The sequence below is a fragment of the Drosophila virilis genome, chromosome 5 (genome assembly GCF_030788295.1).
Source record: "Drosophila virilis strain 15010-1051.87 chromosome 5, Dvir_AGI_RSII-ME, whole genome shotgun sequence".
NCBI classification, from domain to species: Eukaryota; Metazoa; Arthropoda; class Insecta; order Diptera; family Drosophilidae; genus Drosophila; species Drosophila virilis.
In genome coordinates, this window is record NC_091547.1 from 16,078,330 (window position 1) to 16,359,693 (window position 281,364).

The 281,364-nt window shown below is 40.9% G+C and overlaps 31 protein-coding genes and 1 long non-coding RNA gene across 52 annotated transcripts in view; 15 read left to right on the plus strand and 17 right to left on the minus strand.

Annotated features, from left to right (window-relative positions):
* Positions 1-1,593: 1,593 nt before the first annotated feature.
* On the minus strand, positions 1,594-9,624 carry LBR (lamin B receptor). Its single transcript, XM_002049682.4, has 3 exons — positions 9,450-9,624; positions 8,756-9,101; positions 1,594-7,498 (listed from the first exon to the last, which is right to left on the minus strand). Exons 2-3 carry the CDS (start codon positions 9,059-9,061, stop codon positions 5,693-5,695), a joined length of 2,112 nt encoding a protein of 703 aa, XP_002049718.1. The 5' UTR covers positions 9,062-9,101; positions 9,450-9,624; the 3' UTR covers positions 1,594-5,692.
* Positions 9,625-9,890: 266 nt separating this feature from the next.
* Tango11 (transport and golgi organization 11) lies at positions 9,891-13,819 on the plus strand. Of its 2 annotated transcripts, XM_015173909.3 has the most exons (3): positions 9,891-10,047; positions 10,195-10,856; positions 12,735-13,819. In XM_015173909.3, exons 2-3 carry the CDS (start codon positions 10,290-10,292, stop codon positions 13,020-13,022), a joined length of 855 nt encoding a protein of 284 aa, XP_015029395.1. In that variant the 5' UTR covers positions 9,891-10,047; positions 10,195-10,289; the 3' UTR covers positions 13,023-13,819. The 2 variants fall into 2 exon arrangements, with proteins under 2 accessions (XP_015029395.1, XP_032292852.1); XM_032436961.2 differs by lacking the exons at positions 9,891-10,047; positions 10,195-10,856 and adding an exon at positions 12,567-12,662.
* LOC6626880 (MIT domain-containing protein 1) lies at positions 11,310-12,366 on the minus strand. The gene has a single exon (XM_002049681.4). It carries the CDS (start codon positions 12,261-12,263, stop codon positions 11,433-11,435), a length of 831 nt encoding a protein of 276 aa, XP_002049717.1. The 5' UTR covers positions 12,264-12,366; the 3' UTR covers positions 11,310-11,432.
* A 564-nt stretch (positions 13,820-14,383) lies between the features above and the next one.
* Positions 14,384-94,443, minus strand: HmgD (High mobility group protein D). 6 transcript variants are annotated; one of them, XM_070210148.1, is made up of 3 exons: positions 94,433-94,443; positions 15,194-15,406; positions 14,384-15,126 (listed from the first exon to the last, which is right to left on the minus strand). In XM_070210148.1, exons 2-3 carry the CDS (start codon positions 15,341-15,343, stop codon positions 14,908-14,910), a joined length of 369 nt encoding a protein of 122 aa, XP_070066249.1. In that variant the 5' UTR covers positions 15,344-15,406; positions 94,433-94,443; the 3' UTR covers positions 14,384-14,907. The 6 variants fall into 6 exon arrangements, with proteins under 6 accessions (XP_070066249.1, XP_032292854.1, XP_015029825.1 ...); XM_032436963.2 differs by lacking the exon at positions 94,433-94,443 and adding an exon at positions 17,025-17,160; XM_015174339.3 differs by lacking the exon at positions 94,433-94,443 and adding an exon at positions 16,948-17,034 and having other exon boundaries at positions 14,384-15,096.
* Positions 19,504-20,759, plus strand: LOC6625902 (uncharacterized). Its single transcript, XM_002049678.4, has 2 exons — positions 19,504-19,947; positions 20,012-20,759. The coding sequence occupies exons 1-2, from the start codon at positions 19,612-19,614 to the stop codon at positions 20,501-20,503; spliced, it is 828 nt and encodes a 275-aa protein (XP_002049714.1). The 5' UTR covers positions 19,504-19,611; the 3' UTR covers positions 20,504-20,759.
* On the plus strand, positions 28,272-37,391 carry HmgZ (HMG protein Z). 2 transcript variants are annotated; one of them, XM_015173910.3, is made up of 3 exons: positions 28,272-28,507; positions 36,589-36,815; positions 36,876-37,391. In XM_015173910.3, the coding sequence occupies exons 2-3, from the start codon at positions 36,663-36,665 to the stop codon at positions 37,056-37,058; spliced, it is 336 nt and encodes a 111-aa protein (XP_015029396.1). In that variant the 5' UTR covers positions 28,272-28,507; positions 36,589-36,662; the 3' UTR covers positions 37,059-37,391. The 2 variants fall into 2 exon arrangements, with proteins under 2 accessions (XP_015029396.1, XP_002049712.1); XM_002049676.4 differs by lacking the exon at positions 28,272-28,507 and adding an exon at positions 30,474-30,629.
* Positions 38,623-43,820, plus strand: CngB (Cyclic nucleotide-gated ion channel subunit B). 2 transcript variants are annotated; one of them, XM_015173911.3, is made up of 6 exons: positions 38,623-38,683; positions 39,023-39,152; positions 40,313-41,950; positions 42,078-42,227; positions 42,290-42,719; positions 42,782-43,820. In XM_015173911.3, exons 2-6 carry the CDS (start codon positions 39,126-39,128, stop codon positions 43,696-43,698), a joined length of 3,162 nt encoding a protein of 1,053 aa, XP_015029397.1. In that variant the 5' UTR covers positions 38,623-38,683; positions 39,023-39,125; the 3' UTR covers positions 43,699-43,820. The 2 variants fall into 2 exon arrangements, with proteins under 2 accessions (XP_015029397.1, XP_070065974.1); XM_070209873.1 differs by lacking the exon at positions 38,623-38,683 and having other exon boundaries at positions 38,716-39,152.
* On the minus strand, positions 44,290-47,308 carry Cpr51A (Cuticular protein 51A). The gene is made up of 2 exons (XM_002049673.3): positions 47,149-47,308; positions 44,290-44,814 (listed from the first exon to the last, which is right to left on the minus strand). The coding sequence occupies exons 1-2, from the start codon at positions 47,203-47,205 to the stop codon at positions 44,437-44,439; spliced, it is 435 nt and encodes a 144-aa protein (XP_002049709.1). The 5' UTR covers positions 47,206-47,308; the 3' UTR covers positions 44,290-44,436.
* LOC6625898 (waprin-like protein) lies at positions 46,343-47,114 on the plus strand. The gene is made up of 4 exons (XM_002049674.4): positions 46,343-46,487; positions 46,568-46,639; positions 46,706-46,879; positions 46,937-47,114. Exons 1-4 carry the CDS (start codon positions 46,484-46,486, stop codon positions 47,035-47,037), a joined length of 351 nt encoding a protein of 116 aa, XP_002049710.2. The 5' UTR covers positions 46,343-46,483; the 3' UTR covers positions 47,038-47,114.
* On the plus strand, positions 60,525-131,896 carry ttv (exostosin glycosyltransferase 1 ttv). 2 transcript variants are annotated; one of them, XM_002049670.4, is made up of 10 exons: positions 60,796-62,310; positions 90,113-90,265; positions 105,967-106,041; positions 106,158-106,284; positions 107,910-108,029; positions 128,870-128,973; positions 129,100-129,250; positions 129,530-129,859; positions 129,931-130,247; positions 130,856-131,896. In XM_002049670.4, the coding sequence occupies exons 1-10, from the start codon at positions 61,523-61,525 to the stop codon at positions 130,962-130,964; spliced, it is 2,274 nt and encodes a 757-aa protein (XP_002049706.1). In that variant the 5' UTR covers positions 60,796-61,522; the 3' UTR covers positions 130,965-131,896. The 2 variants fall into 2 exon arrangements, with proteins under 2 accessions (XP_015029400.1, XP_002049706.1); XM_015173914.3 differs by lacking the exons at positions 129,100-129,250; positions 129,530-129,859; positions 129,931-130,247; positions 130,856-131,896 and having other exon boundaries at positions 60,525-62,310; positions 105,950-106,041.
* LOC6624748 (uncharacterized) lies at positions 80,844-83,188 on the minus strand. 2 transcript variants are annotated; one of them, XM_070210304.1, is made up of 3 exons: positions 83,067-83,188; positions 82,915-83,006; positions 80,847-82,603 (listed from the first exon to the last, which is right to left on the minus strand). In XM_070210304.1, exons 1-3 carry the CDS (start codon positions 83,079-83,081, stop codon positions 81,229-81,231), a joined length of 1,482 nt encoding a protein of 493 aa, XP_070066405.1. In that variant the 5' UTR covers positions 83,082-83,188; the 3' UTR covers positions 80,847-81,228. The 2 variants fall into 2 exon arrangements, with proteins under 2 accessions (XP_070066404.1, XP_070066405.1); XM_070210303.1 differs by having other exon boundaries at positions 80,844-82,603; positions 82,915-83,185.
* LamC (Lamin C) lies at positions 115,632-120,619 on the minus strand. 2 transcript variants are annotated; one of them, XM_015174337.3, is made up of 4 exons: positions 120,033-120,619; positions 117,119-117,713; positions 116,250-117,055; positions 115,632-116,180 (listed from the first exon to the last, which is right to left on the minus strand). In XM_015174337.3, exons 1-4 carry the CDS (start codon positions 120,434-120,436, stop codon positions 116,060-116,062), a joined length of 1,926 nt encoding a protein of 641 aa, XP_015029823.1. In that variant the 5' UTR covers positions 120,437-120,619; the 3' UTR covers positions 115,632-116,059. The 2 variants fall into 2 exon arrangements, with proteins under 2 accessions (XP_015029823.1, XP_002049707.1); XM_002049671.4 differs by having other exon boundaries at positions 116,333-117,055; positions 120,033-120,617.
* A 10,620-nt stretch (positions 131,897-142,516) lies between the features above and the next one.
* On the minus strand, positions 142,517-145,544 carry LOC6624744 (uncharacterized). Its single transcript, XM_002049668.4, has 2 exons — positions 144,560-145,544; positions 142,517-143,662 (listed from the first exon to the last, which is right to left on the minus strand). Exons 1-2 carry the CDS (start codon positions 145,541-145,543, stop codon positions 142,643-142,645), a joined length of 2,004 nt encoding a protein of 667 aa, XP_002049704.3. The 5' UTR covers position 145,544; the 3' UTR covers positions 142,517-142,642.
* Positions 145,545-160,031: 14,487 nt separating this feature from the next.
* Positions 160,032-163,387, plus strand: LOC6624743 (carboxylesterase 1C). The gene is made up of 3 exons (XM_002049667.4): positions 160,032-160,653; positions 160,717-160,809; positions 161,383-163,387. The coding sequence occupies exons 1-3, from the start codon at positions 160,543-160,545 to the stop codon at positions 163,255-163,257; spliced, it is 2,079 nt and encodes a 692-aa protein (XP_002049703.1). The 5' UTR covers positions 160,032-160,542; the 3' UTR covers positions 163,258-163,387.
* A 446-nt stretch (positions 163,388-163,833) lies between these two features.
* Polr1A (RNA polymerase I subunit RpI1) lies at positions 163,834-169,445 on the plus strand. Its single transcript, XM_002049665.4, has 10 exons — positions 163,834-164,261; positions 164,316-164,682; positions 164,745-166,110; positions 166,170-166,663; positions 166,721-167,006; positions 167,072-167,999; positions 168,059-168,263; positions 168,320-168,449; positions 168,511-168,610; positions 168,671-169,445. The coding sequence occupies exons 1-10, from the start codon at positions 163,919-163,921 to the stop codon at positions 169,396-169,398; spliced, it is 4,947 nt and encodes a 1,648-aa protein (XP_002049701.1). The 5' UTR covers positions 163,834-163,918; the 3' UTR covers positions 169,399-169,445.
* Positions 169,446-169,535: 90 nt separating this feature from the next.
* Blos1 (biogenesis of lysosome-related organelles complex 1 subunit 1) lies at positions 169,536-170,288 on the plus strand. Its single transcript, XM_002049664.4, has 2 exons — positions 169,536-169,724; positions 169,784-170,288. Exons 1-2 carry the CDS (start codon positions 169,591-169,593, stop codon positions 170,091-170,093), a joined length of 444 nt encoding a protein of 147 aa, XP_002049700.1. The 5' UTR covers positions 169,536-169,590; the 3' UTR covers positions 170,094-170,288.
* A 37-nt stretch (positions 170,289-170,325) lies between these two features.
* Positions 170,326-172,669, minus strand: tra2 (transformer 2). Of its 3 annotated transcripts, none has more exons than XM_002049663.4 (8): positions 172,516-172,669; positions 172,362-172,438; positions 172,235-172,297; positions 171,693-171,843; positions 171,499-171,627; positions 171,026-171,201; positions 170,776-170,969; positions 170,326-170,714 (listed from the first exon to the last, which is right to left on the minus strand). In XM_002049663.4, exons 1-8 carry the CDS (start codon positions 172,516-172,518, stop codon positions 170,689-170,691), a joined length of 819 nt encoding a protein of 272 aa, XP_002049699.2. In that variant the 5' UTR covers positions 172,519-172,669; the 3' UTR covers positions 170,326-170,688. The 3 variants fall into 3 exon arrangements, with proteins under 3 accessions (XP_002049699.2, XP_015029821.1, XP_015029822.1); XM_015174335.3 differs by having other exon boundaries at positions 171,499-171,615; positions 172,516-172,668; XM_015174336.3 differs by lacking the exons at positions 172,235-172,297; positions 172,362-172,438; positions 172,516-172,669 and adding an exon at positions 172,066-172,199.
* A 205-nt stretch (positions 172,670-172,874) lies between these two features.
* Positions 172,875-173,725, minus strand: LOC6626622 (uncharacterized). The gene is made up of 2 exons (XM_002049662.4): positions 173,524-173,725; positions 172,875-173,464 (listed from the first exon to the last, which is right to left on the minus strand). Exons 1-2 carry the CDS (start codon positions 173,534-173,536, stop codon positions 172,995-172,997), a joined length of 483 nt encoding a protein of 160 aa, XP_002049698.2. The 5' UTR covers positions 173,537-173,725; the 3' UTR covers positions 172,875-172,994.
* A 192-nt stretch (positions 173,726-173,917) lies between these two features.
* mRpL41 (mitochondrial ribosomal protein L41) lies at positions 173,918-174,734 on the plus strand. Its single transcript, XM_002049661.4, has one exon. It carries the CDS (start codon positions 174,015-174,017, stop codon positions 174,513-174,515), a length of 501 nt encoding a protein of 166 aa, XP_002049697.1. The 5' UTR covers positions 173,918-174,014; the 3' UTR covers positions 174,516-174,734.
* Positions 174,531-175,383, minus strand: LOC6626583 (serine/threonine-protein kinase fray2). The gene is made up of 2 exons (XM_002049660.4): positions 174,721-175,383; positions 174,531-174,656 (listed from the first exon to the last, which is right to left on the minus strand). The coding sequence occupies exons 1-2, from the start codon at positions 175,336-175,338 to the stop codon at positions 174,576-174,578; spliced, it is 699 nt and encodes a 232-aa protein (XP_002049696.1). The 5' UTR covers positions 175,339-175,383; the 3' UTR covers positions 174,531-174,575.
* A 580-nt stretch (positions 175,384-175,963) lies between these two features.
* LOC6626582 (lipase 3) lies at positions 175,964-177,324 on the plus strand. Its single transcript, XM_002049659.4, has 2 exons — positions 175,964-176,117; positions 176,191-177,324. Exons 1-2 carry the CDS (start codon positions 176,010-176,012, stop codon positions 177,292-177,294), a joined length of 1,212 nt encoding a protein of 403 aa, XP_002049695.2. The 5' UTR covers positions 175,964-176,009; the 3' UTR covers positions 177,295-177,324.
* A 731-nt stretch (positions 177,325-178,055) lies between these two features.
* Positions 178,056-183,435, plus strand: row (relative of woc). The gene is made up of 8 exons (XM_002049658.4): positions 178,056-179,097; positions 179,212-179,516; positions 179,581-179,739; positions 179,806-180,171; positions 180,236-180,326; positions 180,973-181,805; positions 181,865-182,232; positions 182,300-183,435. Exons 1-8 carry the CDS (start codon positions 178,185-178,187, stop codon positions 183,165-183,167), a joined length of 3,903 nt encoding a protein of 1,300 aa, XP_002049694.3. The 5' UTR covers positions 178,056-178,184; the 3' UTR covers positions 183,168-183,435.
* Positions 183,255-186,436, minus strand: LOC6626580 (nischarin). The gene is made up of 5 exons (XM_002049657.4): positions 186,267-186,436; positions 186,086-186,202; positions 185,787-186,020; positions 183,953-184,802; positions 183,255-183,893 (listed from the first exon to the last, which is right to left on the minus strand). The coding sequence occupies exons 1-5, from the start codon at positions 186,360-186,362 to the stop codon at positions 183,748-183,750; spliced, it is 1,443 nt and encodes a 480-aa protein (XP_002049693.1). The 5' UTR covers positions 186,363-186,436; the 3' UTR covers positions 183,255-183,747.
* LOC26531801 (ankyrin repeat and LEM domain-containing protein 1) lies at positions 184,848-185,755 on the minus strand. Its single transcript, XM_015174882.3, has one exon. The coding sequence runs from the start codon at positions 185,731-185,733 to the stop codon at positions 184,897-184,899; it is 837 nt and encodes a 278-aa protein (XP_015030368.2). The 5' UTR covers positions 185,734-185,755; the 3' UTR covers positions 184,848-184,896.
* A 13-nt stretch (positions 186,437-186,449) lies between the features above and the next one.
* On the plus strand, positions 186,450-188,937 carry GPHR (golgi pH regulator). The gene is made up of 8 exons (XM_002049656.4): positions 186,450-186,590; positions 186,727-187,007; positions 187,070-187,340; positions 187,401-187,626; positions 187,692-187,876; positions 187,935-188,116; positions 188,176-188,361; positions 188,420-188,937. The coding sequence occupies exons 2-8, from the start codon at positions 186,966-186,968 to the stop codon at positions 188,693-188,695; spliced, it is 1,368 nt and encodes a 455-aa protein (XP_002049692.2). The 5' UTR covers positions 186,450-186,590; positions 186,727-186,965; the 3' UTR covers positions 188,696-188,937.
* A 6,052-nt stretch (positions 188,938-194,989) lies between these two features.
* Positions 194,990-195,763, minus strand: LOC6626578 (uncharacterized). The gene has a single exon (XM_002049655.4). It carries the CDS (start codon positions 195,671-195,673, stop codon positions 195,047-195,049), a length of 627 nt encoding a protein of 208 aa, XP_002049691.1. The 5' UTR covers positions 195,674-195,763; the 3' UTR covers positions 194,990-195,046.
* A 2,235-nt stretch (positions 195,764-197,998) lies between these two features.
* Positions 197,999-198,669, plus strand: LOC116651126 (uncharacterized). Its single transcript, XR_011417011.1, has 2 exons — positions 197,999-198,148; positions 198,217-198,669. It is a non-coding gene; the product is annotated as an uncharacterized lncRNA (long non-coding RNA).
* Positions 198,670-202,752: 4,083 nt separating this feature from the next.
* Positions 202,753-253,731, minus strand: igl (igloo). 4 transcript variants are annotated; one of them, XM_015174333.3, is made up of 4 exons: positions 253,644-253,731; positions 251,911-252,257; positions 241,056-241,220; positions 214,405-214,470 (listed from the first exon to the last, which is right to left on the minus strand). In XM_015174333.3, exons 2-3 carry the CDS (start codon positions 252,203-252,205, stop codon positions 241,096-241,098), a joined length of 420 nt encoding a protein of 139 aa, XP_015029819.1. In that variant the 5' UTR covers positions 252,206-252,257; positions 253,644-253,731; the 3' UTR covers positions 214,405-214,470; positions 241,056-241,095. The 4 variants fall into 4 exon arrangements, with proteins under 4 accessions (XP_002049690.1, XP_015029820.1, XP_015029819.1 ...); XM_070209774.1 differs by lacking the exon at positions 214,405-214,470 and adding an exon at positions 239,803-240,381; XM_002049654.4 differs by lacking the exons at positions 241,056-241,220; positions 253,644-253,731 and adding an exon at positions 202,753-203,842 and having other exon boundaries at positions 214,273-214,470; positions 251,911-252,473.
* An 81-nt stretch (positions 253,732-253,812) lies between these two features.
* Positions 253,813-259,274, minus strand: LOC138911335 (uncharacterized). Its single transcript, XM_070209773.1, has 2 exons — positions 257,675-259,274; positions 253,813-257,619 (listed from the first exon to the last, which is right to left on the minus strand). Exons 1-2 carry the CDS (start codon positions 258,947-258,949, stop codon positions 257,608-257,610), a joined length of 1,287 nt encoding a protein of 428 aa, XP_070065874.1. The 5' UTR covers positions 258,950-259,274; the 3' UTR covers positions 253,813-257,607.
* A 9,133-nt stretch (positions 259,275-268,407) lies between these two features.
* Positions 268,408-269,670, minus strand: LOC6626490 (U6 small nuclear RNA (adenine-(43)-N(6))-methyltransferase). Of its 2 annotated transcripts, none has more exons than XM_032436960.2 (4): positions 269,482-269,670; positions 269,204-269,414; positions 268,732-269,149; positions 268,408-268,677 (listed from the first exon to the last, which is right to left on the minus strand). In XM_032436960.2, exons 1-4 carry the CDS (start codon positions 269,584-269,586, stop codon positions 268,479-268,481), a joined length of 933 nt encoding a protein of 310 aa, XP_032292851.1. In that variant the 5' UTR covers positions 269,587-269,670; the 3' UTR covers positions 268,408-268,478. The 2 variants fall into 2 exon arrangements, with proteins under 2 accessions (XP_032292851.1, XP_002049689.1); XM_002049653.4 differs by having other exon boundaries at positions 269,470-269,667.
* Positions 269,671-269,740: 70 nt separating this feature from the next.
* On the plus strand, positions 269,741-270,935 carry Polr2K (DNA-directed RNA polymerases I, II, and III subunit Rpb12). 2 transcript variants are annotated; one of them, XR_004304134.2, is made up of 4 exons: positions 269,741-269,896; positions 270,032-270,124; positions 270,196-270,363; positions 270,419-270,935. XR_004304134.2 is itself a non-coding variant. In XM_002049652.4 (3 exons), exons 1-3 carry the CDS (start codon positions 269,839-269,841, stop codon positions 270,216-270,218), a joined length of 174 nt encoding a protein of 57 aa, XP_002049688.1. In that variant the 5' UTR covers positions 269,741-269,838; the 3' UTR covers positions 270,219-270,935. The 2 variants fall into 2 exon arrangements, 1 of the variants encoding a protein (XP_002049688.1); XM_002049652.4 differs by having other exon boundaries at positions 270,196-270,935.
* Positions 270,936-272,161: 1,226 nt separating this feature from the next.
* Positions 272,162-281,364, minus strand: part of chn (zinc finger transcriptional factor charlatan) — a 21,888-nt gene continuing 12,685 nt past the window's right edge. For 2 of the 3 annotated variants that reach the window (XM_070209601.1, XM_070209600.1), the window contains exons 2-7: positions 278,473-278,786; positions 277,405-277,925; positions 276,328-277,335; positions 275,532-275,732; positions 275,015-275,350; positions 272,162-274,336 (exon numbers count right to left, since the gene is read on the minus strand). In XM_070209601.1, the coding sequence (XP_070065702.1) occupies positions 272,443-274,336; positions 275,015-275,350; positions 275,532-275,732; positions 276,328-277,335; positions 277,405-277,925; positions 278,473-278,691 (4,179 nt within the window). In that variant the 5' untranslated portion in view covers positions 278,692-278,786 and the 3' untranslated portion in view covers positions 272,162-272,442. The remainder of the gene's footprint in view (positions 274,337-275,014; positions 275,351-275,531; positions 275,733-276,327; positions 277,336-277,404; positions 277,926-278,472; positions 278,787-281,364) is intronic. The other variant, XM_070209602.1, reaches the window with a different exon arrangement.

A 281,364-nucleotide genomic window follows, 5' to 3' on the forward strand; every position in this document is an offset into this window, starting at 1 on the left:
TATTCTTAAAAGTATTCTTAAATATGAAACCGCAAATTAATACAAACAAATTGTCCATAAATTGAGAATTTATAGACCGGCTGTCCAAAACGAGACTCAGAATAGTTAATATCAATAACGGTCTAAAACAACTTTCAATTTTCCGGGGGCCAGCACACTCTCTGGCCATCAATCAATCAAAACTTGCACAATGCGGCGGGAAGGGGCTTAATAAAATGCGTCGCACTGCACGGGGCCTTTCGGGTACATAAATAACTCACTTGCACAGCTAATTACACTTAATGCAATTTTATTGGCCCAACGAACAGACAAAATAAACTGCGGCCCGATATTGATATCGATCTCTGTTCGCTGTTCGCTGTTCGCAGTTGACATGCAGCCGTTTACAACAGCAACAAAATGCAGCTACAACTGCCACCGACGGCAGCAAAATTTATAGAAAACTCAACAATTAGCGGCGCTGCCGCTGCAAGGCAACAGAGCAAAGCCTCACAAGATTGAACAGACTTTGCGGCACCCACGCAAACGACGACTCGCCAGCTCTGGCGAGCTCCATGGAGTAGCTTAGAGCCAGTCACAGACCTGTCGCCAGTTCCAACAACTGTCCACAGGGAGCAGCGCGTGTTGAGTGTTGGAAAATATTGGAACGGATTGCAAGGAGAATGGGAACGGCTTGCAGCCAACAGCAGTTCATGCATCGTTGACATTGAATGGGCGACCAGGGCTGCGAGAAAATAATATGGTATTGGAAAAATTGTAGTTCAAGTTAACACCAGTTAACAAGAAGTTGAAGGAAATCGGGAACTTGCCTCTTTGGCATGGAATCAACAGCCAGGGCTGAGAACAATAAGAGACATATAATATTAGCTGTTTTAGCTTACTCTTGCTTCACTCAGGTTAGTTGATCTTACGCTGTCAAAGCTAACAAGGTGACAAGTTGAATTTGGCAAGCAGTTAACACGTTTGCTGAGTGTTGCAAAAGAGCTGAGTGTTGGAAAACATGAAAAACGTAAATGTTGCTGTTAACATTGACATGAACATACGATAGCTTAACTTATTTATTTAAGACCATTTTAACCTTGTTCTAAACGAAACTCTGAACCGAAAATAGTAATAGAATTCGTAATGTAATTCATATCACATTTGAGTCACTCGAAAAATTAAATTTTGTTGTTATTTTTAATTTTTGTTAAAGTATGAAGTTAGTCAATTCAAAACTTGCAACTTGCATTCCAGCGAGATAATTTCCAGCCCTAAACAGAATGTCAACATGTTTGTTGAGTAACTCATGATGTCGCCTGGTTGATTTGTTGCTACTTGTGCTTATGACGCTCCGCCAGCTTGAGTGGCACCCAATCTGGCGCCCGAGCTTGGACGAGCAGTCAACACACACACACACACACACACACACACTCGGTATCCCTTCACATATGCATTTACTTGGCAAAGTTATTAAAGTCGCGTAAATCAGTTTGAATGAAAAACTTGATGCGACTGTCGCGCTGTCAGTTGGTCAGTTTGCCAGTTAGTCAAGTGAGCATTGCCCACACTTAGAGCTGTAATTAATTATTTGATAAAAGTACAAGCATTAAGTCAATTAAAACGAAATTTATGCCAGGCGTTATCTGATGCTGACAAAAGGCGTGATTTACAATGCATTTAATGCGTGCGTAGATTTCTCTAAATTCTCATTAAACGAACCACACGAAGTCTCAGCCAAGAAGTTGGCCATAAATTCGCCCAGATCTGCTGCCGAGTGGGCAGGCCATTTAACACGAACCGCAACTCGAACAGCTCAGGCACACAGGAATTCTCGAACTAGTTGCATTCACATTCCAAATGCAAGAGGCACTCGAATTTTCAACTCGAATTCTAATTAGCAAATCAAAAATTCAGAAAAATTTATGTTTCAAGAGTGAAAAGATATTGAAGTCTTTATGTTTGACAAATATTTACTGAGATAAAATCTTGCTATATTATTTTTTTATTAGCCAAAATTCGTCGAGCGCCTCCCAGTTTCACCCTCTGCAGGAGAGAGGGGAGTAGTATATCTTAACCAGACTCGACATTAGCTATTTCTCGTGTTATCAAAAGTTTCGGTAAGTAAGTGTATTAAATCGTCGATGCCCTGCTTTCTCATCTTCCTTATAATCGTAAGAGTTAATCTAATTATTTATTTTATTTTATGTAAACTATTTTTTATTTTTTATTTTTACACTTAATCTTAAGTATTAAAGCATCTGCTCAGCAGTCTAATCTAAACAAACTTAAAGCTTCTGCACTCCCATTTGGAAATTTAAGAACCTTTTGCAATTAAGAGTTCAGCACAGCTCTTCAAGTGCAGACCAGCCGAGTGGTGGGTGGTGGGTGGTGGTTGGTGGGGCAAGGATTGAAGCCGAGTTGGCACTTTTCGGTCGGAGTGGAAGTTTTCTAAATGTTGCTGCAAATTTGTTAACTGTAATTTTGTGGTCAAGAAACAAACACACACAAAAGGACCGGCAACATTTTGTGCACTTCCAATTGGACGCCAAAGCAAACGGAGCCCGGTCACATACACTGAGAGAAATGGCTTGAAACTACAATTATTACAATTATGTGTTATCGATAAAACTGAATCGAAATTACTTGTAGAGTTTTTTCCATATTGAATTAGTTAGTTAAATTTTAGAATTTGGCTTTCAAACTAAACTAGATAAACTAACAACAATATTAGGGGCAGAAATTAAAAAAGTTGACGTTTTTTTAAATTTCCAAATAACAGTTTGCATTTATCGATTAATTTGAGAAATTAACCAGGCTGCAAACTGATTTTCAAGCGAACCAGTTCAAGTTCGGGACTCGAATTAAATCAAATAAAGATATAGAAAAATGTGGAAACATCGATGAGAAACGGTTTTTCCTCTAGGTTGGTTTGAAAAGAAGAAAGGAGCTGGTCATAGGAAAAGTTTGGCATGGAACAGTTTGTTAAATTGATTGATTTTTTTAAATATAATTTTAAAAAATAATTCAATAAACATCATCCTACATCAACGCCAGTTCCACGTCGATTTAGCAGGCGCCTAGCTAGTCCTTTGTGATGTTTTCCAACACTAGCCATTATTATTCGCAGCCTTTACTATACTGCACAAAATCTGACTATGACCAATACAATTTCAATCCAATTTAGCTCAAGGATTGTGCTAATGTCTGTGCTTTCTCTGTTCCTTCTGGAGCTGCAGGGAACTCCGCCTTAAAAGAATCGAATCGCAAGTCCTGCTTCAGGAATCAAATCGCCCAACTTTTGCTCGAATCGATCACCTATTTTTGTCAAGTGTAGAAACTTGTCTATTTCTTTTGGCCGCTTGTTGTGCGTAATTAAAACAATGTTTGTGCTTGCAGCTTTAAGAGACGCCACTTGCTGGAGCTGTACTCAGGATTTGTGTGACCAAAAATTGAATCAAAAAATAAAATATTATGTAGCATATTTCATGGCGTTTACACGGCAACCGGGCGCAGTAAACACACAAAATGTTGATGATGATGAATGTCAGCGCCCCACAAAAGAAGTAATTTTGTGGAAAAAGTAACACCACCCACCTCCCCCTCCCCCAGCTAACCTTGTCGACAGCCAGCCAGGGAGTAGGCGTGCCCCAAAGCCGTTACAACTGTTAATGACATTTACGAATGTTTGCGAGAGTCGCCCCAACATTCTCGAACTCTGCCGCCGCACATAATGCCAAAATAATGACGATGCCTGGACCCAGTCAACCAAGCCGTCGCCCTCCTCCTCCTGCCCCTCTCCCACAGCGCCGCTCGCATGCAATAGAAAAATGACGCGGAAACTGTCAAAAATATGAAAAAAAAAAAATAGTAAAAGGAAAACCGCAGCCAGCGCCGCCGTTTTGCGGTTTGCTTTACAAATGACCGTCGGCGTTGATAATGAAACTGTACTTCCCTCGGCCCCCAATTCCAACAGACCCCACTCCTCCGCCCAGTGCCACGCCCACTCAACGAAAATTATACAATAACGGCGTCAACATTAGCAAATTGTTCCCAGCGAGCAGCACGGAGCTGCCCAGCGAACTTTCCGTTCTGGCGAGCTCCAATTGCAGATCCAATTATTTGGGAAAGAATCCGCCTCAGTCTTAAGTTCGCTTTCTTAACAATGACAATACCGTAAATAGTTAAAACTGATACAAAAACTCAAAAATCAGGTACTTTATGAGTACGTCGCCTTACAGGAACATTCACAATAATTTTGGTAACTTAATCTTCGGTCAGCTCAGAGATAGACCCCAGACAAACCAATTTTCAGATCGATGTCTATTGAAAGGAAAAATTGTTCAGAAAAACAGAAGAGAAAAGCTCTGGTGCCTACCGTTAACGAGATCACAAATATATATAATAATATATATTAAAAATGCAACGTAATATTATATTAAGTTTTCGATAATCCGCGAAGTCCTTCTTGGGACTTTTTCATAGATCTTACGCTTTCTACCTTATAGAAGCTCTGTGGCAAAAGGATATTAGGTGTAACCTATTTACTAAATTAACTAACGGCATATTTATGATATTATAAACTCAAAAAATGTCGTGGGAGCCAGCGTAAGCCCAGAATTTCAAGTTTTCTTAAATTAAGTTAGAAATTGTGTTATTTGACAATAAGTTTTCTATTATTTCCTTAGTAATAGGTTATTGTAGATAACATTCAAAAACGAACAAATAAAGATAGCATTGCTTAAAATAAATTTAAAATTCAAACAAAGGGAAAAATGAATTATTTAATAACTTAAGCCAGAGAAGCGAAGTTAATTCAAATGCAACGGATGCTCTTGGAACGCCATCTGCCAACAAGAAGAAGCAACTTTTGAGAACGTTTTCTAAATACGTTCTGCAAGCAGTGCACAAGCAGTGTATTTTTATGTGCAACAGTTTGACCGTTAATATTTCAAATTTATCTTAAGACTGGTTTTGCTTTTAGATAAACTCTGTAATACCGGCTAATATTTTCCGATTACAGCCGATTTGCATAAGGTTTAGCTTTTTGTGCTTAGTTTGACATCTAAATCAATTTGCCATCTTAATCTGGCAACATTATTCTTGGTCAAAATTCAAGTGAAAATCGTCTGACCAAATATTCTATATAGATATAGATATCTCGGGGTATACCCGTTGGTAATATACGAAAACATAAAAATAGCAAAACTAGATCATATTTTTTTCGTTTCGTTTTCTTAAGAAACGAAATTATTTTGTTTATTATAATAAAGTAATTGCGATATTTACATGGTAAATGATTTAAAATTTGCATAAGCTACAAGTATCATAAAAAGGAGTTAAATAATATAGTCTAAGTCTTAGAAAATGTCTAATTATATAAGTTGCATATAATTATTATGGCTATAGCGATTTATTATAAGGCCTTAGCAATATATGTATATATAATTTTCACGATTTCTTTTTGTCACGAAGTTAAATAAAAGTTTGTACTAAAATCATTGAAAGGGCAAATGGAACTGCGACGCGCAGCAAGCAAATGTGAATGGAATACACGATATATATATATATATATATATATATATGTATATATATACAAAGAGAAGCAAATTCGAATGTAACTAAAAGCTAATAAAATAAAAAGTTTGCAAATTTTACTCGTCAACGGTGGGCAGAGCCAAATAAAAATGAAAATCGATTGAGCGACACGAGATTAGTAAATCTTGGGGAGTATATAGTAGCGCACCTGGGTGCAATAACGGTGCCAGGACGAGTGATAGCGACCCTGATTGCGTGCATTGGCGCGGGTGGCGCGATGCAGCAGAACGAGCACCAACAACAGCAGCGACAGCACTGGCGGCCAGGCGGGCCGCAGGGACATGGGCGCGCCCAGCGCACAGAGGGCGAGTATATCGCCCAAATAGTTGGGCTGGCGCAAATGTCCCCACAGGCCGCTCAACAGCAGCCGGCTGCCCTGGTAGGTGTGTATGGTGTCGATGTTCGCGAAAATGGGATTCTGTGAGTTCAGGCGATACTTGTACTTGTAGGCGCAGCTGTATCGCTTGATGCACAGACCCACAAACAGCAGCAACAGCGCTCCAGCTGGCATCAGGCAGCTGCCAATGGGCACACGCTGCTCGTAGAAGTATTTGCTGACCGAGCTAAGCAAATAGGGCGTGGCCGCATAACGCAACAGCAGCAGGCAGCCGTAGCCCTCGTGCTGCAGCTCAAAGGAGCAGCTCAGATGATGCTCGAAGAGCAGCGCATCCAGCACATAAATAAGCAGCGAGCTGGCCGCCAGCAAAGCGCCGGCATCGTAGTTAAGATTGTTCCAGTAATAACGCAACAAGTAAACGTAGCCCTCCTGGGCTTGTGGCCAATGGGGCCACTGCAGCGTCTGGTAGATGTAGCAGACGGCATATAGCAAGGTGCTGACTAGCGAGAGGCGATAATAGTATTGCTTCCAGTCGACGCGTCCCAGCCATTTGGGATTGAGCTGACGTCCCAGAGCAAAGTCCACCAGAAAGTTGCCGCTGCGTCCATAGTCATTGGCCAGCGTCTGGCGCAGCACATTGTATTTGGTGGTGTCCACGCGCCAGTAGCTCCAGCTGGCGGCCACAAATGCGCTGACCAGTCCATAGATGCAGAAGCGCAAATAATGACGCAGCACAAAGCTCACAATCGGATACTTTAGATACTCGACAATGCCGCCGGCGATCAGCAGGGTGAAGCACACGCCCAAGCCATTGAATTTGTAGGTTTCCCGCGTCAGGTGGACCCGTCGACCTGGCAGCAGAGCCACCAGCAGAAACACCACAAACTGATAGGCCGTAAAGACGCCAACGACATGCGTTTGGAACACCTGACGTGTCAGATAGTGCCAGTCGAGGAGTACCGTGAAATTGGCGCGCTTCAATTGACACGCATTCCGGGCCGTGCAGCTCCAGGTGAGATAGTAAACCAGACCGGGCATCAGTACTAGCAGCAGCAGTGCGCCCGGCCAGCCGCCAAATTCGCGTGGCACCTGCAGTTTCCGGCAGACGTTGCTCTCCAGCAGTGGCGTGGTCGAGTGTCGCGTGACATTGAAACTGCGGAATGGCTCCTCATCCTCCAGCTGTTCGTCCTCCTCATCTATATCCTCCTCGCCGGTGGAGTAGCTGCGCTTCGAGCTCTTCTCGTCGTCATAAACAGAACGTGAAACGGACCGACTGTAGCGACTGCCCGCATCCTCCCTATTAACCGTGGGCGTACCCGCCACATTCGAGATGGTCTTCGATAGAGAACGTCGCAGGCGATCTGTAATACGTTTGCGTATAGAATCCGTGTCCACATCCGCTCCGCTGCCGCTCTCAGTGCGGATCTCAATGCGTTGTGTAGTCGTCGTGCTGCTGCTGTACGTTCGTTGGCTGTCCGGGCTGTTCACCGAGGAGGTGAGCATCGCCTGGTTGGGCGCACGCGACGATGTGTTTGTAGTCAATGTAATCGGAAAGCTGCTCGAATTGCGCACTGGCGATGGTACCTGAATAGTTTTCAATTATTTTAATAACTTAAATTAGGCTCAAATTTAAATATAACCAGTTTCAAGCGCATCAGGCTTTCAGCTCATCCCGAGACCCGCCCGCCAACCAACTTGAGCCAAATCGTAAGGATCTGGAAATGTCTCCTTCTATGCGTCACATATTCCATGACAAAAGTGTAATACCCCCTGCAAAGGTGTAAAGGGAACAACAAACTCGAGCTGCATATGATATGCACACGGAATACACATCTATTTTTGAGTTCGAGTCATTTATACAGAAGAGACTTGGTTGAGTTGAGTCTATACTCAGCTTATCAGCCTCATGAAGAATATTTATGGGCAGAAGGTGCATACATAACGAATATCAAATGCTCTTTTATAGAGAGTATTGCAGATATGTGAGAGATAGCAAGGCTCGTAATTGATGAGTTTGCTAAAGAGAGTTCTTAAAGACAATTGATTTTTGCAGATCATTTCTCGATCTGTTCCAGCTAGAGTTATATGATATTGTTAAATGTTTAAACATATATGGAGCACAGTAAATTGTTCCCAATAAATCGTGGCGATCTTAATAAGTTCTAAGGAGCATAATGTAGCTAGAGAGTTGCCAGTTCTGGGCAAGCAGATAAACCAAAGAACTTGATTCTAAAGTGATTCTATAGATGCCGAACTTGACCAGATTTGTCTTAAATATAAGGAATATAGCAAAAAGTTTTAAGCAAGAATAGCTTTCAAGCTTAGACTAAGACTAAGACGAGGGCGACGGCAGACGTAAATGACTTTATCAACTTGGCTGTTGATATTGATTAAGAATAAATATACTTTTTTGGGCACGCAGATGTTTTCTTCTGGCCGTAACATATTCAATGACAAAATTAGAATACCCTCCACCTCTCTTTGTCCATGTCCATATGTAGATATGCGAATGCATATGTAGACCGTTTTCTTAGGGCAATCGAAAAAAAATAATAGTGTATCTATGCGCGTGACAGTTGGTGTATTTCTGCACTGAACTCGATTCACCTTCTATTGTTTATGCTTTTCACTGTTATACAAAAAAGTAAAGGAACACACATTAAGGTAGCACACGACTGATAAGCTCTCAATACACTGATTAACCAAAGGAGATAACAAAGCTGATAGACTCGGCCCGAAAACCAGTTAGTTAGCACACACACACACACACACACACACACACACGCGCGCGCGCTAAGAAAACAGTCGATGTTGTATAGAGAGAAAAGAACCTGCACCAACCTCATTGACTTCCTTGATGGGCGTCGGGGACTTTATTGTAGCTTTGATGGAGCCTGCTGCTGCAGTGGGCTGCCCGGCAGCGGAACGCGGTCTGCTGGAGCGTCGTGTGCGCGGCGCTAGATCCACTGTGATTGGCTCCGGCACCAGCACCTTGTTGCGCGAGGGTGAGGCACGTGTGCGCGCTGCAATGCCCTGTGTTTGGGCGGGGGGGCCGGCTCGTCTAGTCTGTGTGCCGGGCACGGCTGCAGCGGCGGCAACTGGTGCGAAATCCTCTGTGCGGCGCGGACGTCTTAAGCGTCGATCCATTGCAGTAGTTGCTCTATGTGAATGGCCTCTACTGTGTGTGCTGTAAGTACATACACAAAATGTATTTATATAATATACAATATACAATATTATTAAAAGTGCGATCTATATTTTATTTATAGTCTTCGCCGCACACACACACACACTCGCACACACACACACACACACACTCGCACACACACACACATGGCCGTGCTGCAAGCTATTTGTGTTTACACTTTCCCGCCCTGCCCCGCCAGAAACTAGCTACCTCTTCCGCAACAACAACAACAACAAGAACACTTTTCAGCTGGCACACAAAAAACGGCGCGTACTGTACCCGGCGACGTCGACAGCGCAGTCGACGGCGACTGCAGCAAATTCTGCTGTCTGGCTGTAATGCACTTACAATAAAACCGCAGCCAATGTGCGTTGAATGTGTTTTTTGTTTAAGTTTGAATTGAATAAATATTTGTGTACGTCTTCTTTTCTATTTAGTCACATTAATATTGCTTATATCAGCCTTTTCAGAAAGGACGCTCGCCGATTCGTCCGAATGCTTCAGAAATTTTGTTATAAATGAGCGCGGCAACGCGTTCGCGAATGTACATGTGTGCGTGTGTTAATGTCAGCGTTTCGTGGTGAATGACTGCGCGTTGCAGAGTTGCCAACCTAGAAGGCATAAAAGTGCAGCCAATAAATAGAGAAACTTATAAAGGTTATTGAAATTATAAATAGTTATCATTATATTACGTTTTATTACTCTATAAATGTTCTAATAGCAATGAATTAAATAGTTGCATTATTAATTGCACTGCTGCACAGCCCTGTACTACATGCAGCTGAAGCGCGTTTATGGTCATTTTTAGTACATTCTTTTGCTGCCTTTTCGCACACACATAATTCTACAACAAAAGGCAGGCAGCGAGCATAAAGGGAAAAAAAAAAAAAAAAAACTTTAAAATTAACACGGAATATACGGAAGTTTTTCTGTCAGTTCTAAAAATGTAAGTAGCACAAAATTAACAAAAAGTTCCTCGACGCAACAAACAGCAAATATGTTGTGCAATCTCTACTTAAATTACCAGTGATTTATAACTGTTATGAAAACGTCTCTCTCCCAACGCCACCCATAACATCTGGCCGTGTCCCAGCCTAGCGCCGCAGCCACACCCCCTGCAGCCGCCTGTAGCCCGACGTGTCGAAGTGGACACCGGATCAACAACGTTGCAGTTAAAGCCAGAGCGCTATGGTCACACCGCAATCACCCGCACCCATGTTCAACGGACTGGATGATGATTTGTACAACGATGCGAAGTTCGCGCACGAGATTAACGACAAGATGCGCGTGCCGAAGCGCATTAAGGCGACGGGCGAGTTCTCCGATGAGGATCTGTTGCTGTCGAATCAGAATGGGATGATCAGTTCGTGGAATTATCATGACAAGATCGATATGAATGTGCCAGATCGGATTGTGGTGCTGGGGCATAATCAGCATTTGGAGACGCGCTCGGCGCCGCGTGAAATCCAATTGGAGAACTCCATATTACCCAAGAATCCGTCAATGGGCTTTCTGCGCGTCCAAACGCCGCCGCGCGTCATCACACTCACCGATCATCATTTTCCGTCAGCATCCGAGGAAAGCTCACCACTCAAACCCAATGGCAATCTCTATGGTCACAATCTGGATGGCGACATGTACGACGACGACGACGACGAAGATGCCCGTGCCACCCAATATGTGCGCTCCAATGGCAACATACGCATGGGCTTTCACAACAGCAACGATGCCAACTCCGTCGAATCGGACTCGCAGGTAAGCACACGCAATGTAGCCATCGATTTTTCATGCCCACTAAACGCCACGACGCGAGCCGATTCCAATTCTGGTATTTCTGATCCCCAGTTACGTCACATTTCAGTTCGTGACGCCGCACTCGATACAATTTCGAGCAGCGTAATCTTTCAGAGTCCACTTTCATTATCAGCGCATGTGCTAATGCAGCCCCCATGACGAAATCCGAGCGCCTTCAATGGCAACAGCTCTCCTACACACACACACACGCACAACCATTTTTTTTTTTTAATTGTTTAAAGATTAATGAACTGCTGGCGACAAGTGAATCGTCTGGCATTTACGTCTTGAGGTGCAGCTCAGAGCAAATATTACGCCTCAGCCCGAACCAAGATCAGATCAGATTTAGGCTTCTTATTATGCTCGTACTAAATATATATATATATCATCTGCCATATAAGCCCAGCAATAATCTTGGACGGATTTCCTCGACTATATTTGTATGTATATTTCATGCCACAATTCGTTTTATAAATATCTGAACCAAATGTTTTTTATCCCTATTTTGCGTGCCACCAAATTTCCAAATGGCGCACATTAATCGCTTGAGTAGACGTTGGCCAGGCCTTGAGCATGATTCTCAGGATCTTTGGGCGGCTGTTTGTAGGCGGGCCGCTCAGTTGGTTCCTTGTGTGGCTTGGAAAAGGCGCGACACTTCCAGACGTCGACCTCGGTGGCCAGGCACTTGCGAAAGTCGTAGTCGCACAGGCCCAGCGTGTACATGTGCTCGGTGGGCTCAAAGTAGTGCAAACCGCGTCCAATCTTGATGACAACACCCGAACTGAGCACGATCTTGCGATCGTGCAGCGTTTCGTCCAGCTGGAAGTTCATGTGAATGTTGCCCGTTGCCAGATCGGCGCGAATCTGCTGGAGTACGTGCAGCTGATTCTTGGGCAGCGCCGGATCCGGCCGCGTCGTCAGTCGTATGTACTTCAGGTAGCGACAATTCTTGACCAGCACCTCGAAAAAGTTGAGCAGGTTCTTGAACTGATGCTGCTCGCTGAGATGCGGCTCGTTCAGGTGCGCCTCCTTGACACTGTCATTCAGATAAGCACCGAGCAGACGCTGATAGCTTCGTCCACGTGCGTCCCGCTCAATGACAATATGCTCCAGCATTTTGCTGGCATGCAGATGACCCCTGACCTGATCCCGCAACTGCTTGGCGCGCGCCTCGTACAGCTTCAGATACTTGCCGCACAAATGCTGCTTCTTGGGGTCCGAGTTGGACAGCTGATTCAGCTTAAAGATGCTTTCCTCGTACAGCAGTATCGCCTCCATAATGTGACCCGTTTGCTCGCACTTGAGAGCATTGCTTATGGACTCCAGCTTGGGCAGGTCCTCCTCGTCGGAATAATGCGCCTGTGACATGTCTGACCAACAGTTCTCTGTACTTTAAAAATTTTGTTTACCAACTTGTTTTGAGAAAAAAATGTGCACAATAATTTGACCAACTGCTCAAAATGCCAGGAATACTACGATGCCTTCCGAAATTTTGAGAATAGTTCATCCATTTTCAACACGACCACGCAAAACTGCAAAGTTTTGTAAGCAAACTCTGTCGATTTGCCAAATGCATTTACAATTGCAAACTCTTAAAAGTGAAGCCTTGATTCATCCTGGCAACAGGATTACACAGCCAAAATAGGCTGATTTTACCTGTTGTGATTATCTTTCATAGATTTGTCAAACTTTAGAGAATAGCAAACAATTATCGTCAACTTTATATTTATATATTTTATTTAAACGATGGTTTGTCAAAACTTTACCGTAAGTTAAGATCAGCCATTATCCATGCTTAAGCCCAATCCTAACGAGCATTTCTCCGTCTCTTGTCCACAGCTCACAACGGGCAGCGCCAGCAAACGCTCCCAGCTGATGCAGCTGCAGCAGCAGCAGCAGCAGAACAATTTGGATGCCTCGATGCTGGCCCACCGCGAGGGCACGCCCATGGGCGAATTGACGCCGCACGAGGAGATACTGTATCTGCGTCGTCAGCTGGCCAAACTGAATCGGCGCGTGCTCAACATTGAGATCAATAACGAGCAGCGAATGCAGCGCGAGAAGATTGTCTATTGCCTGGGACTGGCCTACTTTGTGCTGAAGACCATCTTTTGGCTGAATCGCTAGAGATGGAGCCCGGGCTGCAGCCTGATGGTGCTTTCCTTCGTTTGTTTTCCCTTTGCTGCATACACACACGCAACGCTAGCCGGGAAAACTGAGCAGTTTTCAATGTTTGCTTACAACTTTTAGTAATTTTTTTTTTTTTTTTTGTTTGTAAATGGCCACAAGAGAGAGACTTCGTTAGTTTTTTTTGCCATATTCGTTTTAAGTTATGTAATTAAATAAGCACAACCTCGATATGTTTATCCGTCGTGGAACCCAAAAAACAAAGCATCAATTTAAATAATTTTGTCAATACATCAAATCGAATTAAGTCAAAATGCTTCTTCTTATACGCAGAACCTGTACTTGTTGTTTTTGTGAACTGTCGCGACCTTGAACTCTTGTTGGTGTGTGTGTGTGTGTGTACCTTCCGAACCCATCCAAAGCACGGAACTGAAATATTGTTTTATATACATATATATATATATCTATCGATTTGTGAATTAATCTAATGGCGCCTAATTTTTAAAATCACATTTCAAAGTTGATCTGAATTCTCGTGTGCTTTTTGTTAAATGTAGTTTTTAGCCCAAACATTGTTAAACATAATCGCATGGAGTAATATTTGAGCCCAACAACATGAAACTAACGGTATTTCTATGCAATAGATAAAGATACATAACATAAAACTTAAAACTAATGAATTTTTGATGGTGAAGTTGAAATCTAGCGAAACCAGCAAAACATATGAAATCATTTAGCTTTAGTGTTCGATTATTGGAGGATGATATTTAAAACAATAAATAAGTAAAATGTTTCAACACTTGTCTTATTTTTTGTTTACTCTGAGCTGTCTCAGGGGATTCCCCCTCATGTACCCAAAGAAATCGCTTGGTACCTTTTTTTTTTTTTTTTTGTTAACGCATTCAAAAAAATGTATTTTATTTGTTTTTATTTGTTTCTCATATTGGAATTAAATTATATAGGTATTAATTAAGACTACAAATTAAATGCAATACATCTCGTGTTTTATGCAGCAACATCTTCAGGATTTAACAAAGATGTTTCTCTAGAGTTCAATAATTACGAAAAACCTGAGCGAAATATTTCGTTCCTTTTCGAACGTTGTGAAAAAGCTCTCTCAAGGCCCATTCAATTGTTTTCATTTGTTTGTTTGTTTGTTTGTACACTCTTTTTCATTTGTTTCTCGATAACTTTTAACATTATGCATTAGAGCTATTGGTATATTATATCGATCTATATAATAGACGGTGACAAGCCGTTTCTTCTGGCAGACCCTAGCAATGTCATCATGTTGTGTTCTTGGGGCCGGGGCTGGGGCGGGGGGGCTGGTGCCGTACAGGATATTCTCAGAACAATTGTAGTTTTCGATTTTTAGTTGTTTTTATTTATAATGGAATTACGTTATCGTTTAATTTACAAATTTTTATGCAAGATATACAAATTGATCAATGTTTTATTTTTTTGCCGTCTTCTTAAATTGTTTTCTTTGAAGGCGAGAGGAAGTATTCCGCGCCTCGAGCTCGACTTAAAAACTGTTTTGTCCTCTCTCGTAAATATGTGTATACTAAAAGAAACGCCTACTATAAACTTAAATTCTTATGTATAAATACAATTTTGCATATGTTCTTCGTGTTGTTACATTATTCAACAGTCGCGTTTTTTCGACGGCAACTTTCCTGTTCAACGGTCTTTGTATTTCTATGCTATGGTTTGTTTGTTTGTTTGTTTATTTTATGTTTTGTGTATGGTTGGTGCAAGTGGAGTGTAGGGGGGTGGGTGGTGGTGTTGGGTGTGGGTGGAGTTTAAACGAAATGCGATTGACTGACTGACAGGTCCACTGATGATGTTCTTGTGGTTTCCTTGATGACGCCTGTGAAGCGATCTCTTACTCGCTTTCATCATCATCGTCGTCATCAGAATCATCCTTTTTGCTTTTTTTCGCTGGTTTTTTCGCAGGTTTTGAACGTTTCTTGGCACCGCCATTAGCAGCAGCACTGCTGCCGCCATTGGCCTCAAAATCTTTGACGGCGCGATCGTAATCATCCTTAGCCTTGGCTGCCTTTGCCTCCCACTCCTGCAAGCAAGAAACGGTCGAGCAGTTTTTCTATTAGTTTTCCATAAAATACAATTTACATATGCACATTCAAGCTGGACGGTGCCAGTTTACTTACCGACTTATCCTTCATTGCCCGCCATAATTCACCACCGCGCTTGGCCACCTCGGTAACTTTGATGCCGGGATTTTCGCGTTTGATCGACTCGCGAGCGCTGTTCAGCCACAGCATGTAAGCGGAGAGCGGACGTTTTGGTTTGTCGGCCATTTTCTTTTGTGTTGTTGTGTGTAAGTAGTAAAGTTACTAAATTAATTTGCTATAAGCTTCGAGCTGCAATGATTAAATAATTGAAAAGACAAGCACACATTAGTATCATTATTGCAGGAAGTAAAGAAGAATAAAATGCACGCCATGTACTCAGACGACCAGGGAAGCCACCACCACCAAAAACCGAATAAGCAACCAACACACATGCAGCAATGGCCGCGCGCAAAGCGTCGCGTCAAGAGAGATGGCAATACTGCTCACACGCACACACACTGCTGGCGCAGCGTCGACGCTGACGTTTGAGAAAAGCGCGCGCGCGCGCGTCTTTCTGGTCGTACTGATATACAAGCGACAGCAGAGTGCGCGCAGCTAACAATATTCACCTATACATATCACAAATTAATTGCATTAATAATGAACAAAATAATAAGCGTTTGAATGCCAAATTACAGCATTTTCGACATTAGCAGCCATTTTCGTTCTGCACTCCCTCAGCGTTGAGTGCAAACGACCGAAATGGCAACACTTTTTTCTGTATGTACTGCCGCCCGCCTCGGACTGGCTGCTTGGGCCTGCCAGTGTAGTACAGCAGCGTCGTGTGTGCGACGCGCTCTTTGGCACAGGCCAAGCGACGTTTTGTATGAGAAATGTACTACAAAGAGCAAATTTTGATGGGAAAAAGCAAGGCATCAGGCAGAAATGCACAGAAAACTGTGCTAAATATGCTTATTAAATGGCCGTTAAAGCAGCATTTTTACTTTTTTTTTTTTTTTTAATGACACTCGTCCGACATTTAATAAATTGCACATTCTTTGTTTCGCTAATTTGGCTGTCAGCTTTAAATGAATTAAATGCGTTAATTCTCTTTTGGTCAATTGAATAAAATGAATCAAAAACAAGTTTGTCACACTTTAAATTTAGATTTAGTTTTTGATTGCACAAAATTCTTTTAAAATAATTTTTGACTGCTTGCGTTTACCAACCTTCCACGTTTCTTCGCCGACTTCAACTGTACTGAGTGAAGCAAGCAAAACGGTAAGGAAACTGAAAGCAGCAAGCGTTGGGCGCGCAGCGCAGCAGCGACGTCGGCAGCAGATAAATTGCCGGCTGGGCTGTTTGTCTGACCGAGTGATTGAGAGAGAAAGAGAGAGTGAGCGACCGAAAAGAGAGAGCACAAAGAGCGAGGCAAAGCAGAAACTCGGTTAAATGACGAGTAAAAACAAATACAAATACGGAAACAAAGTAAAATATGTGAATAGTCCAAAAATTGCGCGCATTTTGGTTAGCTGCGCGCGGGATTATAAGAACAATATATTGCCCAAGAAGAATTTAACGCATGGCTCAAAAACAATTATGCAAAATTAATTAAATGAATGGCCTAGGCAGCCATTTTGACTTGGCGCCGCTCACGGCGAGCAAAAACCCGAAATGGCAACGCTTTGGTCTCTTGGTACAGCAGCGTCGTACTTTTCACAGCGACGAACTGAAGTGTGCTCTCTAGACGGCAAAATGTGTGAACGATGACTGAAAATGGTCGTTAATTCATTTGATTGTCCCAATTAACGATGTTTCACTGCACTATTTTAAAAAAATTATGTATATACTTGTCTTGTGCGTTCACTATAATCCACTAAGTATATTTTTGATTTTATATTTCACAAGTTCTTAGGACTCAACCAACCTTTCTCGTGTGCTGCTCAATTTCAACTGTACGGACTCGGCGTCTGCTGTCATTACGAAAGCAAGCAGCTGCCAGCTGGTAAAAACGGTGAGAGCGTCGCAGTCGACGCAGGCAGCAATGCTCTTTAAGATGAGTGCGTGACGCAACATGCGCTTCAACAATTCACGACTTGGCACGCCTTTTGATAAACGTTGTAACGATGCATACATTTTTTGTTTAACATTAATAATACTGCACTTTAATATATATTGTTTATTTTAACTGATCTATTTTCGCTTAATATTACTTATATACATATTAGGTTTATGAGCTGCTTTGCAGATTATTCGTTCTGTCTCACGACACGTTACCATATCTAGGAGAGTCAACATGAGAGAGCGAGAGAAAATACAGCCGGCAAATTATCTGAGACGCTCGTTGAGATAAATCAGAAGTAAAAAGTTAAAGCAGAAACACCGCTAAAAGCCATGTAAAAACAAAAACAACGTCAATAAAATGCTGTTTGAAATGTAAATAGAAGAAATGACGAACACAAAGCGCATTTGCAATAAAAACAAATTCAAATTAGCTAACTTACAAATATGAACCATCTAAAATATACCTAATGTGCCCCATATATTCCCTATGAGAGGTACGCATACACACCAAAGCCGAGGCCAGTCAATGGCTCTCTCATTGGTACATACAAAAAGAGCTCTAGCTGAGACTGGACTTAAAAATGGCGCCAAAACACAAAATTGTAGTCTATAGATGGCTGTAAAAACATATTTTGCATGAAAAACATGCATCGAATGTTTTTGTAGATATGTACATAAATAAATGCATATTAATATATAGTTTTTGCTGCTGAAACTCAATGTTGCTCAATATCAATAGCCTCTCTTTTTAATATATGACTTGCTTAAGCGCTTGAGCACAGACAAGCCGTACATAAATGCATATAAGACTCGTATTCAATCGCAAATATAAGAGACAATTGTCAATAAAGTTATTTAATCACTATTAACGCATACGAGATTTACCAATTTATGATTTTGCTTCTTGCATTTGGTTTCTTCTCGTAAAGTGAGCATTAGTTTCATTCATAGCAACCAGCTTGCTGTCGTGAGTACCAACGACGCCAAACACAAGGTTGAAACTATTCGCTGACGTCACAAATGAACGCGATACTCGAAGTGATACAATATAGTTTTCACAGAAAACGTATTTCTATAATTGTACTAACAGTAAATGTTTTAACAAATTAATGCACGATTTGCAGCATTCAGGTTTATCCAATTTGAGGGTTTGAGAAGAGTTGTACATACATACATACATACATACATACATACATATATACATTACTGAGCAACATTTTAGTTTTAGTCGTATTCTAAATATAAAAGTAGTAAAGAGAGATTATTATCCTATTCAGAGTTTTGCATTGAGCAACGATCGCGGTCCTTTCAGAGCGCGATCCTTCTGTACTTCGTTTGTGAGAAATCGCATGCAATCTCATGCAATGAAATACATACACACACACATACATACATACATAAGTTCACAGTTAGAATCGACCACAAGGGCAGCTCTCAACATTGTAACGGCTGCTTGTAACTTCTGCTGTCCCGTTTAGGGTTAAACATTGCAGAGATTTGGCGGCCAGTTACCACCCAAATACACGGCAGAGGCTGCGGATCAGTTTCCCGCCAAAAAAAAGAAAAGAAAAATATGGAAAAAAATGAGCCGAACTAAAGCCTAGAGGAAAAATGGCGTTGCAGTTGATGCTGTTTGCTCGTAAATTTCTAGCAGGGAGGCAGAGGCAGAGGCAGAGGCAACGGCTGCCGACCGTACAAAGGATAACGATGTCACGCGCTGTTTGCAGTTCACAAAACAACAAGGACAGCATGAATAGACGAGCCGGGAAACTAACGCAGGCAGGATAGCTGGCAGGCAGACGCAGGACTCGCCTCGAATTGTGTGTGTGCGATGTCTTGCTAAGCTGCATTTGTGCCCATACGAATTCTTCGAGTTCACATGAAAATGCTTAGGGTAGCTGTTGGAAGTAGGTATGCGATAACAAGGACTACGACAATTGCATTTGATCCCTTACATACGGAAATACATATATGTATACATATGTACCATTAAATGCCTGCAGTCTAACTGAATTTTGAATTTGCCAATAAGAAAATATCAGTTTTCGCCTTGCAAACGGAAGTTGGGCAGGTTGATGGGGAGAAGGGAGAAGTGGGGGGGAAGCTTCCGTTAGCATCGCATTCGCCAATCGGTTGCCAGCAGCTATCGATAATTGCTTTGCGACTGCTCTTCCTCTTCGCTAGACGTGCTTCTTCTCTTGATGGCACTGCAGACGCAGCAAAAGCAGATATGCGAGAAATAAACAAAAGCTGGCAGCAAAACAAAAGCAAAGCCAAAGCTTCAGCAATGAGCACGACAAGAGCCGAACGCCAAGAGAAAAAGCTGCTCAGAGCAAAAGCAACAATCGGCAGGCCGCAGTTCTCAGCAAGCATTTCGTGCGCGCGGTCGCCTAACGGTTTTTCGCATTCTCCCCTCCACCTCGTTTCCCTGCTCGTGACCCTGCTTAGGCATGTCCAGCAATGGCGGTGGCCTACCATTTCGCTTTACCGACGAACGGCACATGAAGTTCGTGGAGCTCTACAGCCGCGAGCCGTGCCTGTGGAACCGTCGACCATATCTATGGGGTGCTCGGAATGCCGCCTACAAGCGCATACAGCTCGGCATTAACGCGGAGACGGAGCCCAATGAAAACTCGATAACATTGCAGGGTGTCAAAATGAAAATCAAGAATATGCGCACTGGCTATCATCAGGAGCTAAAGAAGATCAGGGCCAATCCAAAGTACACGCCGAAAATACCTTGGTTTGCTCCGTTGCACAAGTTTCTGGCACAGTTTCTGGACAAGGTAAATGCTCCCATAACCGTTTCTAATGCATTCAGCATTTATGGTGAATATTCCGAATAAGCAGAAATCGGAGGAGGAGGTGGTGTTGGTTCCTTCACCGCCCCTAAAGCGTTTGCAGATCAAATTGCCGCGCCTGAAGACGATCAAGCTCCTGCCGCTGGAGGAGTCCGAAGCGAAGCCCGATATCAAAATGGAACTTGAGCCAACCCAACAGGTGCTCATACCAACCACAGCGCTACCCCTAATGCCCGCGCTGACCCCACCCCCGCCGCTGCGCCTTATCACACCGCCCGCTCAACCGCCCTCGCCAGTTCCACCTCAAATACTCGAGGTCACCTCGCTGCCCACAGTGAACTCCACGTCAGTGGACCGACCGCGGGCGCTGCAATCAACCGGCGACGATGAGTTTACATATTTCGGTCTAAGCGTTGCGGCCCAACTGCGCAGCATGCCCCTCTCGAATGCGATGATCATGCAGTCCAAGATTCAGTATATGCTATCGATGGAGCGTCGTAGGATTGGCGGTGACACGACCGAGGCGAACTTCTTTGCGTAATTGGGAGCTCAATGAATCTTATAAAAGATACAGCTTAATGGTTCCGGTTAACCGGAAGATAACTGAAGCTATAAAAGTACTTGATGCTTTACAGGAAACAACAGAAAAACTATACGAATATCTTTGCTGCTGCTTATGTGTGATTTAAGAAATATTATTTATGAATTTCCTAATAATTGTTGGTTAAGTGTAATTTTAAATTATTTGAGACAATGTGCAAATATCTTTTAAAAAATAAATATCATGCAGGTTCATATTTCAATTCAATAGAGAATGGATCGTGAGTTTGTAAGCACGAAGATGATTTATATCGGGCATCGTATCGTATTCTTCTGTTATTTTAGTATTTACATAAGTATATTGACTAGCAATACATCGGGTTGCTGTTACTCGAATTGGATCAAGTTCCTCTTTCGTTCCCTTTTCACCACACATTACCGAATTAACGGATTTTGCTTTACATAACATGCTTTACAGAATAAATTACTAGATTTATGTGTGTTGGTTCGTGTCACGAAAGATAATATCACACGTGCCCATCTCTAAGTGCTGATATCGAAACGACGTGTAGCATTAATGTTTTACTTTGTTTAGTTCTAAAGAGAAATATGGAAATATCCTCGTACCCGAGCATTGAGCATTGCATCGTCGCATAAACAGAGCAAGCAAATGTTAAAGCACAAGGCAAGTACATGAAAAAGCAAAAGCAAAAGCAAACCGAAGCAGAAACAGCAATGAAAGCAAACCGTACTGTACCACAAATTTTGCCTGCTAGCGCTTGGCAGCTAAGAGCAGCGAACAAACAACCAAAGCGAGCGAGCAACTGAGCTGAAGAGAGACACAGAGAGAGCGAGGGAGAGAGAATGTGTGTGCGTGTACGATGCATGAGTGTGAATGCGTGTCATTGTGTGGGTAAGTGTAGGCTGTGCCGTATTGTCGAATTTTCGCGCTATAACGAAATGCTGTCTTCAATAATAGCGCAAACTAGCCGTCTTTTTGGCATATTGGCGAATGCGGCCAGCATGAATCACAAATACCCTACACACGGCGACGGCGACGTCGTAAGCACACACATACATACATTTTAGATACACATGCATACATATATGTAGATATGTTTATGCATATTTGTATGTAATCGCCTGTGCATGTGTAGAAATCGCCGTTCGATTCTCCGACTCAGTCAGAGAAACTGAGAAAACCGGACGAATACAACGGCGACAACGAATTGCTGACTGCGATTGTTGTTGCGGTTGTTTGTTGTTTTCATTTGTGTTGTTTTTTATGAGCATGCTTATCGTACGGCTCTGTACGGCATTGGATTTTGCAACAACAAAATACCCTACAATGTGTCAGTTAAGTTCAACAATTCGATTGGTAAAGACTTCCAAACTCTTACATACATATGCATGTATGCATGTATGCATGTATGCATGTATATATGTATGCATGTATGCATGTATATATGTATGCCATTCTCTCTGATTGTTCCAGTTAGAACAATTGATTTCCCGTGAAAAGATAATGTGGCCTATCAACACTTGAGACATGCCCAAAACTATAAATGTCCACGACATGCGTTATCCTTGTTAGGAGAGGCATCAATATCTAAGCGGCCTTTTGAGCGCTCGAATGATCATTTTTTAAGGCTCAACAGTCAGGCCTAAAAGTCTGCCCACGGTCCGACATGCATCGAGAAGTTCATAGCTTCACTTTCGCACTTCGCCAACGAAATTGGGTCATATGCCAGCGATGGAGGCGGCGGCGGCGGCGGCGGCGGCATGGCCCAGAATCAGAGCAGACTCCCCAGTTCGAGTCGAAGTTGGCGGTGGAGTTGAAGGTGAAGCTGGAGTTGGAGTGCGAGTCCTGTTGTTGTTGTTGTTGTTTCAAATCGCGCAACGGCATCGTCAGCCACACTCGGCCACAACAATAGGCAGCACATGAAATGTGTTTAAGATACTGAACTTGGCCTTTGAAAGACTCTGTGGGGCCTCTCGTGTGGGCCCAATCGGCCTGACCGTCCGCCCGTCCGCCTGTCTGACGTCTGCCCAGCTGTCTGCTGTTTGGGGCCAGCCAGCCGGCCCCGAGCCACAGCCACAGCCACAGCCGAGCGGCGTCACAGCAAACGTGCACATGCCATCGCCCTCCAAACAACGACCCATCCGCATATTTTGTGAGCACTCACTGCTCCCACTCGGTATTTATATGCATCATCAGCTGTTCGTGCGAACCGAGCGCCAGCACAGCGCGACCGTAGACAGACGCAGAGACCAGAATCTGAATCTGAATCAGAATCCGAATCTGAATCAGTACCAGAGGCCAGCATACTACGAGATAGAAATACTTTATTTGCTACAGCTTCAGGTGGTCGGCTTCTACCTGTGCTCATGCTTAGGCATATGCATAGTGCGATTTGGGTTTTGTTTCGGCTATGTGAGGGGTGACATACAGGTATTTCAATTATTATCCTAGTTTCAAGATGGGAAAAGGAAAACTGCTTTTAAGTATGTGTTCCACAGGAAGAAACGTTTCCTTATACTTGATTTCCATCCTTTAGTGCTTTCAATGCTGGCTACTACAGGTTGAATATTGTTTATTAAGTTTGTATTATTTGCATAATAGCCCAGAGACAGAAAGCTATAAATAATAAAAAGTAAGCAAAGCTATTTTAAGTATCTGCCAGATCCAACAACAGCAAAGCAGACTTTGTCCTTGTCACCCAGTCAAGGCTTTAGCTTGTTGGGAATTTTAACGCTTGGAACAAGCAAAGCAAAGTCCACTCTAATACAAATTTGATTCAGATATTTCTTTAGCTATTCAATCCGATGATTCTTTCTCTAGAACAATAATCAATCAATCAATCAATCAATATTCATATTCAGATACTTTTGCCACTGCACTGCTAAACGGAGCCAATTAGGGTCTACAAACTATTGCTTGGAAAACTATTCGAAACTTTGCATAATATCGCCATTTTCTTGTCCTGGCTGGTGAATATGTGCATTAAATATGCATTGCGCAAGCATAACGTAACGGTAAACGTAAAAGATACATTGCATCCATATGGCAAGCATATTGGCTCAACTAGGCGACGACAAGAAGACGCCAGTGCACCAAAAAGCAACAACAACAACAACAACAACAACAACAAGAGGAATGACAACGACAACAAGTGCCTGGCACTCTACTCTGGCCATTTCGAGGCCTGGCCAAGCCGTCCTGCTGTGTGCGCCCAAGTAAAGTATATTTATGAGTGTGCATGGAAACTGCAAGATTCACTCGCCCAGCCCAAGTCATCCAGTTCTATAAAGGGACCAACGGCAACAATCGCACACACACACACTCGCACACACACTCGCACACACATGCACATACACTGCGAAACCCGAGTATCACGCACAAATGCAACTAAGCTAGCAAACTATGCCGTCCTCAGCATTGCTTCTTCATGCCAAACAACATGGTAAAGCGACCGAGCAACCCGGACTTAAGTTCTCTAGGCTAACGACATGCTCTATGCGCAATCGGACTATGAAAGAAATTGGAATGAAGCGGACACAGGAAATAAGTTCCATTTAAGAATCAAAGAATATATAAAACATACAAGAAACTTGAATCAAAAAGAAAAAGTGAAGTAAGATGACTGAACATCAAATCGAGATTCGTAAGAGTCAGAGAATATAAAATATAGAAATTATAGAATAATGTATATCAGATTAAGATTCGTAAGAGTCAGAGAATATTAAATAAGAAACTTGAATCAAAAGGACATAGAAAATCAGTAAAATGAATATCAGATCGAGTCAGAGAGTATAAGGTATAAAGGAGACTTGAATCAAAGGGAATGAAATGAGTTAAATGAATATCAGATCGAGACTCGTACGAGTCAGAGAGTATAAGTTATAAAGGAAACTTGAATCAAAGGGAATGAAATGAGTTAAATGAATATCAGATCGAGACTCGTACGAGTCAGAGAGTATAAGTTATAAAGGAGACTTGAATCAAAGGGAATGAAATGAGTTAAATGAACATCAGATCGAGACCCGTACGAATGAAATGAGGCGAATGAATATCAGATCGAGACCCGTTAGAGTCAGAGAATATAAAGTTTTTGATATACCCTGTTATTTATATATATTTTTTCTCTTTTATCAAACAAAAATAAACAAAATTTATTGATTATATGTATTTCTTTCTTATATCAATTAATCAAAACTTTACTGAATCTTTTACTAACATATAGATATTTTTCTATTCAGTCTAATTATGAGTCAAACCTAGTTTGAAGCTTCGCAAGCAATTGAGATAATTTACATAATATACAAAAGTAAAACTAAATACATTTTGTTTTATTAACTGTCAGTTAGACTAATTTCTAGTATTCAGGAGAAAAAACAGCAATTTTCATAATTTACTTTCTGTAATTGGTAAAAATGTGATAAATGCCATTTTACTGCGCACATCCATAGCAATACTTAATTGTTGGTAGGACATATTTGATGGATGCATGCTACCAATTATATTCGATAATTAATATTTATTTTCATCAGCTCGGCAATTATGTTGTTGATAGCTACTCATTATGTGAAACCCTTTTTGGGAAGAGGGTATATGCAGTTCGAGTTACTCAGCGTATCTACGGGCTTTATACAATGTGCCTACCAGTTTGCACTTTGTTTCTATGCTCTCACACACGCAGCATAGCAAAGGACACACACATAGAAAGTGACGCACACGCACACACACACACAAAGGCACACTCACACACAGGCTCGTTATATCCACATCCTGTCGAGTATGCGTTCGGTTCGTTAGCTCGTTCGCTCCTTCGTCTGCTGCTGCTGCTGCTGCTGCTGTTGGCTCGGGCAATGCTTGGGCTGGTTTGCATATATCCCGAGCATATATTCCCGTTCATACAGCCGACAATTGCCACCACCGAAGCGACTGCAGCCGCGTCTCTCACCTCAGAGCAGCAGCAGCAGCAGGCAGCAGCAGCGCAGCCAGAACCGTAGCGGATCGGGTCTACACCCCCAACCCCCAACTCGATGTCAATGGCCCGTTAGTTTGGGTACGGGGCACGCTTACAGAGGCACGAACCCACGCGCACGTTGGGCGGGGGCTGGTTATACGGCAAACAACCAGAATAACCGACATCGACCCACTGCACTGTGGGCCGAGCTCCATGCGAACAACTTCCACCTAATCGACGGTTTTGTAAATTTGCAGTACATATATTCAACAGATTATTGCGTTGCCTGGCACCAGGCTACACTGACATGAATGTTATTTTATTGCAAGCAACTTTTAGGTTTCTCTTAGTTAAGATATCTATAAAGTAGCCTAGATGTCATCGCATAAATATAGCTGCTATATAGATTTCTACTATTTATACTCATTAGTTGCAAACTTAAGATATTCACATTTTTTATGATCTATTTTTATTTTCCAGATTTTTTACCATAAATCATTTAATCCTATGCTAATTGTAACTATAGTAAATAGCATAAATTGCATTCAATTTTATATTTCTTAATTTGTTCGAGAACTATTATTATTTATTATAAGTATATTTCTTTATTTTCTTCTTTCTTAATTGCAATCTATCATATAATATTTCTCCCCTTTAGTACTTTTTGGTACTATCAGATGAGTTCTTTTTTGACCCAGTACGGAATTTGACGAACCAGAATCGGGCTTCTATTCGGGCATATAGCTGCCACTAGATAGTTTGATAGTCTATATATAATATCATTTTTCCGATATAGGAATATATTTTGAAAAATTCGAATAATTAGATGTATTTCCCGAGTACTTCTGCCATTTACTAGCTAGAAAGTTGTACGTTTTCTAGATCTGTCTGCCTTTCAATTAATGCTCCAGCTCTGATCTCCGAGTTATAAGGGTATTGTTCGTGCTTTCTGATGTTCGCACGTAGCAAACATTCTAAAGTCTTGCAATGTGTTTGCCATAGCGCCTGGCCCACTGCCTGGACACCGTATACCCTACATCGAATGTGGCCCATTATTTTTCGCAGTCTGGCTGCGACGTTGCTGGGGGCCCGTTTTGGGGCTGTGTGCTGTTTGCTCGCATAGATACAGATACACACGACAACGACACGTACAGATACATCGCAGTCGCCGTCATCGCCGTTGCCGTTGCCGTTGCCTGCCCTCCCCTCTGACGCTGCCGCTGCCACTGCGACTGCCTCTGTCTCTGCCTCTGCCTCTGCATATGCCGCTGCCTATTTCACTCGTTTGCTCGTTGGCTCGCTTGCTTCATACGTACTTTCGTTGCGGGCCTCTGCTACTGGCTGTACTCTGACTGCGGCTGTGGGCTCAGCAGAGCGAGATACTCGTACTGTAGCCAGAGCCATACAAGCGAAATGCTTCAAACTGGTCGAAAATCATTGTGCGCTACACTCGATGAGCCTCTATGGTTTTTATATGAAGTTGCAGATATTTTAGTAAACTATCTAATACTTTAAACCAATCCAGCTTTAAATATGGCTTAACACTAAATAATTTCGACTTGTTTTTATTTTTATTTGTAAAGATAAAAAATCAGCCGAGCATTATATAAATGTTGCTTAGTTGACTTTTAGATCGGGTAATATCTTCAAAATATACTCTTCTTCATTTAAAATTTTAACTTAAACATGATCAGAACTGGGTTTATTTCCACTGTACTTGATAAATATTCGAATCAAAACATGTTAAGTTTCGATAAAAAGTTTGTATTGTAACGAAAGTTATTTTTTTTTTTATTAATAAAAAAGAAATTAATTTTGAAATTTAGCTCCAAGTCGGAACAAAAATATTACCATATATGTATACTATAGGAATCTAAGGAAAAACGAGATTTTCTTTTTTCAATTTGTTGAAGTATTAAAACAATAATCTAGAAACTGAATGATCTCGCAATACTTAATTCTAGTATTTAAAATTTCTAAATAAAATGTCATTTGTTTCAACCATTTCAATTGCTTCCATAGCTATTGTGCTATTATTTAGAACATTTTCTAAAATTTCATTTGGTTTTTTCAAGATTTTCTAAACCCATTTCCCATGGGCTACTACCATAAAATATTTGAATTTAACTACTTGGGATTGTGAATTAAACCGTTTGGCGCAGGGCAAGCCAGAGCAAACCAGCCACAATATCAGGCAGGCAGGCGGCCATATTCAGTGCTGTGGCTGGTGCTGGTGCTTCGTTGCCATTGCCGGTTGCCGTTGGCCCGCCTCACCGCGCAACTCCCCATATTCCCCTCTCTCATCCAAGAGCTGCTGCTGCTGCCGCCGCCTCTGCTGCTGCTGTTGCTGCTGCTGCCGTGTGTTCATATAACGAACGAACATTTTTGTTCAGCCATACAGACACACACACACACACACATTGAAAGCGGGGCCAGGCCAGATACACACGTACATGTGACGCTGGCGTGTATCTGTGTGTGTGTGTGTGTGTGTGTGTGCTGTACTGTGTGTAGCTGTTGCCTCTGCTTTGCGCACATAGTAGAGCGAACAAACCAACGAAACGTACCGAGCGAGCGAATGAACGGCACACAGACACACATGCAGGCCCGCACAAACACACACACACACATACACACACGAGCGCACGCACATGGACAGTGTAACGCACACAAAATATACATATACAGATACATTTTCACTGCCTGCGTTTGCGTCGTACTCGCATACTGGTGCTTGGTGCTTGGTCTCTGCCTCTGGCTTGCTGGCTGGCTGACTGGCTGGCTGCCTGGCATTCATTCTGTGTATTTGATATTCCACTGAAGGCAAAAGCTGTACGTACTACGCTGAACAAACCGAGACCGATACAGCGACCGAGAGCACAGCGAAACACAACTGACTTGAGTTTTTAGTAGAAGAAAATTTATAAAGTGAACAAACAACAGGCAATACGCCAGTGCACAAAATATAACCACGAGTCGATATATCGACGAAAGCCTACAATTAAAATTGTAAATTACGCGACATTTTTCTACGGGTGAGTGAAAAGTGTCTCACTATGTTTGATTTCTCATTGTTTTAACTAAATTAATTGACCAAAATGCGCCGCCATTGCGGCCATTTATTATATAAATTTTGCAAAATAAACTAACGACCCAATTTCTGGCGTATGGGGCTATCAAAAGCGCAAAAGGTGGCCCCGGCCTGGCCTGGCCTGGCCTGGCCTGGCATAGCCTGGCCTGGCCAAACCAAAGACCCAGCTATATTCATATTGTAGAGCTCTCTTCTGTACGATTCCGTTTCGTTGTTGTCGTCGTCGTCGTCGTCGTCTTCTGGTTATTGTTGTTGGTATTGAATTTAAATTTTGAATGCGCGCGCTCATAATATTGACGGTTATTTTTTGAAAATGCGCTGCCAAATCGCCTGCTGATTACTCAATAGAAATTTTGCACGTAAATAAAGTACGACAACAAATCAAAACTTAAATAATAATAATACTGATCTTAACGAATTAATATCTAATGGTTTTTTTTTTTTTTTTTTTGGATGCATTTTGTTAAAAATGCAACAAATTTGTCTAGTGTTGTAAAATATATAGAAAACACAATTTGTTGTTGTCTTTTGAGGTTGAACATAGGCTTTAGGGGGTGAGGGGTATCTCTGATGCCAGGCATTTATTGTAGATTTGAGCGCGTGAGTGATGGCGTAGGGGGTTGGGGGTGTTAGTGGGCTAGCAAAGAGTGGTAGGGAGAGGGGGGCGGGGGGCGGCGGTAAGTGGGCGGCATATTTGGTTATATGTGACGACGACTACGTTCATGACATGATGGCGGATAGTATGGAAAACTGAGGGGTAATGATGGTAGGGGGGGGGAGGGGAAGGTGCAGGCAAGTGGCAGCGGCGCCGCTGCTGCCGCGGCAAAATGCTACTGGCATTTCGTTCGCACAAAGCTTGTTCGCTCCATGCTTTTTATATGGCTGAAGCAATAAGCAGCCAGAGCGCGTACAGTCGCGTCAAAAATAGTTGAACATGCGCGAGCCTACATGTGAAACAAGGGCAAAAGAGTGGGCGCTTACATTGGTGTAGGGTATGAGCATAATTGCAGCATACATACCTCATACATACATTATCAATAGTTTCAAATACTTTTTGATGAATAAACTAAATACGTTTTTTTAAGCGCTTCCAAGCATAATTTTGTCTTATCAATAACCGAATTTTACTGATAGTGGAACAAAAAATTAAATATTAATTTCCCATATTTATAGAAATTTTGCTTGCTGATTCCCAATAAGTTTTCTGTATTGCGTGCAATTTACAATTTTTCTGATAAAAAAAAAAAAATCAATTTAATTTATATACACCCTGCGATTATTCCCTTATTTCCAGTAGTCTTCCAATATTCAGCGACAGCACTGTGCATGCGCTGTACAAATTCCATAGAGTTGTCAGTTCATTTTGTTGGTACGCTACTGTTGCGGCCACCGCAAAAACGCAAATTATTTTTCTCACACACACGCACTCAGCAGGCGGCAGCTGTGCGCACGTAATTTGCCACCACTGTCGGCCACTACATACACTGGCCCGTCTGCCTGCGTTCTCTCTGCTCGTTGCCCGCCCGCTGCCGTCAACGTCGTCGTTGCTGTTGCTGCCGTCGTCGTCGTCGTCGTCGTCGTCAGTGCTCTATGTTGGTTGGCTGCCTGGCTGGCTGTTTGACTCTCAGATACAGATACTTTTGCTGCCGCCTGCCTGTACTGCGCTCACTGGGTCTCTGGCTCTGTGTATTATTTGATGGTCTCGCTGTTCACTCGTTCGTTCGGTTCGCCTCTGCGTGTGTGTATGTTTTGCTTCTGCTTCTGTTCTGCTGCCTGCTGCCTGCTGCCCGCTGCCCGCTGCCCGCTGCCTGCCTTGCTTCGCTTCGTCTCGCCTCGCCTCGCTTTGCTTTGCCTTTGCTTTGCCTTTGCGCTGGTACAGCTGCTTCAGTTGAATTTCAGTTCAGTTCAGTTTTCTATAGACACTCGCCGTACATTTTGTTCAGCGTTCAGCGTTCAGAGTGTTGTTCAGTGCCAGTGCCAGCGCCAGTGCGAAGCAAATTTCTAGACCGAGCCGGGCCAAGAGTGAAGTGTAAACACACAGCAACAACAGCGGCAGCCAAAGCAAAGTACGTAGATATCAGAAATACGAGTATTTTTCATTAGGCGTCTGTGGGTAATAATTTTTACACTGGCGTTTAGTGTTTGGCCCATGGGGCGTCCATTTACAGTGTGCGTCAAATTAGTTAGTACAGGCTTGATATTCGTTTGGTGTCCAAAATGCTTGCGGAGCTGCAACTTCTTGTTTAGTTTAGTGTGGAATGGTTGTCCGATGTTATCATCAATTTAATTGATTAACAGTTGAAATGTTCGTTGGCCCGTTGCAAATTGGTTATGCGATTATTGGTTTGATTTTTTGTTTGTTTAATACATCTATGTAAATCAGCTAAAATATTTCATAATTAACATTTCATCAGACAAAATCAGTGTTTAATTAAGTTATTTTCTCATCTTATATATAAATGGGGGCTTTAATAATTTGAAATATTTTTATATAAACTATTTTCAATTATAAACATATCTTATGTTTTTTATTTTTTATTGGATTGGACATAAATAGTCTTAAATTTGATATTAAAATGAACAATTATCAGTTGTGAAATAATGCCAAGTGTTTGCTCAATATTATTAACCGCGACTGTAATCACATCCGACGGCCCCACACGTCCACACGATATTTTGGAGCTGTTCAGAGCTTCTGCTTTGCATTTCGTTTTCGATTTCAGCTATTGTTCCAGGCCCGATCCGGACTTGGTTGGCGCCCGCCGCTGCCACCCACCTGTCGATGGCTTTAGTGGGTCTTGCACTAAGTGTTGCTCCCTTGGCGCATTCTTGAGGCACATGTACGTGAGTATGTGTGCACTTGCTGCCTAATCCTCTGGTGCATTGTGTGTTCAGGCATCAGTTGATTTCACATTTCACTGCGATGCGTCTTCTGCCTTATCACATGGTTGCAATTGTCGCCAAGTCGCGCCGGCTATCGGTGGTCACGTTTCCCATTCCCGTTCCCAATCCCCTTACCCTTTCCCCCTTCCGTTCCGTGCCCATTGCCATTTTCCCATGTTTATTTTGCTTGAGTCGCATTTTGCAGCTGCGTGCACAAAATTGCCCGGCGGAATGAATTCTCCCCGTGTAGACGAAGTTTGAAGTCTTTGACCGTGAAATGTGGTTAGTAATTGAGTTTGGCTTTAGTGGACTCAACCTGACTATTTTAGAGGCTGGAAAATAAAATACATTTAACATCTCATTGTAATAAACTGGACACAACAAGGGCCAGGCAATGCTGATCCTCAAGTGCTCTCTCTTTCTCTCAGAAGTAGTTGGTTTTGTGACGTTATAAAAACATGTTTCATTCTCCTTTTGAGCTTTTCTCAAATTATTAACAACGATAAATGCTTGCATGCAAAGTTAGTTATTTATTCAGAGCTTTCAATAATTATTGGTTAATTATGTAGACATTTTCAATTTTCAAATGTGCATACAAGCTATTTTTTAGTTTTTTTTTTTAGTTTCAGCTTTTTTTGTACAAATTGATTTATCATATCTGTAGTTGTCCGTTTTCTAGCTCTACTTCCGCGTGTTATTTGTGTATCTCTATTGTTTATTTGTTTTCTTTTTTTTTTTTTTTTTGTTGGTTTCGCGCGCGATTTGCTTATGCACTCGTATCGCGAACACTCGAACGCAAACTAAAAATGGCGCCAAAAGTTTGACACACAACCTGCACTAAGAGAGCAACAGAGCAGAAGTGCGGGCAATTTCGGTGGCCGTGTTCCGTAATTTTCGGTTATAGAGCTTTTTTTTTTTTCCACCATTTACACTTCTTCAAAACGAACTTTGCCGCCTATTGGGCGGCCTGTGTGTTAATTAATTGATTGAGATTCGCAGATCTGTTTTTAAAGTCAGCTGAAAGCGCTGCCGCAAACGTCAAAAGCTCGCGACGACGTCGACTGCGTTCGTGCAGCCTTCGTTATTGTTGTTGCCGCTTGTTGTCGCTTGCTGATCATCGCCTTTCAAGTGATTAATGTGTTAATGTGTGCATGTGTTGGTGCATGCACTTGTTGTTGTTGGCAAAGCTTTCGCTCTGAAATTATACCCTCGCCTTTTGTTAGCTAATCGCGGAGATCTTGATCAAATGAGCATTTACATATATTTTTTGTGTGTTTTGTTTTGATACAAAAAAGTGATTTGGGTATACAAGACTTTGTTTAAAGTGTTGTTTTTGTAAAGGTGTTGTAAATGTAATAGCCCAATCGCATAGCTTTCCAGTAAATAGATAGATAGCATTTCTTTAGGTATAAATTGGTCTAGCAAAAAAATTTGTGGCTTCCAATCAAGGACTCTGCAATGAAATCAAAGCAATATAGTAGCATGCTCATAATTAATGCCACAACTGTACAGTCACTGCGAACTACACTTTTCGAAAAAGTTTAGTCAGAAACCCAAACAAATGATATCAGTCAGGCAAACGTTGTAGCAAGTTATAAAAAGTCACCACTGTACGCTCTCACATAGAAACACACAGACAGAGGGACACATACACATATATATATATATATATATATATATATATATATGTATGTATATCAATACATACATACATATATAGCCACATATAACGGTTGTTTGCCCCGTCGACATCCACTGCGCAAATCCCTGTAAAAGTATCTACCCTAAAATGCTGTCACTGCGCACAAGCTCGAGCTGAAAGTCGTATTCAGGCAACAATTTTACAGTTTGGGTTCGTTGTTTTTGGGTGGTTCGGGTGGCTCGGCTGGTTACACTGCCGTGCTGTAGTGTGCTGTGCAGACAACAACCACTGAGTGTTCCAGCAAGCGCGCAGCAGCAGCGCTGTCGACGCCAGCAGTTGCGTTGTCGGCATTAAAAATGCCACACACACACACACACACACACACACACACACACACATACAGACACTAGCAGAGAGCAGAGATAAGCAGAGGCAGCGGTAATTTTATGCCTGTGCGTATTTGTATTTGTATGTGTGAACTGTATTCCTTTCAGTAATTTCACATTTCATCCATTTGACTTTGCCCGCTGACGGCAGCAGCGACGTCAGCAGCTGCGTCGACAGCGTCGGCGTTGGCGTCGGCTGCTTTTCAATTTTAGATCAACGCTATAATGCCGTGCCTGCCTCATTTTGTATGCTATTTAATATCATTTGTTGTCCTTTACTTTCTTTTCATTCGTTGTTTCGTTGTCCCCAGCTAGTTATCTATTATGCATGGCTGTGTGTGTGTGTGTGTGGCTAGTCGTACCACGCTGCGTATGCGTAACGTCCACCGAGTATGCTCCGTTCTAGCTCCAAATAATCAGCTCAAACACCTACGCACATTTTCAATGTGCGTGAATGTTAACGATATGACCAACAAAATGATGACAACGATTTCTATGATGTGGTTGAGTTTGTATATTAATTAGAAATTAGAAATCTACCTTGCCATGGCTACTAATCGCATTGCGAGTGGCTCGCCATATATGGGCAGATTTTGAATTTCTGAATCAAGCTGCAGTTGTATGTTTACTTCGAGTAAATGATTGAACTATCTTATTAGAAGGAGAGCACATATTCCATAAATGCTTCCCTTTGTGCCTTCAAACATTTTCTATTGGCTGCCCTAAAAAGTATGCTATAAAAAATGTGGTAGAAAACTTTGAATGCATTTGACACTAAAACGAATTTAGTATTAGGACCAAGATTTGATTTTCAAATCAATTTGCATTTTGCATTTGAAATTACTCTTAAATTTTAATTAATTCCAAAAATATGAGCTATATTTCAATAATTATTTCTCAACGTTCCTACATTCGAGCGCTTAGCGTATTTTCACATTTTTGCAAAATCGTGAAAAATATCTTTAAGTTTATTCGTTTATAACATCAAAGCACTAAATAGAATTTGAACAGATACAGTTTCGGGAAGTCAACCTTCTAACGACCCCATAAAAAAAAAAACTATATATTGCATATCTTTTGGCGCAGCGCAAAATGTCATCCTAATTACGTGCTTATTAATTCTTACTAAGAGCTTAACCTTCCGAGCTTAATTAGTGCCCGTTTCCCGGAACCTACTAATGTTAAAGCTACACACATAAATAGCGGTCGTAGCTGCCTAGTTACCTACTTCTGCACCTTTCAGTTGCTGACAGCTCCTACAAGCAATCCATGCACACCCACACACACACACACCCACACACACACACACACACATGCAGACGCCCACGCACATGCACTCGCAGCTTCCCGTCAGACAAATGTGTTTCGCTTTCGATTTTGCAGGTAGCTACCCATCATGGTGTATTTATATATACATATACATATATGAGTACGGGCGCCTGTACGCATGCATTACGTGTACATCCGACATGTGTCGTGCGCATCGGAGGAATCTTTTGGCGTCACCCATGCCCCGTTGCTGACATGGCAACGCATAACCCATGATGCTGCTCCCTGCTGCTTTTGCTTTGTGCATCACGTGTTGCTGCCTCGTGTTTGGGGGGGACATTGACAATGTCATTGCGTGGGTGTTCCTGTGCGGGTCTATATTGCGTGGGTGTGGGCTGCGGGCTGTGGGCTGGGGGTGGCGCAACTCTGCGGGCGTATCAGTTGCGCGCGTGGGTCTAGCAACAACTTTGCCGCCATTTTCCTGTTGCTGCACACACACACACACACACCGACTCACACACACGCACACACAGCGTAGGTGGTCGTTGTTGTTCTTGTTGCATTGAGCTAATATGCGCCCTTGTTGCTGACTGACCAGTGCCTGGAATACGTCTTCGTGATTGATATGACTTCAGCCTTTCCACCTGCTACCTGCCCGTTCCTACCCCAACCGCAACTAGCAACCGGGCTACTGTTGATTTATCGTGCTGAGCTCCCTCTGTGCTAGTGCTCAGTTCAGTGGTTTGTTAACCCAATTGCTGGAGCTGTTCGTCAGCATCAGCACCAGCACCAGCACCAGCATCGTCGTCGTCGTTGTTCTCGTTGTCGCTTTCTCGTGCGCGTTGCGTTATTTGTCAGTATTTCTCAGTATTTGGGTCAAGTGCATGGAGGCGATTGTCTGATGCTGACGACGACAATGACTACGTTGATGATGATGATGATGATGTAGATGATGATGATGATGCTGCTGCTGACACATACAACATTTGCATAACGTATACGCAGTTTTCGGCTTATTCATTAAGCAATTTACGCATGGCCAGCTGCATGCTGATATATTTTATCTTATGGGCTAATTCACTATTTTCTCTTACGTCTGACATTCCTGCTAGAGAATTTTACAACTTGACGAAAAAGCAGAAGTCAATGACAATATTGGGCTTTATGTGCTGGCATATGCAAAGGACATATGCAAGCACTTTATTTACTGGGCAGCTATTTAAAAGTGCATTGCCCTTGTTTTACATATGTACAGGTGTGGTATATAAACTACTTCAGTGGATTGGTCCGAAAACTGAACTCCTATTTGCTGCTGTACACAATTTCATAATTGAGTAAATTATGTACAAAATACATAAATACATGCGCACATAATAATCGAGCTTATGTGCATATAAAAATGGTCGAAGCGTGCAGGTGTGTGTATCTGTGTGTGTGTGTGTGTGTGGGCGGGGGCGGGTGGACGTATGAGCTGTGTACAGTTGCCTTCACAAAATGCACGAATATTTGATGAGCGTTTGTGTATTCCGATATGCAATTATTGAATATTTAAGGGATTTTCGGTAAGCTGCCTGTCTGTTTATTGCTAGCTGAAAAGTATTTTAATTAAGTGGCACACATATTGACAGAGAAAAAAAAGCTGGCTAGCTTTTCGATTGTAAATCTTATGAACGTAGTTAATTAATATAAATTATATTTATTTTGAATAGGTTTTGATATAACTGTCACCATTCACGTTTGTGCATGTTTCTACAACATTTTCAAAGCCTACTCGAAGAGAAAGCCTTCGACTTTTGGGATTAGTTGTGTCTACTGAACTAAGCATTTCCTTTCATTCGTTTACAGAACACAAAACTCTGAGGGAGCAAATACCCAATTCCAATTAAACCACCGTAAATCCACAAAAACCAACTGCAAACATGAGCGGCGATCGCCCGAAGCGTCCTCTGTCAGCGTACATGCTGTGGCTCAATGAGAACCGCGAACAGATCAAAAAGGAAAATCCCGGCAGCAAGGTCACAGATATTGCCAAGCGAGGCGGTGAGCTGTGGCGCGGCTTGAAAGACAAAACCGTAAGTGATGCATCCACTGTTGAACTATTCAACAATTAATATGGATGCTTGTGATTTTAGGAATGGGAACAGAAAGCCATCAAAATGAAGGAGGATTACAATAAGGCGGTAAAGGAGTATGAGGCAAATGGCGGCACCGATTCTGGTGCGCCCAAGAAGCGAAAGAAGGTCGCCGCCAAGCCCGCCAAGAAGGCCAAGAAGAAAGAGTCCTCCGAGGAGGACGAAGAGGATGAGAGCGAGTAATGTGCTAAGGCGAATGCAATGGCAACGTTCGCATCAGTTTTAAAATACATTTTACTAATGTAATTTTTTAAGTGACATAAAACAAATGAAAAACAATTAAGAAAAAAAAAACACAAAAAACACAAAAAAAAGAAAACCTTAAACCTTTAAATATGCACTTAAAACAAACAACCACACACACACACACACACACCAAGAACCATAATATAAGTTACAAGATAATTTTCAGTCAAAAAAAGAAAAAACAAAACAAACAAAAAAAAAAAAAAACCAAAACAAAACATAAAAAACAAAACAAAAACTAGCAACTGTTTCTTTATAGGTTTGTACGTATGTATGTATCTACTCTAACGCGTTTCTCAGATTCCTCAAGTTGGCCAAGTTGAGCACCATTTGGCTCTCCATTTGGTTGCACATGAGGTTTTTTTTTTATTAGTTTTTTGTTTTGTCGCGGCATCTAATGTAAATGTTTGTGCATAGCGTTCCACAGTTTGTAGGGGAAACGTTGGATAGGATCAGTTGATGATGCGCAGTGTCCAAAGAATTGAGTTCTGAGATGTTTGCGTCCAACGATTCCTTTATTCGTCCTTTTAGCAGACGTTCTCACTTAACTTGCATACAAATTATAAAGTTTAAACCAACAATCCAACAAGTTATATATACATTTTAATATATACATAAGTATATATATATATGTAATTAAAAAAAAACAAATGATAAAAACAACAAAAAAAAAAACAAAAAAACAAAAACAAATATTACAAATATGTAATTGTAAATGTAGAGCTGAACGGAATATTATTTAAAAATATATAAATAAAAAACATTTAAAAACTTGAAAATTGTGTTTGAATGTTTAAATGATGAGCAGAAGGTGGAGAATGAGTAAAGGTGTACATTTATTTCAATGTCAAAATATTGAAGTGAGAAATTAGATTTAATTACATAATATAAATAGAAATTTCTTAACTACTTTTATATTGTTTCTTATTAAATATAACAATTGAATATTTTTCTGAATTGCCATTTTTCTTATATTTTTTAAATTATTATTCTCATGTTTAATTAGTTTTTACCTAGATACAAACTTACAACAAAATAACAATAAAATCAAATTAGCATAAGTTGAAGTAGGTTTGTTCTGCCGGGCTGACAACTACTTTTAAATTATGTTTAAATAAAGTTGCACGAGGAATTGTAATTTATATAATATAATAATACTAATTCAAACAAAGCTCGACAAAGCTCTGCATGCTCGGAAGCTCGGCAGCTTTTAATTAACAGCGGGCTTTTATGTTATTATCTCTGTTAACAGTCGGTTAGCATTTAAATGTTCTTCAATTCATCTGACTAAAATTGGCATCTAAAAGTGCTTGAGAACATTTATGAATACAATTGTTAAATTTTTCATAGGAGGTAATACATATTTGAGTATTGCCAAATAAAAATCATGTCATTGGTTAAGTTAGCTAGAAAAGGCTGCAAAGCTTTTCATTCAATTTCAAACCACGGTGCCCACGCGTGCGCCATCCCTTTGGTCAAAACAAGACCAAGTCAGCTGCTGCCATTGCTGCTGGCCAGCTTATTATCAACGCTTAGTTTGTTGGCTGCCAGCTGGCAAGAAGGTGAGTCCAAAATTCTGTTACATTTGCGGCCATTTGTGGCTGCGTAGTAGGTGCATGCAACAAAATGCAATTGTAGCAAGCAGAAGGATTCGGGAAATATTTAAAACAGTTCTATCGGACGTCATTTAAATGGTCTGTATGCATAAGAAAATTCCTGCAAGGCGCACACCTGTTGAAAAGATTAAAGATTGTATCCCAACTGCAGCATTGGGAAAAATCAATAATGTAAAGCATATGCCAGCGCGGGGCAGCTGATAAGACTGATTAGACACGGCGCAGTGGCATTTTGCATTAATCATACGCCGCGTGTACCACGCAACAATTTTACTTTAATTACAGACGGCAAATGGCAAACTAAGCGACGCGACTCTGAACTTTGAACTGGCAGTGAACTCGCAAGAAAATTAACAGCAACAGCAACAACAACAACAACAACAACAATATGGCCAGCATGGGCCGCTTTCGCAAGGTAAGAGAAACAACAAAGAAACAATCTGGCATGTGTTCGGTGCATGCGTACCAGGCTGGTGAGGTATTCGAATATAAAATTCCATTTGGAAAATTATATGTCAAAAATCGCAAAACAAATAAATCGAGAAATCGAAAATAAGGTAGAAATTTGCAGACATGTGGAAAATACTAAGGCCCGCACAAATGAATATGTGTATCTTATTAAGTATGTACTAGTTGAATCAAATAACAAAAACTTATCAACATCGGATCACAATATCATATAGATGCCAAAGCAACATTTAATATTATTGTATTGAAAAATAAACTGTTTTTATACCTTTGCAGCGAGGGTATTATAATTTTGTCTCGAAATGTGTAACGTGTGGTGGGAGACACCTTCGACCCCATTTAGTATATATATTCTTGATCTGTATCAACAGCCGAGCCCATGTCCCTTTGCCAGTCTATCTGTTTCCAACTAATTTCTTAGTTTTAAGGCTATCGTCATGTTGGAAGCGTCCCTCTTTCTGTTGCATGCGGTACATATGTCGGAGCCGGCAGGATCGAACCACCATATCATGTAGCTGCCATAGGCACAATCGATTATCTAGATATCCTAACCTTACTCGACATTAGCTAGTTTCCCTGTGCTTCAACGAGCAATAATGCTTTGCATTATGAAAAGGTTCGGTCTGCAAGGGTATTAAAATTTCGGTGTGCCGACGACAGCCTTTCATTCTCGTTTGATCTTCTAATTATCATTGCATTTTGCAAGCGTTGCATTGGAACTGCACGTTTAGATATTTTCAGTAATTATAAAACAAAAGTAGAGTCTAAGGATTATTGAGCTGAGTTCTCAGGCTGTAGACCAGGTTGTAAATGGAGCTGGTTGAATGTCCTTCGCTGGACAAAAGAAAAAAAAAAACAAGCACACGCCTTGCCTGATGTCTGTTGTCTGATAGATGGTGCGTTGGGGAGCTGCTCGATTTAATCGATTCGAAATGATTGTGCGGGCGTCCCGAGGCAATTAGCATGCAAGGCACGGCAGTTTCTTTTTTATTTTATTTTTTTATTTTTTTTATTGCATTTGCGTGCTGCCCGCTGGTGGTTCGCCTTGTCAGAGGGGGCCAGTTGACAGTGCGAACAAACGCGAGTCAAGTTTTGTTTTATTCACAGTTGAACCAGCGCAGCGCGGAGCTCGACACGGAGGCGACTGGAGCGCTGTTGAAGTCATCGCCAAACATATTGGAAAACTTTAAGTACGACGAGTTGCAGGCACAGGCACGGCCACAGCCACAGCCACACGGCCAGCTTAAACGCATGGCTACCTTACCTGGCCAGGCTAAGAGGCCGCCCTCGCCGCGTTTCTGTGAGACGCTGGAGCAGCATGCTTTTATGAGGAATGTGATAAATACGCGGCCGGAGCCACAGCGTCGCTACTCGACGCCGGGCGAGAAGGAGGCACATGTGCGACGCAGCCTGGAAGAGATCTCCAAGGATATCAAGGAGATTGAACAGTTTGTTAGCGCCACGGAGCAATTGATGCAGCGCGAAAAGGAGCAGGAGCGCCAGGCAGAGCAGCAGGTGACAACTAGTCAGCGCAAACGCGACAAGGAGAATAAGACACCCAGCCCGACCAAGCGGATCAGCTTCAAGATAAATGCCTACAAGGCACCGCAGCGTCGCCAGCGGCCACATAGTCCTCGCTTCTATCAATCGCGTCTGTACTTTCGCAATGGACGCATTGGATGCGTAGATGCGGAACGTTCGGGTCAGATTAGCAACATTGAGAGCACCCATGCGCTGGTCAAGCACATACTCAAGCACGAGAAGCCGCTGGTCAGTCCGGACAGTGTACGGCGAGTGTTGCATCCACAATATGTGGAGCGAACACCTCTGCCGGGCGCCGTGGACGAACCCGACCCTGTGGCCGAGCAGCGTGCGGCGGAGTTGCGCAGTGCTACCGGACAGGTGCTGTTGGACCCAGCACCACAGCAGCTGGAGCCAGATCAATGTGACCGCAGCTCACAGCCCATGGAGGATGAAGACGAACAGGACGTGCAGATCTGCTACAATGAATCACCGGAGCAACAGAACAACGATCGCAATGTGCGCACCACGCGTTCCTCCTCGCTGAACGAGAGTGAAATTGTCGCCGTTGTGGAGGCGGACACAAATGCACGCCTGGAGCAACAACGTCCCAGCAGTACGGGCAGCCTGGATTCGCAGGGCCAGCAGTTCCTGCGCGACCAAGTGCGTCATTTGGTGCGCCGCTTCACGGCACGCGCCAACAAGGTGAAGTCGCGCATTGAGCTGCCGCCGACGCCCTCCTCAAGCAGCGCCAGCTCGCCCACACCCCCGCCAGCACAGGCGGCGCTGCATGCGAGCACCAAGAGCCTACATCCATCGCCGGGACATAAGGTGCGCCTGGTGCCCGCTGGACAGTCGCCGCATCGCGGACGCCTCTTCGAGGCGGACACGCCGCGCTCTAATGTCTGGCTGTGCTCGAGTCTGTGCGGTGCCAACAATGATGAGCGCACTCTGGATCCACAGGGCAAGATCTACATTTCCTGGCTGTGTGTGGTCTCTTTGTCGTTCCTCTACAATGCTTGGGTCATTCCTCTGCGTGCTTCGTTTCCATTTCAAACCAAGGAGAATACAAACATTTGGCTCGCCTGCGATTTCTGTGCGGATATCATTTATCTGCTGGATGTGGTATTCTTCAAGCATCGGGTCATGTATCTCTTTGAGGGCTTTTGGGTCAAGAACAAGAATCTAACGCGCAAAAACTACATGAGAAAGCTGCAATTTAAGGTAAGTTGGCCCAAATTACGTAATGTAATTCTTCTAGAAAGGTTTTGAAAAGATATTTCTCAGCTTCTATAGGAGAAGCTTCTTTTAAGTACTGCTATTAATGTTTTGCAATCGGCTTATTCGACAGCTGGATCTCCTCGCCTTGCTGCCCCTGGAACTTTTCTATCTGAAGTATGGCACGGGAGCTGTTTGGTTGCGTTTCCCGCGTTTCTTCAAGATACAAAGCTTCTGGGAAGTCTTTCGACTTTTGGATCGTGTCATCTCCTCGCCACATTTCGTAAGTTGACCCAACGTTCCCAGCTCATAGAAGCGACTCAATACCAAATCGTTTTCAAACAGGTGCGCGTGGCCAAGACGTTGACGTATATGCTCTATATGATTCACATAACGGCCGCCCTCTATTATGCGTACAGCGACTATCAGGGATTGGGCCAGAATCGTTGGGTATTTAGCGGCAAGGGTCATCCATATGTGAGATGCTTTGCGTTTGCCACCAAGACGGCGACCTCGATTGGCAAGAACCCGAAGCCGGAACGGCAGGGCGAATATGTGTTCATGACGGTCGCCTGGTTGATGGGCGTATTTGTGTTCGCTCTGCTCATTGGCCAGATAAGGGACATCATTTCAACGGCCACGCGCAACAGGCACGAGTATCGTCAGCTGGAGGACGAGACGCTTGAGTATATGAGGCGTCTAAATCTCTCGCAGGAAGTGCAGTCACGAGTTAAAATGTGGTTTCAATTCACGTGGGAGCAGCAACGCACGTTGGGTAACCTTTGCTAACGTTTACTCGAATTAAAGTCTTATTAAGTGTCCCGAGCTTTCTCTCAGATGAATCGAACATACTGGATGCGCTGCCCATCAATCTGAAGACGGACATTGCCATTTCGGTGCACATACAAACCCTGTCCAAGGTGCAACTCTTCGCCGACTGTGAGGAGGCTCTGCTTAGGGATCTGGTGCTAAAGCTACGCGCTGTGACCTTTTTGCCAGGCGACTTTGTCTGCCGCAAGGGCGAAGTGGGCCGCGAGATGTACATCGTTAAGCTAGGGCAGGTGCAAGTCATGGGCGGACCCGGCAGCGATGTTGTCCTGGCCACACTAACCGAGGGCTCCGTTTTCGGAGAAATCAGTCTGCTAGGAATTAACGGTGCGGATCGCCGCACTGCCGATGTACGCTCCAAGGGCTACTCCAATCTGTTTGTGCTCTCCAAGTCGGACCTCAACGAGGTGATTGCCTACTACCCAAATGCCCAGGCGATCCTCAAGAAACGCGCTCGACAGCTAATGCGTAAGAATGCAGCCCGCGAGCGCGAGGAGGAGGAGCGTGAGCGCGCTCGTAGCGCTCTGCAGGCTGATGTTGTTATTGGCAATCCCAAAACGCCCGAGACTCCGCCCAAGCTGCTGCAAACTGTTATCCAGGCGCTGCCGTATGAATCACCCGCTGTGGTGCTCATTACACGTGGCTCGAAGCGGGTGCGCCGCAAGCGACAGTCGCTGCAAATGGAGACGATTGTGGAGCCAACCCAGGACGTGGTTGGCTGCGCTGAAGGCCTCCAGCAGGCAGGCCATATGAACCGGGATAGTCTGATATTGAAGCCCGGTCGCGGCTCACCGGACCTACTCTCGTCCATTCAGCAGGAGCTCAAGTCCAAGCACAAGTTCATCAATCTGACCGACTCGGAAAAGGCGTTGATCATCACCCAATCGGCCAACAATTCGATGGAGTGCGTGCAGGAAGATGTTTAGTCCTCGAATATATTTTACGTGTTATACTAATTCTGCGATATAGTTATGTGTATGTCCATATGCTTTTTAGATACAAATTGTCTAACAATATGCTTTATATTAAAAATGTAGCTTTAACTGAACTGAACTGGTTTTAAGAAAGTCTCAGCATTTTAGGGCATAATAGTCTAATAACACACATATAATATTATCGGACAGATCGTTTTTAGGGAAGCTGCATGTTTCAAAAGTCCGATCTTTATGTGCACTTATATATGTAAGCCAATTTTGTATCAAGATAGTTTCAAAACTGAGGCATAAGTTTGAAAATATCGACCATATTGACTCGGAATAGGAACATAGTATGTACTTTTTGGGGTCGGAGGAGCTATGAAAATCGAAGTCCTCCTTGAAGCGTAATAGTTCTTCTGGTACCAATCTGATGATCTTATCTGATCCAAACGACTTCGACAAAAGAAAAAATATTGATATACTTTGTCGGGTCGAAGCAAATATAAGATACATGCTGACCCAAGGATATTTTAGGATATTTAATTTAACACTTAGTAGTGAAAGGATCGAAAGATTATAAGATCGCAAAGTAGACAATCATTTTTCTTGAGAGATTTTCGTTTTTACTTGACTTTTAATACAATAACAACATAGTTTAGTTAAGACCTGTTCTGACTTTTATTTTACACTGTATTCAGTTCTTTTCTAAATGTTAGAAACCCTCCTTTAGACATGCTGAATGATTGCCTAGAGGTGTTCGTTGGTGCCTTTGTAATGCTGCTTGTCGCTGCTGTTGTCCAGCTTGATCGAGTACATTCCAATTAGCGAGCCTTGCACATCGGCCTGACCGTTTTCATTGAATACGGGACCATCACCGATCTCCTGCATTTCATCCTTGACCACACGGTAACCATTCTCATCGGCCACATAGTGAACAGTTCGCCTCACAAAGCCGTCGGTGTAGCTGTAGGAACCGGTCACCTTACTACCGTCGCGTACCTCTTCGCGGTGTATTGCTCCATCGTTTATGTGATCATTGATATTAGAATTAAACTCGTATTGGGCACTTGCATTCTGCTCTGCCTCTAAAGCTTTCTGATCTTCGGCATTTAATTGATCATCGACCTGCGAGTAAGAGAAAACATAATAGGTTGCAGTTAGAGAGTTAGATGAACATAAAGTCATTTTGCTTCTAGGGAAGTCATTATCTAGCATCTAGTCGCACAGACAGACAGCTGTCTTTTCAACAAAATTGATTACATTGTAAATATTCGTAGTTATCGATAACGTTAGATTTTGGAATATGAGTGTGACAACGACTCTGTGAGTCACTCTCGGTTTCAAAAGACCTCCCACTGAGGGTCTCTCACAGTGGAGGTTGCATAAACGAGTTCGTTGCGATTTGGTTGTTTTGCATTTATTTTACGTTTCGCCTCAAGCTTTTTGTACCTTGTACCTATTGCTATTGGATAGAAAGGTATATAGCTTCCTGTCCTACAGGTGTAACAGGCAGAGCGAGAAGTGAGACATAGATAGCTTCGAATTACCCAGAACAAGGTAATTTATTCCATGATTTTCTTATCAATGTTACCATATCAAATGATTGATATATATCGTTTTTTGATAATGCATCTTTCAAGCATTACAATATCAAGATTTGGCATGAAGTTTCTCGTTGGGATAACTCTTTTTCCTTCTCAAGAGTTTAAGTAACAAAGCTTGTGAATTAACGCGATGCTGCATACAGGGTATTGGTTCGGCACTGACGAATAAAACATGCTTTTTTTTTTTAATTTGTCTTATGTCGCTGAGGGCACAACGCTTAAATGCATGAGCGGAAATGTTAATTGAAAGATATGTCGAAGCTGTTCACTTCAGGTCGGTTTATCAAGTAAACAATATGAGCTACACTACGCGGCATTTCAAGTGCTTGACTGATAAATTAGTTAATTCAATATTATTGTTCCTAAAACAAAATTTATTTTAATGGCCCCCGCTATAAGGGAAATATGGTGCTCGCATCATTTTGAAGAGAGAACTTCAAATGTTTAGTCGTTTTCTGAGGAGATAATGTAAAGTTATATGTTATGATATGTTTTGTATCCCACATTTTAAAAAATACATAAAATATATAAGCCGAAGTGTTAATATGCAAAGCTTGACGGATTCAAGCACCTGGGGAAATGTGCTCAATTTGAATAATAAATGATTGCTTTTGTCAAGTAAGATAACTCTCATGGATTTTTATTGAAAATTCTTGATATTGCGGCTAAAGGCCAGCAACTTCTCAGGGAGTTTTCATTGGACATTCTTGATCTTGATTATGATGTGATGTGATTCTTAAATTTGTAGCGCTCTTTGCGAATGTACCTAGTCGCAGCTTTGAGACTATGCTGTATATATTCAAATTCAAATTGATAAATGCCGTAGCTTGAATACCCTAGCAGAAAGTATTACAATATGCGCGTGGAATTTGTAACACAACGAGGCAAACATTGCCTGGCGATCAGTTTTGGTCTTTAGGTTTCGGTTAAAAAAAGCTAGTATAGAAAGTGTATGCAAACTTCGGCGTGCCGAAGAAAGCCTCTTCTTTCTAGCTTGTCATTGTTTTTGCTTGGTGTTTTTGTGCATTTAATCACGAGACAAAGCGACAAAATTGACAGCAGCCTGAAACTGGTTCGGGTAGTAGGCGGTACGGTACGGCCCGGCCTGGGCAAAAGTATAAAGCCGAACCGGCGCCAGTCGCTGCTGACTAAAGCCACAAAGCGGACGTTCAACTAAAGATACGAGGAAAATGGGCACGTAGATCGACGGTTCGAGACTTTCAGACACTATCAATAACGCTCTCTCGTCTCTCTCTCTCTCTGTGTAATTGCAGCCAAGCCTGGTTTATTGCTATTGTTGCTGGCGGTGATTGGCACCTGTGTGGCTGTTACACTGGCGGCCGGCGGTAAGTCATGGCCATAATGGCTGGAGCAGTTGGAGTTCAACTTTATTGCCTGTTTTCGTTTTGCAGACTGCCCCTCATCGACCAAGGTGACAAACTGCACGCCCAAGTGCCTGCATGACAGCGAGTGCAGCGCCATTGGCGGCAAATGTTGTCCAAATCTGTGCAACGGACGCAGCTGTGCATCGCCCAATTTGCTGGGCAACTCGGGCGCCGATAGCTCGCCCTTTGGCAGCAAAAACTGTGAGTAGTAGCCGGGCGCCTTAACTGGAAATAGCAATTGTTCTATTCTATTTGCAGCTGGCTCCACGGGCACATACTGTGGCAATGTCAAGTGCGGCAGCTTCGAGAAATGCGAAACAGATCGCAGCACCAAGCGGCCCAAATGCGTGCGCTCCTAACTCTTAGCCAACAATTGGCAACAAGTTTTTTTGTTTTTGTTTTTTTTAAATGCAACTATTAAATCCCAAATGTAATATTTGCCATTATTTTTTTTATTATTTTTCACTCACGGGTGCGGCTAGGGCAACGCTGACCAGCAGGCTGGCAAACAACACGAATTTGAACATTTTCTGTTTGTCTTGTTTTCTTTTTCGATGTGTAAGTTGTGGATGGGTTATTCGCGAGCTCTGCACGCTGCAAGTAGACTTTGTACTATGGCTTGTTGGCAGCCAGGTGGAGTTGCTTTTATAACACACTTGAGCACACACACACACACACACGCGCATACGGACAGCAAAGGTGGCAGCGACGCCGGCGCAGAAAGCGCGTCGTTTTGGGCTTTTGAATCTGGCTTTTCGGTTATGGGACAAGTTATTGTTGTTGTCGCTGTCGCTGTCGCTTGTGCATTTGAGATGCGATCTTGGGCTTTCTGTATTTCAAATTTGTACATTTTGCAATACTCACACGGCAACTGCAATTTGTCGTGCGGTCCAGCAAGAGCTCCTCCAGCAGCTGTCAGAAGATTGAAGATGGCATTGCATAAGCGCGCCTGGCTCAAGGTCACTTGGTCAGTTGCGTTGCGGTGCCCGAAATGTAACAATAAAAAAAAAAAAAAAAAAAATTTAAATTTAAAAAAAAAGGGGAAAAAACTTAACCAGTTTCGGCTGCTCCCTTTAGAGCTGGAAATACGCCCGATTTTTTTTTTGGTATCTTCTGTAAGTTGGTCTTCACTCTTATTGTTTATTTTTTTTGGGCATCTTATGTAATTTATGTGAAGTTTTTGTGCAAATTGAAAGCTTCGATGTGTGTGTATTATGTGTTTCTTGTTGCTGCCTTTGCTTGAATTTAATGTTTTTTTTTATTTTTTTTTATTTGCTCTTACGAGGAAGTAAGCGGAGCATTACGTTGACTGTGGGGCTCCCTTTTGAAAATGCGACGCCATAACAACTCAACAACGGCCAAAAGACTGGGACGGACTCTGAAACGGGGGCACAGAGACGCTGCCTGGCAGACTCGGGCAATGCAATTTTTTAAGTGCCCGCCGCGCACAGTGCGCCAAACGAGTTTTGGTAAAAACAAAAAAAAAAAAAAAAGAAACAAAGACAGCTGAAGAAGATTATACCAATATGTATTTACATCTTAAGTGGTTTTAAGAGGGTCGAGTTCTGGTTAGGTGACATAATGAAAACAAGATTATTTAAAGTTCGCATATGTGCATAGTTTATATTGGTAAATAGCTATTGAAAGGCATGCTTTGGTATATACCTAACTCTATGTGATACTAACGAAAAGCCCGAGATCGGTTTTATAATTCGCAACTGGTTTTCTCTTTGGTTTGGCATTGGATGTTTCCAGAATATCGGACTGTGTATCAGGCCATATTCATGATGAGTATTTTTGTGGATGTTTGCGATGCATAGTTTAAATGCTTCAACTATCATTTGAATTTAATAGAAAGTAACAGTAATCGGGCATTCGAATTCATAATTGTGAAATCAAGAAATGTCTGAAAACGTGACTCCGATCTTTAATAGAATATTCTTAATTATTTTCTGTACTTTAGCTGGCCAGCTGCATTTAGTATGCTGATCATGCTTATTGCATTTGGTGCTCCTTTTGGGCATAGCTCGTACCACTGTTTGTGGCACATCCGTTCGTTCCACTTTCGTTTCGCGGCTCTTTCCCCATTCACTTGGCTTGCCATGTGCTGAAGTTTTGTGGCCTGAAATGTTTTATTTTTCAAATGTTTACCGAACTGGCAATGGAGCATGAGTTTTCATATGTAACTAATATTGGAGTTTAGTAATTTTCTGTTTATGTTATTTTGTTTTTCTTGTTAATTCCGAAGCCACTGCACTGGCATGAATTCGTTTGATATCGCGGCGATTCGAAATAAAAGAAGACCGAAGATGAAAAACCCATAAAGACAAGTTTTGCTTAAGTTGTTGTTGTTGTCGTGGTTGTTATTGTTGTTGTTGTTGTTGTTGTTATTGGCGTTGTTGAAATCAATATAAAGCGCTCAAGGTGAGAGACCGCACCAAGTTGTCGTACACGCAACGCCCCACAACATCATCGCCATCGCCATCCTCATAATCATCATTAAAATTTCTGTTCGCATTTTACTGATAATTTTATAATTATATTTTATATTTTTTTGTTTTTGGCCCAATGATGGCCAATATACCGGCCAGGCAACCAGCTCAGAGCTTTGATTGATTACATTTGCCGCGTCTAGCCCCCATTCATAAGTCACACACACACACACACACACACACACACACACACACACACACACACACACACACAACACACGCACACTCGTTTTTATACGCCAACGCACACTGTGATAAATTAATGTCTCTATTTTGAGGCTGCCTTCACAAATTAGCACGCTAATTTGCATATGTTGGGCGCATCTGCAGCCTGGGCCCGGAGGGGCAAGATGCTTGACTGGGAGTCAACCTGGGACTCGCTTTCAAGACTTGGGTGTTACATTGACAAATTGGTCGGCTCACTTTTTTATCGCCGCTTTTATGCAAATGTTTTTTTTTATATATATTTATTCCGCGGCTCTTTGCCTGTGTTTGCAATGTGCAGTGGTTTATTTAGCTCAGGGCTGAAGCGATTTGACATTTTCAACAAAATATATTAATTATTTATAGTTTAAAAGCCATAGATAGTTATGCATTCAGCTCGCGGGATTAGACCTTTTTCGATGAGCACCCCGCCTTAGATTGACCTTTTCATATGCATTTCTATGTCTTTTTGATTGACACCGTCAAATGGTGTTTATAATGATTGGCAATAACTATGAAAGTTTTGCATAAATTATGCGCTGTAAGAAACTTGATTCCTTTGACAGCAATTAAAGAGTCTGCTCAGATCTGGCGAAATTCCTTAGTTGTTTCAATTAGTTAAATATATGTTAGTCGAATAAAATATATTAGTTCGAGGCATTGGTTCAATCAATCAACCGAATAGGCTTGAAGCCAACATTTTCAAGCAAATAATATTTGGCTATACGAAATGCAATGATGTCATTTAAAGATGACATGAGTAATGTGCATTGGTTTGATTGCATTGTTTTGAATCAATTTCAGGATTCGAAATTAGAATTTCATAAATTTGTATGGAGAGGTTTTTCAATCTTAGCTCTTAAAGTTCAAGAAGGCTGTGTGCTAAAAGTCAAACAAATTAAAAGCCTACTCAGGTGAGGTGCTCATCTTCTTACTTCTAAAACAACTATAAGTCTGGAATCATATTCGGATACTCCAATTAAAGACAATTTAAATATAATACATATATTATATATATATATAACAATTTTTTATTAGATACTTCTGCAGGCTGTGTTTCGATAGTTCAGGGACAATCCTGATCTTTGTGCAGAACTCAGTATTTCATTTGCTCAATTGCCTGAGCAAATATTTGGGCACTCCATTTGGCTGGCAGCCATACTTACGCACTAACCACCCAATCCTTGGAGCCCATTTTCAAGTTTTTACAGCTTATGTGACAGTCGCAAGAAAATAGCAAGATGTTGTGGGGAAAAGTGTGAAAAACGCAGCCTTTTTATATGCAAATGTGTGTCTGTGCATAATATGGTGCTTATTTTATTGCATTCCTTTGGCACGCACGCGGTCCCAAGTTTCTGGTATTAAATGTCCTATATAGTCGCCGGTTTTGGCAGTTGCTTGGGTTACGCATACGCCGCGTTGTCCTTGAAATGGGTTCGTGCTGTCATCGGCACCGTCAGCCGCTTCTGTTGCCAAGTGTGTGGACAGCTATTTTAGTGGCAACTGAACTGGAAATTTATGCGTTTGCATATAAATCTATAGCAGCGGCCTGTATACGCATATTTATTGACCTAGTTAAGTGTGCGTTCGAGCAAGTTAATAAAACGAAATAAATAATAAATCTCTGCGATTGCGGACAAGGTGTGAACATATTTACGCACATGTCATGTGCAAGAAAATTAATGCTAAACATGATGTGGCAAATATTAAAATAAATGTATATTTTCCGATTTTTCTGCAATCGCTTTAAGTGTGATTTTATCTATTATAATAGTTGGTAATAATATGTTTATATTCCCTAAACTGTCTCAGACAATTTTGCCATATTTTGTATTGGAAATTCGGACCTAAATGAAGCACCTTGCTCAGGTAGACCTGGACCCAGACCCAGCTCAAATAATAGTAAAATTGTTATAAGCAAGGAATAATAGTTAAAAATTTCTCACATTTCTTCTTATGCAGTGCCGTGTGTTTTCTAGCATTCCTTTTTTTTTTGTTTGTTGCCTGGCCAAACCAAGCTTCACATTTCCAGATACCAGATTCTAGTTTTTCGAGTGCACTTTCGGGCGCGTTGGCCATTTGTTGTCAGACTTAATTAACGCTTGACTCACTCATGTTGCATGACCACGCCCCGAAAGCCTTTGCACTCTCGACGCACAACCGCACTCACACCGGCACAGAAGCTTCGCAGTGGCATTGTTTCGAAACTAACGTTGTCTTTGTGTCTATTGTTGTTGTTTTGGTTGTATTGTTGTTGTTGCTGTTGTTCTCGCTGTTTGTTTGATAATTACTTTTGATAACTTATGTTGGTTGCCGCGCTTTCAGTTCTGCGTTTGTTGGTTCATTGTAGTTTGTTGTTGTGTTTGCCGCTTGCATATGGAGCCATTATAAGGCTTATCAGCAGGCAAGCACATAAGCCACAGCCTGAGCCACAGCCACAGCCACAGCCACAGCTGGGCTTTACTCCTCTTTTTTTGTTTTTATCAACTTTCTAGGTTAAGTGCTGCTCTAAGCTTTGGGGTAGGTCAGCACTAAAGCTGGTCACACTGCCAGCTGTAAAAGAGAAATGAAATAAAAAAAAAAACTTGTACCTTTACAAATTTTTAGACTAAACCAATTATCTGAAAGCCAAGATATGTGAAAAACCTTAGAATGGCATGTGCATACCTTTTTTATGGCATTGTAAATGTTACTTCAGTTATGTGCACAGTTTTTAAAGTTTTAAGAAATATTCGTATTGAAAAATCATATATTGTTCTCTTTGAAAATCTCGAAAAAGCCTTAGCACACTATTTTAAAGTGCTTTTAAACTTGAGTCAATTCTGATTTATTTAAATTTTCAAGTATTCTTATATTTATTACTTTAAAATGGTATACACTTTTTTAAAGGTAAATATTTGCTTGGGTGAAGAACAATAATCCTTCTCCACTCCAAAAATCTCAATTTAATATGCTCGTTTTTCTCACTGTGTACTTTAATTGTATATGCTACTTATTTATATTTTATGTTTCTTATTCCTTGCACATATTTGTTTTCTTTGTGGCATACCGCGCCGGTTACTAAATTACGCGAAACATAAAAAATGGCTTATACATATTCATGTTTAAGAATTTCGACGTCTTTAAATCAAAATTCAAGCTGAGCTTGCTGACAGCATTGACCCTGCTGCAGCTGCTGCAGACAGCGACATGTGTAATTGTGGCAGCAATTTAAGCTGCTGCTGCTGCTCCTGCTGCTGCATGCAACATCATCGCCAACCGGAAGCAAGTGTGCACAAGTGGCGTGCTTGGGATTGGATTGCAAAGCCAGGGGCTGGCCAGGGCGGTCGGGTCGGTGCAGGGGCAGGTGAGCCCGGGCAGCATTGAAAGTTCGTGCGTTTGGTTGTGGCTGTTGCAGTCGCTCTGGTTTATGCCTTTATTAAGCATCAAACAAAATCCAAAACGTCAAGGATATATGCTTCATACATAGTCAGCAGTCGCATCAGCATCAACAGCAGACGCAGTCGCATCCTTCACGTGTTTTGTATACAGATGCAGTCGAGGCAGCTCGCAATTTATGCACACAACTTGTCACACAGGTCGGGGCAAGACAAGGCAAGACAAGACAAGACAAGGCAGCGAGCAGAAGGGACGCTGGTTGTAGTAGTGCTCACACTGCATTGGTTAGCCTCAGAGGGGCAGAGTGGTGCTGAGTACATTGCAGTTGGGTGGTGCAATGACTAGGACAAGCAATTTACACCGCACAATGCGTTGACACACGTCGCCCGCAAATGTGCGGCTACGGGAAGCCCAAAGACAATGGGCAAGGACTCGAGATTACAGTGCTCAGTCTCCTTAGTCAGCTGGGTTGCATCATTAAACCTGAAAAGTGTCAAATGCCCAGCCACAACCACACACACTCGCGCACACTCACACGCACGCACACACAATGGACTATGAACTCAAGTGCCCAGCAGCTTAAATTGAATTGAATGCAGACTGCAGACTGCGACAGAGCTGCTGAGTCTGTTGTTAATCTAAGCCAGAAATTTACGACTGAGTGTTGAGCATGTGTCCTGGCGTCCTGGCGACGGCATCTCAAGCTCAAGCTCATAATTCAAACAGTGTTGACAATGAAAATGAAATTCCCATTAAAATGCAAATGTTGCAGCAACTCTCGGGCTGCATGCCCTTTCTCCAAACTTCCAGCACAGTCAGAAGAGGCTAGCTATTAATTTTGCTGCTCCGGCTGCGGCTGCTGGACGCAATGCGCATAAGGCAAATGTTTATATGGCCACAGTATAAACATTGACAATTTGAAAGCCCTGCCTGGTCCATGAACCCGGACTGCTCGACGGGCTGCCCGCTGAGCCAGGCAAATGACATTGAAACTGCCATCGGGATGGGGTTCAATTCTGACTGTTGACTTTGCTGATGATCTGGACTTTAAATTTATTACAGCTATCACGAGAGATTGCTAATGCAGCATATTTCATTCAATTTGAAATTTTAATTAAATTCACTAATATTCAATTTAACTCGCATTAGGAACGAAGCATTCGTTTGATTTGATATTACTTAACAATAGTTTGATTTATGGATTTTTATACTAACGCATTTTTAAATACTCTTTAAGATGCAAAATGCTTTTGTGCACATGTATGTTACAGGAAGAAGGGGGAGATTTGATATAAAACACGCAAAAATTTTAAAATCTTTTCATTTATAAATAGAAAGCGTTCTGATATCCCGACTTGAGCCACATATTATTAAACTTTATTATTTATAAATTATACATTCTCTTTCAAGTTTTTTTTTTTTTTTCTTTTTGGTTGGTTTTTACCAAACGTTTAAAGTTCTTCGACAACTTTGCGTTCATTGTCACATTTAATTTTTGTGTGTCAGCGACTTGTTTGCGCTTAACAGAAATTTTGAGTATATTAAAGCAGTTGTGTATTTTTGCGTTATCATAAATTTTAGTGATATTGGGCCACACCTGAAATGGTCATGACTCACTGAGCCATTCACAGCGTATTTTGGTCTTAAAATCTTACAACTCGGAATCTTGTTAATCCCGGGCGAAGGCTTTGAAATTGCGTGCGCCTCTTTTGATCGTTTTAATGTTTAACATAAATCGTTTATTTATAGCATTTTTTATTTATTTATTTATTTATTTATTAATGGTCGACAAAACGAGTGTCTTCCTCATTATTCAAAATTGTATAATATAATTATATGCTAAAAGCCTAGTTAAAGGATACAATTTTCTAAATAGCATCACCGACCGATGGAGGTGTTTTATTTGCCAGTCCGGCCAGCTGTGCCCCTTTTCACAGCTAATTTTGTCAGTGACGCTATTAGAGCCTACATCTAAGCAGAAGGTTGTAAGTAGGAAAAAAGTGATCTCAAGTGAAATTAAAAATAATCTTAATTTGCTATATTAATAAAGAAAATACAATAAATAGGAAAAAAGAAAGTAAGAAAATTGTTAATAAAGTAAAGCAATGTAAGTTAGATAAAGAGTGTTAAGTGGATAGGACAAAGAGAAAAGTAATGGGAAATCGCCGACACGGTGGGGGAAAATTTTTCAGCCTGTCCGGCTAGCTATGCCCCTGCTCATAGCTGGGAATGGTCAGCGACTTCCCGAAGGTATCCTGAAAGCAACGATTTTATTAGGGGTAGAGACAGTTCGGTAGAGAAAACGTGATGTAAACTATTATAATTTTTACATAGCACGCGAAAAGAATTGTGCATAGCGTAATCAGTTGTGCACGTAGATAGTAATAAGGGGGGCGTTCGTATCTGGCGTTCGTATCTGGCAATATGCCACAGTTAGCTACACACCGCACACATCCAGCCCTTCATCCATTTCCACTCATAACAAACATTTGCTGTAGCAACAGAGGAAAAATTTCGCCTGGAGGCTAAAAACTTCTTCCTGTCGCGAATGTTGCCTTTGCCATATTCTATGTGTGTGTGTGTGTGTGTGTGCGTGTGTATGGAAAGAATATTAAATTTTATTTGCATAGCATTCGAGAGCTGCGTCTTTGTTGCTGCTGCATAAGCAAAAAAGGCGAACTTAAAGCGAATATCCAAAATCATAAAACCAATGGCAAATTGCAAATTGAATATCCTGTTGATTTTCCACAGCACTTACAGTTGCGGTTGATATTGTTCTAGTTGCATGCTGAAGGCCACGCACAGATTACTTTGTGTCGTAGTGGAAAATTATGCTAAAATCATTCAGCTTAAAGATAACAACTGCTCAAACAGGAAAAGTCGAATTGCAATCAGTGGGCGTGGTTGCTGCAAAAAATAAAATAAAATAAGAACGCTGTAGTCGAGTGTACTCGACCTAAGAATCCCCTGTACCTAATACTGTCATACTAAAGCTAGCTACTACACCTTTGGAAATTTCATGTCGAATATATATAATTATATACATATATATAAATTATATTAATATGGCATTTATTTTATTATTAATGCTCTCTAGCATTTGTAGTTTTCGACTCCGTTCGACGTCCTGATAAAGCAAATATATACCTTATGGGGTTGGTTCTGCCTCTTATTAACATTTCCACAAAACCATTACACCTCTTTAGACATTTTCAATAGCTACAGGGTATGAACTCCTTGACGAAATTTGTCTTGAAACCATATTGCACACAGGATAACATATTTTCCGGCTGAGCAAACAGTAGCAACAGTCGGGCTTCAAGGATTATGCGTAAAATTTAAGCGCAAAACTGAATTTTGTGTTATTTTATATTTTTTCTTGTTTTATTCTTGCAAGCAAATCAGAAAACGAAACATTGGAGTTGTTTTATGTTTCTTATTATGCGTTTGGTTTGGCGCACAAATTGAATTCCGCGCACTCACACACACACACACACACACACATCTGACACATGCTTGGAATCTGAGTATTTGTTGGCCGTGCCACGTGCCTTGTGCGAACTTTTGGGACTCAGTTTAATATGGATATCCTGTATACAAAAAACAGACTCATAACATGTGTATCAGATAAAATCCATTCGAACTGCAAAATCTTCAACATATTTCGAGTACATATTGTAGTAGTACGAGTACGTTGTAGTTTCGTGTTTCAAATGAAATACAGGGTATTCTTTACTCTTATATATTCTCTTATTTTGTTTGTTTGCTGTTGCGTGCTTCAAGTGTCTGTTTTCTTGTCGCTTTGATGTTTGCAAATCGAATTTGGCGCAGTGTAAGAATCAGGAGCAAAGCTTCCGCGCAGCCTCCTGCAGCCGCACGCAAAGTTTTCGCCCCATCAAGTATACGCAGCGTTGATTGGATTTCACGCTGTCCACTGACCGCCTGCATATAATAATCATTTGTATTTAAAGCAGCAGCAGCAGCAGCAGAAGCTGTCACGCGCCAGCCCTGGACCCAGTCCGCCTTCCATTCCCCTCTCCGCCAGCGCCTCTCGAGGCAAAGTTTTGTGTGACACTCTATGCTTGGCGTTATCCTTGGCACGTCTGCGCGGCGCCTGTCATGCAAGGCAAACCTGACAAGCTGTGGCAGCTGACAGTAGATGTGTGCACGGTTATGGGTAAATGCATATAAGAAGAGATTGTGCATGACGTTCTTTTAACACCTTGGCTGCAACAGCCCGCTCCTATTGCCACCCTCAGCCAGCAGTTCCCCCATTTGTAGCCATAATCGTTCACATCCAGGTCATAAAAGACAAAATCAGAGCATAGCACAACAGTTCCATGTTCCCCAAAGAGAGTGTTGTGTACGGCGTGACCATGTGGCCCGCATCAAACCACAGAAGTGGCCGAACCAGTTGTGGGTTGGCGACGGCATGTGGGTAAAATTCAAAAGGCTATCAAGTAACCGCGAAATGGACAAGCAAATCGTCAATACCTCATTTAGTGGATGCTTATATGGCATAAGTAAGAAATAGGTTTCGATTTGCCTTCAAGAAAATATATAGAAACTGTGACCATAAGAGATCTCTCTCTCTATGATTAGATAAGTATCTGGTTCACAGAGCTGGAAGATCATTTGACGAAACATCTAAATATAATCTAGCAAACTATAATATATAATATTTAACTAATGATTTCTGCTCTATAATATAAATATGGCTAGATCAGGACTTTTCTTTCGCTGCTCGTGTCAATGTGAATTTATATTTATTTTTTTTTTTTCCGCGGGGAATTTAATTGCAGCCAGAAAGCAGAGTATATATCATATTTAACCTTTGCGTAATGGATGCCAGAGAGGTCGCAGGGGACCTGTCGGCGTGTACCATATACCTCCGCCCCTCACTCTCTCGCTCAGCGGAAGCAGCGCATTTTTCTAAGTGCAAAACAAGGAATAAGTTGAATACTCCAATCTGCCACAGCATTCCGGCGTTCTTCTGCTTCTTCTTGTTCTACGGGCATCCATGAATGTGCCATGAAATAAAGTCGTCCAACCAACTAAAAGTGACGTCATAAATTTTGTAGCTATTTAACGAAGGGAAAAGTGGAAAGTGGGCGGAGTAGTAAGTGCACAAGAAGCTGATTCAGAGTTGTGGGCTGCTCCTTTGCCGCAATCCGTTGTCTAGCAACTAATGAATTTATGTTGTTGTTGCCACCGATGCTGCCACTGATGCTGCAAACTTTAAGCAACAGCCATGATTGTTATGTGGTCTGTTTGAGCGCCCTGCGCCGTTGAGTAATGGGGCGGGTTAGTCAGCTTGGAGCACGCTGCTCTGTGCAGCATTATGCTGACTCCTTATGCCAAAGAGCAGCCACAAACTTGCCGAAAACAGATTTACGTGGGCGTGGCCCGGAATAAATCGAATTCCTTCATTAGCATGCAGCGCTACAGCGCACAATTCATCAAAGTTTTGCCCATAGTACGCGAATTCGCAGCAGCAGCCGCACCAGCTGCAAAACACCTAAAAGTATGCTCTGATTATATAAAAAAGTCCAGCGTGTGCATGATTGATTAACTTTCGTGGGCGTTTTCCTGTAATTTAGCATGAAACGGACAAATGCACAAGAACTAAACTCAGCAACTAACTGGAACTAAGAATCCAATCGACGTGATGTTACCTCGTGCATCAGAAAGTCCATAAAATGAAGACTTTCATGCTCAACAATTTAAGATCGGCTTACCTCAAATTTATAAACAATCAAAGAACACTTTATTAAAAACTAACTATAAACAATAATCCTAAGCCCTTCTACAATTCATGTGCCGCATTTAAGTTAACAGGATTTGCGCAGAAGAGATTATATTTTGGAGCCGAGGCTTAAGCCAAGGCTCTACCCTAAGCTAGGTGCACCTCTTTGTTATACCCTGTCTGTTAAGTCTTTTTTGTTATGCACACAGGGTATTAAAAAATGCAAAAGGGAAACGCAAGCAGCAGCAGGCGACGTGGACGATGACGACCAGGAAGTCTGACACTTAATTAGAACTGCCGGAAACGGAAACGAAATGCATGACCATGGCAAAGGGGCTGCTTGTCGCATGCAACTTCTGCTGGAGATGGAAAAAATGCCTGAACTAAATGAGAAATGAAAATAAAATTTAATTTGGCTTAAATTGTTTTTAGAAATGGCAGAGAATTCTTTTTATTGACAACGGATTTGGTTTTTGTTCAATTTATAACGATAAATGATTGTGAAAGAAATTAAAATTTTGCTTTGAGAAAAACTAAAATTAATTTTCATGCAATTTTAAACTAGAAATATATATGAAAGAATAATAAAAAATAAATAAGCTAACAATCAATTTAGTGATGTGACATACACAAAAATGGAGCCTCGACGTAAAGTCACATATTATATATAAATATATAGATGATATATTTCATATATCATATTAAGATGTTAAGTCAAGCCAAGCTTAGAGTATTATGAATGATATTTATAACCGACTGACAAGGCACATCTCTAGAAGCAGCTGTTGCTGTTCCACTCTCACACACACACACACACACACACACACGCCACGCACACGCACACACACAATGACACGTAGCTGCTCTCTAACAACAACAACAAAAATGCAAGTGCAGCATGCAGGCTGTGACGACAAAATTAAATTCTACACACAAAAGTTGAGTGCGGCTGCTGGGAACTGCAATTTGTTTTGAGTTGGCAGCCGTCTAGTCTGAGTTCTTTATATGATGAGAGAGGATGCTTCAAGTGCTCGTGCTGCAGAATCTATTTTTTATTAGCCCTTCGCTGATTTCATTTGCATGCAAGTCAACCCGAACAGGGCAACTTATAAAGCCATAAAGACAGAGGGAGACGGAGAGTGAGAGCGGCAGTGGCAGCAGTAGGAGCAGCAGCAGAAGCCGTGACGGAACAGCTGCCTGGCATATTTTGTTGGGGTTGTTGCTTATGTGGGGCCACATCATAATTGCGGGCGGTGGGGTAGGATGCGGGGGCGCATGGACATGGACGGCATTCCTGTGCATAATTGAAATTCCAGCCTAAACGCGTTTGTAACGGGAAATTGCGCGGTCCAAAAGGGCGACCGGAGCTCGAGCCGGAGACGGATGCGGATGCGCCAGGCAATGTCCAAAAAATTTTGTTTTTTGGTGGTCTCTGCAGCGGACAGCGTGTTTGTATTTGCTTATGTACATAATTACTTTCGTGCGTTCAACACACATAAAATAATGTTGAGCAAATAAACAAAAATGCTCTCCAGAGTGTAATTAAACATACATATGTATGTACATATGTATGTATGCATGCATGCATGTTTGTGTATGCATGCGCATGGGTATGTATTCAGTTTAAATCATGTATTTGTTAATGCAATCAATTTGACCAAACAATTAATATTGTGCAGATGCATTTGTGTAGTTGTATAATTACATTTGACAAATACCCGCCGCTCGAGGGAAAACATTTTGAGCCTTCCATTGCCTACATGCCCATATGCACATGCACACACACAGTCAGCGAAATGCACATGCATGCTACAAACACAAAACACCGTGAATTGTTGAATCAGACAAACAGCTGATCGTATGTCTGCATGGCGTTGCCACCTAATTGCGCGCACAATGTTGCGTGCGTTGTGCGCATGTCTTCGCCTTCCAGGAGCTAAAATAATGGCTTTCCAAGCAAGGCTCGTTGGCCAAAGACACTAACATGTCAATGGCAGTACACGCCGAGCCTTCAAAACGCATCCAAGTGGAGCGCGCATAAGACGGTGCGGCAAAAATTGATATATTCTTTGGCCGCGCACTACGCGCAGCGCTAAGCGTAATAAAGCGTGTTGAAAACTTAGCTAAAATGCGAGAATAGTGAATCAAAAATATTGGCATTAGTAGCTCATAAAATATCATTTGCATATTTCAATAATAATAATATTAAAGGCTAAATATAATTTGTTTAAAAGTTAACGTCTGGCCTGGCTCTGGCAACGCTTGGCAACTCTGTCAATGTTTTGACAGTTGGTTAACGCTCTCACACACGCTCTCTCAGTCAGTGGCTCTCCGCTGCTGAAAATGATTCGTGTTGCGTTGTGTCGCGTTCGCATTGTTTATAAAACAAATTAATTATATTTATTATTAGTTTAAGTGGTAAAGTGGTTGAAATTGTGCAATGCAGCTGCACGCGCCGCGCAAATGCGTAAGAGCATGAGATATGCTAGCTGCCAAGTCGTCGTCGTGGTCGTCGCTGCCGCTGTCGACGCCGAACTCGTCGCGCCAGCTAATGAAAAATATACGTAGAGAAAAATGCTTAAATATATTATAAAAAATTGAATCAAAATAACCAAAAAGTGGCGTCAAACGTTTAATATATGTATATGTGTGTTCAGTTCATGCAAGTGAAATGTGTATGGAAAAGTTGCGCGCAAAGACGTCGCGACCAACAGCAGCAACAACAACAACAACAACAACAACAACAGTACCAGAGAAAGAGAGAGAGATAGAGAGCGCGAGAGAGGGGCTGCTGCGGCGACCGTAACAAACCCAACAATAACAAATAAAAAGAAACAGAACAAAATGCGCTTAGACTAAGGAAGAAATAATAAAGAAGCATCACTTGCTTAAACGCCCGCACCCCTCCCACCCGTAAGCAAACGACTTACCAAATTAACTTCTAGTGGATCCAGCACCAAAACATCACAAAACCCAGCAGCAAACGCAGCACCCAGTCAGCACCCCAGCTGGACTCTTGTCAGCATGCAGGCTAAAAAGCGTTACATACTGGTCTTTGTCTCGTGCGCATTTCTGGCCTATTGCTATTTTGGCGGCTACAGGCTGAAAGGGGCGCCGCATCGACCACGGCGCGCCCAGCACGAATCGGCCAAGGATGGTGGTGTTCAACCGTACGCACAACTGCCCAGCTTTATGGGCTATGAACAACGCCAGCCGCTGTCCAATGAGTCGACGGCTGTTGCTGTCGCTGCCAAAAAGAAGCCGCCAGCGGCTGCTTGCCGCATGGAGACGTGCTTCGATTTTACCAAATGCTATGATCAGTTTCTGGTCTACGTTTACCCGCCGGAGCCGTTGAACTCGCTGGGCGCCGCACCGCCCAGCTCGGCCAACTATCAGAAGATACTCACTGCCATACAGGAGTCGCGGTATCATACCAGCGATCCCGCCGCCGCCTGCCTCTTTGTGCTGGGCATCGATACGCTGGACCGCGACTCGCTCTCTGAGGATTATGTGCGCAATGTGCCATCGCGTCTGGCGCGCCTGCCGCATTGGAATAATGGACGCAATCACATCATCTTCAATCTGTATTCGGGCACCTGGCCGGACTATGCCGAGCACTCGCTTGGCTTTGATGCCGGCGAAGCCATTCTGGCCAAGGCCAGCATGAGTGTACTTCAAATGCGTCACGGCTTCGACGTTAGCATTCCGCTCTTCCACAAACAGTTTCCCTTGCGCGCCGGCGCCACCGGCTCTGTGCAGTCCAACAATTTTCCCGCCAACAAAAAGTATTTGCTGGCATTTAAGGGCAAGCGGTAAGCCAAACGAGAATAATTAAATCTACATTTACTCACTCCAATTGCTCAATAATCATATGATACCAACATTAGTAATGTTTTAGTACCCAGCAAAAATGTATCCTGTACTCTGTACTAAAGTAACTAGTGTTTCTATTGGCACGTCTTTTCTATACGATATTAAGAATCGGCAATTTAACATGAATCTTATAGCCTTATTCCACTTTTCACATTTCTAACATATTTGCGTATGTAACATTTTTTGCTAATGTGAAATATGTTGCCCGTACGTTCTCAAATTAGAAACAACATTTTGCATATTTGCAAAAAATCTTACATTTTCTATCATTTTTGGTATTACGCTTGCAAATGGAAACGCCAAATGTTGAGTTTGTAACATATTTTGAGCATAGTGGAATCAGTCTAATATTCTCAAGTTAAAATATTTTTCAACTACAGAAAATCTTATTTGGTTCTGTCATCATCAGACATTGCTATTGACTCAGGTCTGACACACTGTCAGTCCTATTCAGCTTAAACTTGTTGCGAACTTTAACGCCCCAAGCGACGAAAAATAGCAAAGGCGACCAAAACCGTCTTTTTGTTGCATGCAATACATATTTCAGAGTCGACTTGACTGCACTACTACATAAATTATAGACTTGTGTGTATCAAAAACCTTGTATACCCTTAGCCATTTAACATGACAATAAAGGGTATGATGAGTTTGTGCAACGGTATGTTTAAAATATAGGTTACCATATCCGACCCCATGACCTGTATAAATTTGTAATCAGCACCAAAAGTCGAGTCGATCTGACTTTAAAATGCATTTATATTTATGCTAGTTAGTATAAATCATTAATGGGTTGAAAGGTTTAAGGCTTGGCTTAAGCGACAGATGCATTTTGTGGAGTTTATGGCTTAGGGTATTTCCTAGTCGGGTATTCTTGTTTTAATCTGTTTCCTAATGAATAAGTTAAATAACATTCATATCATTCAGTAATGTTACGCTTGTCTGCGAATATATTCTCGACAATGGGAAGATACTTTCCCTTTTTGTTTTAATTATTTAATACATTTTTAATATATACACATGAATACTTTCTTTAGTTAAACTAGTTACAATGCCATGCGATTGTCACATTGAAGACAACTAACGAGACTCTGCTTAGACTCGGACTACTTAAAATGTTGTTTTTCATCCAAAATAACAAATCAGCGTTTTGTTAGTCACCTCGCACTAGTTACTCACTTCGTAGGAGTCACTTCTCTGAAGTAATGTAACTTTACTTGCAGTTTGCTCGTTTATCGAGGGGTGTTTGTTTTTTTTTTTTGTTTTTTTTTGGATACAATTTTGGACCAAGCACTGACCCTAAAAACTTCATTTCATTCCATTTTGTTTGTTGGTTTTTTATTTTTTTTTTGTCCTTGTTAGGTCCAGTCAGGCGGCAAATTGCAGGTTGCAGCGATCGATTGCAATGCCAGAGAACTGGTCATTCCCAACTTTTGGTGCCATCCAAATTGAAAAATTGTCTAGCAACGCGTCCCATTCATCATGTCCCGTGGCTCGTCCTCGTGTTCGCATTTCTCCATGTTGCCCGTCCAGCTTTTGTTGCGCTTTTGTTTGTCTTCGCTTTATTGTTGTTTACTCGCTTGTAGCGCCCACTTTTGCCACAGGCGCTTCTTTTGACATGTAACTCGATTCAATAGCAGTGCCTCAGGCAACAAGACCAATCGACAGGGCGCCGGGCGGCCGGACAAGAGGAGTCAAGTACACTGCGAGAAAAAAAACCTACGAAATCATTATTTAATTCGTGACTGAAAATCGTTTCGTTTTGTCACATAATTCAGATTTATAGTGTTTAAATTAAGACAAAAATATTTGTCTTTAAATGTCATACTGTCTCTCAAGATGAATCCCATTTTTTTTGCCCGTGTATGACCTCTGGCTTATTGTTTGTCGCTGCTTTTGCCTTCATGTGGGAGTCAGCACCTGCGCCTGACGACGTTGAAACTGGTCAGCCGTGGTCCCCGTGTCCTAGGTCCTGCCGCATACATGAGCTCATTGCGTTGTAATTTAAAAATTGATTTTTGCTGTGCAGGACAACTTTCTGGCAAAGTTTATAATATGTTTTGCTGGCAACTGGGGACTACCCATACTTAAAGGACGTTATTAATTGAAGTGGCGCAACGCACACAATTAACACAGCGAGTGGTAGCAATTAATAAATTTATGTACAAAAGGACAATGGAAATACGTCGTCAACGTCCCGCTTGCTTTTTCTGATAATTCAGAACGTTTAAAATGAAGCCATCAGCATGCAAAAATGTGTGTGCGCGTACGCTGTGTGTGTGTGTGCACTTAAGTTAACTGCGGCTTGTGGGTGGCAGCCACTGGGACGACACGGGCGACATTCGCCATAAGATTAACACAAGCAGCCAACAACAACAAGCACAACAACAACCATGGCAAACAGCAGCTGGAACACGTTGGAGGGCACACCAAAGTGATGTTAAAGTTGTTAATAACACTCGCACACATCGTACAGACACACACACATACACTCACGGATTCGTGAATGACTCCTGCGCGGGCGTTGGAGCTGGACACATGGACAATTAAAAGCGAAAGCAACATTACATGCGGAGCCACTTTACAATTTTGTTAACCTAATGACAAACCCAACACAAAGCTGTACGGCCAAGAGTTACACTACAGTTTTGATCAAAATAGTAGAAATATATAAAAAATAAATATATATATATATATATAAATATATAAAAAGCATATAAAAAAAATATATAAATAGTAATAATATCAAATATTATGGGTAGATTACAAGCACACGACAGGTTTTTAGTCTGGCACACTTTTTCGCCTATTTTCCACCTGTGTGCGTGGATTTTCACATAGCTGCAATGCAGAGCTTTTATAACTATTATAATTATGGCCCACAATATGTGGCATGTGTTCAGCTCTCAGACGTAGTCTACATAAGAGATCCTATCCACATTATATTATGCTTAAAGTTCGTTTAACAGTCTTCCATTTGTTTTTGAACTCTCTCAGGTGAACTTTTCAAAGATCTCGTCTGAGCACTTATACATTAATAATATTAGTGGAACTTTTATAAAAAATTCTCACACGACTATCCATGCTGCTGCGTATGCACAACTACGGAAGCTGTGTATACAGCTCTAAACACACTCCGCATAAGAGACATAAAGTCTCCAACACACACAAATAGCCACACACACACAAACACACAGATATATATACATAAACGACGGGTGGGGATGCCCTTTGCGACTTTGCTTTTCTACGCAACGATGAAAAGTTTTTCTTTTCGCATTTAATTGCTGCTACTCTCTCTCTCTCTCTCTCTCTCTCTCTCTCTCTCTCTCTGTCTCTCTCTCTCTCTTTTCTATCTTCAAGTGAAATTTGTGTGGCAGCTTGCTGTGAGCTAATCTGCGGTTGGGAAGCTGCATTTGCCACTTGGCAGCTTTGCATGGGCGTACCATCAATATGATGATCCCACAAGCTTACTTCACTGATAATCAAGCTGGAAATGACTCGCTATCAGCTAACTGAGCGTGTTTAGACATTTCATTAGCGAAAGTTGCTGCTTATTCAGCTGACTCACATACAACAATTTATTGATAACATGTTGCTGGTGTAACAAAAGTTTTAATAGCTCAAACAAGTCGTGCTTTTTTTATACTCTAACAATGGGTATGGGTTGTCGCATTGTGAATAGTTTTGTATGGTTATTAAGGCATTTCTCATTCTCTTTCTTTTTTTTTTATAGCATACATTTTTGCCTTTTCAGTTTCCATAAAAATATCGTACAGCTATCGAAAATACTTACCGAACTCAAGATTTTGCACAGGCTCGATTATGTTTTGTGTAGTTTGATAAGAAACCAGACTAGTATTTCTTGTGTGCAGGGTTAGTCATAGGAGAAAACTTTTTGCATTTCACAGTTTTTATAAATAAACTCAAACGATGTGATATGTTATCTAAGTAGGACTACCTTTCAATTTGACTGTTATCAAAATACGATTGCCAGACAATTCATGAGTTTGTTATTAAATTTAGGCACTTTAAGTTGAACAGAATTCTCAACTAGTTGATTAAGATTGAAGATCGAAACATTATAGCATAAATTGCATTATTTTTGATTATTCTGTGAAAGAAAATTTGATATGTTAATAAGTGATTGCTATAGGAACTACATTTTGTGATATGTGAAAATGTTTTCCAGATGCTTACAAATTCTCTCTCTCATTTTATAAGCTACCTGTCTCACACACTTATTTACTTACTTACGTTATTTACCCATGACACAATTGCCTTAATTCCTCAACTCTTCATGATTAGCTTTTGCTACACATTGATGGATTGACATATGTTCTCTGTTATTTTATGACATGGCGAGTGACTTACAGTAAATGGAAATCAATTTGGCAACAATTTGTATTTTACTCCCCAGACATTTGAATTCACTTTTATACCCGACATACGGTGAGAGAGCAAACTAAACTTTCACACCTTAACCCAAACTGTGTGGCACGACTTGAAAGTGAATGCTTGCCACAGTTGCCCCAATGCTTCCTGTCACGTTCCCGGCTTCTTATTAACTTTTTATATCTGAGTTCATGATGTGTGAATTTCATATGCTCGATATATACAAACAGCTATTTCCACCCTTCGCTACAACCTCAGGCCAACCTTTTGTCGCATTCCCAACACTAAATAAAGGAAAATAAAAAATAAAAGCAGCGACAACTTGGAAACAAGTTTTTGAATTGGTTCAGTTATTTTGCAGTTGTTTTTTTGCAATTAGTTATTTGATTGGCGCATATTTTTTTTCCTTCTTGCAATCTGGGATGACTTTTTAGTTAGTTGCGCTTGTTTCCAATATTTCTGAAAAAAACTATTGCTAAAGTTGTCACATTCAATAGATTCAACAAAAAGATTAGAAACATTTTATAATGGCAAGATAATAATAATCATTTTAAAAGAATTGGATATAGAAGTATTTTCGTAAAGTTCAATAGTTTATTTCGATATCCCAAACTGAAAATATAATAAAAAAAAAATAATATATTTTAACATTTATTTATGCACTCCAATTTGTTCTCCAAATTACTCTAGACTTGAAACGTTATTGCGGGGTATTTTTTTTCGTAAAAGCATACCCCTTTACAATTTTCCTCTGCATTATTACGGCTGCTTTCAGTAAAATTCTTTCTGCTCATTAAAAGCAACTTCGCTGGAATAGAAATTCATTACCTTTTATTCACAACAAAGCAAGTCGCTGAAGAACGGGCATGGGGCGGGAATTTCGAATTCGTTGAGCGATTTGATTGACTGGAGGCAGCCAAAAAATGTTTTCCAGCGGTCGCAGAATTTCTACAATATACTTGAACATTTGCTGGCTGCGAGCTGAATATTGCTTTTGGGCTTTCTGGCATTTCGCATGCAGCTCATGTCGATGGCTCCTATCAGAGAGGGTGCTGGTTAAATGGACCGTTGGGTGATTGGGTGGTTGGGTGGTTTTCTGTTGGGCTCCCCCGCGTTGTACGGGAGCCTTCAATGCCAATTGCATTTTGTAGAGCACATTTTTGCGCTCTTTCAAATTGCTCAAATCAATTCGATGCGGTTGCATTTCGTTGTAGTTTCTAAAATCAGCTTTGGATGCCAACACCACCCCTCATTGGCCATTTCACATTCCGGCAATTGACTTAATTTATTTTTAGCAAATCCGTTGTAAGGGGGCGTGCCGGTTACCAAATATTTGCCCGTATCTTTTACTTTTCAAGCGTGAAATAGAAGCAATAAAAATGTGCAGCAGAAAATATAATTTCGCCCTGAAAACCTATTAAAATGGTTTATGAGAAATGCACATAAATCTGAAATAGATCAAAATAAAAAAAAAACTTTTACAATTTACAACAGTTGGAAATGAAAAAAATTTTGAAGCAGTTTCAAAAATCAAACAAGTTCTCTAAATAAAATAATATTCCTAATAGGCCAAATGAAGCCATAAATATGTCACCCTGCTCTTGGCAATTATTGGCCGTAATTTCATTTGCTGCCTTGAACTGTCATCAATCGCTTTCGGTCTAATAAACTTTTAGATATTCCTTATCCATTTATTGGCGAAATGCTTTTAAAGTTAATTTGCCGCCACGCCGCTGTCTGTGAAACACATAGAACATAAAAGATTATTTATTTATGCTCTTCAAGTTGATTTTCATTTGGGTAAAGCAAACGGGGCGCATTCCGCTCACGACACCCACGCTCCGGCTATGCCGAAAGTTGTCACTTATGGCGGCAAATCTGCATAAGAATACACATAGCTTGAAGAAAAATGCGAGTTAATGTCATTCAGAAAATGGCCCCGACGACAGCAGCTGAAATTTGAGACAATTTAGCAAGAGTTTTAAATTGCTGGCGGCTGTCCAGTTCGCTGGCTGCTTCAAAGTCCATCAAATGGGACATTGTATCGTTAGATAAACCCACATTCTAGACAGAATAAAATGCTGGGCGCGTAATGAGTTTTTTTTTTGTTTGCTCCGCGTGATAGATCGCAATATTTCACACGCTTCGAAGCGAAAGGGAGACAGGGAGAGAGAGAAAGGCCCTGCACTGAAACGCTTTAAACTGTGGCTCAGTTTCTAGTGGCTTCTGGTGGTTGCAGGCAGCGGCACGTGCCGCCAATAAGGAAATAAATCGCATAAACTGTTTGAGCCGCTTACACGTCATAAGTAAAAGTGCCAACTCGGCAGTTGTTGTGCATGTGCCTCCTATTGGGGCGGGTTGGCAGTTTGCCCCGAGTTGCTCGGGGCAGATAAGGTTACGACCAGCTACTTCTCTGGTTATTGGCATCCAAACACTCAATGTGTAGCCCACAATCAATTTCAGGCAATTTCTTAAAGCGTAAAACGCCTTGTCTTTGCCAATAAAAGTATCGGGTTGTGTGTGTTGTTGTGCCCCATGAGATGGCCACAGGACTCACATAGAATCAATGGAAATTGCTTTAAGCGGGCAGCATTTTCTATTTGTATTACGAAAATGTTCGGTATATATTTGAATTATGTGAAATTTGAAACTTTTTTTATTGCCTCAAAAATTGTTTAATGCTCCATTAAGTGCTTAAAAATGATATGCCTATATTCAAACGTTATGATATGTGTGCTTTTTTTACAGGCAGATAGAAGGAATCACTATTTTGTTAAGCTGCTATTAGTGTTTATTATGGCTAGCCCAGGTTTCCCAAGTGTATCAAATTCCGACTATTATATTATACACGCTCCTTAGGATAGATCAGAGAAAATAATCTATATTACAGGCTAATCTATATTAAGTAGAGTGTTGCCTTAATCACAAATGTCCTTTACAATATCCTTTAAAGTAGCTGCCATACAAGTAGCATATATTTCTACGAACTCCTCATGCAGCCATTTATTTTATTAGCAAGTTATCGAAGCTTATTAACATTCCACAGTTTCGCAAGCCAAAAAGTTGATCCGCCTAGTTTTGGGCCCTCAACTAGTTTTGGTTCTTAGAATGCAAACAACAAATGAATTATAATTCAATTGCGCTTAATTGAGTGGTGCGACTAGTCAAGAGAAACCACCACAACCACCAGGCCACAACCACCTAGAAATAATTCGCATTTCATTATGTGATTATGTTTCCACATAATGCTTTGCCCCAGTTTGGACCAAGTCCAGCTGGGTAAGGCGAAAGGAAGCGATGTAATAAAATAAAATAAATTTAATTGTAATTTAATTTGATATTGCGGGCGGGCAGCTGGGCAGGGATCTGTGCGTTTTGCCGCACATATTTGGCCTAAATACGAGGCGGTTCCTCAAGTGCCATACCAAGCCACCCAAAATCCCACAGAGATTCCAGCTGCTGCTTGTATTTGTTTTTGTAATGCCAGAGTAAAAATATTTTTTTAATTATGCCTATATATATATATGCGTGTGTGTGTGTGTGTGTGTGTGTGGGAGTTGTGTGTTGGTTTTTTCACTTGGCTGCCAACTGCTGCTCCTGTACTGTGTCCCCTTTCCGCCCACTTTCATTTTTCAGCTGCTTTCCTCTGCTGTTGCGGTCTGTGTCCGTGCTAAATGCGCATATGGCGCGAAATGAATTTTGCACGGAAAAAGAACAACAATTTACACACAAATACACACACCCACACACACACATACACAGCTGAAATAATAATATGTCATGTGTGCACTTTTGAACCTGCCCGCCCAACCCACTCGCAGTTGTACCTCCAGCTGCTGTTATGCATTAATTTTTGTTATTATACTCTCAATTCGACAAGGTATACATGCGAATCATGACAGTTTATGCAACAGTTCATGATATATAAATATTTAACATTTGTTGGATGTCTTTAAGGTACATTTGATCTACTTTCACAAGAATTCAAACTAATCTACAGTTACAGAAAATGTCTATGTCTAGGCTAGGCAATATAAACAGTATTTTCCAAGTGTTATACTCTTTCCCCTTTTAATACACAACGTAAAGCCAGTAACACAAAAATGTTGCCTACTTTTTGGGGCGCTTGTTTTAAATTTATGCGCCTGAAAGCCCATGAACATAAACTATAGATGCTCTTGGCGTGTTAATATAATTATGATAAAATGCGTCACCGCAACGAGTTGAGTGGCCAAAAGCCAAAATGAAAGCTAACATTTCCTCTCGTTGTGTTGCCTGTCCCCTGCGCGCTGCCCGCTCGGGCGTTTCTTGCGCCTCTTGTTGGCCAATTTGTTGCCAGAAACACGCAGCAACACTTGAGTACACGCGTAGAAAACAATAAATTTATAAACGCTTTGCCTCCGAGTTGCCAACAATAATGGCGCAAAATATTGCCACTGGACAGCGAAGGGGGCCCGGCGGGGGAGCCTGACAAATGCGCGTGTCAGAAAGGTGGAGCGGAGGCGACTGTGTGTGCGTGAGTGAGGGTTAGGTGTGTACGTGCGCAGCAGCGCAGTTTGTAAAGTATTTCGTTGCGACTTTTGTGTATGGGTTAAAATGCCTCATAATACCCTTTCAATGGGGTGTCTTAGCTACGGCACGCACTCATAATGCCTAAGAACCATATGTTATATTATTATCCTCCGCTCCGGTAAAAATTGTTATGCTAAATCTGAGTCTAAATCATACTTATGCAACTAATGCTTAGGTAAAACTATCATAGAGTATGCGAATGACAACATATCAACAAAGCTGCCCGGACTTCATTTTCAAAAATAATACAGTGCAAAGTGAGTTACAAAATGGTTTCGCAGGATGTGTGCAAAGGAACCGCGTCATGTGTGTGTGTGTGTGTGTGTTGTGTGTGTGAGGGTGCGATTGCCGTTGCCAAACAATGAAACTTTACTCGCTGATCTCGTTTTTTATTTAAGCGTGTGTGTACACGTGCTGTTATTGTTGTTATTGTATTTTCATTGTTTGTTATTTACTTTGACACTTTGGCATTGTCACATTTTTAGTTTAGCCGGCGTTATTTATGGGCTAAAACGTCTCGTGCCGGCGCACGTTTCAAATAAATTGATTAAATTTCATGACAATTCATCATGCCACAAAAGGCAGCAGCAGGAACAGCAACAACAACGGCAACAACCACAATAACCACAATTTGTGAGCTGCTTCAAGTGGTTTTTAAGCAACAACTTTGCTCATAAAACATGGCACAACTTTGGCAATGTCCTTGTCTCACTCAACGCTCCTCTACGCTGGGCCATTTGCCTCTCTTTTGCTCTATCCGCATCTCTAACTGAGCTCTTGTGGCACTTGCGACAACTGCTGTGGCATTTGGCAAGTTTTATTCCTGTTTGGGCTCCTTGATATGATTATTATTATGCATACAAAACTCATAAAAGCCGCACACCAAATATCACTCACAAGACAAAAAACCGCAGCTGATTTTTGTGCGCTAATTAACAGCACCCACTTCAAGAAAAACAGGAACAACATTAGATCTGACATAATGAATATTTGAGAAGCGCTTTTTAATTGAATTTTCTCTTTGTGTGCTTCAATCTCATTAACATTTCTTTTTGGGTGCTAAGGATGAAATGGAAGCAACAACAACAACTACAATTGCAAAAAAAAAATAAAAAAATAAATCAAAATAAAAAACGTATGCCAAAGGATTCCGTAATCAAATTAAAAACCAACTCAAGGCACACTTTTTTTTTTTTTTTTGTAAGCACATAAATAATTACATAAATAAGTACTTTTATGTTATGCAAATACGGAGCAGACATGCAAAAGTCGATTTAATTAAATTTTCCCTCTATTTGCTTTTGTTGGTTTGCGCGCTTAGCAAATGAACTGTAAGAGGCGAATAAAAAAGCAACAAGCAAAGGGCATAAAAAATTTGAAATTATATATCTCTGTCAATATGGCAGAGAAGCAACCTAAAAAACCATAAAAAAGGCTTTGGCTTTTTCTCTTATTTACATTGTTGTTGTTGTTCGAATTTCAAACTTTTGCGGCGTTGCAAGCAGCGTATTTACTGATCAGAAGGGCATGAAAGGTTAAAGAGGGTGAGCGTTAAAATGGCATTACTGCTTCTTTTTTTTGCAGCGTATTTATATAAAGACCACAAAAGGCCCCAACTCAAATAAGAATATAGTCAAATTTGACTTTGTTAAATATTTATGCAAAAATCCAGAGAGATTTCATTTGGAAATATTAAAAAGCAAAGAAAGGGCAGGAAAAACGTTTAATATTGGCAGGCCGAAGATTAAATATCCGTGTTAAAGTATGGCTTATTGTTTTGCGAATATATGAAGAAAATTGTAACCACTTTTGCCATTGCTGAATTTGATAAATATATCTTTAAAACCGAAACTTTTCACATACTCAGATACTCATCTTTCGACAGACACGTCTATAGAACTTGTCAATGCCAATTTGGTTTAAGATATCTAAAAAAAGCTAAATGTTTTTTATACAACAGATTAATTCTTAAACGTACCCATGCCAGCTTTATGATATTTTTGTCAGACAGGCAGCAAGAAATATCAGAGAAGTCTGGCAAAAGTATAAATAATTATAAATAACATAGAATTTCTGAACAATAAATTATTAAAATAGTATTCAAAAGTTATTTCTTAGATTAACATGTAGGGTAAAACTTATTGCAAGTCCCATTCATATAAACTTTGAAGCAACTGGGTTGTGCAAATAATTGTTTTTAATGTTTAAGCAATGGCAAATAGTTTCGCATTAAATAAATGCGTCGGTTTGTTTTAAAAAAATCAAAAATGAAATAAAATTCTGTTTTCTGGCTGCAATTTGAGACTCTTTAGCGGAAAATGCACAGCAGGTTTTCTATAGCACATTTTAAAAACAAGAGTTTGCAGTCTTTGCTTTTACTTTATTTTACATTTTGCGCTTCGTTTACTTTTTGCATTAACTACGGAAAGTTGTTGTTTTTTTTTTATTCACTTTGTGGGACCTGGTAAACATTTATAACGCATTTTTGCTTTTATTATGTTAAGTCCTTTATCTCATGCGCGTCCCTGTCATTTTTTAATAAACAAAGTAATAATGAAAAACAAACAACGGCATGAATTTTTCTATTTTATAGAAGTAGCAATAATCCGTCGTTGCCTGAGTCAAACAAAAAATATAGTCGAAAGTCAATTGGTTGCGATATTTTCATTTGAAATTTTTACCAACTTATATTATAATATAATATATAAAAACACCGCTGAAATGGTACGGCATCTGTTAATTGCCAAATATTAACAAATAAACTTGTAAACATCAAAAATGTCATGTCTACTGAGATTCATAAAGGTAACATTTTCGGTGTTTCGGCCAACAGCACAAGCTAAGGAATTACTCGACACGAAACTTCTTACTGCTCTCAATACTCATGTTAATTTTTAGAGAAATACTTGCTTACGTTTATATATTTACTAATTTATATTATAAAATAATTTAAGTACGAACCTTCGACCTTGCGCGTGTAAGTTCAATGCTGAGACACCAAAGCCTGACAGGCTTAAGCACGTTTGCTTTTAGTTTTTTTCATACAAACTTTGACGGCAATTGCAAGTCTAATTTTCCAAACACCCCGTTTTAATGCGCACTTTCGACCCAAAATAAAGTTTCAATAAAAATTTCTGCTTCATAGCTTTTAATGTTTGGGCTTCGCTTTCATTCAGTCAGGACAAACTCAACGTAAATAAATAGATTTGATTTCATTTGTTGTCATTTCTGCTGTATAGGGGGTCGAATCTTTTGGCGTCTGATGCCAGGAATTTGTGCTTTTTTTGTAAAGGACTTTTCATGCGGATAATTAAACAAAATACCAACGCCAAAAGGGGCGAACTTCTGCTGTAAAGAGAAATAAGCTCAATCACAATTCTTTTCATAATATTCTTTCCATTTTGTTTAATATACCCAAAGCAGTCAATATTCGGTTGAGCGTGAATGAAAAGAACAAGTTGAGCCCCCGCTAGTTAAAATAAAAACGAGCAGAAATGTTGATGTTTGGCATTTGAGGTTGTTTTTTTTTTTTTTTAAAGCAAAAACGACTTTAACAACATTTTGGCAGCGGCACATCCGCTTGGCCAGGATATGGACTGGCTGCAATCGACAGAATGTGCTTCAATGGTTTTCTAATGGACTCCATCCGCTGTTTAATGCATCCCACACACATGCACATACACTCTAACTCACGCACACACACGTACACACACACATACACATGTGAAATAAACTGAAGTACGCAGCATCCTGCCAGGGCAATGTTCGTGCAGCGGCAATTTAAGTCCGAAAAAGGCGCACACATTGGCAGCTTGTAAAGATTAATGATCAGCACAGCCGTTGGCCCAGACCAGTGCAACATGATGCGATAATATGCGATTTGCTGGCCCGGCGTATCTATAAAAATCGCTTGGCTGCTGCTGCTATTGACAGAGCAGTTGCTGCAGGACGAGGCGAACAGGTCGTCCTTGTCGAGCAGCTCAAGTGCTCGTGTGCGTTTGCTGCTGCTGCTTCTGCTGCTGCCATTGCTGTTGCAGCAGCGACCTAAACATTTGGCATGCATGAAGTTATTCAATAAAATAAAAATTGAATAGCTTCTTGCGAAAAATTCTTTCTATTTGAGTTTGCGACCATGGTTGGCCAAAACGAAGATGCAGCAGGCGAAACGCTTTTATGAACCACTTACTGTACGTACATATACGAAATCGCAGTCATCTTCACACATGGCGCAAACTTAATCAAACAACGAAATACAGCTAACAAAATGGTATTTAATGGGTTAAGCATAACATGCGCAAAAGAAATTAAGAACCATATCTTTTGGTGAAACGAAACCTTGTTAATAAATCCATAATATCTGTCGATTTGTATGCACTGCACTACTGCATATTGATTATTTTCCAGGTTGGCCACACTTAGTTATATCCATAATGTTGACATATGGCCGTTATATAGCACACCTTTTATCTGAATCCATCCAATCCTTCGACTGTGGTATCTGGTCTGCCCACTAGTTTAACTGTTTTGTGAAGTTCTCTAACCGCCTCTCTCGCTGTTCCTCTGCCTGCATTTAAGCGCTACTCGCCAAAATCAAATTCAATTTAGCAGCGTTAAGCATTATATTCATTAAAATGATGTTGCCCGACTCTCCTGTACAAGTGCATCAAAGTCAACAGCAGCCGCAGCTGCAACCGCCGCGGCTGCCACAGCGGCCCAGTGCCGCAATCCACTGATGATGCAGTGCAGCTGAGCTGTTGGTGTAGCTAGTGCTGATTCTGATGCAGCTGCTGCGTTTAGCATTTTCAAAATCCGCTCAGTGCTGCAAATTGCGCTGCGTTTTGCCAACTTTTATGCTTACACACTCACTGACACACACACACTCACTGATACACACCCATACACTCACACGATGCGCAGACATGGCGCAGCCCAAGTGCAAACTACAAACTGTGAGTACTCCATGCATATGCTGCAGTAATTGCCGCCGTGCCGCTGATTACACTTCAACAGCGGCCACACAGAGACGCAGATGAACGACCAACAACTTGTGCCGCCTTCAAAGCAACTAACACCCATACAGTCGCAGACACACACACACAAACACACTCACATACACATTTACATCCTTAGCTTTGGTTTCAGACTTGGATTCCGTTTTGGCATCAGATCTGGCTATGGCTTTGGCACTGGCTTATGCGGCCGCTCTCGGCACTCGGGCAATAGGACCGCTGGGCTTTTAACTGTTCTAGATTCAGCAACACCCGCAAATTCGTGCACACACATAAATATACACACATACTTATACCTATGCTTGTGATACACAGCCAGCCGACAAATGTTCCGATACACAATATAAATGAAGTATATATATTAAAGAATATGAATAGTAGTCGTAGTCATTCATCAGATTGAAATATTTTTACTTTTATTAAAAAAGCAACCATGTGCATGCCCTTAATCAAGTTATTGGCTACGTTAAGTATATACAGAATGCAATTCCTTGCATAAACAAAAAATCTTTCAATACAAATTCCATTGGGCTTGACTAAACATATATTTTGGGCAACAAACTCAAATAAAGTAAACAAAGTACTTAAAAATCACGCAAATTGCAACTGACATAAATTAATTAAAGAGGAACAAATTTATGAATTAACTGCGAATATTTAAAATCACAATAACGTAGCGTATTTTTGGATTTTGTAAATTGTTTAGAGCTGTTAGAACTATTTCTTTTTGCAACCTTTATATATTTTCATTGCATTGTTTAGCACAAGCATTGATGGTTAAATATTACATTTTATTATATAAATATTTAATTTTTGTCGCCTGTACCGCTTTGCATATGCATTCCATAAATTTCTATGAGTTTCTCTTCAGTTCGAGTGCTTCGGCTGGCTCTTTCCCTATAAAGCATTGCCCCCGTCTATCCTTAGCTCTCTTCCTTGCCTCCTGTGGCTGATGCTGTATTTGAATATTTAATTTTTTAGCATGCAGCGCACATTTCGCACTTCTAAACTGACGCTAAACGCTGCCGTTGCCTGCCTGCATTTCCGCCTGCTCTACCCATTGCTCCAAGCTGTAGCACAGGATTGCCGTAACTCTGTGTGTGTGTGTGTGTATGTGTGTCTTTTATAAAACAAACAAAATGTTTTCTAAGCTAAATGGGCAGCTGCATCCCCTTTCAGCTTACTCGCTGATTGCGAGTTCAATGCGCGCCACAAGCTCTTAAAAGCATAGAAAACTCCAAATTGGCTTTTCCGATGTGTCATCTTTGCAATTTGGTTTTTTATTTCGCTTGTCGCGTCGCGAGTCCTAATTAATAACATTTTTGGCACAACATGGGTTGACATGTCACGCCTCTGGCCCTGCTCCCGACCCAACTGCAAGCAGACGCAATTTTTTAACTATCCTTTGACAGGCTGACGTTTGTAATTAAATGTATTTCACTTTGGTAAAATTCATATTGACAGCGGCAAGCAAAAGGCGTCCGGCATTTATCACGCAACAATTACCTGCCTTTAAATATTTAATTGAGTCGCCATTGAGCAGCGTACCTTGGACCCAAATATTCCCGCCATACACAACATGGCCATTCGCTTAGCGACGCCAACATTCCGTGTTGTGCATTGAAATTGCATTTGTATACTCTAACCGGGCGGCTACTTAAATTTAGTCATTGAACAAGCACTTAACTTTGATTTAAAGGGAAAAGCCTTTCCATTAGCTTTTCATAAAATAGATACCGAGTAACAATTTTACTATTAAAAAAATTTTATTGTTCATAACTACCCATAGTTTGCTTTCAGCTGTCCTTAAAATATCTTTATTGAAAAGACTGCACGAAGAATCTTTTATGTTTTAATTCAATTTAATAATTTTATAGCTTATTTTAATATGCAATATGTTTTAAGCTATGTCTAGGGCACTTTCGTAGATTCGCTCTTAACTTTCTTGTATTTATTTTTCATGTTCTCAAACGCACTTTAAAGAAATTTTTTATGCGAAATTCCATTATCCCTTTGACATTTTGCAGTCGAGTTAGCGACCCAGTTTGTTATACAGTGTAAATATCTCCAAACTTTTTTTTTTTGTGCAAAATAAACCGAAAGAGCGCAAAAGAAGAAGAAACTAGTTGAAAAAATTGCTGGAAAAGTACGCGCCAAACTGCATGACATTATTGCCAGTCAGTTGTTGTTGTTGTTGTTGTTTTTGATGTTGTTGCTGTCTAACGCGAGGTACTTGCAATGTCACCCACTTACACACACACAACCACACACAACACACATACAATGCCTCTCCCACACACACACACACACACACACTTCCGCTTTGGCTGCATTGTTCATTTAAATTCTAATTTGTATTTGCCGCACTCGACAATGAGAGTCGAGGACAGGAGAACCTGGGGATATGGTGAGCACGCTTCCTGCCAGCGGGCATTTGGACAGGTACTACGTAGGGTTGCGTTAGCTCTAGCCCCAGCCACAGCCCCAGATCAAGCCACGTGCCCAATAATGTCCTTGAAAGTTTTAGGGCGTGTCCCTGCGATTTGTTATTGCTGCCATAGTTAGGTGCTGCAATCCTAATCGCGTTTTTGGTGACGCTTCGCATAGCCAAGTGCTTGCTACAGTCAATTCGTGCTTTTAATGACTCCAGTTAAAGAGGAGAAGTTCTCGACGTGCAAATGGGGCCATTGAACAAAGTTAGGGCAAGGCCGCAGGACCTAAGTAGATTCCCATTACTACTCATTACTAGAGAAACAATTAGAAATCATTTGAAAGAATCAATCAATTTTGCAGATTCGTCGGTGAATACCCTGTAACAGATGGGTTATGTATAACAAAAAACAAAAAATTGACAAGGAACGACTTTTGTTTATTAATTTAGAAGAGACACTCTTCTAAGCTAAAATTTTAAGCTTTGCTTATTCGTCGTCCTGATTTAGAACAGTTGAAGATGCTTCCCTCCAAATGTTATATACATTGGCAAAAAATCAGTAACTGTAATCAAAGAGCCATGAACGAAACATTGTAATACAACCAGCGTTCCCGAAGCTGTATGAAAATGCGCTTCCGTGGCTGCGGAGGCAGCCGGGATCGTTATTGTACTAGGGCTGATTGCATGGGAAAATGCATGCGCCGCAATTGATATGGGAAATAAAGTGAAATATTATGAATGAAATAAAGTTAAACACAGTTTTTAAATAAGTTATTTTAATAAGCTGGATAAGCGATATGCGAAGGTAGCACATGTTTTTGATGTAACTAGAATATTATTTAATGCTCGTTGAAAGAAACTTTGTGCTAATTAGAATATCATTTGAAGCTCGCCAAGCTTCGATAACCAGAATTCGTGGTGTGTATATAAATTGTTTTCTAATTTAATAACTTTTCTGCCTTCCTGAAAAAGAATATAGGTTTCGCTGGACTTGCTTTTAAGTGCATCGAAAATATGCCATTCTATGGCAACTTAATTTGTTCTTGCTGAATTTTTTCATTTATTCCCTGACTATAGTTGCATTTTCTATTGCCGCTCTGTTGTCCAGTTTGGCTTTTAATTCAGTTGTTGTCGCCGTTGCTTTGGGTACTTAATTAAAAACCGCATTTGTTGCATTTCTTTCTTACCATTTTTTTTTTGTTTACGAACGGAGGAAGCGCCCTTGTGGCTGTCTCTGCGAATGTTAAAGCTTACAATGTCTTATGGCTGTCTTTTGTTCTGGTTTGTCACTGGAATTTATAGCAGGTTTAACCCACTTTTGTTGCTGTTGATACCCTGCAACAATTGAAAACGCTCAAAACAGGGTATATTGACTTGGTGCAAGTGTATGTACCGTGCAGAAATAAGCGTTGCGAAACCCATCGATCGAGAGTACGATTTCGCTCAACAAGGTAAAAGAGATGCGTTTTTACAAAATAATAAAGAAAAATTAAAATCTTTATAGTTGGAGCAACAATTTAATTTTATTCATTTCTGTCTTACAACTTATATTTTTTTTTGAGAAATTTCGCGAAGTATCCCGGGCTGGGCTGAGTAAAGGCGTATTATAATAATAATATGTAGGAAGACTCACAAAAGAGACAGAACGCAACTGTATGTGTGCAAGACTTGCTCGATTTTCCGAATGAAATGAAGCAGTCTGAAGATTCTTTGATCTGAGCTAGAGAGGCCAGATGCTTCCTTCTATGTCAAGAAAAAGCTGGTTGTTCACAAATAATTTTCATAGTTGCTTTGGTTGTCTCCAGGCAGAGCCTACATTTGGCGTCAGGCGCATTTTGTAGAGATATTTCTGACTGCTCTTTTTTATCTAGTTCTTTAGGCTATCAAGGAATCGATAAGCTTTACCCGAGGATACCTAGAAGAATATCAAGAATATCTAATTTTTGGATACACTCATGTGATTTTGTTAATACAGTTGTTAGGGAAGGCAATTAGAATGCATTTAGTCGCAGCTCTGCGTTTGGATAGGGTGTCTCTTGGCTGGGCACACCCGACGAGTGCACTTTAACATTTTTTTTGCGTAGTTTTTTTTTTTGGGTCAGCTTGAAGGCAGTTCAAAGTTTTAAATTGGTTGTCAAATGCAATGAGCAAATGTGATAAGTGCCAACGACTTGAGAAACACATTTTGCAATAATTAAAATGCATTCGCCATAACGAAGACAATGATGAAGTAGCATTGCGTGCAGGCAGTGCAATGACTTAGAGCTTCCCCCTCAGTAAATGGAATTGCGAATGGAATTATTTGTTCGAAAACGAATAAAGCATGTATGGAGAGTGTTTAACTCTTGCTTTTACTTAGGCTTTTAAAACTATGTTAACAACTAGGCAATTAAAACGCTTAACTGACGCTTTGGCTATGCTTTGGTTACTGCTCAGATTCGTGCCGGCCTGGGCTACACCTCCTCGCTGGGATTATCGCTAAACTTGATGGATCCGCGCTGCCGCACATTTGCCCGCTGCCGTTTGTACTCCGTGCGGGGCAGCTTCATCGGCTGATCGAAGGCAACAGCGCTGGGTCCAATGGGACTGGTCAGATAGCTGCCGCTGTGCTGCACCTCCGCTGGCCATTTGTCGCCTTGCATAGCTTCCACCAGGGCCGCCTCCATTTCTGCATCGCGCTCCTCCTGCTTGGTTTGACGCTGCTGCTCCTGGAGGCGTGCGCGTAGGCTGCTCATTGCAAAGCTGACATTGGAGTGTTGGCTGTTATCTGTGAGGATCTGTTCCTTGTGCTGCTTGGGTCTGGATTTGCTGTGGGCTTTTGCACTGGCCGCGGCTTCCCGTTCGCGATACTTTTTGAGATAGGCGGGCGGATAGTTGGGCGCTTCAGTTGTCGTTGTGGTACTGGTTGGGCTTGTGCTGCTGCTCGTGCCATGACTGCGAGGACGCTGTGGTTGACTGCTGCTGCTGCCGCTGCTGCTGCTGCTGCTACTGCTGCTGCTGATGTAATGGCTGCTGGGATGGCTGTGGTAGAGCTTGGAGGGCACAAAGCCGCCTTCCATGGGCGCCAGGGATTGCACCTCGCCGCTTGCCTCGCCCGTGTGCTCAGTAACTTCATATTGATGTCCCATCTGTTTAGACAGTTCATTTTCATCTTCGACTTGTTCGAAATCATCCTCCTCCTCCTCCAGCTCTGGACGATGACCCACCAGCTTCTCTGGCTTGGGCAGCAGCTCAGGAATGCCGTGAATATTGCGATTGTCGTGACTGGAGGTAATATGCGTGTGCAGCTGCGTCAGTGCCTGGGGACGCAGCGTGACATACGAGGTTGGCTGCTCATTGGACTTGTAGACGGGCTTCCAGCTTTGGTATTCCATAATCTTGCCAGAGACAATCTCATTGCTGCTGGGTCGGGCTCTGGGATTGAAATATTTATCCATGAGCGCCTCATCGCTGCTTGTGGGCGCTTTGCCCTCCACAATTAGCTCCTGCTCTTTCTCCAGTTGACGCATTCGATTCTCGTACTGCAGCTTACTGGGCTCTGTCGCAACAGGCTTTGGCAGTGGCCTTATCAGCTTCACTACCTTCTTCTGTGAGCCGCGCATCTTGATTATCTTGACGGGCTTGTTTGTGTGCGGATCTCTGATGATGTACTTAACGCGCGTCGTTTCCGTGGGCATAAAATCAATCATGCTCTTGCCATAGTTGGCTGTGCTGTGCACAAAATCACCGAACATGGACCTCATCGCCCGACCCCCACCGAACATTCGACCCATAAGTCCACCCATTAGCGAGTTGTCCATTTGCTGCCACATAAAACGCCGTTGAATTCTATAAATATAAGAGTTTGTATTGTTTCAACTCATCAATCAAACGTAATCATCCAAATTAACTCTTAGTTAATCACTGAGCATTTAATTTGAAACAATTGGGAACTAGAACTAAAAATTTGTGTTTTCAAATATTTATGTTGTTTTCTTAATATACAAAACATATTAATATATTAGGAGTTCACACAAATAGAAGTAAATCGAGCACTAAACAAAAGCTATTCAGCTGGAACAGACACTTCCTAGTCGCTATATTGTATGCCATTAGCTGGCATCGATTCAAATTGTTAATTGAATTCGTTTTACACTTACCTGTGATCCTCCGCCTGTTGCTCGCCACTCGCTAGCTGCAGCAGGAGCAACAAACTTGCCACAATAAGCGGCCAAAAGCAGCTGCCAGAGATCTGTGTAGCAGAGCCGTGTTTAAATGGCATTTGCATTGAATTGATTTCTGGCTTTCTTACGTAATGCTTCCTCATGTTGGCTAGTGTGATATGTTGTTATATGCTGTGCTCAGGTATTCCCAGATAGAGCTGTCCGCAGCCTTTGGCTTGTAACTAGCCGTCGGTTGCTTGTCGATGGCCACTTTTGACTGCCGGCGCCTGCGCGCCAAGCACATGATTTTATACACTTCGCACGTTCAGAGCTGGGAATGTGGCTGAGCAGCTAAGCAGCTCAGCAGCTGGCTGCAGTTGCTCCAATTACTGAGCGCAGTTGCGGCATTTCGCTTGCGCTTGCGCTTGGCATTGGCATTTCACTTTCGGCTGAACAATGGTTACTCTTCTCCTCCCCCCCCTCCACCCCTGTGAAAATTGCCGCCCCTTATACATATTTATGTGGCCGCCTTTCGTCGAACAATTAGTTCCATTAGTTTCTGGCTGGTTTTGTGGCTGTGGATAGTTTTTTTCTTGTACATAGTTTTTTTTTTTTTTGTGTTATTGCCTTTTCCTTCCTCTAGTTGGTTGTTTCCGTATACATTTTAGTTTCTTGCTGGCTGATTTTTGCACCCGCCCTGGCGTGCAGGTCTTAAATATTGTTAAAATTTTTATTAAATTTTGTTAAATCACAGCGCCGTGCATTCAGGACAGAAGCCAGCCGCCGCAGCGTTTTCAATACCGATTCGTGCTCAATTATGAGTTAATATTTATTAATGAGAGGCTTTTTATTTTATATACATTTCTTTTTTTGGTTGCATTTTATTAATTAACGGCTCATCGGCAATTGTTTCATTAAATTGATGGGCAGCGCCATCTGGTGAGCCAAACGTGCACTGGCCATTCAGGGAATGAGCTGTCTGGTCCAGGGCCTTTGTGCAAATGACTTTATGGCGTGCGTTTGTGGATAGCAATCAGTTGATGATAATGACGATGATGATGATGACGTTCGTAATGATCATGATGCCTATGACGATTGCAATGATTATGTGCTCAAGCTTTTTGTTTGCACATTGTGCATCCACTTGACGACTGTTTGAATTGCAAATGCGATAGGTGGCGCCACTTGGCAATTGCGTTAGAAAGGCTCGTTAAGAACGTGTGTCATTGACATCTGGACACCATAATGGGGGCTTACTGTGTCATGAGTATTAATATGACATGGACTCCAAACAGAGCCTTTTTTTGTTCCATCGACATGATTAAAACTGAATTTGCTTACAATTGAGCAGGATTTACACATCGAAATCAATTTGATTTATTTAAACATCATTCATTGTTTTAATCTGTAAGTATTTACTCTTTGCTGAGACTTGCTTTATTGTTTGCATTATTTATGCCTAACAATACACTTTTATTTTTATGATTTAAATGGGGAAATGTTTGTGACTTTTGCTATGCAGCGTAGCTCATTTTGAGCCATGTAGAATTTCAGCAATAGATACAATCACATGCTTTCAAGGATCATGGTTCAAGGTAGTACGGAAAATATGAATTTTCTATAGACAAATTATAACTTGATTCAGAGTAAATGACTTGGCCACCGTTTTGTCCAGGTAATATTTAAAAATACATGCATATGCAGATATGCATGCATGCAGATATTTAGCAAGGATTTCGCAGGGAACTTTCCTTGAAGCACCGTTTAAATAGCGTTTAAGTAGAGCACAATGAAAACTCATTTGCACGCAAATGCACTTAAATCCACGAGAACTTGTGTTTGTGTATGCGTATTTGCCAAGAGCATCGAACAACAAGTATCGCAATTGTGTGAGGATACAAATATTGCGCATACGCCGTGTGGTTGCAGTCAATTCCGCTGTGTTGTCAATATAATGTATTTAAAATGCCATTTGTGTAAATGGATTATGTAATCGATGCATTTGCCATTGGATTTGCTCTTATGTGCGGCGTGCCTGTGTGTGCATGTGTGTGTGTGCGCGTGTGTGTATATACTAAATGCATATTTGTATTATTGCTGCCAAGCATGGCTTGCTGATAACGATACGCAACTGTTGTTGCTTCACCATTGGCATTCAGCTCGGCACTGAGAGCCGTCGCGCTCGATATGTATATAAGTAAAAGCAAATTGATGCCTTAAGCCAAATATAAACACAATAAAACCAAACAAGCCGCAACAACAATGAGTTACAGCACACAGTCAGAGGGCGCCAAGTTACAAGTTGCTTGCAGAAAAGCACTCCCCCAGTGATGGACCCTGCAGGGAGCCAGAAACAGACTCTCAGAGTGAGTCCGATGCCGATGCGAGGGCACAGGCACAGTACTCAGGCACAGGCCCAGGCCCAGGCCCAGGCATTCAAGTCTGGCAGTTAGTCAAGCGTAAGGCGGCTGTTGGCTGTCGGCTGCTGGCTGGAAGCAGGCGGCCAACTGCAAATTGTATGAACTGAAATTTGCCTGTAAGCCGGGAGCCAAGTAGACGTCGACCCAAAGCAGCAACAATAGGGACAACAACTCTTGCAGAGCAGCAGCAGCCGCAACGGAGCGCTGCAAATTGTATCTAAAACGTTGATAACATCGCATTTCTGGCTTATATTCTGCCCCACTAGCTCACTTGCCAATCACAGCACACAAAGGCACACAGGCTAAGCATTAGATACAATAACATTGACAACATTGGCAGCCAACATGCACCCAGATTGATGCGACCGGATCCATTAGGGATTGCGAATGGGCATATGATATGGGCTCTGAGAGGCAGTGCATCAACTGTTGACCATTCGACTAATGCAATAGACATGATAACTGCATTTCAGGTTTCTGTTTAACTCTGTACCCTCTCACAGCACGAGGGCTGTTTAAATAGTTTTGTCAAGCGCCGCTTAGTTGAAATTCTTTATCAATAAACCAATATAAATCAATATGTCTTCCATTTCAGGGATAAATTTTCTATGTTGAATTTTTTATTGTTAAACGAGATTTCGATGAGATGTGTATTTCTCTGTTGAACAAGCGCGAAATTCTTTTGCAGATGGTATTGTAATTTGATTTTTATTAATGATCAGATACTGCTTGCATAAAAAACTTTAATGAATGCAATTCAAGATCTGAATATAACTTCTCGTTTGTGTCATATATTTGCAAGTGTATTCAATCAATGGCATCCCGAAAGTGACTGCTTTTTCTTGCCTTTGTTTGCATTAAATATTTTGTATACCCTGTATTCATGTCTAATTGTGTCAAATGTGCATATTGCAGTCGTGAAGTTGTGTGCCTTACAAGCACACATCCTTGACATCCCATAAAGTATAAAAAATATCCAAATTTCAATACATAAATTATATATACTTGTTCAACGTCAACAGTTGAAATGCCTATTACGGCTGTTCTGAGCTTGGATGCAGAGTATCTTTTAGTCCAGCCACCGTAAACCAGAGCAGTTTTACCTGGTTTTATTTGCACAGCTTACGGACCATTTTGTTGCTGCTGTTGCTTTTGTTATGCTGCACTTAAAATATATTTACTTATGTATATATTGTAAGGTAAAAGGACTACCTGTTTTACAGCGTATCTGCGAAACTGATGCTGGTGTTTCTGTTGTTGTTGTTGTTATTGTTGTTGTTGTTGTTGTCCTTACTGATTTAAAGCCTGAAGCGCTGCTGTAGCTGTTGCATTGTGCGACCGTTGACGACACAATTTTTGCTTTATACTCTACACACACATACACACACACACACACACACACACACACACACATAAACGCTCTTACGTACACAGAGATATAAAGGCAAAGATATTGCGCATACGCCGCGTTGCAGCTTTATATCCATGTCTGTCATGTTGGCGCCATCACAAAAGCTTTGAAGTTGCATAGATAAGCTGCCCAGAGTTGTTGTATCGTTGTTGCCACGCTGTTGCCGCTGCAGTTGCCGCATAACTTGGGGCTAATGGCCGCCCACTGGACAATGCGCGCCGCGTAAAGGCATTGCAAGTAGCGGCCCATAAACTTGTGTCATAAGAATCCAAGACGCCAAGATGCTGTGAAGCAGCAGCAACATCTATGTGGCATTTGCTGGCTCCCTGACTGGGTTGCATTACATGCTTGAAAGCAAAATAATAATAATAAATAAAATCTATTTGCCAGTGTAAATGTAATAAAAATTCGAATTTTCTTCATTTAGTTGCAGACGAATGATAAGTTCATTCCGTACTTTAACTTTTAATACTATTTTATTATGAAAGTTTCTGCCATGTTAACTATCAAAAAATGTTTGCTTTCTACTTTTTAAAATGCTGCTCAAAAAAGAATCTTGGACTTCTTGCTAATATACTCTCACTATCAAAATAACATTTATCGGAGCAGTCAGAAAGTTCCCCCAAACTTTGTTTAACAGTTGCGTCCCTTTTATTAGTCTTTGGTCAATAGAACCTGTGGAAATGAGTCGTTACCTTTAATTATTTGTATCGTTAGTTAAACATAAATATAAGATTATGTGCGACATCAAGATATTGCTTAATATTCGTGTATCTATTTCGTATTCAAATTTAATTTCGAGGCCCGAGCTCGCCGGAACTGTTTTGTGGCCCGTTCACCTGTCTCTAATTTCAGCTCGTATTATCCCTGCATGTAATGCGTAAATATATGTGTGTATACTACTTACTAATACTACGCTCTTATTATAGTTTAAACGGTTTTCATATTTAAAGGAAAAACAGCGAATTGAATGCTAAATTAAACGCTTCCTCTGGGTAGAATTAAAATGTCTGACAGCTCTAGTACGAAGGATGCTCAATTCGCAAACGGATACCCTAAAACTATGTTTTACTGGCAGCACACACACACATATACATATATCTGTATAGATACAAGCACATACACGCACACATTTAAGCGCATTTAATGCGCGCATAAATTATTCAGAGTGGCGCTGAAAAAGCGCCGCACAGTCATCCCGGCAAGGCTCCTCGCTGGGCAATACTCAATTATTTTAGATTATGTTTGGATTAGTGGTCAGCGAGTGTAGCTGAGTACGCTTGTGGATAGGAGCCAAATGTTGGTTCAATGTACGCCTGGTTATTGCACTTTATACGCTCGCTGAACAATGGCGAGGACAGTTCTGGCTTTTAGTTTTTTATTTCAATTGTTGGGGCGAACGACGGTGGTTCAATCAATGTTTAATTGACCCATTTAGTGGGGAGTTGGGGCATAAATAACATTCAAGCAGGCCATGCTCGTTTCTTGTCGCTGCTAAAAGCATTTGTTATTTATCCACATTGTGTCCGGATGAGGTCCTTGTAATGTCAGCCTATGCGTTTAATTTATATTAATGTTGTCATCGTCAGGGCCCCGCCCCTATTCCCATGCCCTGTTGCGACTGCAACTGTGCCCCCTTCTCATCTGCACTGTTTGCTTGCTGGTGTGGCCCAAATTAATTTACATTGCGCGAAATCCCAGATGCCCTATAAATTGTTATGCCATTAAATTGGGGCTTACAGAGCCAACCAGCAGCCCATTGAGAATGATTATGATGAGCTGTTGAGCCTCTGTTTTACGAGCATTCAATCAGTTTGTTTATGCAAATGAACTGACAGTATAAATTGACAGCGTGATTGTGTTATTGCAACCGCTTTTATTTATTTTTATCTACCGTAAAGTATTGACAATTATGCGTAGTCTGTTTCAATTCAATTCCTAATCTCACTTATTAATTTTTAATAAATACAAATCTCTGTGACACATTTACAAGCTATAAAACGCAGGTTTAGTGGCCACAGTAACCAAGCATTGGAGGCTTTTGGCTAGCTTTTTATCTGCTCGCCCGTTGAAAATTCGTGCTACTCTAATTTATTCATAACGCATTACAATTCATTGCAACTAACTACACATCTCTGTCACAAAATGCATAATTTATTCCAGCAAAAGTATAATAAAGTTTGTTGAAAGTTTTATTACGCATTCAAATTTAATTCTCCAATCGATTATTACTACTATATTATTCCAGATTACTACAAATCTCGTATGATACATTTTGCAAGAAATCAAAAGTTTCTCTGGCAGCCGCACTAACCGAAAATTCTTGGCTTTTGTTTAGCATTCGCCTGACTTTAAGCAAACATGTTCATTCGAAGCCCATAGCTATAACCACAGAACTGTGCTATAATAATGCCAAACGAAGGAGTTCGGCTCGAGAATGAAAGGCCAGCCGCATGCTCTCTTACCTTCTGGTATTTCAATAAGTAAAGCACATTTGTATCATTTCAAATCCATAGCTAACCTCAATGACACGCTGATTAAATCAAATAACTGATGGCTTTGGCTCACTAAAAGCCCCAAAAGGAAGCAGTCAGCAAACTAAACTGAACTCTGTCTCTATGTTACTGCTGCTGCTACTGCTGCTACTGCTACTGTTACTGCTGCTGGTCAGCAGTCAGAGCCGGAAATCAGCGTTGCCCAATCTGTGGCCAGTTCGTTGCTGCTGTGGCGCGTACTTCATTGTCTATGAAATTTGCTCAACTGCAAGCCAAGCAGAAGGAAATTGCTCACACGTACACACACACACATACATGCGAATATATGTGTTTGTGTACGTGTGTGTTAGTATTTCTAAGGCGACTGACGTTGCCTTAGCATTTTTTCTGCTCGACTGCTGCTGCGGCTGTTGTTGTTCTTGTTGTTGTTCTTGTTGTTGTTTAGTTTCTCGAGCAGCTGCCATTTTGTTTTGGCCCATACACGTTAGATGTGCATGTATATGCGTGTGTGTCTGTGTGTTTGTATGTGAGAGTGTGTGTGCGCTTGTCCATTGTTGTAAGCATCTTTTGTTTCAATTGCTTTGCTCGCGGCCCAGCGCAGATTTGAGCTCGACTCTCGTCTCCGTCACCAGCTTTGCTGTTGCTGCTCCCTGTGGACCCTCTTCTGGGCCCTGCCCATTTGAAGCTGCTTTATTGCAATTGATTTTGACACCGCTTTTTATGGGTTCCGCAATCTGCCAGCTTAATATGACCTAAGCATCATGTACATGTGCCGCATCGATAACTTTAAGATATACTTTTATTTATATATGTTTTCTCTTTCTCTGTCAAGCTGTTAAATTTCTTCTTGAATTTTTATCCCATTGCAGCTACGTTCATGGCATTGGCTCCGAAACGCGCAACTCGCTCTTCCATTTGCATAATGGACGTGATATGGTTATGGTGACCACATGCCGGCACGGCAAGAGCTGGCGCGAGCTGCAGGATAATCGCTGCGATGAGGATAACCGCGAGTATGATAGGTAAGTGGAATCAACATTTAGAAGGCCATCAAAATAATTAGCTTTAAAACGACGATGACGTCGGGAGGAAAGCCAAAAAATTGTTTCTAGCTGTCATTAAGTCCAAATGTAATTTGTTTATCCGTCCCGTGCTAATAGCAACTGCCACGCCTGCCCAAGCCCATTGACCGCCATTAACCACAGTTAGAGTCTCTGCCTCTGTCCTTCTGCTGTGTCATGTGATTAATGTTCTAAAATCCAACTTGACAAGCTCATTTAAATGGCACGACACTCCAGTCGAGACATTTGGAACGCCAACGATTGCCTTTTAGCATCTGTCCACTTTCTTTAACTTTTGGCGCTGCGCAAACTGAGAAATTTTCAATCGTTGTGTTCGCCCTAAGGGGATGCGAAAAATAATAATAGAATAAATAAATGAAAAGCTTAAACTGTACAAATAGAACGATTGAAGTTCAAACTTAAACTCAATCTAATCTAGAGTTGCGTTTATCAAATAAACAAGCTGTATTCGAAATTTCATCAAGTTAAACGGGTCTTGGGTTTAAAACAGCTTAAATGACGCGAAACGAAACATTTTTCAGCATTGCCACTCGATTTCGCCGTTATAAATCAAATCGATTCGTGATACCGATGTAAAATATACATTGTGAGTTTCCAGCCATCCGTAGCTTATTACATTTATTTCACTTTTCACTGCGTTACACTTCACTTTCATCGCTTTAACTGAATTGCATTGAGATGGGCACGCAGGTATCGAAAAATCTGGTAACCAAAATAGGTGAAAGGGCCAGTTAAAGTACTTGGAATGCATTATATATATATCGAGAAAATAAGGATATTTTCGGCACGACAGAATGACAGACTTATGCAAAGTTTCCAGAACGGAGGAATCATCTGTTGATGGGGATCTACTTAGAATATAGATAGGCTCGGAGATGTCTCCATCTTTGCGTTACACATATCACAAATAATACCCTCTTATTTTATACCCAAATTAAATTTAGAGCAATATATTAAAGCTTAAAGTTTAATTTTTTTTTTTAAAATAAGGAATCCAGAGTCCTTCTTCTCTTGGTGAATATATGCTTGGCCATTGCAAACTGTCGCAGATCAAGTAAAAATATGATACCAATGTGTGTTCAATTATATATATTTACATAAATAGTACTAAGTCCTGCACTGATTTTCATTACTTTACGACTTGATTTTCATTAATTTATTGCTTATGCTCGAAGTTCAGAAAATGTCATCGAAACATTTACCTTATACCTTTAATTGAATGTAATTTTTCATTCATTTTTCAGCATTGCTTTTGCAGCTGACTGAAGTGCCACCTATTACACTTCGTGCCCCTTGCCCCCAGCTGTCCGATGCTCGTAATTTGACATGACTTATGCGACAGATCAGCTTTGGCGTCAAGCGTCAGCGATTTATGCAGCCCATCCTACTTTCATTTGGCCCCATTTCGCCTGCACCCATGGTTCGGCTTACCCGAGTCGAGCCACACACTCTAAACTCAACTGAGGGGTGGGCGTGGCTGCCGCTATGTCAGCCCGTCCGTCAACTGTTCTACATAATCAAGCAAATTGCTTTCCTACTCACATCATTTTTTATCCGGTTGCCCCCCCGTCTGGGGGCCGTGTCTGAAACTTCGTTAATGCACCTGTCAAATATGGCGCATATTTATAAATGTCGAGAAAATTGCATAATACCTTAGCTGCCTGCAAAGATTTTTCGCATATTTTACGATGCTCCCGACTCTGATGCTGAGCTGCTGTTGCTTCGGATTTTTGATGACTTTGCACAGCATTAATATGCAAAACTATGCATAGTTAGCTCTGCTCCCTTCTAAAAACTTTGATGTTATGGATGAGCCGAAAAAGTAAAGCCCCTTATTATAACAATGACATAAAAGTGCACAATGTTTTATCGGGCTTTTCTTGGCCAACGGTTCAATCGACAGGATCAGGCAACGGCCATAAGCTGCCAAGTGGCGAATGATTGACCAGCATTATGATATGATTTATACCCTTACCAAGTATAAATCATGAATTTATTATAGTATAAAAAGATTCATTGATTGCCAAAAAAAGGACATGGAATTAAAATTATAATAAATTTACTGATTTTCTTGATTTACATATATTTGAATTACCATCAAATATTTATGTTACAGCGACAGGAAAACGGGCAGATGGCATTCATCAAATAATGAATTAAATAAGTTAAATATGCATTTAATATCGTTTTCATTTAAAATGAATTGCCAAGCTCGGCAGAATAATTTTGACATAAAAAAGGTGTCATTTATTTAAGGTATTTTATTGACAAAAGTTCCAATTAAAAACTGAACTGTGCAATTTCTTTATTTTTTTATATTTATTTATTAATGGTCGACAAAACGAGTGTCTTCCTCATTATTCAAAAGGTTGTACAATATAAGTATATTCTAAAAGCCTAGTTAAAGGATACAATTTTCTAAATAGCATCACCGACCGATGGAGGTGTTTTATTTGCCAGTCCGGCCAGCTGTGCCCCTTTTCACAGCTAATTTTGTCAGTGACGCTATTAGAGCCTACATCTAAGCAGAAGGTTGTAAGTAGGAAAAAAGTGATCTCAAGTGAAATTAAAAATAATCTTAATTTGCTAAATTAATAAAGAAAATACAATAAATAGGAAAAAAGAAAGTAAGAAAATTGTTAATAAAGTAAAGCAATGTAAGTTAGATAAAGAGTGTTAAGTGGATAGGACAAAGAGAAAAGTAATGGGAAATCACCGACCCGGTGGGGGAAAATTTTTCAGCCTGTCCGGCTAGCTATGCCCCTGCTCATAGCTGGGAATGGTCAGCGACTTCCCGAAGGTATCCTGAAAGCAACGATTTTATTAGGGGTAGAGACAGTTCGGTAGAGAAAACGTGATGCAAACTATTATAATTTTTACATAGCACGCGAAAAGAATTGTGCATAGCGTAATCAGTTGTGCACGTAGATAGTAATAAGGGGCGATAATTTCTGGTTGGTCTAGCCGGAACAGAGAATTGAAGACGCCCTAGCAGAAAAGGAGAATCGATGTCGCCAATAATCAACTTATGTAGAAGGACAACACCGAGAATTGTCCTACGGTTGATTAACGACGGAAGGTTGAGAAGAAGCAGTCTGCTGGAGTAGGACGGCAACCGAAGATTAGGGTCCCAATTTAAACCTCGTAAGGCAAAAAGCAGAAATTGCTTCTGAACAGATTCAATACGATCCTGGCTGTTGATATACTGTGGAGACCAGATGCAAGAGCAGTATTCAAGGATAGGGCGAACAAGAGAGATGTACAGAAGTTTTGTTATAAAAGGATCGTTAAACTCTTTAGACCATCGTTTAATGAATCCAAGTACACCTTTTGCCTCATTAACAATGGTATCTATATGAAGATTGAAACAGAGTTTAGAATCAAAAATAACGCCTAGATCCTTAACTGTTAGTATACGTTGCAAAGGGATATTGTCGATTGTATAACTAACAAGATAAGGTGTAGTACGATTAAAAGTCATAAACATACACTTTGAACAATTTAGATGCAATTGATTGGCCGAACACCAAAGTTGCATAGCGTTCAAATCGTCTTGTAGACGAGAATGATGTAGGGGGTTAGTGTATGATAGAAAAAGTTTCACATCGTCCGCATACATGAGTACACGGGCATGTGATATAACAGAAGGAAGATCATTTATAAAAAGTGTAAAGAGTAAAGGTCCAAGATGACTACCTTGAGGAACACCAGAAGTAACGTGAACCCTTTTAGAGGTAGTCAACCTCAGTATTACTCTTTGGGTCCTACCTTTTAAATAAGAATTAATCCAAAGTAAAAGGGACAGAGGGAAACCTATTCGGTCAAGTTTAAAAAGTAAAATGTCATGGTGCACAGAGTCAAACGCCTTGCTGAAGTCAGTGTAAATGACATCAGTTTGCATTTTCGAAAGGAAAGCATCATTTACCAAGGAAGTAAACTCAAGCAGATTGGTCGTAGTTGACCGATTCTTTACGAATCCATGTTGAACAGGGGAAACAACTGATTTGCAGAAATGCTGCAAATTCGAAGTGATTATTTTTTCAAATAATTTAGGAATAGCAGACAGTTTTGCAATGCCCCTGTAATTTTGTATATCAGACTTCCCACCTTTCTTGTGAAGAGGAATGATATAAGATTCTTTCCAAAGAGATGGAAAGACAGAAGTTTCAAGGGATAGATTAAAAAGCTTTAGCAATGGATAGAAAAGGGAAGAACTGCACTCCTTGAGTAGACAACTAGGAATATTGTCCGGCCCAGGAGAGTAAGAAGATTTTAGAGAGTTTATAGCTAATAGGAGAGAGGAGTGTGAAATAATGGGGGGAGGTATAGAACTAGCGGAGGAAATAGTATAAGGGTAAGAATTAGTATTAGGACAGACTGAAGAGTAAGTTGATTGGAAAAAATTAGCAAAGAGGTTAGCAGAATCAGTGTCATTGCTAGCTTTATCCATCCCAAGAAAAAAAGAAGATGGCAAAGTTGAAGACTTACGCTTCAAGTTTACAAAATTATAAAACTGTCTCGGATTTCGGGCGAATTGCCTTTTACAACGAATTAGATAATTCTCATAGCATTGAGAATTAAGAAGAAAAAAGTTCGACTTGGCTATGGAATATTTAGCCAAGTCTGAACACGAACCAGACTTTTTAAACTTTTTAAAATATTTGGATTTTACATTTTTTAGATGTGATAATCTGGGAGTAAACCAGGGTGGTTTTGAAAAAGTAGTCGAAGGAATTGACTTAGGAATACACACATCTAAGAGGGAGTTTAGGGTGATATAAAAAGAATTAATGGCTGTATTCATATCAACTGAGTCATATAAGAAAGACCAATCGGTTGAATAAATAAGCTGATTCAGCAAGGAATAATTTCCTTTGCGAAAGCAATAGCGGGGCTTATTGGCTGATGAGCACGAAATGGAAGGATTACAATTTAGCATTGCAATCTCTAAAGTTGGATGATAGACATCCTCAGGAAGAGATAAAGGAGGTGACCTAGACACATTAGAAATAAGGTAGTCGTTAACAAATACAAGGTCAAGTGTTCTATTCATATGATTAGAAATTGAATTGATTTGAAACAACGAAAGATCAAGCATGCAGTCTAAAAAATCGTGCTGTGCTGAGGGCACTAGATAATTTTCAGCAGTGAATAATGACCAAGAGATGTTCGGCAAATTAAAATCACCCAACACCAATAATAGGTCATTATCCCGCACGTGTGAAGAAACTTCTTTAATACAAGTAATATGATTCATATAAACTTGAATATCAGAAGAAGGTGGGACATAAGAGCATGTTACATAGATATTCCGTGTAGGAAAAGACACCTTAACTGAGACAATCTCAGCGTCAGTAGGCGTACTAAAACAGAATAGTTCAGACTGGAGAGTGGCTTTAACGGCAATTAACACCCCACCACCTCGAGTCGGCCGATCATTTCTAAACAAAATAAAGTTATTCGGTAATATCTCAAAATCAGATATGGTTGAGTTTAACCATGTTTCTGAAAATGCTATTATGTCCGAATCGAAGGAAGTGCTGGCAATAAAAAGATTTTTTAGCTTTGAAGTGAGACCTCTGACATTCTGATAATGAATAAAGATTTGGTCAGAAGATGAAGCTAGTTTTTTGGGGCAGAAATGGTACCCTGTATTGAAGGGACTGGAAGGGTGACAGGCTGGTTACGCTTTTTAGGCTTGAACTCATGAACAATCATGTGTGGTGGCCAAAATTTGGGATCACAAATGATTGGGAACATATCATGTGAAACATTTATTTTGAATGATGATATTTCACGAGGGGTGGAGAAATTAAATTTAGTTATTGACACGCTAGCAGAAGATTTGCTAGCAATATAGGCTGCCAATGACTCAGAAGTGGTGTCCGACGAAAGTCGAGACACAAAAACTTGCCTACGAGGGGCAACTACCGTTAAAGTGGGCGCTGATGGGGCTGTAGGTAATACAGGAGTTGGAGGAGCTAACGAGGCACAATGATTGCTTTTAACAATCTGCGCAAGATTGCGCGCAGGTCTACCTTTGCGGCCAGGAGCTGACGGGGCTGAGGCAATTTGATTAATTGGGACGGAATCAGGTAGGGGCTCTACTGGGTCTAGTACAGGGCTTGAAGCCGGGGTAATTGGACAGTCGCTTGGAGAAGGCGATAAAGACAACATTGGAGATACCTCCAAGTTGCTAGGAAAAGACAAGAAAGTCGTAGGAGTCTGAACAGACGTAGAGGGCAATTGCAAAAGTTGAGGCTCCAACCGGCGATTGGTTGGAGACTCAAATTTATATTTGCCTAGCAAATCGAAACTCGAGTCAAAATTACTCGAGAGCTGCTTAGCCACATTATTTAATTTTAAGAATTGACTTCTCACAGAATTATACATTCTGGAGAAATCAATTTGCTTGTCGATGCATTCTGGGCACGACCAACGCAAGCCACCGCAGCCCTTCTTGGCAATAGCAGCGATCTTGTCGCAATCACGCCCAGTGAGACCTGCACATTTAGCATGCATCATATTCTCACACAGCCAGCAATTAACAAATTGCGGCAGTGCAGAATCGTCAGCCTGCTTGAACGTGCACGGTTTCTTACAGCACGACATAATTATTAAATGCACAAGCAACTTGCGAGAGCGCAGAGCAAAACGAAACTTCTAAAAGTTTTATTTCCTAGCTTATTAAGAATTTAAACACAAAACTACAAAAACTCTTAAAAATAAAATCAAATTTAAGTGCATTTAAACTTCGTTAAAGCTTTTAACAATTTTCAAGTTTCGGTTTTCTATATTATCGTAAAATCCATTAAAAAGTTTTGTCGCTGCCAACGTGGAAAATAACCATAATAAAAAAAAATATAAACGAAAAACTTTGACGACTGCATTCACAAACCTTGAGCTGCTTTTAATGAAATTTTCAATTTGCTTTTTATGTCGCGTCACAGTATTGGCCTTTGTTGCTATAATGAGCCTAAGGCGTCAATGGTAAACGCTGCTCGGGTTGCCGGGCAACATATGCAACACATAAGGCCAACAAAAGTCAGGCAACCGCAAAACAAACTGCAACAATCCCATGCATTTGCCTGCGGCAGCAGCGGCACAAAAGCGTGGCATGCTTTTAGGAGCCCTTGCCACCGCTACAGTTGGTATCTGCTGTTGGGCTTGGGATTGGATTGCTGTTTTGATTAGTTTGCCTGAATGCTGTTAGTGCTGCTGCTGATGACGAGAACAACGTATCAGCAACAGCAGCAGCAGCAACAGAGGTGGAAGTAATGTTATTTTGTGATTTTGCCTTGTGGCAACTAATATGCGATAGGCGTGTGGCATTTGAAACGGGGCGTGGCTGACACCAGGCACGGCTCAGCCGTGCACATCCAGATGCGAGTTTTGGCAAGTGTCTCAGCTTGCTATCTCGTTTGGCCGTTAAAGGAAATATGAAAAATAATGAGACACTATGAAATGTCCTTGACAAAAGTTGAGTTCTACTCATGCTCTTTTGCCTCATTTTATTTTTGCACACAATTTGACAGCAGGCGCGGTGCAGCACGGCGCGATGCGATGCGACGCGACGTAGAAACGTTTCCGCAGCCATTACGTATACGACATGTTGCCACTGCCACAGTTGCATGACAAGCAGAAGGCAACGACTGTGCTGGCAACGTGTTGCAGCACGCAAGACATGTAATTGTAAGTGTGTTGTGTGTGTGTGTGTATGCCCCACCAGAGCCGCTAAACACAGAGCTTGTGACAAGGTCATACACAAAAAGTTTTCCATTTTTTGTACGCGTCTTTAATTTGGACCAACAATTTACCAAGTTTTTAATTTGCAGATTTTAAGGCGGCTTTCAACTTTCTTTTACGCTGCAGGTACCCATTGTTGTCTATAAGTAAACTCGGCGAGGCCAAATTTTAGTTTAATTTAAAAAGCTGCTCCAACCCATTAGCTCTTATAAGGTCTGTTCGAATTGAAATCTGCTATATGACATTTTATGAAGATTTTCCAGCAACAAATTTAAGACTTATAAATATAACTCATTAATATATCTGTGCGATTGTTATTTATTATTGCTTTAAATTTACGCATATACTAACGGCTAAAAACATTAATCTAACCAATAAATAATGCTTCGCCTTAGGCTTAGAGACTAACTATGCCTGGGACTATTCCCAGCTTTATACCTAGATGCGAATTGTTCAGAGATGAGTTCATTCCGTGCTTAACCTCACAGCATTGTTTACTTTAATTTTATTTCAAAGCATTCTACACTAACATATTTAATATTTTTAATTAAAAAATTCCTAAAAAAAAAAGTCACATAAATTATTATTTGCTGTTTGACAGCGGGCAAGTTTATTATTTGATTTATGCCAAACGTTAAAATTGCTAAAAGCCCAAGGCACTTGATATTAATTTAATTTAATTTAAATATGGGCATTTCACATAATTACAACTGCCAGCCCGGGCTGCGTGTCTGGTATTTTATGCATTTTTCATAATGCAATTTCCAGAGTAATAAATTTTTGTACGCAACACTATCATCATTATCAACAGGGAGCAGACCTGCGGCCAGGCCTGGCAAAGTTTGGCTCCAGTTGCCTTTGCATCTGCGCCTTAACTTCCAGCCGCACCATACTCCTTCCCCACACCATCATTTTACACGTTAATCTCAGATTTCCACATAAATCACTTTAAAGGCGACACACTTGCGCCGGCCAGGCAGCCCAGTCAGAAGCCCAGGTAGCACCGAGCTGCTGGCCCACTGCAATTTCTTTGAGTGGCAATTCCATCTTTTTTTTACAGTCTCCGTTTTGCCGCTGCTTTCGCTCTGAACTTTGTGTACCGAGCTACCTTTGGGTGTCGCGTTATTCTGTTTGTATCCAGCCATAAAATGTTACTGGCCATGATGTTCAAGTGTCCAGTTTTGTCAATGGAGCGACTTAACGTTGACGGCATTTCGCGGAATTCGTTAAGTCTTAACTAAATTTTGATATAACAATGTTAAATATAGTTGTAAAAGAAAAAAACAAAATGTTTTGTGTTAGAAATAATTCATGAACTAAATTGTTATGGCTTGTCGTGCGATTAGATACCCTATACCCTTTAAAGATGAGCGGGAAAAGGGTATAATAAGGCGTTGAAATCTATGTTAATGCCATTTAAATACATATTTATATATATAAATAAATAAACCTTTATAATAGTTATGTATTGATTGTAGGCTTATAAAGAGCTTATCAGAAGAAGAAAAAAATAATAAGAAATCATATACTTATTGTTTTTGGCAAATTGAATATTAGTTAGTTTGCGTTTTAGATATTTTAATGTTTATCAATGATTAAAAATGGCTTTTCTAATAGCTAGAACATTTCCCTAAATGCCATTGTGCCAATATGTACTAGGTATATCCAGGTCTTAAGTATTTTGAAATGTATTTTGATTGTTTAAGCTTTGCGAATGGTGCTCATACGCACTGTGGGCTGCATTTTAATGGCCTGACTTCGTCTTCAGTTTCAGCTTCAGATGGCAGTTGCTCCAAAAAACGTCTTAGTGCGGTCTGCTGTATTCATTATGAACCATTATCACTAGCTGGCGCCAAGAGAGGGCGGCAGAGGGGTATGGAGTTGGGCAGAGAAAGAGCTGCCTCTATGCGCTTTGCACTTGTAACAAATGCGCCATATTCAATGGCAGCGCTTGTCCTGCTGCTGTTTCTGCTGCTCCTTGCACAAACAATGGCATTGGCAACTTTTACAGCTGCTTTTTGCTGCGGCACCCTCTAAGAGACTATGTTCTCAGCGCCATTGTGTTTGCGTTTTTGTCTGGTCTGTTTGTTTTTACCAAGCATCCAAGCAACCAGGCAGCCGAGCACCCAATGTGCGACAAAACTGTCTTTATTTCAAATGCTGTTTTAAAAAATGCAATTTTCATTGAAATTCATCGCAATTTCCTTGCGCTCGATTGTCCTTCTCGCATCTTTTTGCCACTCACTTAATTTTCATCACTTAAAGCGAGCCCAACTTTTGGCTGTCGCCTCTCGAGTTTCACTGAACTCAAGTTTTGTTTAGGGTTTTGCTTGACATGTTTTTGGGTTTTTAATTAAATTCGCATTCTTTGCTGGCTGCTGGGTTGCTGCATTTGACAGGCAATCGGCCTAAGGCTGGAGCAGCAGCAACGCAGCTCGCGTTGCAATTAACAAATTGCTAGGCAAACGCAGGCGTATACGCAATATGTCTCGCCCGACAAGCAATTTCTGTGTCAGGACACACAAAGCCAAGCGATGACAAAGCAATATGCGATACACGTTTACCTCTAGTAGTTGCACGCAGCACATTGAACCAAAAACAAAAAAAGGAAAACCTATCATAGCTGTTTGCGTAAGTGATGCCAATGTTTGACAAGCACTTGACACAAATTAATGCACGTATATACACGAACGAACTTCAAAATGCTCATAATTATTGTTTGCTTTCAAAGACAAATTATCAAATTTATTTTGCAGGGCGAACATATTGCATTTATATATTAGATCTAGAGAGAAACATTTATTCAATTATATTTTCTATGACTTTCGTAATTAACTAATTATGGTTTTTTATAATTTTCGTTTGTATACCCTGTACCCATTAAAAATTAGTAAAGAGTTATAATATAATACAATGCATCGACCTCGAAAACTGCAAAAGCTAGAGACTTGCAATTTTTAAATATTATATGTAAATATTCTTCTATACACAACACGAATTTATCAATAATACCATAAATTCTTAATATCTGTGTAGTGCAACTGGTAGTCCATAATATTTAGTATTTTGCTTTGCATGTTTGGTTTTTCGATTCTCTTTTTGGGCAGCACGAATCTATCGGCCCATCTGTCAAAGACCAAGGGTCTTGCCCTCTTTGCAGTGCTAGAATCAGAACGTCAGATTACCCGGCAGCCAGTCAGTCAGCGGGTACAGGTCGTGTTGTCAGTCAATGAGCTTGGGTTCGCTTTAGCCAAGCAAAAAACAAATATAAGAGAACGAAATAGCAGAAAATTATCATACCTGGCGCTGACTAGAGCCACCTTTGACAGCTGGAAACCACTCAAATTATGTGCCCGCTGTGCAGCTGGCAGAACAAACTGGACTAACAACTCGAAGAGCTGCTGTTGCTGCTCCGTCTTCTTCTTCTTCTGCTCCCTGTCACTCGTTATGTTAATTTTGTTGGCCTTGACAGGAGCCAAGTAAAGCAATTGACATGAAGTGACTGAGCTCCCAAGTCGAGAAATACCTGTACGTATAATGCGATGTGTGTGAGTATTTTGTGTGCAGCGTGTGTTCGTGGCCTGCCTTCAAAATATGACTCGATATGCTATGCAGTGTTGGCAAATTAATTAGATGTGCGTGTGAGCCGTGTTAGCGTCTACGTTAGTGTTGGGCAACAGGTGAGCTGCTTTGATTTTGCTCTAACCAAGAGAGTAGATAAAAAGATTTTTTAGAAACTCTCGTCATATATATTGTTATTGCAATGTATTTAATTTTAACACACGAACATGCTTGATAAGGAATACAAAATTTCTATAAAAATGATAACAGAAAGGGAAAAAAATTAATTGTCAATGGACTTTACAGGCATTTCAATACCCAATACTCTCTTGAAGACATTTCATGAATGCTGGGTATAAGAAAAATGTACTCAACCGTACGCTCTTGCTCATCATCATCAACTGCATCTTAGAGAACTGAAGCGAATTTAGTTTCGAGTAGCATCCTTTATGGACGCCATGGCGCCTCGATGGCTAATGAAGTGGCCGCCACGTTGGGGCCGACCAAACGGGCAGCGAACTTTAACCCACAACAGCAAAGCGTGTAAATAGCAAAAGTTTTGCTCGTATGGTGTCCGGCATGGAGAGAATTGAACTAAACTATTCACTCAACTTGGCAAAGCTAAAAATCATTTAATTAAAGTTCAGCACGGTGAGCATCAGCAAAAACTGCACCAACAACAAGAACAGGAGATGGTGATCTGTTAGGAAAAGCCGAACTAGAAGATACCCTAAACGCAATGCCAAGCTAGCGGTTCTTACAGACATTTAAGTTTTCTTCTATTCTATTCGGTGTATTCGGTATATTCGATCATTATAGTCCGATCGGTATAGAATAGTCACTGCTTAAAACTATGTTTAAGGGTTAAGTGTGTGTGTGTGTATATACTAAATCACAAGATCTTTAAAATGAATTGGTGTCAAATTCGATGGCAATGCGGAAAGGTATTCAGAAGTGAATTATTTTTAATCTTTTTATCCATACGAGAACTTACCGCCCAAGTTTGATGCATCTCTGCAAAATCATTTTTAATAATAGTATAATAATGAAAGGAGATCGATTAAAAAAAGACACGCGTACTTTGTAGTATGTAGGAGAATAAAAATTTCATATTAAACGCCCCTTTTGTTGACATGACATGACATATAGATAAGAACATATATGCCTCATATGCATTTAAACAAAATCATTATCCATTTTACCCATGTTCCAAGGGTTAAGGCTATACAAACATCAGATTTCAACAACACAACATGATGCTGTGTAAGCGGCTCCTAATTGCTTTAACAAGTAACTAACAAGTGCACAGCTAAACGGGATGAGCAGGATATGGGGGTGCAGAGGGGTGGCTGGCAAGTGCAGTGACCTGTGCTACCCGCTAAATGCAATATAGACAGAGGCGGGCAGATATATATCACTCACTAATTAGCGAGGCAGGCCAGGGCGTGGCCAATAGCAACACACAGCCCACACAGTCCACCCAAACGTGCTGAATGCCAAGTGTTTGAATAATTTAATTTATTGGCATAAAGGAAATTTGAATGCAGCGCGTGCATTCTGTTTTAAATATTTTGTAAGTTAACAAAGCCAACGCAGCCAGATGAAATATGTTGTTCAAAAAATAAAGCTCAAGAAAATGCGAGAGGAATTATTTATATAGGAACATGCGGTTTATACTCTAACAGTTGGCAAGTTAATGAAGCTAAGCATTTAGTATGCTACACAAATATTTATAGAATTCCTGTTCAGTTTGCGCATCAAGAACCTGTAACAAATCTTAATATTCTTAAAAATGTTTTGGTGCAATTATAAATTTAAAAAATACATTTTTTAGATTTATGAATGTAGACCAGGCTTATAAACAGAACCTAAAGGCAGGATCGAATTTTGAAGGAGTTCGAAATAATACACACATATAAACAGATTTGGAAGACCAATCCAATCAATCTTGCTTATAGTCAGTATAAAGAACTGCCCATAAATAACTTCAAGGTTTTGATAAAAATATACTTTTAAAATTCACTGAGGTTTATACAAAAAGTTCTTTAACCAAAACGTTTTCTTCTTGCGACGCGTCCTTTTGAATTCTTCGTATTGCTGCTTGCGTAAGTTTTGTATTTCTTAATAAATGTGTAGACAAGGGCATTTTATCTTCGCTATTCCCCAGTTGGCTTTTCACTCCTGTTGCTGTAGCCAATGTCTGTTGCTTACAAATGACTTTTGGGCACTGAGCTGCTGGCGGCTAGTGGCTGCCTGCCCATGCATTGGACTATGTAATTTTTCAGTGGAAAAAACAGCCAACATGCAATTTATGTTGTTTACTTAAGATTATTCATAAACGGAGCCCGGTTCGCAGACATTGCCGCATGCCGCCAAGCACGAACCCTGCTGATTGCCACCGCTCGTGGCTGACCTCCGCAGTGCCCCTTATGCTAGGCGTTGTCAATGCAATACGAATGCGCTGCGCCTGCAGTTTTCTAAATAAATTTTCTGCTGAATTTGCTTTAAAATGGCAGCAACAGCAGGAGCAATGGCAAAGCTCAAATTGCTGACCAGTTCCGACTCCTTTGAAACGTTGGCCAGTGGACCACAGTGGGCGTGGCAACATGCCTCACTACATGTAATTTTACGCGCAACTTAACTTGTTAACTGTCGGTGAAGCGAGGGGACAAGGGGGCGAGTGCGCACCCACATACATACCTGCCGCAGTGTGTACAGATGTTTGAGCTACACGGCGTATGCGTAATATGCAGCTTTACTGCTTTGATTTGGAATTAAAGCTTAAATCAGCAACAAGCACCAATTGTGGCATTGTGCACTTGAATTTGATGGTTGAATTGTGTACGTGTGTGTGCGTTCGTCTGTGTGCGAGTGTGTGGGTGTGTGTGCATCTGTATGTCTATGATACGAGCATGAGTTATACGAGCAAATGTTAAGCATACGCCCCGTCGTTCATGGGGTTGAGAGATTGCCGTTTGCTGCTGGCTATTAAGATGGAATTACATCATTAGCATAATGTTAAAGTGAACAATCAGTGTGAGGGGAGCTTATTCAAATGATATATAAATACAAGTGCAGTGAAACGGGACTTCAATATGCGCTTAATATGTATTTATATTGTTGAACTAAATCATTTCGTATGTCACATATTATTGCTCTTTAGTGATGGTCGTCCGTGAGGTCAGGTTGGGCTAACAACGACAAACAATGAGCCGTGATATATCAATGGCTAAAGCTTCCTTAATGTGCTTTTAATTGGATTTTAATATTGCATTTACATTAAACGGCTTAATTGGCCGCTGCAAAGCAAATATATGTACATGTATTTATGCGAATTAATTCTAGAAATTCACAAGTAGCTTAAGCATAAAGTAATAAAGACTTAAAAGCTGAAGTTCTTTGTTAAAATCACTCATAATTGATGTACGCATATATTATGCACACTTAATAAACACACAAATAAACACTTTTTAATTAAGTTAAAGGTCTGAAAGTTTTAATTTCAATTAAAATTGGACTTGTATAATTTGTTAAGTCTTATTAAGGAAATATAAGAGATGTTCTTGATCAATTTACTGTTTTAAATAGTTGACAACGAGTATTAGTTCATAATAAATCGGTTCACGATCTTAAATTTTTATAAAATTTGTATTATACAATTTTTAATACTTAACTTACTCTAAAATCTAAGCAGCCACATAAATTATTTTAGTGTGCCATCCTTAGATTAAAGATTAGATTAATATTCGCCCATTCAGTTCGCAGAAATATGATTGATGTAATAATTATTCATAAGTTAATCAGCGGCAAAGTCGACCTCTCTGATTTATGTGTTCTAACTGGAATAATTCATAACTAAGTAAATATCTTCGACTCTTAAATGTTGCTTAACTAATTATGACAAAAAGTATGCTGTAAAAAGTAAGTTTTGTATAGCTTATACAGCTCACAGAAATGTTTACAAAGTGTAGTCCCTCTTTCGAAAATGTAATTAAAAATAATACTATATGGACTTAGTTATATTTAAAAGGGAGAGTTTCTAGACTAAAGCTCTTCAGTCTATTTGTAAGATGTGCTCCTAAAAGCACGCTGCGTACTCACTTGACAATTTAAATGGTTGAAGCACCTTGCCAACTGTACCCCAGCCACAAGGCCCCGACCGTCGATTCCCATCACAAGCAACGAACAACGACGAGCCCATTGTTCAATTAATTGCTGCACAATGCCATTATATAACGCCATGTCTCTTGCTAATATACATCGCCCCCCTGGCCGTTTGTCGCCCTTTCAGTCCATTTCTTACTGACCCTTTTCTAGTCCTTTTTTCACTTCAGATACGACTATGAGACGCTGCTCCAGAATTCAACGTTTTGTTTGGTGCCGCGCGGACGTCGCTTGGGCTCCTTCAGGTAAAAAACAATTTTCATTTTACAGCTCATGCCCATTTCATTTTCCTCCATATATACATACATACATATATATCTTGTGCTTTTTTATCCTGATTGTTTTTCATTCATTTTTGTAGATTTCTCGAAGCATTGCAGGCGGGTTGCATCCCGGTGCTTTTGTCCAACGCCTGGGTATTGCCATTTGAATCGAAAATCGATTGGAAACAGGCCGCCATTTGGGCCGACGAACGGCTCCTGCTGCAGGTGAGTTGTCCAAAAGCGTTAAATATATATAGATATATATGTGTATACACCTTACTTTTGTATAGATTGGCACATAAGTTTTTTGTGTGCTGTCATAAAATATGAAAACGCGTTGCGAGTTTTTCAAATGTGACCTGTTTTGTCTGTCTGAAAGTTTTGTTATTTTTCCGACTAACCTACATCCGCAATGGGGATCCTGTGCGCTGTCCTGCCCAGTTCTGTCCCTGTCCTGTGTTATCTGTTTCTGCCAGCAGAACCCTATGGTGAGCTGCTGTCAGCTGAACATCGTCATTTATTGACGATTTAATGTCCATGAAAGCTGCACAGAAACTGTTGCATAATATTTTTCATCAAGTTCTGCTGTTAAAACTTTCGCAAGTTTTTCTCATATGCTCACGAATTGTTGTCTTTTTTTTTTTTTAAATTTTACAAACGAAAATAAGGTTTTTTATTGGACTAGATTCAACATCTTCGAAGTGCTTTCTTAACAGCATTGTGGAATTTACTAAAGACTAATCCAAGTTGCAGAAACTGCGACTTCAGTAGACCCTTGCTTCCTCTCCATTGGTGGAGTTAATTTCTAATAATAATAATATGTATGTATTCCCGTCGAAGTGGAAGTCTTGCCTTTGCAGGTATCCTTGAACACCTTAATAGATTTTAATGCAAGAACTCAAAGTTTGCGTATAGTTTCTCATGTAGCTATATAGCTATCTGATCTGGTTAAAGTGCATAGCAATTATAGAAAAGTTACAAAATTGTCAAAAGAGCAATGGGAACAATAAGTGGCGCTTGTGACAATTCGATCCTGGGCATTAGTCACAAAAATTGCCTGCCATTTGCAAGTGATGGACGAGAAATGAATCGTTTGCGCGCAGCATATCCTGCTGGTGCGCCATGTCCTTGCCAGATAGATGCTCACCTGGCTACAAAAACATAAAACACTTTATGTCCGCCCGTCTGTCCACCTGGCTGCCTGTCTCTGTGTGTTTTTGTGCCCTATCCTCGCTCTTTGGCATTTGTTTGCACGCACTGTCCTTCTGCTGCAGTTTCTATTGCTCCAGCCACAGCTCCAGCTTCATCTAGTGCTCCTGCTGCTGCACCTCGCTTCTGTTCGTCTTGATTCGCGACAAAGTCTTGTCGCATTGTTTGCCAATTGCATTGTTTCCCCAACCCGCACCTTGCCACGCAGCGTCGACCGTCCTTCGACTTCATCGTTGGCATGTTTGCTTTTGTAGTTTATTGGCAGGAAATGCAATTAATTAAGTTAACTTGAGCAGGAAACTTGAGCACTAGAAGCACTCGTGCTGCACTCTTTAAATTGTTTCAATTTGCTGCTGCTGCTGCTGCCGCATTTATTGAATTCTACTTGTGTGTGCGCTGCGTTTCATAATTATGATGTATATCCTGCGGGCCAATTCCCTAACTAATTACCAGCACACTGCCTGCCACACAGCTGCTGCATCAGCTGGCAACCAAGTTGTTTTTGGGCCGTTGTAATTAATGCATTGTGCCTGGGATTTGCTGCTGCTGCTGCTGCTGTTGCAGCAGTCGTTAAGCTGATATTCCACATACGCACAGTTGGCAGGCAAATTTATTATATCCATCTCTTTCACTCATTGCAGGTGCCCGACATTGTTCGCTCCATTTCAGCGGAACGCATCTTTGCCCTGCGCCAACAGACTCAGGTACTTTGGGAGCGCTACTTTGGCTCCATAGAGAAAATCGTCTTCACAACATTCGAGGTGAGTTTCCAGACATTCTTTTATTTTTGCATCTTGTGTACTGCTTATTCCATAAGCTGACACGCCCACACACGCACAACCTACACTTTCTCTACACTTTACGCCAAGAAATAAGACATCAGCAAGAGGTTAACAAAAAAAAAAAGAAAAGCAGAAAACAGAAAAACCATCCACAAACTCTTTTACAAAAAAATAACCTGTGCACATGTTGGATTGTTCGGAAGTGTACTCTGTGCAATCCTTAAGTAGGTAGCCCAAGTTTGTCGCGAATATTGCGTAACTTTTTTCCAACGTCAGCTGCACAATTCTATAAATATGTGAAGTTTTCGTAGCTAAATGACAGCACTTTTGTCCTTTTCAAGCATGTCGAAGAGTACACGTTTATTGTGAATAAAATTTGCCACTCGTAAGGTTCATGACTCGAACCAACCCGTAGGGAATCTTGAACCTATTTTTCTACATCCATGAACTGAGGTCTTGGCTTAAGCCTAGCCTTGTCACATATAATTATAAATTGATATAATGAAATATTTGAATTATATATCAATTGTTCCCCATTTAAATTTTCATATTATCATACACGATGATCGATAATTTACTTTAGTAAACTCTTCTTACTTCTATTAGGCAGGTCAATTTGGGAGCAATGTTATTTTCTTGTGTACAAATATAATTATGAACGAAAAACGTGGTTTAAACACGAAAAATAATCAGATTGTCTGCGAGCTCTATCATAAGGAGAATTTGATGTAGCTCTCAAAGCATTAATCAGTTGCAAAATTTGATACGGCTATTTTTTGGTAATTCATTTAGTTTACGGCTTGGTTTATTTGACCAGCAATTAAATTACGTCTATGCTCTCATCCTCTTGTGACCCTAATGTTAACAGTATGTCGATAATTAGCAAATACCTGTTAGAGTTCAAACCACTTAACAACATGTTAATTTAACAACATGTCAACTCGTTTGTCGCTATCCCATTCTCCATTCAACGAACTTATGCTCAAAGTTGCCAGCTGTTCGTGTCAAATCTGGAAATGGCGACCTGACATTAACTTTCAACAAAATGTATTTTGAATACTTGTTAAATTAGCTGTCAATAATGACATGCAAAGCACGAAAACAAATGGTTTTTACTATGCATATTTTGCGTTTCCATTTAAAAAATTATAGTAATTATGAACCCTAAGGATTTCAGTATATTTGGAGAATTTATTTTCTGATATTTATGTTACGGAGCTCCTTTAAAATTGTAATAGAATATGTATAGCTGACTTTGCACAAAACTGCAAGCGACAACTTTAGACGCATGTTTATCGTTGTGTGTTTTGTTATATCTGCGCCGGGGCAACGCAAATGTATCTGTTAGCTATTTTCTAAGTAGCAGCAGTTGTCGGCTATTGAATTTGAATGTGGCAAAGCGATGGCTACACCCGATGCGCGACGTCGACAAAGGAATTTAGAGGGCTTTGGGTAGATACAACGGCGCTGCAGGCAACAGAAAAACCAAACCGACGATGACGGTGACGATCAGACTGAGGATACAGACAACGACGACAACGACGAAGCGTTTGCGTATAAATAATACATACGCATTGTACACACATACCACACACACACACACACACACACACACACAAGTTGTTTATATACAATGAAATGGCAAGCAGCAAACGCGACATGCGACGACGTTGATGATGAAGCCGAGAAGCAAACGAAACCCAACCAAACCGCCGACACTGGAGACCACTTTTCAACACTCAAATTGACACACACACACACACACAGAGAGACACGCACACTCAACATTTACAGCCAATGCATGTGTATAGAGCATTCAATTCTGTGTAATCATCATGCCCGGAACACAGAAACTGAAACTCTAGCTACAGAGACATGAAGTGAAAAAGGGGTGGACAGAGAGGAGAGCAAGACGAACTGTTGGGCAATGTACGTAGGTCGCGATGTGGCGAATCTTTTTGCGTTGACAGACACATTAACAGACGTCGACATGGTTGGATGTGGTTGTTGGTTGGCAACGTTACCCAAAACTTGTGCTGCTCGCTCGTAAACCGCATCGGAGTGAGAGATTGGATGATGCAAGTGTGCGTTTTGTAGCTTCTGTGGTTTTGAGTGCTACATTCCTTCTATTCTCGCCCCTCTCTCTGTCTTTGTCTAGCAATAATCAATTTACAGTTGCACGTGTGTGCATGTGTTAACCAAATGAAAAGCAAATATTTGCCATGCAACGTGACCATCTTGTAGTTGGGTAGCCGTAACAGCGATGGGATAATCCCCAAAAACTGGCCAAAACACGCACCACATACGACAGAGCGTTTTGTTAATATCCCAGCCCCATAAGAGCAGCTGTTCCCGAAGCTTTTGTTCCTGCTGCCAGGTCAGGTCTCTAAATGGCCGCTGACAGCACGCACTTGCAGGTGGTCTGAACTCTGATTTATGGCCAGCTAATTTTCACTCCATTATTTTTTATTGCTTAGCCTTTTATCAACTCTGTGTTAATTGGCTTCGGCTGAAGTGCTTTGATTGGGGCTTAAATTGCAAACAGAGCCTCAAATATGGCTAAAATTCGGCAAGAAAGCCAAATAAGTTGAACGCGTTGCCGTTTTCGCTTTGACTTGACCTATTTAATTTGGTAAACAAAATATTTTCTACTAAGTTTTCCTACAAATATTTGCAAACAAAAGCATACATCTCCACGGCTGAATGCAACAAAAACAGGAAAGCCAGCCTAACAAATATTTATGCCATGCAAAGGTCGTCAACATCATCATTTAAACAATAAATAAACAAAAATGATTTTGCACGTTTTTACGGTTGCCAGTTTAAGAGAAAGGCAAAAATTATAAATTTACTGAAGCCTTTATTTATAAAATATTTGGTTTCAAACAATAATGGTCTTTAAAGAATTAAAAACTCAAAGAATTTGGTTTTTGATGAACTTAACTCAAAGCAGGCTTACTTAAATAAATCAATATTTAACTAGAATTTAAAAGTTGTTATAATACTCGTTTTAAAGGCCAATCACAGTTTATTTGCTACCAAATTTATTAAGATATATCTTGGCTCAATCTTTAAAGGAACTCATAAGTGAGTGTCTGCATTCCAAAGATGAATTTGTTTCCGATCTTAGGCAGCAAATTTTTAGGCAGAACTTTCAGATATTTTACGGATTAATATTCACTTCAACGAATTTATTTTAATCGACGTCTGCGTCTTTGTCATCAGTTCAAATGGCTGTCATTTATATAATTTTATAATACAACATATTCATTTTTTAACTAAGTAAAATATTCTTTAAATAATTATACAAATTCTGAAAAATCGTATGTAAGTCAGCCAGAATTCCATTGCATAAATTGAATAAGCTTTTTATGCATTCCATTTTCTCTCTTCTCTAAGTTTGGTGTGGATATTATGTCATACAATGCAACTGCAGCAGCGGCACCTTCAGCTAATGCAACTCGCCTGGAAGCATGCAACACTTTTTGTTTGCGCTGCTGTGGCAGCTATTGCAACAGAGCCCTTACCCTTGCACCTTTGATTTATGCGTCGCGATTAAAAAATGAATTGTGGCATTTTCGACAAGCGAAATGGTCACGCCCCGCCCATCATTTTGTTGTTGCATGTGGGTTGTATGTCTGCGTGGCACGTGCGGCACGTAATGCTCAGCCCTCTTTTGCATATGGCAAAAAAATGCAGCCTGTGTCAGCTTATGGTCAGCTTCACTTGCACCCACATTGCCTTTGTGACTTTAATATGAAAAAAGTTTTTGCGCATATTTGTTGAAAAATAGTTGACGTGTGCTGCCTGCTGTCTGCTCTCTGCTGTCTGATGCCTGTGGCTTGGCAGGCTGCCCTGAGTTAACTACAGGCGAGAGTCACGTCGGAGCCGAGCATCGCACATCGAACCCCTCGGCGGCGTCACCCAAATGAACATAAACTCAATTTATGCATGGGGCCGGGCTATACGGGCTAAAATTATAGTCGGATGCCTGGCAATTTGTTTTATTAATAAAACGCATATCAAAGTGCAAAATCCACTCCGCAAGTTTGCGCCCCTCGAGGCGTGTCCTTTTCGACGCGCTGCTCGTAACTCGCATCTCGCATCGTTTTCCTGCCTGCCGCATTTGACAGGCAAATCACGTCGACAGGCAGCAGACAGGCGGCCCCGCCTAATAACCTTTTAGTCTAATAGCTTAACCCAAAACACACACTGTCTGGGGGATTAGAATAGAGAGTGTGACCGGCGTTGGACACGCAAAATCCTTCACGCTCAAGACTCATTCATGCAACAAATTGATTTAGGCATAAACGAGCTGCGTTCCCAAAAATATGAGAGTGGCAAATAATTTTTGCCGCCTGAATTTGATATTTTTGTTATTCAGCCCTTTCCCAATCGGAATTCGAATCCATATCCAAATCCAAGTATTCAACTCTTTTGTGGGCGTTGAACCGCAGCTGGCGGCCTCTTTGGTTTATGTTTGTCTCTTTCTCGCTTTATCGCTCTCTCTCTCTCTCTTATTTGAGTCAACAAACTAACAACAACAAGTGCAAAAACAACAAGAGCTGATGCTGTTGGCTATGCAAACAACAACTATAAACGGAATGGAAATATGGTCGGAAAGGGTCGCAGAACGTTTGGGTCGCTTTAAGTGGGTGCCCAACATCTGGACAAAAAACAAATTAAGCAGTTATTTGGGGTTTTAGCCGCACACACAGGCACAAATTTATGGGGCTGCACACCCTTTGCCCGGTTAGCCTTGTCATTTGGTTTTTGGAAATGAAGGCGTCCTTCAATAAAGGCCCACTGATAATAGCGAATGAGTTAGCGTATTTTCTATGAGTTTTCCTTAAGGCATAAAACTAGCGATAATTAAGTTATATTCTTAATTGTTTTTCAAATATGTGTGCTGTAACATGCTTTAAGTAAAGTTTACGGCTTAGCTACTCGAAACTTCAACAAAGCTTATGGGCAAGTAGACTTAACAACTAAATAGATTGAAAACCATTTCCTGACACTAAGTATCGATATCGAAAGGCCATTTTCGATAGTATTTTAGCATGTCCTGTAAATAAATTATTTGCATTTACATAGAAAATTTACTAAAAACAATTTAATATATTTTATTTTCAATTATTGTATGCGAAGGGAACATAGTTGCACTTATAATACATGAAAGGAGTTAAATAACCTGACTAACCTTACGAAACTGTCGATAAATTCATCTATAATGTAAGAAACTAAACCGACTTCACCGACTCAGTAGCTATTATGAAAGCATATAGTTCAGTTATTTGCATAGTTATTTTAGCTGTGCTTCTACCCCGTTCAATTCGATTCATATCGAAAAGTGCGACAAATGTGTTAGATGGTTAAGAAACCGCAACGAAAGTTTTGTGGAAAAGCCTGGAAAATAGGGTTCATTCCTTTGGTTCCGTGCTGATCTGTAGATTTGCATAATTTTATTGTGTGTTGAACTTTGGTCGTAGCAAAAGCTGAATACGCAATAACCTTGCATACACACAGTCACACCGTACAAAGGCACCCGCACACACTCACACACACACACACACACACACACACACACACACACACACACTCACATACTCATTTATAGAACCCACAATGTTGCCCAGTTGTAGCCACCACAAAGAGGTCACTCAAAGTCCACTTACCAACTTAGTTAGCCTGGCGCCCGCTCTTCATGCCCAAAATCTTTGCCTAAGCCTAAAAGTCGCTATTGAGTTTGAGTGTGTGCCAGTGTGTGTTAGTGTGTGTGTGTGCTTGCGGCTGTTTGTGTCGGTGCTGTAGTGTGTGGATGTGACCGATAAGCGTGTGGTGTGCACTTAAGTTGCACAGTCACCAGGCCAGTGGGACGCTGCCAAATGTTAAAGTTCGAAACTGGCCAGAAAACCACAATAAGCCAAAGATTACTTCCCACTTCAAGCATCTCCAGATACGAGCTCTTGACTGGAACCGTTCTTGTTGTTTTTGTTGTTGTTATGGCTTTGGCTATTTGCGTTGTTGGTATTTTGTTTATGGCCAACGCCCAGTGCATGGTCCAGCTGCGGGTTCAGTTAGCTAGCACAAAAATATGTTGCATACTTGTAGGCAGCTGTCGAAAAAGTTCATGCACGGGGTGTTGTATATCGTCTCTGCCCAACACGCTCAACTTTTGTGTGTCACCGAGATTTGCATTTCAAAGCAACGTGGACGCTGTCACGCCCACCTGCAAGGGGATATAAATATATATATATATACGGCAGCACCTGCACAGTGGCAACAACTTATTAGTTTGACTAATCCTATTATGCGCATGCAAACGTGCGACAAGCTAGAACTTTTCCTGCAACTACTTTGAAGTTGAACGCCTCAGTGGCTGTCACTATCCACCTACTTTTATTCTAGCAGCCCCCCCCCCCCCTCTCCCTCCCCCTTCTTTCTCCGTTTGTTTGTCCACCTGTCTGTCCATAGATTCTATTGAATCGTGCGCTCACTCAAGCGCCACTAAGTTGTCTTAGTAGTTGCCGCTGCTGCTGCTACACTGCAAAAATAAAGGTGTGAGATGCATGTCGCGCTAGCCCCGAGTTCGGGCGGAAACTAATATAGTTAATGCGCTCAAATAATACAATTAAACTGCGTTAAAATATCTTTTGAATAATTACATTATATTAAATTCATGACCCATTTGATAAATAATTAAGAGAAATGATATTTATTTATTTTTTATTGCAAATATAATTTTATTTTTGTTTGTTTATTTGAATCAATTAAATTATTTTTAATTTGATTATGCAATGTATTTACAAAGCAATAATAAAATATAATTTTATTTTGGTTTGTTATAACTAACTAAATTAATTGAATTAACATTATAAGAAGGCAAACAGAAAATGTTAATAACGATTGCAACTAAGCAAAGGCATTTGGTACAGTTTTTTGTGAAATTTATTTGCTGAAAAAACAATATTAAACGAGAATATATTAGCAGACATCGCTAGTGTCAAAACACATATATTTATATATATTTAGACAGTCAAAAAAAAAAAAAAAAAAGGAAGGGAAAAACTGGCAAAATATCAAAATAAATTTGCTATTCCATATGAGAGTTGGGTAAATTTTAGGTTAATAAAATTGATCTGAAAACTAATTTGAAATAAAATTTTGAACCAATTTCGCTGAGCATATGTTCCATATAGATTTCGCTATTGGCCCTTTATATTAATAGCTTCACGTAGTATACAAGCAATAATATTTATTTTAAGCTTCTTGACCCAATTCCTTGAACGCATTTCGCACGGTGCAAGCCATCCTTCTATCGCCTTGGCCGGAAACTCTCCCTGCTGCTCCCCTTGCTGCTTGCTGTAGTTAATTTCACCTGCTTACTGTCCATTTTTTGCCTGCAACGGCTGGCGGAGTGGGATAAATGCCGCGACAGCAGCCGAGCTGAAGAAGTTTCTGAAAATCTTGGCAAGCGCGCGTTAAGCTGATTTTCTGGGGCGCTGGCTAAGTTTGCTGGCAAACTTGGCAATTCCTTTGGCCAAATGCAGGCTGAGCCATTAATTGAATTCTGGACATGTCCCGGCGTAAGGCGTATTTATTTTAAGTGAGTTTGGCTAACATATTTTTTTTTTTTCTTACACTTTTTAACGTGTGCGTTGTTTATTTTTACCAAATGCATGTTTGCCATTTATAAATTACAAAAAACGTTTTGAACATCTCTCTTAAGCATATTAAACATATATAGAGCCAGCCAATACAATATTGTGGTTGTTGTACATTAAATAACTTGCAGTTTTAAGTTTGATATGCATCAAAAATCAGTTTTGATGTGTGAATGTTGCACGTGTTCCAGTTCTCTCCAGATGCTGCTCCATCTTTTTATCCTCCATCCTTTTGTGAGTCTCTATGAGTGGGTGAATCATCTATGCTGTGTGTGTTTGTGTGTGTATTTGTGTGTTTGTTGAGTTGTGTGGGTTCTGTTTAGAAGAGCAGCGAGAAGAGGCTTCTTACGCCAGTGGAGCCAGCTCCGGAACCGAGGGTAAAGCCGGTGCTGGGCGTGCCGCTGCTGCGATGCCGCGAGACGTGGCTGGAAACGTTAGCACGGACACGGTCGTAGCTGGCAACATCCTATAAGGAAGGGGTAGAGACAATATAGATTAATCAGTTTGGCGGCATTATTTGGTTGTTATTGCGTACTGGTCAAGCACAAACTCGAGATGCTTGCAGTGGCGGCAGATGTCACAAGTGCCGCATGTGTTGTATATCGACAAGACTCTCACCTCTTTGTCGGCATTGGCCAGCACCGAGCGCATTGAATTGGCCACCGGCCACTTCTTCTTCATGACCAAATTGTTTGGTGGATCGTGGGCAGCGCCCGCATCCACCGACCAAATGGTCACACTTGCGCCACCCAACACCTTTGAGCCGCGCGAGAATTTAAAGGCGAGCTCCTCATCGCCCGCAATTCGCGTCAATTGCCAGCCGGTCAAGTTGATCTCCTCGGTGCCCTTGTTGTGCAGCTTGATGAAGCGACCCTCTGTGTCCGCCTCAATAATTTCCAGATCGCCCTTAGCGGCCGCATTCACCGAGTACTCGGACAGGGTGCGGTCCTCGCTCTCATCGATAACTGTGCGGCGGCGTTTCACTGCACTCGAGCCGGATATGCCCGGTGTAGCGGAACGACGTCCGCTTGGCGTAACACGACCTGAACGAGAGCCACCGCTGGCACTCAAATGGGTGCCATTGCTGGAGATGCCAGAATCGGTGCCGGGACGGCCGGGTGAGGTAATGTTCAGGCGACGCTCCTCGCCGCACAGCAACTTGTCGTAGGCTGCCAGCTCCAGATCCAGCGACACCTTGATGTCCATCAGATCCTGATACTCCTGCAGCTGTTGTGCCATCTCATCGCGCATACGCTGCAGATCTGCCTCCAGTGAGGCAATGTACTGATTATGACGTTGACGCTCCGTGTCCAAGAGATTTTCCAGCTCACGTATGCGTGCCTAATAATTGAATGAACGAAGAATGTATTACGAATCCTAGAGTACCGAGTGCATGGCACTTACATTTAATCCGGCATTGGTGTTCTCCAGCTCCTGCAGTTTGCTGTGGAGGCCATCGATCTTGGTACGCATGAGACGCACCTCCTCGGTGGCGTGCATCGAGCCTTGAGCGGCACGGGCGGCGGCTGCCTTCAGATTCTGTATCTCATTGTCGTAGAGCAGCTCGATCTCCTCACGATTGACGCGCATCTGTGCCTCATACTGATCGCGCAGCTCCTGTAGCGATTGCTGCAGCTTCGCCTCATATTGGCGCGCCAGGCGTCCATCGATTTCGCTGATCTCGATCTGGCGACGCGAACGCGTCTCGGTTAGCTCTTGTGAGTGCACCTGATCCTTGAAGGCCAGCTCCTCGCGCAGACTCTGGTTCTGGTTCTCCAGATCGACGCGTGCCAAAGTCTCGGCCTCCAGCTGCTTGCGCAGATCATCCAATTGCCGGCGCAGACGCTCATTCTCCGCCGCCAAATCCTTAGCCTGATCCTCGGCCTTCTTGCGATCGGCCAAGGCCTGATTGTACTTGCCATTCACTTCGGTGTAACGAGATTCATAGAGGCGTGCATTGTTCTCGGCCACGGTTGCCTCTTTAGTTTTCTTGTCGAGTCTGTGAATGAAATGTGGACGTGTGGGATGTTGTAAGGCGTTACTAATTTACCAAGTGCTTATCACTAGACATGTGCACACCAGCTGATGACGTCATAAACAGTCAACACGCGGCTGTACAACTGATTCACACTCGATCGCTCCCTCCCACTCTGCCTGTCTCTCTCTCGCTCTCTCTCTCTCTCTCTCTCTATTGGAATATCTCATGCATATCGAGCTTTGCTCTCCAGCTCTCTCTTTTCAGTCTAATTTATTATTCATCGCTTGGGTTTCTTTTGGTGGCTGCCTTGAAATCTTCAGATGCCATTAGCATAAAGTAGCCAAGCTATTTTCTACCCAGCATATCTACATGCTCTACCTCCCTCTCTCCCTCTTTCTCGCTCTCTCTCTCTTACGCACGCACCTAATTTATGTGCATAGCTACATCAAACGTTTTATTTTAAATGTGGCTAAAAACAAACTTGTTTATTTGCCTAACAAAAATTCCGCAATCTTTTCAAAAATGTCGTCAACGACTCTCGTGGCCTGCACGTTTTTTTGCCCTGCTAAATTTAGAAAAAATATTTAAATATAAAGAAGAAGAAAAACTGAACTCTTTTAATTAAGCATTTGCAATCAGAATTTCATTTAGATCAAAAAATAATTATTTGCATATAATTATCATGCTGGTTGACCATAAAAGTATCTACAATCAGGCGCCGGCAGCTGCTGAGGCAACTTTTTCTATAGTTTATATTCCCCTCCTCGTTTTCATAATGTTAATTACCTCAAGCCTATTGTAACTTTTATATATTTGGCACTATTTTATTGAGTTCCATTACAAAATAAACAAACAAACAAACAATTTTTGTAGCTAATCAAGACGGAATCCTCAAGGTTGTTTCAGTTCTAAGGCATGCGTGTCAGTCCGCAACTGCCCACACGCTATGCCCCTCGGGTATTTCGGGTATTTCTTGCGATCCCATGACAGGGAAACATAAATAAAAATTCTAACAAGCGACCTAATTTGTTATTGTGAATATTGTTTGTTATAATGTGAAGGCAAGTGTGCGTTAATTGTTGAAAGAAGTTTTTCTATTGGCCTAGTTAAAAAAAAAACCTAATAAAATTGCGCCCAAAAGAAACTTAACATTATCAGTGCATTTCCATAATTAGTGGAAAGGTTGCTGGCCTTTAATGAGCCAAAATATTCTATGAAACTCAGTTATGGAACATATGCGTATTCATACATAATAAATAATATGCTTTGAAGTGACTTTCACAAAGGCAACTCGAATCTGAGAACCCATTGTTTGACATTCACCCCGATCACATTATCAAACATCATCAAACACCAAATAATAATAATATAAAATAGTAAATAAATATATAAAATTATATCAACTTGTGGTCATTTTGACTAAAAAGTAATTGAGCCCGGGCTTGCCCAAGGCACGACTGTACAAACAAATACACCCTCCCATACTTTAGTTAATACCCCAAACACAATGCCGCAAAATAAATATTGCCTTTGATGATAACGGGAACGCAATATTCGAATACGCAATATTCCGAATTTGTTGACATCATAGGGAAGTGGGAGGGTGGGCAGCCAGAGCGACAGCTCCTAACTCCAAAACTGGTATTACATGTTGATCTACTCGCTGCCTATTGGCGGCATTACAAGTAAATACAAAAAAAACAAAAAAGCAAAAACAAAACGTTGTGCGTTATTTTTGGCTTGGAATGACATCATATACATATATGTACATTCGTATGTATACAAAAAATGTACCCGAATATACATATGTATATTCGCTTTTGTTCGCAACCTTGGAAGGGTTTAGGCATTACGTATACGAACTTCGCATGGCGCTCAGCTCTAAGAGTTAAGTGACATTTGCTTTGGCTATTAGCGTAAAGCGCGTATGCGAGAATTGTATTAGATATGAAAAATGTGCTTCCAAGTTTTATTTTTTGTATTTTTGGTGTCTTTGTTGTTGCTTTTGATGTTTTTTTTCGGTTTCGCTTTGGAGATTTCTCGAAACGCAAATGCAAAAAATAAACAAAAACACGCCAAGCAGCCGCATGAGAGAGACTGAGAAAACTGAGCGCGTGTGAGTGTGTGTGTGCGTTCGCGAGAGAGCGACCCTGCCATGTGCGCTGCCAACTGCGGCATGACATCAGCAAACTAATACAAGCAAACTTGCAGGCCTCTCTCACTCTCGCACATACACATGACATCACTGCGAGAGCTGATTAGTGAGCTTTGAGTTTGTTTTTCTGTTTCTAATTCTGTTGTTGTTTTTGTTGTTGTTGTTGTCGTTGTTGTCGATTTTACCTTTGCTTCAAATCATCATTTTCCTCCCACAAACGCTTAATATCGATCTCGAGCTTGGCCTTCTCCTTGGCCGTCTCATCGAGCAGCTTGCGTGCTGCGGCCAACTCCTTCTCGTAGACAGCTTTCAGGTTGGAGGTCTCGCGATTGACGGTATCCTGTGCCAAGTGCAACTCCTGTGTGAGGCGCCCGTTCTCGTTTTCCAAATGGCGCATGCGATCGATGTAGCAGGCGAGACGGTCATTCAGATGCTGCAACTCCTCCTTCTCCTGCAGACGTGTGGTGCGCGTGGGGCTGGTGGGGCTTGTGGCGCCACCCAAGCGCCCCGAGGTCGAGGCTCCGCCAACTGGCGTCGACGTGGAGGCGCGTGAGACGCGTGTGTTAACTGTAACGCGGCGTGCGGACATTTTGGCTTATTTAATTAGCTTTCTTTGTCGAAATATTTTCTAAAAAAATGAATTGAGGAACGCTTTAAGTACGCAACTATTTTTGCTTATTCTTTAAATTCGGTTATGTCTAGTTGTTGTATTTTATATTTTCTAGTTTGCTGCCTAGGCACGTCCGACTGCTTTGACTGTTGAAAAATTACTGTAAGTTGCGGCGTGTTTAGCGCTCGCACGAAAGCGCTACACGTCATCATCATCGACGAAATTAGTAGTCGCCGTCGGCGTCTCTGTCGGCGTCCATAAAATAACAAAAACAACATCATGCAAGTTTGAGAACCAGCGCTTGGCTCTCTCACGCTCACACTTGCATCGAGTGGTTATTCCGCTCACATGTCCAAATGGCGGCCAGCGCTCACTGCCTCAGTGCTTGCCTGCTGCCTGGTTAGCGATTGTTGTTGCTGCTTTCTTTTTCGTTGTTTGTTTGAATTGCTCAGAACGGCGTTGTATTTGTTGTGCAGCTGATTGTTGTTGTTATACGAGAGCGAGAGCCCCAAATAGAAAACACAAAGCAAATCCAACGCAATCAATGCCAAAGCGTACAACTCGTTCAACAAACATTCATATACATACATATATACAAACATTCTATTTAAAAGCTTTCGCCTTGGAGTTTGGGTGAATGTACGCACCCGAAAGGTGTGCTGCTAGGAAGAAAATGCAAATTACATCAAGTGGGACAAACAGATAATCGATACGATTACAATGCATTGGACTGTTGCTGCTCTGTTTACACCCATTAAAATTAACCATTACCCATCCCTGTCATTACGCTCGATTATTGACCAGAGCGGAAGCTGCTCAATTAGTTGTCGAAGTTATGATATAGACAACCGCATGGCAAACTCTGTCAATTGATCAACCACCCACTGGGAGAGCACGTTTGACCGAAACTGCTTAGTGCAATGTCAACTTGTCATAAATGAAATATTTATTGACATGCTTAGCTGGCATTGTTTTTGGTTAGGGCTTGCCCATCCATTGGCTTTCCTAGGGAATGCTAGAGCAATAACAATAAATAACAGCAAGAACAACAATAACAGTTATAGCATGCTTTGAAGGAGAACTTTCCATCTCTCTGTTTCCACCTCTTTTTCTCTCTCGCTCTCCCTCTCTCTTTCTGAGTCGTATCTCTTGTTTTTAGCGGCCGCAAATATTTTTATAGCCGGCAAACTTTTTTGCACACAATCTACATGCACACAAGCACACCTGCCATATATGTACATATACAAATACCGACATACATATGTATGTATGTGGACATGTAGAATAGAGCATGCCGCCTCTCTCACGCTCTTGGCATTCACAATTTGGCATTGCCATTGTGATGCTTGTTCTCTCTCTATTGTTGTTCTTTTGTGTTGCAAACAGTTAAAGCCAGCTGTTAGTTTGAGTGCAACAGAAGGGCTTATCAGTTCTGTGCAGGCCTGTGACGTCATCAGCTTAAAGCCAAAGCAAAAGTAGCAGCAGCAGCAGCAGCAGCAGCAGCAACAGCAACTGACCTCCAATTTAAATATGACGCGAACGTCGGTACTGTGGGACGCTTTGCCGCTTGTCTCGCTCGCACGTATGGATGTTCGATGTGACGTCATCAAATTATTTTTAATTATGGCGTCGACGTTGTCTCGGCTCTGAGCACTTCGGGAATTTTAACATATTTTATGTTTCGTCTTGCCAAATTATAATTCTGTTCAAGTGTGCTTAATGCGGGTACAGTTCAGCTAATTAGGTTTAATTAACGTTAAGCAAAACCGGTGTTAAATTGTTGTTGGAATATAATTTTTACTTGTTTTGCTGCTTTACTTAATGTGCTCTTGTTTATTTTGCTTTCTGCTTATCATTTGTTTGCAGCTTTTGCTTTGTTGTCTCGTCCAAGCTTTTTTTCGAAGTGTGACCAGTGCGACGTCAATTTGTCGCTTTGCTTGATTAATTGTAACCATTAGGGCCATAAATTGATAAGAATTTTGTTTGTTATATTAACAAGTTGTTAGCTTTGGCATTGCAAATGTGTTCATTTACCGCAAGTATGGCCTGGAAGCCACAGGTCTTTCAATCTCATCAATACTGAATCGAATATCGAATTTTTATCAATTCAATTAAATAGGGTAAAAGTTATACTTGCATTACATATTACATTACTCATTGAAATTGGCAATAACAGTAATGAAAATGTAAAAATTGTTAACATTTCTGGGTCATCAGTTATTAAAATCCAAAGCAAAGTTGGAGACATTTTAGACCATTGTTGCAAACCAATAAAGATAAGAAATTGAAACATATTTAATAAATATAGGTTTGATACTTACATTAGATAGTTTAGATATAGGGTATTTTCCAGTCTACAGTCTACATTTCTAAAAATCAACAAATATATTTTTCCAAATTAAATTTAACATTTTCCTCAAATGCTGTCCCTTGACTTATGTAATTGAGTCTGTTATACGAAATCCATTCAGTACAGTTTTCGAAAATTGTATGCATAAATTTGCATAAATTTTCCTCTTGTCATGCTAATGATTTATGCATATTGACATTTGTATCAACAGCTAATATTAAATTTCGTGTCCAACTTCAAAAATGCGTATTTAAATAAATTTCCGGCGCTCGTTTTGATTCCCATTCTCTCAATCTGGCAGTTTGTCCGTTTGTTAGTTTGTCAGTTTTGTATCTGAAAACTTGTTTGTCGTCTTTAAACGAATTTGTCGAAGCAGCTTCCATAACTTCAGTTGTTATTGTTGAAGCCAACAGCAGCGAAGTTTGCCGGGCGCGACTTTCGGCCAACAATAATGACATCATCGCAAGCTCAAACTTTTGAAGTCATGGCAAATGACGTTTACTTTATAAGCCAGAACGAAGTGAATGGCAGTAGAAAAACGGTGGAAAACAATACGTTTAAAGCTCAACTACAAGCTCAACTGCAAATTGCCAACTATCGATTGAATTTCCCAATGAAAAGCCATTTACACGTCGTTATGCAGATAAAGTTGGGACAAACATTCTGCGAGTCTCACTTAATTAACGTTGCATCCAAATCGATAAATATTTATATAAAACTTCTAAACTAAAAATAAAGCAAATATGAAATAAAAGCTCTACCGAACCGTTGTCTTAATACCCTAACCTTGCTTCATGTCGTTTAGCAACATTTTACAATTTACATTAGGTTTGTTTAATACTTAATTTATTTTTGGTTTCTTTCTTAGTCAATTTGTTTGGCCAATGCATATTTATACTTCATCAGTATTTCATCAATACCTTACATCATGAATGATATATTTGATGACCCGCAGCAAGGGTATAAAATGCAAAGCAATAAACAATATAAAAGCAATTGTGCTCGAATTGCGTTTGACATTTTGGTTTGTAATATTTTTTCCTTTTAGTTTTTATTTTTGTATTTTATTTTTATGTATAAATGTTTCTGTCACATACCGAAAACCGCGATGCAAATAAATAATCAAAAAGCAAGCGTGCTGAGACACAAAATGTTAGACTATCTGATACTGTGTATTCAGAAATTCATACAAAATATATAATATATATTATTTTACAAAACGTAGATAATAATGAAAATAAAAATTTGTAAAAACGTTTAAAAATTAGCTAAAATTTTGTCATTGCATGACTTACAAATTGATAGAGTAAGGCACGAATCAAATATGTCTGTCATATAAACAAATAACTAATCTTAAATCTCTGTACTTTTTCACTTTAATTGTAACTCGCATAACTTCTGTTCAACCCTATGTACATTTATTTGGCACAGGGTATAAATGCGCTATTGAAAATCACTTGGAACGTGTTAATATTGCTCGTAGAATATTTGTTATGCAGTCAGCACACACACACACGCACAACACACACACGCACGTGTATTTGAAATATTTACTATTCGTATTTATTCAGTTGGTTATTTATTTAATAATTAAAATTATTTACTGGGCGCATTTTTGCCTGCCTTCGTCCTGTTTGGATTGTGTATGCAAATTGCCTAAAGGGCAGCTTATTACGCATACGCCATGTTGTCAGCATTAACTTTTGTTAATTTTACAGCAAAGCAACTGCAGCTGCTGCTGCAGCTGCAAGTTTTATACAGTTTTGCTCTACTTTGTGCCACGGCAACTGCATCGGCAGCTGGCAAAAGTTGACAGCATTTACATTTTTTCTACGTTCTTCAAGCTACTCAGCATAAGTTAATTTAGTGTTTGTCTTCTGCTGAGATCTTGTTGTGTGTGTGTGTGTGTGTGTGTGTGTGTGTGTGTGTGTGTGTGTGTGTGGGAGACAACTGAAAAGACAGCAGCAAACGGGGCAACATCAGCGAGTTGTGCAACTTCAGCATTTGGCTGGTTGTTTGGTGTCGTTGACTGCAACTTTTGCCACTGCAACTGCGAATTTTATGTATGCTGCATGCACATTTTACATTTTATATATGCAGCTGACGACGCTTTGAACTTTGCGCCCCAGAAACTATGCTGCAAAACATCAGTAAATACGCTTTTTGTGCTTGTTTATGTGAATTGAAATGCGAACGCGAGCGCGAATGTGAATGCGATTTGCGTTTATGCGTGCCACTTAAAGCACGATGACAGCACGAGATGCAAAATGATGTTCCACAAATAAGGAATTAAACAGAAAAGAACTTCTTACAAAGGAAATCAGGTTGTCCTTGCCGAAAATCGAAATACAAGATTGTTTTAGTAGCTGTGAGATATTATATTACCTCTCGCTTTTAAATCTACTCATTCTTGCACATCAGATATTAGTTTACATAGATATTTGAAAATAAGTTGGAAGTTCGAAGGATACAAAACAAAAAGTTGCATATAAAGTTTTCCATACAATCCGTAGGGTGGATAGTTGAAACAAAAACTCTTTCTTTTATGATACACAGCTTTGAAAGTGAGTCGAAATGAAACTTTCAGTCATACAAGCCTTCATTCACATTCTCCTGCCAGGACGGGTGCATTTCCGTAACAAGTCTCATTTTAATTTTCACATCGATTTTTGAAATTGATTTAGAAGCCAATCGGATGGCGCACAACAAGTTTAACGCAGCCGTTTTCCCCCATTATTCACAGTTGCGGGTGGAAACGCCAAAACCTCTTCATGTTATATAACAGAAAGGGAAAGAATTAAAATGTATAGACAGGTAAATACGAGGGAATGTTGGATTCCTTTATAAACTATTTTATATAGAGTATTCAAGGGTTCTTCTTTCTGTTATAGGTTTTCGCACAAGTCTAGTAAACCCGGTCGACACATTCACATTGTTACAGGGTATCCACTCTGCAAGCTGCTTAAATAATTGCAATTAAAATGTTATTTGCTCGACTTAAATCAGCGCATAAACGACCAAAATGTAAAATGTGAAATCGCAAAGAACTTGTTGGCCAAAAAGCTTCAGCTATGAATGCAATTAATTTGAGTAAGTTCGCGCTTAGCACTGCGTGCAGGCAGTGCAATTTGTATAGCCTGGCTCTGGGGCGGGCCCAAATGAAATTTAGCCGTCTAAAAGGTTGGGAGCCAGTTGTGGCAACTGCTGCTTAAAGCCAGCCTAATATGAGTGCGGATGTTGTGCATGTGTATTCGTATTCGTATTCGCATGCGAGTGTGCATTTGCATAAGCAGCTGCCACGCCCACACAGAGACGCCCACGCCCATCGTCGCGCCCATGCCAAAAATGCACTCACCTGTTTTATTTGCACACATCATGCGCTCTATTGAGTTTTTGCGCCCAGGCTACAGCTGCAACTCCTGCCCAATTCCCGCAGCCACTCTCCAATTTCCACCTGCGCCAGCTTAATCAGTCCGACTACGGGGTGGGGGTGGGGTGGCACAGTCTGTTGGCCAAACTGTCGCTCAGTAGCTTAAGTAGTTTCAGAGAAAAACTCCTGAAAAATTGAATCCAACTGGCTGCCACTTGAGCAAACGTTGCCAACTTGTAAAGCGGCAGGCGGGGGCAGCTCGGCTGACAGATCGGATAAGAAGCGAACTCTGATATGGTGTGCGGGAGGATTGTTGTTGGAAAAAATTGGTTGAGCCATCCAAAAGTCGGCGAACTTAAAGCCAATTAAAGCACTTTGTTAGCCAATTAAAATGGCATGCCAACATTTGCTAGGCCCTCCGACCCGGCCCTAAACCAGCGCATATTTGCACGTTGCATAATTGAATCATAGACAAAACGAGTCGAGTCGAGTCGAGTTGAGTCGAGTCGAGTCAAGCACTCGCTGGCAGGCTTCCTCGCTCTTTGTTACCTGTTTGCTCTCAATTATGCTGAAACGTCAACAGCGGCTAGATTGACTTAATTATGTCAGCCGTATACACACACACACACACACACACACACACACTCGACTTGAAAAGGTAAACAAACACGCGTCTGGCAGACTTTTAGGCGACCTGCTCGCGCTGCGCCTTGATTATGCCAAGCAACGAGACAAAACTTTAACAAAACAAACAGAAAATGTGGGTGATGAAAAAAAATGCAAGAATAGTGCAGAAATTATAATTACTAAATAAGGCGGGCACTTGAGACGCGTGTAGACGAGTCGCAGGAGCAGGCGCAGGAGCAGGAGCGGGAGCAGGGGCGGGAGCAGGAGCGGGAGCAGGAGCTGTTCAGACAGGACCAACGACAGTCGCCGGCTGGCAACTTCAATGAACAGTTGGCACATGAGAGAAGTCAGCTGGAAACTCGGCCTAATGAGCAGACTAAGCTACAACGACAAGCAAAAAGTTCACAAAACTGAAGTTGAAGTCCTTTGGCGAGGCGAAGAATCTATGTGGCACATGAAGTGGAAATTTATAATTACAATAACAGCTAATTGGTACTGAAAATCGAATCGACAAAACTGCCATAGAGCAAAGAGTTCAATTTTTTTCATTTACATTTTTTCATACAAATATCTTCTCGAATTGAATATTCACTTCGAATGGCAAAGCAGAGCCTAGTTTCCTCGTCAACCGTACTCTTCATTTCGACACTTGCTTTTCATTCATTCACAGTCAGCCCAGTTTGCAAGAACAATTTGAAAACAAACAACTAAAATCGTTGCACTCGATCCCTCAAACTATGACTTGGAAGAGGAGGCGGCGAAGGTTTAGATCTTTGTAATTTGCTGTGACAGCTGCGGGCGTGGCTGGCTTGATTTTTAAACAAGATCAAGAAGAGTTAGATAAACCAAATGTGATAATATATAACCTATATATACGCTTGGCAAGGGGTATTTAAAATGATGGGATATTTATAATTAAGGGGATTGAGGTAGGTCGCAAGGGAATAACCCTTGGAGATGCACTCAGAACCCTGGCTAAGACCTAGGCTCACAGCTGCGGAATAGATTGTCATGAGCCGAACCTTCGGGCAAGGATCTGGTCTAAGTTTTACTTAGATCTTTACGTTAACTTAACCAAACTCAGCATTATATTACCTTAGCTCCATAAAACGCGTGTACTCATATTTTATTTATTAAATTTTTTTTTGAATGTACACGTTTAATCTATGCCAGTGCTGGCTAAATTTCTATTGCATCACAGATGCCCAACATTTAAGTGCAGCATTTCTTACGTTAAACTGTTTAATCCGCGTTTTCCCGGAGCGCACACAAAAGCGCGTGCCAGAAAAACGCGATTTTCCAACTGCATTTCCTGTTGCCTTCTGCGGCAACTCGTCATGGAGGGCACGTCGCACTCGTAACTCGATGTTAGTCCAAGTCAGGACCAGCAATTATAATGGCGTGTGCCCAACCTGACTAAACATAGAGTTTGGGTAGGATTTCGCAACTTTAACTCATTCTCCCTCTCCCGCTCTCTCTCTCTCTCTTCTGATGCGTATGACTAATTTTGTATGGCATACTTTTAGGCGTTATATACATAATTTTCACTTTGAGCGACAAATTAATGGGCGTTAATGCTGCCAGGTTTCACACACACACACACACAGCCGATACCTAGCTGCTTTGTCTAGCACTTGTGTGTTGACGAGAAAGGGTTGAGGGTGGGGGGCAGCAACTTCCTGTGCTGCTTTCGCTGCGCAGCGGAAGCTGCGGCCAGCGGTTCCACTGGGAGGTGCTTGCCTCGCAGCTGCCAGCTGCGTCAAGCGGAAAATTAGGCAACAGCTTGGCGGCCTTTGAATTAATGCACACAAAATCCCACTGAAGGACTTTCTGACATTGCGACTGACACGCCGGACAGACTGACAGACTGACTGACAGACTGACAGCTTAAGCGGCTGGCGTCGAGTGCCATTGAAAACGCAATTTGGCGGCCAATTGATGCGCAGAGCCGTTCATTAAGCAATCAATTGGCAATCGGCAATCGGCAATCGGCTTGCCACTTGAGTTCTTTTGGCCATTAAACAGCCGTTTGATTTTCTCGCTTTATTTTCCGTGTTCTTTGCAGATCATTCGCGAACGACTTCCCGATTATCCGGTGCGCAGCAGCCTCGTCTGGAACTCAGCGCCGGGCGCCCTTCTCACACTTCCCACATTTGCCGATAGTTCTAGGTAAGATTCCATTTCGGTAGACAGGCAGGCAGGCAGCAAGCGCGCCTAATTAAATTTACATTCCACAGCCATTTTGGGGAGCATTGAAGTGTTTTGCCATTAACCTAATTGCCTTGCCCATTTCAGATTTATGCCCTTCCTGCTCAATGCGATGGGTGTGGAGCCGCGTCACAACTACACGGCCGTTATCTATGTCCAAATTGGCGCCGCCCTCGGCCCCAATGCGGCGCTCTACAAACTAGTCAGGACCATTACGAAGAGCCAATTTGTGGATAGAGTAAGTATCGAAATTGGACTTGTCCAACTAGCACGCAATATGATAGATAACTTTAAGGGAAATCTATAGAGATGGTTGAACTGCAAAAGTTAACATTTGGATACGATCTCTCATATCTATTGAAAGGGATATGAATGCCTAGAGCAAGTATTAAAGAGCTGTTGCATACATAAGCTTAAAGCGATAGAAAACGGAATCCGTTTATAACGTTTACTTCGGTAGATTGAATTTATATATTTACCTTTTTCTTAATTTGCCTTTCCTTATTTTCTCATGCAGATACTTGTCCTGTGGGCCGCCGATCGACCGCTGCCACTTAAAAAACGCTGGCCGCCCACCTACCACATACCCCTGCATGTTATTGCCCTGGGGGGCAGCAGTCGTGGGGCGGCAGCGTCGCCCACTGCGCAAACAGGCCAGGAGGGAAGACCCAGCATATCACAGCGATTCCTGCCCTACGAGGAGATACAGACAGACGCTGTGCTCTCGCTTGACGAGGATGCCATACTCAATACGGATGAGCTAGACTTTGCCTACACGGTCTGGCGAGACTTTCCGGAACGCATTGTGGGCTATCCGGCGCGAGCGCATTTCTGGGATGACTCCAAGGTGAGCGAGGGACAAGAAGGGGCTCACAATATACGAACTGCGGCTGATGAAGTTGTTCTTATTTTTTTTAGAATGCCTGGGGCTATACGTCCAAGTGGACGAACTACTACTCGATCGTACTGACAGGGGCGGCGTTTTATCATCGCTACTACAACTACTTGTACACCAATTGGCTGTCGTTGCTGTTATTAAAGACTGTACAGCAGTCCTCCAACTGCGAGGATATCCTAATGAACCTGCTGGTCTCGCACGTGACCAGAAAACCGCCGATCAAGGTGACGCAGCGCAAGGGTTACAAGGATCGGGAGACGGGTCGCTCCCCATGGAATGATCCCGATCATTTCATACAGCGACAGAGTTGTCTCAACACATTCGCGGCGGTATTTGGGTAAGTACATTAGCTTCTTATACTCATCCAGTTGATTGTTTATATTTATTGCCTGTACCTGAGCGAAATGTGTACTGCCTCTGTGGAAATGCAGATGATAGACAGAAAGAGGCTTTTCCGATCTCAGTATATAATTTGGGTTAGCATCAGATCGATTTGTCAACTCGTCGAAACAGAGACTTTAAATTTGATACTTATGTTCTCTTCTAACAGTTTGTTTCAAATTATCGATATCTCGCACCGTGTTCACAAAATCGACATATATCGATTTTGTAAGAATATACCGTAAAAAAAACTCTCTTCTACAGAGTGAAACTAGCTAAAATGTTACATATGGGTTTTTGATATGGGGTTCCATTGATCAGAAAGATTTAAATTTTTGTACACTATATTTTAATAACTAATTTAGAGTCAGCAAAAGACGACGTCATCTCGTTAGGGTTTTTGTTATAGTTCTTCGAGTAGTGAAGCTCGTGATTGTTGAGATTGCTTAAGATATCTTTTAAAAAACGAGCATGACTATATTAAGAAAATCTTTCATTCTGTTTATCTTTGTCCAATGCTCATAAATTTAAAAACTTCCAATTGATTTGTTTCTATATTAACAGCTACATGCCGCTCATACGTTCCAACTTGCGCATGGATCCCATGTTGTATCGCGATCCGGTCTCCAATTTGCGCAAAAAGTATCGCCAGATCGAGTTGGTTGGCAGCTAGCGATATGTGCAAATTGGCAATAGCTACAAGCGTTAAGAGTACTGAGATTCCCTACCCGCACACACACACACACACACATACGCACACAGACATCCACACACATCTATGCCACGCGCAGACAGCAGTCCATACACTCACACACACAGACACAGACACACACACATACGACGGACTTTATAAACTGCTGTTCATTGACGCTGCGAAGCGCCGCAAACTATGTTAATTATTATTAGTAGCAAAAATTAGTTAGGATTTATGAAGCGTATATATGTATGTATATGTATGTAACTAAATAGCATTCAGCGTTGCAATTATATATAAATTTAGTTATATATTTACAATGCATATTGTACACACACACACACACACCGACACACACGCAGACGCACGGACACACATCGGATTTGTGTATGTATATAGATGAACTCTGATTAGGCCTAGTTAAGTTAAACTCCCTCACGTGGGAGAACTGAGCAAGCGGAATGCCATTTTTTGCTAATTTCAAATTAGCACTGCAAGTTTTTTATATATATACGATAAATATATGTATATATATATATAAATATACATATTTGCATATACATACCATATAACATATATATATATATATATGTGTGTGTGTGTGTGTGTGCATAAGTAGCCGATTTTGTACTGTGTAAAAGCGACGCGTTTGATTTTTGTATGTGTAAATGTTTTGTATGTATGTCTGCCGTATTGTAACTGTAATTGTTGTAACTCAATGATATGATATTGAATCGATATGATATATAAGCGTATATGTATATGTATATGTATTTGTATAGTTAGTTAGTGTTATTATCGATGTGTGTCTGTAGCCATACTTACGTTGATATAAATAATGGCAGATGTTTAGGCTTAAGCTTGCAAAGATATTCCTTAACGATAATTATAAAAAAAAAAAAAAACAAAAACTGTGGCCATTATATCGCAATAACAATAATAATCAAAGAACAAGATGAAAAAGGTGAAGAAGCTACAAATGAACGAACTCAACAGCCATGGTACAATGTGCACAAACAAACCAGAGAGAACATTCATGTATTTTCGGTATACCGAATATTTAATACCCTTGCAGATATATCAGCTCAATTCGGACTGCGTCATAGATATTTATATATCAGTCTGTTAAAGCCCAATTAAACCCACAATAATAAAACTTCCAACCAAATAAATGATTTAGTGAGCCAAGTCAAGGCCTGATCGAAGACTCTGCAAGGCTATCAAAGTAATTTAATTATATAATAAATGTCTTCGTTTCATTCGTATTTTGTGTATTCCTAATTATTTCTTAGCTAAACTATTTCTAGACTATTATATTGAATGTGCAATTTCCATTTTACAGTTCAAGAAGAATGTGTTTCATGAATATTTTTAAAAGTCTCACTCGGCTATAGCTTTAGCTTATTGCGGCCATTTAATATACGTATGTATATTGTAGCAATCGATTATCAATTATATAAATAATATGAATACGCAAATCCTTAAGCTATACGCTCGCATATCAAGTGCATACATATGACAGTTTTCTTACTTTTTTACATTTAATATAATTTACAATAGATGTGTACAAAAGAAAAAAGAAGTTGAAAAGAAAAAAAAAACAAAAACAAAATTTAACACATACATAAATAAAAATATTTTTACAAAAATATACACGAAGCATAACAAATATTTTGTTATATTTTCTAAGAAATTCGTTTAGTTTTTCATTTAGTTTTGTTTTATATTTTCGAATACTTTCGTTTTTGGTACAAACCAAGTGCATTGGGCAATAAGAGTAGAAGAAACACGAAACTACATAGAATGTAAAATGTAGCAAAATGCAATAATGTTTAGCCGGAACATATCATAAGGGTTTGCTGGCAACGTTGCTGCCTTGGAAGTCAAGAAAGTCGAGGAAGACTTGGAGCACTTGGTAGCTGTGCATCTGCATGGAACGTTGCCTCAACTGTGGACTGCCGCCAAGCAAATTGTTTAGCATTTATCATTGGAAATGCTTATCTGCAATACATATACAAATAGAAATACAAACTCGAATGCAATATGCTAAATTTGTATGTAGATTGCAAATGTCTGACAGGGGCACAGGAAGACAGACAGGCACGAATGCAATGAATGCGCCCTATCAGGCATCAGCATGCACATAAATCAAATATTTGAAATATTTTCTGCGTTTACGACTAAATAATAATCAAAAATTCCAGGCTGAGGACATGCATACACAGACACACACACACACACACATACACGCACACTCACTGAATTCATAGGAATAGAAGTAAAACTGGAACAAGAATACATAGAAAATAACATAGCTCTATTCGAAAATGAAACAAGAACATTTTTGTACAGTGCGTTTACTTTTTGTATCTGTGTGTAAACTATTTGTATTATACTCGTATTTTGTGCATTTGTATTTGACACAAACCAGAAACAGACTATGTCACTTTTTATACATATTTAACTAACAAAATATAATGTTTAAAAACAAAACAAAAACAAAAGACAAACAATTGACCAACAAAAAACCAAATCTACAATCCTACAACATATACACAACACCCGAAAATACAACACACAAAATTATTAAATTCATATGGAGAAACCAAAAATATGAAAGCTAAACTATGAGCAAAACACATTTGTGTCCCTCAACAAATAATTAATAATAATGAAAGAATATTACATACGCAGCTAAAAAAACAGCTAAAAACGTTAATCAACAATATTGCATACCATTACCAAAAAAAAAAAAAAAAAAAAACTAAACTAAATGCAAAAATTTAAATGTTGTGATACGATTGACATAGTAAAAACTTATTACCAGCAACAAAAAATACCATATAGCATACTCGTCGTGGAGTGTACGTGCTTTCAGTTTTTATCCAGTTTGAGCTTTTTCAATTTATTGCATTTGCATTTTAAAGATAATTGAGCATAATCAATTATTTTGCCACATTTAACAGATGAGGGAAACGCGACGGCAAAAAGCATTTCAATTTTTTTATTACTTTCCTTGTTTTTTTTTCTTTCGCTTCTTTGCATATGCAGATTTAAATTGAATCAGCGCCTGCGTTTAAAGAAATCTGTGAATAAAATACATTTTTTTTTCAATAAATGTTTATACGTTTATATACATGCGAATAGGTTCACTCGAGGTGTGATTTTTCAACAAGTATATGAAAGCTTTTGAAGATAAAAGAATTCAGTTCTGAATCTCTACTCTGTTTATTTAAGATCTGTACTGAAGATAATTTAACTTCTATCTTTAGTTTATAAATGCAGAGAGAGAAAGAGTGAGGGAGAGGGAGACAGAGAGAGAGAGGGAGATAGAGAGAGAGTCTTAATAGCAGACAATAAACTTGGAATTCTAAAGTCGTTTTCATTCTATTAAGTTAGAAAAGTTCCTCAACAGGACAGATTCAAGAACTTATTGCGAAAAAACTTAAAGCAAATCTTATTTATATTTGCTTAAATCACAGTTGAACCTATTCACTTGGCCATTTATTGTATTTCGAATGAAATTTTGGACACACAACAAGTGTGTGCCATTTCAAAGAATTTTTTAATTACAGAGTTTTCTGTAATTTTATATTGACGTTAATGCAGTTGTAATTTGAGGTTTTAAAGCCCGATAGAAAAATGCGCCCTTAAGCATGCAACACTTTTTTGCCTTTCGTTTCTCTATGTATCTTTTGTACATACACATACACAAATATTTGTAATATGTGCAGCTGCTACAAAATGGTAATTAAAGTGAATGTGCTTAAACTATTGCAAAGTTAAAGTTGTTAACGCTTAAGGCAAAACGAGGAGAAACATAAATAAGCAGTCCATACTATCAAAACACAGAAACATAAACACAATGTAAATTACATAAATGAAAACTCCAATCTAGTAAGCATAACATATAAATATAACATAATAGTTATTATATTATTGAACAGCAGCTCGCGCCGAAACAGCAAAACAACAAAAAAAAAAAAAAAACAACAAATGTGATTTTTGAATAAAAATTAAAAGAAATGAAACTCGATGCCTATCATTCAATCACTCGCATGCTTCAGCTGCTGCAACTGAGCTAATGTAGTTTCTATTAACAAGCTAAGAACAACTACAACAACAACTCGCCGACAGACTCAACACCTTGGCGAAAGTTTGCGAAACGAATTAGCAAAGTTTTTAGCAAGGAACACGAAACATGTCGCTGTCCTCTCCGAAAAATAGTTTTTCAAGCAGGTGAGTTGCCGACATATCTTTGGAAGTGCACATGTATACGAGTGTTGTGCACACACACACACACATATACATACACATATACGTAAATAAACATCTGAAACTTTTACCCAACAATTTCTGCACCTGCAAATTAATAAATTGCATTGCTTTGGCTCCGGCTCCGGCTGCGGCTGCGACTCTAGGCGAAATTCGCCGCCTAAAAGCATGCAATGAAATTTCGCGGTTTTTGCACACTTTTCCATGCAAATAGTTATGATAAGGAGGGCAGAGTCCGACGAAGTGTAATGGTAGATATATGCACACCTTTACCAAATTTTACTCTCAATGTGAACTGTTTGCAAGAAGCGTTGAAATCAGTGCAATAGATGAATACGATTTAAAAGCTGAAGAACTTTGATCCGGGCTGGCATCCCAGACAAGTGCATGAATGTAAAACTATCTTAGCCGATTGCTATAGACCCTAAGGCTATCTTAAAAGGGAACGTGAGTAGTTATTAAGAAATAAATAAATTGTAAGGTTTTTTTTGCATTTAAACAAAGATTGGCTAAACTTAAGCAAAAAACTCTCAATATTTATATCTAATTTCTATTGTTTTTAAAGCACAATGCTTTTTATAAGAAGACAAGCTGCCGACACGGACTTCGCTTCAATGTTGTTGTCCTCAAAAATCAGGAAGATTACTCAACAGGCAAAACAACAGGCAAAACAAGAAGAAAGAGCTGAATATTCAAATTGGGTATATAAAATCATGAAATAAATAGACAAACTTTCATGCTTTATTAACAAACTGTGCCGAAAATCGAAAATGCAGTATTCATGTAGAAATGAGTGTATATTTGTATATGTACGCATGTATGTATGTATATAAGTATGTATGTATAGACGTGTGCAGGTAAGAGCTTATGTTTTTTGGTGTTTATGAAAATAAGAGTTTGATGTGCAGCCATTAAAGTATGCGTGTATTTGGATGTGTCTGTGTGTATATGTCTGTATGTATGTATAGCATAAATATGTATGCACATGTATGTAAGTATATGTGTATGTATGTTTGTAATATTGTCTGTAAGTATACAAGTATTTTGTACCAAGGCATACAAGTATATATATGTGCGTGTGTGTGTTTGTGTGTGCATATGTAGGTGTGTGTGTGTGTGGGCGTGTGTGTGTTAGTGTATGCATGCATGTATGTATGCATTTATGTATGTATGTTTGTTTTTTAATACCAAACGCAGAACAACCTTATTAGTCGCTGTGCTGCAAATTTAAATTTAACGAACTTTTATGAAGTGCTCTACTCCTCGATTCTCAAAAGTTCAAGTAGGCTCTGCAGTTTTCCATGCCCAGCTAGTAGTTAGTGGCTTTTTTTTTTGTATTTTTTTTTTGGTGATTTGTTAAGTATTTTTTTTTGGTATTTTTGTCGGTATTTTTGGACAATTGTATTCAGTATTTTTTAGTATTTTACTTGTTAGTATTTTTATTTTTTTTTTAGTATTTTTTTTGTATTTTTAGTGCATGTATGTACATATAAATGTATGAGTGTATGTACATGTATGTGTATATATGAACATGCATATGGATGTATGCACATATGTATGCATATATGTATATATGTATGTATGTATATATATATATATACATATATACATATATATATATATATATATATATATATAGTGACATATCCATAGTCGCACCCACCCTTTAACATAACTTAGCACATAAGCATAAGCACAATTATAAACATTTCTAATATTGTAAACAAAGAGCCTGGTGATAACATCGACATTGGTCAAGATCAAACTGTCCCCCTTTGGTAGACATAAACAATTCACCCTAAATATCACGCCACTGTCAATGTTCCCATCAGAGTACTATCCCACGCATAATTGCTGACGCAGCTCAAACTTCACTCAATTTTGACTCAAACTCTCTCAAAGCGAAGTTTGCTAAGCGACCGCAACAGTTAGATAAATCAGTTCATATTCGGGAAGCAAATCTGAATGTACTCAACAAAAGTAGCCGTTAAGTGAAAATAATAAATTGAAATATATTTTTTTATAGTAACCTAACGTGTAAAACTTAATTGGCGCAGCCGGTAGGATACGTCGGGAAAAATTAAAGATCGCTAAAGGATAATTAATTCCCAGATCTAACGCACAATCGCGACCGAAAGTGTTGTCGGAGTGTAATAAAAATTTTCTCGAATACGTATCCGCACAAGAACCTTCGGGTCATTAGTAGCTTAATAATATTGACCCTTTGGGCAATAAAGCTACTACAGTTAATAACGACTGGCTTTGCATATCGTTTGATCCCTGCAATACGTTATTACTGAGTCTTTTTAAGACACACACACAAAAAAAAAAAAAACATTTACACAATAATCCATCACAAACTTTAACTTAAAATAAAAGTGCAAAATCAAAGAACAATAAAGTTCAAACCTACAAACTCAAAACTATTCAAAAAAAAGTGTATTACACCAAGATGACAATGGAATTATCAGAACAACACCTCAACCAGGCCCTTTCACAACTTAGACAGGTGCCAAGCTTTGACGGATCAACGGATCAACTAAACGCCTTCATTAAAAGGATAGATTACATCCTACACCTGTATCCAACCCGAGATGTTAGACAACATAGCATCTTATACGGAGCCATCGAATTGCAAGTCACAGGAGATGCTCAGAGAATATCACAAAGGACAGCAGCCAACACTTGGCAGGAGCTGAGAAACGCATTGATTGAAGAATACAAAGTGCAGACACCATTTGAAGAACTCCTTCGACGCTTATACAACACGAATTACCAAGGAAACGTCCGTAAGTTCATCGAGGAGCTCGAGAATAAATCTTTTGTTATTTTAAATAAGTTAGCACTAGAAAATATACCTAGCAATACAACCCTTTATACAAATGCTATGAATAACACAATCAAAGATGTTATTACAAAAAAATTACCAGATAGGCTTTTCATGATGTTAGCCAGACACGACATTACGTCGACACAAAAACTAAAGCAAGTAGCTCAAAGAGAGGGATTATATGAAAATAGCGTTACTGAAAAACCTAAAAATAATAATGTTCAGGGAAATCCAAATAACAATCGTAGGAACATGGGAAATTATCAGCAAAATGCTAACCCAACCACCATTTCAAGTGGCTATTCCAACACGAATCAGAGTTATCACGCACAAAATAAACAGCATAATAAGTCCGAAGACAATCAGAAAGCTCACCACGAGTTCCAACAGAAATTAAGTCAAGGTAGATACCAAAATCCCTTAAACTACCAAAATCAGTCCCATTCACGCTTGAATGCACCAAACCCTCCGACTAAACGTCAAAGAGATAGTAACAGTGGGCAGATGAAAATGGATACATCCGAAAATTTTCATCAGCAAGCCTCGGAACAAACAGAAGAAATCCATTCATAAAATTGATTATGAATGACGAAGTTCTAAAATGTGTCATCGACACAGGTTCAACCATAAATCTAATGAAAACAAACCGCTTAAATTTTCCAGTTTACAACGAAACATTAAAGGTTCACACCATAAATGGTGTTATTGAATTAAAACAAAGTATACGATTAGGAGCAAGCAAAATTTGTCCGAGCAAACAAAAATTCTATATTCACGACTTCTCAGAGCATTATGATGTTCTGATTGGGAGAGAATACCTTGAGGCATGTCAAGCAAAAATAGACTATGCACAAGGATCCGTAACCTTAGGAGAATTTAACTTTTGTTTTAGATATAATGACGAAGAGGTCGAAGAGGACATGACCGCACAAGAGTGCCTTGATCCACCCTCAACAGAGGACAGACCATTTAACTTCGCTATTAATAATGAATTAATAGAAAACAATGAGTTTAGGCTAGAGCACCTAAACTCAGAAGAAAAAGAAAAAATAAAAAAAGTTTTACATGAATTTCGTGATATCCAGTACCATGAAGGTGACAATTTGACTTTCACTAGTACAATTAAACACAAAATTCTAACGAAACATGAGGACCCAATTTACAAGCGTCCATACAAATATCCTCAAATATACGATGAGGAAGTAAATAAACAAATAAGCGATATGATAAAACAAAATATCATACGTAAATCCAAATCCCCTTACTGCTCACCAGTAATAATCGTTCCAAAGAAAAACGATGCATCTGGAAAGCAAAAATTCCGGTTAGTCATAGATTACCGCAATCTCAATGAACTAACTATTAATGATAAATACCCTATCCCGATCATGGATGAAATATTAGACAAACTTGGAAAATGTCAATATTTCACAACCATTGATCTAGCCAAAGGCTTTCACCAAATCCAAATGGATCCTGGTTCAATACCCAAGACCGCATTTTCGACTAAACATGGCCATTACGAGTACACTCGCATGCCATTTGGTCTTAAGAATGCACCTGCAACGTTCCAACGTTGTATGAACAATCTCTTAGAAGATTTAATTTTTAAAGATTGTCTGGTCTACTTAGACGACATTATTATTTTTTCCACTTCATTGGAGGAACACATTTTGTCGCTACAAAAGGTATTTAAGAAGCTTAGAGAAGCTAACTTAAAACTACAGTTGGATAAATGCGAGTTTATGAGAAAAGAAACTGAATTTCTCGGTCACATCATCACAACTGAGGGTATAAAACCAAATCCCAACAAGATACAAGCAATTGTCAAATTCCCAATTCCAAAAACCCCAAAAGAAATTAAATCATTTCTAGGATTATGTGGTTTCTATAGGAAATTTATACCAAATTTCGCTAATATAGTAAAACCATTAACACTTAAATTAAAAAAGGGAGCAAAAATCAATATAAAAGACAGAGACTACGAGCTAGCGTTTGAAAAGCTAAAAGTACTCATAACATCCGACCCAATTTTAATATACCCTAACTTCGAAAAACCATTTTCATTAACTACAGACGCGAGTAATATGGCAATAGGGGCCGTCCTTTCGCAAGAGCATAAGCCTATATGCTATGCAAGTAGAACTCTCAACGAGCATGAGTTAAATTATTCAACGATTGAAAAAGAATTATTAGCAATCGTTTGGGCCACTAAATACTTTAGGTCCTATCTCTTTGGTCGACAATTTCAAATCCTTAGTGATCACAGACCACTCGTCTGGTTAAATAATATGAAAGAACCTAACATGAAATTACAAAGGTGGAAGATCAAGCTAAATGAGTTTGATTTCCAAATTAAATACGTCCCAGGAAAAGAAAATTATGTGGCAGATGCTCTGTCCAGAATTCAATTAAACGAAAACTTCTTAGGCGAAGATACAATTAGCACAAGAGCAACAATACATAGTGCTCAAGAAGACAACAGTAACCATTTACAAATCACAGAAAGACCACTTAATTATTATAATCGACAAATAGAATTTGAAAAAGGAAAGAAATTAGATATCCTTATATTTAACTTACAACACTTTACAGAATATATAGAAGACATTGAGATGGGAATGCAGCTCACAAGATTAGGAATTTTTAACCCAAAATTACTAAAACATGACTATTTGTTGCATGTTAATTCTGAGAAATTGTTGAATACAAAAACTTCCACTTGGTTTAAATCAGATACAAACGAAATACTGATAATATCCCATATTCCTCGAGAAATAATAAAAAGCCCGGTATTCGAAATAATTCCATACCCGGATGAAAATAATAATATTTTGACAGAAATAGCTCATGAAAAATATTTTACCCAAGATAAAAAAGTTTATAGCAGAGAAACAAAAAAATTAATTAATAATGAATGTTTAACAGGAATTTTAAACCAAATAACATCAGAATGTAGTTATACTAAAATTTTGCAAAATTTTCAAATCAACTACATAGAACCAAATATAATTTTAACTTGGAATTTACCAAAAACTATATTAAACCATAATTGTATAAATAACGAAATAACAATAGAAGGAAACAATATAATAAAAATCTTTAATTGTTCATTGCAAATTAATGAAATTTCAATTTCAAACAATATGTTAGATTATACTCAAAGCATTTACGTAAGCAATGATGTTATAAAATTAGAACCACTTTCGTTTGTACAAACGAAACAAATTATAAATGCACATACAAAATTTAACAATGTATTCCAGATAATTACAATAACCATATTTGTAATCATATTAATAAGTTTAACACTGTATTTGACATATAAGTTCAAAAGCATACCTAAGAAATTAATTATAAAATATAAAAAACCCAAAGTAGAAGAAACACCTACAATAATAGGAGATATACCAATTCTAAAAGAAGAAAATGTTACACTATATCCAAACTTAAACACCTGAGGACAGGCACTTTTCTAATGGTTGGGGGAGTGACATATCCATAGTCGCACCCACCCTTTAACATAACTTAGCACATAAGCATAAGCACAATTATAAACATTTCTAATATTGTAAACAAAGAGCCTGGTGATAACATCGACATTGGTCAAGATCAAACTGTCCCCCTTTGGTAGACATAAACAATTCACCCTAAATATCACGCCACTGTCAATGTTCCCATCAGAGTACTATCCCACGCATAATTGCTGACGCAGCTCAAACTTCACTCAATTTTGACTCAAACTCTCTCAAAGCGAAGTTTGCTAAGCGACCGCAACAGTTAGATAAATCAGTTCATATTCGGGAAGCAAATCTGAATGTACTCAACAAAAGTAGCCGTTAAGTGAAAATAATAAATTGAAATATATTTTTTTATAGTAACCTAACGTGTAAAACTTAATTATATATATATTCATATATATGTATATACATACATGTATATATGTATATATGCATATCGTTAAAACACGTATTCATTTAGTTTTATGAATTAAACTTCAGGTCAGTCAGTCAGGGCAAACAGTTGATGTGATGTGTTTTTGTATTCAATTTATAATGTTCTTAAATATCAATTGAATACAATCAAAAGGGAACTTTGGCTATTGCCTTTGATCAAATATAAAGGCTTTTATGGAAATTAAATATGTAACATATGAAGGCACAGGACGAAAAACATTACGATCCAGAATTAATACAAAGTGGTTCTTGAAAATGTTACGATAACACGAGAATACAGCCTATCATAAATAATTCTGGACGAGTCGGAACAAAAGATAGCACAGCAGAAGCCGGGTAAGAACAAGAAGAACGAAATGGCCATTCATGTGTAAGAAGCATGGGGAAATTCATAAATTCCGGACTTAAGCATGATATCTGCTTCTCCTAAAGGAACTTAATTGTTATGAAAGGTAAGTAGCACTAAAGTATTCTCTACAAACCCATAGCAAGGAGGAATAACTAAGTTTCTCGCTAATATTTTTTTATTGATTATTATTTACTGTAAGAAATATTGAAAAGATAAAAACAAATGTGGTCATAATGGAGAAAAGCGTCTAGTAAAGCGCGGGATAGTAAGCTCTGTTGGTAATGCCGCAAAGATTCTGCTTGTTGCGTGCCAGTCTCATGTAGCCCTTCTCTCCCCAAGTAGAGCCCAATGAGGTCTTGATAATCCAATAGTCGCCGAAGTTCTTGCAAGTGCCAAAGCCGACAATAAGCACAGCAAAATCTGGACTCTGGCCACAATGGGAATTATGGAACACGCCGCTCTTGTAGTTAATAATTGCAGCCTGAGGAATGACGGCAGCAATCGGGCCTTTGGCCACGTTGTAGGCCAATTCGTTTTCATTGCCGGGCCGAACTTGGATAATCTTTTTGACTTTGGCTCCAATAAGTTTCCGTTGGAATTGACACTTTCCTGTGATGCCTCGGTACGGATAAGAAGCCTCAGTGTCAATGCCTCGCATCCTCTTGATGCATATCAGAGCGTTCACCGTCAGTTTGTTATGTTTGCCGCAGCAGTCAACGAGATTCTGTTTAGAAAGGGCAACCAATCTTCCAGATTTAATGAACTGATGACTCTCCACAACTCCAGCCGCAGCGAAGGCCCACGAGTTGTTGAAATGTCCCTGGTTCATAACAGGAGTGACGGCCCCCAATTGCGTCCAGTTGACTTTTACGGGCATGTCGAGATCAAGGTCCCCAACTTCGTTCAAATAGTCATTGGGCTCAGGCTCTAGGTCTTCAATAGGGTGCTCATCATCGTTGTTTGCAAAACCCTTGCTGATCTCCGAGGGCAACATATCGGTGAACTGATTCACACCCATCTCGTAGCTCTCCTCGCCTGCGGCCCAACGCTCGTTGTGTGCGTCAATAATTTTATTATTATCCTGAAAGATCAGCATGCGCAGCTGCTCCTCCGACTCGTCGCCATAGATCTTATCAAACTGGAATTTAAAGTCGTCCCACTCCCTATTCGGTTGCTCGGAGTAGGTTGCCCCGCCCAGTGTGCATGCAGCAACTCCCAGAAGAGCTACAATCACAAACGCTGCCTTCATTTTGATTTCAGTGCACTTCTATAGATTAACAACGACTGATGCCTGCCTGCCGTACTGCATCCACTTTTATACCCAGCACTGACCGCATATTGGCAAATGATTCAGTCTTTATATATCCCTTGATAACCTCAGTCCATATACGTTAATGCGGGCTGCGGGCTCAACTTTTAATATATACTATTAATTGCAAATATAACTTTATTTTGTATTGGCCTTAAAATTTCAACATTCAAAATTTTAGCTTCCAATTTCTATTTATATCGGAGAGAAGGGAACTAACCAAGGCTTAAACTCATGGATGTGGTAGCCGATGTTCGAGAATCGAACGACGATTTTATATCGTAAACTGAACCAGAAAACATTTCTGGGCTTATTTTTGTTTTCAGTGTACATCTCTAGAAAGAGGTGCCGAGGTGTAAGGCTAAGATTATAAAGCTCTAGCAGAGGAGATATCAAGTATAAAATTGTCAATTATTTACAGCAGATTTGATTGAAACACCCAATTGCTTGCGAATAAAATCAGTTTAATCATTTTTTGCAAATATATCAGGCAGAGGGGAGATTATTCGCCAACCCCTTAAATATATTTATATAGTAAACTTTATTTAATGTTATCGATGAGCTGACGTTCTTAGAAGCTTTTATGAAAATTATGCCCAATTTTTGATGAAATAAGACTAATTTTGACGGAGTATGACAATATCTTTTTCTACAAATTATTTTTCCCCGTTTTATACAGTTTTAAGCTGATTTCCTAAAGAACTCCGCTTGGATCTATATAACATTCATATGCTTGTAAATAAAACCATGTACTTATTTATATGTAAAGTATGAATCATTTATTTGTCCAAAGCATTTTTCTATTATTATAAAATATATAAAATTATAGAAGCTCTAGTTAGATGCATACTTTTATATAACTGGATAGTAAGCCCTGCTTGCAATACCGCAGATATTATGCCGATTGCGCGCCAGCCTCAGATAGCCCTGTTCTCCCCAAGTAGCGCCCAGTGAGGTTTTCAGTAGCCAATAGTCTCCATAGTTTTCACAATGCCCATAGCCGACAATGAGCACAGCATAGTCTGGGGCCTTGCTGCAACTCGTGTTGTGGTAAACGCCGCTCTTATAGAACCGTAGCGCATCCCGAGAAATCACAGCGGCAACCGGACCGGCGGCGACATTGTGGGCCAGGGCCAACTCATTGCCCAGAGGGCTCTGCAGGTGCCTGCGAATTTTCGCACCGACGAGCTTCTTTTTGAAACGGCAACGGCCAGCCGGGCCTCGGTAAGGATAGGATGCCTCCGTATCAATGCCGCGCTTCCTCTTAATGCACTTTAGCGCATTGAATGTGCGCTTGTGTTTGGTGCGGCAGCAGTCGACCAGGTTCTGCTTCGACAATTTCACCAATCTTCCAGAGGCCACAAATTTTCTGCTTTCCACGGCACCGGCTGCCGCAAAAGCCCACGAGTTGTTAAAGTGGCCCTGGTGCTGCACAGGAGTGACTGCGCCCAATTTCCGCCAGTCGACGTCATATGGGTGCGGCTCGGAGTTGAGCTCCACATCGGAGGTGTCTTCGTCCGCTTCCTCATCATCGCGGCTGCCGTCATTGCCAGTAATTAGCTCATCAAACTCTTTTTCTAGCAAATCAGTAAAGTGATTGACTCCCATCTCGTAGCTCTCCTCGCCTGCGGCCCAGCGTTCATTGTGTGCATCAATAATCTGCTTGTTGGCCTGGAATACCTGCATACGCAGACGATCCTCCGACTCGTCTTCGTAATTCTTGTTGAATTCCAATTTGTAAGAGTCCCACTCTGCTGCCCGCACATCAGCGAGAGTTATTCCAGCCAGGGCGTAGCCCATTGTCCCAAAAAGGGCCACAAGCACGAGCGACTCCTTCATTTTGCTCTGACTGTTGTCCGATTCATCACTTACTTCCATTTATATACCCAGCCCAGTATGCGATATTACGCACTCGAAAAGCCATGATTCAGCTTCGATAATGTTATAAACTAATTGCCGCCTAGCCCGCATGTCCTTGAAATGCTCCAGACTTATATCATGACCGCAAACTACTCTCAAATATATATCAGACCAGTTATATATGGACACGATCGTTCATCGTTCACCTTAAGCATCGATCAGTTATATGACAATTTACTGCCTCATTAAAACATTTGCTAGATATTTTTGAGGTAAGTCAAAAAAAGTCCTAAATTATATAGATCCTTGATCTGCCGTTTTCTAAATTTAATTCGACAGCTTTGTTGTATGTAAATAATTCCTATCATAAATTGCAGCCTTCAAAAACCTGATAAACATTAGTTTCACAAGCTTTGGCCAAGCTTAGGGGAACTTTCATTATGGTTAACAAGTATGAGGCTCTGGTCATGAGTTCCCGAACAGGGCATAAAAAGCCGATTATAATTATTATTTTGTAATTTAAGCCAGTTATTTCTCAATATCGAAAATCTAAATTAATTAATTATGTTTTACTAAAGTAAACAAAAAACTATTTCTAATTAACAATGGTATTTATCCTACGCTTTACCATGAATTAATTGTTTGGTTTTTGAAAAACATTATTACTCTATTTCTCATACAAGCAGTTTTTTTTTTTTTAGTTTTCTGTGTGCTCTTGTTGAGGACTAAAGCTTTAACATTTTCGTCGCAGTCACCTCTGAAAAAGCGACCTCTGGCGGTCACTTCTGTGCGCCTGGTTGCGTTCTGTTGGCATTGTCAAGGGCGCGCAGCAGCTGTTGTGCATATGTTAAGTTTTTGTTAGTTTAGTTTCGTTCGTTGCTGCGGCAGGGGGCAGGGGCCACGTTCACAGTAGCACTTCCCCTTCGCTTGCCGACCGCACTTGCTGCTTAGCTAAAAGTGGGCAATGCGTCGCTTATGTTTTCAGTTCTTTTTCAACTGCAATTTTTGCATTAATTAGAAAGAGTGCGTGTAAAACATGCACAGCAACATAGCCCCCACCTCACTGCTCACGACCCCTCGCTACAAGTCCTGTGGTTAGCTGCATAAACAAAATGTCTGCCACATTGTTTGTTTACAGCGCCGTTAAATTAGGCTTAAGGCGGTAACAACAACAAAACCGACAAGAACAACAACTGCAGCAGCAAAAACAACGAAAACTTTGCACACTATTTTGTTAAATATTTTTGCACAAATTGCTGGCACTGTTGTTGTTCTTGCTAATTACATAATTATATTATGAGCAGAACTTTGTTGTATTCAGTCTTTTGTTGTTGTTGTTATTATTGCAGCTGCAAATGTGTTTGGCATATTCGAATGGAAACTAATTGTTGCTCGCTTGCAATAAATATAATTTAATTTTGTGAAATCTTAAACAACTTATTTTGCTACGTTTTTCCGCCAATTAATTAATAAAGCTTTAGTATTAAAAAGTAATAATATTTTGATGTATACGTATTCAAAACTGGTAAAGGAAAAGCTTACACAGCATTCGACAGATACATTGGCCGAGTGTCAAGAATGGTAGGACTATCGTCTATTATTTCCGAATGGTGATGTACGTATTTTGGGTGCATCTACTCGGGAGAGGGCACGCCCATGGCTTGTCGCATTGAATTTGAAACTTTCAGGAACGGCAGCCGCAACTTAAATTGTTTCGAAGTGCTGACAAATTGTTGGCAAAACCAAAAATAAGAATATGCCTGTATAGAATCTGAAGCTGCACAAAATATTTTCACTTTAGTGCGTTTCAAGTGTGCATAGCACAAAAAAATATACATAATATATAAAAATATATATAAATAAATAAAAACGAACTAAAAACACAAGCACAAAAATGAATTCCAAGCATTGTTGAAATATATAAATCAAAATTGAATTACGAGTGTACAAGAGCTCAGCCATCCAAGCAGCCATGCAGCTCCCCCTTACCCCTTTCAGCCGCTTTGCCCGGCGCCGCCACCCATGGAAAGGCAAATAGAGCTTTTGCAAGGACAAATACAAGTTTCAAGCATTTCATAGTCAGAGCGCATAATCGAAATATCAACTATGTCTACTGCAGAAATAATAACAGCCGGCAATTGGCTTTTATTGAACTGAAATATTATGAAGAAGTTTTCAATATGCTCCGGCAGCACTTAAACAGTTAACTCTATCAAAAATCATGGACATTTTCATAAGCCAAGCGTTTCTGGAGCCCGAACAGCAACAAGATGGGAATACATTTCGGCCTTTCGAGCGTTTATTTCAGCTGCCATTTTCGTCATGTTTGTTATGATTACTGTCAAAATTGTTCAATTGTAGCTTTGAATATTTGCATTGGGTTTTGGCCCGCTCTGTTAGTTTTGTAGTTGCAGCAAGTGCTTCTTAAGTGTTTTGGCCAACTTTGCGTCAAAACGTTTTTGTGACGAATTTATTGAAAATGTTGCGGCTCCAAAAGCCAAATGTCAAAAATGTATGTATGTACACACAACGCACACAACAGCTTTGGCCGACAACTAAATTGGCCAACAACGAAATGAACAAACTGACAGCTTAATTTGTTTTGGCCTCCTCACAATTCGAAACATTTTGACAATTCTGCAAATTGTTATGCAAACTATTAGATTAAAGATTAAATGATACTTATGTTTAAATCGAAATAGTGCAGATTGTTATTTCATAAGTCAACAGTGTTCAAGGCCTGAGCCATAGTCAAATGGCAAACATATTTCAAAAAGCCCTCAATTTGTTTACTCACTCACACACACACGCACACACACACACACACACACACACACACACACACACACTTACACGCGCGTACAGAGATTGACCCATTCACCAAACTAGGCCGCAACTGCAATTCACAATAATCGAAGTCCAGCGCAGGCATAAATTGATTAAGCAGGCAGAGAGCACGAACACAGGGGAAAGACAGAGAGGCAAAGAGAGAAATGCAGAGTGTGGGGCGAGAGCTAGAGAGTGACAGGGACAGGCATAGTGAAGCGTAATTTAAATGCGTATTTTGTGCCCCCATAATTAACGCAAAACATTGCATTGCCTTGCGCCTCCCGCCTCCCGCCTCTTGGTTTTGGCAATTTTCACGCAGCATCTGCCGCGGCAGATAATTACTCTTAAAACTAATTAAAATAAATGTGCGTGAGCCAATAACAGCACAAGTCTCTATGACAACATAGATGTTAATTATGAGCGCACTGCTCACAGCCGCGCCGCTGCCAGCGCTGATCTCCAACTCCGAATCGCCGGCAGCGTGCGCTGACCGGAACTGCGCTTCGTCTAACAGTGCCAGCAAAAACAACCACCAGAGCCAGCTGCTGGCCACATTGGCCGGGAATTAAACCAACATTATGGTACATTATCTGCTGCAAGCCAAAAGCTGCGATTCCTCCATTTAACTGACCGCGGACTAGGTGCACAGCCGACTGCCGACTGTCAGTCGCAGGCTGTGAAGCGTACGAATATTTACATTCTGCACATAATACAAAAAAAAAATATATATCAAATAACAAGAACGAGGGCAACATCAAGAGTTTCTCGTTGCCATTCCAGAATCGCTTTGGTAAATTTATAATCAAAAATAATAGGTAAATAAAATATTGGCTTTTTTCAGTTGATAAGTGGTATTACCCGGCTTTGCACGGCGCATTAGTGTGCACAACATTTCCCATAGACTTTTGTGTGATAAAATTGTTGCATTTGACGTTATCGGCAGCACCGAGGGTTACTCAGTTGGTTGCGTGCGATATTATCGGCCACGCCGATATCTTTTTGGCATATGGTCGGAGTATGCGGGGTGAAGCTGGGCCCACGGCGGAGCCCAAAGTTTTGAAGGGTGGCAACGCCAGACATGCGATCCACGGCGCCAAAAGCGACGATTGCTATTGGCCGCCCGTTTCGCTCTTAAAGGGAATACGAGGAGAGTGGATCGCATGCCCTTGGATATGCCCTTGGCCTTCATTTGGGCCGTTGACCCAAAAAAATGCAGCTGTGCAGATGAGCAGCAACGGTGCCCGCCTCGCAAATGTATGCGTGTGCCGAAATTCGGCACCGATGGTGTGGCTGCCAAAAATGTCGAGGAGTTCGATTTGTTCAGCGGTTAACGGCGGGCGTGCCAGCTCGAAGTGAGCAAAAAAGTTGGACATTGCATTTCTGCTTGACAGAGTAAAATTTTTTCCCTTCTGAAAAATTAAGCCGGCACATAATACCAATGGCTTAACAGACGAATAAAAGTTTTGTTTTTGTGTTCTTTGCCATGTAATAAATTTATATAAATCAAACCGCTCGAATCACAAAGAAAATATAATAAAAAAATTAAAAGAGACTTAAAAATTTAAGTGCGACGAGAGACGAACCAAATAAGCCGAAAATTAACGGCTCCGGCACCAAGGAGACCAGCTCGCGCACCAGAGAGGCCCACGAAATATTCAAGGCCAGGATTCAGTGCAGCGGCGCAAACCAGCCATATCCGCGACGCCGCCAGCAAGCGTCGGCGCAAACGTGAAGGCGACGAGACGAGCCACCAACGACCGGGCTCCAACAACGAAGAAGCGGCCACAGGCGAGACCCCGCCCACATCCACCGAGTGAGTCCGTTCCATTGTTTTGCCCATCCTCGTTCGAGCCCCTGGCAGAGTCAGAAGAAGACTCCTAATTGCACTCCCTGAAAAGGAGTAGATTTTTTTTTTATCGTTAAATTTGGTTAATTTGTATTTATAAAATATATTCATACATACATAGGCACTTACGCCGAGCTTCACTTTAGAGTGCGAACGGTGAGGAAAACTCCAACGGTGATGCATCTGCGCCTGTAAAATATAAAAAAAAAAAAATCTAAAATTAACTCTTGCGCGAACTATGCTCACATACTTACCTAATTTGAATTTACGCATTTATATCGCCCCTTACCACCCCCAGAGAGCTCTTTAGGTAGGGTAAGGTAGAATTAAGCGATTTAATACATACAATACACAATACGTGACATACCCAGTTTTAAGTAATTGTGCGGGCCATTGTTCCTAAATCGGGGCAACGATTGCCTCTAAAGTGCCTCATTGCGCGTTTCTTTTACGGCGACTCGCAATATCCTTGTAGTGTTCCGTCGCCTGTCCCATTCAGTGTTGTAAAAAAAAAAATAAAAAAATATTAATTCTATAGGATAAGAGAAAAATTTAGGAATTAATGCGCTTTGTCAATTAGTATAAATATATGCAACAGTAATACGCACCTGTGAAGTTAATGAATTATCCGCTTGCATGAGATCCTAAACAGCTGCAAGATAAATGATTATGATTGTTATACATTTTAAGAAAACGCAACCAATTATACGCACCTATTGAAAGAAATCATGTACGGCTAAAATAATATTGCTGGGGAGAGTGGGCATTATGGCCGACACGGGCTAATATAGGCCATCTAGTGGCCAAAATGAGGGAGACGAGTGGAGGTGATCGTCTCATGGTAGGGCGGGTACGCTGGGTCCGGAACCGGGGCCCGATCTGGAAGAGTAAGGTGGATAAATAGTGTTTTTTTGTTAATTTATATTGAGTGTCTTACCTTTGTTGTTTACATTTTCATAGTTGTTACAGCTGTGTATTTTGTTCATGAGTTAGTAGTTCCGAATATTTGTTATCGATTATGCGGTTCATTTTGAGTAGTGTTGTGTGAGTCTGTTTTGCTACAGACGTGTAGCTTTGTTGTTATCGATTGCGCGGACTGCGGGCCAGGGATGGGACCACACCCAGAGAATCCGATGAGCCAGCCGGCGCGGCCCACTGAGAAACAAGCAGTTCCGTAACAATATGGCGCCCAATTTGAAGAAGCACTCGGCTTCTTTGAAGTCGGTGTGTAATCAAAGAAAATAAATACGATAAAAATGAAGGTACAGAGGAAAGGACTCCCTTGGCTTCAGGACCCACACCGCTGAAGTCTTATGTGGCACGAGGAGGTAGCTCATAATCGCGCAGCGTGTAGTGGAATCCGAGAAGCACGACGGAAGTAGAGGTTATCTGAATATCCATCCATAAGCATGAGGGGTTTTTTTTTTGTAGTGGTTGATGGCCGTTCGCATGTTGGCGAAACATTTGCGACTATCCATCGTTCGCCTGGTGGTAGCCGCAACGACAAAGGCATCTCATGGTAAAAAAAATGTGATATTAGGGTAGTTTAGTCAGATGTTATTTATTCAATTAGTTGTTTTTGTCTCATTTTGTGTCAATGTTGGATGTATGCTGGCCGTAGTTATACGAGCTTCGGAGACCGGTGACCCAGGACGATATAGAGCCGAGCCTGCGCCGCATCTGTCACACAGCATATCCCAAGAATGGCCAGAAGAGCGACGGAGACGGATCTTGCCATGGTGTCCATTGACATGGGGTGTTTTCTTGTCGCGGTTGATGACGGTAAGTCACGTTTGCTAGTTGGTGAACGTTCGCGACCGTCAATCGTAGCCTGGTGGTAGCCGCCATGACAAAATAACCTGTGACGAAATGTGATATTAGGGTAGGTCTGACTAGAGTTTGTTTAATGTTTTCTATTTGTTTTGTCCCACTCTGTGTTAACGTTTGGTGTGTGCTGGCCGTAGTTAAATGAGCTTCGGAGGCAGGTGACCCAGGACGATATAGAGCCGATCCTGCGCCGCACCTGTCACACAGCATACTCTAAGGGTGCACAGAAGTGCGACAGAAACCAAATAGCCTTCAAGGTAGCGTTCCTTGCATGCCGTCCGTCAGTCAAACTGACGAACTGAGCATGGGACGAATGCTTAAGTGTTGTCCACTGTCCAGATTATGCGTAGATTATTTAGCCTGTGTTAGGATTTGTCTTCTCTCCCCCAAGTATTTGAAATTAATTAGAAAGAAAAAAAAATTTAATTTTGTGAGTGTTTTTGTGGTCGATGTGTATTAATTTATTATTCTTTATTAGTAAGATTTGTTAGTGGGTGTTTATTTATTTATTAATTTATTAGAAATATTAGTAAAGTTTTTATAAGGGTTGTAAGCCTTGTAGAAGAGAGGGGTACTGTTCTCAGAAGGGATAAGTATGGCTGAGGAACAGGTGTCTGATTGGGCTTCTGACGCTGATGGGGCGTCGGCTCTGCCACCGCCGCGCCCAGCTGGAGGGCTGGTGCGAACGCCAATGAATTTCCGGGGATTTCCAGAGAGACAGATCCCGAAAGAGGGTCACCTGGTAGACTTGGAGAAAGAATTGGCGCAACAGGATAGACCTCCACGGAACCTGGAGTTCCCAAAAGCCCCGAAAGACTCAGTGCTCAAATCGACGGCAAACGCGGCGATCGCTCAGGCCCACCAAACATATCTGCATGCTCTGCCATCTGGCATCAGCGAGTCCATCCGCGAGGAGATGCGAGCTGGCTTCATGGAAATGATGAAGGGCATCATTGATGTGCTTAGGCCGCCAGGGAGCCAAACCGCCGAGACTAACACTGCGCCGAAGCCGCCAAGACATGTCGAGCCGGGACCGCGAACAGGCGCCATCCCGAAAGAACGGGAAGTGTTCCAGCGCGAGGCATTTCCACCACCGGTGCCACCGAAGCCACGTAGGCAAGGCGCACGAGGGGCGGAGTATTCGTCCAGCAGCCCAGTTTACGTGGCAGATGCTCAGTCGAGGAACTGGCGTAACCCGAATAACCGCCATTTCCGAGTAGAGGACCGGAGAGCGGATGATTTTCAACCGGAGGAGGCGTACGCCAACGTGCGAGAAACTGCGTACATGAAGCTCGAGCGGTGGAACGTCAAGTTTGACGGCGAGGACGCGATGAATTCGGTCGAGGACTTCGTGTTCCGCCTAGAGTTCCTGCAGAGGCAGTATCAGTGCCCGTGGAAGGAGGTCCTGCGCGGTTTCCACCTGCTCCTGACCGGCCGCGCCCGCGAGTGGTACTGGATGCACGTGCGGCATTCTAGGGTCGACAGCTGGATGCAACTGCGGCATGCCCTCTTGGACAGGTTCCGGGGCTACCAGACGGAACACGAGGTAATGCAGGAGCTTCTACAACGAGAGCAACAGGCCAGCGAAGGGGTGGATGATTATATCCACCACATGCGTCAACTCGCCGCGCGATTCCAGAAGCCGCTGAGAGACCGAGAGCTGGTGAGGATTATAAAGCGTGGTTTAAAAGAAAGTCTGGCGAAATATATTTATGCCATGGACGTACTCACCGTGGATGAGCTGCGCCAAGAGTGCCTAGAAGTGGAGAGGCACATGGGTCGCAGAAGCCGGACTGGGTACCTTCAGCCGTCGCGTTGTCCACAAGGAACGAGGCCCGTAGTCCACGAGGTTGAAGTTCCACCGCATCTTACAGAAACGCCACCGGGAGAACTGGAGGAGGCATTCGTGCGAAGCAGGAACTCATCCCGAATTGTATGCTGGAACTGCAGACAGTTCGACCACGTCTTTAGAGACTGCCTGTCCAAGGAGCGGAAAATATTCTGCTATAGGTGTGGAAAGCCGGACACTTTCTGCTCGCAGTGTGAAAACTGTCCGGGAAACCCCAGAGGGAGCGCGGTGATGGCGGGACAGACGCGTTCCGGGACGGCGACCGCGGGAAAGCAGGAGGGGGGCACCTACCAGAGCCAATAATCATTGGAAAGGAGACGGAGATTTGGAATAAGGATCAGGATAAGGCTAATTATAATAATAGTATAAGCAAAGGAGGAACACTTAGGGGCTTACCATACGAAGAACGTGTTCGGGCATACATGTCGGCCCGAAATAGAATTTTTGGTGAGCGACAGCTGGAGGGGATGACGCTAGCCACCCGGAGAATGGTGAAGGCACGTGCGCGCTTCCGCAGACGCAGGATTACCAGGCGCCAGGTCGTCGAAGCGGTGAGACGGGAGGAGAGTATAGACCCACGAGTATTCGCCGAAGTGGAGGTCGCTGGAGCCAAAATGAAAGGGTTGCTGGACACGGGGGCCTCAGTCAGTCTGTTGGGACAAGGATGCCGGGAGTTAGTGGAGAAACTGGGATGGGAAGCGCGGCCATACGAATCGATGGTGAGGACAGCGGCGGGTGCCAATCGCCCAATTTTAGGTCGCGTTGTTCTGCCTGTGAAATACGGGAATAGAACGGAAGATATCGTATTTTACATGTGCCCGGACCTGCGACAGGAACTATACCTGGGAATCGACTTCTGGCGAGCCTTTGAGATCGCACCAGAGCTGCTCGGTCCGGCCAGAAAGTCCGAAACACCACCAGAGGCATCTGAGGTAACGGTAGCGAACCCAGAGGTGGCTTATTACCGGGACGACGACGAATGCGTAACGGATCCGGAAATGTGGGACCTGGACAACGATCAGAGGAGTCAGTTGGAAAGCGTGAAGCGCAGATTTCTCCAATTTGAGAAGGATGGCCTAGGGAAAACTCACCTGCTGCAGCACCGAATTCAGCTGATCGAGGGAGCAGAACCCGTGAAAGACAGACATTATCCGCTGTCCCCGGCCAAACAGGAGATCGTGTGGGCCGAGGTGGATAAGATGCTAAAGTTGGGCATCATCGAGGAGAGTGACAGCCCCTGGAGCAACCGGACGACGGTGGTGATGAGGCCTGGGAAGAACAGGTTTTGCTTAGACGCCAGGAAATTAAACAGTGTAACGGTAAAAGACGCGTACCCGCTTCCATGCATCGAGGGCATCCTATCGCGAATCGACGAGACTCATTTTATCTCTAGCGTCGACCTTAAGTTCGCGTTCTGGCAAATAGAGATGGAGGAGAAGAGCAGGGCGTATACGGCGTTTACTGTACCAGGGAGGCCGCTGTACCAGTTCCGCCACATGCCATTCGGGCTCTGCAACGCCGCTCAACAGCTTTGCAGGCTCATGGACAAGGTAATCCCGGCGAATCTGAGGTCCAACGTATTCGTATACCTGGACGACTTGCTGATAATATCGGCAGATTTTCCAACGCACTTAAAATACTTGGAATTGGTGGCCGAGTGTCTGAGGAACGCGAACCTCACCATAGGCATGGCGAAGTCGAAATTCTGCTTCCGCAACCTAAACTACCTGGGTTTCATCATAGGCGGCGGGACGCTGCGCATGGATCCGGGAAGGGTAGAAGCGATCCGGAACATCCCGAATCCGAGGACGGTCAAGGAACTACGAAGCTTCTTAGGTACGGCGGGGTGGTACCGCCGATTCATAAAGAATTTCGCTGAGATATCGGTACCGTTGACTGATGCCCTTAAGAAGAGAACGGGTAGATTTGTGTTGAGCGACGAGGCCATAGAAGCCATAGAGAGCTTAAAGTTAGCCCTCACCACAGCCCCGGTGTTAGTTCACGCAGATTTTCGAAGACCATTCTTCATCCAATGCGACGCATCTCACTACGGAGTAGGAGCCGTGTTGTTCCAGCTAGACGACGAACAACAGGAAAGGCCGATCGCATTCTTCTCGGCCAAACTCAACAAGCACCAGATCAACTATTCGGTGACCGAGAAGGAATGCCTAGCCGCCAAACTGGCCATACATCGATTCCGGCCGTACGTGGAGATGATGCCGTTCACGGTAATCACCGATCATGCGAGTCTGCAGTGGCTTATGAGTCTCAAAGACTTGAGCGGGAGATTAGCCAGGTGGTCCCTCGAACTGCAAGCGTTCCCTTTCTCCATGCAGTACCGCAAGGGAGCCGACAACGTCGTCGCAGACACATTGTCCCGAAGCGTGGAAGAGGTCGAACTGACCCCGGAAGATCTGTTGGGATTTCAGACCCCGGAGTTCGAGAGCACCGAATATCGAGAGCTGATAAGAGAGGTGATGAGCCAACAAGGGAAGTTGCCGGACCTTAGAGTGCAGGACGGACTTCTGTTCAAGAGGACCGTGCACGAGAGCTTGGAGGATGAGGTCGAAGGCACAAGTTGGAAGCTCTGGGTGCCGGAGTCGCTGACGGCAGGACTCATCCAACAAGCACACGCGGACGAGACGTCAGCTCATGGAGGCATGAGGAAAACGCTGCACGCGCTGCGCAGGCAATATTATTGGCCCAACATGGCCATACAAGTCAGGGACTATGTTCGGAAATGCGATACATGCAAGGAGACCAAGGCACAGAACTACCGAATGCAGGTCGGAATTGGGGAAGAAGTGCGCACCGACCGCCCCTTCCAGAAGCTATATATCGACTTCTTGGGGAAGTATCCACGGTCGAAACGAGGGCATGCGTGGATATTCGTCGTCGTAGATCACTTCTCGAAGTTTACCTTCCTGAAGGCCATGAGGGAAGCCACCGCGGCGGATGTCGTGAACTTCCTAGTGCATGAGGTGTTCTTCAAATTTGGCGTGCCGGAAGTGATCCATTCGGATAATGGACGACAATTCGTGTCAAAGTCGTTCGATGCGATGGTCCAGGCGTTTGGCATTACTCACCTGCGCACACCAGTGTATTCGCCTCAGAGCAACGCCGCCGAACGCGTGAACCGCACAGTGCTGTCGGCAATCCGAACCTACCTGGGTCAGGATCATCGGGAATGGGACGCGTACCTACCAGAGGTGGAAGTGGCGATCCGGAATGCGGTCCACAGCGCTACGGGAGTCACTCCGTTCTTCGCGGTCTTTGGACAGCAGATGTACCTGAATGGTTCCAGTTACAAACTGGCCAGGAAGCTGAGATCATTGGCCGACCACAGTATTTCTGACCTTGACGCAAAGGACAGACTGGCTGTAATCCGAAGCCAAGTCAAGGACCACCTGCACACCGCATACGAGCGAAGTCGCCAACGGTACGACCACCGCGCGCGACAGCTCCATCTGGAACCGGGACAGGAAGTGTGGAGGCGCAACTTCGCACTAAGCAGCTTCGGCAAAGCCTTCAATGCCAAGTTCGCCCGGAAGTTCTTGAAGAGCCGCGTCGTCCGAGCCGTGGGAACCAACGCCTACGAGTTGGAAGATCTCCAGGGACGCGTGCTAGGCGTCTTCCACGCAAAAGATATACGAACATAATCGTAATTTGCTCACCTCCTTGCCAGGCAACGGCGGCGGCAGCGCCAGTCCCCCCTTTTTTTTTTGGGTCAGCAAAAAAAAAACATAGATTACTTGTCGTGGGTGTGGCCTACGTTGGGCATCGTTATTAGCCGGCTGGGTCAATCCATGAAATGCGCACGCAGATTCCTTGTAACTGTCCTTCATGTCGTTACAATAATCTGCGTGGTGATGTTGCATTTGACGTTATCGGCAGCACCGAGGGTTACTCAGTTGGTTGCGTGCGATATTATCGGCCACGCCGATATCTTTTTGGCATATGGTCGGAGTATGCGGGGTGAAGCTGGGCCCACGGCGGAGCCCAAAGTTTTGAAGGGTGGCAACGCCAGACATGCGATCCACGGCGCCAAAAGCGACGATTGCTATTGGCCGCCCGTTTCGCTCTTAAAGGGAATACGAGGAGAGTGGATCGCATGCCCTTGGATATGCCCTTGGCCTTCATTTGGGCCGTTGACCCAAAAAAATGCAGCTGTGCAGATGAGCAGCAACGGTGCCCGCCTCGCAAATGTATGCGTGTGCCGAAATTCGGCACCGATGGTGTGGCTGCCAAAAATGTCGAGGAGTTCGATTTGTTCAGCGGTTAACGGCGGGCGTGCCAGCTCGAAGTGAGCAAAAAAGTTGGACATTGCATTTCTGCTTGACAGAGTAAAATTTTTTCCCTTCTGAAAAATTAAGCCGGCACATAATACCAATGGCTTAACAGACGAATAAAAGTTTTGTTTTTGTGTTCTTTGCCATGTAATAAATTTATATAAATCAAACCGCTCGAATCACAAAGAAAATATAATAAAAAAATTAAAAGAGACTTAAAAATTTAAGTGCGACGAGAGACGAACCAAATAAGCCGAAAATTAACGGCTCCGGCACCAAGGAGACCAGCTCGCGCACCAGAGAGGCCCACGAAATATTCAAGGCCAGGATTCAGTGCAGCGGCGCAAACCAGCCATATCCGCGACGCCGCCAGCAAGCGTCGGCGCAAACGTGAAGGCGACGAGACGAGCCACCAACGACCGGGCTCCAACAACGAAGAAGCGGCCACAGGCGAGACCCCGCCCACATCCACCGAGTGAGTCCGTTCCATTGTTTTGCCCATCCTCGTTCGAGCCCCTGGCAGAGTCAGAAGAAGACTCCTAATTGCACTCCCTGAAAAGGAGTAGATTTTTTTTTTATCGTTAAATTTGGTTAATTTGTATTTATAAAATATATTCATACATACATAGGCACTTACGCCGAGCTTCACTTTAGAGTGCGAACGGTGAGGAAAACTCCAACGGTGATGCATCTGCGCCTGTAAAATATAAAAAAAAAAAAATCTAAAATTAACTCTTGCGCGAACTATGCTCACATACTTACCTAATTTGAATTTACGCATTTATATCGCCCCTTACCACCCCCAGAGAGCTCTTTAGGTAGGGTAAGGTAGAATTAAGCGATTTAATACATACAATACACAATACGTGACATACCCAGTTTTAAGTAATTGTGCGGGCCATTGTTCCTAAATCGGGGCAACGATTGCCTCTAAAGTGCCTCATTGCGCGTTTCTTTTACGGCGACTCGCAATATCCTTGTAGTGTTCCGTCGCCTGTCCCATTCAGTGTTGTAAAAAAAAAAATAAAAAAATATTAATTCTATAGGATAAGAGAAAAATTTAGGAATTAATGCGCTTTGTCAATTAGTATAAATATATGCAACAGTAATACGCACCTGTGAAGTTAATGAATTATCCGCTTGCATGAGATCCTAAACAGCTGCAAGATAAATGATTATGATTGTTATACATTTTAAGAAAACGCAACCAATTATACGCACCTATTGAAAGAAATCATGTACGGCTAAAATAATATTGCTGGGGAGAGTGGGCATTATGGCCGACACGGGCTAATATAGGCCATCTAGTGGCCAAAATGAGGGAGACGAGTGGAGGTGATCGTCTCATGGTAGGGCGGGTACGCTGGGTCCGGAACCGGGGCCCGATCTGGAAGAGTAAGGTGGATAAATAGTGTTTTTTTGTTAATTTATATTGAGTGTCTTACCTTTGTTGTTTACATTTTCATAGTTGTTACAGCTGTGTATTTTGTTCATGAGTTAGTAGTTCCGAATATTTGTTATCGATTATGCGGTTCATTTTGAGTAGTGTTGTGTGAGTCTGTTTTGCTACAGACGTGTAGCTTTGTTGTTATCGATTGTGCGGACTGCGGGCCAGGGATGGGACCACACCCAGAGAATCCGATGAGCCAGCCGGCGCGGCCCACTGAGAAACAAGCAGTTCCGTAACAAAATCGATTTTTATTTAAAGTGTAGAACATTCAAACTTGAAGCGATTAGGAAAAAATAATCTTTCACCTGAATATCGGTTATTTTTCGACCTAGAGGTCTCGTTTGTCGACCATTAATAATTAATTAATAATTAATAATCATCTCCATGAATTTATTCAACAATTGCCAAACACTTTGAGCAACCCTCGGCCATAGATTTAGTATAGCATACTCCAGAGTGAACGCGTGTAACGATTGACGCTGCTTTGGGTTCAAAGTTATAGGTTCAGGTCCAGTTTGCTGCGTCGCCATGAGTAAAGCTCGCAATGTATTCACCTCTGAAAAAAAAAAACAACAACAACCAGCCCCGTTAACAACCCACCTGTTGTTTGGTGTTTTGGTGTTGCTGGCGTTTTGATCTCATGAATGCATGAATGATTCCTGCGAGCACACAACACAAACAGCATTAACAATAATGACACCAGAAAACAATTGAAATAATTCTAGCAGAAACTTTTAGTTGACTTTTTCGAGAACGGCCAAATGTTTTTATTTTAGTTTTCGTAGCAGCGTCAAGGAGTCTATGTGGAAAATTGCAGCGGAAGAAAACGAAAACACGCAGAAATAAATGCAGCCTATTATGTGCTAGAAAGTGAGAGGCTTTCGAAAGATGCAAATGTTTAGAATTGTTAGCTGCCTGATTTTGAATGTTTGGCTCAGTGTTAATTTCTGTTGGGCCCAACAGACGCATATCAAACTGGCGCAGGGCGATCTAATTGGTGTAAATATGCACTAACCCCTGAAAAAAAGATTACAACAAATTCAATTTGTGCTTCGATTCCAGCTGAAGGTCTTTCCGGATGGAGCACGCAGCGCGGTCTACGCCTTCCTGGGAATACCCTATGCACAGCCACCTTTGGGCTCGCTGCGATTTGCCGTAAGTTCACCATGTTCCGCAACAGAACCTTTCTCAATACCCAACAGTTCGACTAAAAGGAAACATCTTAGCATCGCCATAAAGTGTGGTAATCAAGCTGTGTCCTGTTGTCTGTCTGTATCATGATCTCGGAATCTATGTAAACTTGACTCTTGAAATTTAATATATATTCTTATGATATTTTCTCCCATTTTCAATCGTTTTCGAGATTCGGCTGTTGAGGAATACCTCGAAAAATATATGACCTAGATACACCAAGCATATTATGTATATATATATTCATATTCCGCATTCCATAATTAAAAATGAACTCATTTCCCAAATAAGAGCGTCACGCTTTGGTAAACACGTTTGACTGTCATATCAAGGGTCTGAACATTTCAGAAGGATAGGACTATAAGACATACGATTCCCATAGAGTAGAATAAAAGGAAGAAAACGCTCAGTCAAGCACTTTAGAAATTTTACTTGTTCTCTTCTTTTATATCGTTCAATATTCAACTGAGTAGCTTAAAAAGCTTGTGAAGTCTAAGATTTTTATCCAACACTTTTCCAATCTTGCTCTTCCCTAAGCCTGCCAAGCCACACAACGGCTGGAATCGCACGCGGCAGGCCACGGCAATGCAGCCCATTTGCCCGCAGCTATCGAATACAATCTATGATGAGAGCGCCGATGGCAGCATATCACGTGCTGCTCCCAACAATGAGGATTGCCTCTATCTGAACATCTGGACACCCGAGACGGGCTTGCGTTACGGGCAACTGCCCATGCTGGTCATTATTAGCGGTGAGGATTTCGCCTATGACTGGTCGCGTAATCGGATCAATGGCCTGGACTTTGCCGCTGCCGAGAGCGTGGTTGTGGTCAGCGTGCAATACCGCAGCAACATCTATGGCTGGCTGGGACTGGGCCAAGATCACCGCCAGCTGCCGGGCAACTATGGACTAAGTGATATTCAACTGGCGCTGCGTTGGCTCCAGCACAATGCACAGAGTTTCGGTGGCAATCCCGATCAGTTAACGCTACTCGGTCATGGAAGCGGTGCCATTTTGGCGCTGGCTGCCGCCCTGCAACCGACTGATGGCGCTCCGCCGTTCAAGCAACTGATACTGATGTCTCCGGGCCCGGTGCTGTACGCCTTGGGTGCTGGACATCAGCAGCGCATTGTGGCAACTGGACGTGTACTCGTGCATAAGCTGGGCTGTCAGTTTGAGGAGGCACAACACCGCCAGCTGTTGAGTTGCCTGCGCCGCAAGAGCGCCGAGGATTTGCTGCGCGCCTATGAAAGTGTCTATAATCACGGCAATGCCAGCGTGCAGCTAGGCGTGCAGCTAAGCTACCCTGGCGACCTGGAACAGCAGCTGGCTAATGTGTCACTGCCCCCGCTGCTGCTGGGCATTGGCTCCAATGAGGGTGCCTTCATGCAGGATTATTGGCTGGACGTGGCGCGTGACGGTCAACCGGCCCTGCAGGGCTACATCAACAGCACCCTGTTGCCGAATGTGCTTCGCTCCATGCAGCTGGAGGCGAGTGCCAGCGAGGCTCAATTGACGGCCATACGTTGGCGCTACTTCAGCGACAAGGCTTCGGCTTCGGTCAGTCAATTGCTGTGGGGCATGCAGCGGCTGCTGTCCGAGTCGCTGTACGAGACGCCCTTCCTACGCCTGCTGCAGCTACTCAATGACAGCAGCAGCCCTAGCTATGCCTATGTCTTTGATCAGTCGCATGCTCATGCAATGGACATGCGTGGCAGACAGAATCTGTTTGGCGGCGCCTCACATAGTGCGGACTTGCCGTTGCTGCTCGGTCCAAGTCTGTTTCAACAGATTGCACGGCGACGTTTCAGCGCCGAGGAGGAGCAGCTGTGCCGCAAGCTACGCGGCTCGTTTGCCAACTTTGTGAAAAGCGGCAATCCGACACCGGGACGCATTTATGATGCCTGGCAGCCGTACACGCCACAGCGTACCTTTATCTACGCATTGGGTGAGCTGTCCAAGAGCTTGGAACTGCCAGCTGGCGTTGATGAGGCGCTCATTGAACAACTGCTAAGTGGCAAACAGCAGACGGATATCGGCTCAGATCGCAGCTTGTCCAGAACTAACCGACATGACAGCTATCGACAGGGAAACAGCAATTCGTATGTGGCCAACAACCAGCTGGATTCCGGTTATGGCAATCACTTGCGACGCGTTTACGGCTTCTGGCAGGTGCTGCTGCCCACAGCACAGGACGCAGAGCTGCGCGATGGCGGTGGTGGTGCTTTGAGGCAGCGTGTTAGGCTTTTGGAGGCTAATGCTGATGCTGCACGTTATAGGCAAGGTTTTTATGCTATGCTCGGCCTTGTGTGCCTGCTGCTGGCGTGTCTGGGCTTGTGTGTCTATCTGTTGCGTCGCGAGCTGCCCCACAGCAGACGCATCTCATCAGCGGAGCCGTCTTATGGCTTATGACAAAAGTGGTTTCGCTGGACGACCATCTTTGGACGCAACGCCAAGTTTGAGGCCGACACAAGCGTGGCCAATGTCGAGTCCTGGCGCAAAGGTGGTCGAACAGCGAAACGAGAACAGGACCCAGCACCAAGCAGTCGCACGCGACGTCCAAGACAACTGCAGCCGTACGATGAGCAGCCAAAGGGCAACAAGGCTGCAAACACTGCCCGAGGAACCGGAGTTAGAGCTGGAGCAAGAGATGGCTGCGGTGACGGAGCAACCGCAGTTGGAGATGAGGCAACTGTTGCGGAACTCCTGGACACTGTCCGCAACCAATACGAGCAAAATATGGCTTTTAAGAACTGGCAATACCAGTTGACGTGTGATAAGTTCTAAGCAAAACCAAAGAATCCATTTGAAGTTGTACATTTCGTATATACGTATTTACCCTTCTCTTCTTTTTATTAAAAACTTCAAAATGTTTAATTTCAAAATTGAATAATTCGCGCCTTTTGTTGTTTGAGACAACCCTGTTCGCTGCAGCATGGTATCGATATATCGCATGTTGTCGATACTTTCGTTACTCTTATCGATAATTCTGCTGTTTTTTTAAAACACGTGCAACACATTGCTGCTTCACGGCACCTTATTTTATTAAAAATATCAACATAATCGCATTAAAATGGGTTCGAGAAGGCCCCCGGATGTGCACATGTTTCCCTCGGACCTGGAGTTCGCCGTGTTTACACCCGAGGAGATACGAAAACTGAGTGTGGTGAAAGTTATAACCGGCCTCACATTTGATGCCCTGGGACACCCAATACCTGGTGGTCTATATGACATACGATTGGGATCCTACGGCCGATGCACGGATCCCTGCGGCACATGCCTAAAGATGCAAGATTGTCCCGGCCATATGGGCCATATTGAGCTGGGCTCACTGGTCTACAACCCGTTTTTCATCAAACTGGTGCAACGTTTACTCTGCATATTTTGTCTACACTGCTACAAGCTTCAAATGAAGGGTAAGTGGTACACAAAGTAGCTTAAATCACTTTAATAACATTAATCAACGACAGATCATGAGAGCGAAATTGTTATGCTGCAGCTGCGACTTATTGACGCCGGCTACATTATTGAAGCACAAGAGCTGGAGCTGTTTAAATCCGAAATTGCCTGCCAGAATACAGAGGAGCTGGTTAAGCTGGATAACGGCGACGCTGTACATCCGCACATTGCTGCGGTCAACGAGCTGCTGGCCAAGAATACCAGCAATGCCAGCAATGTGACCAAGACAAGCTGCTCTTTACGCACAGCAATTACGCACGCGGCTCTGCAGCGAGCCTCCAGTAAGAAGTGCAGGCACTGCAACAAGTCCATGCGCTTTGTGCGCTATTTGCATCGCCGCCTTGTATATTATGTGACCATTGCCGATTTGAAGGAACGGTGAGTATTTGGCTATAGCCTCCATAAACATGATTGATTTTCGAATTCCCTTGATTTTATAGGTTGGGTGATGTGCCCGAAAACAGTGGCCAGAACAAGGTCATATTTGCGGATGAATGCCGACGCTATCTGCGAAAGATATACGAAAATTATCCGCAGCTGCTAAAGCTGTTGGTGCCTGTGTTGAACATGAACAACGAGGCAAGCGTCACCGGTGACTGCTCGCCAGTGGATATCTTCTTTATGGACACAATACCAGTTACACCGCCGCGTGCGCGTCCTATGAATGTTATTAACGACATGATGAAGGGCAATCCGCAGACGGATATCTATGTGAACATTATCGAGAATAATCATGTGCTCAATGTAGTGCTAAAGTTTATGAAGGGCCAGCAGGAGAAACTTAGCGAGCAGGCAAAAGCTGCCTACCAAAACATGCGCGGTGCCAACAGCCACGAGAAGCTCTACAATGCATGGCTGGCGCTGCAGAGCTCCGTAGATGTGTTGCTTGATGTAAACATGTCGCGAGACATCAAATCCGCCGAGGGCCTTAAGCAGGTGCTCGAGAAGAAGGAGGGTCTCATACGCAAGCACATGATGGGCAAGCGCGTTAATTACGCAGCACGTACTGTCATCACGCCCGATCCCAACATCGATGTAGATGAGATTGGCATACCGGACATATTTGCGCGCAAACTCTCTTATCCGGTACCCGTGACTGAATGGAATGTCATCGAGTTGCGCAAAATGGTCATGAATGGGCCAGAAGTGCACCCGGGTGCCAATTACATACAGGACAGCAAAGGGTTGACCACCTTTATACCCGCCGACAATGCGGCCAAACGAGCCAGCATGGCCAAGCTTTTGCTGTCCAATCCCAAGGACGGCGTCAAGATTGTGCATCGCCATGTTCTGAATGGAGATGTACTGCTGCTCAATCGTCAGCCTTCGCTGCACAAGCCATCCATAATGGCGCATAAGGCGCGCATATTGCACGGCGAGAAAACGTTTCGCCTCCACTACTCCAATTGCAAGGCATACAATGCCGATTTCGATGGTGACGAGATGAATGCGCACTATCCACAGAGCGAGGTGGCACGTTCCGAGGCCTATAATCTTGTCAATGTGGCCAGCAATTATTTGGTGCCCAAGGACGGTACTCCACTTGGTGGCCTTATACAGGATCAGGTTATTTCGGGCGTCAAGCTGTCAATACGCGGTCGCTTCTTCAACCGCGAGGATTATCAGCAGTTGGTTTTCCAGGGTCTGTCGCATCTTAAAGGCGATGTCAAGTTACTGCCACCGGCTATACAAAAGCCAGCAATGTTGTGGTCTGGTAAGCAAGTGCTCTCGACCATAATCATTAATCTGATACCCGATGGCTATGAGCACATCAATTTAGATTCCTTTGCCAAAATAGGTGGCAAGGTAAGTAATGACATATCAGTCACCTGTAAACCATTAACTAACCCAGTAACGCGTTGCAGAATTGGAATGTGGCTAAACCGCGTACACCGCTGTGTGGCTCGAATCCGCTGGAGCAGGAGCTCAGTGAGAGTCAAGTGCAAATACGTAAGGGTGAGCTTCTGGTGGGCGTTCTGGACAAGCAGCAGTATGGTGCCACTACTTTTGGCCTTATTCACTGCATGTACGAGCTGTATGGCGGCGATGTGTCCACTCGCCTGCTAACCGCCTTCACCAAGGTGTTTACATTTTTCCTGCAGCTTGAGGGCTTTACTTTGGGTGTCAAGGACATTTTGGTAACCGATGAGGCGGATCGCAGGCGTCGAAAAATCATTCGAGAGTGTCGTGATGTGGGCAACAGCGCCGTTGCCGCCGCTTTGGAGCTGGAGGATGTGCCACCGCACGATGTATTGGCCGAACAAATGGAGGCCGCCTATGTTAAGGACTCAAAGTTTCGAGTTCTGCTAGATCGCAAATACAAATCGCTACTGGACGGCTACACAAATGACATTAATAAGTAAGTAGCATAACAAACCAAAATGTATTTAGCTACAGGTGTTTCTTTTCTTTATAGAACTTGCCTGCCCGGCGGTCTGATCACCAAGTTTCCATCAAACAATCTGCAGTTAATGGTGTTGTCTGGCGCCAAAGGCTCTATGGTTAACACTATGCAAATTTCCTGCCTGCTTGGGCAAATTGAGCTGGAAGGCAAGCGACCGCCGTTGATGATATCTGGAAAATCGCTACCCAGTTTTACCTCTTTTGAGACATCACCAAAGTCGGGCGGCTTTATTGATGGGCGCTTTATGACAGGCATACAGCCGCAGGACTTTTTCTTTCACTGCATGGCTGGTCGTGAAGTAAGCCTTAAATTTGGATATTAAAGATTAGATATGGATTAACAGCTCATTATTCTTTACTACAGGGTCTCATCGATACTGCTGTGAAGACATCCCGTTCCGGTTATCTTCAGCGCTGTCTTATCAAGCACTTGGAGGGATTGAGTGTTCACTATGACCTAACTGTGCGCGACAGTGACAACAGTGTAGTGCAGTTTCTTTACGGCGAGGACGGCCTAGACATACTTAAGTCAAAGTTCTTTAACGGAAAATTCTGCGCAGATTTTCTTGCACAAAACGCAAAGGCTGTTCTGCGGCCCAGCCAACTGCAGCTGATGAAGGACGAGGAGTGCCTTGCCAAGGTACTGCGCCATGAGAAACACATACGTAGCTGGCAGAAGAAACAGCCTGCCAAACTGCATGCTGCTTTCACCCACTTTTCTGAGGAGCTTCGAAACGAAGTGGAAGTTAAGCGACCAAATGAGATAAATGCCAAGACGGGACGCCGGCGTTTCGACGAGGGCCTGCTCAAACTGTGGAAGAAGGCCGATGCCGAGGACAAAGCACTGTACCGCAAGAAATATGCACGCTGTCCTGATCCCACCGTGGCCGTATACAAACAGGATAATTATTATGGTGCCGTTTCTGAGCGCACGCGTCAATTGATCGATGACTATGCGCTCAAGCACCCGTCACAGAAACAAATCATAGCAGATATAATGCACATGAAGAGCATCAAGGCGTTGGCCTCCCCCGGCGAACCAGTCGGTCTGATTGCAGCCCAGTCGATTGGTGAACCATCCACCCAGATGACATTGAATACCTTCCATTTCGCTGGTCGTGGTGAAATGAACGTTACGCTAGGTATACCTCGTTTACGGGAAATTCTAATGCTGGCGTCCTCGAATATCAAGACCCCTTCAATGGACATACCCATCAAGCCGGGACAGCAGCATAATGCAGAGAAGTTGCGCATTTCCCTCAACTGTGTGACCTTGGCCAGTCTGCTGGAATGTAAGTTATATTGTTATGCAGAGCTAGCTTTATATTTATTTTGGCCTAACACCACCTAGCCGTGCACATAAGCACAAGCTTGACAATGGAACCGGAACGCGCGTATGTCTATGACTTGCACTTCAAGTTCCTGCCACGCGAGAATTACAAGGAGGATTACAGTGTGAGGCCCAAGCGTATTATCAAATACATGCAACAGACATACTTCAAGCAGCTCATTCGTGCTATCATAAAGGTGTCCAACGCCAAGAAGACTTCCAAAATGTAAATATACAATTGATATTCATCATGGTGAATACTTAGCTTAATTTCTTCTACAGCGTCGTGGTAGATGAGAAAAAGGAGTCTGGCAACAAGCAGGACGAGGACAATGATCTAGAGTTGGATGCTGCCGATGACGTGGGCACACAAAAGGCTCAAGACAATGATGACGACTCCTCAGATGACGGCGTAAGACAAATATTCCGTAGCAAATACAAGAATATTTTTGACTCAAATTTATCTGAAATAGGGTGACGATGACGCGACTGGCATTAAACTCAAGCAACGCAAAACCGACGAAAAGGACTATGACGATCCGGATGATGTTGAGGAAATAATTGATGCCAATGGTAAACGGAATTTAATCATCTTAATTTAATTGACTAACTCCTAAAACTTGGGGCTTTTAGACGATGAAGAGGAGCCCGATGAAGAGGACGCATTCGGAAATGAACCGGCAAACGACGAAAACGCCGAGGTGGACGATAAGTCAGTGGAAAAGTTGCTTAGCAACCAAATGGTTCAAGATTACACCTACGACAAGGAGCATCATCTTTGGTGCAGAGTTAAACTCAATCTGAGCGTTCGCTACCAGAAGCCCGATCTGACATCCATCATACGCGAACTTGCCGCCAAGAGCATTGTACATCAGGTGCCGCACATTAAGCGCGCCATTATCTACAAGGGCAATGACGATGAACAGTTGCTGAAAACAGATGGCATCAATATTGGTGAAATGTTCCAACACAACAAAATCTTGGACCTGAATCGTTTGTACTCCAACGATATACATGCTATAGCACGGACATATGGCATCGAAGCTGCAAACCAGGTCATTGTCAAGGAAGTGAGCAATGTGTTCAAGGTTTATGGAATTACCGTGGATCGACGACATTTGTCACTGATTGCCGACTACATGACCTTTGACGGCACCTTCCAGCCGCTCTCACGCAAAGGCATGGAGCACTCCTCTTCGCCGTTGCAGCAAATGTCCTTTGAATCCAGTTTGCAGTTTCTGCGCAACGCAGCTGGCTTTGGACGTCCCGACGAGCTGAATTCACCATCAAGTCGCTTGATGGTAGGCTTGCCTGTTCGAAATGGCACAGGCGCTTTTGAGTTGTTAACGAAAATTTGCTAATTACCACAATTATGTTTAAATAAATACGCGCTCCTTTTCAAAGCCAAGTATCGATGCTCCTAACTTCGCATCACGATCTATCGATTAATGAAGCAACAGCTGATGCGATATGCTCATTTTGGCCATCTCTAACTGTCAGCTGAGCTATCCCATTAGTTTGTTTGTGATAGAGAAATAAAAAGCAAGTGTAAAATGTTGACTTCAATGGTTAAGGAGCATCATGCCAAGCAATCAAAGCGCAAGCAAGAACAGGAAGTGCGTCGCAAAGAAGCCATTGAAGCCTCGAACGAGCTTACACAGTCGCTAGTTGATCACTTGAATGTGGGGTAAGTTAAATTTGCAGTACCTATATTAATAGGCAAAGACTACACAATCTACAAAATAGTGTGGCACAAGCTTATTTAAATCAAAAGCGATTGGATGTAGAGGCCAAACAGTTGCATGTGGGTGCCACAAACTTTGCCAAACAGACGCATCAATGGCTGCAATTGATTGACAACTTTAGCAGCGCATTGAAGGAACTTGGGGATGTGGAGAACTGGGCTCGTAGTATAGAAGGCGACATGCAAGTTGTACAGCAGACCCTGGAGCTCGCTTACAAGACGTCGCGGGCAACGCAGGTGACAACAGGTGCTACAACTTCTGCAGCAGCAGTCGCCTCAAACTCCTCAGCTGCAGCAGCTAATCCAAATTAAAGACAATTTGGTCATGTGCAAAATGACCCGCTGAATTAAGGCAACATGAGGTAGTTTGTTTAAAGTAGTTTATTTTATTGTACAATTACTATATAAAATACATACGCAGTGCAGGTAAAATGTACACTTTACTAATTCGGTTGCGTTAGCCCATAACTGCATTTAAATACATATTACACGTTAAGCAACATTTAAGATGTTACTTGTTTTTATACTAGAACGTACAACTGGATTAGTTTAGTTAGTTTATTGTTATCAATTTACGCTGTCGCTTTTAAAATACATATCACAAAGTGTGTTACGCGTGTTGAAGGAGAAAGAGAATGAGACGCGTAATATACACGGATGCTCTCTTTTTGTGGTTACTTTACATTTTACAAAACGTACGAGGATGCAACATAAACGATATTGTCAAACTATCAAGTAATTATGGTTAGGCGTGATGAAAACTATATAATGATGATTATACAGGCGCTGCCGAACAGTATATGGGATATGGGCAGGGATTTTATAACAAAACAATTCAGTCTATATCCTCGTGCTGAGCCTTTGCATTTGTTGTGCGGTTGGCACTCCCACACATAATTGTGGCACACTAGTAACGCGATTGAACCCGAACAGCTGAGGAAATAATAAGAACAATCATCAGTACCATTTTCAAAAACCATGTCTGCCTACTTACGCTTGCGTGGTGAGCGCGAACGGGAATAGCTGCGAGTGCGACTGCGGCTACGGTCGTAGCGATGACGGCTGCGATATTTGCGACGATTGGAATCGTAGGGTGATACTGACGACGATTCGTCACGGTGGCGGCGACGCGAACGAGAGGTGTCTCGAGTGCTATAGTCACGCTCACGAGAGCGTCTACCCAAAGGGCTGTAACATATTCAACTTAAGAACAAACATTCATTCTCAAGCAATCTACAACAAACCGTGATGGACGTCCCATGTACACACCAGGTGTGGGCGTGTGCGCGCGTTGCGTTATGGAGTAATCGACACGTATACGGCGACCATCCACCTCCATTCCAGTGCAGGCATCCTTAGCTACCCGTGCATCACCGAGATTCTCAAAGTATATGAAGCAAAAGCCCCGAGAGCGATGGGTCTGCAAGAATTATTATTGGATAATTCACAGTCATCTTACAGAGTCGTACGTTGCAGTCGTCGAGTGTAATTTATGCTATTGATAATTTAACTTATAATCTAGGTTTTCCTCCTAATATATAGATGTTGCAGCAAGCCTTTAGTGGGTTGCTAGTAACTTGCATAGCAGGCACTCATTATTGCTGCATTTAAATATGCTATTGCCAAAAGTCAGTACGCAACTAGCACAAGCTTATGTCCAAGATACGAACTGATCAACTGATGGCTGTTGATTGCAAATTGATTCGATGGCACTTACATGAGCATCTATGACCATTTGAATACGTTCGATGGGTCCAAATTTATTAAACAGTTCGCGCACCTTCTGTTGGGTGGTGTTGGTATTCAGGCCGAAAACTCCAATACATCGGCTAGCCTGTGGATGATCCTGCGTCAGGACATTGTAATGACTGCCTTGCATAAGACATTTGTTTTGAATTTGGCGCTACTTACGCGTGCCTGACGCATGCGTTGGCGATCCCGTGATGTGCGGCCTGAATAATGACGCACTTGCGGCGAATCTGACCCGGAGCGCGAACGTCGACGATGCTGCGAGCTGGACTTGTAATTGTTGTGACGGCTGCCATAGACTTCTCCGTCCGACCTTGAATGGGAATAGGATAGATTTTCAATTGGTTTGCTGGCTGTGCATCTTGATTGTAAAAATGTGTGGTTCGGATTTTGACACTTGAGTATTCGAATTGAACTGCTATATTTGTGTTGGATTCACATTGCATTTCAGAAACAAACTTGCTTGCTCTTCAATTACTTTGCACTGTGTACATTCTGATCTGAAAGGTAAACCATTTGTTTCAGTTTTTCTTACATTTTTTAGTATAATATTTTTGGCAAAACTAGAGAACAGAACCTGCTCGCTTGAAAAACTAAGCCAAATGAAGTATTCCTGATGACAGTTTAAAGACAACCGAAATATTTCGCCTGCTTCGATGTCTGTCAATCTTTACTCGATACCCAATTTCTCATCCGATACTCACCGACGCTGACGGGTACGAGAACTCTCCGAGGATGCCGCAGACGAAGGGGACGATGTGGCAGAACTGTAAAAGGTCCGTACCGTTTGAGTGTATACAGGTTGATTATAATACTTTTGTGAATATATACCTGTGACTACATTTGTGCTTATCAATGCGATGTAAATGTAAATATTCCTTTTCCCTCGCGTTAACGAGCCCTGTGGACTACATACATATGTCAGTGTCACGTTAGAAGCATTTTCAATTGCGATTACATAGCAGCGGTTTGAGTCATTACTTACCATGTTATGAGGCGTTAAATACAATTAGTAAAGGCCCAATTTATTCAATTTTTATAATACCTCTCCTCTGCTCCTAAATTACTGTCGGAAAGTAAAACATGCAGAAGCCATCAGGGCTACAAGGTTATCGCAATCGGTGTTTTTAGAACTTGATAGTTGTTTATCAAACCAACGATTATCAGGGCTGCAAAGTCATCGCCATCGAAATTCTTACAATTTATTAGTTCGAATTCATCGATGTTTTTAGAACAATGTTTTTAGAATTACAATTACAAAATGCTTAAAAGATTGGGAGCTTTTAAGCAAAATTATTAGAATACTTCACCCAACACAACATTTTTACCAACACAAATATAGAGTTAGATTTTAAAGCTTCAAAGCTTACACTTTTATTTATCAATATGTACGGACATACTTGAATTATACCTACATATATGAATCACAGCTTGTAAATATAAAAATACTAAATAGACGACTATTTATTTGTAGTACCTACTGAACGCATCGTGTTTCATACAAATATAAGTATAAAGCATTTTCCGCTCCTCATTATACAGGTCTGTTATATTTCTGACCATTCGATCGTTATTGTAGAGACTCTTTGGCGGAGCCTCCAGCAGATTGCCTTTAACAAGCCATTTCTTTTCGGAAAAATATGTTTTCACTCTGGCACGCAAGCCAACGCCACTGAATGTGGGTTTCCGAAATATTTCACACATATTCTTTTTGCCGTACTTGTGAAAAATACGGTTCAAGGTATCATCTACTTCTGGCTGCTTACAATAGTAAATATACCATAATTTGCGATCAGGTGCCCGCATATCAGTTAGACTTAGGACTCCAAAACACTCCACAATGGAGGGATCACATTTAGTTGTTTCTTCGGTTGGCTTTATGTAGAACATGCGATGTAAATATGTTTCAAATTCATCATCAAAGCTTTTGTCGACTGCAATAGAATTAGTTATTGTTTTTCTTAAAATGATTTCGTGTTCTTTTTTAAATTACCTCCTGACGCCATTTTTTTGTATGACAGCGTTACACTATTTTCTTAGCCGGTGTGCGAATTATACTTAACTAAAAGTGCCGTTAACTTGTGCTTAAATAGCCAATGCTGTCTATCATTTCAGTTTATATGAAATATGCAAAAAGCTCTAATATTTATTTCGCAAATATGCTCGGTCAAAAGCTGCTTGTGTGAAAGTATCGATACTCTGTTTTGAGCTGCCAGACTGTTTTATGATAGATCAGATAAAAATGAATTCAGCTGTATTTCTCACGTGTAAAAGATCCTATAATTATTCAACGTACACCATTTTATTTTGTTGATTTAATTGATAGTTTTTTATAGCAATTTGTGAGAAGGTATCGTTTCCCAGTTGTAAAGTGCTGGCAATATTTTGAAAGATTTACAAGTAGGTTGGCAGTTCTTAAACCCACAGCTGCTGCTGCTGCTTGATAAGTTTTGTTATTTAACCAGCCCACTTTAACAAAAAACAATGCAAAATTGTATTAAACTTTTGCCGCTGGCACTAAAGTGCAATCAGCGAGCTATTAGCACAACAGCACCAATGGCTGGAAAGCGCAACTTTCGTAAATTCAATGTGTATGGCAAGCGTGGAACACGTGTGGTGAAGGAAGCGCAGCGGACGCTAGCAAATCCGCCGGTGGCCATACACAAACGAGGAGTTCGTGATACAGGCATAACAGTTAATGGCCAATTTGTGGAAATACCAGAGAAAATACCCGACATTATAGTGCCAGATTTAACCGGCTGCAAATTGAAGCCATATGTATCCTACAAAGCGCCCGAAGTAATACAATCGGAATTTACCAGTTTGGATCTCTTCAACGCTGTCTATTCCCAAAAGATAATAGAGGACTTCAAGGCTGGCAAACTGGAGGCCGATGGCAGCGCGACGGAACCGTCACCCAACGAACAGCTAACGCCAGAGTTAGCTCTGCAGCGTGCGCGTAAAACGGGCAGTGATATTTTTTAGACGTGCACACATACATATGCTTATAAGGGTTTATTATTTGTTAAATATGTTGGGTTGTTTCTATTGCTGTATGTACTTTTGACGATAATTGTAGAGTTTGCGGAGCCATTTGTCGGCCTTAAGGTCAGAATCGGCTAAAAACTGCAAGCGACAAAACAAATTTGTTAAATAAAGTGCACGCAAATAAGAACAAGATTAAACTCACGTTTGGATGAAATATATCGTCCTCTTTTGATTGAACAACTTCGATAGGCTTGGGTATGGTAACCGTTTCCTTATTTAAATCAATTATTACTTTGTCATCTTGCGCTTCACGGTCCCGTGTGCTGAAGAATGCAGATGGCTTAAAGGCATCCTCATCTATGGTTTCCAGAGCCTTTTGCACTTTTGCGTCCAGCAAGTCGATGGCCTTGATGGGCGGGACAGTGGATGTGCTGGCCTGGCGTGAAGTGCTCTCGGAACTGGGCGCTCTTGTTGTGCGTTGCGATACGGACCGGGATTTCGATTTTCGAGAATCGACGTCCCTGCTTTTGCTCTGGCGGCTTCTTGAGCTGCTTCGGGAACTGTGTGGTGTTGTGCTACGAGATGAGCTTCGGCTACTGCTGCGGCTACGTCGATAATACTTTTTGGATTTCTTAGACTTCTTTTTCTTTGACTTTGATCTGTTCCTGCTGCTACGTGATGGAGATTTGGATTTGGAACGGTATCGTTCCCGTTCCCTATCCCGTTCTCGATCTCTATCACGGTTTCTATCTCGCTCCCGATCTCGATCCCGGTCGCGATCTCTCTCCCGCTCTCGTTCTCGTTCACGTCTTTCACGCATAATTTTTTTTTAGCGTCGGCACAGGCTTGATGCCTTATATTAAAATACTTAACATAAATGTTATTCAACTTAACAGCGGCACTTTCTGGCTGTTATTAACAGTGGAAAATATCAGTTTTGAAATCTGGCGAAATTCATATTCGCATTATATTCAAAGATAATAATTAAATAAAATAATATAATCAAAAATAAGTTGTTGAATCTCAAGGTAACAAAGTTTAACTTGAATAATAAATATGTATTGGAGGAGTAACTTCTGTTACATGAGGAGTAATTCTGGCAAGTTGAAATAACCCTCAGATTAGGGATATTTGAGGAGAGCTGATAGTCAGAAGGGAAATTTGGAAGCGCAAAGTTTTGAAATTCTTTCGAAGAGGAAATCAAACAAATAAGTTAAAATTTTACGGCACAGAACGTTATCAAACGTGATATACCATTTCTATTCATAGAACCATCAGGCTGAATTAGTTTTTCCAACAAATCTATCAAATCTGAATGCAATAAATCAAATGTGTTAATCGTCAACCGGTTATCAAATATAATGTTATAATAATATATGATTGAAGCTTTAACGTTATATATTGGCTGATTAAACAGCCTTGGGGGTATATAAATGCTTGCCGAACTTCATTTGCTGGCAATCAAATTGCAGCGGTCAATATAAATAGTTAATGGTGTTAAAAATGTGGCTGTTCCGATTCCTCGTAGCTCATCTAATTCTGGCCGTCATTGTCACAGCCTTGCCCGCCGATGTCGGCCGAAGTAGCTCAACGACAACGGTAAATTCGAAATATTAATTCATTAATTTAAACTCTCATTGCATATAATATGCAATTGTCTACCAAATGTTAGGTATCTCTTGTTAAAAAATATGGCTATCCAATTGAAGAACATGAAGTACAAACGTCCGATGGCTATCTCCTAACAATGCATCGCATACCCTACTCCAAGAACACAGGCGACACTGGTCGTCGACCGGTTATATTCCTGATGCACGGTTTGCTCTGCTCCTCATCGGACTGGGTCTTAAGCGGTCCGTCTAATGGTTTGGCATTCATCCTGTCTGATGCTGGTTACGATGTTTGGATGGGCAATGCTCGCGGCAATACTTACTCGAGAAAACATGCTAGCAAGTCGCCACTGCTCCAGCCTTTCTGGAGCTTTGAATGGCATGAGATTGGTATCTATGATTTGCCCGCAATGATGGATTACGTCCTATACCAAACGGGCGAGGAACAGCTGCAGTATATCGGCCACTCTCAGGGCACAACAGCATTCTTTGTGCTGAATTCAATGATTAAGAGATTCAAGAGTCGCATTCTGTCAGCACATTTGTTGGCACCGGTAGTCTGGATGGAACATATGGAAAGCCCGCTGGCCAAGGTTGCGGCACCTTTGCTTGGACAGCCCAATGCCTTTGTCGAGCTATTCGGCAGCGCCGAATTCTTGCCCAACTCCAAGGCTATGGATCTAATGGGCGCGTTGCTATGCCACGATGAGGCAATATCCCAAGCGATCTGCTCAAATACGCTTTTCCTCCTAGGAGGATGGAACTCGCCTTATTTGAACGCCACAATGATTCCGGAAATCATGGCCACAACTCCAGCTGGCAGCTCAATCAACCAAATCTTCCATTACCTGCAAGAGTACAATTCGGGTTATTTCCGTCAGTTCGATTATGGCTCGATCAGAAACAAAAAGGACTATGGCAGCAAGACTCCACCGGAATATGACGTTGAGGGAATTGACGTCCCAACTTACCTCTATTACAGCGATAATGACTATTTCGCTAGCATTATAGATGTCGATAAACTTCGTTATACAATGAATCCTGATTCTCTAAAACGCGCGTATCGTTTGCCTGAGACGAAGTGGAATCATTTGGACTTTCTATGGGGACTGAATGTCAAGGAAATACTTTATGATACAGTTCTTGACGACATCCTAAATGCGTAATTCGCAACAATAAAGCCAACACCTCCTAAACATTAGTGTTTTTATTAGGGTACGCTTATCAATCTTTGCGGGTATACCGTTTAAAAATACTTGCACCTGTTTTGCTCATAAATTAATTAAGTGTGTAATCTGATAAGAAAAGAAGGGACCATTAATGAAAGTTTGTGGGTCAAATATGTCTGAATATATTAAATATAGAACATAAGAATTTAACACAATTTGTATGTAATTAACAATATAATCATTAGCCTTAACATTCAAACTTGCATAATACCATTTCCTCTTCCCGTTTACGATAAAATAGAATTATCAAATATTTGTATTGCATGCTCACATCGTATCTGTGTAAACTGCGTAATCAACATTCCTTTTAGCGTTAACAATGCACCAATTATACAGTGTTTAATTTCAATTGCATACTAAAGTCAGCAAACATTTTATTTGTCTTAATGATTGTTCTTCAATATAAATGAATAATAACAATACAAATTCAGCTGTGTTGTTCCTAAGGCTCTACATAATAGCTTGCAATATCAGAGCTATACGCGGAGTTAATGAGTTCTGAGTGTCTATTGCATTTTAGAAAGCATTACTTATATTTCCTACAACTACTATTAGGTACCGCTGCCATTATAAAACGAAAAATTATTTTCAAAATTAATCTGTAGATGAACATTACTACATAATTTGGTCACTCTGTTATGTTCAAAGCAACCCTTCCATTTCTACAGGGCTTTTCAGGATTTTTTTGCTTTCGCTCATCTGGTCACACTAAGCTTGCAGGTATATTCACGGTACAGCCTCGGCGAAAAAAGTGTATTGTCCATTTAATTTCAAGCATAGTTTTGACTAAATAACGCCGTAAAACGTAGCCCAGTGCGTTGGGAAAGATGACGCGCATAACTAGAAGTGATATCTCACTTGATATGGAGTGCTGGGTGGAGGAGTTGTCGCCAGCGCAGTTGGCCTACTATGAAAAAATCACGAACGAACACAACGCTGTAAAAAACGCTCTGAAAACCGCCGTCAGCGCTAATGAGGGCAAGGAGCTGTTTAATGGACAGGTGTTTCAGGCATACTCGTTCAAAGGCAAAGTGCTACAGGAACTGAAGGAAGCCACGTTGCCAAAGAAGCCACCGAAGGCAGCGGATCTGGCAACCCCGCCGCCTGCTTCCGGCGGTGGTGGTAGTGGGACGGGGCGTGGGCGTGGCCGACCACGGCTTGCCTCAAACATTGCATACTTGGAGTCATCGGACGAGGGTGATGATGATGTACCGCTGGCCAAACGCTTGGCCCTATCAGTGGGCAAAAAGGCTGTCGCTGCAGCGGCTCCAGCCTCAACCACACCGAAATCGGGTAAAAAATCTGGCTCGGCAGCAGCTGCTTTATCTCCCACCGGCAAGTCGTCGCCTCAACCTAAGGGTAAGGGATCCGCATCCGGATCCAGTGGCAAAGCATCAGGTATCGGCGAAGCGCCGCCCAAAAACTTCCGTCCTGCTGAGGTCAACTCTGTGGGTGGTCTGGTTGTGGGTAGCAACGATGACAGTAGTGGTAAAGATGGTAAGGATTCTAAGGATGGCAAGGATACCAAAATGCAGGGCAAAACATATCCGTCGCTGGTCGTGCTGGCCAAGCCATTCCTCAAGGTTAAAGACATGGCGGCCACGCGTAGCAAACTGGACTCTAAGGTCAAGCTGGTACTGATGCTGACTCCCAACAAGTTCTGCGAGTGGCTGCTGCAAGAAGGATTGCTACGAGCCCAACAGCACTGCATCAATCATCGCAACAACGAACTCAAGTTGGGTAAGCATCAATAAGACTGCTAAAGACCTTTTGTGACTGCGACTTGACGGCAAAATAGATCGTCCAACTTCTTGATTAATAACATTAAATTTACGAACATTGTGCTATTCCTAGGCGTTTACTCTGATATCAGCAAGTTTCCGTACACCGGTGGCTATGTGTGGATCAGCGAGTGCTGTCCGTATCGATTCGTATCGGTGTTTAACAATTCCATATTCGAAGGGGCTCAGCATCCGCCAACGTTTCTCCTGAAACTAATATATCATTGGGCTTGCCAGACCAGCATCCAGAATGTGGTGCAGTGGGTAAAAGTGGACAGCGTGTACATCAAAGGCATTTACACGTGGCTACGTGCTATTTGCACCTTAGCGGTGCATCAGAAGTGCAAAAAGCTGGGCGGTCCTGGAAAGTTCGTGGAGGTGCGTTTTATCCAGTTAATATCAAGAGAATTATTTATTCAGTTTTAATTGTTGTGTGTTGTAGGTTGGTGTCATTTCGTTGGGCACCACGTCGCAGGATGGCGCACAGCGTCAGGTAAAAGTGGAGGTCCTTGGCGTCTACGACTATGCAGATAAATCTATACGGTTGCGTGCCGTAGAACCGATTACCGATGGTGATCGCAATTATAAAAAGCGTTTTCAGGTAGAAGATTAGCTTATTGATCACGCATTTAACTAAGTTTTAAAATAATATACCTTCTTTATGCAGGCCATTTTAGAGCCACTGTCCCGGTGGGTGCACAAAGACAGCACTATTTGTATAGACTTGACCGTAGACAAGATAACACTCTTTAGCATGGGTTTCAAGAACATTGTACAAGCTGCAGCGACTGACAATGCGGCGAAGCACAACAATTCAGCGGTCATGGAATACTTGCGCCGCATTGTACCACGCATGTTTCAGAATACACTCTCGTTGCTCTCGCGCCAGATGATACAACAGTTCCTTGATGAGCTGGTATGGCGCGAATCCTTTGGTACGTATGCGCTGCAAGCGTTCAACAATATCATCATACATATTGCCGAGCAGACACGCGTGACTACCAATGAGACCATTACACAACGCCTCTATCAGGTGGGTATCCGTTAATTAAGCTTAAATAAGTATTCAATTTTATTAATGTAAATCGTTTTTGCAGGTCGCAACTAATCCGTTTAAGGACTGGAGCGTGCTGCCTCCCAATTACAAGGAGACACCGGCTAATGCTACGCCTAAACGCCTCAAGAAACGTTAGTAAATCATCGCTAGTTAGTATGTAGGCCGTGCTTAGTCTTAATAGTCTAATTTAGTCATAGGGCGGCTGTAGCTGCGAAAAATGCCAAACCCGAATTATATTGTAATGCCTTTGCGTTTTGTCACTCCAAAGCGAATGTAATTTTCAATGTCCACTATGCCCTTCATTAATTTAAATGTTTCAAGATTTTCAATCTATTGACATCGAATGTTCATGAAAGCTTCTTTTATTTTTTTTACTATGTGCATGTAAATTGAATTATATTCGTGATATTTTTAAATGAGTCAGCATTTAAAATCTGATTTACATATAATTTTACTTTTGGCATTCTTAAAATGTGTTAACTTGTTCTAAAAACAACAACAGATGAAATAAAACAAAAAACTAAAAATGAAACTGTATAAAAACTATGTAAAACTGGTACTTTTTATTTGCATTGATTATGATTTTTGGAGTGATATAACGTTTAAAGGCATAAACTTGATATTAACATGCAACTGTGATGCTGATGTTTTCTTCTGAAAACATTTCCCAGCAAATAGAATAGTCCTTGAATCTTAAACCTTAATCAGCATGCAATGCAAACCTTCGTTCTATTTGGATATTTTTAACAAAATCGACAATATCTTCTCGTTTTGTAGCTATTAACGATTCAGACTATGTTCATGCTAGTAAGGAATTTTCTGGCAAAGTAAAAAAAGAAAAGGAACGTGAAAAGGAAAAGGATGTTTTACCCGCGGGAACCAAACGTCGTGGCACAGTCAGCACGCCGCCGCCGGTCGCAGTCCCCAAAGGAGTTGGCAGGCCACCTGGCTCTAAGTTGACTGTAAAATCAGGACCGTCTAAGACAAGCACGTCCGTGACACCGATGACTAAGACTCCGATCAAAAAGCCGAAAGAGGCAAAGGAGGAGAAAGAGAAGGTGGCCGTGGTTATTAAAAAAGAAGAAGACGAGCTCAAGGGCCTTGAGGAGCTCTACTATGGAATTAGCGATGGTACTGAAGAGTTTTATGAGCATTTTCCCTACAGCTCGCCTCGAGCCAATCCAGCGGAGCTTACCAGAACAGTAGAGTGCCCAATTTGCTTGAACGGCGAAACCTACGACTCCAATGAAAAGCTACAAACGCACTTGGTATCGCATATTTCACCTGAGGGCAAACAACATCAATTCCAATGCCTGTTCTGCTTGGAAAAGCATGCAACCGAATCAGTTCTGGCCAAGCACAACCAAATCATGCATCCCACCGAAACCAAGACAGATGGCTCTCCATCGTATCATTGTTTGATTTGTCAGCAGCGCCATAATTCTCTGCACTTGCTTACCGCTCATCTGCAGAAAGTGCACAGCACACTGGAACTACCGTACTGGTGTCAATCTTGCGGATATCGCTCGACCTCGCATCGCGACCTGGTCCGTCATTTTTATGACGATCACAAGAATCAAAACTTTCTACAGTGCCCCTATTGCCTCGATGTAAGTGTAATTGTTATATCCTGTTGATTCAACTTATGCTCTTTTGCTGCTTTTGGTAGATCTTTTACTTTACCCACAAGGGCAAGGTCAATCAGCTGCGTGTTGAGCACTATTTTATGCATCTTGACGAGCACGTGAACAAGCGGGATCCAACATTGCGTTGTCAAAAGTGTTCTCTGAGCTTCTTGGAGAAGGGCGACTTAAAGCAGCACTCGGTTCTCCATCATGTCAGCATGACCAAGACGAATAAACCAGTGCGTCTGCTGTTAAACAACTCCCTTTTGATTCCGCCTCCCAAGGTGCGCACCCATCATCGCGAACAGCCGCCATTTTCGACCTATAAACGGCCCGTTTTCTTTGCCTTCCTGGAAGGCAAGACCTGCGCCGAGTGCAATACAGATTTCGCCAGTGAGGAGACGCACTACACGTAAGAGCGAGCAACTGCACGAAAATAGTTGATGTGAAGCTAAGCATACTTTCTTAATCTTTCACAGAGGTTGGCTGCACTGTGTTAAATGCAATTACCAGACATGTTGCGAACGCGCCCAGTTTCGTCACGGCGTCGACTGTAATGGAAACTTTGTGGATGCCATGGAAGTAAATATGTTGCAGGAAATGCACTGCATCTGCGGCTTTGCCACCAGCAATGGCAACAAAATGGCTCAGCACTTGGCTAACTGTGGCCTTAGCACCTGCTACCCCAGCCTCGAGGCGGCCAATGAGAATGCCGTCAAGCGTAATATGTTGGATATGCTGGGGCTAGTTCGTCGTGATGGTGAAACATCAGGAGAAGGCGCAGAAATGGGCGATGCAGTGGATGACGCCATGGACGACAATAGTGAGCTATTACCGGCGGCGGAAGATGACCAGCAGCAACAAGATGATCAGCAGGCACAAATGCATCATCATCCGGAGCCGCCACAGGTCCCGCAAGTTAATATGCAAACGGATGTACAGCAGCAACAGAGTTATATTGCGCCACAGCCCGGGCCTCAGCCGATACCCCATTTAGCCGAGCAGCAGGCGACGCCAATACAATTTGGGGAAATGGAGGCAGCGCCTGTTATGTTAGATCCTCAAGTTCAGGCTGCCGCCGACTATGCCCAGGTGTCTGTCGTGCAACAGCAGCAGCAGCACCAACAACATCAGCCATATGGGATGGCCGGATATGGCCAGAGCGCGCTCTCAACGGACATTGACATGCCGCTGATTGGTGAGCTGGCCGAACCAAATGCGCCGCCAACACCCCAGTTTCTCGGTGAGGTGCACACGCCAATGTTCGATGCAGTGGCCGCTGCCGAGCAGCAACACTATCACGCCCAGCAGCAACAGCAGCATCATCATCATCACCATCCCCAATGATACAAAGCTATGGGAAAGCTAAAACCACGCGATTACACGCTGCCTTGGCAGAACTACTAGAAATAACTTCACCGATTTTCAAACGCATTCATGTATATCATGAGTATTAATTGTATTAAATTACATATACTACAATTTTGTAGATGAGCATCGAAATATTGCACAGTAAATATTATTGAAAATTTATAAAACATTATTAAACATACAACTGTAATTGTCCACTTGCAATACACATAAAACATAAAATAAAAATATAATGGTAGCCACAGTTTGCGTCTATTAATGCAAACAATTATTGTATTAATTTCTAAAGACCGTTTACAGAAGAATTGTAGTTCTCTTTGTTTAGACACCCCATAACAAATTGTAACTTCTTATCAAGGCCTAAATTTCGAAAATCTACAATTTACATACTGATAAGCTAAGCAAATTATAATGAATATTTGTTGCAAAACCTCAAGAGACTCGCCCTGTGACTAAACCAACTGTACATAAACTCCTGACATCTGTCGAATACTTTTGTTACTGAGAGATTTTTAGAATATTGGAACTGTGTGATTGTGGCAACTGTGGTTCTTGGTCATTTTTGTTGTTGTCGCTGCTTGGATTTTAGCAGAGCTGACAGTACAAGCGCTGTGTCCAGCTCCTGCTGTGTGCCCGGTTCGTTGTCCAGTGAGATTTCAGCAGCACGCTCATGGAAACGCGCCAAAACACGTGCGCGATAGTCTGAAAAAGGAGACAATTAAAGGCCTCATATAAAGGCTTCTATCTGAGTGCACACTTACCGACACTGCCTGCCAGAGGATTACCAGTGAGTCTGAGCGTCTCTAGGAGTGGCAGATTGGCAACAAAATCAACTTCATCTAGCTGTTCGATAAGATTGCAGCTTAAATCCAAATTGACCAGGGAGAGCAGCTTACGCAGTCCGCTTAACGCCTTGATCTTGTTCTGTGCCAGATTCAAGGTCACAAGGTTACCCATGCTCAGGTGCCAGTCTACACACTCAGCTATTAAATTGCCCGACAGTGATAGTAGCTGCAGGTGGGGCAGCTCTGCCAGATTCTGTACGGTGCGAATGCGATTCTGTTCCAGGACAAGGTGACGCAGCTTGGGTGCAGTTCGTACGCTGCCATCAATTTGGGTGAGCAGATTGCCCGTCAGATCCAGTTCGCTCAGCTCGCTCCACGCATCTGTGCAGAGCACCGTATCGTCGCCATTGGCTGTTGCTTCCGGCAGAAGGCTGGGCACATTGCAGTCCTTGTGTACATTGTCGCAAAGCAGGACCTGATTGATGTGCGTAATCGTGGTATTATGCACACAAATTGTTTGCAGCGTCGGCTTCAAGAGCCCTATATCGACAATATTCTCTGTAGAGAGCGCTGAAAACTTGAGAGTTTTAAGATTTCGGAATGCATTCAAGTTGAAGCTCAAGCGATTTGGAATGATATTGCTGCGTCCAATCGGCACATCTACCGTGTTGTAATCCTGAGCAAAGCTGGCATTATCTTTAACAGGCGTCACTACCAGGGCTGCGAGCTGTGTGCTAAAGTCCAGCACATGCGAAAAGTCAAATTTTGCCCCTTCCTCACTGCTGGGCGGACAGGGTAGAGCTAGACGCTCACTGATGGCATATACCTGAAAATTAAAGCAACATTTATGATTGTAAATTTAATTTGACTAACAAAAATAATTGATTTTCTTTAAATTAATGACTTTCTTTTAATTCTCTTTATGTAGTTAAATTGTCAGATATATTCGCAGGTTGTAGCTCACGCTCATCGTACTTCAGGTAGATCAATAGCAGCCTATAGAGCAATACTACTCCCAGGAGCCTACGCTGCTCCGTTGTAAATTTGCTGCGGGCCACACCAAAGTAGACACCTACGCGTCTATTTGTCAAATGATTCAGGCCCAAGGCGTCGATCATTGCTGCCTCACGCGTGTGCGCATCATTTGATGAGATACCTTTAAAGGCGCGCAGCAGTAGGACACCTCGTTGATGCTTCCAAAGGTGCACAATAAGTGCCAGCTTCGGATCTTTGGCCAGCACAAGCGGATTGGCCGATCGTAGTACCTTGTGGGCTTGCCGCAAGTGCACGTATGGACGTGTAGACTTTCCCTTGCCCACATAAAAAATAGCGCGCAAGAAAGTGAGCCATACGTCGAGTTGGTGCATGCTCTTAGCACGATTCTTCAGTCCATTAGTAATGCGCGGGTCTAGCAGCAAGTAATTAAAAAAGAGACGCTTGCTCTGATCGTGGTGCCAGTGCCATTTACTATGTTGCTTGACAAGATTAGAATGCTTTTCAATGCTCGCAAAGTTACGCTCCGACTGGAGCGTATGCTGCAGCTCAGCAGAGAAGTTGGTCGAGGGCATGTGTATGACTCCTAAGGAGTACTTGATGCCTCGACTTTGAGACAACTGGTATAGCAATGGACGGCCGATGACCGTAGTCAGCACGACAACCAACAATTTAGACATGGTTCGCGGTAGCAAGGCCAAATACGCGTTTAAATGTGTGTATAAATAAATAAAAAATAAACTATACAATTGAATTTCTAACATTAAATATTAAATAAAATTCTCCGACAAAACTGAGTTTTTGTCATGGAACTTACCTCCAGTGCCGATAAGCTGTACTCCTTCTTGGCACTCAGTAATGCATCGCCGCTTTCGTGAAACAGCTTTGCAAGATCTTGCAACAGATATATAATGTCATACTTGTTGAAATCTAAGAATTCGGCAAGCAAACGTGGCAGCTCATTTCGAAAATAGATGAGCAGCTCTTGCAAATACGTTTCCAATTGTTCGCGACGCTGCTCTAAAAATGCGGGCTGTTTGTTGCCAACAAGCTGCAACATACAAAATATATTAGTTAAACTCTAAAGTTATTGTCGCTCTATTCCAGTGGGCGTACCTTCTTTGGTGGCAACAGCTTTTTGCTGATCGATACCTCCTCTACAAGCTTATCGTGGAGCTGAGCAAAATCGCGATAGCGTCGCTCTACAAACCATTCCACGGTTCCAATGCGAACCTTTTTTACGAACAGTTATAATTGTATAGTATGTGAAACTTGTTTCCATAAGTATAATTAATACCTTGATGTCATAATAAGTGATCCCTGCTGAGCTTTCCACAACATATTTTGGAATTGTCACCGTTGTGTTTTCATGTTGACGATAATAACACGACATTGTTACCTGTGTGTTTTTGCACTTGACAAGTAATTTTTTCTTTAGCGCTCAACTAAATGATTAACATAATTGTGACATTTGATTAAATTGAGCTCTAAAAATAACAGCTTTTACTGAATCTAAATCTATTGATGTTTTTGTTGTACAGCTGATTTGTGCGGTTATTAGAGATGGAAAAATGTCACAGGTTGGGAAAAATAACTGTGCAAAAAGCTAATCGTACAAAGCGTAAGCAAGTGGATATGTATAAATAAGTTGATTTGCTGTTCTCTTTCAAGCTTTTCTTATTATTTCATAATTTGTATTCGTTAAATTGGCCAAATCAAACATATTTTTAATAGTGGCTATTTGTTGTGTATTTTAGCCCGGGAGAGCGTGGCATCGTTGATAGTTATCGATAAGTGATTGACCGTTTAGCGTGCATTCTGGCAACGCTGCTGTGGCCATATCGGCGTTTTTGTTTATATTGTTTGTTGGCAATTTCCATTCAACGAACGCTGACGAACAGGACATAAACGATCTTCAACTAAGCAATGTCACTGCCCACGGAATTAAGCATAGCAACATTGACAACCAAAGTATAAAATATAGTGACTGCTTAAAATGGCGTTTCTGGCCGACTGTGTTATCGTGTTCGTCTCGCAGGCAAGCGGCTCAGCTTATAATAAATTGACTATTATTTCAAATTGGTATTTTCTTTGTTATAGATGCTCTTCTTTGCCGGCGGCTGGCTATTCTTTAATAAGCAACTATTCAAGCACTATGAGATTCGTCACATATCCGTGCAGTTGATTTTCTCCTCAACATTTGCGCTGTCCATAACAATGTTTGAGCTCATTATATTTGAGATTATTGGCGTACTGGAATCAAGTTCTCGATATTTCCATTGGCGTCTGGGTCTGACGCTTCTGCTGTTCATGGTTACTGCCGTGATACCTGTATACATTTGTTACTCTGTGATACACAGCATTTCCTTCTGTACGTCAAAGATTTACTCACATTAAGGCTCTTAAACATTTATTTACTTTCTTACTGCAGTTTCCGACAGATGGGTGCGCATTTTGACAACTCTCTGTTGGTTCGTCTTCCTCTACGGCCTTTGGCGCATTGGTGAACCCTTTCCGCTGCTCAGCGCCTCACATGGCATTTTCACCATCGAACAGGGAGTGTCACGTATTAGCGTTATTGGTGTGACTGTCATGGCCATACTCTCCGGCTTTGGTGCTGTCAACTATCCATACACCAGCATGACCTATTTTATCAAGTAGTCACCATCGCCCGTACACAGCTGTGTTCTTATCAGCGCTAATGTATATGTATTAATTGCAGGCCCGTTTCACGCAATGACATCATATGCTTCGAGCGACGTTTGGCTCTCACTGTCGATATGTTGACGGCCAAGAAACGCCGTATTGCCATGGCCGTCTACAATCACAATAAACAGCATCCCACAAAGCCAAGAATTTGGGATATGCTGACGTCAGCAGTGCATCGCACAACTAGCTCTGGAGAGGGTATAAAAAAAAACCATTGCTTTATATTGCGCTATTAACAAAGTGTTATTTTTTGTAGACATTAATCAGCTTAAGCAGGAAGTATACGGGCTGGAAGAGCTACAACGATCCGTCTTTCTCGAGCTGAACTCACTAAAAAACATGGAGGAGCGTCAACGTTGGTCGCAAACACTGCAAGGAAAATACTTTAATGTTTTGGGACATTTCTTCAGTGTCTATTGCGTCTATAAAATATTTATGGTTTGTAATCTGTTGTAGGAAAACTGTTTGCAATATCTGAATTCTCTTCTCATTTGCAGTGCTGTATAAACATAATATTCGATCGCGTTGGCCGCAAGGATCCAGTGACGCGCGGCTTAGAAATCGCCGTGCACTGGTGTGGCTTTGATATAGACTTGGCATTCTGGAATCAACACGTTTCCTTTCTTCTGGTTGGTTGTATTGTGGTTACATCCATACGAGGTCTGTTGCTAACACTAACAAAGGTAGGCATCGTATCGTATAGTAAATTCAAGAAATTTGTTAAATGTGTGTTTCTTGCAGTTCTTCTATCGCATTTCATCCAGCAAGTCAAGCAACATAATTGTGCTGATTTTGGGTCAAATTATGGGCATGTATTTTTGCTCCTCAGTTCTGCTGATGCGCATGAATATGCCAGCTGAGTATCGTGTGATTATCACTGAAGTGCTTGGCAATTTGCACTTCAACTTCTATCATCGTTGGTTCGATGTCATCTTTCTGGTCAGCGCCCTGACCACCATAATTGTATTGTATTTGTCCCGCAAACCTGTTCGCGTTGACGATACTGATTTGCACTAAACCAAAAGTGGGGAGATCATGACAAGGTATGATTAGCTAGGCACAATTGATTGAGAATCAGTTAAGTACCCTATTTAATGCAAGCTTTAAGTTATAAAGTTACATACATATATATAAATCCAAGTATACGCCAGTGTGTATACTAAGTATCTTAAGAATACATAGCGCAAAAATCAAAGTTATATCAACTTAAGTAAATTGAAGCAACGAACTGTTTTAATATATAAAATAATTATATTGTATTTAAGGTTATGTTCCAAGATAAAAGCTTCCAAACAGCATACCCACTATTTTCAAAGCGCATGCGCCTAAAGCATGCCGCCAAAAGCTAATAATGAGGCAGGACAAAAGCTCAAAATGGTTTGGGTTGTCATGTTACAAGTGTCCTGTTTGGGCTCAAGGTTGGCTCAAAGTTGAGTTTCTTTCAGCCATTTTATCTCAAATGTTCCATATCCAATGTTTCATGTTATTTTCATAGATTTAAAATAGCTATGTTATTGTTTGAGGTAAGCTGTTTAGAAATATTGGGTAACTTGGTGAATCCGTAGGAATAAGGTAGTTTGGTATAAAGAGCTAGGGAAATTCCAGATTACCTTTTTGTACTTACAAAACTTTTTTAACAGAAATATTTTAATATGGACATTTTTTTTCAAAAATTACTTTGGTTTGTAATAAAAATTGCATAGTTTTTGAGATTAGAGATTCTGTTAGGAAATCCTCCCAAACTCGGAATTATATCACGTAGTGATTCAACTTCTTGGCTAACTCTTGAAATCGTTTGAAAGGACAGTTGCAGTTGCATTGAGAAGTGAAGCTCAATTAAGGCTGTTGCGAATTTTAGAAATGCACAATGCGAGCCAATCCACTTTACCGACGGGCTATTGGGCCAATTGAAGATAAACCGTCATGAAGCATTTAAGTGCTAGAGTGAATAAAAAATGTAACAAAAATGATTGAAGGGTGTCCAAAATGCCACAGTTTTAGCTGCAGTCCCCTACAAATGTTGGGCACAAGCGCAGCCCGCTGGCAACTAACACGATTTAATCAGCTGTAAATTCGATTAGCTGTTTACAAAACATGAGACAAAAACCAGCACACGTAGAAGAAAAGCCAGAGATGTGCACCCTAGAGAAGTTTATGTCTTAAGTCATCTATAAAGTACGAGAGTGAATATGTCAAAATTTACATGTGATTATCATATTTTAGTGGTAAATTTTCTAAATTTTCATCTATAAAGTACGAGAATGAAATGTCAAAATTTACATATGATTATCATATTTTAGTAGCTCATTTTCTAAGAGGATAAGCCTTATTGTTACTCAAAAATACAGCGATATATCGTTTCAGTTGCCGTCACGCTCCCACTCTAGACGGTGCGGCGCAGTCATGCAACGTTTTGTGGCATGTATCGCAGATGGTTTACCTTATCGATTTCATCGATTAGTGATTGATAATGTGTTTGGCCTGCTTTTAGGCTGCTATTGTTGTTGTTCTTGCAGCTAACCTCATAGGCCATTATGCAAATTTGTTATCCAATTGATTTGAATTTCATTTACGTTGCGTATACGCGCCATATGCTGTGCCATAATTAATTCCTTGTGCCCCAGCCGGCTAATTAGCATAAACTTAATTAATTTCCTTGTTGGGCCTTGGGACTTTGTCGCTCAGCTGATTGACAATTGCAAGTTCATGCCACAATTCAGGCTGACGCGGCGGCAACTAAGCCACAAATCGTAGTCAATTGCAAAGTGCCTCCTTCCGCCCTCCCCTATGAGTTCGCCTTGACACTCAGAGATCTTGGCACGGGCACATTGCTGGCGTATTTAGCATATTTTCTGTGTCGCATTCGACCTTTGTTGTGCATTCATGGAGCACACATGTGCGCGTCAGATTCGCACCTGACTTAAGGCCATGGCAGCAAGAACACCACCAAAAACAAAATCACCAGCAACCGTCAATCGTGTGCTGTTCCTGTCATTGTCACCGTTGGCTCCGGGACATGGCAACGATATTAGCATAAGAGAAACCCGCTACGATTCACGGAGATATTGTGACACTCCTTGAGCCAATTATGCGGTACATTTCCCCGAATCCTATGTGACATAGATGAATTGGATATGGCGCAGATATGTAAGACACGGTAGAAAGGAGTAGCATATTAAAGATAAAAAAAATACTTTAAGAAGCATGTGAAAACTATATGTAACTAAAATGTTTTTAAATGAAGCTGTCAAAATGAATGGGCTGTTTTTGGCACACCGAAGTCTAAATAAGCTTGAAGGCCAAATGCTTAGAACTGCTTTTACACAAGTGCTTTGTTCTTACGCAATTGTTAAGGGGCTGAGAATATTTTATACAATATATGATATCGAGCCACTTTTATTTTGAGTCGTCACTTTTCGTATAAAAGTTTACATTCCCTCAAAAAGGGTGTTGGTCATATGTTACAATTGTACATTATTTGCAGTATTAATATATTTTTAAATTTAACAGGCTGTTGATATCAGTTTCATTAACATATTATGTTAAACTTATGCTAACGATCTTAAGCATATGCAATTTGAAACACACACATGTACGCAGTGTCGCTCTTTTCGAATTCTGTTAATGCCAAGACCTAGAATCTTACGTTATGTTAATGAAACAATTATGTACGCAATATCAGAGATTAAAAAAACGCTTTAGATCCAAGAAAGGGTATAAGACCTTTACTCACCAGCAAAACTCTACGTTAAACAATAAATAAGTAATCTTAAATATGGGAATTTCAAAGTTTAACAAATTATTTTGTAATCTTATCTTACCTGTCCTAATTAAAATATTAAATAGCTCAGTACTCTGTTAAATTTCCTTTAATCTTATATGTTTTAAACACAAGACTTCTGATCAGCTAATGGATGTCGTTTGGCATTCCAGAATTAACCACTTTCCTAGCTGCTCTAATGAACACCGTTTGCTATCCATTAACCTTTAGCTTGCATTTTAGCCTCATTATAGTAAACCTCATCGATTGGTATGTACGATCCGTTTCTAATTAAGTTCTTTCTGCTCCCCTGGGCAGCAGCAGGTGCGCACGTCTCATTAGCGTGGACTGCACATAATTACCGCCACAGAGGCCAAATTCAACGCAAATGCAACATCTGAGCAATCAGAGCATTTGAAATTATGACATTGATTACGAGATGAAAGCCATAAATGCCCCATAGCCGTAGGAACAGTACAAATAAATATAGATTCCCAGTTCGTGGTCAATACACAAAGGAAATAAAAACGCCTAAAAGCGCGCTTCATTAGGCTCGATGTGTTGGCGATAAGGGGAGAGAAAAATAATGACCCGTAGAGTTCCAATCAGGTAAAAATAATATAAGCCGACATTTGTTGTCGTTCAGTCTTTAATTTAACATGGGCCAACGCTATCACAGACTATTATTCTTGATCAAATTGAATCAGTATGAATGCTGACGCAGCGTGACGGTACAAACTTCAGCATAACAAATATATCTTTATAAATATATCTGTTATATATCTGTGTATATGGACATGTGCATTTTCTATGTAGATTGCCAATCAAATTATTTGAAATATAAAATATTTACATGCGCTGCAGCCACTCTGGGCAGTCGTTTTTGGCTACTACAGGGTGTTTCGTTAAATGAAGGGCCACTTTGCGTGATTGTTGCTCAAGTGACCATCCTGTATGACCCTGTCTCTGCTCGTGTACGTAGAGATTTTACCTTTTTCGTAGCTTCCACTTAAATATATGAGCATCCATATACAATTCTTTGCATGTGCGGAGCATGTGCAGCTTCCCAGCTGGACCCAGCTGTACCGAATCATTGTTGTTAATAATGCTCATGATGAGCCTGCTGCTGTTGGGTAGGCGTTGCCTGTTGTCCGTGTATTGATGAGAACTCAATAATTCAATGTAGCTGCTTGGGCAGTCATTAAAGGCAGTGGGCAAAGGGAATGTTTGACTGGTAGAAAAACGGCTCGAGTGGGATGCTCGGATATGCGAATAACTACATCGAAAGGTCCCTTATAATATGGTTATGCATGCTTTTAGGCGCACAAGGCCATGCCCCTAGCGAGTGCCAGTGTGGCCAGTTAAAATGCTGCGTCTCGTATGCTCTGCTATTAAATTTATCGCTGCACAGCAACAGCCGTATTGCGACACGCCCACAAAAGACCAACTGCAGTTGTTTATTATGCATGCATGTGGTGCCACCCACACACACACACACACACACACACACACACAGAGACCACAGTGCACAGCATCCTCACTTTTAAACTGTGCCAAGATTATTGCTCTATTTTGCGCTTCAATGATTTTGTGCGCCCCTTCACAGCTTGGCAAAGTCTAATACATTTGAATCGATGTGAAGGTATGTGTGTGTGTGTGTGTGTGTGTGTGTGTGTGAGTGTGAAAAAGCGTCATAAAAGTGTCATAAATGTTGATAAGACATGTTTGTCAGGCGCCTTTCCAGCACCTGCTCACCTGATTGTTCAAAGACTTGCGGGCGTAGGGAGTCTGCTGTCGTTTGCCAATTTGCTTGGGCTGATGATAAATGCATAGCCCGGCATTATACAGATTGTTTTATTAGCTAAAAGCGAAAGCTTGTATAAAATAGTATGCTAGCTAGCTAAGTGCGCATAAAATTGTGTTGATTTGTGATTTACTCAACCATTGGTAAGCCTATTACAGTCAGCCGTATTTCTTAGCTCTAATCGAGCATGACTTGGTAGCTAAGCAATAGTGTTTACTACAGCGAAAGATAATTTAAGTAAATAATAATAACAACAATAATAAGTAAGAGGTTCTAATCGGGAGATCCCGACTAGGGGATACCCTGAACCCTCTTCTTCCAACATCAAATGCATATATATATATTCTATTTTAGAAGCTACTTATATGTCAAGTTTGGGAACTCTAGCTCTTATTATTTACCAAAATTGCCCAAAAAAATTGCCCCAACAGCTTGGAAACGGAGTAAGTTATCGATTATCGGAAACAAACTCGATCTGCGTGGGATCTAGGAGCATCTACATCTAAAATTTCAAGTCTCTAGCTCTTATAGGTTCTGAGATCATTGGGTTTATACATACGGACGGACGGACGGACAGACAGACGGACATGGCTAGATCGACTCGGCTATTGATGCTGATCAAGAATATATATACTTTATGGGGTCGGAGATGCTTCCCTCTGCCTGTTACATACATTTGGATTTTGCACAAATTAAATATACCCTTATACCCATGCAAAATGCAAAAGCGCTTCGTTACCTTTGTTAAAGCCGCTAACAGCTACTGTCTGAGCTCATTTATATCAAATTGTGACAGCCATTTGCAGCAGGGCCAACACGCATGATTGCACCGGTCAGTGGCCATTTGTTAACAGCAGAAGGCCGCATCTGCCGCTGCCATTGATGGCCTCAATCAAAGCTCTCATATGCAGTGATGTGGCCTGTCAACGCCACGCAATGGACAAGCCAGATGAACCCCCTCGCCGGACTTCCGCTACATTGTGTCCACCTCCTCAGCAAGCAGCCAACTCTTTTGTCTTTCAGGCGGAATGTGCCGCGGTGCCATCGACAGCTATGAGTGCGCAAATTATGGAAATGAAATTGGCTTTTGGCCTTACAGTCGAGCCGAGTCGAGCTCATGACCATTCGGTGGTGTTCAAGTAATCAAAAATATGGTCAACTTATGATTGTGTAAAGATGGGCATGATATGAAAATATTAAACTGTTAGAGACAGCCAAGCAAGTAAAGGCAAGAGAGCTTTGTGTAAACGTGACCGACTGGAAGATACCATTTATGATTCAAATTCAATAAAAGCTACTTAGCTAATTTGAAACAATTAAATTCTTAAATCTTTGGCTTAAAAGGAAGCGTCCGTAAAGTCTTAATAAATAATATTGTTACTTTATGAAAGATCTTAGCAACTAATCAATTCACCTAGTTGTGAACACAGGGTAGCATGAGGTCTAGCACGCTAAAACATTTTGAATACATAAGCAAGTGTGGCGATGGAGTTGTATGAAAGCAAGTGAAGACATTTAGAATGGGCTATAATATAAATTGCGATAATAACCAGACAAATTGGCTTAAATTATGTTAAGCAATTGGTGTAACAAGCCAAATGCTGTGGTAGGTCGACAAAACTTTTACAAGGGAACGTTGACGTGTCGGATACAGCTGAAAATGTTCAACAAAAACTATTGTCAGCACGGCGTATGCATGAGATGCGGTTGCACAACTTTTGGATGAAAATGCAAGCACATAAACAACTTTGGATAGAAAACGTTTTTAATTTTTACACAACTCTGACCCAAAGGTAATACAAAATTAGTTAAGAAAGAACAAATTTAAATGCTCGCCTAGGTTGTGAACATTGCGAAGCTCGTCGTCGGGCTCATCGGCGAACAGATGGAGAATGACACCGCAGCGTACACATCGCACTAGCACATTGGCCAAGACCAGCATCTTGAAGAATACGGCCATGCCTATCTTGCTGTACATGCAATCGGTATGTATCTCGTCATTTAGTATAATCCGCATTAGATCAAGTCCTATGGAGTACATGCTGGCCAGCCAGCAGAAGCTGAAGAGCAGCAGGTAGGGGCCAAAGTACAGCAACATGCGCTTATTGTAGGGTACCTTGCCGCCGTCCCGTATGTTATCCCGCGTGTTGCAAAAGTTGCAGCGGCTGCACTGGTAGAGCCGAAACAGCACCATAAGCATCACCAGAACTACATAGCATTGGGTCTGGGCATCAAAGGTGAGGATCGATGCGTATGTTATCCAAAATTTAAGATGCTGCACCCAAAAGAACCACTTCGAATGTTCATTCACCACCGGCACCACAGCCGCCGCATGAAGCATTATCCATAGATACGACAATGACAGAAAGCAGCGCAGCAAACACATCGTGAAACGCGTGTATTTCCAGCTCTTGTACAGCTGATGTGGCATCCTTGGGGAATAATAACTGCTTCAACAACCAACCTTATATTTAAAAACAAACCTATTTTTTGTTTAGTTGGTATACTAGACACATATACAGATACAAATATAAAGGCCTACTATAAATAAGTATTGTGTATTATGCATATATCGACAGTTTTGAATGATTAATATCTTGGGTATACGTCACAACTTATAAATGGCATAGAATTCCAGTTGTCCGTTCAGCATACGCAACATTTTCTGGAAGTTAGATGGAATTGTTCAGAGTTTAAGCAACAAATGCGCTGTTATTGATCCGTCTATATAAAGTCAAAAATACATTCAAATATATATATGCATGTACATAAAGGAACACATTGCGTATACGTGATGTGTACACGTGTTCATTTTGGCTTATATTTGTTTTTTTATGTTTATTTCTGTGGGTAAAATGAATTCCTTTTCTATTCTATGCTGCAGGTGCTCGGTAAAAATAAAAACACAGTCTGCGGTATTTTTTTTTTGTTATGTGTGAAATCAAAGCGAACGCATTTATTGAGGTATGAGCAATATGTTTGCTTCAGGGTCTTTTGATGTTAAATGGCTTGCAACGAAAAACAGTTAACATTATTTGATACAGGACACACTAAAATTAAATATTAAACTTACCCTGACAAATCAATATACTCTTTTCATATTGCAGCGAATATAAAGTTATATATGTGAAGCATTATATGCACGAATATTTGGCTCAGTTCGAAAATAAAAATGAAACTATATTATTTGGCCGTGGTCATTGTTATAATCATCGTACACCGTGGGGCCAAGTGTCCCAATGGTAAGGAATGGAATAACATATCAAAAAAATGTATAAAATATTATTTGGGCACATAATCACGTAGTGGCCACATTTCGCCTCGAAATGATAATAAAATGTAATAAACACAAGAAACGCATTTATAACTGAATACAAAAAGGTGCGAGTCGACTATTAAGCGGAATGACAACTAATTTTTGGGTTAATCCACACAACAAAGCAACAAGACACAACTCTCATTTATAACATTTAAAGACAAAAAGCACAAACACATAAAAAGGGCCACAAAAATAGAATGAACAACATGAAAAATTAAACGCCATTTTGTGAAGTCCGGAAAATGCCAACGGGTTTTCCTTTTTTTTTTTTTTTTTGTTATAATATACCAAACGATGTCCTTGATAGTGTATGAAGCAACCTAACGGTAAAAATGTTGCCAACTTGTCACAGCGCAGCGCATTCTACGGCTTTGTCCTTACGATTAATCCTTTGTCAGAGACGATAAAGTGTTCAATACGCCGTCCACGGCCGATTCTTATAAACACAAATGACGCGTTATTAGGACCCTCAGTTGTCTCTCCATCAAAAGTTTCATGAAGTTCGAGCGGACAGCAAATGGAGAAAGAAAAAAAGCAAAAGGTTCACTTCTTTTTTGGCCAAGACTCACTGGAATTTCTCATCGGAATCTTGATTACCGACAGTATAAATTATGTGTCGCCGGCACGACTTAAAGTTTTCTTCATAAACAAAAACCACCACAAAATAGGATTTTCTTGTGGAATGTTCAAGTGTGTTTCGCTGGGGGCTGCTGCACTGATATTCAATCAAAATCTAAAGTTCTGAAGGTCTAGTATCTTTATTAAACTGGTCAAAATCGGGTTGAAATCTATATTAGGAATCGATTTACTTAACTCCAGTGGCATTTATTGTTGCATAAAAAACAAACATTAATAAAAATAAATATATGTAAACAACAAAAATAAACGACCCGTCTGTCAAAATATGCAGCAATAAAATTGTACAACATCACGTATACACAATGAATTGTAAATGGCCGACGCAGACATTGGCGCAACAAATTCGAATTTATTCATTTTAGTTTTATTATTATTATTATTTGAATACTTCCGCCATGCTTCAGCCATGCGCAAATTAAATAATAGACCGCGGCAAGCTGTGGCTAGGAGAGAGTAACGATAATTACTGCCTACTGTCAGGTGGCACTGCCAACTGGCCAGCCCATTGACCTAGTGCATATTTAAAAAAAAAAAAACAGAAAAAATCAGCATTTGCTGATAACCAAAACTTAATTGAATTACATGCATTATAACTTTGCGGTCGTAATGGTTGTTATTCGAAGCAATTCACAAGGAGGCAGGAAGTTGGATCGGAAGATGAATTTGTCGTAGAGGTCCAGCTAGCACTGTTAGGGCGAAAGGCAAAAAGCTTATATGTCTTTTCTTCAATTGTTTCTCGGTTTTAGAAAATAGCCAAAGCAAATTGTGCAATTAACCCGTAGCTATATCGAATTAAGTTAACTAATTTATGTTATAGTTCAACATTTTGCATAAGCCACTCAGTTCTAAAAGCAATCAAAATGAAGCAGCTTCTTCGACTCATCAATTTATTTCTTCTGCTCGTCCTGGTAACGAGCCAAAAGGAAGATGAGCCCAAAAAATGCCCACGTCAGTAGAAAATATTTAATTTTGTTTAATTAATCAAACACTTTTTTTTTTTGGCGTTCTCTAAAAAGCTGGCCAGGAGCTGTTAGGTAATCGTTGCGTTAAATTTCGCATTCTTGTATCTGGTAACAAGGAGTCTTTGACCAAGGTAAATGGAGAAAATAAGCATGTCTGCTTAGAGGGTTTCATTTGGTTAGAAAGTAAAAACGCTTGCGCCCAGAAACCTAGAGTTTGTACAGATGAGCTCTGTAAATCGAATACAAACTCAGCAGTTCCAAAGGAATGTCCGCCCAACCGCCGGTGGAACAAAGAACTCCAAAAGTGTGTACCCAAGAAATTAGTAACGGCCTTTGGGAACACAACTGCAAAAGCGAATGCTAATAAAACAACATCATAGTTGTTGGAGCACCGGATTTTTCCTTATATGTGAAAGCACGAAATAAAATGGATATAAAATAGGGTACAATAAAAAGATTACTGCAATACCAAAGAACATTGGTCAGTAATTCGGTCTACGTGTTAAACCACAGCGTTGGGTTTTTTTATTTTGTTTCTGCAGCTGCTTTCTATATTTATAAGCTCAGGATAATTGGTTCATCTTGTTTTGTGAATTTGTAAATAATTTATTTATACATTTTAGAACTTTACCTGTTCAGACTATTGTTTTGTCAGAAACTGAAAACAAATTTTGAAAAAACATTTTAAAATATTAACAAAACAACTTGATGAATCATAATCATAATCAGTGCAGCAACTGCTACAAGAAATGTCCAAAGAAGAAATGTCAGGATTAAAACTGGACTGAAACAAAATACTAAAAAGACCCAAAAATAGTCTCCCGAATATTTAAGAATGACAGTAAAGTTGTATGTTTGTTAATTTGATTTGTTGGTTAATATATCTTGTCCTCTGTCAAACACATATTTATTATACCCTTCTTAACCAAACCAATGGGTCGAGCATATATAAAAGCTAAATCAAAAAGTTCAAAATACTCATGCTTATATAAAATGCAGCCGCGGGCGCAGCTGACGGGCGGGCAACATAATGAACGAACGTGGGGCAAATTGTTTGCGAGGCGAAGTGTCATGGCAGTTGGCCAACAAATTACGTATACGCCACGCAAGCCGCTGGCAAGCGAGTGTCAACTGAACTGCGACAAGCGGGTCGCTCAAAAAGACAGCCAAAGGACAGCTGTCGTCCATGGTGCGGCCAAAACAAATGAAGTTGAATTGCGCAATTGCAGCAAGCGCCCGAATTGCATTTGTCGCTAGCCTACAATAATCACTCGAGGGCGTTCCACAAAATACTTTCTACCGAAACACGCCCACATTTCGGGGAATGGTTGTCAATAATGAATGAATGCCCTTTGTTGGTTTCGGTCTCAGTTACCAGTGAGAGCTTCCAGGAACCCGTAATCAATAAGGACAACTTGCAGTTGCCATTTTAATGCGCTCAAGTGCGCCGTTTACAGTTAAACGGATCGCAAGCCCTCCCCCCCCTCCCACCACTCTTCAAGAATGGTGTCCTTGTAAGCGTACGAGTGTGTGTGCTTGTGTCTGTGTATGCGTCTGTGTCGGCGCACTCGTTGGCATATTTTGCGGTTAAAATCCACACAAAAGGTGTGAAAAGCAGCAGCCGGCATGCGGCTCTTTTGATTGGATGCTGTTGCTTATTTGGCACGGATTTCATTTGCCTTCCGTTCGCCCCACCCAGCATCAGCTGAAAAGTGGTTTTTAGAAATTGAAAGTTGATGTGTGTTGCAACTGCAAATGTGCGATAAATGTTGAGTGTAGCTGCCATTGAGGGATACGAAACAGGTAAATGACAGCGAATGTGAATATTCCACATACACACGTCCATTTAAAGGTCTAAATAGCTGCTAAAGTGGAATGTTAAAAAATAATTTCATAATGGTAAATCTTTATATGTATAGGATATGTATTATGCTAGAAATTCCTGGAAACTACAGAAACTAATCGAGCCTCTTCGACTGAAGTCTCGTAGACCGTCTGTAAGAAACCTGTCAAAGCATGTGTCACATTTTTGTTAACTGGGTCGTGCCAATTGCCCCAACATTTTCTGGCATATGCTAATATTTATGTTATATACAATAGGGAAATTAATGTTATTTTATATGAAGTCTAATGTTAATATCTTACTCCTATCTCTTATCTGTACAACCACAGCACAATTTGCTAGCACTTGCTATGGCTGTGCAGCTTCCAAGAAAATAGAATTAAATATGCCTGAGCACAAATATTTGTCGGAGCTGATCGCATATTAGGGGACGCATTGCTCACTTAGACACCGCTCTTTTGTGTATTCTATGAGCACCCCTACAACGTTTTGTTTTTAGGGCCTCATAAATTGCGCATACGCCATGCTGCACACAGGCAAGCCAGACACTGGCATATAGCTTATATTATTTTTGTTGCTACTTTTTCTTTTTTTCGCGTGGAGACGGAAGCGCATAAATTTACCGTTGAAATATTTGTGAGCCGTGAAAAAGTCAGTGAAAAAATACAAAAAGTTTACTGAATGCCAAACGTGCACCGCCGTAGCACTTTGGCCTGTCCTCTGGTGGATAAAGAGGAGTGCTGGGAGCTCAAATTGACATGCAATTGCAATGGCATGCAAATTGCCGCTGCCTCGTGCCACTCTCCGTTGTGCTTCTTTTGACTGTGGCAAGTTCAATTTGGTAGTCACACCAACGTCATGTGGCACTTGTCCAATTTTGATATGTCCCCGCGGACTTGTGCATTTTATTCACTTTTTGGTTTACTATATCCTGATGAAGGATATTTTGATTTTGTCACCAAATATATACTCACTGCAAGGAGTCCAAGGTCCGGAGGAGTTCGGGTGGAGGTTCCATATATTGGTTTTATAGGTAAGAAAAATCGCTTGACAAACGAGTTCTGTGCAAAACACGGATCTTACTTTCAGCATATCTTGACCAAAGTAAGCAATTAGGAAGTTCGTTATTCTTGTAGATATCTGCAAATCCGTATCCGTTCGGACTACTATATCACAATATAATATAATACTATATCACAGTATAAATTCACGACCTAGCAAGGGAATGTGATCTTCGGCTTGCGAATGATATTTGTTATTTCTTATGTCTTTTTGGCTTTTGCTTGTGCCGCCAGCCTCGTCCCTGGTGCCGCTTTGTTCGCTTACAAGTTAAATATTTGAAAAATTGTCATTTATTGCCAACGCGCTGAGCAGTTTTTAAAGCACTTTAACGTGGACGTCTGAGTGGCTTGTCTTGCCACAGTTTACATCTACGAAATGTTCACAGATGCCAGTTTTTTGTAGGTCAAGCACAGGCATTGCTGTCAGCCTCATTATGCTGCTTCACATTTTACCTTTCATACCCCCAGCAACATCATCATCATCATCGTCAGCTTCAACATTTGGTTGTGCCATTGTCATAAAGGATCTAGTGGCAACAGTGGCCGTGAAGTTGGCCTCCCCACCTGGTTGTCTATCTCTGCCCATCTTTCATTCCCAAACGAACGGCTTGTGTGGAGAGCGCTACCTGCTCCCCGGCCCAGACAATTTTCAGATGCTGCTGTTGCTTCTGGCAGTGTTGCAACCCACTTAGCAGTGTCAAGTTGTGTCTTTTGTGCCATCAATAAAATTACGAACGATGCAGCTGCCATCAGCTCTTCGGCACATGCCACGTGCTGGACCAACTTTTGCATAAATATAGCACTTGACTGCAAGTTGAGAAATGTTTCAGACGGATTTGTTAATATTCTTATTTTTAAAACACAGCGTTGCTTTCAATTCAAATGTCAAATACAAAAGACCTTGGGCTGTGCACTGTAGTCTTGGTTCGCTGGGCACTGGGAAGCAGATACAAAATCGTTAAATGTTGGCCGCGTGCATGAAAAGACAGATGATGTTAATTGAATCTAAATAAAAACAATTTTTTGTTTGCATTTTCAGAAGTTTTATTTAGTTTTATTACTCAATTAAAATTTAGTTGGGACATTTGTTGATGTTTTTTTTTTTTTTTTTTTTGCAGTTTTTTGAATGTATGTATATGCTTTCTGTGTTTTCTCAAATATTTTCATTAATATGTTTCTCTTATGCCTATTTACTTTTGGTTTAATGTAGTTGGTATGCAGTTTAGTAGAATTTTACTTTGATCTCTAATATAATTATAATGCTCTTTATTTATTTAGTCGTAATTAATTTGAATTTAAACATTTATTTGTAGTTGCTTGTGTAACAATTTTTCTTTGCTGCAAATTTGCCAGCATTTAAATTAGGTTTTAGTTTTGTTTAAATTGTATTTTTATATTTTATTTACGTTTTTTGTTTTTTTTTTTTTTTCAATTTTCTATAATACTCGTACGTATGTATATAAATATTTTTTTGATAATATATTTTCAAGTTGACAAACTTGTAGTACACTTGGTAGAAAAACAAAAAATTGTGCCACCAGATTAGTTTAGAGTTCTTGTTTATCAGTTTAAGTAGCTCGCTGAAAAATTTGTTGACGTTTAGTAGCTGTTGTCGCTTGAGTACCCCTAATGCGCCTTGCGGGCTTATTTAATTTATAAACATTGAGTCAGTTACAAATTATGCTCTTTATTTTTATTTTTTTTTTATGTTTCCGTGTGTAGGTACAACAATACACTGCATTTGGTTTTGGCTTTGGCCAGACAAACCGACTAAGTTTAAAAAAATGTTTCAGCATTTTCCTTGGGTTTGTCTTCATTTTTTTGCCCTACAATAAATTTGGAACATCGTGCCTTTTTAACATGCTTTGCAAATTGATTTTAAACACTGATTCGCCTTTAGGTTTTGGTTTTAGTTATTAAGTTATGATTTACTTTTTTCAATTTTAAATAAAAGACAATTTCTGCAACTATAAGCTAATTGAATCTTAATTTATGCAAATAAGGGCAAAGAAGCGAAATTGTTTATTTTTTGTTAATATTATTATTTGATATTGAATAAAAATTATGAAACAGAGTAAGTAGGATGCATTTAAGACTACCGATTTTAGCTAATAATTGGCTCGGGTCGGCTTTACTTCTGAGTGGATTTATATATATATATAACTTGCAAATCATTCCATACAGCAAATCCAACGGTAGCGCCAAAGTTGACAGCGTTTTAAGCAATTTATTTACTCTTTAACGAATCCCAAGATGATTTTAAAAGTACACGAACGTAGGACAACTTAAGGGTCCGGCATAATAGTGTCCTTTTTGACAATTTAAATATTGCTTATAAAATAATGAATTAATAATATGGTTACATAAATATCATTTTCAATTAATTAACATATTTACTAAAAAGTTTACAAGAGTGCAGGCTTTTTCGTAAGCTCTACACAGTTACATTTTACCAATTTTTTTGTTTGTTTATTTAATACATTTTTTTATTTTAGTTGACTGCTCTGCTGACAGCCGATACCAACAAATTCAAACGCGGACTGCTCAGCTTATTCGGGATTGGTTTCCTTGCGTATCTTATGGCCACGGAAGGAGGCTTGGATTTTGGTGGCAGCCTTATTTAGCTCCGGATCGGTCAGATCGATGTCCAATTCCTCGGCCACCTTTTTGGTTATCTCCTGAATGTCTTCATCTTCGGGCACTTCCTTGTTGACCAGCTTGCGAGCCAAATGGCCCCGGAAAGTGGATTGAATCTTCAGCGCAGCATGGCACAACTCTGAATATGAAAGACAAAAAAACAGAAGGTGGGTTAGTTTTTGTTGTACCATTTGGCCAATTGGCCAATGCCGCAAAAAAAGTGCAATGTTTAATTGAAAAGTTTGGCGCCTTTGCCTCTATTATACATAAGTGCTTTCTCTTGACCCTTTTAAGTGCAAAATTAGTGCTTTTTCTTGTTCTTCCCAATTGAAACTTTGCCCTAAACTAAGACAATTTCAACTAGTTTTAATTAACTGCTGTTCATGTGGCGCCAAACAAGCACTACTAACTTTTCATTTCCATGCACAAACTTATACAGCCATCTGTTGACCGTCATGTTAATATAAGTTTCTCTACTATAATTAAATTTATAATTCAATAATAAGCCAGGTCTTGAGTAGAAAAACAAGCCGAATATTGCTTGTAAATAGATAGGCTGTTGATAAATATATATATATTTTATGGGGTCAGAAACGTCTTCTTCTATGCGTTACAAATTTTGAAGGCAAAATTATAATATCCTCTTTAATAGTATAAATATGCCCATCAGATTTGGAGAGCGTATTAAATCATTAAAAGCAATCGATTGCAACAACAAATATCCCATCTCATTTCAACTTAATATTGCAGAAGGCAATTATCATCCGATGCCGGACTGTCGCTTTGCACAGTTTGTAATAACAAAACATGCCGTGCATTCGATATCCCTCCGGAGAATATTTACAAGCTCTGCCAACGAATTCTGTGTTGTAGATTGTGTGTGTAAATCTGCGATGCGCATAAATTTTCCATACGATTAAATAAAAGAGCGCAATCAGGACAAACAGTTCCCTAGGCGCTCTTCAAAATTAGACAGAGCCTGTTTAGATGCTGCTGCGATTACTTCAATAGCGGTCAGGCTAATCATATTACGTATACGCACAGTGTCCACTGGGGTTAACCAAATGGAAACGAAAAGTGAAAGTCCTGCACATGTTGATTGCATATTGAATGCACACCCAGTGCACGAGAAAACCGCAAAAAGGCGGAAACAGAATTAAACTTCATTTGTTATGCTCAGTTACGGATGCATCTGAATGTGGTCACTATTTGGTCAGTCATGTTTTTCGTGCTTCACAACTTTGTAGCTTTGTAAATTGTTGAAGAAGCTGCAGAAGACCACAAATGAGCTTATTCTATGCAGCGACGCCCAACCTAATTGCCAATTAGTTGTGTAAACGCAGACGCATATGAATTGCAGCGCGTCAATTGCCATTCAGTGTGAAGTTGAGGTTTTGCATGTTACGTTCATATACAACAATGTATTGTCATTAAAAAGTAATTTGCTTCAAGCGAATTTCTTAGAATTAAAGCCATGTTGATCCTGCCCCAATAACATGTGGTATATGTGTCAGATATAATTTCAACCATAACCAGATCTAACTTATCCACAGCTTTTTACTAAATTTAAACAAAACATATCCCTAAATGATCAAATGACAATTGATTTGTAATATGTTATGTTCTATTTGCTGAAAAATTATGTATAATGACAGCTCAACAGATTTAAGTTTTGGATTTAGTTCTTATTTATAAGCTCTAATTAGTTAATTAATACAACAAATTTATGGGAATGATTTGTGTTGACTTGCACATCGCCTGCATTTTTATAACCTTTGTTTATCTAACTACAGTTGTCAACTTTCAACTGCATTTAAATATGCATTAAACCTATTTATTCATTTTATTTAGCTAGCAGCCCAATAGTTCACGAGCAGACATTCGTGTCGCATTTGTGCATTCATTTTGTGTCTTACAAAATTCTTCTTGTCTAACGAAATGATTATTATAATTTTGATGCTCAACTCAACTGCGAGCAAGGTTCTGTTGCTTCCTGCCAAGGTCTATAACTGCAGTTGCAGTTCTTTTGCTTATTTAAGTTTTTTTTTTTTTATTTCGTAGCTTTTTTCGTTTATGCAAATGTTACAAAATTCTCATTTAAAATTTTCTGATTACATTTCAGCTGCTGTCGCAGCAGCAGTTGCTACTGCTGCTTGTTGAAATTTCGTATTATGCTAAAAAAAAAGTGCATATATTTAGAAGGTTCTCCGGCTGCCAGTGCCTCAAGAGTTCGCACATGACAACGTTAAACACAATTAGGCAGAAGTAACAAAAAAATTGGTTACTTTGGCAATGTTAGTTTTGTATTTCTTGCTGCGTTAATGCGCTGAGCTGCTGCTCACGACTAATTGTGTGGTTGGGTCCTGGCTGCTCGGCCAGCAAATGTTGTAAAATAGCACATACGCAGCAGCTGCAACGTGACTGGGGCTTGGGTCACGTGCCACGTCGGCTGCGCTGCGCTTCTGTTTATTTATAAAATATTTAAAATAAGTACAAGACGTGCGAATAGCTCGTAATGCCAGCGGCCCTCCAACTGTGACATTTATAGGCCAGCTGCAGAAGACGCACAGCGGGCGGTCCCACGTCTGTTGATGATCCACGTGTACGGGGGTGTGCTCTCTGAATATGCATGAGCATATACGTCCAACGCATTTTTCTCGGAGTTATCTTAATTTTATTTAAAAAATCTTTTTTGCAGCTCAAGTTTGCTTTTAATTTATTGCTATGCAGATCAGTTTGTGCTGCATAAAGTTTTTAGCGAAACTCGATTTATTCGGTTGTCGTAATTGAGGCGAAACAGTTTTCGATAACAATCTGGTAGTAGCTTTTTCGTGCTTGTCATGCTTCGGTAAAGGATTTGACTATGGGCTTCTCTGCGCCGCTGTAACACATGTTCTGTATTTGCGCACGTACAGAGCGTGTCCTGTCACAGGACATGGCCAAAGCCAGCCAGCATTGCCAAAAATCTGTGCATGCACAAGTTGTGTCCTGCCGCCTCTCTTGTTGCTGCATATAAATTGAGTTTGCATTTGCCAGGCTGCTGGATTTTGCACCTATCGCCTGTGCCTGTGACCAAAGACACGAAGCTTCTAGCTTGATGTTTGGCAAGAGATTTGCATGAGAAACGCCAGAGCGGCCAATCGCTGTCTTAGTCTGATTGACTGGCAACCTGCAAAGCTGAAAGCTTTGCATGCTTCTGCTTCTGGACTGAAGTTGTTGTTAGTTGTGTTCGGCACTTGTCAGTGGTATTTTCTTTCAAATATTAATTACAACCAAGCAAAGGTCTGATATTGAAAAACAACGGGCACGTAATCCATTCTCTGTCACTAAATCGATTTGGATTTGGAGATATAATGGGCATAGAGGTAATTTTCCATTGAGGAATTCTTGATAAAATGTATCTTTTTCATTTCTTGCTAGCCATCATCACTCACTGTGAATCGTTCCTTGAAATACTATTTGACCATTTCATCTTCGTTTGGTCTCTGACTTGTCGATTGCAGGTCAGATAGCCAACATTACTTTCCTGACCTTGCCAACAATTTCTTTTTGAGATTCCATCAATGACTGCCCAATGCACAAAAGTAATCAATCATACGACGTGTGTGTCTGAGTGTGCTGCGATTTGCACTCCATTTTTCAGCTGGAAACTGACCTTCGCTGTGATGATTATTGGCATTATTGAGAGTGCTTACTGCTTACTGGCCAAGAGTACTGCAACATTAACAACAATACCAGCTTTTGGCCATGTGTTCTGTGGCATTCAACGCTCTTGACCCACATTCGCCAGCACAACAACAAACAATGCAAATTTATATTTTAAATATAACAATGCAAATGTGTGAAAGGCGCACACAAGAAGTTCGCGACGATGTGTGTGTGTGTATGAGTGTGTGTGTCAGTGTGTATGTGGAAGTGTAGAAATGTCGCTTTGGGTGCCATTAGCAAAAGTGAAAATCTGTGACGTGTTCTAAGTAATTGTGTCATATAAACAACAAGTACAGGCCCAGACACGTGCATAATGAGCACATAATGAAGAGGGGAACATATTGCATATCCGAACAACGAAGTACAAATACACTTCTTTTGACAAACAACACAAATAATATTTATTAAATATTTAGGGATTCAAGTTCCCATTTAAGACTTTTAAGCCGAGCTCTAATGACCAGTCGTATGACCAAATAAATAATTATACTTTATTGCTAGCCAGATGACAGAACGGCTATGCCCTTCCGTCAGAGTAAGTGTCCCACATAATGACAAGCTAAGTGGCTGTGTAGCTGTCCTTCTCAGTCGTGTAGCACTTAATAATCGTCAACTGCGTCTTTGCGTGGCTCTGTCTGTCATTCTCAGGCAGCTGCCATAATAACTTTGTTAAGTCTTTGTCATAAATCTGAATTTTAATTACTTTTGCCACACGTGCCCAAAAGCAACAACTACACGCACACACATCTGAGAATTGTAAACGAGTCCATTTGGAGCAGCTGCACTCCATAAAATTGCCTGCTTGACACTTCCTTGACAGTGGCCAAAAACAATGAAACTCCATTATTGCAGGTGAAGAATTTCTATTATAAAATATTTTAGCAAATCACGATGAATTGTTAATTAAATTCTGATTTTTAATTGAATAATATAGTACAGTATTTTACCTTGAGCAAAGTTCCCTATTTCTGCTTTGAAGTTCAACAAAATAAAAACATGTTTGAAATGTTTTTTTAATAAATCGATGACCGCATCAACATAGAACATCCATTAACGCGTGCAATATAAATCTTAATTGATTGATGGATACCATATACAGCACTCTATTTAATTGAAATTATGTACAATTGTTTCAAAATATACCTTTTATGCCTACTGTGCACTCTTAAATAAAGGGAAAATGAGCGATGATAATAAGCTTACCAAAAGACGCTGAAAAACAAATTGTTTGCTAAAGTTTTTGTAACCTCACTCGTGACACACAGAATGCTGCGTACCTTGACCTTTTTTTTTTTACTTTGTCTAAGCCTTGCGGTCGCTCGCAGTTGGCAGTCTTTGGGACAGCACAAGAACTAAGCCCGTTTTTCAATTTCCGTTGACTAAGTCTTGTGGTTAACCGAAGAGGATTCATTTCCATTACAAGTGCAGCCCGAAGTTTTGTATTGCTGCCGGGCCGGGCCGTGCACAAAAATATTTTTGGGGCCGTAAAGGTAAACAAAGACAATTACGTATACGCACTGTGGCAAAGCAATTTAAATGGCACTGTTGGACAATTTTCATGATTTACATTAATGATTTGGCGTCTGTGCACGCGATCCCTCGGCCAGATTAAGTGTTAATTTGCACGTAAATGCTTGTCACATATATTTGAAAATGTTGCTAATTAAACTTCAAACACGTATAAACTCTCTTGCGGTAATCACATTTAAGCCAACCGACTAATATAGGCCCAAAGTCCCATTGGAAATGTGGCGACCCAACCGGCTGCCGCTTGCCGCTCGCCCACAAATACTCGAACAAAACCATATGGGTGTGGCCACGGATAATCAAACAAAAAACTTTAATTAATATAAAGCCCGGCAGAAAAGCAGCTTATGGGTTTTTGCGCAATTTGGAATGGGTAGCAGTAGGTTGGGGTCTGAAAACTAACTAATTAAAAGTCAGTGGTGCTTTAATTTAATCCCCGGCATAATTCACTACCGGCTTAAAGATTAACTGATATTTATGACAAGGTGTCTGGTAGATTAACAAGATTATTATGCAAAAAAAAAACAACCCAAACAAACAAATAATGCAAGCAGCTCGACTTTATTTCCACGATATATTGTTTATTTAAAATATTAACAGTATAGCTCCATAATCTGTCGATAAGCCAATTGCATAATTAATTTGGAAAAGGTGTTTGGTTAACATTAAAAATCCTTTTGAAAGCTTAAGTCAATCTCGAGTTTAACGGACTATAAAATGACTTGAGGCTAACTTTGTCTGTCCAAAAATAACACGGCACATAAACACATCCAGCTCTCATTTAGCCAGTAACTAAATAAATAATAGCACTAAGTATTGAAGCCGCAGTTAAATATTTACAAAGTAGAATTTGAAAGCAACAATAAACTTGTTTATCTATATGGGCCGTAGGTGTTGCCGCCCGCATCCTTACCAGGAACACGGCCAGGAAGACACAACAACAAACAAGAGGAAGAAGGTGCCAAGTTGCTGAAATATTTAAAATGCGGTCTCCGACCAGGCGACAGACCCAAGAACTTTTGCAAAACGTTTAGTGTCTGCTAAATAAATACACGACCAGCTGTCTTGCAGTTATACTCTAAACACACCCGGAACAGACACACACACACACACACACTTGGGTCACCTATGGTTGTTTTTTTGGCCACTGTGCATTGTAAATTCAGGGAACGACAGCAAAATGTTGTCGTCTGTTTTATTTTCGGGTCCGCTGAAATTTACTTTTGTATTGCGGCGCACCTGAGCCCAGGCCCAGCGGCGACGGCACGTGTGTGTGTGTGTGGTTGTGCTTGTGTGTGTGTGTTGGTGAGCTGAAAAAAAGCGTCAATTCAGCGTCCAAAATGTTTTTGGTTCATGCCGCTTATTGCGTGTTCCATGTCGCGTATGTTGTTGTTCCTTTTGTGCTTTTCTGTTGATATACTCTTGCGGGTGTAATTCTTCTGTCATGAAATTTGCAACCTCTTAATTTATATATTTTCTTAATTAGTATCTACAGATGATACGATCGAATCATTCATTTCTCTTGTTGAGAACCTTTCGGTATCGTATAGTTTCGTGAAGCTCCTTGAACATAGTACAAATATCGGCCTACTAATCATAGAGCCGTATAGAAAAAACTGGGCATCCACTATTCACTGTAAAGATCTTCAAATCGCTATCAAATCGGGTTAAAATATCTAATTGGCAAAAAGTAAGGCTAGGGTATTTATCGGCCTGCCAATGAAGGCCGTGCTCTCTGTTGCTCTTGTCTTTATACGCCGCATTACGGCGCGTGTTTTCCGGATCCGGCTTTTGTTTGTGCTGCTTGTGGCCCAGCTGTGAATAAGCAACAAGACTAACAACAACACACTTAACATTGTACTTAAATGTCTTGCCCTGCGGCGGTGTTGTTGTGGTGCAAATGAAATTACGGCCGCGCTTAAAGCCGAAAATCCAATTAGAAAAAGCGCTGCGCCGTTTTAATCGCAGATGTTTTTTCTCCCCCTTTGTTTACTGCCAACATCCGGCTAACACGCACCGAATTTCAACTGTCAGCCAACACAAATGCACGCGTGAAGGCTCATAAAACCTACTAGTTATCGTCTGTTTAATGCGATTCTCAACACTTAACCATACTTCACACTCATTTAAAAATACATTGTAAGGTGTTCTAAAAGATTAAATTAGCTGCGCCTAACAAAATTGCATCTTTTTTCTTTTGGTTTTCATTAAATAATTGTAAAAATCATGCTTTTATGCCTGGTTCATAAATTTATTGATATACTTATAAAAATTTATTTATTAAAACAAAAATCTTCAGCTCTCGACGCAAATGTTTATACAATTTTCTGTTAAGCTGTTTCAAAAGCATCTAAATATGATACAGAAATAATCTTCTTTATAATTTATAGTAAATACTAAAATCTTAAGCCCACGATTATCACATCGACCGTTGGCAGCATCAATTACTGTTTATATTTTGCAATATTTTGACATTAAACTCAAAGACCTAAGTATATTTAGATACTATTGTCTCCTGTAATGACCAGCTTAATATTTAGTTGATACTTATAATAACAGACAATTTCGAGTTATTGTCAAAGTTAACCATACGCAACGTTAGCCGAAGCATAAGCTCAAAAGGCATTCAACATGACAAAACATGACAAAACAACAATTAGTGAGCAATGATTATGCAAGTGAAATGAGGCCAAAATTGCAATTGGCCTGGCAGCAAAACAAATTGCGACCTCCAAGGGCATTAGGCCAAATGCTCACTGCGTTTGTCCTGAGTGCTTTGAATCTATGTTTGTGTGTGTGTGTGTGTGTATGTGCGTGTGTTGTGGTAAATGAGTGTGTTCTATGCACAAAGCAAATGCTCAAAATGCCAGAAAGGAAAACAAGCTAAAGCCGCAGAATTTTGGCAAATGCGAATACGACAAGAAAATATCCTTTTAAACCCCATCGGCTTTCGATTTTCGTCCTTTTTGCGCGCGTGTGTGTGTGTGTGTGTGTGTGTGTGTGTGTGTGTGTGTGCTCTACATGTGTGCGTGATATTTGTGCTGATTTGCATATGCTATGCCAAAAAGCGATGTTGCATTCGCTTAAGCTAAACACTGGCTATATAATTTGCTTCGACCCGAAATTGTTGTTGTTTTTGCTTGTTTGTTATCGTTGTTAAAATTGTGCAATATGTTGGCTGCACATTTTTAAACTAGGCCAACACCAGCCAGCTGCTCAACCAATGTTGTTGCCTTTGTGAATGCCAACTTTAAATAATGATGAAGTTCTAACTGTCGGCATGCTCGGTGCGGTTGCATGTGGCCAGGTATGAAGCAGGTGTGAAATTGTAGTCAACTGGAATAGGGAGGTTGTTGGTTGAAAACTTAAAGAAAATGTTGTCGGAAGTTATGTGTTATGTGTTGTAACAAGCAGCAGAAAAACGAGGACGCTTTAAATGATAGTAAATAACTTTTGAGATAAGTTGTATGCGATTTCGCAGAATATCATGAAAAAAACCTAAAGTTATCACTTAATTAAAAAAACAGTTTGCAGCCAGATTGGGATTTTAGTGTATATAAAAAAGCCACAAAAAAGATTCTACCAACGAGATAGTATTAGACACCGTATGTTTGCGAGAAATGCATTAGTCGCTATCCAAGATAATTGCATATAGTATACAAGATGGTTGCATATGAAGTAGTGTAGACTTTGACACCCATTTATTTATGAGAAATTCAGAGTAACATCAAGGACATCAAGGTGACAGTGTACCACATCAGAGTGGAAGTTGCAAAGTAGACCACACATACAGCTCGGAGTGACCTTCTCAGTAGCCTGCTCATTCCGGTTTTCTTGGACAACAACACGTCAACTGGCTTTTCATGCGTTTTCGCAAGCTTTGACATGTGAACCGCGTCTAATTAGCCTTTGCCGCCCATTGTTGAGCGCATAGGAAAAGGCATGTGAGACACTATGCTTGTGAGACACACCCTTTACCGTGTTGTCGAGCACTATAATTAAGCTCAACGGCAATTTCCCACGAAAGCGTCAGAGGTGTCGGCGGCGGCGGAGGCTGTCTGGTTGGCTTTGAATTCAGGAGATGGTGGGCTTGTCCTCGTTGGATATGCGTCCTGATGACAGCCTCTAAGTTTTTAATGAGCAGCCTGCCAGTTCTGCCAGCCTGGGAGTCTTCCTGCACGCCTAGCAAGCGATGGCTAAAAATTGTCAGTGGCTGTTACGGCTTAATAGGGTTAAACGTGCTAACAGCAGATCCTCAGACCCAGTCTGCCCGTCTCCTGGGGCTGTATGCCTCCTGTATCGCTTGAAGCTTGTGCGTTATTTATGAGCGTTGCGTATCTGAGCCACGATTAAATACCCGGTGGGCGTACTCCGGAGGCGGGGCTATAAACTTTACATAGCCATGCGAGCCTGCCATCATTCGCAGGCAACTTTAGGCTAACACCACGCAACTTTGTGTGTGTGTGTGTGTGTTGTGCGTTGCCAAGTGACAAATTTTTTCTTACACTGGAAAATATATTGCGTAACGGTAACGCGAAAGTTTTCATTACGCCCGGGAAGTTGTGCAAACTGTAATTCCAGCATGTAGTTTGGCTTGGGTGTAAAGTTGTTGATTCGCCGACAACGTGCGAGGTCGAGCCCCGAGGATGCAGGGTGTCAGACAGCCAGAAAACAAAGTTAAGGCGTGAGAAGGAGGAGCTGACGTCAACTGTCAAGTGTTGTGCATGCGAATTTCGGCAAGTGTAGCCATGATTAATGAGCTTACGATGTGTAAGCAGGTTAACAAGATAGCACTTAGTCAAACGACTCACAACTGTGTCGCGGCTTGGGCTAATAATGACCAAGTAGGATAACATATGATGTTCTGAAGTTCTTCTCTCGAGAGCGTCTGACTGTGCATAATTGAGAAACTAAGATGTAGTTTTTATGTGACGCATTTTCTGAAATTAAATTGAGTGCAACAAAGTCGAGAATGTCGCACGTCGTATTTATATGCACAACCACACGAACAGTTGTATCTTTAAATATGTTAATATAAGTTGAAAGAAATGAATAATAAATATGATTTCTATTAAATTTATAATATTTTCGAGTTGCCATGCCTATGCTAGGTCACGAATTAAAGTACAATACGTGCTTCTCGCTGCATAAAAGTTGCATTGTTCTTTCTTTTATTTCTAACTTTCTTAAGATGCTGTCATCCATCTATACTATACTTTAAGCTTAATGTCCTTTGACTTGGTCAAACTAAATATTTGCTAACTAAACTAATGCCATCGTTGGCTTCAAATATCCCGTTTACAGTTTAAAAGCTTTAAGTCAGCATTCACGTACCTTTGTCGTTCGGATCAAATTCAGCCTCGAGCTCTGCTTTGGTGGGCTCCGCAGAGGAGGAGGCTGCCTCGGCGGCGGCATTGGCGGCGGCGGAGATGGCGCTGCCATTGTTGGTTGTAGTTTTGGTTTCCGATTTTTTCATGGTTTCTCTCACTTTGTGGCCTCGAAATACGGCTTGAATTTTTGTTGCGGCTTTTGCTGTAATAAAATGTACAAAATCACAAAGAAATTATAGCAAAGTGTCATTCATTATGGACAAGCTTAAGTAAAAAGTTTTGATTTTTAATAAAAAGTGGCGCAAGTTAATGTGAAATCTCTGTGACAGCTTTTTTTGGCACTTGACGTATTTCTTATATTTATTTTTTGCTTTGTAATAACTTTCAAGTTAAGTTCTTTCAAGTTTTGCAAAGCAATTAACTTTCTACCAGCGGAAAGCTCACAGAAAAATCGATCGATTTCGCATTGAACCCGCAAAATGTTGGCACATTTTGGTCTCCTTGCCAGCAGCGCAGCTCAGCACAAGAGCTTTGCTAATATTCTTGAAGCGTAACTTCTGTGCGTGTCAGAGTTTTGGGCGGGGAAAATTCTATTCCAGCGGTTGTTGCACAATAAGATACCCTGTGAAGTAGCTGTGCGTAAAAAGTGTGGCTTACAACTTGTCATCTCTCTTATTTGTCTGTATGCAGCACTCTGTACGTTCTGTTTGCGCAATATGGGCTACATAATATTTCTAAGACATTGCTAGACATTATTGTGGACGGGTAGACGAAGCCGCTTTTGGCCGGGTCAGCATTCATTTTTATGGCATTTTTCACGCAGATACCAAAATGGTTGGCCTTGAATAAGTTATAACAAATTGACACGTAAGGCCTTTTGGCCAGCACTATCAGTGAGAGCAGAAAAAGTTTTGTGGCTTGAAAAATGGTGTTGTATTGTGCATTTTTGCAAGGCTGCTTCGTTGAGCTGTGGCCGCAGTGTTGGCCAACTGACAGAGCAGCCTGGTGCTCAGGTGGGCGGTGGGCAAGGCGTGGCAGGTGATACAGGGCTGGCCACATTTTGCTGATGGCTTTGCCGGTGTCAAGTGGCGAGTCCCACAACTGCCCAAAGTGCTCGGGCGTTAAGGCATTAAATCATTCAGTGGCATTGGATTCAAGTTTTTGTTGCACACTCTGGGGCTGAAGTTTGTGCCTGGCAGTTAATCAATAAACAATACAAATAATCTAGTTTTTAAAGCAACTTTTTTGGGCTGTTTATATTTATAAATATTGCTGCCAAGTTCATGAATTTAAATTAATAATTTTAAGCCGCCATTTAAACTTAAAGTGGTGTAGAATTTTTAATTTATGTGCAATCAGCTTCCCACGTTGAAGAATTTGCATTAATTTGGGATTTTTGCCGCATATATAATTTTGGATAATTATATTTTATGCAACAATTTTGTGAGCTACTAATTGGATTTGCAGTTTGCTCTAGCCTTTAATTAAAATAAAATAGCTGCGACCATGAGGGCCACACATGGTATTCATTATTTATGCATATTGGCATATTTAACACTAAATTTATGGGAATGTCAAAAATGCTTCGATACTAAAAGCCTGACGCTCTGTATGAGTCGCATTTAAGTTTGCTACCATTGTTTCATTTAATAGCCTTGCTTTTAGTGCAGTCATAAAACTGACTTATGCAAGGTTATTAAATAAATTTTGCATGCGGCTCATTAAACCTGACAAACCAAAATGGGTCGAAACCAAATGGCAAAAACGTTGTGCACTCGAGTGTTAAATCAAATTAATTATCACACCGCGATGCACAGGTAACACATTCACACCGGAGAGACCAGGCTAAAGCCAGAATGCCAGAGCCGCAAATATAAAGAACCGTAGAATGGCATATTAAGTTTGCATGCTTACAATAAAATGATTTTTTGGCACTCCGCATTACGGGGCGTATGTGCAATTTGTCGGCAGTAGCAAAAAAACTCATCAACGTCAAACATATTTGATACTTAATTAATGCATTATACGGCTGTCAGCTATTGCCAGATTCTGTCAAGTGGTCTTTGGGGCTAATGAAAATCATTTCCGTTTCCTGCCGCCACAAAGCAGCTGATTTTAATAGAATTTGTTAAGTTTTGCTTGTGCGTGTTGGCGTGAGCTTTTTGTTCTTATTGTTGTTGTTGTTGTTGGGTTTCTCATCCTCATTTCTGTATGTTGTTTTTTGGCACTTAATGACAAGAACTACGTTTAACTGGGGCGGCAAAACGACTGTGGCGAACGGCCCGTAATTGTCCAAGCCAACTTATTTACGTAATTAAAATTCATTAGCTAACGTTTTCCGTGGAATCTTTCTGCTGGTGGTATTCTTGTCGCCAACTGGGCCAACTGGGGAATGTCTATGGCAGTAGCCTCTTGTAGTTTGCTTTCTTGTCCTTACCAAAGATTTTGCTTTCATTAGTGCATTCGAGCAATGTGCGCGGGCGTTTTAATACCCAATTATATAAGCGGAATATTCTGCTTTGCTATGAAATAAAAACCAAATGATTTAAGTGCAAACAAAGGCTGATTAAAATGCAGTTGCTAAATAAGATTCTATGTCTGCTGTGGGTACACAAATCAAGGTGATTAATGCAAGCCCGGTCGTTGGAAATAGATTATGCGCAGAAGACTATTTATTTAAGAATACTACAGTTCTAGCAGCGAGAACAAAGTTGCGCCTAATTAGCTGGATATCTTCTTAAGAGTATTTTACATAGTTAAATTTTACTATTTTCTTTAATTCTATTAATCTATTTATTCTTCTTCAGAATAAACATGTCATGTAGTTTAGTCATTTGACATCTGATGAATTTCTGTTTTATATTTAAGACATATTCTTGAATATGAGCTGAGCTTAGGCTATGTTCCTTGAGGTTTGTTGCCTCTGTCACCTACGACCTTATTTGTGCACTGTTTGTTGCCGTTTGACAATTCTAATCCTGTTCCTGAGCCTGCAATCGTTGCTAAGGCTCCTTACGTTGGCATTTTACGGGCAATTTCCCAGAACACATTTCGCTTAAGCTCATCCTCGGGGCACAGGTTACACAAATGACGTGCAATTTATTACTTTAATTAAATTGTAGACGTTGGGGCTCGCGTTGCATTTTTATTGTGATTTTACTTTACAATAAAATTATTTACCCAGACTTTGCTCACAGCCCGCTGTGCTGCTTTGCTTAAAGTTCTATCCATTCTGCGCCCTGCCCGGTGTCAGGCTGGCTCAAAGGTACCTGGAGAATATGAGAACGAATGAGTTATGCAGGAGACAGGCGCAGGGCCAGCTGTTTTCTGCTGCTGTTCGTGTTTCTCGCCGTTCGCAGTCCGTGGCCTTAGACCATAAACTGTAAGCTCGGTCGTGCATGCACCTTAATGACAGTCTTAAATAAATAAGCAGCCGCAGAAGCTGCCGCCCTTAGTCCCCTGCCCAACTGGCCACGTTAGAGTCCACTCCCAAGAAGGCTGCACTTACACGACAAGTTACGTGGCAATGCCAATTTGCAAATGTTGAACATAATGTTTCCATACATAATAATATCGCATATCACGTGCAAGGTTCATATTACATTTTTTTTAAGAGTTGCAATTGCAAAACACATATGCTATGTGCATATTTTATAAATGCTCGCTTTCATGTTTTGGTATGATTCAACTTTCACAAGTGAATGCATAGCTTGTTAAGCTTTTGTTATAAGTGCAGACTTTGTTTGTTAGCACATATAACATAAATAAAAACAAAAAAATAAAGACACGAGCGCATGTTGAGCATGAACATATGAATATGAAACACGTGACGATAAACACGATTTTACCACAATTTGGTAGCGTGTTAATGTTTTTTATGGTGCTGTTCTGTTAAACACGAACACTCACGAAATTCGATTATAACGACACGCGCCCAGCTCTGCTCAAAGCCCACGGACAAATATTGGCACAACTGTAACAATGGCAAAACCAACAGAAGCAACCAAGTAATAACAAACTGCTGATTCCGCAACTATTGATTGCATTCGTGCCCGAAGGTTGATGAAGAAGCCACGCCAGCCGAGGTGCGAACGGGAACGGGGTAAGGAACAACATTCCGATCCAGCGACACTTTCGCAACTAAATCCAAAAATCCAGCCCATAAATTAGACAAATTCCTGGTGGCTGTTTGGTAGTTTGTCAAAGTATGACAAGTTGTCCTCATAAATAAATGGCTGGTTTATTCATTTTGACAAAATTATCGCATTAATATGAAAGCCCCGTTAATGAAAGTGCATTAAAGCCAACGAGGTGTCATAAACCCTCGTGCCACAAGAAAATACACAAAACTCTTGTCCCTGATTCGAGCTACTCGAGATGCCCTTAAGTGAAACTTAATGGCATAAAGTTTTGCTCTCACTTTTCATTGGCTTAGGTAATAGAGAGCTGGGAGCTCAAATAGCTCTGAAGGGATCATATCAGGTATGTGTTCCACAGATGGGAAGTGGTCACATAATAATACATAAAGAGCCTTTTAAGAGATATTGTATTGTGCCCGAAGTCTTGTTGGCAAGCCTTCAGTTTTGAGAATAGAATACCATAATAAGAGGGATATACTTATTTGTAGACGATATGGGTAAGGCAACGCATCTTCTTGATCAGGACGACGAACTTAATCTTAAAACTATCTTGACATTGTTTATCTGCCTTTTTCCATAACTATCTTTATCATATTCGCTGAGATTTAAATATATCGTATATTAGCTATAAATATGCAAGCCTTTTTAATTTGTGGTGCTGCAAAAATAATCAAAAAAAAAAAAAAACAGAATTCTAAGCTTATCAATTACAAAGGGTTTTAAATTAAATCTTTTAATAATCTGTTTACTTTCCGTTTTTGTACGACAGCATCTGTATCAAATTATAGCTATTGTATAACGACGAAATAAATAACAGAATTTATTTCCAGAGGCCACAATTAAGCAGCTTATCATCCATGACAAATAAAAGGCGGAACTCTGTGGGTGCGCCAAAGGCAAAGTGGCAATTAATAGAATTTATGTGGAGTAATTTGTATAACCAGGCTCATTTTATTGCTCAGCTGGGTCAGCTCAAATTAAATGTACTCATTTAATGGATGGGGCGTATTTACACACACGACCAAAAGCCAAATGTGGCAAATATATTAGATAGCCCTCTTATATGGCCATAAGCATCAAAACCGCAACATCTCATAATATGCAAGATTTGCATAATTAAGTCCGACACGATATTTAAAAGCCTTTGGTTGCATGCGGGCTCAAAATACAAGATAAATGCTTATTTGTGGCCTGGCTTTGAAAATTGTTATTTTTAACATAACAACTAATTATTGGCTTATGTTTTTTTTTTTTTGCAAATATATTTAATTAGCATGGTGCCCATAGAAATCATTTGTGATAAAACCCAACTATGTTTATTTTTTCTTGTCAGAGCATACATAGATAAACCTCAGATGTGAATAAAGTGGAAAGAGTTAATTTTTATATAGTATACCAATCAATATATATATCAAAGCAGTCTTAACTACAGTTAACCCTGGTAAATTTAATTTTGAATAGTACATAAGAATCTAGGCATTATAGAGAAGTAAAAATGAAATACAATTTGTAACAAGTAAGAGGTTCTAGTCGGCAGCTCCCGACTTGGGGATACCCTGAACCCTCTTCTTCCAACATCAAATGCATACATATATTCTATATTAGAAGATATATGTCAAGTTTGGGGACTCTAGCTCTTATTATTTACACCCCTTGCCATTTTGTCGATTTGGGTCAAAAAAATTAAAAATTCAAACATTATTTGACGGAAATATTGAAAAAAAATATCATCAAAAAGGTTGAATTTACGAACGAATCGGTTTTTTGTCTACATTTTTTTTTAACAAAACGATGTTTAATTTGCTTGAATGCCAATTGATGGTAGGGGTCCGTACGCATTCAAAACGGTATAACATTTTAAAATCAGACATTATTTACCCGAGATATTAAAAAAAAATCATCGAAAAGTTTAGATTTTCGCACCTACCTCGTTTTTGAAGAAAATTGTGATGGTTTGGAAGGTCATATCTCCCACTGGAGTTATGTCGTTTTGGAACGTCATATCTCCGCGAAAAAGTTTCATCGAAAAAGTTTCGATTTTCGCACCGACTTCGATTTTGAAGAAAATCGTGATGGCTTGGAAGGTCATATCTCCCAGTGGAGTTATGTCGTTTTGGAACGTCATATCTCCGCGAAAAAGTTTCATCGAAAAAGTTTCGATTTTCGCACCGACTTCGATTTTGAAGAAAATCGTGATGGCTTGGAAGGTCATATCTCCCACTGGAGTTATGTCGTTTTGGAACGTCATATCTCCGCGAAAAAGTTTCATCCAAAAAGTTTTAATTTTCGCACCGACCCCGATTTTGAAGAAAATCGTGATGGTGGATGGAAGGTCAAATCGTGATGGCTTGGAAGGTCATATCTCCCAGCGGAGTTATGTCGTTTTGGAAGTTCATATCTCCACGAAAAAGTTTCATCGAAAGAGTTTCGATTTTCGCACCGACCTCGATTTTGTAGAAAATCGTGATGGCTTGGAAGGTCATATCTCCCAGCGGAGTTATGTCGTTTTGGAACGTCATATCTCCGCGAAAAAGTTTCATCGAAAAAGTTTCGATTTTCGCGCCGAACTCGATTTTGAAGAAAATCGTGATGGCTTGGAAGGTCATATCTCCCACTGGAGTTATGTCGTTTTAGAACGTCATAACTCCCAGCGGAGTTATGTCGTTTTGGAACGTCATATCTCCGCGAAAAAGTTTCATCGAAAAAGTTTCGATTTTCGCACCGACCCCGATTTTGAAGAAAATCGTGATGGCTTGGAAGGTCATATCTCCCACTGGAGTTATGTCGTTTTGGAACGTCATATCTCCGCGAAAAAGTTTCATCCAAAAAGTTTCGATTTTCGCACCGACCTCGATTTTGAAGAAAATCGTGATGGTGGATGGAAGGTCAAATCGTGATGGCTTGGAAGGTCATATCTCCCAGCGGAGTTTTGTCGTTTCGGAAAGTCATATCTCCGCGAAAAAGTTTTATCGGAAAAGTTTCGATATTCGCACCGACCTCGATTTTGAAGAAAATCGTGATGGCTTGAGAGGTCATACCTCCCAGTGGAGTTATGTCGTTTTGGAACGTCATATCTCCGCGAAAAAGTTTCATCGAAAAAGTTTCGATTTTCGCACCGACCCCGATTTTGAAGAAAATCGTGATGGCTTGGAAGGTCATATCTCCCACTGGAGTTATGTCGTTTTGGAACGTCATATCTCCGCGAAAAAGTTTCATCCAAAAAGTTTCGATTTTCGCACCGACCCCGATTTTGAAGATAATCGTGATGGCTTGGAAGGTCATATCTCCCAGCGGAGCTATGTCGTTTTGGAACGTCATATCTCCGCGAAAAAGTTTCATCGAAAAAGTTTCGATTTTCGCACCGACCTCGATTTTGAAGAAAATCGTGATGGTGGATGGAAGGTCAAATCGTGATGGCTTGGAAGGTCATATCTCCCAGCGGAGTTTTGTCGTTTCGGAAAGTCATATCTCCGCGAAAAAGTTTTATCGGAAAAGTTTCGATATTCGCACCGACCTCGATTTTGAAGAAAATCGTGATGGCTTGAGAGGTCATACCTCCCAGTGGAGTTATGTCGTTTTGGAACGTCATATCTCCACGAAAAAGTTTCATCGAAAGAGTTTCGATTTTCGCACCGACCTCGATTTTAAAGAAACTCGTGATGGCTTGGAAGGTCATATCTCCCAGCGGAGTTATGTCGTTTTAGAACGTCATATCTCCGCGAAAAAGTTTCATCGAAAAAGTTTCGATTTTCGCACCGACCTCGATTTTGAAGAAAATCGTGATGGCTTGGAAGGTCATATCTCCCACTGGAGTTATGTCGTTTTGGAACGTCATAAATCCCAGCGGAGTTATGTCGTTTTGGAACGTCATATCTCCGCGAAAAAGTTTCATCGAAAAAGTTTCGATTTTCGCACCGACCCCGATTTTGAAGAAATTCGTGATGGCTTGGAAGGTCATATCTCCCACTGGAGTTATGTTCTTTTGGAACGTCATATCTCCGCGAAAAAGTTTCATGATGGCTTGGAAGGTCGTATCTCCCAGCGGAGCTATGTCGTTTTGGAACGTCATATCTCCGCGAAAAAGTTTCATCGAAAAAGTTTCGATTTTCGCACCGACCCCGATTTTGAAGATAATCGTAATGGCTTGGAAGGTCATATCTCCCAGCGGAGCTATGTCGTTTTGGAACGTCATATCTCCGCGAAAAAGTTTCATCGAAAAAGTTTCGATTTTCGCACCGACCTCGATTTTGAAGAAAATCGTGATGGTGGATGGAAGGTCATATCTCCCACTGGAGTTATGTCGTTTTGGAACGTCATATCTCCGCGAAAAAGTTTCATCCAAAAAGTTTTGATTTTCGCACCTACCTCGATTTTTTAAAAAATCGTGATGGAAGGTCATATCTCCCCGTGGAGTTATGTCGTTTTGAAACGTCATATCTCCGCGAAAAAGTTTGATCGAAAAAGTTTCGATTTTCGCACCGACCTCGATTTTGAAGAAAATCGTGATGGCTTGGAAGGTCATATCTCTCAGCGGAGTTATGTCGTTTTGGAACGTCATATCTCCCCGAAAAAGTTTCATCCAAAAAGTTTTGATTTTCGCACCTACCTCGATTTTTAAAAAAAGTCGTGATGGTGGATGGAAGGTCGTATCTCCCAGTGGAGTTATGTCGTTTTGGAACGTCATATCTCCGCGAAAAAGTTTCATCGAAAAAGCTTCGATTTTCGCACCGACCTCGATTTTGAAGAAAATCGTGATGGCTTGGAAGGTCATATCTCCCAGCGGAGTTTTGTCGTTTCGGAACGTCATATCTCCGCGAAAAAGTTTTATCGGAAAAGTTTCGATATTCGCACCGACCTCGATTTTGAAGAAAATCGTGATGGCTTGAGAGGTCATATCTCCCAGTGGAGTTATGTCGTTTTGGAACGTCATATCTCCGCGAAAAAGTTTCATCGAAAAAGTTTCGATTTTCGCACCGACCCCGATTTTGAAGAAAATCGTGATGGCTTGGAAGGTCATATCTCCCAGCGGAGTTATGTCGTTTTAGAACGTCATATCTCCGCGAAAAAGTTTCATCGAAAAAGTTTCGATTTTCGCACCGACCTCGATTTTGAAAAAAATCGTGATGGCTTGGAAGGTCATATCTCCCAGCGGAGTTATGTCGTTTTGGAACGTCATTTCTCCGCGAAAAAGTTTCATCGAAAAAGTTTAGATTTTCGCACCTACCTCGATTTTGAAGAAAATCGTGATGGTTTGGAAGGTCATATCTCCCACTGGAGTTATGTCGTTTTAGAACGTCATATCTCCGCGAAAAAGTTTCATAATGGCTTGGAAGGTCATATCTCCCAGCGGAGTTATGTCGTTTTGGAACGTCATATCTCCGCGAAAAAGTTTCATCGAAAAAGTTTCGATTTTCGCACCGACCTCGATTTTGAAGAAAATCGTGATGGTTTGGAAGGTCATATCTCCCACTGGAGTTATGTCGTTTTAGAACGTCATATCTCCGCGAAAAAGTTTCATCCAAAAAGTTTAGATTTTCGCACCTACCTCGATTTTGAAGAAAATCGTGATGGTTTGGAAGGTCATATCTCCCACTGGAGCTATGTCGTTTTGGAACGTCATATCTCCGCGAAAAAGTTTCATCGAAAAAGTTTCGATTTTCGCACCGACCTCGATTTTGAAGAAAATCGTGATGGTGGATGGAAGGTCATATCTCCCACTGGAGTTATGTCGTTTTGGAACGTCATATCTCCGCGAAAAAGTTTCATCCAAAAGGTTTGATTTTCGTACCTACGTCGATTTTTAAAAAAATCATGATGGTGGATGGAAGGTCATATCTCCCCGTGGAGTTATGTCGTTTTGGAACGTCATATCTCCGCGAAAAAGTTTCATCGAAAAAGTTTCGATTTTCGCACCGACCCCGACTTTGAAGAAAATCGTGATGGCTTGGAAGGTCATATCTCCCAGCGGAGTTATGTCGTTTTGGAACGTCATATCTCCGCGAAAAAGTTTCATCGAAAAAGTTTCGATTTTCGCACCGACCTCGATTTTGAAGAAAATCGTGATGGTTTGGATGGTCATATCTCCCACTGGAGTTATGTCGTTTTTGGAATGTCATATCTTCGCGAAAAAGTTTGATCGAAAAAGTTTCGATTTTCGCACCGACCTCGGTTTTGAAAAAAATCGTGATGTTTTGGAAGGTCATATCTCCCAGTGGAGCTATGTCGTTTTGGAATGTCATATCTCCACAAAAGAGTTTCATCGAAAAAGACATGGACATAGCTAGATAGACTCGGCTATTGATGCTGATCAAGAATATATAAACTTTATGGGGTCGGAGATGCTTCCATCTGCCTGTTACATACATTTGGATTTTGCACAAATACAATATACCCTTATACCCATTTTTAATGGGTTCAGGGTATAAAAAATATATATTAGTTTATAAATGGACTGAGATCTACAAGCTCATATACACTTGTATATATCCATATACTAATGGCTCTTTATCTTATACACACTTGCCGCAGATTTGCTGGATAATACGCTTTCTGCTCCAATTGTTCTTCGTACAGGGTATAAAAACATGCAAATTGTGCACACAATCAATTTCAATTAGGCAGCAAGTTGAGCGCTTAATTCGACAGTCAACACTCGATCGATGCGCTGATTGACAGGCTGTGTAAACTTTCGACAGCTCTGCAAAACTAGTTGCCTGTTGGCATTTAAACGCGCATACGCTCCGTATGCCACCAGGCCTGCCAGCCAGTCAGCCAGTCCGCCAGTCCGTCAGTCAGACATAGAAGTTTCGAAAAGCAAACAAAGGCGAAACTATTTGATATGCAGTGCGCATGGCTTGGGAAATTATGAAGATGCCTTTGCGTACAAGTAGCTGCGAGCCTATTGGGCCAGGGTCACGTTGGTCACGTGTCGGCCAAAATAAATCCATTTGTTGACAATTTGATTACGTGTTGTGTTGCCAGGCTCTTGAAATTTGCTTGACAGATTGTCCAGTGAAGTGAAGAAAGCTTGTGAAAACTTTTAATTTGTGCGATTTGTTTTATTTGTCAGAAAATGTTAATTTGCAGACTTTAATTGTTTGGGACAGCCAGAACATGCTTGATATTTATTCCACACAGTTTCTATTCCTTGGTGGTTTCCTCAATAAACTCTATAATATTAAAGTAAGTCGCTACTTACTTTAAAAAGTTGGCCATTTGCAAAGCTTTTGACCACAGACCCGAAAGTAACTTTTTCCACTTCCTTGACCGTCCATTACAACATTTCCGGTCTATTTATGAACTCGAAAAAACAAACCCTGCTCCGTTTGCAGCTCGCACTTATTTATTATTAAAATGTTTTGCTCAAACCTCGCACAGACAAAGTTTGAAACAGAATTAAAAATGCCCACAAGCAACGGGCGCTAGCGCAGCACAAAAGTTGCCCAAATCTAATATTTCTAAAATTTATTTTCATTTTGTTTCTTCTTTTTTAACAACACGCGGGCGAGCACTGCCAAACTATGAGGCTAAAAGTGCTGTTAGACTATTGGGGAAAAGGAAATGAAACATAACAGGCAATAGCGCATATTTGAGTGCATGATTTTTAGAGACTGTGCAGCCAGCACGGCAAAGTTGAGTAATTTTTAAATGTATATAATTTAATGGCCACCAGCAATTGACTTTTATGTTCTACTGAAACAAACGAATTGGCCCATAAACAACTTGTTGGTGGCTTGATTCAAAATCGAATAAGTGCGATGCAAACTTATCCAAGGCATTTATTTAAATGAAAATTAATTGTTTTACTATGATACTGAAAATGTATAACAAAGAAGTGTTTAAAGTGTTCACCTAAGCACACCTTGGCATAGCGGTTTGATTGGAGGGCACAAAAGACACCGTCAAATAAAAACCCTGTTGCTGTTGTTATTAATAAAGAAAATGCTCAAATGCAAGGAGGGAAGTGGTTATGGTTATGGCTGCTGCTGCTGCTGCTGCTGTTGTTGCTGGAGCAAGTGCTATTTGCTACCGACTCTTCCTTTGTGCTTGTGCTGTTGTCCTTTTGTTGCTGGCGTGTTAAGGACAATTGAAATTGAAACCTATTACGACGTTGACACCAGTAGGGCCGCATAAAAACAAAGTGCCTTAAGTCGGTTCTGTAGCATGCGGCAGCAAAAGGCCAAAGATCAAGTGAGGGAAATGCGCGACAAGCATGCCAAAATGCAATTTGCTGGCCGGCTCTCATATTTCGCAATGTTTACGGAATTGCGCGAGAAAATTGCAATTGTAGCCTTTGGGCGGCATATTAATGGGAACCAAGCCTTGCGTTCCAGATATCATGTTCAGCCCAATATCACCAAGTTTTAAAATGCTGCATACTGCTTGATTATACAAAATCTCTAAGCTCGAACAGCAATTTGTTCAAGAATATTCCTCACTTGATATATTCCCATGCAGGCCCTTTTGTGAGCCTACAAAGGCAAGTGAATTAATCATTGCATTAAATATTAAATTAAAGCAAGGAAATTAGACAATTTACTTTTTTTGTGAATATACTTTCTTAGGTTTTTACATTCGCCCCAACATATATAATTATTTTTTATACGTTGATATAAAATCAAAATGAAATGTGGGTCCAAAGTAAAATCGCTTTTATACTATAATTAAAGAAACTTGGCAATATTGATTTGAGTGACTTGAATATAGCTTTTAGTTCCCACAGGTAATCCCATCCAGCTTGTCCAGCATTTTTCGTTGCTATATTCCATTGGGAATACCAATGATTCATTAGGAAATGACGAAAAGTATCGGCTGAAAAGAGTTTATAGAAGTTGCACCTGTTGATGTTTGTTTCAGTTTGCGCTTTTGAAGCTTTTTCCATTACGCAATGAGCGAAAATATAAAATTAATTCAACGCTGACATGCGAAAATTTAATTTTCTCATTGTATGAAACTTACGACACGTCACGCTTGCATTGAATATTTTTCACTTCTTCTTCTTGCTCGTTGCTTTTTCGCTTTTCATTTTCATTGCACGCCGTACAACTGTTTCCGGTTGCCTTTTGTTTTGAGGCCATTTCAGGAAAGGCGCTTGTGCGTAAGTACTTTGTTTTAGTTTTTACTGTTGTTGCTCTTGTAGTTGGCATTATTGTTGCCCGATGACTGAGTTTATATTTATTGTGGTAATTTATAACTAAGCTTGCGCCACGCGCACAGGATGCCATTGCATTGTTTCATTTGGTCATTTTGTTTATTCATACACGCTTGTCAGTGGAATGTGATGGTGTGTGTGAAATTGTATAATTTGAAATATACGTATACGTAATTAAATGTCAGTCTCAATTAAGCCAAATGACATTTCAAAATGGGTTGCAAGACTTCATGACTTCTAAGCGGCGGTCATTAAATCAAAGTTGAATAAGAAAAACAGCTAAGTGAGAGTAATGGAAAGTAATTAGCCAAAAGTTTCAGTTTCGGTTAACGAGCGGCTTAACAAGCCGGAGGAGGTTTACGAACAGTATTGAAAACATCCAGCAGCAATATCCAGAAAGTTGTTCCCAAACGAGGACTTCGCTCTTTAATAAAATAAACTAGAACACAGCCACATGAACCGCTATGGGCTAATGGGCATGTGTACATTCCCGACCCGGGCTCTAAGCTGGCCTAAACTAGCCTTAGTAAAATGAAGCCCTAATTAAGTTTAAGTTTTGTTCCAAAGTGCAACTAAATAAGCTGCATACAAAACTAAGGCAAGTTAATTTTTTGTTTGGCATGCTAATTGAAATGGTTGCCAAATAAGATAATCCAGTTCTATCTAGAAAATGGTGCACTAAGCCAAATGCCCAACAAGAGGCCACTTAAGTATATTTGCACCGTGGATTGATCTTCAGTCCAACTAATTCGCAATCTTCCATTTTCTGCTACATTTCAATTTTATTTACTCTTATATATGGCTTGACCAGCCACTCAATTAAGCAAGAACACAGAATTAAATTAACTCGGCGCTGTCTTCTATGCCCAAAAGAGTCGTATCAGAGTGCCAGCTATTCCTCAACAGCGGGCGGGTTGGGGGGATTGTTTTGTGGCACAAAGCAAACATTCAAATGTACACAAACATAGGCATGTAGTAAAGTGTGGAACTGGTCTCAAGTCTCGTTTGTTGGGGTATGCCACAACAATGGAAATGAAAGAACAACAGCTCATCAATAGCCCAAGACAAGTAAAACAGAAACAGCTAAGAGAGCTCCAGTCGGGAGTGGTCGATTAGAAGATGCCCTGTACTCAAGAACGAGATGCCGTAACGCCCATTTATTCTTCTTTCCAAATGACACAAACTTCGCACGGCGAAGATGGCCAAAAACCAAAATATTCCTGATCTGTTCTTTCAATATGACAACCTTTATATAAAATTTTGTTTCTAGCTCTTATGAGCTTCGAGATATAACCCCGAAAGAATATTTACTCTATATGAAGATGAACTGGATAGACCTTCTCGGCTATTGATGACCACTAAGAATGCTTAAATGGGTCGGAGATGCTTCTATCTGCTTGTTGTTGCAAATAAATATAAGTACAGGATATAACAAAATAGAGAGCTCAGTTCCTTGCTGGTTGCTGAGACAAGCCAACATACCCTCTTTTGATATAAGGCGCAGGGTATAACAATAAAACCAAACGACTCACTAGACGGGCGTCAAGCGGCAGCGCATTATCATCACCAACGGGTATTGAAGTGGCGTACAGGGGCAGGTGCAGGGGTAGGGGCAGGACATTATATTTTGACGACTAAAAAATGCGCAAATGCGGAAACGCTTGACGGCGCCGTCAACTAATTTCCGCGGAACGCCACAAAGTGGGCAACATAAAGTGGCGGGCACTAAAATTTGCAGCTTTTTGATTGCGAGCTGTGCACAGTGCAAACTAATCTCACACTTATTTGTATTTTTGTGTGTATTTGGTGTTTATAATGTATGTGTATATGTACACTAGTGTGGGCGTTGCTGTTGCTCTTAGTCAATGTCAACACTCTGCGAGTTGGCCAGTTGAGCTCCAGAGCGCAGAGGCAACTAACAAATTTGTGTGTCACTCAAAATGTTTGCCAACTCTTTCTCATCGCCAGCTATATTTTGTGCAAATATTTGTAAATACGCGGAGCACACAATTTTCCAATTCAATTTTCAACTTAACTTCATATTCTACTATATCACGTTGGGGGCATTTCTAAGTGCCATATGTATTAATTGGCAGCATAGTGCTAAAAGTGGCAAACTGCGGTTTGGGATGTGGGCTTGTTCTGGATAACATTTTATTTGTTGCAGGTTTTAGTTAAATGAGGATTTCGGCTTCGTTGCACTCCACTTTATTTAGTTGAAGCTACTAAGTAAAGACCTCCGCCATTTTGGTTTCAATGGGCAACTTTTTGCGCAGATAATCCAACGACCTAAGCTTTATTACATTTAAGAATATGCCTAAGGGAGTTTTGCGTTTTGTGTACTTTGGGATTATTTGCTAGCAAATGTTTGAAGCATAAGATAAAATGTATTATTCATAAGCCTTTTAAGTCACAGCTAATTGCACTTTCTGATTGCCTGCCGTGCGACTAGTGTATGCTCTAGAGTTTTGAGTTGCATTGAAAATGTTACCAAGTTGATTTAATGTGTAAAATTGCAGGCTCCATTTTATTTGCATTCCATGTTTGCGCAATTAAATATTAAAATCAATTAAAGCCCCTGAGCTATTCCTGGTCTCCTGCTGTTTTTCTCAGCATCTGTTTACACTGTTACATTTTTTGAGCAGCGCCCCGTGGGCCATTTGCGTTCAGGTTTGCTTGCCGTATAATGAGAAATTGCAGCTTGCAGCTGTGTTTCAAATTTAAATGCAAAAACAAACAAACAAAAAACAACAAATTGGTATGCACAGCAGTTTGAAGCATTTGCGAGTCTTGATGGTCTTAAAGTTTATGAGCGAAGGCTCTGTCATAAAAAAATTCCAGATTATGCAAGCCCAAAATGAAATAAATCAAATTTAAGCTGTGCTGGAGCTGTTTTAAGCTAACCTTTTGAGTGTTCGTTTAGCAATATTTCTCATAAATGGGTGTATCTCCACTCCTAATTATCCATATTGCTTAACTTTATTACTTAATCACAATATTACATTTGTAAGTTTCATTTTCTGCGAAATGAATAAATGTTGATGCTTGCTTTAAAGCTATAGCCTATTTGTGAGAGCAGTCGTATTAAAGCGTAAGTGTATTTCCTTGAGATATCTTTATATTTTGTACTTCCAAGCAATTTTTTCAATTAATTTAATAGCTTCACAAACTATAGGACTTTTCTATCTTGCGTGTATTTTGTCAACAAATTCCACAAAATTCCACCAAATTCTGTCCAATTAAACTGTTTTGTCTGATTCCGAAATCCTCTTTCCCAATCCGTGCCATAAATCAGTGTCTAAGTGCGCCCATAACCATAACCATCCTGGCAGTCCTGTGTGTGATCCTCCCCAGCAGCCCAGAACTTCGTAGTTCCTGTTTGTATTTTTATGAGTTGTTGAGCTCTTCTTGCCGTTTCTTGCCATAAGAGTTTTTAGTTACAGAAGTCAAACTGACACACAAAATAATAAACAAACTAGCTTACACTGTGCCGAGGTTCCCGGGCTCAGCGTTCAAGTTTATGGATAGCAGCATGCGGCAAATTTGTGGCCTCAGTCATTGAGTTGGACTGGCAAGATAAAGGCGTATATATCAACAAAAATGTAAGAATGCTATATATACATATATGTACTTGAAGATATCCTGTATTTTCTGTATAATTATATCATATTTTCTGACATAATGCTCAGCGATTGCAATAACTTGCTACCTCCGTTTATATATAAGAACATATTATTTTAGGTTAAATACGTCAGGTAAAAAGTCACTTACCTACAAAATATCAAGTTTCATTGTCGATAAAGTAACACAAGTTGTTTTTTATCATCAATGGAAATCAATCTTAAATTTTGTCGTTTACAGTTAATTTTAAGAATATATATAGCTTAGACATTCTTTACTAACGACGAAATGTATGATTTTAAATGTTTCGTTTTTTATTACAGCTGCAACGAGAATTTGTTAGAGCTGAAGCCATATGCTTATTTTGATTGAGGGCATAACAAAAACGCCAAATATGTGCAAGGAATTCGCTCTACACTTGGTTCTATCGCCTGCCCCAAGGAGCCTGCAAATTTTAAGGGCGAAGAATAAAAACGGATTTGCAGTTATGAACGCAAACATGCCGTAAAGCAAATAAATGGGAAAAGGAAAAATCAAGAAAAATTTCCTAGAACGTAGCCACAGAACTGGAAAATAGTTGGCGCATATTTCATCCAGGGGCAGCATGAGAAGCCCAAGGCCCAGCACCATAGCAACCCCCCAACCAGGTGTATTTATGTAGGTGCGTGACCCTGACAAATAGGAACGACAATTCGAATCCAATTAAAGTAAAAGCAATTTGCTCCCCACATGAAAACTGCAGCCCTAAGATTTCGGTTGGTTAGTGCGATTAGGAAATAAGAACGCCTTGAAAGCTCTATTTAGACGCTTAACGGCCAGCAGGACAACAGAACAGGATAACAGAATAAAGTTGTCGAGGGTGCAGTTAACAAAGGCCAAAAGAGAGCGCTTTGTCGCATTGTCGCATTGTCTCAGTGAAGAGGCCGTGGACGGCAGGCTGCATTGTCAGGACATGCAACAATGGCGACTTTGACTGATGGGAGTGTGGATACGGATACGATGGGGTTTGAAAATGACACAGCTTATGCTCTCTCGAAGCTGAATCAGACAATGCAACATTGTCTTTACGTTTGCCAACTTAATTAAATTCCATTGATACAAAGCTTTTTAAAATTAACCGAACATAGACACTCTCTTTAATTATACTCAAACTTTCCACTTTGTAAATTTCGGTTTGATCAAAAGAGTATTTCTTATTCGGCGTGCGCCAATTATTTTTGCCTTCGTTTTATTCAGTTTATTTGAATTGGCGCCTTATCGAAATGGGGCCGTTCGGCATTATCAACGCTTGCATCTACGTCAGTGCACATTAAAATTGCAAGCGACATGGTCGAGAAGGCACGTGGGTGGGTGGGGGTAGGGCGTAGGGGATGTGCGGTGTGGGGCTAGGGTCCTTCAGTGTGACACACGCCGACAAGGGCCACATAAGTACGTAAGACTTTCAATCAGGGTGCATTGAAACGGAAATTCTGCGCTGCAGCGCAGAAGGAAGGAAATACATGCTCGAGGGAACGCCTGACTGACTGACTGACTGACTGCCTGAATGCCTGACTGCTGGCTTGATGGACGAGTTGATGGACTAGACAAGCAGTCGCCTTGCAAGTAAACTAACTGTATCAAATAACATTCAATTCAATGCCTCGAGAGCTTCTTTAAGGCATTTTACAGCTGCCACCTACTTTGGAGAGTCACACCGTAGTTATACCCTATACTTATGTAAATCAAATGATTATATGGAAATGTTTGCATTAAATAATAATCAAGACTTTTTGAAAATGACGTTAAAACATGTTGTTTCAAATAACTATTCAAGTAAGTGCCATCGAAAATTTGCTCTGTGTAAACTGTCTTTGCAGTGGAATAAATGCAAGTACATGTGTACATGCATGCAAACACGCATGCAAACACATATTCAAGGCCATTTGTTCAGCAATTCGTTTCGTTTTACTATTGCTTCTTTGCTGCGTTACTTATACGCGAATGCTACATGTCTCGCTAACACATATAGAAACAACATGTCTCTGCTATTTCTTATCTGTATGTTAGCATAAAACGAATGCAGAGTCAATCGCGATCGAACATCAGAATAAAAACTACATATCAGAATGTTCGTGCTTCAATTTGCCAGCGGCCTTTGTCCTCTGCACATGTACAATCATTCACAGCGACAGAGCAACTTATTACAGGGTATCGCATAATTGAACACTCCCAAGGCGCTCACTCTCTTCAGCATATGTGCTATTCGTGCTGTTGTTGCCCAAGTCCAAGAAACTGTTGATGCAATGTTCATTACAAGGTTTCTGCTGGCATGGACTCTGTTTCCGACTTTGCATACTTTGAACTTTTCCAATATATTGTATTAAAGTTGGGCCATTGTGTGCCCAGTTTTATTGTTGTGTTCGATGTAGTTTACGTTGCAGGCAGAACTTCAAGGAAAGCACATTATTATGAAATATCAGCAAAATCAACGATGTTAGCAAAGCGGATTTGAATGGAAGTAAGTAGCATAAAAATATGGTTTCAATGGAGTTCGTTGAGGCTTAAAAAATGCAATTGAGTGAAAAGATAAGCAAGTTGTTGAGCTCGAACCCAATTAAGTCGAGCTTAATTCGCTAGATTACCTCAGTTCTGTTAACTGCTCTCACAGTTGAGCGCCTATCTAAAGTTAAAAATTAAGATACATAATGCCGCATCAAGATAAATCCCAAAACCAAAACAAAAAATTTACGCGTCGATAAATTTTGCATTTTCGGTTTCAATTTCCTGGCTGACTGAATTAAAGCTGCGTTGTCGTTGCGCCTCAATATCAAAGCTCACGGCTCTCCAAGCCATTTGCCTGTCCGCAAGGAATCCATTTAGACGCTCGAGTAATGACCGAAAATCCGTAACTGAAATAAATTTGATTTTATTGACAGTGAGTCAGCGGCAACGCCAGACAATGGGCCAGCTAAGGAAATTACATTTAGGCCTCCATTGTTCTGGCTTAGCACGGCATGAATTATGATGTGTCCAAAAGGAGTTGTCCCCTCCCCGTAGTCCAGGTCCCGGGCAGTGGCCGGAGCACCTGCGTGATGCGTTACGCGCCTTTGTCGACGGAGCGCGTATAAATCTTGGGACCTCGATTAGGGCTCGTTAAAGGTTTTCGTGTTCCGTGTTGTGACCCAGTCCATTGTTTATTAAATGTTAAGGTAATTTGTAGATTTACACGATTCCCGTCCAATTCGGGTCATATTTATGTGCCTGGCTGAAAACAAGTCCACACCAACCTCTGTATTCGTGCTCTCAAGCATTCGTGTAATTTATTTGTTTCAATATATTATTGAATACGCTGTCGCAGCATAGATAGATGACCGCCGTTGCCGCATTGCGTCCTGCTTCAAGAGCGTTTGGCATTAAATTGTCGAGCACTTTGAGGCCAGCAAGCGGCACAGCCAGCTGAACAGCTGGACAGCTGGACAGCAGGACACTCAACCCATAACATTTGTTGTTTTATTAATAGCTGTACACAATTAAGTAAACAACCAGATTGTGATCTTATAAAAACAAACTGTGTGGTTGAACTTTAACGTAAATGAGCAGTTGAATATAAAGAACATAACGAAATTGTATAAAAATGAGGTTATTCGAATTTAAAAATATATAGGACTTTTATTATTGGAAGCTCAATTTTGTTGAGGTAATTCCTATTCGAGTGATTACAATAAGCTTACCGAGGAATCCAGTAACAAATTATTTTAAACATTTTCTTACAGTTGTTAAATGAACACTAAATTGTAAAGCGTCTAGCGATGAAAAGACGTAAGTGCTTGGGAAAGTGAATTTACCTTCGAGAAATGAATATATATGTACTGCTCAACTAACGAGTTACTTAACTACAATGACCTCCAACTCGTTTCATAAGGACTTTAAGAGACTATAATGCACACCAGACACTTTGGCAACCTTTCATAAAGTTTGCTTAGCTTGCGCCTCAGCAAGCAGCCAACTTGGTTGGGCACTTTGATGTGGAACCGCGAGCCATGACAAGGCCAAGTACGGGCAGAGTAGACGTGGGACGACACTCGAAAGCCGCAGCTCTGCACTTGCACATTTGCATATGTGTATGTGTATAGGTGCATGTGTGTGTGTGCCAGGGACTGGCAGCTAACCATTAGATATGCAAAGTCAAACACACCTATGCAAACGGCCAGAGGCGCTTTTTGCTCGACACAACTCTTGCGTTGGGCCCAACTTGTTGGCATACGTGGCGTATACGCAACGTGCGTATTGCTGTTGTGCAGGGGCAGGAGCCAGGTCGTGGCTGTGGGTGCATAATAGGACCTGCTGCCAGGAGCTGAGCTGTGGCAATTTGCGCGTTGATTGACTAAACGAATGGACACAGGGCAAGGGTAGCACAGAGTGCACAGTAACTATTTACACTCGCATTAATTATGACTGTGTAATGACCTGTGCGGGCAAGGGTGTGAGTTTTTGAGGGAATGTATGTAAAAAATGGTATAACACAAGATGCGCCATGGCGACATCTGTGTGGCATTAGCGTTTGACAACTTCCAACACGATTTGACAGGCTTGTTGGGTTTGTTTTTGTGTTCTTTTTTCGTTGTTTATTGATTTTAAAAGAGATTTGTTTGCATGTATTTGTGCGACAGACAAACCACAAGCATGATATGCCCAAAAGTATGCTATGTATGTTATTGATGAATGTGCGCTTTTTGTGGGAATTATATGTTGCAAATTGAATTATGTCGAATTGAATACGCAGCAAAAGTCAGAGTTGGAGTCAGAAGCAATGCTTTAGTGCGAGTCATTGAATGGGGCAGACACGTAACAAACTTGTTATCTGTCTCTGTGTGCGACGACCGAATGTGTGTGTGTGTGGGCCAATTTAAAGGCTTCTCCCACGCTTGACATTTGTATACATACAGAGAAACAAACACTCACACACGCACACAGCGACACACACAATATGACATACAGTCAGGACAGCGTCAGGACAATGACGGTGTGTTTTTGCTTTTTGTGTGCCTGAATGATTTCCTTTGTACAATTGATAACTCCATGTGTTTCTGAGTGGGCTGTGTGTGTGGTGGTGGTTGTATCTGTATGTACAAACATTTAAAATTCCTTCGCTCTGGCTCTGGCTTTAGCTTTGGCTTTGACGTTGCCAACGTTATGCCCTTCAAGCGTTGGGGATTTTTAACAAATTAAAGTCCTGTACAGCTGCAGGGCAACAGAAAGTTGACAGCGACTTTTTGCAAATATCATCAGCACATATACATACAAGATATGTGTATATACTGAACATTCGTGTGGCAAGATAAGTCAGCGACATTTGGCAACTGTATAAGTGTCAAAGGCCACTTTACTGGATTATCTCAATACGATTGCTGTGTCACTCTAGGCTAAATTAAAAGCAAAATGCCAATTGGCAACATTTCTATTAAACTGAAAAAAAATCAAATATGTACTTTGTTTCAAGTTGACAACATATTTGTGAATTTTGCAAACATCAATTCTGGCATGAACCTCTCCTCTTTTCGGCTTTTGTATTCCAGACACAGAGCTTAGAGCATAGAACTTATATACTTATTTTCTGATGTTTAATTTGGCTAAAAATTAAATCGAATTTGCACTATCTATCCAATTGGCACATCCGCATTTCTTAAAATTTATCTCGACCAAGTCAATTTCTGTGCATGGCACTCGAGTACATTAGCACATACCCAAGACTACGTCTTATGGCATTTTAAGTACTCACTTAGCGAGCACATTAAAAACTAAAACTTGCTGCAGCAGCCATGCACACGCCCCCAAAAAGCAGCAGCTTGGGCGGGGGGAGCCGCACGCAATAACAAAGGCAATTTAGAGTGAGGACTATAAACATTTTTGGCCAACCGCAAATGCAACGCCCCCAAAGCACAGACGTGGGTCAGCAGCAGCAAGTGGGAGGGATTCCACGCCACGTGCGGATCATTAAGTGCGTCTCCTCTTCACAGGACAGGTTACAGCTTAGTTTATACCCTGCATGTACATTAAAAATGTGTATAACATGATCTGTGAGACTACTAGAGTTAGAGAAATTTGGAAGGCAGTTTCTCCTATTGTTTGAGGGTCTGAAGTTTATTTGAAGCGTTTCGATAAGTCGATATGGTTTTTATACCTACCAAATCGATATGTATCGCATTTCAGTTAGTGTATTTTTCTCATCGTCTATAAGAGCTAGAGTTACCAAATTTTGTCTGTGGGTTAAAGTATTGTAATAAAGAGCCAACTATAAATACCGAAGTTGTTTAGGAATGTATTTCAATTAGAGCGAACTGCAGAAAGTCAGAATGTTTGTAGCGTCAGCTTTGCGCAGGGTTCAGGGCATCCGCAAGTCGGGCTCTTGCAACTATAACTATTTTTTGTTTTTACGCGCTTTCAAACAATTTCGATTGGCATCTGGCTGCGAATCCCTGTTGGATGGCATTCCCTGTACATTCCTATGAAATGTACAGACACAAATATTTGTAAATTAAATGCGTTGACATCGCATCCATCATTTATTGCATTTATTCATGGTTTTATTTTTCGGTTTTAAATATGATTTAAAATATTGTGTATTACTCATAAAAGTTTTTCATATTGCTTTTTTTCCGCAAATTATGCGCTAAATTGTAGTTGGCAATGATTGATGTGCCCGGCAAAGGAAATGTTATTCCCTCTTATAGCTGCCCCCCTTCCGCTGCATTCCGAATGCTGGCATGTTTACTTTGGGCCGAGCGCACGTAAAGCAAGTCATAAAAATATTTCAACGAAAGAATAAAAAGCGAGCGGAAAAAGAACTAACAAAACGTTGTAGGTCATGTGTCATTTTCAGAGTTCCCAGTTCCGTTCGGTCTCCACCCGCGATCCTCCCGCTACTCAGCCCATGGCATGTTGCTTATTTGTTTGCACTTTGTTGGGGGCAACCAAAACTTTAACAAACAGTTTGCAGCAAACATTTTTGTTGGCCTGGCAGCCAGCGGCTGAAATTGAATATTTAATTTTTGCTTTGTCGTTTTTGGCATTTTGTTTTTTTTGCGAAAGGTGAGGAAAATTTGCAGGTATCGTGGCAAATTGTTGATGAGTTTTAGCGACTGATGGAAACATTTTGGGCTGTGCGGTAGCTGGAAAATATTTGAGCCATCTTAAGCGCAGCTCAAGCAGATAACTGTGCAAACAAAGTATGCAAATTTTATAAAGCATATTTTAGGCAACAAAAAGTCTTAAAACAATGTAGGACATAAAGCTGTAGACAATTAGTATTAATTTCTTGCCCATAATTATTCACCGTTTTGTGTAGGCCCTTAAACATGTTAACGAAATTTTATTTTAATGAAAACCAAATGAGATGCTGCGCTTACAAAATATGAAATACAATATTCTTTATAATTTAGAAATTCTTCTTGCAGCAAGGATCTGAATAACCAAATACGTTGAATGTATGGTAACACGAAAACTTTCTTTGTTTTAACTTGCAAAATAAAGTGAATCTTAGCTTAAAACAAAAATTGTTGCTGTCATCTCTTCTTTATTTATTATTAATATTATTTTCTATTATATTCTTCATGGATAATAATTTTTCTATTATCATTAATATAAATAATTATTACTGTCTAACAGAATTTTTTATAATTTTGACTAATTTCATTATTTGTCAACGCAATGTGAAATTTTAATGCTTCAGCCCAACCTGAATTTATTTTAAGTATATAATTAGGGGACACAATGAGATGAAAATTTCTATAACGCTTTTGACCCTTTTGGCTAAAACAAATCCTTTTCTGTTTATACAGCCTGCCCATTTAGCCTGACGACCATTTCAACGCCACTTAATTAAACTACGCGCTCCATCACTTGCTCCACAGGCACGTTGTGCGCTAAATATCCATAACAAAATGTCAACACTCATTCATTGAGAGGCCAACATAGGAGTTGACTGACTCAAAATGTGCTGCATGGAAATAGGTCAGCCAAGCAGACAAATATGGCCCGGATAAAGTAACAAAAAATAGAACTTGTAATTGCCATCGCATATCGATACACGATTTACAAGCGAATAAAGTCAAATATGCGAGCCTGTTAACGGTCGAAAGCACCGTACGAAGCTGATTAGATGCAAATTGCGGTGATAAAGAGTCAAGCGGAAACCAAACTAAAGTCACAGCCCGTACAAACCACCACAGCCAAGTACCAATTGAAAGTCGGCAAAGAAAAATTATTTGAAAACCCGAGTCAGATTTTATGTTATTTTTATGTTGAAAAGAGAGACAGGGAAACGGGGCGAAAGATATGCGGGACCACACACACACACACACACAATATTTATTTATTCATGGGCAACACAAACTCTTGTGCGTCAGAGCTACCCAGAAATATAGCTTACAGATCAAAACTGGGCCTACAATTTAATACAAATAAAAAATATGCATACATCTCATATAAGTTACTGTGTATATTTTAATGGAAGTTTTGGATTTTTTAAGTGTTGGCCACATACCTGCAGCTTGTTACACTTTAATAGAAAAAGTGTAAAAAACTAAAACTAAACAGGTGTTAAAACAATTTCTAAAAACTAAAAACTTAAACATAGCTCGTACCTCGTCCAATGGGCTGCCTTGGTTTAATTGGTTTCAGCACAAAGGTGTGCTACACTTTTTGAATTTCAAAATATACTTGAGTCGCGCGCACTTTCGCTTTTTAGCTGCTGAACTGAACCTATCGAACCGAACACCTCGCTTGATTTGTGAAACTGGCCTCGTTTGTTCCCTAGGTTTGGTTAAAAAGCGTCTCTGTTCGCTCTGCCCAACATTCGGGTGCCCGAATGGAGTGATGTTTTGGCCACTGTTAACTGCCGTTGACTTGAAACGTTGTGGAATTGAAACACATCGCAGGCCGTGTGTGTGGGCCACGCCAAAAAGTAGGTCTAATACGGCAGGCAAATTGAGTGTAAACCTATGTGGAAGTGAAATCTCTCGATTCCTAACCCTTCGTACTGTGGCTCAAGTTGTGTACTCAAAATAACTCAAAAGCTTAGTTGAGAGCTTTTGAAATATTGGGTTTTTACCAAATGTTACCAGTATTCTTTGATAAGGACAAACGAAGGTACATTTTAAGCTTTAAATACCTGTTGTTTTAAATGAGCAGAAATTTACAATTTTCTTACAGTGCCAATATTTACCTGGAAATAAAGATATAAAATATAAATTAGTATAACAACTGAAAAGCGACTAAAACTAAACGATAACTATTCCGAACCGAAATACACACATTTAAACACAGAAACAACAACAGTTATGATATACATATATATTTAAAAGGGAAAATCGAAGAGCGTACAACAACTGTGGTTAAGACAGTACGAAGAGAAAAAGAGAGAGAAAGTGACAAAGAGCTTAAAAGCTATAAAGCTCCGCAGAGCTTTCTCATAGTGTTGCCAGCTGCAAGTTTTATAATGTTAATATTGGTTCTTATTTGAAGTTAGTTCAAAAATTCCGTTAGGAAAACATGCCAATTAAATATTGAGAAACAAATATTTTATTGAAAAGTATTTGCAAAATAACCAAATGCTAGATACATAAAAGAAACGTGCAAATTTTGTGTATCAACTTTAAGACTACTTAATTTTAAAACAGATTAACAACACAGTTCAACATTTTACAACACTTATGCACCTAATTAGTATTTATGTAGAGCATCAACAGCACAATATAAAAATATAATACGTGCTCTCTAGGCCATATATAGTACATATGTATATATATATATATATAGGTTGCTAGGCTTTGTTTGTTGTTTTTGTTTAGAAAACAAGAACAACAACAAATTGCCCGGCTATTAAACACACACACACACCAGTTGATGTTATTGTTGTTGTTGTTACATTTAGTGCTGGCTAAAACGAATTAACATCGAATTTAAAATCGAGATCCAAATTTTTCAACGGATTTCGATGGAATTTCTTGCTGCCATGATGATGATGGTGATGTGGTATTAGTATCTCCACCTCCGGTTCTTCATCTGCAGTATTATCGTTATTTTCGGATTTGGTTTAACAATTTTAATTGAATTGTTCGTGTCGATTGTTTATATAAAAAACCAAAAGACAAATACAGAGAAAAGAGCCATTAAAACAAAATTGTTTTTAAGTTTTTTTGATAAGCAATTGATTGATTTTGGTGAAGTGCATGAGCCATGTAACAAGCGTAACGAGTACAATATTAAAGAGGTTATGATATTTATGAGTAAAATGATTTGAACAAGGTGAAAGTCAAGACAAAATTGTACACAAACACACACACAGACACTCACACACAAACCACAGATATACTTTCACTCACTTAACATGTTATACAGTGCGTATGCGTTATATTCGCACATATGCGACACAATTTCCTGTAAACACGCAGCTGCTTATTAGCATTGATTAGAACCACGCAAGTTTATGGCATGCGCTGATGGTTTCCGCACACACGTGTAAAGTGCGATCCACTCATGCCCCACCCTATCACAGAAGCTAAGCCCATAAAATTTCCACATACTGAAATAATTTCCGCAAGTTTTCGCGGCAGACCAGCTCTTAATCATATAAATACCTATAAAAAAAGCTATTCACGAAATAAAGGAGAGACTAGTTAAGACATTTAATCAATACAAATGAGCTTGAATATATCCTGCAAATTAGTTTAAACAGCATTAGCACATACAATTTCGAAAGAATTGACAAATGGGTAAATGGAGAATCGCTGGAATCGGTTTATACTGCTGATGAAGAATTTCTGTTCATTTAAGTGCTTATTTCCGGTTGTCTGTTACATTAATTTGCACAAGTTCAATATGCCCTATTCAAGAGTACAGGGTATTTGCTATGAAGTATGGCAAAGAACTTGGGTAAATTTACATACGCAACGAAAAACTTTTTGAGTGCGCAAAAAAAAAATAGTAATAATAATAATAATAGGATCGACATAATAAAATGAAACTACCGAACTCTTGAAGTCGATGTTGAGGGCTGGCCCTCGAAAAGTTATACAATACTCGCAGTTATGGCCGTTGTTGAAGTGCAGTTGGTAGTTGGTGGAGTCATTGCTCAAGTTTGACTGAAGTGGCTGCATTTGCCTGCCACCTGAATGCAAGGATATGTTGACGAAGGACTTAAAGTAAGATAACAAGCTTTTATTGCGTCTCCATAGACATCATGCATTGTATCTAAATGCAGCTTACACAAAAATAGCCCAACTTTGTATTTACTACGTAACTTTCGAGCGCAGCTTATATTTAAAATTGGAAAAGTGAAGCAGTTTTGCTAAAATAGCAGACTGAAGCTCTTGATGAATAAAATGCGTAAATCGTATTAAGGCGTACAGTCCTCGGCCATTGAGGCTATCGAACAAGGATATTTCCAATTCCATGGCAATAGTTAAAATGTTAGTTTGTAACTATTTCCTATACTATAATAATGATAACAATGAACGTATTCAGGCTAATTAGTAATTTATATGACAACACTCACAGCTGAGCTTGTTAAATTTCAATAGCCAAGGCTCATTGGCATGCAGCGCCAGTCTAAGAGCATCAAAAACTTGTCAGTTGTGGTAGCTCAATTCATTCCAAGGCGTATAGAATAGCTGGTAATGACAAGGCACATGTACACACACAGATTCATACACACACACCAACACACATGCGCATAGAAAAGCAAAGTCTGGCAAAGTTAGACGTCTGTCAGACGTCGCTTTGCCTGCCTCAACTTGTTTGTGAGGCTTTTGGCAGCGAGTTGCCGCCTGGCTGGCTAAACTTTTAATCAGCCTGAAAAAGTTACGTCCTGGGCGCGCAATTATTGCCGAATTTCAGCGCCAACAAAAACATAATCAAGTTAATTGCATAAAGAATGTTATGCAAAGGCTTTCAAGAGCAGCAACAACAACAAGCGAGCAAAACAAAACAAAGGCAAAAAATTTGAACGGGAAGAAAAAGCGGCGCCAAGTTTATTGTCCTCGCGTCGCGAGTACAACGAAACATACCTATACATGCACACTTATTTGTGTGTGTGTGTGTATGTGTGTTAGTGCTTTATGCTGCCAACTAATATTGCCTTTTGTTGCTGTTTTTGTTGCTGGTGTTACTCTCCTTGTTGTAATACAATCAATTTCCGCTTTTGTTTGTCAAGAAAAGTTGCCAACGAGAAAATGTTGTGTTTCGACTTTTTCTGCGGCACTTTATGTTGTTTTCATATTATTTCTGTTTTTTTTTTCCTCATCTTTTTTGATGTTGTTTTTTATTGTCCGTTTTATTTTTATGAAGCGGAAGCAACAGCTCAGCTGCCAATGCTGTTCAAACATGACGTATACGTAATATGCTGCTCCGCACCAAACAATTTATTGATTGCCTGCCATCGCTGCGGATGTTGGCTTTATAAGGATGTTGGTGTTAGAATGTTAAGTACACAATTTTTAATTAAATTTTCTGCTTATGGTATCCATTATCATCTCTGTGTATAACAATGAATGCCACTTTATTGTTTGCCTGTCTTATGGCAGCGGCACATTTCAGAGAGGGGAGCTGTTTTGTTTGGGAGATGTGGCATTGGCTTTGTGCAATTACCTTTTGTGTTATGTGTGCTTGATTAAGGCATATCTGTGACACGCACACATAGCTCGAAAATATGCTCTGCGTAACAGACAACTCGTCACACACACACACACACATACACGCACACACATTCAAGTAGACTTTCCCTTGGCCTGCTGCGTGCTTTCTTGCGTAGCCAAAAAAAGTTTGTTGAAATAAATTATACATTTATCTTTATTAGAAAGAAAAGCACTTCTTGCCCTATTAATAATACTTTATTTTTAGAAGTTGCCTCGAAAGCTAAAAAAAGGAAAAGTCACCACCAACATTTTTATTTAAATTTATTATGAATAGTCCAGAGAGTCAATTAAAGGGATTTTAGCTTTTTAGTCTGCTAAACTGGATCTCGTTGATGATTAATGCCTGGGCCACTTTATTTTCCCAACTTTTGTGACGTAAAACAAATCTGTGTGAGTCAGCCGAAAAACTTGGTTTCAGCCCAATGAGTCGACAAGAAAGTAGATAACACAAAAATATATATATATGCAAAATATAAAAATTTTATTGCCAGCATTTTGCAGCGGATGCAAATGCTTTAACAACAATTTCTGATTGCGATATACCAAAATTCATAAGCCATTAAACACCATCAAACACTCCGGTATGACGATAATAAATTATCTCTGGCAATTACTCACACAGTTTGGCGAGCGCATGTCAGATTTTCAAAATAAGGATATGCCCGATATCGACGTGCAAGGACATTACGGATGTTAGCAAATACATGCGCAAGTGACAAATGCTAAAATGCCAGACGAACCCGTCAGCCAATACAAGAAAAATACTTCGACCCAGCTGATTGACATCATAAATAATACTGGGCATATCATATCAGCTACATAATAAATTCATAACCAGCAGTTGGCATTTGGCAGACATTTTTATTGATGTGGCATTTTTCTTCTCTATTTCGACCCTATACAAAGAGGATAAGGAAAATCATAAGAGAAATATTGCATTTGAATCTAAAGAAAATATTGGAAAAACTTCCTATCATTCAAATTGTACCATATACTGTGAAACTAACCGTTCCGGGTCCTCTGTGATGATACCAACAAGCTCTTAGCCTTCTTTTGCTCGTATAAAGTCATCTATTTTAAAGTGTGTAGCAAGTTCTTAGCCAAGTTTCGTAGTTTGTATTCGCTTTCGTACTTCGCTACTCGCCTCGTAAGTTACACGACTACGCCCCTCGTTCGGATGGGCGGTAGGTGGGATCCAGAATATGCGAAAACAAATCGTATAAAGGTTTCTCATCTGTCCAAGCCACGCAAGCAACTCAAGCTTGACTTAAAGCTTTATTTTCTTAAATGAGGAGTCGTACTACTACTCCTTGGAAAACCAATTATTGGGTGGTTCAAAGCTTGACAATATTTTATTCCTCTTAGTTGAAAAGTGGGCTTAAGAAAAGATGGCTCAAATTTGAGTTGGAAAATTGAGCACTTAAATTGGATGGGTACCATTCCAGCCGGGCAAAGCCGGATATAACATTCTAGTACATGCATGCAGGACATAAAATGTAGTCCCTTATTTGTTTTTAGTTTTTGACTGTCTTCAATAAATCAAGTTCGACAAGCGACAATCGCAGAAGTGTAACTATTTATCTGCCAGCAGCTGCCTTTTCTATAAAAAGTATTCATATTCATTTTTGCCTCAAGAAGTTAAAGCGTTTTTTCAAGCTGTAATAATAAGAACCCTTTCTAAATACATACTTAAGGATCCTTATTATTTATAATTCCTCGCTAATGGCCTCTTTTGTTATGCTTATTTGCTAAACAGTCTGGATCCTTTCCAATTACATTGCACAGTCAATACGGAAATGCGGAAAGAAACCGAGAAGCAAGCAATGACTGAAGCGTAAATAAGACAGGAAATGGTAAACGGCAATGGAGCAATGGAAATCTTACCGAACATACCCAAGAAATGTCAATTTATCATTTCCGTTTGTTAACGCGTCGCAAATTGTGCGCTTGGCAAATGCTTTGCGCGCTTTCGAAAGCCATTTGCAAGGCGGCAGCAATGGACACAGTCGTCGACCACACCCCAACTGCGGACTGCGCCCACAGCTGACGTTTATGTGTAGATAAAGATATGCATAATTTGTGCGTGGCGCCAGTTTTTCTCAATTTGAGCACGAGTGTCACAGACAAAAATATCAAATAACATTCTGGCACGCATTTCTGGTATTTGTCCGGCGCTTTAATGCGACTCTAGTGTCCAATTTGGCCGGGCTTAGTATTTTCATTGTTTATGCATTTCTTTCGTGTAAATATGCAGCATTTAGCCACATAACGACTTTCCGCAACCCCATCGGCTGGTTCATCCCGCAGCTTTTATAATTTTGGGCAAGGCCGTTTTTGCCTATTTTTGGCCAGACGGACGCACCTTTTACGGCAAATTAAAATAAATGCCGACACACGGGCTCGCCATGGCGTATACATAATATACCCCTGTCTGTTCGGCTCCAGCTACGACCAAACGAGCTGTGAACAGTCCCATGTGGAGTCGCTAAATTTGTGTTTCAATACATGTATATATGGCTAACATATTTTTTTTTGTTGCCTCTAAAAATTTATGGCCAGCAATTTGTGGCTTTCAATGTGGCAACAGAGCATTTGTAAAAGTTAGATGAAAATAATGTTTCACTAACTGAACACGGGAGCTTGTGGGTGTTTACTGATTTATGATCTTACGATATTAAATGTCCTTAAATATTTAGAGTCCACCAAAAGCAAAACTATGATTCAAGTATCAACTGAAATGGAGCAGTTGAATTGTATGCCTAACCATCCATAACTGTCCCATTTGTTATATGTATTAATTTAAGAGTGGAGGTTTAAGACCAACAAAAAGCAGTTTATTTTACCTATTTTTCCTATAACAAGTCTAAATAATAAACCATTCAAATGCAAGCTAAAGGCACAAATTGAAGGGCATACCGATAGCATATATGTTCCATGTCCTGGCTTGTTTGTCACTTTTCAGCTTACACGAATTTCCCAGTCGCCGAAGAGGAGCGCTCACACCTTGAAAAGTGCCTTAATTAACTAGGTAACAACCATGCAAATCAACGGAGCAAGCTGCGAAGCCATAAAACACGTCAGCACAATAGCACAAGGCGTTGGTAATGGAAGGGCAGACGGCCGGCCACACCTGAATGCGAGGCTAAGAACAAACAGAATATCAAATGGCAATCATTAGCCGCCAATAAATCGTGTTGCTGACGCGAGCAGGCAAAACGCCTTATTTATTCTCAATTAGGCGTACATTAGCCATAGTCTGTGCAGTCACATTCAGCTGAAAACTGAAACATAATTAACAAGCTGTGTACAAGGCGCAAAGGGCAGCCGGAAACGGAAACGGGCAAGCCTAGCAGCCATTTTCGTGGTCGAGTGTCTGTCTGTCTATGTGTGTGTCTTTGTGTGTGTGTGTGTGTGTGTTTGTGTTCAAGCGAACTAATTGAAATCGTTTGTAGCTCAAAAGGCTTGTACCAAACTCAAAGCGCAGCCATTTTAATTAAAATTATGCAAAGCTCTGCCTCAAATATGAAGCATACGCCCGAGTATCGATCTGACAGAACCATTAGACAAAAATTAAATATGCGTGCTCTGGCTTACTCAATTTTGATGCTCTGCTGTTTAATATTGCGATTATTAAGTCTGCTAATCGAATGCCTTGCAGCCAAATTGATGTTTAATAAGCTTTAACAAGAGCATTCCGATTAACAATGCCTGATTAATAAAATATATACACGCAACTACATGAACATTATTCTAGAAGCATAAAGTAAGCCTTCAACTTGAGAGTACAATCAAGTCGGCGTTATGCGTTCGTGTCTGATATAATCTTCCATAGCCTACAAATGGCTTAATTGCTCGTGTACAACAACCGTCAAGTGACGTCGACTACAACAACAACAACAATAACAACAATGGAGAGTACCTCTCAGGCGTTTATTTGGAATAGACATTAGTAGAAAAGCAGCTCACAGATACTTTACAAGCAGCTTAGCACTAGGCAAAGTGTTTTATTGTACAGGCTGGCAGCTACGCTTTCCGTTTTGGGCTGCTTTTGTATTTGTTTAGGATTTGAAGCGCACATTCTTGTGTGTGTTGCGCAGATTTACGCATGAGTCGACAACTTTATTGCTAATTTATGTGCAGCGTTGTGTAATTCTGGCCATGCCACGCCTGTGGGCAGCTAATGCGCTTACAGTTTCGGGTCTACGTAATGCCGTGCTAGATTAGGTGTGGCCCGTCATAAAGATAAGTCTTCTGCACGTGCCCGACTACTCTTGTCATCAGCGCTTATTAATTAGTTGATAATGCGTCAAAGGCAGACGTTTCCAACATTTCATTTCGACACTCGCGGGTTGAATGCACTTCTCTTGAGGCTGGGAAAGCTTGCAGTTTTCTGTTGCTGTTGCTGGCATCGCATTTTCTTTTTTTCTTAATTTTTCTTATTTCTTTTATTTTTTTTTTTTTTGATTTGCAGCCAAGAGAAAAACGCAAACAGACTCGGAATGTGTTGAGCCTGGCTACGTGTTTATAATATGAAATTTTTCTTGGCACAGCTTGAAAAAAAAGGAGAAAGGCATAAAGCGACTACGACTTAAAAGGCATTTGTATGGCTGGTTTGCTTAACTGTAGTTTTATTTTATGCCTTTTGCAGTTGCCTTTATTTATGTCGCTGGCGGCATTTCAAGAAAAAAAGGAACCGAACAAACAAATTCTACAGAAGAGCCCAAAAATAACAATTGAAAACTTAACGAGCGACTGTAAACATTTTTGTAGTAATAAGTTTTGGTAGAAAATAAAATATCTAGCAAGAAACTACCAGATTACACACATTTTCCTTCTTGTTTTTATACCCTGAACCCGTCCGTCCGTATGTATGAACGCAAGGATCTCAGAACATATAAGAGCTATAGACTTGAAATTTTAGATGTAGGTGCTCCGAGTGCCTGCCCAGATCGAGTTTGTTTCCGATAATCGATAACTTACTCCGTTTCCGGATAAAAATCGATATCGACATCCTGTTTTTTGGGCAATTTTGGTAAATAATAAAAGGTAAAGATACTAAAATTTTATATGTTTGTCAAGTATCTTTCATTTTATACCTATCGCACCTCTCCGCTACCATTAATAACCCAACTTTCATTGCCAACCAATTTAAGCCAAAATTTAAATGCAATTGACCTTTTCAATATACACAAATATTCTATGATACAATAAAATATACTGTAGAAAATTTTATAAAGATCGGTTAAAAAAAAGCCAAAGTTATATGCAACTGCGCAATTGAATAGAGCAGCATCTTTAAGAATTTCTGTATACATGTACAAACACACATTCATGCGCGTCTGCTTCGCATTTTAACAACATAGCTGTTGCGACTTTTTTCTGTAATGTTATTTAAGTTCCTTTTTTTTTATCATAAGTGCTTAATTCAAAATTTTTACCCAAATCGACAAAATGGCAAGGGGTTAATCACGTTTTTTCGCGCGGAGATATGACGTTCGAAAACGACATAACTCCAGTGGGAGATATGACCTTCCAAGCCATCAAGATTTTCTTCAAAATCGAGGTGGGTGCGAATATCGAAACTTTTTCGATGAAACTTTTTCGCGGAGATATGACGTTCCAAAACGACATAACTCCACGGGGAGATATGACGTTCCAAAACGACATAACTCCAGTGGGAGATATGACGTTCCAAAACGACATAACTCCAGTGGGAGATATGACCTTCCAAACAAACCATCACGATGTTTTTCAAAATCGAGGTCGGTGCGAAAATCGAAACTTTTTCGATGAAACTTTTTCGCGGAGATATGACGTTCCAAAACGACATAACTCCACGGGGAGATATGACCTTCCAAACCATCACGATTTTCTTCAAAATCGAAGTCGGTGCGAAAATCGAAACTTTTTCGATGAAACTTTTTCGCGGAGATATGACGTTCCAAAACGACATAACTCCCCTGGGAGATATGATCTTCCAAACCATCACGTTTTTTTTTCAAAATAGGGGTTGGTGCGAAAATCGAAACTTTTTCGATGATTATACCCTGGACCCATTAAAAATGGGTATAAGGGTATATTGTATTTGTGCAAAATCCAAGTGTATGTAACAGGCAGAAGGAAGCATCTCCGACCTCATAAAGTGTATATATTCTTGATCAGCATCAATAGCCGAGTCGATCTAGCCATGTTTGTCAGTCTGTCCGTCCGTTTGTTTGTATGTATTAATGCAAGGATCTCAACCTGCAAGCGCCAGAATTCTAATAAAATTAAGTCTATCTGGCATTAAAGTTCTTCAGTTTTCATATGAACATAAATAACATTCCTCATTAGCAGTCATTACCTTAAATGGACCCTTCTTGAACTTCAGAGACTACAAATATGAAATTTAGTTGGCAAGGCTTTTGTATGTTTCATGCAGATCATATTCAGTATTAATTATAATTCCATCTCCTATTGAATAATATTTTATTTTAATTTATTTTGAATAGCAGTTCGTTTGCCAGCCCAGTCCAAGGAACATGAAAGGATTTATTAAGCACTAATTAGCGCAACCAGCCGAGTTTCGCTCATTTGTGTTATGTTTCATGGAAATTTCTTGAATGGCAGGCTCGCCCTTTCAAGGGCAAAGAGAAATTAAAATCTGCCAACGCATGCATGAAAATATTTTGCAAATTGAAGGCAACCACGGCGACGGGCACATTAACAACAGCGCCGTTACTAAACAATAATCATAATTTGTGGTATTAACGGAACACCAGGATGGTAGGGTCCCTTTTATCGTCGTCCTTGCCAGCGCTTTACGAGCGCTGATAAAGTGTCGCCGTGCAATTTATCTGAGCTGAGCGGGAGCTGGCTGCCCGAATAGCTCGGGGACCCAATCCAAACACAGAGCCGGAGCGACTGCACCTGTCACGGGGGAAAACACGTTCTGGTAATTTATGAGTCATACATTTGAGTTCTGCACTTTTATTTGGCCTCCGGTACGTTGGCACAACTCACGCGCGAATTTTATTTCCATTATTTGAACCAAACAAACCGCAAAAGTTTTTCGGTTGTGAATTTCTAAAAATAACACTGCGCTGCAGTTATGGGCATACCCCTAAAGGGATAGGGGCGAGGGGAGACGATCAAGTTTTTATACAAAAGTTTGGCGTTGTGTTTTACAAATGTTTTAGCCAAATTATGTAGTCAATTCCCAATTGTAAAAGGGCAGGCAAACTTAATGCAAGGAATAGATATGATCGCATTCCTCGAGCTACTGTTAAGATGCATATTACTTGTTATTATTTATAAGGCATCTCCAGATCAGCAGCCCCAATGCCACGTATTTATGAACATCACACGGCCCCGAAAAGTAGGCAATGAATTTGTGCCCCTTGTTAATGATATATTTATGTTATGCTCTTAGCGCTGTCATAAAAGTATATTTATGCGGCGCTTATTAGATAACATAAACAGTGAAACATGGACTGTAACAATGCCCATTAGAGCGAAGATTGAGTTCCGAGTCAGCGCAATGTCGGCAACATTGCGGCTACTTAACCAAGTTAAGTTCTGCACAAATTTGCCGAAGGACACAACAATTTGCAAGGCACTCGCACATAAGTGTACGCTGGCACAGAAGTCGTTAAAGGACATGTATAAAAATGCCCATATGTGTAGCGGAGTGTAATGTAGTGCAGTGTAGTGCGCATTTAGAAGTCATCTATTCCCAATACATGTATACATACATACAAATGTGAGGCAATATATATTTGCGAGACCATTAAACGCATTATTGGATTAGAATGCGAAGCAAAAATAGACAGAGAGTGGGGGAGTGGGAGAAAAAGAATGGGGGAAAGGCGACTGCGATAAGGATTTGCCACGAAGCACACAGTTGATAAATACAAAATACAATAAATAATAATGAAGGTAGCAGAACGTAATACACAAAGAAACTTAGCCACACACACACCCACACACACACACATACACACATACTGAAGAGCTTTGTAATATGAATGTATTTTCTTTTTGGGTATTTGTTGTATGTATTTGATATGTTTGGCTCTTACCTTCCTCCTCGACATCATCGTTGAGTTCTGTGATTTCCGCCTTATCGCAGGAACGGTCGACGCCATTTGTTGCTGCGGTGCCTCCTTTGGAGTTCGCTGCCGACTTGGCATCGCCATTTGAGATAATTGAATTTGATTTTGCGTGATTTGTATGATTGTTTGAGGATTTCGCTGAACAGGAGCCACCTTCCGCCAGCTCCATTTGTGGTGCACTCGGCTCCGGGTCCCCATTGCTGACGGCATCGATGGCGGCGCCGTCCTTTGTCTTCAGTTCCTGACTGGTGTTGCAGCCCATTGTGTGTTGGCTTAGACTCTGTTGCTCTGTGCTCTCTGTGCTTTCAGTTGGCCTAGGTAACCAGGACCAGAACCAGGCAATCGCTGTTGTTTAATCAATTGCAGTAGCAACAACAAGAGTTAAATACCTACTCACACACACACACACACACACACACACACTCACACACACGACAGCACTTTTTACGCAGACACACAGGGGCTTTAACTTTTTATGAACTTTGTTAGAGTTTGTTATGTGCACTTTGACTTTTGTTGGGCGAAACCTTTTTGTAAAAAAATCAGTTAGCAAAATATATATATTTTTTTTTGTTTTTTTTTTTTTGGTAATTATTGATTTATTTTCCGTATTCAAAAGAACTACAAAAAGGTTCACAACCACGAAATTATCAGCCAGTTTCTCTTAAATTTCTTGTATTTTTCAGTTAGCAGTTTTGAGAAGGAAAATCGGAACTTGAAAAACTCTGAAGCTGACGCTAAATTTAACTGACTGACACTGGCACAGGCTCAGGCACAACTGACAAACGCAAGCGACGCGTCCACACTAAAACTGAATTGCGGCTATTATCCTACAGGAGCAAGGCTCAACAGTCGACAACAGGAGTTTCGGCAGAGACACAAGCAGCGACGGCGGCAGCAGCTGCGGCAGAAGCAGCGACGTCAATGTCTCCGTCAGCCGGCAGTCAACAACTAGCCAGAAGGAGACCCAGAAATCGAGCGGGTGAGCAAGGCAACGAGAACAAAAACCCAGCGAGCCAATGCGAGAGCACATTTCTTCTCATTTTATTGTCTGCACAGTGAGGCAAGACGTCCAAAAAATGTACTAATGCCAAAACCTTAAGTTCAGTTTTAAAATATCAAGCTGTATGAATTCCGAATTTCGAATTCTTTTCAATCGCCTAGAGAGCTAGAAGATATTTTAATTACTTTCAAAATAAAATAGTGTTAAGCATTTAGCATACACTAGTATTACATGCAAAATAGTTTCAAAAGAAACCAATTAAAATGGTACCAGTGTGACAGTTAGGCAACCATCAAAATTGGGGAGAGAGAACAGCACCGAGAGAATGAGAGAGATTAAGTGTGAGAGAGGACATGCAAACTGAGAGCCATGACAATACAACAGCTGATGTGTGTTGGCGCTGTGGCGGCTTGTGCGGCTCTTGACTGCCGAGTTTTATTTCGCAAATAAACAAAGCGACTGGCCAGGCCGACAGACACACACAGTCACATACACACACACAAACACACACATGCAAAACAGGACCACAAAGCCACACGAACAGCAGCAGAGCCAGAAAAGCAGAAAAGGCAACAGCAGCCATTGCTGTGAAGTTGCCAAGGCAATGGCATCATCATCCACCGGTACCTTTGCCCGCACCAAGTGGAATATATTTATACACACACACAAACACACACTCACGTACAATTCGCCGTACCTTTTGCCGTGTAGCGAGGCGTAAAGAGCTGCACAGTTGTATAAACCAAAAGCCAAATAAAAAATTTGACCATAAAAATATCAATGAAAAATTCTTTTGCTATCTTTGCTTTCGGTTTGCCCTTAGCATATCTCATGTGCGTAAGCAGCTAACTAGTGTAATAGTATGATTTTCTTTGTTGATTTAACTTATGTTCGGGTTGCCTTTTTATTTTTAACAACACGTCTTCTTACTGCTAGTACTGTAGAGAGACTGCCTTCCACTTCTTCTCCGCAGCCGCTTTTCTTTATCGATATTACATTTGCTTCATTATCGATATATACTTATCGTACTGTTATAATTAACATAGATAGTGACACTATAATACCCTGGCTAGGGTTACCAATGATGCTCTTATCCTATTACAACTCGGCCATCCTGACAAAGAGAGCTCCCGATCTCTGTCTTTTATATGTGTATCTATCTTTATAACTAATGCTTATTGCCTATTTTCGCATCCAATGCTTAAAGTTTTGGCTATTCCAGATACCAACGTACGGGTTGCGAGATAATTGAAAGCCTTCTACATCCTTTAACAAGTATCTATCATTTTTTAAAATCTTTTCTATACTATAAGGCCCTTTATATCTTGGTATTAACTTTTTTGAAACTCCTGGTGTGCTATCAAAATTTTTTACCATGACATAGTCACCTATTTTATATTCTACTGATACTTTCTTCTTTTTATTAATCCGCTCTTCATTTCTGATTTGAGCTTCTTTTTGATATATTTCTCCACTCTTTCTTATATTTTCTAAATTTCTTTTATCACACGTGTTCACCTGTGTAAACTCTTCTAATTTTTCTTTTAATTCATCAACAACTTTTCCTTTCTGTTGTAATCCGAATAACATTTCGCTTGGAAATTTCTTTATGCTTTTGTGTTGTGTGTTGTTTATTGCATATTCAACATTTTCTATAATAACATCCCAATGTAAACCATTTTCTGGCTCCGCCATTTTTGCCATCATCGGACCCAAGTCTCTATTCAACCTTTCCACCTGACCATTTGCTTGCGGACAACCCGTTGCTATTTTAATATGCGTTACTCCCTCATTTTTTAAAAATTCATCAAACTCTTTTGCAGTAAAACAACTCCCTCTGTCCGATACAATGAACTTAGGTCTACTATACGCTCTGAAATAATCTTTTAATGCCTTAATCGCTTCTTTCGTACTTGTTGTCTTTGCTGTATATAGTCTAACAAATTTTGAAAATCCGTCAACCACCGCCAATATATATTTATTAGCCCTTCCTGCATTAATTGGTCCATAATGGTCTATATGGATCATCTCCCACGGTTTGTTTCCTTTCGGTATGCTATGTAATAGTCCTTCACTCTTACCCGTCTTGGGGGCGAAGGCAATGCATTTTAAACAATTCCCTATATGCTTTATTGCTTTTTCCTTAATATATGGGAACCAGTAACTCTTTCCAATGGCATCGATCATCTTATCTCTCCCAGCATGTCCCAACTCATCATGATATTTGTAAAGTACATGTTCTTCCATATCCTTTGGTACATAAAAAACTAATCTGCCATCATTTGTTTTTCTGTAAATGACCCCATTTCTCATTTCGAATAGCTTGTGCTCTTCTTTTTCTAACATCTTTCTAATATCTACCAGTTTGTCATCTTTGCTTTGGCAAATAACTAAATTGTCCTCAAAACTATTGGATTCAATAACTAAAATGTCCTCATAACATCTGCTTAACGCATCCACATGTTGCATTTGCTTGCCCGATCTATGCACTAACTCAAAATCGTAATTTTGCAGTTCTAACGCCCATCTAGCAATTCTCGGATTTAAATCTATTTTGTTAAGCGTTAAAGTTAAAGAGTTGCAATCTGTCATTATTTTAAATCGTTTTCCCTGCAGATATATACGAAATCTGCGTAATGCGTAAATGATGGCTAGCGTTTCTAACTCAAAACTATGATATTTAGACTCTACTTCGGTTGTTCTTTTAGAAAAATAAAAAATCGGGTGTAATTTCCTATCTTCTTTTTTTTGAAATAAAACAGCCCCAAATCCCACTGCGCTGGCATCACAATGTAGTTCTATTTCTTCTTTGTAATTATATATTGATAGTACTGGCGCCTCTAACAATTTATCTTTTAACATATTAAAACACTTAAACTCCTCTTCTCCAAACTTGAATTTCTTATCTTTTTTCAATAAATCATATAAGGGTTTAGCTAATATAGAAAAGTTTAAAATGAACCTCCTGAAGTAGGAGCATAACCCTAGGAAACTTTGTACTCCCTGAATTTTGTTTGGTATTGGAAAGGATTTAACCGCTTCTAACCCTTTTTCATCAGCCCTAACGCCTTTACTATCCACCACAAATCCTAAATATTTAACGCTGCTTTTAAAAAATTCACACTTATCTAATTTCAACTCTAATTTGTTTTGCACCAGTCTTATAAACACTTCCTTTAAGGTCTCCATGTGTTCCTTTATGTTTGTACTTGCTATCATCATATCATCCATGTAAACAATTACCTTATTATCTCTTATCATATCACAAAATATGTTATTAACAAATCTTTGAAATACATGTGGCGCAGTTTTTAAACCCATGGGCATCCTAAGAAATTCATATTGTCCTAAAGGGGTAACAAATGAAGTGTATTTAATAGATTGCTCATTAACAAAAACATGAAAATACCCGTTTTTTAGATCCAACTTTGAAAATACTGTTTTTCCGCATAGTCTGTCTAATAAATCGTCGATCAATGGTAGCGGGTAGTTGTCTCTACATATAATTTTGTTCAGTCTTCTAAAATCAATACATAACCTCATGTCTCCAGTTTTTTTCTTCACTAGTACTATAGGTGATGCATACTCTGAACAACTTGGCCTAATGATTCCATCTTTTAAATAGTCGTCTAATAATTCTTGCAACTTTTCTTTTTCCATATAAGATAACCGCCTAGGTGTACAATTAAATACTTTGTCGTTTTCTAATCTTATGCTTAACTCATGTCTTAATTTTGGCTGATTTGGCCTTTTCGCTTTTATATAAGTATTTTCAAATAAATTTTCAAATTCACACTTTGTGCTGTAATCAATATCTTCACTTAAAATATATATATTTTCTCTTTTGTTAGAATCTTCCCAACTTATTGTTAAGATATCCTTCTCAAAATTCTCTTCTAACACTCCCATGATTTCGCTATTCACTGGCGCTTCATTAACATGATTATTAATTTTAACTGCACTGTTTCCTATATCTTCTATAATCACTTTTTCAATCCCGGTTTGATTATAGATAATTTCATCACTAACAACTTCTTCACTATCAGGTTCGAGCTTAAGCTCTCCATAACTAACTATCTCATCACTAACAGTTTCGATCCCAATCACTTCATTTCTAACTATTTCACCACTAATTATTTTATTTCTAACTATCTCATCACTACCAACTTTATCACCAAGCGTTTCCGGACTAACAATTTTCTCACTAACTAATTCATCACTAACAGTTTCATTACTGACTATTTCCTTATTAACGATTTTATCATTTAACAATATAGTTTCATTTTGCTCGTGTTTGATATCTTCATCGTCCACTTTTTTTTGTTTTTCTTTGTAGCTTGTAGCTATGATATCATTTTTACCATTATTCTGGTGATCAACTTTATGCCCGTTCACAATTTTCAATGTTCTTAAATCAATATTTAAACCAAAAGAATCCATAAAATCTCTACCAAGCACAGCGTCATACCTCATAGACTCATTTGCCACAATTATAACATTAAAATAAACATTTATTAACTTTTTCTTCATAAAACATAAAATTTTTCCAAAATTTTTCAATTTACTTTCATTTAAACCTACATACGAATTTGCATCTGGCATACGCTTTACTTTTAATGGCACAAACTTTTCCTTTAAAAATGAAATAGGGCTGCCAGAGTCTATAAGGCATTCTGCAATTATTGATTTGTTAAATGAGTTACTAAAATGAATTCTTAAGTATCTTACATATTTGTTTTCCATATCATACTTTTTATTTGGACATCCTGCTATTAAATGATCCTTTGAGCCGCACGCATAGCAAGATCCTGCCTCCCGTTTGGGCTTTAAACAATCTTTGGCCCAATGGCCCTTAACATTGCAATTGTAGCAACGTTGTTGTTTGTCCGCCTGTGCTTCCTGTGCAGTTTGTTTCACTACATGGTTTCGTACCCGTTTGATTGGAAACTTTATAGCTGCAAACGCACGTAAAATTTGAGCCGGATTGGTAAAGCAATGCATACTAGCTTGAGTGCGCAAGTTTTCGCAAGGTATGCCTCGAATAATACCCTCCATTAACTCCTCTACATCAATGTTGATGTCCTGTGCCAATATGCTTTTTTCGCTAAAATATGTGGCGAACACCTCATCTGGTTTCCAAACCCGATCCTCGAACTTCTGTCGTAGTTCCGACTTCGAAAATCCTCCCCCGAAGGCCAAAACCAATTGATTTAGCATCTCGTCAATCGGAGCAATGATGCGCATAGGGTCTGCATGCAACCACTTCAAAGCACCGCCTTTCAATTTGCTTATACAAAGCAAGTGCTGTTGCATATCATTTAGTCTGTAGATCTTGGCCACATTGAAGAATTGCATTACCCATTTACGCACCTCACTTTCTCCAGTAAATTCTAATAAAATTTCCTTGGCTAACATCATCGCTCCAGTTTGGATGCAATTATTTAAGTTGCCTCCGACAGCGTTGCCACTTTCGTCGATCCTTCCAGCTGCCCCAGCGTTGCCCGCTGCACCAGCGTGATCAGCTGCACCAGCGTTGCCATCCGTTCCAGTGTAATCAGCTGCACCAGCGTTGCCATCCGTCGACCGTGGTCTTTCTTCAGTGTGACCATCCTCTAGCTGCAATAAATCGCCGACTTCACTTTCTTGCTCTCCCCCGTCGCTCCCGCCGATGTGCGAGTTGCGGTTCACCGTTACTTGAAATTCTTCTAGGAATTTTCGAGACGCTTCAATTTCGAGACGCATCAATTTCAGCATCTCGGCGCCATTTGCTATTTCGTCACGCTGTTGTTGCATTATGTTTTGCAACTCATTTTGAGCCTCAATTGTCTGTTCCTTGTTACGTTGAACTTCAAGTTCCTTTGCAGCATCGTCTCGGATATCCACTGGTACCTTATTTAATCTCGCCATCAGCTCAGTTTTGGTACCCTCTGTTGGCAAATTTAGTAATGCCAACCAACTTTTCAATGTCGCTATTGACACGTCATTTATATTTATATTTTCCATTTTGTTGTGTTTTTTTTTTTTTTTTTTTTGAGTTAATCCCACTTCTGATATTGTAATAGTATGATTTTCTTTGTTGATTTAACTTATGTTCGGGTTGCCTTTTTATTTTTAACAACACGTCTTCTTACTGCTAGTACTGTAGAGAGACTGCCTTCCACTTCTTCTCCGCAGCCGCTTTTCTTTATCGATATTACATTTGCTTCATTATCGATATATACTTATCGTACTGTTATAATTAACATAGATAGTGACACTATAATACCCTGGCTAGGGTTACCAATGATGCTCTTATCCTATTACACTAGTTTTGTTTTGTGCCTTTGTTATGAATCTCCTTCTCTTTTTTTGCTGGATGCCGCGCTTTTTTTTAACAACGTTGGCGCTTCAAACTTTTTTATTCCCAGCACCCAGGAAAATGGGTAAAAATACAGGCAGACATATTAGACCCTAAAAAGTACTACAATCTTGATCTCGCTATCCGTCTCTTCTTCAGTCATAGGAGTATATATACTTTTGGCCAATATGTGCTAATAAAAAGCTGAATAATGTATTAACTGTCTATCTTTTTTACATTAGAATAACAGTGTTGAAAAATATCGGAAATTAGCTACGCAAAATATTTGTGATTAGCCACGTAGGCAATAGATAAACTCGAATACGGGTTATGATAGGATAAATGCATGATGTACATATGTACATACAGCTACAAGTACATAGTCCAGGGCATATGGCTAGCAGTTCCCTCTCTTTTTCTTTTCTCATTCTTGCAAGAATAACTGGACAAGTGCGAACACTACTTATCTCGCTCACACACACAAACACCACATTACTTATCTTTCTTATCTGTCACTACGCATTAAACAAACGCAGAGTCAGTCGCGATCAAGCAGCAGAATGAAGAAGATGTGTGAAAAGAATTTTGAATTTTTAAGCGAAATTTGTCTACATTACACTATAGTACACAACATTAGTATGTAACTATATAAAAAATACTGTAATAATAATATTTATGAATTTTGTGTCGTTGAAGGAACCCGAGCACTCGGTATCCAAACTGTGTGCGTTTTGTGTAGGGTATTTCCTAATCGGGCACTCTCGATAAGGGCACTCTGGTTTTCTGTTATACGTTTTCGACGCCTTTTTTTGTTTGGGTCCCATTTGGGAGTTTGTTTTGCGTGTGTGCGCGTATATGAGTGTGTGAGTATGAGTGAGTCACTCAGAAATGAATTGGTCTGCTCTTATTGCGTCCCACCCTCTCGCTCTCACCTATTCCAACGCCAGCCACGGGACACAGGGTGTCGTTATCGTAAAGTCAAATGTTGGGCAAATGTGACTGCATATGTAAATGGTAAATTTGCCACTTCGAGTGACATTTGACTTCCGGCAGGACGAAACGTGTTGGCCTCCTTTTGTGGCGCACTTTTAGGCGTCAGCTGGCAAGGATCTAATCAAAACTGATAGCGCAAAGAACTTTCCCTCAAGCGTATAGGTACAGCAACACACATATGCAAATGGGCCTACATACGCAATGTGTCTTTATATTCATAGAAGTCGGCAAATGGCCACAAATAACCCGGCCAAATCACCCTGTATGCCGGGGTAAATATTTAACAATTATGCAAAAATATTTCAGAGCTTGCAAAATGCCCGACACGCAAAAAATTTGTTACTAAATGCATTTCGGAATAGTCAATTTAAAATATTAAATGGGGCATATCATTTTTATTTTAATAGAAGAACTTTAAGCCCGATGGCCATGTTGCACGCTTTGCTAACAGAAGGCACATTTAGATGAGGTTATGGGAAACTCTTTCATGAAACTTATTTTATTTACCATCCAAGATTCTTGTTAACAGTTTTTACTCAAATTTATTTTAGTGGCTATTTACTTTTCGCGTAAAATCTAGCTATTCTTCGTGGAAATGTGGGTGCACAAATTTCCAGGACTACGAATGAAAACTAATTTCAAAAGTGTTTCCTGCAAAGGTAGTTTTCAAGTGAGCATTAATTCCAACTGTGGTTTTTAAATTTGGGGGACCTTAAAGTCATTTTCAAATATCTACTTAAAATATATAAATATAAGTTTATCAATGGATCAACTTGGACCGGACAAAGCCGCGGAATATCAGCTTTTCGTAACTTCTTTTCTTAAAACATAGTAAACCTAGCGCAAGAGTCTTCACTTATTCGACTTAATTATAATAAAGACGAACCCTAATACGCTTCCAGTTTAACTCCTTTAGTAAAGTTTCTTCGCCCAAAACTATGCAACACAAATGAGTTAAGTCTTAATTTAAGTCTCGGGTGACAACTGAAGCTCTTATCTGCTGTCGTAGTTGCATTTTGCCAGTCAGCAGCCATGTAAGAAATAAACTGTCGGATATGCTGTGCGACAAGATACCTTGTATTTCAAAGTTGAATAGAAGTAAAGATAACACGCATATAACTAAGTATTTTTTACTATTTCGTCAGAGTAGAAGTTAAGAGCCATCGACTGCACTCGAGAGCCAGCCGAAAGGACATGCTTGTGCCGCGTGAACGGAATGCGTGAATTTGTACATTTCACAGCTCCCGCACTTGTCTCCGGGCAAAGCCCAAGAAGCAAACAGCGCACCAACAGATTGCGGCGCTGATGTCGAGACACATTTAGGACTTAAGATAGCGACAAACATTTTGCCAGAGCTGCGCAGCCATTGGGCGTGCGAAAATGCATAGCAAGTTTTCGCAAGGAATTCCCCCCCCCCCCCTCACTTACTCGCCGCTTCCTGCAGACAACGATTTCGGCATTCTCTCATTGTTGTGTAGAAGTACACGGGACACATGACAAATGCGCTGGCGACACATAAACCCCTGCTGAGGTTGATAAAGTGACAGACAACGAGTTGCTGTCCCAAGAGCTACAGCTCACAGCCATAATTGGCGAAGAGGGGATGCTTTAAATTTGCGCACCATTTGCCCGCCGAAATGCAAAGTCATTATTTCCTGGCAAAGGATAAAAATATACTCGATGCTTTGTTTCGGCCCCAGCATCCGATTTGAGCACATTTCGATTCTCTGCCTGCCGTTCGAATGGAAGCGACAGCACACAAAACGTGCCTGGCCAAATTACGTATACGCCGTGTTGCGAACTCTCGGCCTATGAACTGGCCCCCTCATTTGTCTACGTTTGTGTTTGTGTGTGCCTGCGTGTGTGTGTGTGTTCTGCCGTCTCCCGGGACATTTGCCAAGTGGAAAGTTTTCGCGTCCTTTTTGTCTGAAGTTCAACGGTGCGCAACAACTTTTTGGGGGCTGCACAAATTGACAGCAGAGAGCAACAAATTCAACGTGAAAATTTATGTTTTAAAGCTTTCGCTTAAAGCGTTGTCGGAAGCCGAAACCCAGCTCCGTCAGGTTATTCCATAAGCAAACAAAGTCCACGCCCGAAGTCAGTTGGTGTTTGCTCAATCAAATCAAATTTTGGCCTTAAAACTTTTGTCAGCTTGGCAAACACTGAAGCGCAGTTTCTCTCAAGATTAATTTTGGCCTTATTCCTGTTACATTCTAGTACTATTTTAACTACGTTTCGCCGGCAATAAAACAAAACTGCGACATTTCTTCTGACAGCCCAGTTCACAGACCCCGCCCCGTCACATTCTGTGCTTGATTTGTGTTGCCTTCGTTTGGCTACAGCAAAAGCCGCTCCGAATAATTGAATTAACGCTGACATGATAAATGATCCATCTGTGAATAGTTTACCAAAACATAGCGCTTAGTAGATTAGCGAATATATCTATTTGATCCAACTGGTCTCGTTTAGTTAAATAAATGAACCTTTTAGAAATGTTAAAATCGACATATTTGCTTTCAGCATGGAAAAGGGACTGTTTTTGCCTTTTTATTGGAAATATTTGTATGCCCTTGTAGAGGTTATTATACCCTAAACCCATTCAAAATGGGTATAAGGGTATATTGTATTTGTGAAAAATCCAAATGTATGTAACAGGCAGAAGGAAGCATCTCCGACCCCATAATGTGTATATATTCTTGATCAGCATCAATAGCCGAGTCGATCTAGCCATGTCCATCTGTCTGTCTGTCCGTCTTTTTCGCGGAGATATGACGTTCCAAAGGGACATAACTCCAGTGGGAGATATGACCTTCCAATCCATCCCGACTTTCTTCAAAATCGGGGTCGGTGCGAAAATCGAAACTTTTTCGATGAAACTTTTCCGCGGAGATATGACGTTCCAAAACGACATAACTCCGCTGGGAGATATGACCTTCCAAGCCATCACGATTTTCTTCAAAATCGAGGTCGGTGCGAAAATCGAAACTTTTTCGATGAAACTTTTTCGCGGAGATATGACGTTCCAAAACGACATAACTCCACTGGGAGATATGACCTTCCAAGCTACCATGATTTTTTTCAAAATCGAGGTAGGTGCGAAAATCGAAACTTTTTCGATGAAACTTTTTCGCGGAGATATGACGTTCCAAACGACATAACTCGCTGGGAGATATGACCTTCCAAGCCATCCCGACTTTCTTCAAAATCGAGGTCGGTGCGAAAATCGAAACTTTTTCGTTGAAACTTTTTCGCGGAGATATAACGTTCCAAAACGACATAACTCCGCTGGGAGATATCACCTTCCAAGCCATCACGATTTTCTTCAAAATCGGGGTCGGTGCGAAAATCGAAACTTTTTCGATGAAACTTTTTCGCGGAGATATGACGTTTCAAAACGACATAACTCCGCTGGGAGATATGACCTTCCAAACATCCGGATTTTCTTCAAAATCGAGGTCGGTGCGAAAATCGAAACTTTTTCGATGAAACTTTTTCGCGGAGATATGACGTTCCAAAACGACATAACTCCAGTGGGAGATATGACCTTCCATCCACCATCACGATTTTCTTCAAAATCGGGGTCGGTGCGAAAATCGAAACTTTTTCGATGAAACTTTTTCGCGGAGATATGACGTTCCAAAACGACATAACTCCGCTGGGAGATATGACCTTCCAAGCCATCACGATTTTCTTCAAAATCGAGGTCGGTGCGAAAATCGAAACTTTTTCGATGAAACTTTTTCGCGGAGATATGACGTTTCAAAACGACATAACTCCGCTAGGAGATATGACCTTCCAAGCCATCACGATTTTATTCAAAATCGAGGTCGGTGCGAAAATCGAAACTTTTTCGATGAAACTTTTTCGCGGAGACATAACGTTCCAAAATGACATAACTCCAGTGGGAGATATGACCTTCAAAAACCATCACGATTTTCTTCAAAATCGGGGTCGGTGCGAAAATCGAAACTTTTTCGATGAAACTTTTTCGCGGAGATATGACGTTCCAAAACGACATAACTCCGCTGGGAGATATGACCTTCCAAGCCATCACGATTTTCTTCAAAATCGGGGTCGGTGCGAAAATCGAAACTTTTTCGATGAAACTTTTTCGCAGAGATATGACGTTTCAAAACGACATAGCTCCAGTGGGAGATATGACCTTCAAAAACCATCACGATTTTCTTCAAAATAGGGGTCGGTGCGAAAATCGAAACTTTTTCGATGATATTTTTTCGCGCGGAGATATGACGTTTCAAAACGACATAACTCCGCGGGGAGATATGACCTTCCAAACCATCACGATTTTCTTCAAATCGGGGACGGTGCGAAAATCGAAACTTTTTCGATGAAACTTTTTCGTGGAGATATGACGTTCCAAAACGACATAACTCCAGTGGGAGATATGACCTTCCAAACCATCATTATTTTTTTCAAAATCGAGGTGGGTGCGAAAATCGAAACTTTTTCGATGAAACTTTTTCGCGGAGATATGACGTTCCAAAACGACATAACTCCGCTGGGAGATATGACCTTCCAAGCCATCGTGATTTTATTCAAAATCGAGGTCGGTGCGAAAATCGAAACTTTTTCGATGATATTTTTTCGCGCGGAGATATGACGTTTCAAAACGACATAACTCCGCTGGGAGATATGACCTTCCAAGCCATCACGATTTTCTTCAAAATCGGGGTCGGTGCGAAAATCGAAACATTTTCGATGAAACTTTTTCGCGGAGATATGACGTTTCAAAACGACATAACTCCGCTAGGAGATATGACCTTCCATCCACCATCAAGATTTTTTTTAAAATCGAGATCGGTGCGAAAATCGAAACTTTTTCGATGAAACTTTTTCGCGGAGATATGACGTTCCAAAACGACATAACTCCACAGGGAGATATGACCTTCAAAAACCATCACGATTTTCTTCAAAATAGGGGTCGGTGCGAAAATCGAAACTTTTTCGATGATATTTTTTCGCGCGGAGATATGACGTTTCAAAACGACATAACTCCCCTGGGAGATATGACCTTCCAAACCATCATTATTTTTTTCAAAATCGAGGTGGGTGCGAAAATCGAAACTTTTTCGATGAAACTTTTTCGCGGAGATATGACGTTCCAAAACGACATAACTCCAGTGGGAGATATGACCTTCCAAACCATCACAATTTTCTTCAAAAACGAGGTAGGTGCGAAAATCGAAACTTTTTCGATGATTTTTTTTAATATCTCGGGTAAATAATGTCTGATTTTAAAATGTTATACCGTTTTGAATGCGTACGGATCCCTACCATCAATTGACATTCAAGCAAATTAAACACCGATTTGTTAAAAAAAATGTAGACAGAAAACCGATTCGTTCGTAAATTCAACCTTTTTGATGATTTTTTTTTTTTTATATTTCCTTCAAATAATGTCCGATTTTGGATTTTCGTACCATTTTTGACTCGTAAGGATCAGTTCTATCGATTAGCATTAAAAAAATTGACCCAAATCGACAAAATGGCAAAATCATAAATCACTTTCAAAGTGAAAAGTTTATTTATCAAATATTTGCAAATCATTTTGTTCACTTTATTAATAAAACACATATGCTGCATATGTGAAAATATTTGAATTGACTTATTTAATATCTTTGATCTCTTTGATACTAATTTGAGAATGAATTTGTAAGCTTGCTTTTTTTGTAGGCAACGTTTTGCTTATTTGGTTGTTGCCACGTTGATGAGCGCTCCCACATGTGTGCTTTTGGTAATTTTCTAGCTATTAGCTTAATTTTGGGAAGCGGGCAGACACCTGCACACACCTTCACACACGCACACACCCATAACTCGCACGTGTCCTGGAGTTGGCGTAATTGTTAATTAAAAAAGCGCTGAGGGACCGACTTGTTTACACAACGACCTCTCGGAGCTTGGGGTCGGCCATGAAGCCCCTGACCAGGGTCAGTTGAAGGTGTTGAATAATATCATAAAGCTGCAAACTCGGAGCGGGCTTAGAGTCTGTCTCGTTGAATGGAGTCCGGAGCTCGGCTTTTTTATTGGCATCGTAAAATTGTTTGGAAAATAAGTTTACGACATATATAACTGGAATATTTTGCTGCTCCAATACATTTTTAATGCCCGCTGGGCGGGGGAGCAGCTAAGTAATTGAGTGGCAAGGCCAGCCAAATGTGGAACAGTTGTTGATTGGATTGCAACATAAACACAGTTGAATCAGGACTCGAAAGGGGAATATAAAAGGACATATATATATATATATATATGGTATGTGTGGGCGACGAAATGATATATGACAGAGGCGCATAACTTGAATGTGTTATTCTTGGATTCGGGCAAACTTTGCGGGTTAATTTAGATGACATTTCATATACCAGCAAAAACGTCTGCACAAATCTCTGTCAACCTTGACAATTGCTCGAGATCGACGGCCATCAATCACATGGCTACAAGGCGCAAGCATCAATCAAGGCAGCTGTGCGAGCATCTTGGGCCAAGGAAGCAGGCCGGCCCCAAAAAGTAGACTCGCGAATGGCGTCCGTCTGGGCTGAACACACAACATGCCAGACATGTCAACCAAATTGAAAAATCCCATTTAAATGCAAGTTGTTGCTCCACAAAACTGATAGAAAAGAGTTCAGCCTGGACTTGGGAATGGGTACCTGCGTGACTGCACGTAACCAGCAGCTCGAAGAGCTGGCAACTGGGAGCTGGCAGCTGAGAGCTGGCGGCAACTGTTAGAGTTGCAATTGTCTGGCTGGCTGGCAGTTCGTGCGCCTAAATGTATGCTATTGTCAGGGCACATGGCAATACAAGTACATTCACTTAGTGCAATAAGCAAAACCAACCAAAAAACCAGGCATATGACAGGCAAATGACACAAGCACACACACACACGGATACTCACGGATACACATGGATACTTGCATACACAGGCACGTAATGCAAATAGTCCGTGCTGCCGGCTGTGGCGTGTGTCTCGCTCAGGTAACCCCTTTCAATAGCCATGTGTGAGGTGAGCCTGGTTGCAGTCGAGTAATTGAACGGGCGTGTGTGTGTGTGTGTGTGTGCGACTCTTAAATGTGATTTTAAAGTCAACATTGAGCCCTTTTGACATACGAACTGCCAGTTTTGGTTTGCCGCTTGTCTCGGGTTAGCTCCGTGTCCATGTCCATGTCCGTGTCCGTGTCCATGTCCGTATCCGGCTGTGATAATGGCCATGTGTGTACAATATGATATGATGCCACCCATTTGCCGTCAACTCCTTAACCAACTACTGTTATGATCTGCTCACATTGCTGGTTAATATTGTTGGCTTGGCATGCAGCCAGAGCCAGGCGCCAGCCATTGGCAGCCCAGGCTGTGGACGGGGTTGAGTATTAGCATTGGATATGACTGCAGGCAATGAGAGTCATTCTAAAAGGGCACGAACTCCAAGTTGAAGTGCTTTTAGTTTAGTTTAGCTGCACACGTCTTTCAAAACATTGAGAAAATTAATATTCCATTAGAAGCCAAAAGATTGAGCATAGAACAAAGCAAATGCAAGCTTTGTTGATGGAATATTTTTTTATTTAAATTTCCAACATAACAAAGTCCAGCTGAAATTAATCTCAGCTGGAGACTTTTCTCAACATTTACTTTGTCGCTCTTAAGAGAGAAAATGTAATTTGTAAAGGTTTTTTGCTTATTGTAAAATTTGTATAAATTACATAAATTTCAACCGACAATAATCAAAAGTTTTCCTAACATCGAAACTGGTGACGCATTTGCTCAGGTGTGCGGCTTGTGGGGAGCTACTAAGCAGTTAAGGCTAGAAATTGGCATGCTTTTGCTATTTGTGGCGCATTGGATGGGCAACTGTGCGCTGGTCAATGATATAAACGAAACGATAATTTCCGTTCGTTTTGGTGCCGCTTTCCTCGCTTTCGTTTGGCTGCGGCAGCAAAGTGCCCACTGACATGCAAATTTCCATTTAGTGGAAAAGCTTTTTGGTCGCACGAAATGCGCCGCGAATATGATATGGGCGGGCAACAGTTGAAAGTGCTGCTGCAGATGGGTAAAAAGATACCCTCACATTTGTGTTAGTTTTCCAAAACGTGCCACAACAGTTAATTGACCAGCAGCAGCCTTAACAACGTATTCCATTTTTTACTACATTAGCTTAAAGTTCTACTTATGCTATATACAAGCTATGTTTACTTATGTACGATATAGATCTGGACTAGACAGTGCTGCATCTACTTTTAAGCTTAGCTGTTGAAAGCTCCAGGCAACTGCCCAACGTGTGGTGTGTCCCTGATGAAACTCCGTGGTGGACACATTGCTTATTTGGCGTTTCTGTAAATAGTCCAATATCTTTGGCACGTTTGCCTTAACGCCCAGCATGCTCGTAAAAATGCTGAAAAAGGCAAAGCGTATTATAAATGTTTTCATAGGGTGCAGTGGCACTTACAGCACGCGCTCCTGGTGCAGCTCGCTCTCCTCGACAATGCGCTGCACGAATTGCACCTCGCCACCTGCACAGGTCAGCTCTTCGGCACTGCCGGTGCGCACATTGTTGGGCGCCGGACGACGCTGGGGATTGCGCGTGTTGCCGCCAAACGGATTCTCTGCATTCGAGTCGAAGAAGGGCGGATTGCAGAGGCAGAAGTGAAAGCCCTCCTTGGGCAACCTGCTGGCGGTCTCGAAATAGCTCTTGAAAATGTTATTCTTGTCCGGCTGGGCATAAACCTCCACAAGGTGCTCCAGATTATTGCGCTTCACATTCTCGCGGGCATACTCAATGTTAGTTTGCTTCGACTCCAGCGCCAGCATGTGCCATTGATTCTTTTTGGCTGCCAGCAGCGAGTAAATGCACGAGGAGCCGCAGCCTGCAATGAATAGAGTTTAGTAAGAAGTCTCTTGAATGTAGAACAGCAACCTGCCAATATCGATGCCATGCACTGCGTCCAATTTGAGAGGCGCCAGCAAATCCTCTAGCCATAAAATGTAGTTCAGGCGCAGCGCCAAAGTGGGCACCAGGCTGCCCGGCGCGAACTCCACGTGCAGTCCAAAATATTCAAGCAGCAGCATTTTGGTTAATTCACGCAGTGTTCGTTCATTACGAAAGTTAAGCGATACCCTGCCATTGAGCTCCTGCAAAGGATAACAGAATATAATCGTAGCAACAATTGTGAAGTTCACAACTCACCAATTCACACACTTGCCGAAAGTCCCTGTGCTTGATGGCCAATTTTGTGTAGTCCGGCGCAGTGCGCAGCACATTGCGCGGATGCATAGCAGACTTTTTATTGCTATGCTTCACCATTTTATTTAACAAAACAAGAAAACGCACAATAAAACGTTTGAATTGACTTTAATACAATTAGTGTGACCGTTTCTTAGCCGGCGAGCGAACACCACCAAAAATACTAACCAAAAAGTATCGTAGTTGGGCACACTGTTGATGGTATCGCTGTTAATTAACAGCGGTCTGTTATAGAAAAGTTATCGAATTGCAATAACAATATTTCACAAGCCGCAGTCGTTTGCAAGTTTTTGTTAATTTAATTGAGTAAATATGTCGGAGACCAGCTCCAAGGAAAACGTCAAGACAGCAATGACATACATTTGTGGCGGTAAGTAAACAAACGAGCCCAAGCTCAGCTAAAAGAGGCAACCACATGCTGCCGCACCGACGCGCACATGGTTGCGCCTTTATAACAAACATTTACGTTTATTAATGCAGAATTCGCAATACTCTACTTTAATAGAATGCCATCACGAGAACGAGATGCGTCCACGTGATCCCATACGCTGTCGCGAGTGTGGCTACCGTATCATGTACAAGAAGCGCACCAAGCGCCGTAAGTACCGAATCTCTGGGATGCCAGTGCCTTTCAAACTGTATTAACATTTCGATTTCTGTTTCTTGCAGTTGTCGTTTTTGATGCACGTTAAAGTTTTCTGGAACACAAGGATTAGCAAGGATTAAGAACTATTTCCCGAGTTTAGCTTGTAATTGAAGAATATATTTTAATAAATCTAAGAGACTAGAGAAAATTGGACAATTCGATTTGATATAAACTAAGATCGAAATATGATTGTAAGCTATGAGAAACTTCAGAGTCTATCAGGAAATCTTAAAACTTTTCCCATAGTTTCAGATTTTGATCGAAGTCATTTGATAAGGCCCCAAATATCACGGGTCGTACATTAATTTACTACTTTTAGTTTAAGTTAATTGTCGCCGTATATCTTACTCGATATCTGGATTATACTTCTTTCGAAATTTATATATGATGAGCCCAGTGTTTAAAATGTCTTTTGTTCGATTCACAGTTGAAATCGACTTGCTGCCTGAGGCTTCGGTTCGTAAAGTTGGTATTCAACTTCCTTCCAAGGCTTTGGTTCAAACTCTAATTTTTTAAATCTTAAAAATATTTAATTGAAAAATTATTCCTGTAATATTACAAATTTTATATTGGAACTGGATCCTTATGCGAATAAGTCCAATGATTGGGTCCAAACTTTGAGATAAGGTTTTGAAATTTTGCAAATTTGTATTTGCATAGAATCTGGACTATATCTATCAAGAATATATAATATATATTTATATAGAAGCGAGACTTACTAATTCGAAAAATAAAACAATATGATTTCTATTTTTTAAACTAATTTACTTTTATTTGAATGTTTTTTGGAAATATAATTTTTAAACTAAAAACACTTATATTTGTTTTTTAATTTTTTTTATTACTTTTTTAATTATTTTTTTTTTTTTGCAACTGGTGCTTAAATAAAATGTAAAGTAATTTGTTCTTTAGTTTTGTTTTTTTTTTTGTTTTTTGTTTTTACTCATAAATGTCTTTTTTCGTCTCAAAAATTTTGTCTAAATGGCTTTTGTCATCCAAAAATTTACTTTACTTAAGAATTCTTGTTGGTTTCTATATTTGTATTTATTTTGTTTTTGTTGTTGTTTTTGTTTTTGTTTTTAGTTTATCGTTTGGTGTAATTAATTTACGTTTAAGTTTACCACATTTAGCAAAAACACACATTTTACACTAGAAATTGTTTATAGCATTTATTTGTTTTATTCATTTGTATCTTTTCTTAATATTTCCCCGACACTTTTCAGTCAAATATTTTCTTGTTCAGTGTGTGGTAAAAAGTTAATACATATTCCGTATATATATATATATATATTTATTTATATATATCGTATTTTCTTTGAGTATTTTGTATTGTTCTTGTGTTTTTTTGTTTTTGTTTGTTTTCATTGATAAAATCATAAATACAACTACACGTACGTTAATATGGTTGTTTTTTTTTGTTTTTGTTTTTTATCAGTTGCATTATTTTTATAAACTATTTGCCATATGCAGAACGCTTGTGAGTGGGCATTGTGGGCGTGGCTGTTGCTCAAAACTAAAACTAGAACTAAATAAATGTACACAATATGCAATAATCATGTTGTTTAAAGCTTAATTTAAATAAAATAAGGCAAAAGGGTATTTGAGGTTTGCATTCATGTTGTATAAATTAAATATATATGTATATATGTATGTGTGTGTGTGTAGAGAATACAACTTAATGGCAAAAATTATACTCGTATTAAGTAACTAAATGCTGATGTTTTTTTTTTAATGGCAAATTAAAGCTATTTTGCTTCACAAATGTTTTTGCAACTCAACGAATATCTCTTCCTAGATTCTATTAAGTGTGTTCTTTATAAATATTTAAGTGTAAGTGTTTTATTTTTTGTCGTTTTTTAACACTGCAACGTGAGTGTGCCTGTGCATATGTGTGTGTGTGTCGTTTACATAACCTCAATTATACAATTAATATAATGGGAAATTTATCGAAATGAGGGCGTTGCTTTCTACATTATTATTTAATAATGATTTTCGTTATGTATCTTTGTGTTTTCTTATTTTTTCTTTTTTGTTTTCTTTTCATGTTTTTTTTTTTTTGTTTTTTTTTTTTTTTGTAAAGAGAAATCATATTTCAGGTACATCACAACTTAAAATTTAACAAATAAATGCAAATTTTTAATGAATTTTCAATGTTAACGCCTAATGCATAATAACTGTATATGGCAAGCAAAACATTTGCTAAGATAAATGAGAGAGTGTTTTCTCTCAACGAGAGAGAGAGAGAGTGAGAGTGAGAGAGTGTGTACGCTTTACAGTTTGGCATGCCTTAGACGGCGATGCAACTGTAAACTGTAGCGCCGCTCAAACCGTGCGCTGCACTGCCTACAATCGCGCGACGCGACCTTCAAAGCTCGATGCTTCCAAAACCGATGCAGCGCCAGAGAGCCAAGCGTATGATAGTTGAAGCTAATGCCGCCGCCATTGCGCCGACGGCTGGCCGTGCAGCTGGCGCAGCCCAATCTCTGATGCACCAGCTTATTGAGATGCTTGTCCCGCAGCATGGCTACGACCACCTCGGGAGCGAGACGTATTTTCTTTGGCTGCGACTGTTTACGTGAGCTGCGCGCCGTCTCTGCCTCTGACTTTTTGCTAAAGTCCAGCGGTGCCGTTAAATATTCTTGCTTGCTAGCTGCATCGGCCAGCAGTGGCAGCAGCGTTGCCAGCTGATTCAAAGACTTGCGCGAGGCATTAGCAGCGCTGCTGCTGGCGTTGCTGTTGCCATTGATGTTGTTGGTAATGCTACTGTTGTTGAGGGCATTTTGATTTACTACTGGTACTTTCTTGGGACTTTTTCGTGGTGCTGCCAGATCCAGCTGACGTTTGAGCAGCGACTGCGGCTGTAAAGCCGGCGCTGCAGTTGACTTTAACGGCGCACTGTTATTGCTGCTGCTGCTGTTAGGCACCTTGGGCGTTATGGTAAGCGTGATATCCTCCTTGTTGCGCAGATACTCTATGTACTCCTCGGTCTCGCTCAGCAGGCGTCGCCGCTTGCTGGGCGACAACGTTTGCTCACGTTCACGCTCTCGCTCCCGCTGCTGACCTGTTGTTGTCGCTGTAGGCAGCGCTGCTGCGGCAGCAGCCAGCATTAGGGGCGTCTCAGCTGCATAGTATTTGTTAATAATATCCTTAACATAATTCTGAAATTGTGTTCCAATGCGATTGAGATTCTGATATTCCATTTGTGTGAGAAAGGGTGTGTTGTTATTATTATTATTGTTGTTGTTGTTGTTGTTGCTGCTGCAGTTTGGTGTTACTGTTACTGCAGCCACTGCCGCAGCAGCAGCAGCAGTTGCTGCCGCCGTCGCTGCTGCGGCCGCCGCTGCTGTTACCTCAGTGCTGCTGGTGTTGTTCTCTTTATCATCTTGACGATGAAGCACGGCATTTCTGTGAGATTTCTCTTTGAAATAGCTGTTGTTGTTGTTGTTATTATTATTATTATTATTGTTGTTATGGTTGTTGTTGTTTAGTTTATACGCGGGAGACGATTTAATAAGCTGCACTCGCTGCTGCTGCTGCTGCTGCTGTTGTTGTTGTTGTTGCTGTTGCTGTTGATTCTCTTGATCTTCGTCATACTCAATTTTGAGCTTTCGCTTGCTCGCGAGCAGCTCGATGGCCGTTTGCTCGTAGGCTGCTGCCTCCAGAAATGCCGTTGCCATCAACGCCTTGTTGTTCTGCTCTTTGTGCTCGCTCTCATCAGAAGCTCGCAGGCTTTTACCGTTGCTATTGGCATGACGCGACAATTTCATTGGCGAGGTTGCGCCCGACATGTTGTACTCATCGCCCGAGTACGAGGATGACGATGCCGACGAGGGCGTATTCTCATCATCCTCTCCCGTCGAGTGCTGCCTGGCACGCATCACGCCAAACTTTTGACGCTGTGCAATGTTGCCGCCGCTGCCGGCGCCGCTGCTGCTGCTGTTGATGTTGCTGCTGCTGTTGGTATTGCCGCTGTGATGGCCGCCCATGCTGCTCAGGCTGTGCAGTAGCGCAGCAGCCTCTCGTGTCGTCCATTGCGAAGGCAGTTTATTATTGAACAGGAGTTGATGATTAGCTGGTATTTTCAACTCGTGCACGCCTCCCGCTTTATGAAAATCCTGAGCGACCGAAGCTGTGTTGCGACTAATGGCGTCCATTTTTAGCAGACTGCAGGGATGACAAAAAAACAATACACACATGTGATCAGATTGGTTCGTATTATAAGAGAATGGTTAAGCAAAAGATAATGAGTAAAAATGCGAATCATAATAAACACAAAGTTTTACACTGGTGGCCATCAAATTTGAACACAACAAAATAAAACGAAAACAATTATGAATTTTGGCAACAGCGCATGATAAAGCTTAATATAATTTAAAAATAAATCCAACCTTTTGTTTTACACTAAAAAACAAAATGCTAAATTAAATGATATGTTTAAATATATAACGACAGAAGCATCGGAATAAATGATGAAGTTTGGCAACAACGCATAAAGAGGAAGAGCAAACATCAAGTTTGCAATTATAATTTAATTTTATGAAATTGTTAAATATAAATCATAAAAATAATGAAATTTGACAACAGCGCAAGGGAAAATAAAATTCACTCTTTCAAAAATTTTTAGTGGAACAGGAATTAAGGAGATTTGAAACAATTTATCGAAAAAACAATGAATTTTGGCAACAATGTAATTGTAAAAATAACAGCAAATGCAACAAAGAAGATTTAACGAAAATGTGAAAACTGGCAACAATGCACAGGACAATACAAATGAAAAAGTTAACAAAAGCAAACGACAAGTTAATATTGACAACAATTGGTGACAACTGTGCTGGCAAATACCGCGCATAGTCCTCCGGATCGCTGCCCTCGGCTTCGAGGTATTGAAATAAACGCTCCGAGCCGCGTTTCTGTGTGGCCGCATTCGGCAGGCTGCCGGTGAGCAGATCATGCGGCGGTATCAGAGACCCATTGGCACTGAGACGCCAGCCCACCATCGACGTGGGATTCACAATGATCTCCTGCAAGGGGCCGCCCGTAATGTTGCCGCCGCCGCCGCCGCCACCGCCACCGCCGCTGCCGCCTCCAGTCACACCCTCATTGGTGGTGGTGGTATAGATGGTAACGGCTCCACTGCCGCTCACATTGCCAACGGTTTGGCCACCGCCGCCCGACGAGCTGCAGCACGTTAAGTGTAGATCGTTGACGTGGGGGGGGCGCGAAGCGGTAAGTGTGGTAAGCGTGGATCATAGTGGGGACAAGAACGAGTTGAGAGAACAAGAACGAGGGTAGTAACTAGAGTTAGGAGCAATGTGCGCGCTTGGAGTGGGATTAGGGGAAGGCGGTCTGAGAACGTTACCCAAAAGCATTGCCGGCATTGTGGAACGTGTTCAGCTGATTGTTGGCCACCAGCGTGTTGCCAATCGTTCGCAAGACATTCAAGTTCTGGCTATGTGTTGCATTGTTGCTGCCATTGTTGTTGCCATTGTTGTTGCCGTTGTTGTTGCCGCCGCTGTTGTTGTTGCTGCTGCTGCTGCGCGCCGGACGATTGTCGTGCGGACTGCATTAGGTTTAAACAGAAACAAGTCGGGTTTTCAGCAAAGAGACGAAAGATGACGAATCAAAGAGGACATATTATCTATCTCTAAACCTTAACGAAATTCTGTGATATGATATGATAACTAAATGCCCTTATCATTGTTCTATTCCATTCTATAAGCAATAGATCGCATTCCTATTTATCCCCGGATTGGTATCCAAATTTCAATTTAGTTTTTCTAACTATTTCTATGAGTTAAACAAGACATTGATATACTTAAAAATCGAATTGCAAAAGCTTCAAAAGGATACTAGGATCGATCTGAATCAAATATCTTTTGTACAGTTCCTTATTGGAATATCTTCATATTTTCTTTATCCGTATCCGGATCATTATCTGCGCCTACAATTCGATTTTCTTTACAATTCTTTTATAAAGATAGAAACTGTTATCGAACTATTTCAAGAAGAAAGTGCTTCATCTCTGCTATGGAATCATTTTCTTAGGCACATTTGTCGTTCCTTTTGACTATTCAAATTTCTTTCAGTTTTCAGAGAGAGATAGATAGAGAGAGAGAGAGAGAGAGAGAGCGAGATAAGGAGAGATCGTTACTTACTGCACATCACTCATGTGGGCCTGGAACTCCTCCTGCGTGTCAGCCAGATAGGAGCACTTGCTGCAGGCACGCTTGTTGTGCACCTTGAGCACGTGGGTGGCAAGACGCTCCGAGCGCGCCGCCTTATAGTCGCAGAGCAGGCAGACGAATGGCTTTGTGTGCGTGTTGAGATGACGCTTGAGACCCCACTTGTCGGCGCCCGACCAGGGGCAATAGCAGCAGGTGAAGCGCTTCTCGCGCTTGGGCTTCAGCAGTCCAGAGCCGGCGGCGCTGCTGCTGCCGGAGCCGGAACTGGAACTGGCCACCGGCTGTTGAGCGCTGTTCATGACCGCGCCCACATGCAGCGGCAGCACAGAGCCATCGTCCAGTTTCTCCTGCTTGAGCTGGGCCAGCGGCATGTCGGCGGCGGATGCCACCGCCTCGATGGTCTCCACAATGCTCATGCTGGTCGAGGTGGGATGACGCTGTGCCTCCAGGAACGCATTGTCAATGTTAACGCCCGTTGCATTGATCGTCACATTGCCGCGTCCGCCGGCATGATGCGTACTGCCGCCGGATCCGCCGCCGGAGCCGCTGCCGGCGGGCACATGGCGTCGCGTCTTGTTGATGTCGTACTGCAGCTCGCGATGCATGCGCAGAAAGTGCTTCTTGACGTGATCGGCGCGATTGAACTGCTTGAGGCAGGCATAGCACTGAAAGGGCTTCTCATCCTTGTGAATGTTCTCGTGCCGTGTGTACAGATCCCGGCGATCCGTCGAATAGGGGCAATGGGTGCACGCATAGCGCTTGACTATGTGCACACCATTGGCAGCTGCCGCGGCGGCGGCTGCCTGTGCTTGGGAGGATTTCTTGCGGCTGCCGCCGGACGAGCTGCTGCCGCCGCCGCTGCTGCTGCTCGAATTGGTGGGCGCTGAGGTGGGCGTGGACTGGGCCAAATTCTGTGCCGCATTGGCCGATGTCGAGGGGCTGGCATAAATCAGCTCTGCCGCGTGCTCCTGACGATGTTTTCTATTGCAAAACCAAACAATTGTTTTTATTTCGATTTATATTCATATATGCCATTCGATAGCTACTCACTTGGACTTGGGCGTGCTCTGATGCTGTTGCTGCTGCTGCTGTTGTTGCTGCTGTTGCTGCTGCTGCTGCTGCTGCTGCTGCTGACTGACGTGCGCATAGCTCTGCAGCTTGCCGCCCGTGGTCCACTGGACCAGCTGCGGCTGCTGCTGCTCGGCTGCGGCGGTTTCCTGCGCCCAGCGCTGCTGCTGCTCGCCGGCCTTCAGCAGGCCCGCCTGGCCGGCGGCAAAGCCGTTCTGCATGAGCGCTGCCAGCCCGAAGGCTGTGCTCAGATGATCCTCGGACTTGAAGCTGCCCACGGCGGCGACGCTCGCCGCTGGCACCACAGAGGCGCCGCTGCCGCTCGCGCTGACCACCACAGAGTTGCCCGACTCTGATTGTTGCTGCTGCTGCTGTTGTTGTTGTTGTTGTTGTTGTTGGATTACATTGGCCTGGGTTGTGGCCACGTTGTTGCCGCTGCCACCGCCCGCAGCACCACTTGCTTCGTATTCAATGCTGGGCGCTGCGGTGCGATCGATTTGTTGCTGTACAAATAATCGTTCAAAAAGTCTTATGAGTTTATTTCGAGCCAAATAAATATGTTGCATTTGTTATGTTTGCTAGCTAATCTAAATCGGTTAAAATTTACTTGGCGTTTTATGCAAAATCGCAAAAAATATATCTAAAACTAATTGTTGAGTATTTCTTTGAATAACTTTGAGGTGGATTTTCTGAAATCAGCTAAACACGTCTCACATGGATTTCTATATAGATTATGACGTGGAACTGTACTCATTTATACAATATATATTTGATATTTATACTCAAAACAATTTATCAAAAGACTTTGTCTACACTGTTTCACTTATATTTTTAATTATTTTGAATCAATTTTCATCAATTTTAAGTAAGTATTTAAGTAAGTATTTAAGTAAGTATTCGAATAGGTTACACTCAACAGTGAATCACAGTCAACTATTCAACTACTCAAAATTGATTCATTGTTAATTATGAAATAATAACAAGTAGTTTTGAGTAGCAATTGAAATAGTGAGGGAAGCGATTGTTCATTCAATTCATTGATGGACTTACCAAATTCGTAAACGAGCGCTGCTCGCCCTCGGGCACCGCAGTGGGTCCGCTGGTGGCCACCTGAGCCACCGGAGTGCCGAGCGTGTGCAAACCGTTGCCGGTCTCCTCGCCGTATAGTTTGCGTGTGATTTCCTTGAACATATCTTCATATGTGGCCTCAACATGTGAGGACTGTGCGCTCGCTGGGTTGCATCCTGCCGCTGGGATTAGTGTTGCCATTGCTGTGACTGTTTGGCCTTGGCTTGCGGGCGCGTTGCTCCAAAATTGCAGCGACTGCTTCTCTCGCTGATGCCTCCACGTATGCGCTTCGAAAACTGCAATCGAAACGAACAGAATGTGTCAGAGTGAGCGAGAGAGCGGGAGAGAGCGGGAGAGAGAGAGAGAGAGTATTCTAAGTTAGTCAGTGTGTCTAAGCTAGACGCACATTCACATCCGGCACACAAAATAACCAAAGCCCCCAATCGACGTCAGTTCTGGGAATTGGCTGTTGACACACCGCGAACCTGCCTGCCTTGGGCCCTAGCAATGGGGGAGGACACGCGGGGGTTTACGACTGCGGCCGCTGTTGACGTCGCTTGCGCAGCATCAGCTGAGTCAGCATCAGCGTCAGCGCAGGCGCAAGCAGCGTTGTTAACGACTTTTTTTATACACCACTTGTTTGACAGGCGACAAGCGTGTCGAAAATGGTTTTATATAAGAGTGCAATTTTGTAAATGTGATAAATTGGAGCTTCTTATTACTTAAATTTACTACTATATATATAATAAAAATACTAAACATTTCATACAAAATATTGTAATCTTATTGATTTCTGCTGCTAATCAAAAAAGTTTTTGACACTTTTGTAGCCTGTGTTTTGTGCCGAAGCAGAAGCAACAACGACACCAACAACAAACGTCTTTTGCATGCCAGCTAAAAAATACCCCATTGAGAAGGTAACGCGCCCAAAATCTTTGCAACCTGGACAACTCCTAAGCGCATCTCATAAAAATGCAATACAAATTGGCGGTTGTAATTGCGGCGGCACTTTTGTTGTTTTTGGTGGGTGGCTTCTTGTTGTTGTTGCTGCTGTTGTTGGCCCACATGTTGCTGGTGGCTGCGCCTCATTTTTCAAGTGAGATGCTGACACACAACAACAACAACATGCAAAACATTTGTGAGGCGACAAAATTGTTGTTGTTGTTGTTGTTGGTTTTCGTTATGGGCATGGGACATGGGCACGTTTCATGCCATGGCCCAGAGCCAACACAGACGGAGCCACCCACCCACGCCTAGGCCCAGGCGCATGCCGAATATGGGCGAGGGGCCGACCCGTTGGGGAGTGGTGTGTGTGTGTGTGTGTGTGCGTGTGTGTGAAGGAATGGAAGAATTGTTGGCGTTTGTATATGTGACCGTACCGAAGCGTGTTTTCTTTCGTCTCTTTTGGGCTCATATTTCGTATGGGTATTTTTGTTGTTGATTTTTTTTTTTTTTTTTGCATATTTGATTTTATGCTTCGTGTGCTTTTTACAGTTGTTGCCCACACTTTGCGCCATTGGGGGCGTTTGTGTCTTCTGCTTCTTCTTTTTGTTTATTTCATTCGTTTCTTTGCTTTGCTTTTGCTTTTGCTTTTGGCGGCTGCGACTTCAGTTTGTTGGGCATGTCCGCGCCTGCGGATCTCAGCGCCCTACCCCTCCCCCACCCACTCTCTTTGATTGACTCGCTGCGTGTGGTTTTCAAGCCAAGGGCATTGTTGTCGTTGTTGTTGTTGTTGTTGTTGTTGTCGTTGTTGTTGTTGGGTGGGACTTGACTTTGTCTCAGCTCAAGATCAACGTAACTAAACAACGTAAATGTACATCATAAGCGATTGAACTCTATTTTAAGGATACTCTCGCGATGAAATTTAAGTTTGACTACATTTACATAACTGTATTTTCATGTTTGCCTTTATAAACTCTTTAAATTGCAAATTTTCAAAATGTTTGCAAACTATATATATATATTTTTTTTAAAAGTTCCCGAAAGCTCAGTCCGATAAGGAAGGGCCAACGATGGGGTCAACTTTTGTGGGCGAGCGATAGACTCACAACAACAACAACAACAAAAATGTCATGCGTTGCCAGCAACAACAACAACAACAGCAGCAGCAGCGTGTGTGGGTGCTTGGTCGGGGCCAGGCACAGTAACAACAACAACATCCGCTTTGCTAATAGCAGGCAGCAGAAAAACAAAAAACAAAAAAAAAACAGAAAAAACCCAGAGACAGACGACGACGCCGTCGAACGGGCGCGTCAGCGAGTGGGCTGAAAATGGGCGCAACAGTCGTCGCCGCTAGCAGCAGCAGCAACAACAAAATCAATTTACAACAACAACTAACACGCGCACCATCAAGAACAAATACAACGATCCGTCGCCGTCAGCGTCGCCGCCTCTGGTGGGTGTGCAAAAACCGACATCAGCTTTGGCAGCCACAGCAGCAGCAGCGCCGCCGCCGTCGCCGCAATGACAGCGCGATTTGGGGGAGTCAACGAGAGTGAAAGAGCGGGCGAGAGCCCCAGAGAGCACAAACCGGTTGGCAGCTGAACATAAAAAAATGCCGGTTGGAGAGCTTTTGCTTTAGAAATAATTGAGTGAGAGCAAAACAGCGCAAAGAGAGTAAAAGCATGACAGGGCGCACGTCTTCCGATCGTCGCTCTTTTTGTCCAGCTGTCGGCTGGTGTCTTTCGTTTTGCAGATGCCGCCGCACGATTGACTGTTAACGGTAAACGCATTATTGGGTGGCTTCTCTTCAAATATGGCAGCAGCTCCAATTGCTGTTGCTGTTTGTTTTTTTTTTTTTTTCCTTCTTTTCTCGCTGATAATATTCGTCAGAATTGCGTTGTTATGTGCTGTATGTGTGTGTATTTGTATGCT

Bases quoted from the DNA above. Each gene is read 5' to 3' on its own strand.
- LBR (XM_002049682.4), bottom strand. From the start codon at position 9,061: ATGGATCGACGCTTAAGACGTCCGCGCCGCACAGAGGATTTCGCACCA. The intron at 7,499-8,755 runs GTTGGTGCAGGT...AAAACTATTCAG, and splicing joins CCATCAAGGAAGTCAATGAG to GTACCATCGCCAGTGCGCAA.
- Tango11 (XM_015173909.3), top strand. From the start codon at position 10,290: ATGGTCACACCGCAATCACCCGCACCCATGTTCAACGGACTGGATGAT. The intron at 10,857-12,734 runs GTAAGCACACGC...TCTTGTCCACAG, and splicing joins CCGTCGAATCGGACTCGCAG to CTCACAACGGGCAGCGCCAG.
- LOC6626880 (XM_002049681.4), bottom strand. From the start codon at position 12,263: ATGTCACAGGCGCATTATTCCGACGAGGAGGACCTGCCCAAGCTGGAG.
- HmgD (XM_070210148.1), bottom strand. From the start codon at position 15,343: ATGGCCGACAAACCAAAACGTCCGCTCTCCGCTTACATGCTGTGGCTG. The intron at 15,127-15,193 runs GTAAGTAAACTG...GAAAACTAATAG, and splicing joins GGGCAATGAAGGATAAGTCG to AAAAACTGCTCGACCGTTTC.
- LOC6625902 (XM_002049678.4), top strand. From the start codon at position 19,612: ATGTCCAGCAATGGCGGTGGCCTACCATTTCGCTTTACCGACGAACGG. The intron at 19,948-20,011 runs GTAAATGCTCCC...CCGAATAAGCAG, and splicing joins TGGCACAGTTTCTGGACAAG to AAATCGGAGGAGGAGGTGGT.
- HmgZ (XM_015173910.3), top strand. From the start codon at position 36,663: ATGAGCGGCGATCGCCCGAAGCGTCCTCTGTCAGCGTACATGCTGTGG. The intron at 36,816-36,875 runs GTAAGTGATGCA...TTGTGATTTTAG, and splicing joins GCGGCTTGAAAGACAAAACC to GAATGGGAACAGAAAGCCAT.
- CngB (XM_015173911.3), top strand. From the start codon at position 39,126: ATGGCCAGCATGGGCCGCTTTCGCAAG. The intron at 42,228-42,289 runs GTAAGTTGACCC...GTTTTCAAACAG, and splicing joins TCATCTCCTCGCCACATTTC to GTGCGCGTGGCCAAGACGTT. The intron at 42,720-42,781 runs GTAACCTTTGCT...GCTTTCTCTCAG, and splicing joins GGAGCAGCAACGCACGTTGG to ATGAATCGAACATACTGGAT.
- LOC6625898 (XM_002049674.4), top strand. The intron at 46,640-46,705 runs GTAAGTCATGGC...TTCGTTTTGCAG, and splicing joins TGTTACACTGGCGGCCGGCG to ACTGCCCCTCATCGACCAAG. The intron at 46,880-46,936 runs GTGAGTAGTAGC...TTCTATTTGCAG, and splicing joins GCCCTTTGGCAGCAAAAACT to CTGGCTCCACGGGCACATAC.
- Cpr51A (XM_002049673.3), bottom strand. From the start codon at position 47,205: ATGTTCAAATTCGTGTTGTTTGCCAGCCTGCTGGTCAGCGTTGCCCTA. The intron at 44,815-47,148 runs GTGAGTGAAAAA...TCTTACTCGCAG, and splicing joins GCGTTGCCCTAGCCGCACCC to GTCGATGATCAATTAAATGC.
- ttv (XM_002049670.4), top strand. From the start codon at position 61,523: ATGCAGGCTAAAAAGCGTTACATACTGGTCTTTGTCTCGTGCGCATTT. The intron at 108,030-128,869 runs GTGAGTTTCCAG...TGTTCTTTGCAG, and splicing joins TCGTCTTCACAACATTCGAG to ATCATTCGCGAACGACTTCC. The intron at 129,860-129,930 runs GTGAGCGAGGGA...TATTTTTTTTAG, and splicing joins ATTTCTGGGATGACTCCAAG to AATGCCTGGGGCTATACGTC.
- LOC6624748 (XM_070210303.1), bottom strand. From the start codon at position 83,081: ATGAGGAAGCATTACGTAAGAAAGCCAGAAATCAATTCAATGCAAATG. The intron at 82,604-82,914 runs GTAAGTGTAAAA...TTATATTTATAG, and splicing joins CAACAGGCGGAGGATCACAG to AATTCAACGGCGTTTTATGT.
- LamC (XM_015174337.3), bottom strand. From the start codon at position 120,436: ATGTCCGCACGCCGCGTTACAGTTAACACACGCGTCTCACGCGCCTCC. The intron at 117,714-120,032 runs GTAAAATCGACA...TTTCATTCACAG, and splicing joins AATGATGATTTGAAGCAAAG to ACTCGACAAGAAAACTAAAG. The intron at 116,181-116,249 runs GTACGCAATAAC...CCTTCCTTATAG, and splicing joins CTCGAGTTTGTGCTTGACCA to GATGTTGCCAGCTACGACCG.
- LOC6624744 (XM_002049668.4), bottom strand. From the start codon at position 145,543: ATGAAGGAGTCGCTCGTGCTTGTGGCCCTTTTTGGGACAATGGGCTAC. The intron at 143,663-144,559 runs TAAAAGTATGCA...GTTAATCTATAG, and splicing joins GGGCTTACTATCCAGTTATA to AAGTGCACTGAAATCAAAAT.
- LOC6624743 (XM_002049667.4), top strand. From the start codon at position 160,543: ATGCAAATGTTTAGAATTGTTAGCTGCCTGATTTTGAATGTTTGGCTC. The intron at 160,654-160,716 runs GTAAATATGCAC...CTTCGATTCCAG, and splicing joins CGCAGGGCGATCTAATTGGT to CTGAAGGTCTTTCCGGATGG. The intron at 160,810-161,382 runs GTAAGTTCACCA...CTCTTCCCTAAG, and splicing joins TGGGCTCGCTGCGATTTGCC to CCTGCCAAGCCACACAACGG.
- Polr1A (XM_002049665.4), top strand. From the start codon at position 163,919: ATGGGTTCGAGAAGGCCCCCGGATGTGCACATGTTTCCCTCGGACCTG. The intron at 164,683-164,744 runs GTGAGTATTTGG...TTGATTTTATAG, and splicing joins ATTGCCGATTTGAAGGAACG to GTTGGGTGATGTGCCCGAAA. The intron at 167,007-167,071 runs GTAAGCCTTAAA...TCTTTACTACAG, and splicing joins ACTGCATGGCTGGTCGTGAA to GGTCTCATCGATACTGCTGT.
- Blos1 (XM_002049664.4), top strand. From the start codon at position 169,591: ATGTTGACTTCAATGGTTAAGGAGCATCATGCCAAGCAATCAAAGCGC. The intron at 169,725-169,783 runs GTAAGTTAAATT...TCTACAAAATAG, and splicing joins GTTGATCACTTGAATGTGGG to TGTGGCACAAGCTTATTTAA.
- tra2 (XM_002049663.4), bottom strand. The intron at 172,298-172,361 runs GTATATATTCAC...GACCTTTTACAG, and splicing joins AAGCACAAATGTAGTCACAG to TTCTGCCACATCGTCCCCTT. The intron at 170,970-171,025 runs GTTTGTTGTAGA...AATATGTTACAG, and splicing joins TACATGGGACGTCCATCACG to CCCTTTGGGTAGACGCTCTC.
- mRpL41 (XM_002049661.4), top strand. From the start codon at position 174,015: ATGCAAAATTGTATTAAACTTTTGCCGCTGGCACTAAAGTGCAATCAG.
- LOC6626583 (XM_002049660.4), bottom strand. From the start codon at position 175,338: ATGCGTGAAAGACGTGAACGAGAACGAGAGCGGGAGAGAGATCGCGAC. The intron at 174,657-174,720 runs GTGAGTTTAATC...TGTCGCTTGCAG, and splicing joins ACGATATATTTCATCCAAAC to TTTTTAGCCGATTCTGACCT.
- LOC6626582 (XM_002049659.4), top strand. From the start codon at position 176,010: ATGGTGTTAAAAATGTGGCTGTTCCGATTCCTCGTAGCTCATCTAATT. The intron at 176,118-176,190 runs GTAAATTCGAAA...ACCAAATGTTAG, and splicing joins GAAGTAGCTCAACGACAACG to GTATCTCTTGTTAAAAAATA.
- row (XM_002049658.4), top strand. From the start codon at position 178,185: ATGACGCGCATAACTAGAAGTGATATCTCACTTGATATGGAGTGCTGG. The intron at 180,327-180,972 runs GTTAGTAAATCA...CTCGTTTTGTAG, and splicing joins GCCTAAACGCCTCAAGAAAC to CTATTAACGATTCAGACTAT. The intron at 182,233-182,299 runs GTAAGAGCGAGC...AATCTTTCACAG, and splicing joins AGTGAGGAGACGCACTACAC to AGGTTGGCTGCACTGTGTTA.
- LOC26531801 (XM_015174882.3), bottom strand. From the start codon at position 185,733: ATGTTAGAAATTCAATTGTATAGTTTATTTTTTATTTATTTATACACA.
- LOC6626580 (XM_002049657.4), bottom strand. From the start codon at position 186,362: ATGTCGTGTTATTATCGTCAACATGAAAACACAACGGTGACAATTCCA. The intron at 186,203-186,266 runs GTATTAATTATA...TTCGTAAAAAAG, and splicing joins TCACTTATTATGACATCAAG to GTTCGCATTGGAACCGTGGA. The intron at 186,021-186,085 runs GTACGCCCACTG...TGTATGTTGCAG, and splicing joins AGCTGTTGCCACCAAAGAAG to CTTGTTGGCAACAAACAGCC.
- GPHR (XM_002049656.4), top strand. From the start codon at position 186,966: ATGGCGTTTCTGGCCGACTGTGTTATCGTGTTCGTCTCGCAG. The intron at 187,008-187,069 runs GCAAGCGGCTCA...TCTTTGTTATAG, and splicing joins TTATCGTGTTCGTCTCGCAG to ATGCTCTTCTTTGCCGGCGG. The intron at 188,117-188,175 runs GTTTGTAATCTG...TCTCATTTGCAG, and splicing joins GCGTCTATAAAATATTTATG to TGCTGTATAAACATAATATT.
- LOC6626578 (XM_002049655.4), bottom strand. From the start codon at position 195,673: ATGCCACATCAGCTGTACAAGAGCTGGAAATACACGCGTTTCACGATG.
- igl (XM_002049654.4), bottom strand. From the start codon at position 252,205: ATGGGCTGCAACACCAGTCAGGAACTGAAGACAAAGGACGGCGCCGCC. The intron at 214,471-251,910 runs GTAAGAGCCAAA...ATTTTATTACAG, and splicing joins CGATGATGTCGAGGAGGAAG to CAAAAGCCGCAACAAAAATT. The intron at 203,843-214,272 runs GTACGTGAATGC...TTTCATATTCAG, and splicing joins ATTTGATCCGAACGACAAAG to AGTTGTGCCATGCTGCGCTG.
- LOC138911335 (XM_070209773.1), bottom strand. From the start codon at position 258,949: ATGGAAAATATAAATATAAATGACGTGTCAATAGCGACATTGAAAAGT.
- LOC6626490 (XM_002049653.4), bottom strand. From the start codon at position 269,586: ATGGTGAAGCATAGCAATAAAAAGTCTGCTATGCATCCGCGCAATGTG. The intron at 269,415-269,469 runs GTGAGTTGTGAA...TATCCTTTGCAG, and splicing joins TTCGGCAAGTGTGTGAATTG to GAGCTCAATGGCAGGGTATC. The intron at 268,678-268,731 runs GTAAGTGCCACT...TGCCTTTTTCAG, and splicing joins CTGCACCAGGAGCGCGTGCT to CATTTTTACGAGCATGCTGG.
- Polr2K (XM_002049652.4), top strand. From the start codon at position 269,839: ATGTCGGAGACCAGCTCCAAGGAAAACGTCAAGACAGCAATGACATAC. The intron at 269,897-270,031 runs GTAAGTAAACAA...CTACTTTAATAG, and splicing joins AATGACATACATTTGTGGCG to AATGCCATCACGAGAACGAG. The intron at 270,125-270,195 runs GTAAGTACCGAA...TGTTTCTTGCAG, and splicing joins CAAGAAGCGCACCAAGCGCC to TTGTCGTTTTTGATGCACGT.